The sequence below is a fragment of the Oryzias latipes genome, chromosome 19, assembly GCF_053564925.1.
Source record: "Oryzias latipes strain Hd-rR chromosome 19, Olatipes_Hd-rR_3.1".
NCBI lineage: Eukaryota > Metazoa > Chordata > Actinopteri > Beloniformes > Adrianichthyidae > Oryzias > Oryzias latipes.
Window position 1 is genome coordinate 2,055,957 of NC_136255.1, and position 261,460 is coordinate 2,317,416.

General features: G+C 42.9%; 8 protein-coding genes across 12 annotated transcripts; 3 read left to right on the plus strand and 5 right to left on the minus strand.

Moving 5' to 3' along the window:
- The first annotated feature begins 7,140 nt into the window (after positions 1-7,140).
- On the plus strand, positions 7,141-237,494 carry LOC144987874 (uncharacterized). 2 transcript variants are annotated; one of them, XM_078937572.1, is made up of 15 exons: positions 7,142-7,519; positions 8,368-8,540; positions 8,935-9,157; positions 9,242-9,317; positions 9,681-9,928; positions 10,034-10,165; positions 10,384-10,454; positions 11,263-11,366; positions 12,430-12,627; positions 12,743-12,829; positions 13,093-13,352; positions 13,558-13,683; positions 13,883-14,023; positions 15,274-15,397; positions 15,565-15,961. In XM_078937572.1, exons 1-15 carry the CDS (start codon positions 7,481-7,483, stop codon positions 15,780-15,782), a joined length of 2,220 nt encoding a protein of 739 aa, XP_078793698.1. In that variant the 5' UTR covers positions 7,142-7,480; the 3' UTR covers positions 15,783-15,961. The 2 variants fall into 2 exon arrangements, with proteins under 2 accessions (XP_078793699.1, XP_078793698.1); XM_078937573.1 differs by lacking the exons at positions 15,274-15,397; positions 15,565-15,961 and adding an exon at positions 235,665-237,494 and having other exon boundaries at positions 7,141-7,519.
- LOC144987876 (uncharacterized) lies at positions 16,285-23,333 on the minus strand. Its single transcript, XM_078937574.1, has 7 exons — positions 22,708-23,333; positions 21,005-21,675; positions 20,768-20,813; positions 19,602-19,693; positions 19,128-19,238; positions 18,751-19,018; positions 16,285-18,450 (listed from the first exon to the last, which is right to left on the minus strand). Exons 1-7 carry the CDS (start codon positions 22,744-22,746, stop codon positions 18,244-18,246), a joined length of 1,434 nt encoding a protein of 477 aa, XP_078793700.1. The 5' UTR covers positions 22,747-23,333; the 3' UTR covers positions 16,285-18,243.
- LOC101158485 (nucleoside diphosphate kinase A) lies at positions 145,207-151,185 on the plus strand. Of its 2 annotated transcripts, none has more exons than XM_011488552.3 (5): positions 145,207-145,328; positions 148,963-149,095; positions 150,445-150,546; positions 150,618-150,730; positions 150,818-151,185. In XM_011488552.3, exons 2-5 carry the CDS (start codon positions 148,967-148,969, stop codon positions 150,930-150,932), a joined length of 459 nt encoding a protein of 152 aa, XP_011486854.1. In that variant the 5' UTR covers positions 145,207-145,328; positions 148,963-148,966; the 3' UTR covers positions 150,933-151,185. The 2 variants fall into 2 exon arrangements, with proteins under 2 accessions (XP_011486854.1, XP_078793845.1); XM_078937719.1 differs by lacking the exon at positions 145,207-145,328 and adding an exon at positions 148,703-148,882.
- On the minus strand, positions 153,888-169,221 carry mbtd1 (mbt domain containing 1). Of its 2 annotated transcripts, XM_023949504.2 has the most exons (17): positions 169,030-169,221; positions 167,342-167,546; positions 167,102-167,235; positions 166,911-167,025; positions 166,743-166,825; positions 166,553-166,670; positions 165,430-165,564; positions 165,265-165,353; positions 164,322-164,556; positions 162,871-162,926; positions 162,343-162,447; positions 162,104-162,251; positions 161,939-162,021; positions 161,411-161,645; positions 160,666-160,737; positions 158,575-158,721; positions 153,888-158,199 (listed from the first exon to the last, which is right to left on the minus strand). In XM_023949504.2, the coding sequence occupies exons 1-17, from the start codon at positions 169,048-169,050 to the stop codon at positions 158,081-158,083; spliced, it is 2,100 nt and encodes a 699-aa protein (XP_023805272.1). In that variant the 5' UTR covers positions 169,051-169,221; the 3' UTR covers positions 153,888-158,080. The 2 variants fall into 2 exon arrangements, with proteins under 2 accessions (XP_023805272.1, XP_023805273.1); XM_023949505.2 differs by lacking the exon at positions 158,575-158,721 and having other exon boundaries at positions 155,553-158,199.
- On the minus strand, positions 169,375-181,400 carry tdrkh (tudor and KH domain containing). Of its 2 annotated transcripts, none has more exons than XM_011488548.4 (14): positions 181,307-181,400; positions 180,502-180,655; positions 180,313-180,407; positions 179,248-179,449; positions 174,696-174,835; positions 174,340-174,619; positions 174,089-174,255; positions 173,004-173,179; positions 172,557-172,621; positions 172,232-172,383; positions 172,052-172,162; positions 170,509-170,563; positions 169,898-169,994; positions 169,375-169,829 (listed from the first exon to the last, which is right to left on the minus strand). In XM_011488548.4, the coding sequence occupies exons 2-13, from the start codon at positions 180,623-180,625 to the stop codon at positions 169,924-169,926; spliced, it is 1,638 nt and encodes a 545-aa protein (XP_011486850.1). In that variant the 5' UTR covers positions 180,626-180,655; positions 181,307-181,400; the 3' UTR covers positions 169,375-169,829; positions 169,898-169,923. The 2 variants fall into 2 exon arrangements, with proteins under 2 accessions (XP_011486850.1, XP_011486849.1); XM_011488547.4 differs by having other exon boundaries at positions 169,375-169,809; positions 181,307-181,374.
- Positions 182,114-194,290, minus strand: bms1 (BMS1 ribosome biogenesis factor). Its single transcript, XM_023949500.2, has 23 exons — positions 194,152-194,290; positions 193,237-193,410; positions 192,963-193,153; positions 192,142-192,221; positions 191,877-192,065; positions 191,655-191,797; positions 190,481-190,602; positions 190,213-190,406; positions 189,996-190,138; positions 188,609-189,084; positions 187,455-187,556; positions 187,217-187,368; positions 187,058-187,139; positions 186,887-186,966; positions 185,595-185,771; positions 185,327-185,515; positions 185,013-185,193; positions 183,917-183,975; positions 183,704-183,826; positions 183,340-183,487; positions 182,877-183,052; positions 182,593-182,754; positions 182,114-182,441 (listed from the first exon to the last, which is right to left on the minus strand). The coding sequence occupies exons 2-23, from the start codon at positions 193,407-193,409 to the stop codon at positions 182,214-182,216; spliced, it is 3,570 nt and encodes a 1,189-aa protein (XP_023805268.1). The 5' UTR covers position 193,410; positions 194,152-194,290; the 3' UTR covers positions 182,114-182,213.
- On the plus strand, positions 211,775-217,311 carry adoa (2-aminoethanethiol (cysteamine) dioxygenase a). Its single transcript, XM_004080733.5, has 2 exons — positions 211,775-212,348; positions 215,933-217,311. Exons 1-2 carry the CDS (start codon positions 212,022-212,024, stop codon positions 216,371-216,373), a joined length of 768 nt encoding a protein of 255 aa, XP_004080781.1. The 5' UTR covers positions 211,775-212,021; the 3' UTR covers positions 216,374-217,311.
- Positions 223,223-225,524, minus strand: egr2b (early growth response 2b). The gene is made up of 2 exons (XM_004080784.5): positions 225,135-225,524; positions 223,223-225,036 (listed from the first exon to the last, which is right to left on the minus strand). Exons 1-2 carry the CDS (start codon positions 225,307-225,309, stop codon positions 223,862-223,864), a joined length of 1,350 nt encoding a protein of 449 aa, XP_004080832.1. The 5' UTR covers positions 225,310-225,524; the 3' UTR covers positions 223,223-223,861.
- Positions 237,495-261,460: the final 23,966 nt, after the last annotated feature.

Below are 261,460 nucleotides of genomic sequence, written 5' to 3' on the forward strand. Positions count from 1 at the left end.
TAACAGGACTAGGAACCAACATGATACAGACCAAACAAGAAAGACAGACTTAAATAGTGTACAAACAAATTAGCCTAACTGCAGACAGCTGAGTGCCACACATGGAAAGCACCAGGAGAAGGGGCGGGGCCTGAAGACTGTGACAGTTAAGTTGTAAGAACATAACAAAATCTGGAAAAATCTATTCCAAACAATTGCGGGTCTTTCTTACTCTGCAGAAGAAGTAATAGCTCAAATTCCAACTTTCTTAACCTTCAAAATACGTCAATTTCCCAAATAAAAAATGAAATAAATCAGTGCAGGCTTGCCATACCTGCTGTAAAGCATGGTGGTGGAAAGATGATAATATGGGCCTCTCTTCAAGTCATAGGACAAGTTCTTTCAATGAGCATGAACTCCACTGGATCAGTGGTGACAGCTGTCAGTCAAAGTGTGTTTTGTTTCCCTGATTTGAAGCTTTTTTATTCAATAAAACATCCTGCTTTGTCACAAGTTTAGTTTTTCTTTTTAGACAGTTTAGTCATGTTTTAGTTTTTATGTTTTGAAGCAATCTTTGATTTAACGTCAAATATTCTAAGTTTGTATAAATGCTGATAGTATGGTTTTGTGCATTATTTATGCATTATTTCAAATCAAACATTGAGTTAAAATAAAAAATCAAGTAGCAAAAAGTCATGTCTGACTTTTTAGTGTCCGTCTGTTTGGGGGGCTCTCATCAAAAGTAGAAGCTGTTCTGTCACGGAAAAAAAAATTCTTTTGTAGAAATGTTCCAGCAGAAAAACACTCAAAGAAAATCTTCTGCCAAAATACAAAAAAAGTGCAAATGGTGCTTTGAAAATTCTCATAATAATATATAATAATATATACCACGACCATAGAATATAATAATATAAAATAAGGTTTTGATTATTTGTTTATTCCTTCTGAACATGTTTGATCCATCAACATTTTATTAGCACTTACATCACAAATCCCTTTGCAAATAGAGTATTCTTTTAGTCTGAAATGGAAAATCGTATCTGTCCAGCGAAAATCTCAGCTGTGAGCTGAATGTCTGCAGGAAAATTTTATTATTCATGTGGTACAGAACACAATGTCCTCCCGGAGAGAGCAGATCAGGGAGAGTTCAGTTCAGTCAGGGGAGAGGATCCCTCCTCTGCACCACGGCTGTTTCTCAACTGCATGAATAAAACGCATGGCACGTAAAAAGCTCTGTTCTTTCCATTAGTAAACTAAGACAAATCTGTCAAGTGGAGTAAAAACAAGATGGAAAGATGAAAGAAAACGTTCTCAAACGGGAAGGAAAACGTGAGCCTTACAATGTTATTTATACAGTATATACTCATATAAATCATTGCTTTTAAGAAAAACTATTTCACAGTAAATTAAAATTAAAGGTAGGAAAGAAATGAAAGCTTTTACGGAGGGTGTTTACATTTAGATAAGTCAAGTAGATTTTATTCTGGTTTATGTTCACAAACATGACTAACAAAATAATGAAATATTTTTAACGTTTTCATGAAGATTTTATACTTTTTATTGGTGGGAATAGCATGGCTATAGCATGGCTATGGCATGCAGAAAACCTTTGGGACAGTAAAAAGAAGAAGTTTGACCAACGTGAAAGATTTATGAATCCAAATATATTTTTCTCTACTCTGCATTTTTTTCAAGGAGGCATGGAGAAACTGTGGGCAGATTGTTCTTCCCGTATTATTTATCCTTCAGGGTTTCTACTGATCTTCAGGCCTAAAAAATCCAGTGTTTTTCTTCTTCAATAAAACATAATCACAGAAATCGTGTGTCTCTTCTTATTGATTCTTCTGCTTTTGCTTCACTAATAGAGATTGAAAGCATGCTAAAACTTTACACTCTTCTAAAAGTAGGGCTACTCTGATTACATACCATCTCATTTCAGTCCCGGCTGTCCTGCTGCACGTCTAAACCAGGGACGGGACCTTTGGAGGTCTCTTGCCTTGCTCTGTTCCTGTTCAGAGTTCACTGATCTGCAGCAAAATCAGGGTGATTTATTTTTTCTTAAATTAAACAAAACCAGTCTATGCAAATGTTGGAAAAATGTGTTGTTTTAACCCAACAGCAAGTAACCTATTTCAGCGTCCATATGCATGCAAACATACATTTAAAATGTGCCTCAGATCTACATATTCTTCCACATAAACTTCATGCATGCAGGAGACTCTATTGGTGAGACCCTCACAGCTTGCATCAAAGCTTTAGCCCAAAGCCCCCTGAAAGCATGCCGTGGGCAAAACTGGCTGCAGAAATTCCTGCTCTGCTTCTGCAGAAAGAAGAGAAACACTGGATCCCTGAAGACCATAAAAGAGAGTTGATGTGGAGCGAGTTTTTTTTTTGGTGGGAGGGTGAATCAATGAACACTGAGTCTGTTTTGTGCCCCATACTTTGAAAAAAAAATCATGTTTTGGAAAAAAGGAAAAATTCAGTTAAAAAACGTTGCAGCAGAAAAATGATCTGTTCAAGATTCAAGATCATATTCAGAATAATGCATCAACAGCAGACAACGCATTCTTTGTTCAAAAACAAAAACACCAAAGTCTACGTTGCATTCTGTTTCTTGGGTAGTCTTTCGTACCATTCAAACACAACCCAAATCTGACACTTGTCAAAGGGCCATTTATTTCAAGATCCTGCAGGACATTTTGGATCTGCGTTCAGATTTTCACATGAAGATCAAAGGAAAAAAATCTGTTAATGAAGGCGCCAGTAAAGGCCCGTACACACCGGGACGAATATTCGCCAGGCGTTATTCGCCAGCGTTTTTCGCCACGTTTTTTGTGTTCACACCCAGGCGATTTTCGCTGACGATGAGTGGAGTGAACATGCAATTTCATTCCCTGACATTAGATGGCGCTTAATGTAAAACAGAAATACTCCTGTACACAAGGTGGCGCTGCGCAACTTTACGCTTCTTAAAGTCGCTTTTCACTCAGAAGAAGAGAGCAAGTATTTACACGCTTGTCAGAATCAAACAAAGAAAACATGAATATTTCAAGCACCAGTAGCTGCAACTGGTGCTTGGTTCGGGGATATTTTAGAATGTCCGTCATTATTGCTTCGCGGCTGTGTAGACGCTACTTGGCGTCTATCTTCTTCGCTGGTATGTGTGCTCAGCAAGGCAGTTTTGTGTTTGAGCGCCCCCAAGTTGTGTTTTACTGTAACTTCAGAAGCTCCAGACACGTGAGCAAAAGCGCCATTCTCATTGGTCGAGTAGATTTCGACGCGACGCGTCGAAAAAAAAAAACAAACCCGAGGCGTTTTTTTTTTTTGACGCTTTAACGCCTGCCGTTTTTTCGCGTCGGTGTGCACACTCTCGTTGGTGCCCTTTGTTTAGTCACGAGGCGTTAAACGTCGGCGAAAATCGCCAGCGAAATTCGTCCCGGTGTGAACAGGCCTTAAGGAGGAAAAAAAAATACTGAATGTGAATGCAGAGGATGGAACATGCAGAAGCAGAGCTCTCTGTTGTTGCTAAATTCATCTGGAGGAACCCGTTTCTTCCCAGACCACCAAAGATAAAGGGGATCCAACTTTAGAATAAAGACACTACTGTGGCTCAGGCTCGTCTCATACAAATGTTCTCCAGCGGTCACAAAGAAACATCGATGGTTTAGAAGTTCTAGAAACTCTTCACACCCATGAAAGTCACTGTTTATCTGGAACAAAACTTAAGGATTAATGGATTCTCTAGTGGAAATTCATGAAAAATCTCTTAAAAGAAGTTGGTGAATCCCTGAGGTTGCTGCTCTGAAAAGCCTTATCGTGTCATTAAACTGCTTCAAGATCTGCTTGTAGTCCTCACGTCTCTCTCTCTGCTGTTCTTGAATGCATCAACTATTTATGCAAAAAAAAAAAAAAGAATTGTCTGTGCTGAGTAATTTCAGGGTTTTTCACATCCAGCCAGCTGGCCTAGGATTATCGTTGTTGTACATATAGACAGTTACTTTTTGATCATTTGCAGATGAGCAGGATGAAGTCCAAAAATTCCTATAACCCAGGAGCTTTAGCTCCAGTGTTTACTTTCTAACGGCGCATAGCCAATCAGAATCAGTGGATTCCCATGGATCACAAAACCGATTTATAGTATGTCAAAAAGTAGTGCTGGTGACATCTCCAGTCTGCCAGTCCTGCATCAACCGAGCGATTCAGCCGCTGACAGAAACCAGTCCTTTTTTAAAAATGTTTGCAAACAGTTACAATGGTTGCTAGTGTTGTCTCAGACTCATCCCACAATCTACACACACGTGAACAAAATTGTTTGTACCCTTCGATAAATGAAAGAAAAGCTCACAATGGTCATATAAATAACCTCAAATCTGACAAAAGTAAAAATAAATAAAAATGAAAACCAGTTTAAAAGTTTTAATCATGGCACCTGGAATTAAATTCTTTTTTCTTGAAAAGTCATGTCGTTTTTTAGTTTATACCGTATTTTCCAGACTACAAACCGCTACTGTTTTCAAACGCTTACAGCCCTGCAGCTTAGTTAGAGTTGCGGCTTATTTATGGATTTATTTAGCGGCCGCCTTGTGCGCTCCGTCAATATCGGAGCAGAGGCTGAATGCATGATCCAACTTCGAGCAGCATGCCAATATGTCTTCGACACACCTGTTAGTAGCCAAACAGCATGGACCTCACTTCATGTCTTAGACACTTCAGTCATGGTTCAACATTATGAAACACGCATGCCCAGCCACATCCCACAATCCTTTGGTGCCATTAGACCCAACGTGCACGTGACCGCCACAAAGCCGCTGTGTGAGCTGGAGACATGTTCTCCTGCTGCTCGTTCACATAGAGCTGCGGGACACCTAACACGCATCCTCCCCTCAAACACAAAACGTATTAAGTCTGATTGCTCTACACAGACATGGTTCGCTCCGTCCCCCGGCAGCTGCGCCCCGCGTGCAGGGAACGGACGTCAGGGGCAACAAGCGCTCCTCCCTGGAGCCCCCCTCGCGAGGGGTGTCAGAGAAGAAAGGAAGGGAGAGACAAGGACCCCGCGGGGAAAGGGCGGAGTGCAGAGGAGTCCACGGAGCAACAGTGTGTCACTGTTGTGGAAGGAAACTTCTGGCGCACGCGCTGCGCAGAGGCGCGCGTATGGCGCTGAGGTGTGCGCTTTTAAGTCGCCGCTGCTCTCTTTTAATGGTGTGTTTTTTTAACCAGCCCTGTTACTAACATATTGCTGCCGCGACACAAGCGGAAGGAGAGGAGAGCTGCTCTCCCGTTCTCCACTCCTTCCACTGCTGCTCCTTCTTAAACACGCACAACAGTGTGGCGACCCGGGGGTTAGCCCCGCATTAAGCCCCTAAGAGTCATGGGAAGTGGGGAATCACGGGTGTAAATTTCCTCATCATAATTGAGGGATGTAATGTTGATTATATGGTTACTGTTATTTACTACTGTTATTTTATGTATGATACCTCAATTGTCAATAAGTAAAAAAACACAACTGAGGAATCTGTGAACAGAAGTGACCTGCATGCTGTTTGGCAGATGTGGGTATGTTCAATACATGAGTCAACGCAATGCTGACTCCCCCCACAGTGAGACTGTCAGTGTCAAGCTGATCGAGTTGGTATCAACATGCGGCTTGTACACTGATGTGGCTTATGTATGCTAGCAACTAGAAATAAGGTGGTTGGGGCTTGGACACAGGTGCGCTTATAGCCCGGAAAATACGGTACTATGCTTTTGTTCTGATATGTTTTCATTTATATAACATACCTATTTACAGTAAGTGTGAAGGTATGGTCATTTAGATTAATAGAGCAAAGATTGGATAGATAATCAATAAGGATGGGAATAGAAGCCCCACGAAGCCTCATTGGGGTTCATGTAATTGTGCCAGAAAAATGAACACCCATTAAGGGCTTTGAAACCACACAGAACAGCGGCATCTGGTGGCGGACTGGATGTATATCGACACATGTTTCAACTAAGCTCCATGTAAAACTTCAATGTGGAACTAATGATAAAAAAAATGTAAAACAACACATGTGACGCTTTCTGTGAGAAGTGCTTGACAAAGCAAAATAGATATCACATGAAGAAAAAAATACATGCAAAAAGAATAAGTATAGTGCCAGACTGGAACCTAGAACCTCTGGATATATATGTCTTTGACTATTCCAGTGAGCTATCTCTAATCACAAGAAAATGGCATGCCATCATAGATTCATTGCAGTTTGTTGTTTTTTTTTGATACACAACGTTCATGATGTAGTGTTTTATTAGGAAAAACCGAGTTGAAATGATCCCGAGCCACAGAACGTTTTTAATAGGAGCCATGGTAAAGTGCAATGAACTGACGCTGATTCCAATACAGGGGAAACAATGGAACTGGTCGGAAAACGTTCAGGTTTCATTTCGCATTTCCAGAGAATAGCGCCCAACTGTTCAAAACACAAGTGACATCTGAAGCGTGGTTCGACCAAACGAAGCATTTGGCGCGTCATACGTCATCAACCACGTGATCTGCGCTAGTTGACACACGCCCCGAAACATTGTGCCGAAACACTCTATTCCGAAGCGCCGTGTGAAACGGGCCATCCCTAATAATCAATAAACACATGAAGAAAAAAGGCACTCCTTCTTTTTTGCATCCAAACTGACTTTTCAGTCTGTTTGCTGGGCTTTCATCGAATAAAAATCCTTTTGTAATAATGTTCAAGCAGAAAAACACTCAAAGTGTCAGGGTTTCAGTTTCTTTGCCTTTGTGTTTCTATCATGTTTTGAGTTCAGTTCCTGTTTTATTTTGAAAGGCTTCCTGTTCCGTTGTTGTTTCGAGTTTTACTTTTGGTCCCTCATTTTTTCCGCCTGTGTCTCCTCTGTTCTGAATGTATTTAAGTTCTATGGAGTCAATTCAGTCTCAATAATCAGAAATGCACACAACCTATTTCACAAATACACACGCTCTGATTCACAAATGTCATTTTATACAAACGTGAAAAATAAATTCGGAAATGCACACCCTGTGTTTCACACACACACACATTGTGTTTCACACATGCACACTAAATGTTTTACAAATGCACAATAACTGTTTCTCACAAATGTGCACAGTGTTTTTCTCAAAAACCTTTCAGAAATTCACAATAAATGTATCAGAAATGCACAGTAGGTGCTTCACAAACATGATTTTTAGGGACACATGTGATGTGAACTCACAGATCATTCGAATTGCAGACTGTGCATTCAAAATCCCGTTCTCGTTTGTGAATCTCCCCGTGTGTGTGAGAGATTTTTCTACGGTGAATATTGAGACTCATCTGACGGAGCAGGTCGACTAATCACACCATTGGCTAGTGAATCTGTCAATCAAACTCGTCGGCAAAGCAGGTGGGTTCGCTTTTAGCCAATCAAATGGCCCCTTACACTCCTCACTTCAAACTGACGAGGGAGGGAGCTGTTCGGCACAGCAGTTGAGAGGACGCGGGCGGCAAACATGGCGGAGAGGTCTTCCGAACGGGATCAGTCTCAGCCCGTAAGTAATGCATTTATTTGATCATTCCCTCGTTGTACGTCCTGTAATGTTATTGAATAATACGTCGAAGCGTTCTCCTTAGCCAAGTGGCATGTGTGTAAATGCTTTATGAACACTTCAGCCGAGCCAGTCGTCAGAGTACACCCACCGCAAATTAGCTTAGCTTTAGCTTAGCCTGTGCGGTCATATTTGTAAAATGGTTGAAAGCGGGGGGACATATGATGGTGTTGTCAAGTTTTATACTTGGCATACCACCAGCTCTTCACACAAAACGAGTAACTACAGCGTGGAGGCCTCGAAACAAACGTGCCGGCTTCCGACGCAAGTCGTCTGCCTCTCTGTGCGTGTGAGTGAAGCTGGTGGGACCAGCTAGCGGCTACTCTAGGTTCTTAACAGGAATCAGAAGAAACTAAGGGGAAAAACACGATTTACAGCAGCAAAAAGAAAGTTTAATAAAATTTATTGTCTGGATACGGCTGTGTTGTTGCACACCGATGCTATGCTAACTAGCTAGTTAGCTGTTCCATGCACGTGTTTCCTTGACGGTCCGGGTTAAAGTTACAGTTAAAGCACGGCATTGTGCTGAAAAGCCATCGAGATTTTTGTCAGCCACTATCTCTTTACTTCCAATGACGTAAAGACTAGAATCCTTAATATTATATTGTTTTTAGGCCGTTTTGTTAAGTAGTCACAGGAAAACAGGATGGGAGAAATCAGCTGTCAGCAGTGATAAGTGTAGAAACTAAGTACTAAATCCCCCTTCTCTACTACTTTCAAATCAGCTCAATTGTCCCGGATGTCAGACAAACGCATGTAAAGCCTTTCTTTAATGTTTATTTATTTTACAGGAACTATCGGCTCTGGCCGTTCGCACAGCTCAAGCTTTGTGTGATTTATTGGGCAAAAGGTTAGAAGCTCCAACTACATCTCAAGCGACTGGTCAGAGCATGCCAGGCTTGGCAGTAGGCAGCAGTCAGAGCACTGTATGCAGTTCTCCAACCGTGAGGCAGAGCATGAAAAGGTGATGCACTTTTAATTGAATACATTTTATACCACAGGGTAAAAAACTTTGAAAAATCTAATAACAATGTTAGAGTTTACTAAATATTTGGTGATTATGTGGCTAAATGTTTAGAAAAAAAGGTACACATAGTTCCAAATATTAATTTTAAAAGATAATGTAAACAAACAATTTTATTTACACAACACTGATTATTGTGCTGTCAATTACATCTAACAAGCGATTAATTCATATTAGTCTGTAACATGTTTTTTTACTAGATGTAATGGGGAGTCTGTTTTTTTTCCCATTAGCAAGGGGCTCTTGACCAGAAAAGCATTGAAGACCCCTGTATCTCCAATATGAACAATAAAGAAAGTGCACTTGCTAACATAGACAACCTATTCCCTTATAGGACATTCCCACACATCTTCAGCAAGGCTGCTGATGGTCCAAAGGGGAAAAGGCGATTCTCTGCTCCTGCCACATCTCTTGTCAAAACATGTGTCTTCAATGTCTATGTTCTTCCAAGACCCACTGACTTCACACCAAAGAGCTCAGCAGAAGAATTACAGCTTGCCACTGCTGGCCTTGGAAGACGCAGAGAACTTCTAGCAGAGAACTGGGGACACAGTCAGGTAATTGGTTTATGCCTAATAATGAATACATAGAGATAATTTGCTGTGTTACGTTATTATTCTAATTTTTTTTTTCTTTTTAAGATTGAAGCTCAGCTTTGTGAGGTATTTCCCAAGTTAAACACATTGAAAGGAGGCTGGATGTTTTATAAATCCACAGGTAGGATTTTAAATATCCAGGGATTATTTTATTAAACGCTCCAAATGGAGCATCCTTGATTTAGTGGTAGAGCAGATGCCCCATCTACAAGGCTGGTGTCAGTTTCAACTTTAGTCTTTGGCCCTTGTTGATGCATATCACTCCCTGTTTCACCAGTTCGGTCTCCTATCAATTAAAGGCTTCAAAATGTATTCATTTTTTTCATGTATTTATTTTTGAAATAAAAGCTCTAGATAATGTCCTCCTTTTTATATTAACCATTCACACTAGTCGTGAATATTGAAAAGAAAATCCTGACAAAGACCTGCTTACCTGATAATTACTGCATGATTTATTTTATATTGGAAACTTTTTTTTTAATAGGTGGCAGTGGACGTCGTAAGCTGACATCAGTGTTACAAGGCCCTGAGGGGTACACCTTTGACACACTAAAAGGGGCATCTTGCAGCGGCAAGAACACTTTATTTTTAGTTCCGCTACAGGAGCAGCTATCTGTTCAACCACTTCCCTATGACTCTCCTGAATTTGCCAAGATGCCAAAGGCAAACTGCATGAAATGTGGAATACTAATGCCTTTTCAGCTGTTATCGTTACATGTCGAGGAATGCAATGTAAGCTATGTAGCTTTCCTCCAATTTCTGTTAATTTTTTTTTTTGTTTTTTGAGTAAATGAATGAATGTATGTCAATAGGTCTAGCTCTTGTTTATTTTTTAAGGTGGATGATTTTGAGGCATCTCCTGATGAAGACAGCATAGTTAATGAAGATCCAGTTCTCTGTACTACAGCTGTCCAAGACATTCATACCACTGAGAAAGGACAATCTACTGCCATGGAAAAAACCTGTGAGGTAATGGAGGCAAAAATTGCATTTTTTTTCCCCACTTTAGACACCAGTGTAGCATAAACATCACTTCATAATAATGTGAGGTGAAAGAAGTGATATTACCAAATATTTTCAAGGGACACGCACAATAAAACCAATTAAGATCAAAAACGACTTATAATTGCGTTTTTTAATTCTTAATTCTTAGGTTCATAAACTGAATTTTCTTTTTTTTTTGGCAGGTTTGCCCGATCTGTCAGGCATCTTACCCTCATGATGACCTTCCGTTTCATGCCAGCACGTGTGGTGAAGGGTAAAAAGTTTTAATTGTCCATATCAGTGGTCCCAAGCCACAGACCAGTACTGATCAGTTGGCAATGGGCCGTGGAAGAAAACATTTATTATACCCATATTTTTTATTTTGTGCTAGACAAAATATATTTGAAAAATCTTTTATTTTGAAAATAATCAGATTCTCTTAGCTACACCTTCGATCACTTTAGCTGTAAAGTTTGGTCAGGGTATAAAAATGTCTAATTGAACGATAATTTATTCTGATAAATCTTGGTTATGAAAGTCAACAGGATTCTGTTACTTTTCAGTCCAAAAAAATACTGGAAACGACCTTTGAAAAAGAAACATTCTATTGTGAACAAAGCTGCAGCATAGAGCAAGATGATCCTTTAAACATTGTTTTTATTATGATTATTATAAAGTACTTGTTCGCTTATATATATTTTTTCAATCCGTGCTTTTTTTTTTTTTTCAATGGCACCTGTAAGAAGGGTTAGGATTAGGCTAACACATGCCATCAACAACATTTAGCCGTGGATGCAGTTACAATGCATGTGGTCATTAGCCGCAGTTACATGGTCAAAATATCTTGATCAGATCAACGGTCGGGTTAAAATCCAACCGTGTACATGGGCACAGAAAACCTTTTTCCGATTAGATCATTCCAATTAATTTTGTCCATGGAAACTAAATTAAAGTTGTCCATGTAATGATCCAGATAAAACAGCAAAGAAGTGTGGTTCAGGTTTTCATTGTCTTTTTAAAAAAATAACATGTCTTTTCTGTGTTTCCCTTTTCTGTATGTTATTTTATATTTTTTTCTTAAGACAAGACATTGCAAATACTATGAGCAGGGAAGCAGCCAGTATGACAAGTGTTGAGGAATTGCCAGGACCCTCATTTCAGGGATTGTCAACCCCACCATCAGCTGGTAATTTATGCAGAACAAGTACAGTTAATGTGTTGTTTGAAACTGGATCATTTTCTTGTTTTAAATGTTTTATTTTTAAATAGAGATGGATATTTTTATATATATTTTTAATTATTTATTTATCCCCCTTATTCGTACACTTACGGTACCAATACTTAAGAGAAAAAAACAGCTGATTTGTATCACAAATATTGAACTGTAGCATACACTGGCTTAAATTAAGACTAACACCATTATTACCCCTTTAAAACACAACCCAGGAAAATATAAGGGGACTATTTTTACATATTTACTTTTTATATTTAAGGGAGAGGGCAAAGAGACAACTTCTGGCCTTGAGGGCCGCAATGTGTGCATGATTCCACACAGCCGTTCTACAACAAGAGTTCAACTTCGAGATTGTTCATAAAAATAATAAAACAAAAAACTAGTTGAAATGTATACATTTTCTAAGTAAAGTTCGATGTGACTATTGACCTACGTCCCGCCACGACTCCTGTCGGTGTAAAATATGAACAATATGTAATGAAGAATTGGCAAACAACAAAGTCTCAAATGTGGTGTGACTTTCAGAATAAACCCATATCGTTTGCCCAAAAGCATCCTGATCGAGATCAGGGTAAAAAGTTGTTCGTTGTTCAAAAGTTTTTCAAAACTATTGGAGAAGCGGATTAATTGCAGGTTAATTACAACATATTTGCTAGCTTTGTGGACTCTTGGAAAATAGTTCTCATCGGAACCCATTGAAATGATGGATATAAAAAAATTAATGTCTCTTCCACTTTAACAACAAGTGAAATGATGCCATTCACTGGAAACACCAGGTTTTCCAAAGGGTGTTGCAGCTCCCTGTGTTTTCATTTCTGTGGGAACTGATCCCACTGGCTTTTTGAGTGGGAAAGGTGGCTGACCCCTGGGCTATAATAACATTTACCAATTGTATGTTTAACTGAATAACAAATAAACACTAATTAAAAATTTGTATTTGCTTAAAATGTAGGGGTTGCAAAACTTCGCTGATAGAAATTATCCTAACTAATTATATGATTTACTACATTTTCAGCATGGGAGAAGGAAGAAGACCCCAAGGAAGCATGTCAATTGTTCAGACAACAACTACTGCTGCGTTACTCAAAATGCCCACACCTCTTGCTGTCAATCAACATGTTTGATTCAGAAGAAGACAAGGACCGTTCATTTATAGAATTCTACAAAAGGAATAATGTCGAATGGGCAGCTCCTTTCAAGTGCATGCTGACAGGTATTTCATACCCCAAATTGTGAAATTGCTGAAATGAATTTTGAGTGTTTTCCTTGCTTTTGCGATGGAAGTCCAATGCATGCACCTTAATTCCCAGACCTATATTTCTGTCTAGGAGATGCAGCAATTGGTGAAGGGGTCACACGACATGTCTTGTCAATGGCCATGCAGAAATTGACGACTGGTTTCAGTATTAATTTAGGTTTGTATATGTTGGTGAACTAACAGAAGGTTTGAAATATTTGGAATATCTTATGTTAAAATCCATTAAATTAAAATAAACTGTAGAAGTTCTGACTTGTCTACAAGTCTCCTGCTGTCACAACAGCACTGACCTGCCCATTTTACACCTCTGTCTGAATTCTTCACCTCACTTTCTCAATAGATGGCTTGTTTAGACAGATTGCTATGTTTAAAAGGTGTGTAGTATTTTTTTTTAATTAACCAAAATTCTTGTATTTTAAGGATCCGCCAGTCTTACACCCCTTTTTGAAGGGGAAAGAGACCATCTAGTTCCCTCAGCTGCTGGGGTGCTACGGGAATGCAAGCTGTTTGAGATGGCAGGTCGGATTATTGGACATAACTTCTTTCATGGTGGGTCCGGTTTACCAGGACTTAGTATGGCTGTCGTGACTCTACTGACTGGGGGTGACATTGACACGGCAGTAGCAGCTCTGACCATAGAGGATGTTGCCGATATTGAGCATCGTGAAACTATTGCTTTGGTAAGTTAAGCAGTTTAAGGTTTGCAACAATGTACCACAGGGCAGCAGCACATTTGTGGTGTACATAACAAATTGATGAAAAATCATTCTTCATTGTTGAAGTATGCTTTTTGTGTCCCTATGTTGGCTATAAATTTATTTTTTCTGGACTGTATGAAGGGAACTGTAATACTTAATTCCTATACCATTTTTGTGATGTCTGTAGCTCAAGAAACCGGAACTTACAGTGGAAGAAATCACCCGTGTGAGTGATCTTTGCCTGTCCTGGTATCAGCCTACTCCGAATTCCACCAATCACGACTTGCTGTTTCAGCTGCTGCTTTCAAAGGCTGTAAGCATTTTACATTGAGACGAGATACTGCTGACGTGACGCTGATCATTATATAAATCAAACTTGTTAACATGACCCTCTAACAGTTTTGGTGTCAGACCAGGCCATCGTCTCTATGGAGTTAAAACGGCCGGCCTTGTGGAGGATGCTAAGCCTCTTACTGTTAAAAACCACCTTCTGTTATGTCACTATTTTCCAGGTACTTCACAATGGAATGCAGCCAATTAAGCAGATCCGGAAAGGTCTTAAAGATACTGGAATCTGGCCACTTATTTTAGCCAGACCAGATGTCCACTGTATACTGTTCCCCAGGGAGGCAAGTGTGGAACTTAGCTCACAGGTAACTTTGCTTGTGTTTTTAGTGGAATGATTTCTGGCTTTTGATTTTAAAGACTCAAGTAATTTTTTTGTTTTCAATGCTGCATGGTGAAAGATGCGTCAGAATGATCGAACAATACCCTGTTCCTTAAAATCTGCAGAGACTAACTACTGTTACAGGACTTAAATCCTGTGGTCAAGATGACTACTAGAAAATAAAAAATCAACATCAGTCCCATTACGATTATCTTTCACGCTATCCAAAAAAATATTTACAATGGTCTTTTAGTTGAGTTTTTTAGTATTTGCGATATCTGCTCTCCGCATTTGACCAATCCCCTGGGGGAGCGGTGAGCTGCAGACACAGCTGCGCTCTGGAACCATTTAGTGGATTAAAACCCGCAATCCAACCCCTTAATACTGAGTGTCAAGTAGGGAGGCATTGGGTTCCATTTTTAGTCTTTGGTATGACTCGGCCTAGATTTGAACTGTTTACCTTACAGTCCCAGGGCGGACAGTCTGCGACAAGGCCACTAAGCTGGTTTAAATGCTGGTTTATTATTTAAATTGCAAGGACAGTTTCTGCAGGGCAGCAGCAATTCATTAGAAATTCGCCTCTGAGTTGTGGGCATGACTGTTGGCACGGAGTAAGCGAGCCTTCGTTACCCTAAATCCTTTTGTTCAAACATTCTCCCGCTAGCTTACAACCAAACATCTTAAACCTAACGTTACTGGTGGAACAAAAGTGGTGAGCAATATTAGAGCTATGCAAATGGTTTTTAAACAGATAGCTGGTCGGATGAGGAAAATTAAGATGTTTGTCTACAGGTGGATGAATCATTATGGTGCAGAGCAGGGAGTTTTTGGTCTGCTGACAATGCCAGCCGTTACAGCTTGAAGCCTTTTCCAAATACATTTTTTGTGCTCCTGATTCACAATTTGAATAAAGAAATAATCAGATGTCTTTGTCAAAAAAAAATCCAGAAAATCACATTGTTAAAATTTGTGTAAAATATGGTGAAATTATTTGCTCACCTAAACCAAGCAGTATTTCTGGCTTTCACAGACTTGCAACTTATGTAAGAAGCCCTTTCATTTTTAAATGGGAGCACTTGTACATTTTGTAGCTGGCTAAATACTTTTTTGCCCCAATGTATTTCCCCAGCAGTTAATTCTGCTTTACTGATGCCCTGTGACTGTAGAATGTTATCTTAAATATGTTGTACACAGTAACACTAAGAACCTTTAAATTTTTTTTCTGATAACCTGTAGACCATGATAGAGAGCATTTGCTGGCCACAATCTATTTGTGACAGTGATGAAGATGACGAGGAGCCTGTTCCATTGAAGGACATCAGTACAGTGACTGGGTTCCTAAGGAAATTCATTGAGGAAAGTAATGGTCTCATACTCATTGCATCTCGATTAGCTTCTTGATGTTTTTGTCCTAGGAGGGATAGTGATGATGGTAATGTCAATGCAAATTTGATGAAACTTACACGTTTTTGGTGCAAGTGTAATACATGCAGAAGTGTCACATAGTTCGATTGTTCTCTTCCACAGCATCACCGAAGGTTCTGTGCGACCTTATGAAGTTCTGGGTGGGATGGGAGCACCAAACGAGGAGCCTATATGTAAAGGTAGTGCGCTCAACCTACCCAGTTGCTCACACCTGCCTATACACGTTGGAGCTTCCGAGTCACTACAGCACCTACAAAATGTTTAAAGAGGATATGATCATGGCTCTAAGTTCAATCAGCTCAGGATTTGGGAAAGTGTAATAAAAGTTTACTGTTATTGCTTGAAGTTCTTTGTCTAGCACTTTAAAATGTTAACTGCCCTTGTTAAGGCAATTTTAAATTGTGCCACCTCAGTGTTTTAAAACGAGCTGTTATTATACTGCAATTGTTGTGAAGACTGTACAACGAATAGTTAATTGTAATAAAGTTTTGTCAAGACTTTCCTGTGTATTACTTTCACAGACAACTGTAAATCAACTACCACAAAGTTCAGTGGAGAAATTTGCATCACTTTGCTCTGTACCCCTTTCCATATTAGATTAATTCAGTGGTTCCCAAACTGGGGGGCGCGCGGAGGTATTGCAGGGGGGGCGCGGTGGTTTTTTTTTCATACTTTATTGACAAACAACATAATACAATAACAATGTGAATGTCTCAGGGGGAATTGAAATGTATACATATTGCAGAAAAATATAAGAAATAAAACAAAGTATATAAATATGTTCACATACATATACAACATAAGACAAAAATAATTATTACTTCAAAAATCTTTGGGGTTTCATAAATTTTAAATCTTTCAAAAATTAAATTAGTTCGAATTGCTTTTTGTTTTTGCAGATGTTTGATAATGGTACATTACTGATTGATTTCACTCAAAAACTGCTGGAATTTAGGTTTGGAGTTTGACCATTTGGCTTTATGGATATGGAATTTTGCCAATAATAAAAACAATTGTATAATGAAGATACAATCTTTGTCTACTTTGACATTAAGGTAACCCAGAATAATGTCTTTATCTAAAAATGTAACAGTTTGTTTAGTTATATTTCCAATATAGTTTCCCACTTCAATCCAAACCTTATTTGTATGTCTGCAGTCCACAAACAGATGATAAATAGTTTCCTCCTCAGTTCCACAGAATGAACAAAACAGGTCCATGTCCACAGTATAACTACTCAAAGTTTTTTTGGTAGGATATATACAATGCAGTATTTTGAAGGACACCTTTTTTATTTTGTTATTTAGACAGTATTTACTAATAGTCCAAACATAAGTCCATTTTATGTCCACACATTTGGATTCCCAATAAAACCTCCCAGCAGGTAAGGTTGTGGTATAAAAGATTTCTTATTTGTTTATTGGAAACTGAATTAACACAAATATCCACATTGTCCCAAAAAATTGTCTGGGTTCTTAATTGACTTGTGTTCTAAATCCCTTTAAACAGTTGAAGTAGACTGGTTGGAATGGCATTTAACACTATTGCATATTCTCTGGGTGGAACAGGAATACCGAATTTTAAAAGAAATTCTTCATATGTCAGAAGATGTCCATGAGAATTAAAAAGTTGTCTGATTAAAACAATATCATTATCATACCATCTAGGAAAAATGATTTCTTGTATTGTACATTACTGTTATTCCAAATAAAACAAGTTGTTGAAGAATTACGTTTATAAAGAGTTTCCAGGCCAGCAGGGCTTCTTTGTAAAAGTTTTGTGGGTAATTTTTCAATTTTACAATTACATTTTAGCAAGAATTTAATGCCTCCCATTGTGTCAAATATATATTTGGGAAATGCATTCCAGATATTGTCTTCCCCTTTCAATAAATTACTTAACCACTTTATTTTAAAGAGTTGTTTTAAGTTTCAAAGGTTAATACATCCATGCCCCCATGTTTTCTGGTGTTACACAAAACATTTTTCCTTAATGACATTTTTTCCTCCAAATAAAATCAAATGTTTTGTTAGGTTACAGATGTGTTTCTAAAGACAGAGACACAGACAGATCTAGAGATTCCTTCAGCTTTAGATAACAGAATTCTACCGTTCAGAGAAAGATTTCTCATTAATCACATGTTATAAGGAGCGGTGGAGTTTAGAAACAAAAGATTTGTATGTTTGTGTCAGTGTGGGGGGGCTCGAAAATATTCTAATCTTCAGAAAGGGGGGCCCTGCAGAAAAAGTTTGGGAACCACTGGATTAATTGAAAATTACTAATTTGCGGTTGCATTCAAATTAAATACAAAAGCAAGTGACGTTCACCTACAAATAAAATCTGATGAAGGCGACTGGCCCTTCCTGGACAGACCATCCGTGTTGTTGGACCAGTCCAGTTTATAGATGCAGTGGTACGTTACCTCAAGATAACCTCACCGTCAAATTCATACAACTCCCTGCTCAGCCCACAAATCATTTTGCAGACATGTGCTGCTAAACTATTGTCCAGGTCACCCTTGCAAAGAAGACTCTTATCTCTGGGTTTGGTTAAAAACAAGATGTTCATACAAACAAAGTGCACACACTCAATCCCCCTTTATTGCAGAGTAAAATTCAGTGAAAACATGAACAAAACAAATGTGAGATCTGATTTGAATTATATTTCAACGGAAAATGTATTTTATACCACCCTGACATAATGAAGTCCCTTGAACAATACAGTATTATTTGAACTTTGTCGTCTTCTCCTCAGTCTCTCTCCTTCTGTTAAATATGTAGCCTACATTAAGTTCTCTACATACTGGACAGTGTGAAGATAAAGGTCCACTCCAAAACAGTCTGAATGTTGCAATGGGTTGATGTTGTCCTGCAGTTCCAACATTTGTGGACCCGAAAGAGGACTGTCAAACACCGGGACATTGATCCCAGGATGAGGTTCAGCCATGTATCCACTCTCCTCCCATTCAATCTCTGGAACCTGTGTACCCTGACCAAAAAAAAAAGTTTTTACATACAGTTTTTATGTTTAAGATTATGTAGACACAGTGTCCTAATGATTACATTGTTGCTGGCAGGCAAAACATCAGATCTCCATTACTGAATTTATTTTTTTAATTAGTCATCCCTAACAAAGTAGTGAGATTAGTACATCTGATAGCTCATAATTTTGCGGTTCATTTTTGAAAATTCATTGTAATTTCATGACACAGTTCTTGATACAATTCACTTTAGTCAAAGTGCACACAAATCAGTAGTACAGTATAGTGACATTAAATGAAGCATTTACCTGGGGATCAGAAACAGGGTTCTGGGCCAAGCCCAACTGCCACAGCTGATTTGGGGTCATGTTGTGCTCTGTCCTGATTGGATGGCTGTCCCACGCGTCACTAAAGACATCCAAACTGGCCTGAATGCGTGGTAAGAAAATATAGTGGCAGCAGAATAAGTGAAGGATGTTGCTGATGTTGAGCAAGTCTTGGTCCTCAAGGGAGTGCAGGATATTGTAATATAAGCCAGTGACACTCATGAAGACATCACGCCAGAGACGCTCAATCCTGTATTTGGAAGGAAACAAAAAGAAATGCTATTATATTGTCATTTCTTTTTAATACATCATTTAATTCTATGTATATATAAATACTTCCAAAACTTGGTTTAACTCACCGTTGATTGTGTACACTTTTTCCTGCAATGAAGCTGTTTGTGTCGGTTCCACGTACTGTGAACATTAACTCTGCTATGCCCACATTTTCTCCTCCATGATCTCCTCTCACCCTGGCAATAACATGAAAATCATGTCTCAAACGCATAACTACAAAAGCATTGCCAATACGGTACACATCAATTTGACTGTTTTATGTAATTTTTCTTGTTTATGTTGACAATAAGTTGAATTTCTAAGTTAAGAAATTACAGGAAAGGGGTTACATGTATCATTGGGTGAAAAAATTGAGAAGAGAGAGAGAGAGACTGTTAAGGGGGGTCTAAAATGTTATTAATGGGCGAAAAGTGAGTCTTAGAGTAGCCTTTGTTTTTGGAGAAGATTCTAAAAAAGTTGTTATATTTTTTTACAAATAACCATGAACTTATACTGCCTGATTTGTAAATAAAATATTTCTTTATGAATAAAAAGAATACCTCAGAGGAAAGCCATGCTCATTCACAGCTTCATTGAAGAAGGCCAAGTGGGTGTCTGCCCGGTTGTTGTCTGCTACCTTCAGGTACATGATCTATGGATGACAAGTACAAATACAATTGACAAATATTTATGGGTGCAAAAATGCTTAATGTCCACGTGACAGGTACAACAGTAATACAATAGCATGATGAATAAAGAAATTCAGTCATATTTGGTAAACTGTATTGTCAGTGTGGAATTTAGTTCCAAGTTAAATCTTGCAGAATGAACAAATGCATTCTTCATTTTTTGCACTACAGTTTTTAATCCTGCTACTGATGGCATGCTGTGAATTTCTGCAGTATCATGTTAATCTCGAAATAACTCTGAATTTATGACCCCACTTTGGTAGAAATGCATCTTTATATTTTTTACTTTTCCCGCCCATAAGCTAAAATGTATAATTTTTTGTGGAACATTAACAACAGTTGTTTCTTTTCCGTGGTATGTCTTTTGACACTTCGCCCCTGCACCTATGTTGTTTTCATGTATTTTTTTTCTATATTAAAATGAGGTTTCATATTCTATCATATTCATTTTTCTAAAATTTTTACAATTATAGTTAGGACAGGTCTTAAGCTAGCAAAGTCACTGAAGGAGCAGTTAAAATGAGGAGCTAAATCTTCATCACGCGACAGACTCACAGTGGGATAAAAAGAGCGTGTAATAGTATGTATGATAGTTGCTCATAATGGTCGCTCATGCCCGGTCAAACACAACAAACTGCATGTCTTCTTTCATGTTTATCTCATGACAGGTGGCGCAAGCAACATTAATTTACAAGCTGATTCAGGGCAAATTTGACCATTTCTGAATAAATAGACAAGAAAAGGGTCACCCATGTTCAAGTCCAACTTCCTACATTTATTGAGAAACAGCATAAGAAATATGCTGAAAATAACGTGCATTTCTGGCTTTTTTAATCACAATCCCACTGTTCATTTGAGCCACCATTTATTGCTCAGAGCAAAGTTTAAACTTCTTGCTCCTGATGGGATAAAAAAAAAAAAGATCACTGCTATACTTCAAAAGATAAGTTGATAAACAATTAAACCATGTTCCTAAAATAGAAGAGACAAAGCTTAAGATTTGCAACTTTTTGGTCCATGACAATGAAAAGTCCTACCTTTCTTGAAAAGCCATCTATTCCACCAAAGATGACAAAATTGTACCTGTTAAAAACAAACAATGTAACTGTATGCAACACAACTCAAAATAGTACACAAAATCTACCTAAGTCTCACTATACAATCAGTTGCTAAGTAAGCAGAACAAACTCAGTGTATTTTACTCCAATTCAATGCGATCTACTACTGTGGTTGTCTTGTTCACTTCTTGTTCTGTCAGTTACACTCAGACGTACCTGATGAGCTTATGATTGGTGTCGATGTGCACCATATACTTTGGAAAAGGAACGGTGTACGTCCTCCTAACCACACATCCCAGACGCGTCATCCTGGCAAGTACACCACCACTGTCCACACGATGCATAGATCCATACAGTCGATCCCACTGCACTCTGTGTCCCTGTGCAAGTAGAGCCCCTCGGATTACCCTGTACCCAGCGTCTGGCATGGTGCTCTTAATTGCCGTGACCAAGGCGTCTAGCTCATCATCACTGCATTTACTGTATGTGGCAGACACAGATATATTATTTTCGGACATCCGTCTAAATAGGGTTGCTCTGGACACACCAAGGAGTTTGGCAATAAAACTTGTTGGCAGACCCAATTCCACAAGATGTTCAAGAGTCTCTGGTGACACTACCAATCGTGGACGTCCACGAGACCCACTTTCAAAGTGTACTGTTATAATTGTCCTCTGATTGTCTCTTTCCTGCTGGATAATAGTATTCAGATCTGAAAGAGTAGAAAATATATCCTCGTCTACATCAACAATGTCCCCTAGAGCACTTAATAAAACTAAATAATGGTGACAGGCAAACTGCAGGCCTTCCATATCAACAGGTTGCCTCTCCAAGATGCATGACAGTCGATGATGCAGCCTTTGAAAGATGTCACGCTTCAGTAATTCCTAGAGAATAAATAAAAACATGACAAACATGGATTAAATAATTTAGCTGGCTGAGATAAAATTACATAACTTTCAAATATTTGAAAGGGGACTTTTTTTTTAAACACTCTTGTTATGATAATTTGAGTTTGTAGTGAAGAACAGCTTGAAAAAAAGCAGAGACAAGACACTGATCACAGGAAGCCTGTGTGTAATACAGTAACTTCACTGCTGACAGCTGATTTCTCCCATCCTGTTTTCCTGTGACTACTTAACAAAACGGCCTAAAAACAATATAATATTAAGGATTCTAGTCTTTACGTCATTGGAAGTAAAGACATTTAGTGGTTGACAAAATCTCTCGAGGGCTTTTCAGCACAATGCCGTGCTCTAAAAAAATTCGAAGCTTCATTCAGTGGATTCACGTCTGTAATCATATCTCGAAAATGCTGTTTGTTTTAGGAATGGCATATCCGGGAAATGAAAATAGTCTAACTTTAACCCGGACCGTCAAGGAAACACGTGCATGGAACAGCTAACTAGCTAGTTAGCATAGCATCGGTGTGCAACAACACAGCCGTATCCAGACAATAAATTTTATTAAACTTTCTTTTTGCTGCTGTAAATCGTGTTTTTCCCCTTAGTTTCTTCTGATTCCTGTTAAGAACCTAGAGTAGCCGCTAGCTGGTCCCACCAGCTTCACTCACACGCACAGAGAGGCAGACGACTTGCGTCGGAAGCCGGCACGTTTGTTTCGAGGCCTCCACGCTGTAGTTACTCGTTTTGTGTGAAGAGCTGGTGGTATGCCAAGTATAAAACTTGACAACACCATCATATGTCCCCCCGCTTTCAACCATTTTACAAATATGACCGCACAGGCTAAGCTAAAGCTAAGCTAATTTGCGGTGGGTGTACTCTGACGACTGGCTCGGCTGAAGTGTTCATAAAGCATTTACACACATGCCACTTGGCTAAGGAGAACGCTTCGACGTATTATTCAATAACATTACAGGACGTAGAACGAGGGAATGATCAAATAAATGCATTACTTACGGGCTGAGACTGATCCCGTTCGGAAGACCTCTCCGCCATGTTTGCCGCCCGCGTCCTCTCAACTGCTGTGCTGAACAGCTCCCTCCCTCGTCAGTTTGAAGTGAGGAGTGTAAGGGGCCATTTGATTGGCTAAAAGCGAACCCACCTGCTTTGCCGACGAGTTTGATTGACAGATTCACTAGCCAATGGTGTGATTAGTCGACCTGCTCCGTCAGATGAGTCTCAATATTCACCGTAGAAAAATCTCTCACACACACGGGGAGATTCACAAACGAGAACGGGATTTTGAATGCACAGTCTGCAATTCGAATGATCTGTGAGTTCACATCACATGTGTCCCTAAAAATCATGTTTGTGAAGCACCTACTGTGCATTTCTGATACATTTATTGTGAATTTCTAAAAGGTTTTTGAGAAAAACACTGTGCACATTTGTGAGAAACAGTTATTGTGCATTTGTAAAACATTTAGTGTGCATGTGTGAAACACAATGTGTGTGTGTGTGAAACACAGGGTGTGCATTTCCGAATTTATTTTTCACGTTTGTATAAAATGACATTTGTGAATCAGAGCGTGTGTATTTGTGAAATAGGTTGTGTGCATTTCTGATTATTGAGACTGAATTGACTCCATAAAGTCCTGTCCTTCCCTTCCTCCTGTGCCGCTCCATAGTTTGAGTCCCCCCCCCCCCCCCCCCCTTTTGAGTGTCTCAAGTTTGGAGTTTTCTAACCTGCTCAGCAGTGGTTTTGGTTTGTAGTTTTTGTTCAAGTTATTAAAGCTCCTGTTTTCTGGAACCTCCTGCTCCTCTTCCTCTCTGTCCCTGGGTACTTCCTCAACCTCTCTTGTAACACAAAGAAACTCCCAAAACTCCTGCCAAAGTACTGAAAAGCACAAATGCTGATGAAGAGGAAATCTTTAAAACGGAGCATAACTGAAGTCCAAACGTCTAAATTCTAATTAAAAATTAAATATTAAATATAAACACATCAAATCTAAAATAAATGGCAAAGAATAGCCAAAAAATGAACGAAAAACATTATTGAAATAAAATGAAGTACTGTAATATTTTTTATTGTTTGCCGCTGCTGTAATAATAGTACCATGTGTGTAGAAAAAAATCTATTTTTGAAACATTGGTTGTGCAATAATAAAATTAACACAAAAATATAAATATATGTATATATATATATATATATATAATATACTCCAAATAAAAAGATGAGGTGAAATAAAATTGTCAGAAGTCAGAGCTCCGTCTCCCCCTCTGGTCATCGGCGGGAACCATCTCCAGAGTTCTGAACACACTACATCTCCCAGCAACCCCACACCTGCCGCGAACCTGACTCTCATTTCCAATCATTCACAGCATACTTAAACTGAGCCTCACTGAAGTTTTGTTTGTGCCACTCTGCCTTCCTTCCACTCTGGCTCCAGACCCTGTTTTGTCTCTGACGCTGTTGGCCTGCCCCGAATCTCACCTGGATCCTAATTGCTCTAGTTGTCTCTCTGATGCTCTCATGCCTGTTATTGACCCCAGCCTGTCTGACCCTGGTTTAGCTTTGTGGACTTTTAGCTGTGCTAATATAACCTGCTGCATTTGGAAGGAGCCACCTGCTCGTTTCTTTTTTTCAATTTGCCAAATTTTCCACTCTATAGGGAACACAGGGTTATAAGGCAGTGGTCCCCACCCTTTTTAACGCCGCTGACCGGTATGACGTCACACAGAGTGCTTAAGATGTGGCGGACGACTATTTTAGCAAAGCTACGATGAAGGAGGAACAGAGACATAACAATACCAACTCTAAGCTTTTACTTTGACAGAGATGTCATTGCTCAGCACACAGGTGTCATCATCCTCTCCTTCCCACATCCATGGTGCAAAAAAGCTCCTGGGTTTTATTTTAGCGGTAACCTATCACGTGACCGAGAAGAGCGCCTCGGCCTTCGTCAAGAGTGACATAGACGGATGGAACAGAGAATCTGGCAAGTTTTCAAAATAAAACATCTTTCAGATTCCTAAATAAATAAAAGGAAGTCACTTAAGTTATTTATTCTTTCTGTGCGGCCCAGTACCAGTCTGGGTTAATGATATATTTTTCAGTTCTAGTCACATATAAGGCCCATTAACCGTTGTGCTATCCTATGACCCCCCCCCCCCCCCCTTCCATTGAGGTGTTCTCCCTACCATGACAAAGGTGGATAAAGGTGGAAAGATTTCATGTAATCCATGGACACCAGTGAAGATCACAAATCATTGAAGAAAAAAGGTTCAGAGCACTGTCTAGTGGGTCTAGATCAGGGGTGTCAAACTCATTTTGGTTTTTTTGGTTCGGGGGCCACATTCAACCCGTCTGATCTCAAGTGGGCCGGACCAGCAACGTAAAGGCAAAATAACAGCTTTGTTTTTGTTTTTTGTTTTTCAATTGGAAAACATGCCTCAACCAACATGGTAGTAGCCTAATCATTTCTTATTGCACATTCATTCACAGAGGCCAATGGATCTTAAATGAAATTAATTTCACTTTAAAAAATATTGGTTTATTCAATTTTATAAAGACTGAATATTTTAAATCTGACACTGAAGCAATCCTGATAATAAATTCAAGAGGGGCTACAGAAAGAAATGAAACATCTTCCTAAAATGTAAACGTCCAAACGATGACGATATTACACTAAATTAAACTTGCAAACATTTGTGAACATAAGAGTTTGGAGTTAACCTCCTTTCTCTCCTGAAACTTCACAAGACCGTCAATATCAGGATTCAAATCCTGTGCAGAAACACATTTACTGTCATTCAAGTGTGCAAAACACAATGAAATGTCCATTATTATCATTCATTATTATAAGAAACCTTTCCTGGTTGCTGCCTGAATTTTGTGGCAACACCTGCCTTCTTCCTGACCTTTGATGGAGCGCCATCAGTGACCAAAATTACTTCATGTGACCAGTTCACTCCAACATCGTCCAGCACAGTAACGAGAGAGCTGACCATGTCATCAGTTGTTGTTGTGTCCATCCACTCCAGAAACTTCACTGTGACGTCTCTTCATCACCTCTAATAAATATGCACAGCTGTACATATCGTGGATGTTGGTGCTTTCATCATTAGTGACTGAAAATACAATAAATGACTGGATTCCTTCACATGGCTGCCCATGTTTCCTCAGAGATGTTGGATCTGATCGTAATTCTTGACAGACTCATGTTTAAGGTCGACTGCTTTTTGGGAACGAGACTTCTGCAGCCATCAGCATTTTTCAATAAGTTCACCATCAGAAAATGGTTTGGATGTTTGCTCTTACTTGTTTGCAATAAGGTAGCTAGGTGTCACTGCTCCATCACTGACGTCACGGCTGCAGTAAATCCAGATGTTATTTATCGGTCCAGCTAATAGTTACTAAATCTTTTTTTTTTCTTAACTGCAAATGGTGAAACTTTTCTTAGTGGAGAGTCTCATAGTGGTGCTAAATGTTATATTCTTGGAGAACCTGTTAAAGACATACCCAGCATGCAGGTTTGCATTCACCTCAGGACTTCACTTCAACCTTTATTTTTTTGGACAACGTTTTGTTTTCGTTTTTGGCACATGCAGAGTTATGTTGTTTCACCTGTTAAGCTTTTCCTTTGCTTCCGCTAGTAGCAGAATTGCGCATTTCAGTTATTTCTTTAAAAAATTATAACTCGCCACAGGAATGGACTAGAAACTGATTTTTACTCTTCATGTGTGGGCTGGACTAAACCACCTGGCGGGCCGTATGTTTGACACCCCTGGTCTAGATGACCCAACTCCCAACGTTAAAGTGCCTAGGATAGTACAAGGGTTGCGCGAGACAAAAGAATCAGAGATAGGTCCATCAGTCAGAATTGATAACTGTTCACAGTAATTTAGGAACTTGTTTGTAACACACTACACGTTAGCATATTCACAGGACTGCCAACTGTCACGCTTTAGCCGTGAGACTCACGCATTTGATTGATGTCACACTCCACACCTCTATTTCTCACGTCGAAATACAATTAAAGTTCCTTTTTACAAACTGAATTTTTTTTTTTAAAGAAACTGTTGAAGCTGAAGAAACACTCTTGGGGCCTAAACAAAACCAAGACCAGGAAGAGTTTGGCACTGGATGGAACTTTATCATCAATAATGACAGTTACAACAGCATCTTTTAACTGTCATGTTTCAAGTGGGAGTCATCCACTACTATTCTCAAAGTATGTAGTTTGTTTGTTTCTCGTGTTATTAAGGTGAATAATTCATTTGTGTTGCTCTTTAAAAATTCTTTTTTTTTTACCTCATGGTGCTTTATGTGACAATTAAACTTTCACAAGTCTACACTTGACTCGTCTTACGACTTGCCGATGTAAAGAGTGACTTGTTTTTTTTGAGTCTCACTCCAAGCTTTCATGACAGGTTGGCAGCTCTGATATTCATACCTGTTACTCCCAACCTTGTTTTTAGCAGGTAAAAAAACAAACCTCTAAAACAAATGTTACTGGGACTAACTCCCAACCTTGTTAGTGACATAAATAAAACAGTCCTAAAATGCTGTACGTTAGCCACGTTTACATAAAGATAACACCCATTCTTATTTGCAACACATACAAAAAACAGACTGACATTTTGGCCGATCGCCGTACGTCTCAAAACTGCATCAATATCAGTAAACACAACCAGAATAATCCATATTTAAGGTGTTCTGGATTATGAGGCGAACTGTCGGAGGAGCCGGTTAGGTTGATGTTTCAGACAAAATGTGCATTCTGTGGTACAAACACTAAATTTGGCATGGATAGAACTTAGGATCCCTTCTTTCAGAAAGGCACTTCAGACATGAGAAAAACCCTAAATGGCGACCGTTTGTAAAGATGGCGGCAACAGACTCCATTGTTGCAAAAATATTCAATATCTGTTCGTGCAGTCTCAACAATATGGGCTGTTTATGAGCAAAACTGAGTCTTTAAGGTTTAGGGGTACCTACAGAATATTATTATATGTCTCTTATGTAAATTGCATATATTTTGAAATCTTAAATTTTTGGGGGTTTTCTGAAAGAGTTGATCCTAAAGTACATCCACGGCAAATGTGTTGCTTGTACCACAAAAAACACATAATTGCTGTAGTAACTGGCTTTACTGCGTCGTTTTTTTTTCCCAAAAAAATACATTGTGCTTTAAAGGGCCCCTTATAGAGCGAAAAATATTTGTCACTATAAAGCTCACAATAGGCTGTTCTTTAGAAAGTGTTTTTTACATGCTAATGAGGGACCAATGACCTTGTGCACATGTTTTTTGGGTGTGTCTGTAGCAGCTTTGGCAGAACACTGCTGCCACTAAGCAGACAGCACATTAAAACACAAAACCTTCCCTGAGTGCTGCTTCAAGGCAGATGACATCCTCTTTACTGGTTAAAGATTTATCTAATTGGAAGCCCATTAGCCGAGCATGTAAGATAAATCGGTCAACATTAGCATGAATCTGAGCTGTTGACAGATCCTTATTAAGCATGTCAGAGTATTTATTTTGCTGACATTACCAGTAATGACTTGACTTAGAGTTTATCCCCAAAACGAAAATCTCTCACATTTCAGGCTGCAACAGCCGTGTGCCTGAGTCCCAAATTATTACAATTTAATCTGTCCGTGCAAAGCAATCATGGATAAGCTGCCGGCAGCAGTTTGTGTGTTTGTCCAGTTTAATTCACTCTGATATCCGATATCTTTAGTCAATAAAAATGTTCTCTCCCTTTGCCGGATCTTTGGGGCTGCTGTTTTATGACAGGATTAAATTGTCCAAGCCACAATTAGGAGAAAGTAATTTCCCCCGTGTGCATCTCTCTTAGACTCCCGTGCCTATTCCTCAACTTCACAGAAGCCAATTCAGCCGCTTCAAGCCTGCTTTCCAGACTGAACGCAGCAAAGCAAGCAAAACGGGGACAGTTGGTTTCAACAAGATTAATTTCATTTTGGGCTTCCAGCAGCACAATCTCACATTCTTCAACCTGAGAACAAAATACATTTTTAGCTTTATGTACAATTATACACCATGCTGTATAAAAAAAACAGTCTTTTATACCAAAAGCTTAACAAAAGGTTTCAGACATGGTTTCATTTTAGATTAGGGGTCTGGGTTCTCATTGCACACCTGTCAACTTTCATCTTTTAAAGACCAGAAAGGCTTGGAGTGATTCAGCTTCCTGCCTAATGCCATAATATGTTCATTAATTCTTTTGTGTGTTGTCTGACATGACATTTATCCAGTCAGTTTCTAGCAATTTGCTTGCATTTTTGCTGGCAAACATTCTAATTGATTTATCAATTAACTTCTATCAATCTATCAAACTGTCCATCCATCCATCCTGAATGAATGACTTGTTTTTGGGTTATTTGTTGAATGTTGAATGGGATGTTGCAGTCGCACAAGTTCCGTCATCCTAAACATAAAACACTCAACTTGACTTTATCTTTAATGGACTGCTGTTGAAAAAAAACCTTTTAGCCTTAAAGAAAGCTAGAAATGTGTTATATTAGCATATGCCAGCTGTTAATTAGTTAATTGTTTTAAACATGAACAAACTGTGAAACATGGAAGAAACAGGAAACGCTGACAAAAGCAGTAGATGACCTGATAAACCTGAAGTGAAAACCAAACACTTACCGCGGCTCCAGTGCCACTATTTTGGTCGCACCAGTGAGGAAATGGAAAGCTTTACAAAAGACAGTTAATCATTTAATTATCAGGTTTCCTTTGAATTTAGGCTCCGGTTATCAAAAGGAAATGAGCAAGACGTGCTTGTTAAGGGAGTGATGACATCATCTGCTGCTTCACGGTAGACTACCACCATTCTGCCCTGAGTCGTGCACTTGAGTGTGCTGCGGCACCAGCTGAGAGAGGGAGAAAGTTTTTCTTTGATATTGTGGGTCTTTGAAGCGTGTGCTTGATGATTTAAGTGAGTTTAATTCAAAGGATGTTTTTCTTTGGACTGTTGGTTTGGTTATTTACTTCCTGTTAAGTTATTAACTGATTAACCCATAAGCAGCGTAGAGTGCACGCGTGTGCGTGTTGAGTCCAGTCTGTTTAAAGATTGTTGCATAAATGTTCTGTACAGTGATCCCTCGCTATAACACGGTTTACTTTTCACGGTTTCGTTACTTCACGGATTTGCATTGTGCATTGTGTTCTGCATTCTGATTGGCTAAAGAGTCACTCCGCTTCTTCTCTACCTGTGCGTCAATAACGTTGCAGTTTTATATGTACACGTACGTAAATCAGCGTGCCAAATTTACAACACGAACCTGCAAATCATCTTGCAAAAAAGATCGACAATCGACTATCACTATGTTCCTCTCCCGAACAAACACAGCTGCACCGCGGGGTTCAAAAGGAGAAAACACTGCAGAGCGGAGTCAGGATGCAGCGGCTCAGGAGCTGTGAAATACGCCTGAGTCACTATTATCATCAATGTGAACAGAAGGCTTCAAATAGTATTTGTCCCACTGTACTTTGTATTTTTTTATTATTATTTTAAATTTTCTCCCGTTTAATTCAATTACTCTCGGGTCGCGGTGGGCGGGGCTTATCTCTGCGATTTGAAGCATTATGTTCACATTGATGATTAAAATTATTATTTGACAGTACAGTACAGAAGTTATTTGTTGAAAAGAAAACGTTTTTAAAGTACTTTTATTTGTGAAACAAATGCTTGAGCCTGTAAAATGGTTTGTTCTTTCTTTTCAATGTATTATAGAGTATTTAATTGTATAATACTTGTTAAAAAAAATAGAGGTTTCTACTTCACGGATTTTGCCTATTACGGGGTCTTTTTGGAACGGAACCCCCGCGAAAAACAAGGGTTTACTGTATTTATGTTTCCATGTGATCTGCATTATACATTGAGTTCGTGTTAATGTTTATATTTTGGCAGAAACCACACATCCATGTACCCCAAAAAAACAGATGTATTCCATATTAACTGTGAGTTTGCTGAAAGCCTGAGGTTTGGATTACAGTTGGTTTCAAACCATCCTCCTGCCTCTGGCCTTCATCCCCTGCGGGTCACACATCTATTGACTGACAGCTACAGAAGCCTCATCCAGGCCTGAAGTGATGCTCTGCCTGGGTTGAGAGTAGTAACCACCATAATCTGGATATCACCTGAAATCTCACTTAGAAAAATATCTCTACAACTCTGAATGCCTCCCTGTGGTTCAACGGAAATCTATCATTGGGGTTTAAGCCAATCAGAGGTGGTGATGGCCATGACTCCCTGCTCTGACTGGCCCTGGTTCAGACATTCCTGTTTGTGTGTGTGCAGGTGTAACACTCACTCAAGTAAGAACGATTGCTTTGGTTCATTGAAAATGGACACTCAAAACTGGTCAGCGAAATATAGAGTCTGAATAAGTGGACTATCAGGACAGGGATTACAAAGTGTAGGACTTCTATTGTTCTCCCAATGCTACGCCCCACCCTGGCCAATAACTAAAGAGATCTTTATTCATGTGCTTTATTTTACAAGCTTTGGTTCAGAACAGAAAATTCTGGTTGAAAGGCAGTCTGAATAGGTTCAGGACTGTTTCTGGACCAATTTAAGTGGCCTCGGTCCAGATCAACAGACTTTTCCAGTTTGAATACATCCTAGGAGACTGCAAGATAATTCTAATGCCAGCTGCTGATCACCTACTGCAAGATGCCTACACTTTTTCCGTTTCGGTCCGGCAGTTTCAGTCCGGTTCACTGCTGTGCCGTTTCGGTACCTTTTTCTTTTTTTCCCCGCATATGCATTGTAACGACCCAGCTGCTTTGTCACTCATAGCGGGGAAACGAGAGCCAAGCTGCTACTTAACTAGCTGCGTTAGCTGTTCTTGCCCCATACTCCACACGCCCTCCAACAGTCTCAGAGAGAGAGTAGGCAGAGAAATACGTCGAAGCTCCATCTCCTTTCCAGCATTTAAACCCATTCAATATGAACACACAAGAACAGCGTAACAACATGAACGTCACTTCTCTTCATGGCTCTCTCAGTGACGGTGAAGGATTCAAGATTTCACACTTCCCATGAGTCTTAGTGGCTATAAGGGGGGCTAACCCCCAGGTCGCCACTGTATTAACTTTGCGCCAAGGCGGAAGTAATGTTAGCCGGGAGTTTCCTTCAAGATGCTATTAGGTGACGGACTGTAAGCGTGTCAACATATGGCTAATGCAGACGCGAGGCCAGAGATGAGGAGATGCGATCATTCACCTGCTGCCATGTCAGACTGCAATGAACTAGGACGATCCCTCAGACGAGACCTGCTACAGAACCTTGATCAAGTTTACTGTCAGCCGAGGGAGCAGAAAGCAGCAGTAACACTCGGATCCAGGTCGTTCCCCTCAGAGGGCTGAGGCGAGCGGTTCTCATAAACACTTTAATGTACCACAAGGCTTGTTGATATTGTCACATGTCAGAGATAGCTTGGACCAATCTCCTCAGTGGGAAAATGGGTTTTGCTTGTTGAAATGCACAACGTCTCTCTAGGGATACAATACAGAAAAAGTGATTCTCACTGAAATACAATTTTTGCTCCTTGAAAAGTCTGGATCAACAAACTCAATTGTTCTGTTTGTGAAAATGAAATTTGGGAGTCAAACTATATCAGACACGCTGCTGAGGGCGGCTCTCGGTTGATGTCATGAAATGGGCGGTACCCACAAGGAGTGAAAGGCGGAGCCTCTGATATCGAAGCGTCTTATTTCGGGTTGGAAAAGAACTCAAGAAAATAACAAATATTTGATTAAAAAAAAGTGTTATTTTGTGTGCCAAAGGTAATATATTATCATATACATGAATATTGTTGATTAGAAAGGCTTAAGAATAGCATGGTATAGGCACTTTAGCATTAAACTGAGTTTAAATCCAACCAAATCTAACAACTAAGGCATCTATCTGTCTTTATAATCTGATTTATCCCTTTTGGGGTCATGGGGTTGCTAGACTTAACCTAGCTGCTTTGGAGTGAAGGTGGGTTACAACCTGAACAGGTCCGTGGCAAGGCCACACACTCACACACACTCACATCTAGGGGCAATTTAGAGATACCAATTACCTATGAAGCATATTTTTGGACAGCAGGAAGAAGCCAGGCTGCCTGGAAAAAACCCACACTTGCATGAGAACATGCTAATTCCACAAGAAGGGTCCCAGTCGGGATTCGAACTACGGCTCAGCCGCCAACTTAGACATGGCAGCAAATGTACACACCGTGAGGCAAATAAGTATTTGAACATGTAGCCAGATCGCTACAAGGAGCAGTGTCTGTGTTTATGCCATTTACAATGCATGGAAGACACAGATGACGTTGAGAGCCCAGGTTTATTTTTTTTGAAGAGCTCTACAAAAACACTCGTAATTATGTTTCCATGTTTGACTTCATGACTTCATCAGAGATTCTCAGCTTCATTCCTCGATGAGAGCTGCTTCCGTTGTCCAAGTTTGAAGGCTTGCTGTACCGCATTAAAGGATGGAGTGGTTCTGGACCTCCGTTATCAGCGTCTCGTCATCCATGGTGTTAAATGACATGAACCAACAAGGGGTTTCAGATTTTAATTGGAGGAAAACCTCCATCTCAAGCTGCTTCTCCAAACTTTGAACTTTTACTGTGAGGCCAAAGTGGAGGATTTGTTTTTTTTCCCACCTTTGCACAATTACTGTCTGACCTCTAAATCGAGACACTACGTCAGTTGAAAGTTTCTGACAAAGAGGCATTTAAAAAGCCCCAAAGCAAAAGGTCTTGCTGCCATCTGATGGAATTCTGGAGCAAATAAAACACGCATGAGTCTGACAGCAGTTTTTGGACCCCAGAGCAGGTTTCGCACGTTCATGGAAAAACCTGGACAAATTTTGGAGATGCAAACGCAATTTCTGGGTCCTTGAAAAGTTTGTGAATAATGAAATAATCTGTAAAGGTTTGGAAACTCATGAAATGCAAATATCTTTAATGCAAAAAAAACAAAAAAAGTTCAACATGAGATTTAAATTTAAATGGTGGCAAAAGTTCAACCTGATGGGAGTTTACGTTGCCGTAAAGCAGTTTTGGTTGTCATCAGCTCAGCGTGTGGCGCTTTCAGCTTGCTATCGTGAAATGCTACGAAAATGCTTTTCAAGAAAAGCAGTTGTTTAGCCCTTTTATTCTGGATCAATTTAACAATTGAATGTTTCAAATCTCCTTAAGGACCCTCATCAGTGGTCAGTGTTCACAAAGGCATAAATCTTAATGCCTCTCCCCAAACAGCACCAGAGCCAGTGGCCCCAGAAGAGTTTGGGGCTGAAGATAAAAGAAAATGAATCAATACTGCTTTACATCCTAGGGCACGGTGTGCCGTGACCGGAGCAGGATAATGTACCCTGCTCACTTATACTAAATGCTCCTTTTGGCCCAGATCACAGGGATAGATTTAAGACAGTAAAACAGAAATGTATTGTTTTCTAAATCCCAGTTGTTCTGGCTTGGCATCTCCATTTGCAGACAGAAAGCAAATGCTTCCAGTTTGATTGCTGCTTCCCCAGAGCACAGCCTGAAAGATTTGTTGCTGTTCAGTCGTTGCTGACCCCCCACTTGGCTGAATCTTAGGCTCTGCTTCAACAGTTATTACTGTTTCCACAGCAACGCCATGTTTTCCAATCTCTTACCCTCCCTTTATGATCAGATTCCATCCTCCAATTTGGGTTCCTCCACTCTTTGTTTTGGAACGCCACAAAACTCTCGTTAGCAGTGGCTGCATGCTGGTCACAAATATCAGCATCGTCCATTATTGTCTTATGTCAGGCAGCACAAGATAAGGATATGTGAGTGAGGCTTTCAATGAATGTCCTTAGATGAAGGGATTTTATTTATACACCCTTTCAGCTTTGTGCTTAAACACTGCATGCCAGAGTCATACTTGAATCTTTTTCCCTAAACACTTTATTAGACCTTTCTGGATCCTAAACCCACACTCAGTTGTGAGCTTTAGTGCCTCCTTTCCTGTAAACATCTCAGCAGTCGACGAATCAAACTCCTTTTAAACATGAGCTGATGGCCCTGCTTCTGACCAATTTTCTCCTGATATTGTTCTTTTTAGATGTTTTTAAAGATAAAATGTAAGAAGCCAGATCTATGGTCATAGATTTTATTTTTTTGCCTTGATTAGATCAATCACTACACACCCAAAGTCTAAAGCTAGACAAGATTTTTTGCATGAACTTGTGTAAGCCATTCACATTAATGGAATGGCTTACACATTTCCTGTTTAAGCTTTAAAAAGTGAGCGACCTTGGGAGCATTTCAGGCAGACTACTCAGTCTACGCGGTGCGTTTACTTCGGTTACTCCTCCCTAGGCCGGTTCAGTTTCATCAACTCACCTGTTCAGCGTCCTATAGTCCACGTGTGCAAGTTGTTCATTCTCTTCCTTTACCGCAAGCACTGCGTTCGTCGCCCCACCCTCCACCCCGGCTTCCACCTGTGAGCTTCATTAAGGGTAGTTATTACCCAAAAGTTTTATGGAAATCTTTTCTTGTGTAATTGAAACTAAAAGAATGTGAAAATAAATTCTTTACTGCATAAGTTGTCTGACTGAAATTCTTTTTTCTACAATTCTGGTTGGGTTCAGTATTAGTGTTAGGTTTAGGGTTGCGATTAGGGTAATTTTTATAATTTCTTTTTCTGGCCAATGATGTCAGGCGCCATCTTGTCACCAGCCAGATCCCACTTACTTAAGGTGAATAGACAACAGCAAATAGGCAAAGCCTGGATCAACAACCAAGTCCACTGCAGCACTTTCCATAACCTGCATCCTCCAACTCATCGTAACGCAAATCTAGAAATCGTCAACAATTTAAACCAAGTACTTTAGGCAACACAAATATCTAATCAGCCAATCACATGGCAGCAGCTTGATGGATATAGACATGGTCCAGACGATCCGGTGCAGTTCAAGCTGGGCATCAGAAGAGGGAAGAAAGGTGATTGAAGTGACTTTGAACGTAGCATGGTTGTTGGTGCCAGACGGGCTGGTCTGAGGATTTTTTAGAATCTGCTGATCTACTGATTTTCACCCACAACCATCTCCAGGGTTTACCCAAAATGGTCCGTAAAAGAGAAAATATCCAGAGAGCAGCAGTTCTGTGGGCGGAAATGTCTCGTTGATGCCAGAGGTCAGCTGACCATGTCCATCCCTTTCTGAACACAGTGGACCATCTTCTGATGCTACTTCCAGCAGGATAAGGCTCCATGTCATATTCAATTCAATTCAATTTTATTTGTATAGCCCAAATTCACAACAACAGTCGTCTCGATGGGCTTCATATCGGTAATTGTAAAGTTAAACATAAAATCAAAATGATCATAAATACATAGAATTCAATAGGAAAAAACTTAATTGAACTAAGAAACTGACTAAACCAAACTGGACATCCCTGCCCTTAGACCCCCCTTCGCGGTAAGGAAAAGGAATCATCTCTGACTGGTTTCTAGAACATGACAATGAGTTCTCTGGACTCAAACGGCCTCCACAGTCACCAGAACCCAATAGAGAACCTTTGGGATGTGGTGGAACGGGAGATCGGCATCATGGATGGTCAGCCGACAGATGCTGTCATGTCAACATGGACCAAAGTCTCTGAGGAATGTTTTCAGAACCTTGTTGAATCGATGCCACCAAGGATTAAGGTGGTTCTAAAGACTAAAGGGGGTCCAACCCGGTACCAGCAAGGTGGACCTAATAAAGTGTTCGGTGAGTGAATATTTTAAGTATATTGCAGCTTCCTAGAAGATAACATTGTATGAGGTGCGAGTTCATAACACAATAATCTACACCATTTGCAGACAGAGGCCACTTTGACACTTAAGAACACCACATACAACAAGGACAATATCATTTTCTCACATTTTCATAATAGATGATAGGTAGCCTGTATAAATAGTGTAAGGTATCAAGAGCGAGTGTGGCCTCTGTGACAAATCCAGAAGTCACATGGTCATGGAATTCCCTGAAGAGGCTTATTTCTCCATTTAATGGACCTTACTGGAAACAGGTTCTGCACACATGGAGAAAGTGTTTCTGATGATAGTTTCCGTCTGAAACCTGACCTGAAAACAGGCAGAATCAATGCCATACCACCATTAGGAAATATAGTGGAGAGAGGGGGGGGGGGGGTGCAGTGTGCCTCAGTGCATCTTTACAGGATCTTTTTTTTCTTCAAAACTCAGCCTTTTCTATGCAAGCTTTTTTAGATGCTCTTTGATTCTCTATTAATACTTTTCCAGACAAACAGCAGAAATATTTATTTATGTTTTTATTTTGTTATTTTTGCACTGACATGGTGATGCTTTAATTTCATTGTACAATGGACAATGACAATAAAAGGAAATCTAATTTAAAAAATGTTTAAGAAGGATGCCTGTTTTCATGACTATGAGGATTATATTTTTATCTTGTGTAAATAAATTATCTATATACCTATTTTTCATTGTCCTTCCTCATCAGTTAGGGGGTGGGAGGTGTGAAAGGAGGGGCCCTATTTTTTTATTTTTGTGCTTGTTTATTTTAATTTTGTGCTTGTTTTTATATTATTTATTTTGTTTTGTTTTAATGTAAAGCACTTTGTGTAATGCTTTTATATGAAAAGGGCTTTATAAATAAAGTTTGATTTGATCTTGTATTTATCTGATTAAAAAGAAATCTAATACAGCATGATCATGTTAGTATAGGTTTCATGCTTTTATTATTATTTGTAACTATTGTGAAAAATTGGGGTGTTCTGTTGTTGCTGCTCCTTACGCTCCGACTGCTGATCTTTTGGTAGTTTTTTTTCACGTAACCAAACGAATCCCCGTGAAAAACTGAAGAAAAACAAATTACACTTTTCAAAAACACATTTACATAAAGATTTACAAAATTACAATATAATGAAACAATATTACCGTGTGCCCTCTGATCACATTTTAAGGAGTTGCTGTTCCATTTCAAAGTCTTTGCTCCGTGCTCTGTTCCATCTTCTTCCAGCTTGTTTTCTGCTTTCTTTCTCATAACGCTGATGCTGCCCCATCAGACTCTATATCAGGGGTCGGGAACCTATGGCTCGCGAGCCATATATGGCTCTTTTGATGGTCACATGTGGCTCGCAGACAAATCTTTAATTATACTTTTTTTTTCATTAGACCAGTCCTTCTCGGGCGCGATGCGATGCCAGAGGCGCGCAGTAGTAGCGGTGCTTGGAGAGAAAATCTGCGCCAGCATTGTCACTTTACTATTATCTATTATTTCAGAGAGTTTGTACCAGCCGGAAACCTGTGAATTGCCGTGCCCAAAACTGCGCGCTCCCGTCTCTGAGAAAGAGCGCACAGTTGCGGGGACGGGATGTGAGAGGAAGAAACCAGAGGGTGGGGGTGAGGGGTCCAGCAGCAGGTGAAACGCGAAGGGATTGTAATAACATAAAACCCGCTGCCCGTCACTCACTGCAGCGTGTGAGTGTGTGTTTGGCTCCACGTCTGCATGTGATCAGTCTTTGTCATATCTACAGAACATTCAGACTATGATCACGTTTAAAGTCTCAACGCCTGCATGAAGCAGAATCTCACCACGTATCAGCCAGACTAGACCATCAGCAAAACTACCACGAGAAATACTCATCATTTATTAGCAACAGCATAACAATGTTATTAAAAAGAATCTACAGACTTATTGTACTTTAAAAGTGTTGAATTTACATCAAATGCACACATTCATTTGTATATTTAGTTTTAAACATATTGTCGCGGACTGAGTTGGATGGCTGTTGGGTCGCGTTAAAAGTTCTGGAGTTCATGAACGCATCAAGCAGAGATCTGATTGGCTCTCAGTTCTGTCGCTCAGCCTGTTCTTAGGTAGTTTGGACCAATGGGGTTCAGCTATGGGCCGAATAAGGGAAATGGGAGGGCTGACGCGGCACGAGCGAATATAAAGTTGGGAGAAGTGCTCTTGTCTCTGCGGGAGAGATTGAGGAGTTGCTGAATTAATTGTACGGCGTTTGTTGCGGTCTGCAGTAACCAGAATAAAGAACCTTAAATGAGGTTAAGTCTCAGTGCCTCAGTGTGGGAAAGGGACACTACATTATTGTATGGCTCTTTCGAAATTACATTTAAAAATATGTGGCGTTTATGGCTCTCTTGGCCAAAAAGGTTCCCGACCCCTGCTCTATATGATCAAACGCATGGACAGCGAATGCACAGTCAGCACAAAAATTAAACATGCAGAACATTTACAAAATGAAAACATTTTTTGTGATGTTATAATCCCACTCCAATCATCTTGATCTAATGTAAAAAAGTTCCCAGTGGTTTCTATTTATGATGATGTCGATTTTAGCCAAAATCAAAAAATCTCTGTGATTTTCTTGGACATAGTTTTTGCGGAGCGGCCGTAGTTCATTAAAAAATTCACCTCTGAGTTGTGGGCCGGACAGTTATTGAGGCGTAAGCCCGCCCCCTTCCCGTTTTCCATCTGTTTCCACTCTCTCCCGCTAGCTTACACCCATCACAACATCAACCTAACATTAGCAGTACAACAAAAATGGTGATGAATATCGTAGCCATCCATCCGTCCAGTTCTGATCCAGATTCCAGCTCAGACCAGGAAAACAAAGACGTTCATGGATCTATTGGTCTGCCGGTGGATGATCAGAATGGAGCAGAGCATGGAGCCACTGGCTTAAGTAGATTCTGCGTCACACTTTTTAAAACAGCATTTTTTCATCTGCTCCTTATTCACAAAGATTTAAATCAAGAAATACTCAGAAATGCTATTTGAAGCCTAATTTTCTGTGAGAAAATGCTACAAGAACACCTTAATAACACCATTTTCATCAGACTGGGTGTTTAATGACTTTAAGTCTTGGCTGTGTATGTCCTTGGACGTTTGTTTTGTTTCAGTTCAAGGACTTTTTCCAGGCCGGAGAGCCACAATCATGGAGCAGGAAGGAGCAAGGATAATAGAACAGCAAGGGTCGCTGTTCTGTTATCCATCATATGTGGATGCATTTCAGTGCTCATTGCTCTCAAGCTAAACTTTAAAATCCTCTCCAGCACAAGTCTGTCTTTTCTCTAGGCAGAAAAGTTTTGGTTTTTTTTGTAAATATTTCTTCCAACTGTAACTCATGCTGTGACTGAGCTCTGCCTTGAGCTCAAATTCAGATCCCTCCAGCAATGATCAGAAGTGTTTCTGATCATTTTTAGGTGGCTCATGGGAGAAAGATGGCGTCAACCCCAATTTATGACATCAAAGGTTACAGAAATTCAAGTCTGCGGAAAAGAAACCAAAAATCTTAAAGTCCCTACTTGCTTAATCCTGAACTATCATGTATGTAAACGTCGGTGCTGCTGAATTGAAAAATTGTAAAAACTCTCTTGAATCAACCCCAGTTCAGGGTTTGTGAGTCAGATATTTTTTACCTGATTATCGAATAATAATAATAAAATTCCCACACCAGACAACTCCTCATTCATCTGCCACAAAGACATGATGCTGGCCAGAACAAGCATTTGCATTAGTTCTGGATTTTCAGGGGTAGTCTGTATTTTGACAGCTTAAAGTCTGTACATGACTGCTGGACAGACAGTTTTTAATTGTTAACTTTGATGGTCTGCTTCTGCTTTCTGCTCTTTTCTCATTTTCTTTTAAATATTTGCTTTTTGCTCTCTTTTGCAACTTTGCCGTGCTGTTAAGTTCTCACAAGAGAAGACAGAGCCTAAAGTGACATATACAGGTGCTGCAGGTTTTTGGGTTGCCCGGACTGTTGGAAATGAGGAAATTAAACAATATTCCACCTGGTGTTCAAACCTTTTGTCAACCCATTACAAAAAAAAATAGAAGGGCAGGAAGAAGGGCGGAGGATCCGTACTTGCAAACCTTCCTGCACCTATTATTCTATCGGTTCACGCTCTGAAGGGGAACAGAGTGAAAATGAACCTTGGATGATTGGGTGCCTATGGGAGGATCAATGTACACGGTGAGGAGGAAGTGCCTTAGACTTGCTATGGAGGGATATCTTTCATCTGACTTTTGAAACCTTCTATGGAGCAAGGTCTGATGTTTTTCTCCCTCCCAGTGCTTTAGTCTGCAGCTCTTCATTAAAACAATATTTCTGCATTCACACTGCTGCAGTTTATACTACACATCTGCTTAACCAGTTTAAACCAGAACACACAGTTATGCTTAGGCACAACTGCCATTACGAGAGGATACAAGCTGTCAGTGGGTGAAAAATGGGCAAACCTGTACGGGGCACACTAGTGGCTCGCCGGAGTTATTAAAGTCGTAGACCACTCAGTGATCCCAAAGAGTAAAACTGTTCATGTACGTTATTTTTCAATGGGCTGCTGTGGGCCAAAGGTCATAGCTAACAGCTATAGTCCCCTTGCAGGGATATTACGTGCTCCCCATTGTCTTCCACTTTGGGAGTCAAGCACACATTGTTTCGATACTTGCAATGGGTGAGATTGGCACCTTTGGTCTAGAGAAACAGCCACTGAACCTCATCGTGGTTCACGTGCATCGCTGTTGGGTTTCACAACAGAAAAACTCCAAAGTCAAGTGTCTCTTTTTACCGATTCCTGCGGGATGAAGACAGAAAATGATGGATCACTGTCAGGTAGGGAGGGGCTGGTGAGCATGAAGGACCCGAAATGCAGAGACTGAGGAACACGATTCCAGGGCAAGGGGTTTACTGACTCAACAAAAAGCGCTGCAGGGCAGGGAAACAAAACTAAAACTCACTGTGGGAATAGCATGAAGTCATGGACATGACAGTCAGGGAAGAGACGTTAATGGACCAGCACAAGAAGAAGGCAGAGACGAGACTTAAATACAGACAGGACAGACAAGACACAGGTGAACATGATCAGGACAATTTGGACCAAGGAAGTAAAACTCAAAAACTTGACAAACAGGAAAAGGAACTCAAACATGACAGAAACCAAAACGGAAAGGAAAAACCAATACAAAGCAACCCAAACCATGACAGTAGCCCCCCCCCCTCACGGAACCGCACCGAGGTCTGGAAGACGATGAGTCTGGAGGACGGCCAGGAGGCCGCGTAGTCAGGCGAGGCAGACGAAGTAGATCCGGAGGACGGCCAGGAAGCCTAGCTGTCCGGCGTGGCGGGTCCGGAGGACGGTTGGGAGGCCGCGCTGTCCGGCGTGGCAGACGAGGCGGGTCAGGCATAAAGTCTGGGGCGAGCTTGGCTAAGTAAGGGTTCTGCCAGCAGTCGACTGAGGGGTCAGGCATGGAGTCATGGTCAGGCATTGCAAAGTCAGGGTTCTGCCAGCAGTCGGCTGCCGGGTCAGGCCAGTCGTCGAGCTCAGGCGGCTCAGGCCAGTCGTCGAGCTCCAAGGGGTCAGGCATGGAGTCGACCGAGGGGTCGGGCCAGAGTACGTCCGGCACCCCCCAGGAAGCAGGGACGGGTCTGGATGCATCCTGCACCCTCCTGGGAGCAGGGGCAGGTCGGGGTGCATCAGGCACCCTCCTGGGAGCAGGGACGGGTCGGGGTGCAGCCGGCACCCTCCTGGGAGCAGGGATGGGTTGGGGTGCATCCAGGACCACCACTGGATCAGACTGTGGTGTGTCCCGGACCACCTCCAGAACAGGAACGGGACTATGAAAGGGGCGGTGACGACGACGACCTCCCCTCATGGGAAGATGGCTCCCCTTCATGGCAAAAGCGGAGAACTGGGCCTGGTCAAAATCCCAGTATGCCCTGGTCCGCTCTGCTTCTAAGTAGTAGGCCTCCAGAAGCTGCATGTCCCGCTCTGCTGGGTCCAGGAAAAAATATGGCTGGTCCATTCTGTCAGGTGGGGGGGGGCTGGGGAGCATGAAGGACCTCTTCCTTTACGGCTACTCTGCGTTGTGTGTGTTGGTGCGGAGGGTAGAGTTTGGCTCTCATCTGTGACATACGGTGGCCGAGAGGTGCAAGACACGCTTACCTTTAAGATACAGCAACAGCAAATCCCAGTACAAATGAACAAATCACGAAACACAACAGCAAATACTGAAACACAACAGCAAATACTGAAACACAACAGCAAATCACGAAACACAACAGCAAATACTGAAACACAACAGCAAATACTGAGACACAACAGCAAATACTGAAACACAACAGCAAATCACGAAACACAACAGCAAATCACGAAACACAACAGCAAATACTGAAACACAACAGCAAAACACAACAGCAAATCACGAAACACAACAGCAAATCACGAAACACAACAGCAAATCACGAAACACAACAGCAAATCACGAAACACAACAGCAAATCACGAAACACAACAGCAAATGCTGAAACACAACAGCAAATACTGAGACACAACAGCAAATACTGAAGCACAACAGCAAATACTAAAAACACAACAGCAAATACTGAGACACAACAGCAAATCACGAAACACAACAGCAAATCACGAAACACAACAGCAAATACTGAAACACAACAGCAAATCACAAAACACAACAGCAAATCACGAAACACAACAGCAAATACTGAAACGCAACAGCAAATCACGAAACACAACAGCAAATCACGAAACACAACAGCAAATCACGAAACACAACAGCAAATCACGAAACACAACAGCAAATGCTGAAACACAACAGCAAATACTGAGACACAACAGCAAATACTGAAGCACAACAGCAAATACTAAAAACACAACAGCAAATCATGAAAATTACAGAGTCCTGAAACAAATATCGAGTTACAAAAAAATAACCCCGTTACAAATGACCAAAAGCAGAAACACAACAATGAATGCGGAGACACGGCTTCTAACAGAAATGGACGTAATATAAAACTAATTGTGTATTTTTTTTTAATGTTATTAATTACTGTTTTCTTTATGTGGACATTTTAAATACATGAAACAGTCCTGAAGCATTCTTGCTAGAGTGGTCTTAACGGAGAGGGAATACCCTTAATACCTTAAGTGAAGCAAAAACTTTACCTTGTTAAACATTGCTGTAATTTTTATTGTAGAAATACAATTGAAGAAATGCTTTTGGACTGTTTCATGCATTGAAAATGTCCACATAAAGAAAACAGTAATAAGGAAATGTAAAAAATAATACACAAAGTTTTATATTACGTCATTTCCGGGATTCAGGACGCTCCCTTTCTGTTAGACGCCGTTTCCCCGCTTTCCTTGTTGTTTTTCAGAATTTGTTCATTTGTTCCGAGATTGTTATTAGAGCTTCGTGATTTATTAGTTTGGGATTTATTGTTGGTTGTATCCTAAATATAAATGTGTCTTGCACCTCCCGGCCACTGTAGTTTCATGATTTGCTGTTGTGTTTCAGTATTTGCTGTTGTGTTTCAGTATTTGATGTTGTGTTTCATGATTTGCTGTTGTGTTTCATGATTTGCTGTTGTGTTTCATGATTTGCTGTTGTGTTTCATGATTTGCTGTTGTGTTTCGTGATTTGCTGTTGTGTTTCATGATTTGCTGTTGTGTGTTCAGTATTTGTTCATTTGTACTGCGATTTGCTGTCGCTGTATCTTAAATGTAAGCGTGTCTTGCACCTCTCGGCCACCGTAGTGACACACCCACAGTCCTTTTCTCTTACCAACAACATGGACGGAGACATTTGAATGGACATGACAAACATCTGCAGCTATGACGCTCTCTGTTTGACTCCCACAATCTCTTCAGGTTCAGTCGCTGTGACGTCAAGTTCAAGGGGTCTATGCAACACCCATGGGTAAAGTAAGTGTGAAGTAGGTGAGATGCAGGCATTGCATTTTACCACAAGCACGATAATGGTACGTTCCATTTTCATGATATCACTTGAGTTGGCCGTGCAAATCTCAAGGAAACTGCAAGACGCACCTGTGTTCCCTTTAATATGTAGCTCCTCCTCCATATGTCTGGACAAACCACCCTTACGGGACAAACGCACTCTGTATGGGTGCATGTGACTGAAGACTAAACCAACTGATTCCGCACAAGGGAACGCCCTAAGATGAGGGGTAGTAATCTGCCTGAGAGAGCAGAAATGTGGATCCTTCAATGCCTTAAATCTAATGCCTTAGTCACAAACAAGTCGTGGTATTAAGATCTGGAGGGACTTACCTCGGTAGAATTTGAGCAGGAGGATGTACAAAGACAATAATCTTAAAGTTGTGGAAGGTACCACAAAAATAATTAGACAGGTCAGACTTTATGTTTAAAATAACATAAAAAACAAAAGTTTTCACTTTAAAAAAACAAAAAAGAAAATAATAGCACAAATGAGAGCAGCTGTGTGCTTCTCCAGTTGGAATTGGCAGAACCAAAAAAGGGAGGAGCCACAGCAGTCTGCAAAAAAAAACAAAAAAAAAGAAAGCAATTCAGATACAGCTGCATTTCAGATAATCTGAATACAAGTTTCAATGCCAGATTGTAAAACAAACACAAATTGCACGCATTATATCATTTCTGCTTGTGGATTTTTAATTCAATGGTTTTAATATGACAAACGATTAGCGCAGTTTCATGCCCTATGGAGAGAAATTAGACTCAGTCGGATTTGTGCGTGCATAATTCTTGATTTATGCGTAAATTAGGATTTGTGCATAAATTTGGATTTGTGCGTGATTTGTTACTCACATAATACGTTTTGTGTAGAAGTTACAAAAATATAAAATGAAAAAAATACAAAATGCAATTTACGTATGGGCAAATTAAGATTACAACAGCTTGAAACTACTTACACGCACACATCTTTAAAAAACTAGCACGAATTCCTTGTTACGCACACACGAAGCCAAAATTACGCACGGATCTACCGTGAGACTGTTTTCACGTCTCACAAACGTATCCGTAAGTGCTGCGTTTAAATACCAGTGGAATGCTCGGTCATTAGAATTTTCCTATCAGCCTTCCCTTCTAAACGTATTTCCTTCAGTGGGTGTAGCAGGGCTTAAAAAACTTTAAAGGATAATAAAAATTATTATCTGAGAATATGACGTTCACTTTTAAACGCTAATAAATATATTAAAAGTATACTATTCTCCGAGACACCGAATTGATACAAAATGCGTAATAGGAACGACCAGTAGGGGGCACTGTTTTTTTTCTTCCGGAAAAATCAAAGGCAGTCACACTGAGAGAGTCACGGGAAGAATGGCGGCCCATCTCAGTGGTCAGCGCCCCGAAGTAAAAAGCCTCTATGTTCAACCCTAACATCTACTGTCTTCATGTATTGATTGAGTCATTGTCTGGATACGTTTAGAAGGGAAGGCTGATAGGAAAATTCTAATGACCGAGCATTCCACTGGTATTTAAACGCAGCACTTACGGACAAATTTGTGAGACGTGAAAACAGTCTCAGGGTAGAGCCGTGCGTAACTTTGGCTTCGTGTGTGCGTAACAAGGGATTCGTGTGTGTTTTTTAAAGATGTGTGTGTGTAAGTAGTTTCAAGATGTTGTAATCTTTATTTGTGCATACGTAAATTGCATTTTGTATTTTTTTCATTTTATATTTTTGTAACTTCTACACAAAACGTATTATGTGAGTAACAAATCACGCACAAATCCAAATTTATGCACAAATCCTAATTTACGCACGCACAAAGCAAGAATATGCATACACAAATCCTAATTTACGCACAAATCAAGAATTACGCACGCACAAATCCGACTGAGTCTAATTTCTTTCCATAATGCCCTAGTCCTAAGAGAACACTGACCTGCATTTTTTTCAATCCTACCTTTCTCAAACAGACCTGTTTCTGATGACGACCATTATCAGGCTGCTGCAGACCCTGCAATGATCTGAACCAGGGGGGTCTTCCAGAAATCAGGTTATGCTAGCTCCCACGGTAAATTTGAGGCTAAGGAAGTGGATAACCTCAGCTTTCGGTTCCAAAAACAGAGGTATGTTTCAGGGTATGTCAAGTTGCCATAGCAACTCATGCTCTGAACATAACCTGATCTGGAGCAGGTTTAGTTGAAGGTTAGTTTGTTTTCAGAGATGTGAAGCAGCATGGCGTGTCCATTTGAAGATGATTTAGTGGATGAACAAGCTCAGATAATAATTTTTCCACCATGAGAGGGCGATAAGACCACATATGGATGTTGGAAAAATAAACTTTTTAAATTAATCTAACTTAATTATTTGATTTAGTTTCAGTCAGACAACTCTTGCAGAAGAATATTTATTTCACAACATCTTTAGATTTTCACATCTTTTGGTTGGCATTCACAATTAGATTCACAACTTCGGTTTGGCATAAGGCTCCGTTCAATTCCTTGAGATAATTCTTTTTCCTTACACTTTCGGGTAACAAAAACCCCGGTAACGGAGCCCACAGGTGGAAGCCGGGGAGGAGGGAGGGGCAAATAATGAGCGCTGAAGGTAAGAGAGAATGAACAATTGTACACCTGACTTAAATAGGACGCTAAGCAGGTGAGTTAATTGACTGACCCGCCCTAGGGGAGTAACCTGTAATTCTGCAGAGTGTCTGCCCGAAATGCAACGAGTCGCTATTAAGATAAATCTTTTTTTTTTTAGTTAGGTCAGCTTAAAAAAACACAAATTTATCAGACATTTATTTTACTTTAATTCAAATTAATTCAATTAAGTAGGTGTAACTTTGGTGCTGCTGTAAGATCGGCACCGCAAGGGATTGTGGGATACCATTACCTTTGCCTGTCTGGACGGATTTGGGTTTAAGTGTGGGGTTTTGACCAAATGTGTTTAGTTTTATAGCTGTTTTACTGTGTTTAGCCGAGTTATTTTGTCCAGTTATGTTTAATTCTTTCTGGACCATGGGAGGGAGGAAGAGGATGAGATTATTTAGCACCCATAGTGCGAAATGGTGTAATGTCAAAGTTGGAGAAATAATAAATGTCATAACGTTTCATAATGTGAATCCATTTTGTTTCATTCATTTTATTGTTATAAAAATGAGAATATCTGCAGGCTCAAACTTAGACATATGAGAGTTCAAGAAGTACAATAAATTAAGATGGAAAAACATTTAATTGAATTGGAGTAAAATGACATTTAGTTAGATAAATATGTAAATTTGAGTTGTGAAAAAATATTGAGTTGTTACCAATTGAATTAATTTATTTGAGTTGGATAATTCATATATATACATGCGTCACAATGAAAATAGAAATGAGATAGAAACTCTTGCATTTACTTTGTCCGTTCTTTTTCTCCAAGCAGAAACTCTTTCTTTTGCTGATAATGCAGCCGTGTTACTTTTTTGATGGACGTATAATCTTCATAATCTTCACTTCCCTGGTGTGCTCAATAAGGACAACATTGAAAGCGTTGCAGAACTGAACCTCACTAATTTACCAAGTCTGTAGCATGAATTCCTCTTTAGAGACACAAACAATAATCCAACTTTCTTCCACCCCTCAGAACCAGGCAGAGGAACTGACAGCACTCAGCAGCTGATCCTGGCAGACCTGCAGATGGGTCCACTCAGCCATCAAACCATCTGAAAAGGGAAAAGTAAAAACACAACTGGGTCACAGATGACTCTCCGTAAAGCTGAACCCAAATCAGCTGCAGCATTTTACAGTTTGACCGTCAGAGATGTGCCGGCACAAAACACGCCCACGACCCTCACCTCACATGTCCCCAAAATGTCCTTCTGAGACAAAAGGCATAAAAACAAAATCTAAAATAAAATGTATGTAAAAAATGATTGCCGTAAAATGCTGTACATTTTGGATGTTGGTTGCATTGTAACCAAATTTATATACAGTACATTAACTTCTTGGAAAAACATGAAAAACTAATCAAGACACGGATGACCATCTCTGTTTAACTTGATTCTACATTTGAAATTACACAAATGTTTTCGGCTTTGTAACTTCTCCAATTACTTTTTTTTTTTTAATCAATGTCATGACAAGACGCATGTTTCTTTCTTATCTATATTTACTTTTCAAAACAATTCTCTTTAAAACAAACTAAAAAACGTAGTATTTTCCTTTATAATCTGTCATAACTAACTTTGCTAAGTGTGTCAAACATTTCAGAAAATAAAAGTAAAAAAATAAAAGTGAAATCATTAATGGTTAGGCAAAAACTAAATGTTGCATCAGATCAGTAAAACACAGGAAAATTACCCTTTTCTGGACCAAATGACTTGGTTCCTGTCTTGATGTTGATTTCCGTATAATTCAGTCATGATTGTTCTCTAGTTTCTTTCGTCATACGTTTGCTTTGGCATCTCTTGGATGGATTTCCACTGAGCTGTAACAGTCACCTGCATTTAACCCATTTAGTATTTCAGTAGCTTCTGGACCCTTGGTGTCTGCAGTTTTTTTTTAATATTCTTCTCCACCTTTTTTGGCTTTTTACTTCAGATCATCTGGTCTTGCTAGTTAATTGGTTTTCCGACACCTACAGTGATTATTGTTGTAGTAAAACATCTGTATCTGCTTGCATCTGGGTTTCCTCCAGCTACCAGCCATAACACCAAAGATGTGTGCGGGAAATGACTATGGCCTTGTAACAAATAGCTTATGGTTTGGAAGTAATCTCTTTTTTTTTTTTTAATTAAAACTGTACATCTGTGAACAAGTTTGTTACTTCAGAAGATCATCAACAGTTGTGGGATTGCAGCATGAGACACAGACATACAACATATTGTACCTACAGAAAGCATGTAAACTACTTTTATCCTACATACTTCCAGTCCTCTATTGGAGCCTTCATGTTCCTCCACTTCATAGACCTTACTTTACCTTTTTATTCTCCTCTCTTTTTGTCTCTTCCTCTGCAATCAAGCTCAAGTGTTTCGCCAGCATTCATTTATTTATTAGCTCTTTCTGTTCAAGCTGCCAAATTTGTACCAGTTTCCTGCTTTTTCCAGCCTTTTCTCCTCCTAAACCGAGTTTACATTATTGATCTTTTTCTGCCCCTGACCTTGACCGAGGCTTTGCCCTCGTGGATTAGGTTATTGAATTCCCCCTCCACCGGGATTGCCGCCCACCATTTCCAGATTACATTCTCTGCTTTTGCTGCAGCTCCTTCGGTTCGTCCAAGCAACCTTCCGGAGAAAAGGCAGTAAGAGATTATTATCATTACAGCTGCACTTTCTAACATTAACAGTTATTCTCTCAACTACAGATACCTTCACCATCTCTCCCATCTTACAAGGTGTGAGTCCCAGCACCCTTTTACCTCTCCATTTCCAGTTAAGCTACTAAAACCATCATGGTTTTCTATTTTAGAAAACTCCAGGCCTACAGGGTTTGCATCCTCTGCTCTGCTTGCTACCATTTACCTAGATCAGGTGTGTTCTACCAAAAAGAAGCTACAATGGCGGGTTTGTTGGAAGTCATGTTGGAAACGAGCCTTCGAGGTCGGGAGTTTGATACCGGTGGGTTAGAGAAAGTTTGTTTGTTTTACAGAATAATGTAAAAATAAAAAAAGCAAAACGTTTTGTTGCTGCTACAACATAGAAGAAATACTGATAAGTCATCTCTATCAAAGAAGATATCTGATGGAGAGGTTGGGACAGAGAAGTTTTAGCTAGTAGTTGATCGCTCACTAGGGCTGTAATGAGTATCCGAGTACACAGCCTAAGTAACGATCCACAGCCCTATCCATCACTGCATTGTTGGATGAGCATACAGAATGACACGACTTCATTTCTGTTGCTCCTGCTCCGCTGTTGCTTAATGATGCTGTAGCTTCACTTTCACCACGAAACTCTCCACACCAGACTCTCCTCACTGCCAGTTTGTGCTGCTGAGTGTAATGTTTGGCGTCAAAAGCATTTCCAGCAGCAGTGTGTGTTTTATTCTCACTTTCTTACCTGTTTGGAAGGGAAACTATTATTTTAACACATGATTTCCCCCAAACTGTTTTTCTGTCAATAACTGTACAATCTTCAAGGCCTGTGTTGTTGTGCCACAGCTGGGTGAACCGGAGGAGGTGGCTGGGAGAGGGAAGTCTGTGCACCATGGATGCATGGATGCATGGATGGATGGATGTTTTGTTCTTTACTCCCATGAACATGCACTTATTGGTTAAGAGAAAAGGATTTGTTCTCCTTTTATTGTTTAGTTACAAAAGTCGCTCAAAAAACTCAAATGCTTGAAAATTCATTGCTTTAATTGAACTTTAAAAATAAAAATAGATTTCTGTGACTTATCATTATTGGCTAAATGCCTCCACATTAAAATAGTGCACACAAAACAAATGTTCCTGTTAAATACAATTCAAAGGTTTTATTCATTTCATGGCACAATGTCAGGATTTAGTATTCATCTGTAAGAGGAATTGAACTAAACACTATTGTTTCTACAGGGAGTAAAAATTCCAAGGCGAGCACAGAAACCTGTCTGTTCTACTATTTACTGTTTGTTTTAATGGGTTTGTAAAAGACTGAAAAGTGTCAATTAACAAAATATATTTACATATGTGAGTTGAACTAGGCATTGGAAAGTGAAGCTGCCAGTAACAGCGGTGACTTTTCGCTAAAGACGAGCTTTAGCTGCTATTTTTGTTGGAACTGAGAGACTTTATGAGCAGAATCAGAACAAGTGAAGACTTTAACCACTTCTGATTGGTCAGACTGATGACACGTGATTAGGCCTCCAAGAATGATTGGTGGAGACAGTTAAAGGGGCGGGACTTTTCCGAAAACAGCTGAAGCTGCGGCTAAATCGCGGTACCGTCATTCTTATTAAAATGCCTTTAATAGAATCAAATAAACACAAAGAAGAAAGTATTTTATGATCTTTCATATTCCTAACTACTCAGTGTTTTATCAGGGTCTGTTTGGATGAACACAGAGCTGAAATCCTTGGGATGGAAAATGTTTTTAGATCAGTTTATGAGGGTGATTTCCCACGGCGCACTAGTTGAAAAACATTGCTATAGTCATTTTAAAGCTATAAAAATTAGCTTTGCGGTCAAGCTCATTTGCTGCTTGATATTGTCGTCAGGATTGACTCATAAAGACAATTAATTAACAGTTCATACAGGTCAATATTTCATACTTTCCCATTGTTTTTCTCTGTAACGTTTGTGGATAAAGTCAGTTGGAAGAACAAACCGGACTGGTGATGTGGTGACGAGAACATCGACCAAATGGATCATGTCCGTCACCTCAAAGGCCATTATGGCTTACTCAGCCAGAATCTAAAAATTGTTGTCGTTTCCAATTACCGTAAATTCCGGACTACAAAGCGCACCCGATTACAAGCCGCACTCACCCATATTCACGTGTTTGTCTGCTTTTATACATACACATGCCGCGTCAGAGTACAAGCCGCGCATGTGTTAGCCGATATTGTCATCCTGACAGATCACGCCCAGCATCCCAGAGTGAGTGCAATTTATTAGCACATTGTGGGTGGTGCCAGTTTTGCCTCTGGGTCATGAATTTGAGTGTATCGACATCTGTCAAACAGCATGGACCTCTATTCTGTTCACTAGTTCCTCAGTTATGGTGTTTTTATTTCATTTTTTTTTTACTTATTGACAATCTAGGTATCTAACATAAAATTACAAACAGTAACCATATAATCAACATTACATCCCTCAGTTATAATGAGGAAATTTACATCCGCGATTCCCCATTTCCCATGAGTCTTAGGGGCTAAAGGCGGGGCCAACGCCCGGCTCGCCATTCTGTTGTACGTGTTTAAGAATTAGCAAGTAGCAGCAGTGCAAGGAGGGGTGAACGGGTAAAGCTCTCCTTCCGCTTGTGTCGCAGCAGCGTTATGGGAGTAACAGGACTGGTTAGAAAACACACTTGTAAAATACAGCAGCGGCGACTGAAAAGCGCGCGCCTCAGCGCGATACGCGCGCCTCAGTGCGGCGCGTGCGTCAGAATTCAGAAGCCTCTGCGCTCCGCTCCCGCCCCGCGCGCTCCTTGTCTCCCCTTCCTATCTACTCCGACACCTCTGGCCAGGGCGGCTTCAAGGAGGAGCGCTTCGTCCCCTTTGCGCCGGTGGACCGAGCAAATCGTTTCTGTGCAAAGCAATCGGACTTTATACTGTACGTTTTGTGTATGAGGGGCGGGTGCGTTGTTACGTGTGGGAGCCTTCAGACCGCCATCGGCCCCGCAGCTCACACGACACACAGTCTCCAGCTCACACGGAGGCTGTGAGTTTTTCAAAGCAAAATTCCGCTTTTACTGTTTCCTTAGAAACCGTAAATGGAGTGTAAATTCACTCCATGCGCTGTTCTCTCCGTCACGCAGCAAACCGGCTTTTCCAAACCCGATGGTGATGGTGGATTTTTTCACGCTGTTTTTAACGATTGCTTTTAACTTGAAAGCTTCATCATATTGTAGCGGCGATCACGTGCACGTTGGGTCTAATGGCCCCAAAGGATTCTGGGATGCGGCCGGGCATGCGTGTTTCGTTTTGTTGAACCATGACTGAAGTGTCTAAGACCTGAAGTCAAGTCCATGCTGTTTGGCTGCTTAGAGGTGTGTTGAATATAAATGCCTTGTGCTTGGTGTTAGATAGAGAATACGAACCATTCACTGAATTCGAAAGTGCGTACATGGCGGCCGCCAATTAAATCCATAAATTAGCCGCGTCACTGAATAAGCCGCAAGGCTGTAAGCGCAGGAAAAAAGTAGCGGCTTGTAGTCCGGAAATTACGGTACATAGTTGCTGCAAAGCAGCAGGAGTTCATTAGAAATCAACTCTGAGTTGTGACCGTTGGCATGGAATAAGCCTGCCCCTGTTTCCAACCTAACAACCACTTGTGCAACAAAAACTGTGAGCAATATCAGATCTATCCATCCGTGTAGTTTAGATCCAGATTCCAGCTCAGACGAGAAAAACACAGACGTTCATGGATGTGTTTGTCTGCAGGTGGATGATCAGAATGGAGCAGAACAGGAAGCTCATGGAACACCCAGCGAATTTCCACGTCTCTACTACAGGCTTTTTGTAGCAATATTTTTTGTCTGCTTCTGATTCACAGCTTTTTGAATAATAAAATTACTTACAAAACACAATCTTAATCCTTAAGTTCTTTACATATATCACATATTTTTCCGATCAGCATCAGAAAAATGCCACAAGAACTTGTTAAAAACACCAAAGCACAATTTTCATTGGAGTGGGACTTGAATGTTGTCTGAGATTCCTAACATGATTCAGTGAAGTGAGTCTCCAAAAAGGCCTCCTTTGAATCCTACCTCAACACTTTAATCAGGAAATCTCTGTCCATCCTGTGGAGGTTTATGCTGCTCTTGCTCAGCAGTGCAGAGTGGCTAATTAATGTGAAAGCCAAGGCGGTTTGACACCACCATGTGTCGCCTGTCTTGTGGGCGAACAGGCTTGAGAAGTGACCCTATCTGTTCCCTCTGTCTAATCAGTGTAGCTGTCCCACTGCCATGTGACACAGCAGATTTTCTCATTCAGCTCAGTGTCATTCTTTTGGAGCTTAAACCTGAAATGTTTCTCATTCAAAAGGTCAGGAAAAAAAATCACTTCTTTAAGTGTTTTTCTAACCTTTAACACATAACAATAGTCAAAAACCACGAGACTTTTTTTCTTTCTTTTAATAGATCTATTTGTCTCACTTTTGCTCACATTTTTGTGCAGCATCTACTAAGATCACCAAAAATGTGAAAAATTCAAAAAGATTGAGTTTGTTTTGCTCCATTTTTTTTTTTTTTTGGCTCCCTTCAGTCGGGATACTGACTGACGCAGGTGTATAAAGAGCTCCAAAGGCTGCATGTAATCTACATTCTGTTTCACTGAATTCAGTGTCAGAAAACAGCTTCTTCCATAAACAATACTATTGTGTCCCAAACTGAACGGCAGACACGACTCTGATCACCACACTTCTGTTATCTGCCCCTGATAGTAAAGACCAACATTTTGCCCCTTCTGGTAACAACATTTTCAATGTTTAGTGATAATTTTACAGGAGAGTGTAAATGAAATGAAAAGTATTTTTACATAAAGAACAACAAACTTCACTGTTTGAGTCCATTTTGACCCAAATCCAAAATCCTTTAAGACATTTTAGAGACTAAAGTTTTATTTTTAAATATTTTTACTAAGTCTAGGAAATCTCTCTCTATTTTTTCAAATTAAAGTTAAAAAACATTCACTAGCATAAAGTATTGTTGTCACAAAAAATATGAATGAAAAACAGATTTTTAAAAAATTGTGACATCCATCCATCTATCCCCTTCCATTCTTTCTGGCAGCAGTCTAAGCAAAGATGCCCAGACTTCCCTCTCCCTGGCCACTTCCTCCTTTGGGGGGACCCCGAGGCTTTCCCAGACCAGCTGAGAGACGTAGTCTCTCTAGCGTGTTCTTGGTCTTCCCCTGGGCCTTCGCCCAGAGGGACATGCCCGGAACGCCTCGCCAGAAAGCGTCCAGGAGGTATCCGGACTAGATACCCGAGCCAGCTACACTGGCCCTTCTGGATGTGGAGGAGCAGCGGTTCTGCTCCGAGCTCTCTGTGACCAGGCCCCTATCTCTAAGAGAGCGCCCCCTCCTACGGAGGAAGCTCAATTCCACCCACCTAGAGAGTGCACACTACCTTTCTCTGGTCAAGAACCATGGCTTACAACGTAGCGGTGCTGACCCAGATCCCAGCTGCTTCACACTTAGCTCGCCCCAAAGCATGCTGAAGGAACAACGCTATCTGCAAGGAGCAGACAGGAAATATACGGTACTAGCAAAAGCAAAAGTAACAATAAAAAATCAAAGATCAGTCTGTGCAGAAAACACAAATAGGAAAATGACACCAAGAAATAATAAAGTTTGGTAAATCCCAAGTTTCTGTAATCAACATAAATCGTCTGTCGCAGAGAAAACCGGCTTTTGCAAAACTTAACACAACACTTTACAAATTATTTCGAAGAGACTATTTGTAGTTAATACAGTATCACAAACTAAGTTTTAAAGTTATTGCTGGCTATTTGACCGAACATTTCATTTTCTTCATCTTTTGAAGTAAATCCGCAGTTTTATTTTCAGTTTTAGAAAAGGCTTTCCAAATAAATGAGGATACTGTAAAAACAGCTTTGGCTGCCGAACAGCCAGGTAGCTTCAAAAGACCTGTCAGTGCTCCTCTGTGGGTTTTCAGATTGTGACTCATTTCTTCTGGTGCAAAGCCAGGCCCATTCCAGGATGCCCTGATTAGGAATCCATGAGGGCGAAGCCATCTGCTACGAGGCTCCTCAGCCCACTTTTATGCTGCATTTCTTCTGGCAGAAAGTTTTGGCTGATTGTTCTACAGAAAAATGAATTCAGGACAATATTGCATCTCATGGATGCAATGCTTGTTAGATGGGACCCCAGTTCTACAAGACTTATGGACAACTTATTTTGCGTCTTAAAGTGAAATCAGTTTATCTTAGTTATAGGCTGGTGATACAAACTGCTTCAACTTTGCATTAAACTGCATTTAAAACAAAAAGAAACCAAAAGAAAAAAACACTTTTTTATTAGATATTTGAAAAAAGGATATATATCCCCACCCTAACTACTAAAAAACCATATAGTGCGGGACTATACATTGGCCTTTATTATGAAAGCAATTCAGACACCATGGTCACTACAGTTATTTTTAAGCGGCAGTAATGACATCATCGATTTCACAAAGTTAAAATCTAATGAACATGAGCGTTTGGCGATAATTATTTATGAGTCCACTGTCTTCTGAAGATAAAAACGTTGATGGTTAAATAAAAAAATACATTTAGATATATATTATTGGCAAAAATTGTTTCGATGCAATTGCATTGTGGTCTATATTCACCAATCTAGTGAGCATCAATGCACACTGGTTATTAGCAGAGACTTGTGGGAAATTTCTAGGGCACTGGATTTTGGAATTTTAGATTCCGACAGCGCAACTAAATAGCGAACGCTCTATATAGTGGACTATGTAGGGGTTAGGATGGGAATTTGGACACAACCATAGTCACATGCAACCGTAAGGGTTGACCTCTACTGGTGTTGTGGGTTTTTGGGTTGTCTGGGCCCGTGGAGTTTGGAACAGAAGAATGGCCACATCTTAAGAGCAAGTTTTCTTGAGACTTGTCTGGCCACCTCAATCTACGGCCGCCTCATTAAAAATGGAATGTACCATTGTTGAGGATGTGGTAGGGGTACTGTGACGAAATCATAAGGTTAACGGACGTATGAGTACTTGTGACTGGCCGCATGCACGGGGTGTGCATGTGATGTGTAAGTGCATGTAGGACATGATGATATGATGCTTTGTGTTTTTAACTGAAATGAAAGGCGCTATATAAATAAATAAAGTTTGAGTTTGAACATGATAACAACTGGATATGGTCCACGTATCAAAGGCCAATTTACAGTGCCTTGATCAGGTAACAATTTAGACCTTTTTCTTACATAATAATTTGTTAAATACAACAGTTTAATTTAAAATCTTGATCAGCACAGCCTTTATTTCTCTGAAGCGTTGGAAGTTACATTTCTAATCTAAATGATCCCAATACTTTAAAGGAGCACAGACAGGTGTGTCTGCAGCAATGGTTTTCTATATTAAAAATTCTTCTTCAGGCTGTGCAGTACAAAAATAAATTAATAAACAGAAAGCTGGTCTCTCTTGTGATTGGGAGAAAAGATAAGTAAGATGATGTTTTTTTTAATTATTATTGAGGAAGGTGTCTGTTATCAGTTCAGTGACGTACCAGTTTTCACATTCACAGAAGGAGTCTCCCCGGATTGGGATTTTTATTTATTTGGGACACCAAGTCACTTTGGTCTATCAATTTCTGAAAACCTTGTCACAAACTGACAATAGATAGATACTACAGTTGAAGGAGAGTCTGCAATCAATGACTACCTTAACTGGTTTCAATGACTACCTTAACTTGTTGCTTTCATCATCCGGCTCTCTGACAGAGTTTAGTGTCTCACTGACACAAAGTTTTTTGTGTTTCTTTTTAGAGCACCTGTACTTTCGGGCATTGGACTTCCACTCACCTTCCACATGCTAACCCGAGCCCCTCTCATAGAGTTGTTCCTCACCTCTCCGGGGCATCTTTTTTATCCGTCACCGTGCTCCATACAGCTCCCATCCTGCACTTGATACGATTACAGAAAGATTACAACTACTCTGGTTAATTCTTAAAGCGTGTTTTTAATCTTTTCAAGTGTACTACAAAAAGGAAACTGCTTGTTAATCCCCTCCTGATAAACCACACTATAAATGGGAGACTAATCAACACAAGACTGGACTTTCGAAGCGGCCCCCACAGGGGGCAAATGAATAGAAGTCAGTAATGAAGTCACTCAAAGGGAGGAGTGAGGGCGGATCAGCATCTGCCTTTTTAGATTCGGTTTAACGGACCAGACTTGGTTTTAGTCGTTAGTCTGTACAAAGTGAACAGTTGTAAATATGCAAACTCTGATTTGGACCAAAGAAATACACTGAAGCCCGTCTGAAGAAGTGATCTCTTTGAATTTCATATCATTATCAACACTTGCAAAATGTGCCATGAAAATACTCTGAAAAAGTACCAAGTATGCTTCCTTTTCTCCCTATTTTAAAAATGCAGAAACGGCATATATCCTCTGTATGAACTGTTGGCATCTGACTTACCTCCTGCTTTGATTAAAGGGCCTATATCCTTTTTTTCTTAAGCCCTTCAGAGTAAACTATATCCATACATATGATAATATCCTTTGGCACAATAAAAAGCACAGTTATTATTAAATATGAGTTGTTTTCAAAACTCATTTTCCTACCGACCAGTAAGACGACTCGATCTCTGAGGCTCCGCCTTTCGCTCTGTTTGGATGTCGCCCATTTCATGACCTCATCCTAGAGCAGGCAGCGTGTCTGCATTTCGCCCATGAAAACAAATAAGATCTGAACTTGTGCAAAGAGGGATGTGGAAATTGTGCATATAAAAGGGAAGCATTTAGGTGATTCACAGAGAAAGTGGGCGTGTCTTATATCCTAGGGGCAGAGCTGGCTGCTCAGACTCTTCCTGGAAGGGGCGGTTCTCACTTTGTGATGTCACAATGTGAAGACCCGTTTTTGTGGATTGGGAGGGGCTGGTGCTTTGGAGCTGTTCCTCGTGAAGAATTAACATTATAACACACTTAAAAGCTCAAAAAGTTGATTTTGCAGGATGTAGACCCAATAAGATAAATACTAACTGAGTTGGACATTGTTTTCTGTGATGACTGGTATTCTACAGCTCTTAGAGGAATAAAGACAAACAGAAGAGTTCTTTCTGGAAGTAATGTTTTAGTCATGTTTTGGGGCAATTTCCAACATTCTTGGATTCTAACTTGAGTGCTCTGCCCACGTAGGAATATTAGGGTCTCCCGACCCCTAAGTAAAGACGTCAGTGAAGCAAAATTTCACTCACCGCAGTCATCGCACAACGACGGATTTAACTACTCTGGAAGAGACCAACTCTATGATCCTCAATTTCTTTTTTAAAAATGGAAAGAATTAAGTTCTCATTAAAAAGATCAAAAGGACTATTTCATAATGATGGAGCCCCTTACTTAAATACTTCAAAATGCTACCAGCAGATACTTCAATCATCACATGAATGGAGGGACAAACATCTCCGTTTTTTCCTTTTTCTTTTCTCTTTTTTGGCTGTATTTATGATTTATTCTTACATATTTCTGCTAACAGCATAAGCATGACCTTAGCTTGAGGAGGCTGAGAAGAGTGTAAACATATGGATGTTGTATGAAAGAAACAAAATGCTCAATAAAGTGTTTACAAAAATAGTTTATTTTGAAACAAACATTTACTTTGTCAAGACTGGCCAAAAATGAAACGCACCAAAAAAAGCTTTTTATAGTAAAATACTTTTTTTTTTTTTGTAATCACGGTGCAGTGTGTGAACATTTGACAACAAACCTTCTTTTCTAAATCTAAATGCGAAACCGTGTCAGGAGCAGCCAGAAAGCGCCATCTGTGGTAAGACCTGGACTAAAATCTGCTCATCACTGGCGGGTAAGAAACAACAGAAGGATTACATGACATGGCTTGTAATGCAATATGCAACCCTGAGATCAGAGCGAGTAACAGCATAAGGCTTTTAAGTGGTTGCAGTGGGGAGTGAGTAACATGCTATCCCTTCATAAAAGGGGTTGAGAACAGAGATAATAGAAGTATTACTTCACAGTGAAAGCAAGTCCTTGTGGTAGCAGAGATGACACTGTTAGTGATGATGAATGTGCGTATGATTTTTCACAGCTGTTTAAAAGGGAATATGGATTTTTCTTGCTAGAATTGAATGTTTTCGCCCTCCAGTCAAGGGCCACAAGGTCAAAAGAAGTGAAACAGCTGGAAATCGGTTGCATGTGCATTTAATCCTGCCACTCCTTTTAGAAATGCACCGCTCATCACACAGTAAAAAAATTGGAGATTATTTCTGTAAACAAAATTTTTTTTAAAAATCACTTTCATAACATTGCAACAACAATCAATGTTGCTACAACCTTCTGCCTCACACATGACCATGGATATTCTTTTCCCCTAATTTGGACTTGAGCCTCTAACAATTGTTTTTTTTTTTTTATTGAAAATCTCTGATGCTTTACTTTGTATTAAAATAATATAAGACCTCTACAGAACTTTACCTTTAACTTCACATAAGTGGTGAATTTAATGCTTAAGAGCTTGTTGTATGATGTCATCAACATTCCCTAAAGCGGTCAACCTCTGATCAGAAGATTGCAGGTTCGATTCCCGCCTTGCCCGCCCATGTGTCGAAGTGTTTATGGGCAAGACACTGAACCCCACCTTGCCTCTGGTGGAAGGTTGGCGCCAGTTTTCGGCAGCGGAGCCGCCATCAGTGGGTGAATGTGTGAATGGGACTGTGACTGTAAAGTGCTTTGGGCCTTCAAGGAAGATCGTAAAGCGCTATACAAGTACACGCCATTTCCCCTCAGAAGTCTCTGCAGGAGTAGGTGAGATTGCCAGCATCATTGTTTTATTCTTTGATTTGTCAGCTCTCCTCTCTTGTGGCTATTAGCCTAAAAAGATCTTGGAATCAGAACCTCTTGACGATTATTCAGTCAGTTGACTCTTGGTGTTCAGATGGGAAGCAGTGTCGCAACACAGTTCAAATGAGAAACGTCTTTCTCCTAGAGCTGCCAGCTGCTGAGTTCAGCTTTCCAGATGAGGATGCCTGTCATACCACATCAGTTACTGGATCTTTAGGGCTCCTCAAAAGGCAGCGGCTGTGAATTTGCCGTAAACTTCAGCCATCAACGTTGAGTTTAAACAGTATATATTCCTTTTCCAAGTGTTCAGATCTGACTGCTTCTTTACTTTTTACATCAGGGGAAAACCATCAAATGGAGGACATTGTTCTGCCTCCATCTCAGACAAAAGTAAAATAAATCATTCTGTGATGTTTTTGTTCATTTTGTGAAATGTATTATTGGCCCATTTTTTCTTCGAATGCATCGTAATTAATTGGGAAGGAAATGAAGCAGCATCCAATTGGCACATATAACAGTAACATGGTTGGTTCTCACAAAGCGCACATCTAAAATTACTCAGCAAAGAAGTGGAGGCGGTGGATAAATTCAGTTCCTGGGAGCGATGCTGAAAACCTGCTGACAAGGACAGAAAACCCCCCATAGTTTCTCAGAACAGCCTAAATGTTCTTTGTTTCTGGGCAGTTTTAGGCGAACCAAGCTGCCTCTCCAACTGCTTTTCCAGAGGCATCATACAACGGGCTGGATGTGACTGCTGTGTGCCATCTGTGAAAACACAGTCCGGCTGGACATAAGGCTTTTTGGCTTACCTTTTTTTTTCTCATTGTGCAAACATTAGGAGAAATTGAACTCATGCGTTAAAGAATGCGTTGATTTTTAAGTGTGAATTTGCCGGTTTCCAACTCAGGTTAGAGGGTATTCATATGTCTGAATACTTATAAACAGAATAAACCAAAATGTCTTCACATGAAGTACTAAATCAAAATATTTGACAGAGTTTTACCAAACCTGTTTTTTTTTGCTATAATGTTGTAAAAGGCATGAAACCATTTCTGTTTGGCTTTTTTGTCATTGGAAGTTTCATAACCAACAACTACAGTGTTGTCAGGGACAGCACCAACCCAGGCCAGTCCTGGTTCCATCTCCTGAGATCAGCTCCAAGGTTCAGAGTAGTTAACCCTTGTGCTATCTTAGATGACCCCCCCCCCCTTCCATTGAGGTGTTCCCCCTTCCGTGGATAAAGGTGGAAAGATTTCATGTAATCCATGGACACCAGTGAAGATCACAAATCATTGAAGAAAAAAGGTTCAGAGCACTGTCTAGTGGGTCTAGATGACCCAACTCCCAATGTTAAAGTGCCTAGGATAGCACAAGGGTTACATCAGAACAGTTTCCCCCAAATACTCAACTTCCACCACATGTAAGCTAAACTGTAGTCCTCTCTTTTCTTTGGGTTAAATCTCTGGCATTTGTGCAGTTTTTAACGATGCACTAATCCTTCAACACTGTCAAAGTTGCTGCTTTTCATGGGGTGGGTAGGGCTAGAAAGTGGAGACAAAATTGGGGTTAGAGGCTGGAAAACATTGGGCCAATCAGCTGTTGGACCAAGGCTGTGGGATACATAAGGGAACGGACATTAAAGGAATGAATGGAAGTATGAGATTAAAGGCGGCAGCAGCTGGAGGTGTCATGAAGACGGAACCAATAATTGAAATTATGCCAAAGATTGACTAGTTAAATAAACTGGAGGCTGCACAGTGTTGGTCAGCGGTCAGTGAATAAGTTAGGAGGTCGGCCTGAAGTTGCCATGGTGACATGCACAGAGCAGAATTATGGATTTCAAAAAGACATTCTTCATTAATCTAGAGAGTTTCTGTGCATGCTTGTGAGAAGGAAGGGTCATTCAAATGATTAAAATAAAGCTTCTCAACTGTCTGAGGAATTGGGCCTTAATTACAGGATTTAATCCCTGAATTATTCCAAATATATACGATCCTGATTTAGGTATAGGTGAGAGAAAGACCACTCTGGAGACATTAACCTGTACTTTGTAGAGCCCCAGAGTAAAGCACATTTATTGCAATTATGTTTCAGACAGGTTGAAATAAACTGAGGTATTATGGTTGTTTTCTGGCTAGAGTCTCCCATGATACATATTTTAATTACACAAGTCCCTGTTCAGATCCCGGCTCTCTCTTTATTTGTTTACTTTGACTATTGGTCCTAATTTTTAAAGTTATGACTGAAAACTCTTGCTAAAATTATGTTAGAACTATAATTAGAAGAGCCCGACAAAGCAGATTATCATTTGTGACACTGCAGAGTGTAGAAATTCATTTGAAGATGTGGATGTAACGTTTAAAGGAGAAATCTTCTGGGGATCAGGCAAGGTTCATGCAGATGTTCTGATCGAAGTGGGACTTATTAAGCATCATGAAAAAAATACATAAATAAGAATCGTGAAAAATAATTGCTGCAAGAATACAACTTGGGAATAAAAAAAACAACATATTTATTTTTAACCTTCAGAGTTGCACCTGCTTTTAAAAGGAATATTTTAAAGATGGGATTTTTTTTTTTCATTCTGTCGAGTCTTTTTATGCCCTGTGTCATTATATACACCCGCTTATGTTTGCTTCTTCTTACAGTTTACGGTGGGAGGCCTCCTGGTTAACTGGGGGGTGATGGGAAAACACCATCTCCTGATGTAATATTTAGCTGTACAAATTGTACATGTTATAATCCAATAATTTGAAATGTAATATGAAATGCTAGGCTAACAGGAGTGTGTAGCTTGGCATACATGGTAAATGGCATTGCAGCATGCAGGCCTCTTGGTACTCTTTGGTGACTTAAGATGACTTTCTGGGTTTATTCAGCTCTTCGTGGAATACCCATTTCAGGGATTACAGAGTTCCTCCACCGACATTTAGGCATCCCAAGACATATAACTGCTGAAACCATTACATCCCAACTGGAATTTAAAAGGTGAAACCTTTGGTAATCCTGATAGGAACTTTTGCTAATACGCATTTGAAACTCTGGTTCATCTCTGCATGACACCGTCAAAGAAACCCTCCGTTTCTTAGCCAAGTGGATCTGCATCCTCCAAGTGCCTGCAGGATTTGACAGCAGAAATCTGCATGACCGGCGACTGGGATTCGAAGGGAACTCTGTGTCAAACTCTCTGCTCACTCTCTGTTTTTGATGTTATGATTACTAATTTATTCTTTGTTTGTTAATGAAAGGATATCAATCAATCAATCAAGTTACCTTCCAACTCTCAATGCTCAGGCTGCTCATTACAGCTGCACCATTTCTATGAAGATGGCCTCTTTTAACCATTGATCAAATCATTTTATGACTTTATTTGTGATTTTTTTTCTAAGTTGTATATTTGACGGCTTATTACATTACTTTTTATATTTTAAGACATTCATCAAGGAACCTGTCAGGCTTTTTGTTGTTGTTGTTCTTGCTGTTGTTCATCAATAGGTTTATCTAGTTATGGTGGTAACGCTTTCTTTTACAGTACAGTACTTACAGCGTAGTTCAGTGGTTGCGGTTTGGTTATCCAGTTCAGTTGTGGATACCGAAGGAGACTAGACCACACTCTAAAAAGAAAAAGGTTAATCCAACTTAATTGAATCACTTCAATTGGTAACACGTAACTGAATTAAGTTTATTCAACTTAATTTTTTCATGTCTATCCATCTCAATTGAATATCTAACTTAATTTTTTTGTTCCTTTTTTTATATTGTTTATACAACTTAATTTGACACAATATCTAAAGTTTCAACCAACAGGCCTTGTAATTTCCATATCAAAGACATGAATGACCCAGCAACGTCTCGTTCTACAAGGCAGGAACTCACGTGTCCTGAAGTCAGACTTTAAAATTGGAACATCTGATGTTTTTCTGCACAAGGGGGTTGGTCATCATCCTCTTTCTAACTCATGGTGCAGAAAGAAATGAACATAAAATTATAAATTACTAGTTAAAACAGAGTTAAACAGCTAGACAACAAAACACACAGACAATAACTCACACTTAAACCCCAATCTGCCCAGACAGGCAAAGAAAATGGTATCCCACAATTCCTTACTCTGCCTTACGTTATGACGTCATGACGCATTGAAAGCTTCTCACCAAAGTTACACCAACTTAATTGAATGAATTTGATTAAAGGTAAAATAACTATGTCAGAGAACTACATGTTATTTTTAAGTTGAATGAACTCAAAAAATTGATTTATTTTCACCAAACTAAATAATTAAGTTAGAACGATGTAAAATAAAAGTTCATCTTTCCAACTACAGCCCAAATACTCTTTTTAGAGTGCAGGGTTCGGCAACCTGAACCTCTCAAAGAGCCATTTGGATCAGTTTCCCACAGAAATGAAAGCACAGGAAGCTGCAACACTAGGGGTGTTAGAAAAAATGTTTGCAGATATATCGCGATAGTTCATCTGGTGATAGTTGTATTGATTAAAATGCTGCCAGGATATTTTAATCATTTATTTTAATTAATGACCATGATGTTTCCTTTGATCTTTTGTCCATTTTCCTCAACCTTGAATAGACTTTTCCGTCTTTGTTGTGGGGTCTAAGCCCCTCCCCCGCCTCTCTACCTGTTCACACCTCTGAAGCTCCAAGTTGTTATCCCCCGCGTGCAACCCCCCCCTCCAGCGTGTTCTACACAGGCAGCATACGGTCATCATATAGCAGCAAGTTGGACAGGATAGTAGGGGCGCCCTAACGAAAATGTAATTATTTTTACGCTGAAATGGGTGGTTTTAGTCTTGGAAAAAAAGACCTTTTTTGGGCATTCATGTGTCCCCTACCAGATTACCACTGACTGTCTTCTTAGAAGAACTTTCCATCCCATAATAGACTCTGTTCACAGCCGCCGACACGCCCCCTCCGCATATTAACGCTGTGCTCTCTTCCTTCTGCCTGCTTGCTCTACCCGACGGTGTTAAAGGCACCACGACAATCTTAAAACATGATAATTATTTTACAAAAACAAAGAGCCGCAGCACAGAGGAAAGAACCACAGATTGCTGATCCCTGAACTAGACAAACCATATCTATAACAGGCAGCAGTGGATGCAGTTTGTTAGCAAAAACATTTGACCTGCTTCACAGAAGCTGATTTAATGAAGAATATTCTGAGTTTGTAACAAAGCTGCTACTTTAATGAATGAATGTTTTGACTAGTCAGGTTGGTTATGCTTCATATCACGGACTTTTACCAAGTGGACTACCTGGAAAAGCTCTCAGTGGGTTCAAATCCTAGATTTAGTTAGATTTGCTCTAAACAGTGATAGGACGGACAGTTTGGGGTTTGAAAAAAAGGCAAAAAATATATAGCTTGCCTCTACAATAAAGGCAAAACATATGTTCTATATAGGTTTGTAAGCTAAATTCTGACGAAACATTCTGTAAGCATATTTTGATCAGTGCGAGATAGCAGCATTGCCCCCTCCCCTCCTCTCCCCTGGTCCCACGGCGGCTTACATTTACAGCGTTCAGGTATTTAAGGAATGGTCTACAAGCCGTAACAGAGCATCTCATTCCGGTTCCATTAAAACATCACGTTGCACAAATTTCATTGCTGTCCATATTTGCATTAATGCTGCTTTTGCAGATAACCTCACAGACATACATTATTGTATAGAAATCTAGTTTAAGTGGAAAAAACTGGGCTTTCTGTTGAAGCTTCCTCTTTAAATTTAGAGCCACTTGTTCTTTTATTTATTTGAGAGTTGCATCATGACATATTTTCAATGCGCAGCAATTTTTAGCTCACCGCCCACTGGTGCTCATCCAGACATGAAACAAATGCAGCTTCAATGCTAAAGCAGGCGTGCCGAATGTAAATGTGGCTGAGGTGTTTGCGTAGGGCAGGAAATGCATCAGGCAAAGGTTAGTCACATTTCATAGTAAAGCAGGTTAAGCATTTAGTATAAATATAAAAAAAACTGAATTCTTCTCATAAATTAGAGCATACTTCCCTCCTTAACATCGACCTATCACAGCTGTTGTGTGTGAGAATGTAACATTAAAAGTATGAGTAAACAAAACACAACCTAATGTGTGAGACGTGGCAACCTGCAGTGTTTTGTGTTGTTTTGAGGCCCCCGTTGTGTTTGTGTAGAGTGAGTTGAACAGCTCCCGGCTGAATGAGGACCCCTGCTGGCCCTCTGTGCACCTTCTCTCTCTCTCATTCGTTCCAACATGCTCCAACGTGTCCTTTAATAGCTTTCTGTCACGTCAGAGTAAGTGACGGTGGCTCTGGACAGATTTTATTCTCCATGTGAGGAAATGTGTTCCACTCACGTAATGACATCCTCTTTGTAGTGGCTTTACGCTAAATGATGCGTCGGAGGTGGATTTTTCTTTGAAGTTTACGTTTCTTCGTCATTTTGGGTCTCTTTGAAGAAGGTTTGCATTCCTTTGAAGTAAGACAACATCATTGAAGTTTTATCTCAATCTCTTTGAATTTATATATTCAAAGATAATTGAACTATTTTTCCTCTATTGTAAATGTATTCTTCTTCTTTTACCAACAGCTTTGAGTTTTGTTTTCCTCCTGTTTGCAGAAGTTGTGCATTTCCTGAGGCGAGGCACAGCTGTGGTTACAAAGCGGTGATGAATTTCATCAAATCAAATTTCTATTTATGCTGCTTTTAAACCCAACATGGAACAAACCACAAGTGATGCTTAAACCACAGACACTAAACAGTATTAACATACAAAGTTAAGACATAAATCAAAAACAAACATAGTGGAGCTTCTAAAATTTAAATCACCTAAAGAAAAAGGTTGGAAAACAAATTTTAACCCAATGAAGTGGGAAACTCGAACACTGAGGCATCAGCCTTCTTTGTTAAGCTGAAAAAAAAGCTAAATTAAATCTGAATATTTATTCCAATGTGACAACATGGAGATGAGTAATTCTGACTTTAGGTATCACACAAAAACAGGCATAAATAACAAAAGTGTAAACCAATTATGTAAAAACAAAAATGAATCAAAAAACTTTTTAAAAAACAGTGGCTTTGTGTGCATTTCATTAATGAGTTAAGTGAGAGATGATGCCTCACAGCAAAGAGTGACTGAAACACTGTCCCAAGCTCGACAGTGGATTCATACCACCCTGGAACTGTTTGGGGTTCACTCAAAGTGAAGAGACGATCCTTTGCTGACTTCCATCAGAATATTGAAGTTGTTGAGTGTGCATTTGTGCACATTTGTCTCTTTTTCTTTGACATTCACACCTGGCCTGCTGGGACACAAACTGTGTGAATGACACGCTCCTTTTCTGCTCGCCGCCCCTCTGGGTTAATTCGGCCCTGATCCCATAACCAGCACTGCTCTGATAAATTTAACGGCTCACCAGTGAGCTGAGACTGTAATCTTTGTCTTCACTCTCTGTAGGCGAGTCTGGCCTCAATAATCTAACAGGACAGCATTTTCTGCTAAAGATGGTGAACTCAAGCATGCTATATGTGATGCAAGGATTTGTTTGGGGTCCTTGAGTTTTCCAAAGAGGATCTTCCTGGGTTACTTGAACTGTGTCACAGATGATGTTTTGCAGCAAGAAGGTGAAAGACAAAAGTCTTCTTGTGATGGACACACAAATCCTCTGCCCATCATCTCCCGCATGAAGTGGGTGGAGTCAGGCTGCAACCTGAGGCACCGCAGGCCGGGGAGCATTAGCGCCCGCAGAACCCGACTCTACAATACCCCCACCACTGTCAGAACAGTGGCACAGGACATTAAGGAGGGATGAGAGTGTTTAAAACCCTCTCAATTACTCCGGGGGGGGGCACAAGAATTGCAATGTACATGTGCCGCGATGGATCTGTGCAAATGGCAGATAAAACTCTACTCAACCACCATTCTGTGTGGCTCGCTCTGCCTCTCAGGTAAACGCAGGGAGGACATTTACCTGACAAGAGCAAAGCAGTGCAGTTTTCTGCAATGTTTATCTCGTAAGTACTATTGCATTTTGTAGTTAATTAAACAGTTTGGAAACAATTTTGATGAGTTTTGCTTCAAGCAAAGCTTTCTGGAAACAAATGCCTCTTTCATTATGTTCCATCATTAAGTAAAAAGAAAATAAAATGATGCAGATTTTTACTCTCTAAAGGCACTTTAACAATTAAAAGTCACCGGAGAAAAGCTGACTTTTTATTAAAGCCAATGCTTTTAACAAGACAGCATTTTTTAAATTTGCAATGTAAAACTATTATTATCATTATTGCTTTTAAAATTTGTTTTTGTTGGAAAAAGTTGTATCCATGAATCTGTCATTTTCCATTGGCTAAAACCTTAGTAAACTAGTTAAGGCGTGCTGGAAACAATGTGTAAACCTTCCTGCACGTCAGGCGGGAAAAGTAGTTTACTGGTGTGGGCGGGAAGCTGTTGACCTCGACTTGAAATATTGTCTGGTGGTGGAAGGAAATCTTCAGAGGTCTCCTCAACCTTGGTGACTCATGTTCTGTTGAGAAGGATGTAGAAATATAATGCTTTTCTACCTTCCTGTAACCCTTGTGTTATCCTAGGTACTTTAACATTGGGAGTGGGGTCATCTAGACCCACTAGACAGTGCTCTGAACCTTTTTTCTTCAATGATTTGTGATCTTCACTGGTGTCCATGGATTACATGAAATCTTTCCAGCTTTATCCACCTTTGTCATGGTAGGGGGAACACGTCAATGGAAGGGGGGGGGTCATCTAAGATAGCACAAGGGTTAAGGTCTAGAGTGCTTTACAGTCACAGTCCCACTCATCCACGTACACACATTCACACACTGATGTGTGCCAACCCATGACCACCAGTAACAATGTGGGGTTCAGTGTCTTCCCCAAGGACACTTTGGCATATAGGCGGGCAAAGCAGTAACTGAACTTGCAATCCTCCGATCAGCGGTTGACCGCTCCACGCTTGCACCTTGTGGACTCTGGGGTCGGGCTGTCCATCACCATATAGAGTTTGTGGGAGATCTCTCATTTAGTTAATGTGTTTTTACGAATTTGGAGAAGGCGTTAAACTGCATCCCCTATGGTGTCCAGTAAAGGGGAGTATTTGCTTTGTGAGTATGAGGTCCAGGGAGCCTCACCAGAGGCCGTTGGGTTCCAGAAGTGCTGGAGCAGAAGCTTGGCTCACATAACAAACGGGTGCATGTTGGACACCAGCAGACCTATTCTCTATCAGGGGTTCTGTTCATTATCTTCATAATCAGAATTTCTAGGTGTAGCCAGTGTTCTGTAAGCGGAATCCTAGTTGGCGCTTTAAGGGTTCTGGGGGAACTAGGCAAACTGCATCCTTTGCTGCCTGGTATAAATAAAGTTTGTTTAGTCTCTCCTTCAGTGTGCATAACTGAAGCAAACGGAGAATGAAAGGTGGAGCTGAAGTGACCTGTGCCTTAATTGTCTTGTTCCCACCTGAGGCATTTCCATAACAGCCAGGGGCCAGAGAGGACCTGGGAACCACAGGATTTCATATCTACTTTCTGCAGAGGATGTTGTCTTGTTGGATTCATTGAGGCAGGACTTCCAGTATGCTCTGTGTGTTGGCAACAGAGGACGAAAAAGCTGGCAAAGGTAGTTTGTCCCTTCTATAAGGGTGGACAGTTCCTGCCTCAGGTGGAGGAGTTCAAGTAACTTGAGGTCTTGTTGATGATTTAGGAAAGATCAGAGTGTGAATTATAAAAGGAATTAAGCCAGAAAGCATGGCTCTCAATTTACAAGTTGATCTTTGTTCTAATATTCCCCTCAGATGAGGTCTCAGATAGAAAATTTGTTTTCTCCGTAGGGTGGCTGGGTGCTCCTTTAGAGATAGGGTGGGGAGCTCGGTCACCCAAAGGATGCTCCCCGCATTCTTTCTGGGGAAGTGTTTTAGGCATGTCCCACTAGGCTGGGACCCCATGGAAGACCCAGGACACACTGGAAAGACTGTGTTTCTTGGCTGGCCTTGAAATAACTTGGGATACCCCCAGAGAAGCTGGCAAAAGAAGGAGTCTGTGCTTCTTACTCAACCCTGGTTCAGGGAGCACCTTCCTGCATTTTTTTAAATCCTTCTCTGCTAAAACACACACCTGTCTTTGCTGTATGCTATTACCTGACTTCTGCTGAAAGATGAGCTAAATCAGGTGTGGTCAAAGCAGAGCAATATGAAAAACATGCCATATAGTGTTCCCCGAGGATCATCCTTAAAAACTAATTAATATGATTTGACAAAATCAAGTTATTTTGGGCAACCGGGGTGCAGAGGTAGAGCGGTCAACTTCTGAACAGAAGATCACAAGTTTGGTCACTGCCCAAGGTCTATTACTTGAGGTTTTGATCCTGTCTTGCCTGTCCATGTGTGAATGTGTCCTTGTGCAAAACATTCAACCCTGCATTAGTGGTTATAGGTTGACACCAGTGAGTCGCCATTAGTGTGTGAATGGGAATGTTAAGTGCTATGGGAAAGGACAGTAAAAAAGCGTTATTTAAGTATACACTATTTACCATTTTCCAAAAGAAATTGACACGTCAATTTTCATTGGCAGAGGATTAAGTGGTGTGTGCGTCTCATCATTGAGGTTTATCCCTCAAATTATGGTTCTTTTTTTGTGGACAACCAAAGCAAAACAAAATCTTTGCAGTGAGTCCACTGACAAGAGGAGTCTTGAGCCTTACATTACAGCAGAAAAGAGTAAACATGGTTCTGACAACATGTTAAATATCTTACTGGAGAATCTCTTAAAATCTGTAGTTGTGTTTTTTTTCTCCCATGGTCCCCAGACTGGCAACCTGTCCAGGATGTCCCCTGCCTTCGCCCAGGCTCCAGCAGCCCCGTGATCCCAAACCCGAAAAGCCCTGTGATCCTGTGACAACATAGGTTTAGAAGATGAACGAAGTAAAACATTTGATTTGATTAACTTCAAGCATTGTAGTCAAAGCAATAAATAAATTACACATATTTATCAAACTCATTACAGAAATGATGAAATGCATAGTTTAAAAAGACGAAAAACAAAACAAAAAAGTCACTTAAATCAAATTTGCTTAATTAAATATAGAGATAATTAACTAAAGTTATACAATCCCACCCCTACTGAGTAAATTCAATTGATAGTTTTACAGTTTTTGAAATCCGGTTCTGATCAAATAAGATTCTCTTCAAGTAACAAAATCCAGTGCTTATTGATTATTGATGATCTTCAGAAAACATTCATTCACAATTTCAGTATACAGTAACGGTACCACCTGCGGAAAATTGCTAAGATCAGAAATGTACTTTCTAAAAGTGATGCTGAAAAACTCATCCATGCATTTGTTACGTCGAGGCTGGATTACTGTAACTCCTTGTTAGCAGCGTGTCCTAAGAGTTCCTTAAGAAGTCTCCAGCTTGTTCAGAACGCAGCTGCTAGATTGTTAGCTGGAACTAGCAGAAGAGATCACATCACTCCTGTGTTAGTTTCACTTCACTGGATCCCAGTTGATTCCAGAATCAAGTTCAAGATCCTCCTGTTAACCTATAAGGCCTTACATGGACTGGCCCCGTCCTATATTAAGGACCTCATAGTCCCTTACCATCCAATCAGAACACTTCACTCACTAAATGCAGGACTGCTTGTGGTTCCTAGAATTAGTAAAAGTACGGTTGGAGGTAGAGCGTTTAGCCACCAAGCCCCTGTCTTATGGAATAAACTCCCAGCTCATGGAAGACTGAAAACATTCCTCTTTGGACAGGCTTATTGTCAGACTAGTTAGTATTCAGAGATTATTTAACTTAATGTTAATTTGTTTGTTTAAATTAAACTTAATAACTATTTATTTTAAAAGGCTGCTAGAAGTTGAAGCTGGGGTAACTATGGTGCACTGGGGTTCTGTCCTCTTTCCTTTTTTTTTTTTTTTTTTTTTTTTTTTTTTTTTTTTTTTTTTAAACTTGTCCTGTCCAACAGCTGGGCAGACAGATGAGAGCTGAGGGCCTCTTGTGTTGGACAGATTTTACTTTAACAAGAGGGGTTATTAATCTTCAGACAAACCAAAGGTATGTCTGGATAAACCCCTTTTGTAATTGAGGCCAAACTTTATTAATTTCAATCATGTCTGAAAATCTTTGGTGTTGGACCGGACGGAAAAGGAAAGAGGGGAAGAAGAGAGAGGGACGATAGAGAGAGGGGGGGTAGGGGGTGATAATAGGAGGGGAAGGGGGATAAGACCATGAAGCAGCATAAAGCAACAATTTTACTGGTTGTTAATCATTATGGTAACGTTCAAATGTAGTACAATAAGGGCGGAGCCTGTCCACACACACACTCAAATGTTATAAACACACCTGCTAGCTGCAAGAAATGTCCACCTGTCGACATATATACAAAACAGATAGTGTTCACACGCATACTTATGCCTTAAAACCAACTAGTGTGAAATATTTCAGTCATTCAGTCATGCAAACTGTAAGTGCAAAGGTGAGCTAACACCTGTGCTCAGGTGAGTGTTTATGTTCTTCTAAAATGGATGGTGGAACGTGGAAAGAAGGAGGGAGAGTGCCCAGCCACCCCCACCCCAAGACCCCCACCGCAGCAGCAGCGGCAGCCGGAATCCCCCCAACGCCACACGGGAACCGGCAGGGAACAACCGCCGCCCGGGCGACCAAGCCCGCCACCCAGGCCAGGGCCAGCAGGACCGCCGCAAGGCCCCCAGAGCCAGAGAGCAGGGAAGCACGGAGGGAGAGAGAGCGCCGCCCCAGCCCAACCAGGAGAGCAGCCCCCCCGCCGCGCCGGGAGAACCCAACGCAGGGCCCCACCGGAGACGGACGCCCACAGCCCCAGACGAGCACCCCACCACCACCCAGGAGTTCCGGGCATCCCCCCGCCCCAACCCCAGGTACGAGCCAGGACCCCCCAAGGGAGACCCGCTCCGCGCTCCAGGCAGCCATCCGCCCGGCCCGCGGCTGGTCCAGGGAGGAGCGGGGCAGGGGCCCGCCGCCCCCGCCCAAGAGGGGGGGAACCCCGGGGAAAAAAAGAGGGCCCACAAGGGGTGTTGTAAATATGGCCCGACCAGGCTCGGCCACAGTTGGAAATATGGCGGGGCCCAGCGCCCAGGAGCAAGGACCAGAACCCACCCCCCAGGGACACGAACACTCCCGGCTCAGATGTAATGTGAACCCCCCCGCCGCGCGGAGAGAGCACCGCCGGGCCCAGGAAGCCGGCACCCCGGGGACACGGCCGCCGTTGCAAAGGGGCCCGTACCCCCCACCAGGGAAGAGGCAGGGGACAGATGGTCCTAGGTCCCACCTTCCTTGCAAAATGTGTGTGCGTGTATGTGTGTTTGAGAGGGTGTGTGTGTGCATGTGTGTGTGTTTATGTTGGAATGTATATATTGAGGGGGGAGGGGTGTGTGTGCTAAGGGGGGTGCAGTTAAAATTGGCGGGTAGGGCACTGAGGGGACATCTCCTGATTACTCACAGTGACGTCCCCTCACCCTCCCCACCAAGGGACCCTAAATGTCTAAGGTGTGGTTAAAATTGGCGGGTAGGGTGCCAGGAGGACGTCCGCTGCTTGCTGGCAGTGATGTCCAAGCACCCCCCCTACCAAGGGCCCTACATGTCTAAGGTGCAAATAAAACCGAAAGAGGGGGGGCCCACTCCATACGGCAACCATGGGAGGGGGGCCACTGCCTAGTAAACCCCCCCCCCCAAGGCTCATCGCAGGCTAAGCCCCCCACCCCCTCACCCTATTATGAGGTTATATGAGGAAGGGGGTAAGTTGGGGACAGCTGGTAGACTGTCCCCCGGTGGTCAGACAGCTGCCCCCCCCCCCCCCCCCCCCCCCCCCAGCAAGGGGGCCAGGCCCACCCAGCCCAGGGGCCCCACCCCCGGAGGCGCCGACACCCCAGGCCCAGCACCACCCCCCCCCACACAGAGAGAGAGGAGCCAGAAAGCGTCGGCCCCCCCCAGGAGCAAGCCCAGGCCCCCACCCCCAAACGCCGGCCCTGGAAGAGCTCTGGTCAGGCCTCGACGGGACCGAGGCAGCCGACCGGCCGGGGAAACCGCCGATGGCCTCAGCGGAGACCCCGACCCGTCAACCCCCCCTGCCCCGTACCAATAGTGCCCCCCCCCTCCCCCAGAATGCCCCCCCACAAGGCAGGGCCGACAAGACCCCCCACCCCACCACCCCCCAGACCCCGCAGCCAAAGCGGATGACACCCAGAGCGACCGGGGGCCCCAAGAGGGCTGTCCCGTCCCGCCCCAGAGCCAGGGAAGGGCCGATCCCAGCCCCAGGTGTAGGTGGGAAGCCCATCCAGCGCCGCTGGGCCCCCCCCCGAGCAGCGCCCCCCGCCAACCCCCCCCAGCACAGGCAAAGGGACCACCCCCCCAAGCCAAGCCAGACCACCACCCCACCCCCCCACCACGCACCCCCACACCCAAGCCCAGAGGACCACGCAGCGCCCCAGCCCGCCCAACCCAGGCGCCGGACCCGACCCCCCGACCAACGGAGCCCCCACCACCCCCCGCCAGGCACCGGAGGCCCCGACCCCCACCCCAGCCCACGGCAGAAGGGCAAGGAGCGGCGACGACCAGGCCCCCCCCCACCCCCTAAGTCACGGAGTTAGCCATGGGAGACCAGAGAGACTGAGTTCTTTCAAAGTTACTTGAACCTTGGGCTGACATTTTTTCCAAGCTGATATGATCAAGCAGCAGATTTCTGTGTTGACTTATATTTATATTTTTCTTGCTTTTCCAATTTATTAAAATAGTTTTTTTAGCAATGCAAAGAGTTATGAAAATGATAGAGCCTAATCCTCCTTCTACATCGATGGCACTCATGTCACCAAGCACACAAAGTGACGGTGAAGCTGTGATTGAAACCTTAAGCCAGACTGATAGATCGGCACATACCTGCTGCCAGAGAGCCTGGACAGGCGTGCAGAACCACAGTGCATGCATGTAATTGTCGGGTAGATTACTGTCACAGTGCTGACAAATGTCTGAGTTACTGAGACCCATCTTGAACATCCTCTGTCCAGTGTAGTAAATTCTGTGAAGAGTTTTGAAATGGATTAGCTGCAGATTTGGACTTTTTGTCAGTTTAAAGGTGTTTAGACAACGTTCTGACCAAAAGCTTTCATCTGTGCTGATGCTCAAATCCGCATCCCATTTTGTTGTCGGAAGTGAAATATTATTATCTAAATTACATAAAAGTTTGTATATTTTGGAGAGAGTTTTATTCATTGTGAAATTAATCAGAGTGGTAACTACATCTGGTAGCTTTAAATCGTTGTCTCTGTATTTAAACTTTTTAGTAATAATTGATTTAAGTTGCTGATATTCCAAGAAGTTATATATTCCATGTTTGTCTTGAAGTTCCTGGGGAGTTATGAATCTTCTATCAATAATTATGTGCTCTAGTTGTTTTATGCCCCCAGCTTGCCAAGCTGGGAAGTGGATAATCTTTTTGTTTATGAGGATGTCTGGGTTGTTCCATATGGGTGTCATTTTGCACGGTTGAATTGATGATTTTGATATTTTGAGAAATTCCCACCAGGCTGTTAAGGTGGCATTTATATTGGTACTTTTGAAACAATCCTGTCTTTTAACTATTTGGCTGATAAATGGAAGATCTGACAGGTTGATCTTTCCACATAACGCCTGTTCCAAGTCTAACCATGAGTTGGTTTCTGGATTATTTTTTAACCTCCTCTTTCCTTTTTTACTTCTACCCTTCCTCTCCTCTATTCTTGATCATAATTTATCATTTAGTTCTCCATGCCTCTGTTTGGTGCAGTGCGATTCATGTATTGTCCCTCTTTTCCTCTCCCCTCCTGGGGAGTGGGAGTGCTTCCAGATTCCAGTTGGCTCATCCGTGCTCCAGTTCCTGACCGTTTACCTCGCCTTTGCTCCCGCTCCTACACCTGGCTGTGGATCCTGCCTCTGGCTCATCTCTGGCTCGTCTCTGCTCTGTACCTGACCGAGTACCTCGTCTCTGCTCCTGCTCCTACACCTGGCTGTGGTTCCTGTCTCCTGATCGACTCGCGCCTTTGACTGTCCCCCCAACCACGGCTGGATGAAGCTCGTCTGCTGGACTTTATATATGTAATTGTAGATTTAGATAAGTTAATTCTTCTTTAAGATTTCTGGTAAATCGCCTGTCCGTCCTGGGGGAGGATCCCTCCTTCATGTGGACACCCCTGAGGTTTCTTCGTTTTTTCCGGAATCCGGTTTTTTTGGGAGTTTTTCCTTACCGCGAAGGGGGGTCTAAGGGCAGGGATGCCAGTATAGCTTAGTCAGTTTGTTAGTTCATTTTAGTATTTTTCTATTGAACTCTTTGTATTCATGATCCTTTTAAGTTCATGTTTTACTTCGAAGCCCATCGAGACGACTGTTGTTGTGATTTTGGGCTATACAAATAAAATTGAATTGAAATTGAATGTAATAATCATTGATAATCGTTAGAACAGATGATCACATTAAACCATTAATTATTGCTACACATTCCAGATCAAGTAAACAAAATTTATAGCTTATTGATTGTAATTAAAACCTTTCAGTAATAATTATTACACACTACAATGGAATACTCATTGGTTGTAATTAAAAGAGCTTTGATTATTTCACCACAATCAAGTTCACACATGGATTTGGAATTCTTCAAACACCTGTTGATCCTTGAATCCTCTTATCTTCATATCCTGAAATCAGAGTTTCTTTCTACATTTTCTTGAATATTTGGATATTTGAACATTGTTTGAGCTCATTTCTTAAACTGTTCCAAAGTTTAGTGCCACACACCGACACACAGAAACTTTTCTTTGTGGTTCTTATCAGTTTGATCTTGAAGTTCCTACATCCCCTCAGTCTGTAGCCTCCTTCATTTTCTAAGGACTGTTTTTGGATATTGAATGGTAACGATTTCCCACTGGCTCTGTATAAAAGTTGCACAGTGCAAAAATCCACAAGGTCATGCAGTTTTAAAAGTCTAGATTGATAAAATAAATTGTTTGTATGATCGAGAATGAGGGGTTAATGGTGAACACTTGTTGAACACAGTAATACGTGCAGATGGTATCGTGGACCATCTGCATGCTGGACAAAGTTGCGCTGGGCTCAGGCGTCACAGCTGCATGACCTCAGTCAACTTCTCGAGATGTGTGTGTATTTTTGTTGTATGTCTGATCTTGTTCGAGATGTACTGGAACTAAATTTCCCCTTGTGGGATTAATAAAGCATAATTGAATTGGAGGACACTTTGACACTTTGACTGCCAAGGCAGGAACCAAACCAGCAATTCTAAAATCAGAAATCAACTGCTATCCCTCTCCAATAGGGCTGTGTCTTTTATCACAAAGACTTCTTCACTAAATGTTGTCAGATTTTCAACAACTAAGCTTGCTGAGGTCAAACAATTCCGAAGTTTCAAGTCTTTGTCTTTGCCTTTCAGCATGTCGCTTTGGAGGTCGCCACAGCAAATCAGCTGATTCGCACAGGTGGTTTTGGCAAAGATTTATACGCTGGATGATTCAAATGCAGTGTTAAAATAACTAAGAGTCACTGCTGTTCCTCTACTGTCATGCTACATTCACACAAGACACGTGATGCATGTGCTTTTAGCCCACGGTGTTCAGACTGGACAGTTGCTACCCTACCAGCGCTAATCTGCCACCTACTGTTGGAAGAGGCTTGGTGCAAAAGGTCGAAGCAGTACAGACCTCGTGAATCTTGCTCCAGGCTTTTTCTTTCACAGCTCCATCCAGTTCTGTACGTTGAGCCCAAACACAGTTTTAGAAACAGACGTAGTAACGCGTGAACGTGGTGTGAACATAGCTTCAGAGATTCAGATGTGAGATGAACCAATCTGTGCTGTGATAAATAAGAATGCTTTGGACTGTTTGATGCTATTACATCACAAGGGACAAACTGTTATCATTGCATTTAATGTGGTGGTACATCTATGGAGACACACATACATACAGACACACATAATAGAATTAAATTAGCATTCTTGTAGGTTGTACAAGGATTCCTTCTTTCAATCTGTGGTTTATTGTGTTATGTTTTTCCTTTAGCCTTCCATATGTGTATGGTTTCACCTTCATGCAGTGTGCACACATCTTCATAGTATGAGTCAAGCCTGAGTATACATGTACACACAGAGAGACACACAGAGAGACACACAGAGAGACACACAGAGAGACACACAGAGAGACACACAGAGAGACACTGGCCCTGCCTCAGTACCAGTCTCTTTGATTGCCCTCCAGTTCTCTAATGAATAATTTAGCTCCAAATATTTTTTGACACAGCAACACCCAGATAAAGTAAGCTAAGGATGTGAAGAAGGAAAAAAGAAAATAAGAAATGAGGGCGCAACCTCTTGTGAGAGATATATGGGTATTCACAAGGTGGTGTGGGGATGCATAGAAATGCCGAAAGAAGGAAAGCTGGGGTTTTGCTGAAAAGACAAGAAATGGAACGAGAAAACAGTCATTGCTTACAGAATTAAAATAAAACAAGAATTAGATAAGCATGAATAAATATTTGACAATTATGAATGAAACCCCTGACTGTATAATTAGAAATGTTGTTGTTTTTTAATACATTATTTAACAGAAAATGAGTAGCTACCAACAGAAATGCAAGTGTACATTTGGATTAGTTTCTCCCTAAAAATACTTTTCTTGTTTATTGAATGACAAATGTCCCTTTTTCAGACATGCAAACAAAGAAAATTAGACAGTTGAGCAGTGGGGATGGTTCAGATACATTTTATTATTTAAAAAACTAGAACATGTTGGAGTTTCAGGTTCTTTGGAAAGCAACAGCTAGTAAAAAAAAAAAAAAACAACTAAAAACTAAAACATTTATACTTTTACAACAGTTTTTGGGAAAGGTTCTAGAAAAATTCAGTATTTATTATACCAAAACATCACCAAAAAGTATCATTTCTTTGGAGAAAAGACAGAGCCATAAAAATGCACGTTCTGTTTGCCACTACCATGATTGTATTGTTTAACTGGTTAATTCTCTCATTTCTGTTTTTTGCAGACAAGCTACTACTTTGCAAAGCTTGCATCTAACTTCATGTCAGCTTGTTCTCACCCCACTGTCTCCACTCTGAAAACAAATTGCATTTTAAAAGCGTTAATTAGCATGCCACGCTCTAGGAGATAAGAGGAATGATGTACATGAACTGCTGCTGGAGAGGAATTTATTACTGCCAGGCACACCTGCCACATTATAAACTACTTAAATCACTAATAAATGCTGTTAGTTTTGCAGTTTCCCAAATGGAGAACTTTACAAATGGACTTTTCGGATTGCAGCAACACAAAAAATAGGAAATTCCCACTTTAATTATGATTGGAGAGGGTTTTTTTCAATTATTAAGGAGAGTTTATGGCTCCATTTTTTTATGGCGTTGGATTGCATCGGTAAAATTTGAAGAGATTTGCAACTTGCTGCTTTATGATGCTTCATGATTTTACCCCCTCCCCCCTATAATCACCCTCCTAACCCCCCCCCCTTTTTTTCCCATGCCGTCCCAAAAAAAATGGTTGCAAATATAATTAATATAAATAAAGTTGAGTCTAAATTACAAAAGGGGTTTATTCAAATTTACACCTTTTGTGTCCGAAGATTCATAACCCCATGTTGCAAAATTAAAATATGTCCAACACAAGAGGCCTTCAGCTCTCATCTGTTTGCTCAGCTGTTGGACAGGACAAGTTAAAAAAAAATGTTGAAGAGATTGAATCATGTAAACTTCTCATTGTTTCACCAAAACATGTCAAAACCTGAACCATCTGATCCAGAGATTTGGCTACAGTAAGAACAAGAATGGGTGACAAAGTGGGGGCTGGAGAAGGGGGACCATGTCTCATCTGCCCCAATCTAATGTAAGCTGAAGCTAGACGTAGCCATAAAATAATTCATCCTTCTTTGTCATTTCATCTGTGTTCAGATTGTTTCTTGTTCTCTGAATCTGTCTATTCAGCTGTGAAAGCATTTCTACCTTTTCTAGAATTTACATTTACAGTTAAACCTAACTTAACTTTTCTGAATCAGCCGTGAAGCAAAGCTGTTATAACTGAACAGTAAAATAACAGAATAGAAATCTTATCAAACACTCAAGACTAAACACTAAAATTGGAAATTCACCTTAAAGGTACCAATCTTATATATTTGTATTTGTAAATGTTATATTAATATATGCTGTCCCTATCTTATTTAAATAAATAAACGAACAACCCCAAACGGAAACTGCTAAATGTCAATGTTTGTAACGGAAATCAAGCCTCCTGGGGCCTCATTTATAAAACTTTGCGTAGGATTTACGTCAGAAGTGGCTTACGGATGAAACATAGGACGTGCGTACGCACAGAAATATTCGGAGTTATAAAACCGTGCGCACGCACATCCTACGCATCTTTCCCTTAATAAATCACAACCAATTCTAAATGCAGCGCAACTTTTGCGGCCTCATGACACGCCTATAGTTGCCCATAAATAGTCCGTGAAACGCCCACAAATGAATATTCATTGATTGGGAAACCACGGCACACACAGAGAGGAAATCAAAAAAAACGTCAATTCACTCAATGTGAAGTAGAAGTTATCGTTGGCGAGGTGGAAAAGAGGAAAAAATGTTGTTTGGAGGGCACAGTGTGGGCATTACTAATGCCAAAAAGGCACGTGAGTGGCAGACGGTGGCAGACGCCGAAAATGCTGTAGCCTCACAACCTCGGACCGTGGCCGAAATAAAAAAGAAATGCTCGGACATCAAAGTCGAGGCGAAAAAACTTCTAGCGCTCCATCAGGAGGGGGGGGGGGGGGGGCACCGGAGCGCCAGATGCACCGGGTGACACGCGTAGTTCCTCCGAGTGCTCCTCTGCCCAAAAGCCCGCAGAGGTCCAACAGGACGGCTCGAGGAAGTCTGAACCGGCTCATAAACCACTCGTCCTCGTTTTCCAGCAAGTCTTCTTGCTGTCTAAAGATGCGTTCACTCCGAATTCTTCCATTTGCCACATCTTCTAAGGGCACAAGATCAGCCATTGTGCGTCATTACGCATTGTGATGGGGCATTTTATTTCCCTCCATTTAATTACATCTGACAAGCTACAGATGTCGGTAATAATCCACGTGGAAATGGGAAATTGATCAGCAAATGTAATTTCTTGTTGCTTTCTGAATGGTTGAGACATACGCCATACATTGTTTTATCAAAAAAAAAAAAAACTAAAGGCATATGCATGAATACCATAATTCTGTAGCTTATGAAGAAATGTTTTACTATGAAAACAACTTTCCCCAGTGGACAATTAGTGCGTCTGTCCGTCCGTCCGCACCTATATCTGCTTCACCAGACGGACACATTAACGAGAATATCAGTTTTTTACATTATTTCGTTCTGTTAACTATATTATTTATGAGGATGAATTGCACAACATGCCAATATTGCAGAACATATTTCACTTTTCTTTCTGCAAATAAGTGTTCATTTGAATTTCTGTTGTAATTTTCGTTTGATTTTTTTTTGTTTGTTTCACTGCTGATCGATCAAACGGGTGTTTGTGTAGCTGTTAATTGTCAGACTTGCTTTGTGAAGTCTTCATGTCATTTCTGAGAGGCAGTATTGTCATTTTCACTTTCACGTGTTTCTTCCATCTGCCGACGGTGTCGCCGTTTCTCATTTCACCCGTTTTTGTGCGTACGCCTGGGTCAGAGCTTGCGTGAAGGACCGCACATTTTCCCGTCAAGTTTGCTTTTTATAAATCTCAACTATTGCGTAGAGAGTGGCGTACGCCTTCTTTTGTGCGTACGCAACCTTTATAAATGAGGCCCCTGGTGTCTATGCTTTTACATAAATCTCCATTTTTAAATCCTCTCCATAAGAACAGGATTTATCCAGATCCAGTCTCACACTGTGGAAGGAACCCGGTGGTCTGGATGAGCAGCTCACCCACATATTGAATTTAAATTCCACTTTGTGTTGGCAATTTGCCTTTATCCAGCTCCAGTTGATAATGCCGGACCAATTAAAGGGCAGCAAATTGCTGCTTTGGGGAAGTCACAGAGAATGATATAAGACAGGCACAAACAGATGGTTGGGGCCGTGTCGTTCATTTAAAATCTCTCGTCTTTTTGTCGACTTGTGCTTTCCCAATCTCTTCTGAAGTCAAAAGGACTGCATGGATGGCTTCTTCAAAACAATGAAGCTCAGTATCAACAAGCGTTGGGCTTAAAGCAATCAAAGCTTGTCAAGCTCACAATGTCTGACAATAAAATGCAAGAACTAGAAAAGCAATGCCAAAAAAGTAAAAACTGGAAAGCACACAAATCCTGGGGGATCCTGGGGGGATGCTTCTTCTCTTCACCAGAAGCCAGATCATTTGGGTAAAATTATAAACCATTATTTATTTAAATTTGGAAATTGTAAGTCAGTAAAGTCTTTACCTTTTGTAGCTCATCTAAGAACCAACAATGATTATTAAACCAATAATTTTCAAATGTAGCTTCTCCTACATGTCTTTGCACTACTTTTTTACTTGTGTTACTTGATTTTTTTTATTTAAGTCCTGTGTTGCTTTCTGCCGCTTGACTGGTTTTCTTTTATTATTATTCTACTTCTGCCTCAAAAGGAACATCTCAGAGCAGCTGTGAGAGTAAAACACAAACTATTTTCTTCAATTGACCGTGTTGCTAAAAGTCATGCATCCTTTCAAAAAAACATAATTGGCTGAAAATAGTAAGAGGATGATAGAAAATGTTCCCATAGTTATAATAGAAAGTGCAATTTTAAACAGTGTTGTTACATGACTAAAGCCTAGCGTTTTGCAAAATGTCTGTTTAAAGTGGAACATTTCTACTCTGCCTTTTCCAATAAATACCTTTTACATGAACTTTGGTATCTATCTATCTATCTATCTATCTATCTATCTATCTATCTATCTATCTATCTATCTATCTATCTATCTATCTATCTATCTATCTATCTATCTAACCAACTGTCTGTCTGTCTGTCTATCTATCTACTTGCTGTAGTGTATAGTAAAGTTTAGTTTTAGTTCAGAGGAACAATAATCTATTTAAAAAAAGAATTAAATTAGTTTTAGCATCTCAAGTGGGACCTAAACACACATAACCTCTTGGTTTTGTCTGTTTTATAATTAAAATAAAGTTTTTGTGTCCTGATCATCTGAGATCTTTTTTAAGCAGGTGTTTAAAAAAACACCAGCAAATACAGGCCGTCCAAGAAATAAATAATCTGGAATATTTTCTAAAATAAGTGCAAACAAAAAGGGCCAATGGGATCAAAACATTTTTTCTTTAGAACTAAATTACAGACTGGACACATTTGGTTCGCTTAAAGTGAACCAAAATTCGTTTTCCCCGATAATCCAGAACAAATGTTCAGTCTGAATCCACCCAAGCGGGCCCTGACCTGGGACCAGGAACCGCTCTCTGACCCATATTTGGAGGTGGTCTCGGTTTGAGTTCTGTTTCTCTCTGAGATTCCTCAGTCTAAATACGATCCATCCTCGGAGCAAACCAACTGGAACAAAACGTCCACCATGGTTGATGTAAACAGAGCAGGAATGAAGCAACAGATGCCTGCAGACAAATGTAAAGTAAAATCCTCACTTGTTAGATTGTCTATTTTGAAAACATAAAAAATATAAAAACTGTTGTTTTCTTGAAACAAGAATCTTTTTTCCCTAAGATTCCGTTTTAGCAGTGTTCCTGTCCTTTACCGCGCTTTTTACTGCAGATGGTTACTCAGTCAAAGGGGGTCGTACCACACTTTAACTGGATTGTGTCACAATTTTGCATTTATAAATGTATAAGAATGTGTCTGCTAAAAGCCACTGAAAACCTTTCACTTTTAAGCAAAAGATAGAAAGTAGAAAATGTCTTTTTTCATTGCAAATTCAGTCAACTCTTGCAAGCGCATTGTAATGGATTATTACCTCAGTCACACACTCCTTCCTTTACCTGTATAATGAATAAATAGCCTTGGATTATCAGCTCACTTGTAGTCTGTCCACATGTTGTATTTGAAATGAGTCACTCTTTGTGTTGACAATTTGCCTTTATCTGGCTCCAGTTGCCGTACCAATTAAGTGGCTGCAAACAGTTGCTTTTGGGGAAGTGGCAGGAAATCAGAGCAATAAAAGACATGCATTTTAATTAACCTGCAAACACAGATTGGGAAGGCTTCATCATTCATTTCAAGCATGAACTCTTTTTGCCTTGCCTTTGTACGTGTGGCATAATATTAGCAAAGAACATTTTTATTACTCACATACCCCTGCATCATAGGAAATCTGAAGGCCTCTGTTACACCCTATCAGTGCTGAAGTGAAAGCATCCCTTCCTTTCCTTTTCTCAGCCTCTATGCTTCCATCTGCTCATCTGGTTCTTTAACAATAACACTTTGTAGATATTTCCAAGATAATAAATGACTTTTGAAACATGATACTGTATTAGATATTTTCCCTGCTGATATGTGTTGTTCATGTTACGCAAACAGACTCTATTCATTTGCTGTGGTTTGCGTGTTTCACTTTCTCATTTATTTAGTAGCTCAGACCACAGAGGCTCTGTGTTGTTTCATTTTCTCCATGACAAAAACACAACAGACTTCAATGGAGTAGAGTAAAGCAGAGTAGAACCAAAAGACGCTCTTTGATTTGATGTTATGTGGATATAAATAAAAATCCTCTTGTCTGTACAAGGTCTTATGATACAACCTGGGACAAACAACAACACATGAGCCGAATGCACATGCATAATTTTCATTGGAATTCCCAATTGATCTGAACCTGCAATAAAGAAATCCTGTGGGAACCAGGGGCATATGGCCTGAGGCAGGATTCCACAGCATGCCCGTCTAAACTAATTTTCATCCCTTACTTTACGAGTTACCTAACATTTACAAATTCGATCAATCAAAAAGAAACATTTTATTCTCCAAGAGGAAATTATAAGCGTTTTTATAGCATTCTTTGGAGAAATAATGACACATTCAAGGGTGTCCAAATCCAGGTCTCGTGGGCTTGTGTCCTACATGTTTTCCAACCAACCTGCCATTGAAGCTCCTTATTGGCTGAACATACCTGATCCAGGTAATCGAGGCCTGGATTTGGGCACCCCTGCTGTAGATGGTTACAGTTGTGGGCAGGAAGAACCGCCTTGTTGCACCCTGTGTTATAACAGATTTAAAGAAGCCTCAGACTAAAGACGATCTGTTGTTGAAAAACTCCTGTAGAAAGGATGCTCTTGCAGAGGTTTACCACAACATTGCCCCTTGGAGTGGAGAATGGGTTGGTGGTGCTGGGAACTTCAACTGTGACGGATCTGGCGGCCAAGAACGAGTAAACCCTGTCTGTGAGGAATTATATCAGCATAAGTGATGACAACGAGTTCATGAGTGGAGCCAGGGACCCCTGGAGAGCTTATGACCATGCTGTGCCGACAGCACTGCCGAGTTTAAAGAGTCCCTAAGTCACTTTCTCTAAAAACATCTTGTTAAAGCTGGACCATAAGGATTCTCTCCAAGACTTTTATGATGTGTGCAGGTATAGTCCTTAAGGCCAAGTGACAGGATGTATTTTGTACTGGAACAAGACAAGATGTCTGTCATACCACTGGAACCTTCTTCTTGGGGCTTTGGTTAAAAAGGTGCTGCAAAAACTGCACATACAGTAGATGATCTGAACTTGGTTTCAGGACTCATCCGGACCTCCAGCCTCAATCCTGTTTAGTCCCTCCCACTGCCTCCTCAATGGACTGTTAGTGACAGGCTGGGGAATGGAGACACCTGCTAATATTGGAGATGATGGACCAAGATCAAGAACAGTGACTAGCGAAGAGACCTGGACTAAGTGAGTGCGACAACACTCATAAAAAATTACTGACTTTCAGCTCCGCTAAAATGAAGTCAATTCAGTCACAATTTTTTCCCAATACCAGACAACATCAGAGAGTAGTGATTGGTCTGAGTTGGTCTTCGTCAACATTTCAATGGCACCACTCTGACCCATCAGGATGAGCTTGTTGAAAGTTAAACACTTTGGAACGCTCAACGCAAAACCACATAGTTTATTAGGACATCTGATTTGTCCGTTTATAACTTGAATAACTTGAACTACCGAAAAAAACATAGTGAATACATAAGGATTAGAACATGTTAAAATAAGGTGTCAGAGCAAGAATGGTTTAAAATTCCCAACACTGGTAAGGAATGACAAGGTTTTCCAAACCGCATTTTGATTATATGCTCCTGATGATATGAATAAAGAAATACTCAGAAATGCAATTTTCTTTATATATGTCCTCCATCATGAGAAAAATGACACAAGCACATGTTAAAACATGTCTTTAAAGAAGCTTATTTTGATACTGTCCCTCTGACGTCGCACCAGTGTAAAGTCTCAGACGTACCACTCTTAGCATTTTGGTTCCATAGAACAGGTTTGCTTTTTTCTCTTTATTATGTAAAAGTGTTTTTTTCATGTCACATTTCCTTAAATGTCAGATGAATGATGGATTTTTGCTTTTCTCTGTGAGCTGCTGTTACTTGCTGTAACAGCAGCTCAGCTGTAAACTTATTAGTTCTTGTTCATTAGACATGTAGATATGTCCCTTTGCTATGAGCTCTGCAGATTATGAATTAAATATGTACAGAACATAATGCATCATTTTTTACATCACATTCAAATTAGAACACGTCTGTTCATAATGTTTGCGAAAAGAATCCCTATTTGGTAGACTTTCCTGTAAAAGGGCACAAAGAGAGAAAATAAACTGTCTAAAACAAGTTACGGCACATTATGAAAAGTACTATTCCTATATAGGAGCTATCTGGAGACTAGAATATACACCTGTTTCATAGTATTAGCTGTTTGATCGATGAGGTCACTACTGCCTGGACAGGTACTTTTTAACAAGGTTGCAGAGGAGAGGAGGAGTAGATGTCAGTTTTGCATGGCTGCGTTTTGTGGCAGCTACTTCTCCTTCTGATAGCCGGCACCCCCACAACTCCCCCTGTTTGCCACAGATATGTCGCGGTTCATCTGTCTCGGCTCCGCAGAGCACCAGCAGACATCACCTCAGTCACATTTCTGACCCTGCCAGACTGAAGCTGCTGTTTCTATTCGGCAAATGAAGACTTTTACCTCGTCCTCAATAGGAAGGAGTCACCAAAACCCTGGGACTCTAAACACATCTTTTCTGGTGTCACTCCCATTAAAAAAAGGGGTAAAAAGTAAGATCGGTGTTAAGCCTTGGTTACAACTGTCCTTACAGCTCGACCCGTACATCTGTACAGGACACGCAGGTGACCCGAACAAAACAAAGATGAGCCCTTCGAAGCAAAATATTCATGCAGATTTTCTGCGGGCATGCTGCAGGCGACGGGTCAGAGTGACACCAAACATCAAGTCAAACTTTATTTATCGTAAAGCGCTTTTCATACTTGCACAGCTCAAAGCACTTTACAGTTAAAAACCAAAACAGACAAAAATAAATAAACCTAACAGAAAACCTAGTCTGTCAAGTCATGACTACAACTGACTGCGGGGGTCATTTAATCACTATTGGCCTTCTTCATTTGTGTTTTTTTTCCTGGTTTCTGTTCAGTTCAGTTTATAAATAAAGAGCCAGTTTAAAACTGAGGTTGCCTTAAGACAGGGGTGCTCATGACGTTGATCACGATCGACCGGTCGATCTTCAAGGACATGGGTAGTTCGCGGGGCGGGCCAGCAAAAAGAAACCGCCCAGTCACGGTTTAGCCAGCCGCCCTTTAGAAATTTTATGCCCCCCCCCCCCCCCCCCCATCACACAACTTACAGCAGAGCATGAAATGTGATCGTTGCTGCTTTCTCTTTTCATAATAAAATGCCTCATCTATTCTAGTTATATATTACAACAATTATAATATTAATTCACATGACAAAACTATCTCCTCACAAAAATGTTTGCTCTCTTACTGAGTAGTTTTTGAGACATTAGCACATAAACATAGTATTTTTGACTGAAGATATATAAGAAGTAGTCAACCTTGAAGTTGAATAAAGTGATTTCCAGGCCATGACTAGTATCTATTGTTCTACACGTCCTGCACTGTCATTTCACAAACATTTGTGTACTTTCACTGTGTAGTTTTTGTAATTAAAAATACTGTATAAGTTGTCAACTTTGAAGTTGAATTTTAAGTGAGCTTGATGCATATATACGCACATATATGCATACATATAAAAGTAGATCTTTTGGAGCTTGTCGTCTCAAAAGTAGCTTAAATGCCAGAAAAGTGTGAGCACCACTTATATGTATTTCTAATTAGTTGTGGGCAATTTGATCGTTAATCGTTGTGGGCAGTACTGTTGGGGCGTGGTAAGCCTGCCTCCATTTTCCATCATCCCTTTGTTTACATTCTCTCCCACTAGCTTTCAGCCCCTCATAACCTTTCGCTAACATACGTAACTGCTTCAACAAATATGGTGAGCAACATCAGAGCTATCCAGCCGTCCAGTTCTGATCCAGATTCCAGCTCAGACAAGGAAAACAAAGACGTTCATGGATCTATTTGTCTTCAAGTGGATGCATCAGAATGGGGCGGGCCAACCCATTTCACTTGCTGTGTCACACATGAGAGCTTTTTCAAACGGCATTAATTGCTAGTGATTCACAATTTGAATGAAAAAATAGTCAGAAATACAATTAAATCCTAAATTCTTGTATAAATAAATACAGTAAGGTCAATAAGTATTTGATCACCCTGTGATTTAGCAAGTTCTCCCACTCAGAAGACATGGAGGGGTCTAAAATTTTCATCATAGGTGCATTTCCACAGTGAGAGACAGAATCTGAAGAAACATTCAGAAATCACGTTGTACGATTTTTTTAAACAATTTATTTGTATTTTACTGCAAAAGTACATGAACTGGAAAACTAGCGACCAAACTAAGCTCCATCAGGGACAACGAACTTGAGATGAATACTGGAACTGGATCTCTTTTTGAAGGCTGGCAGGTGATGAGATGAGTGGTCACAGATGTGTCAGTTTAGGAACCAAGCAGAGAGGGAAGGGGGAGGAGAACTGACAGAGGCACCATTACAATGTAGTTGCATAGTTAGATAAGCTAATTCTTCTCTAAAAGTTCTGATACATCACCTCTCTGTCCTGGGACAGGATCCCTCCTTCATGTGGACACCCCTGAAGAGTCTTCCTTTTTTCCTGGAATCCGTTTTTGTTTTTTGAGTTTTTCCTTAACTAGAAGGAGGGTCTAAGAAGGGCAGGGATACCAAGTTTAGTTTGGTCTGTTTAGTTATTCCAGTTTAGAATTTTCCTATTGAATTCTATGATTCATGATTAGGATTTTATGTTTACCTTAAAATTACCGGTACGAAGCCCTTTGAGACGACGGCTGTTGTGATTTTGGGCTATATACAGTACAGACCAAATGTTTGGACACACCTTCTCATTCAAAGAGTTTTCTTTATTTTCATGACTGAAAATTGTAGATTCACACTGAAGGCATTAAAACTATGAATTAACACATGTGGAATTATACACAAACAACTGAAAATATTTCATATTGTAGGTTCTTCATAGTAGCCACCTTTTGATTTGATTACTGCTTTGCACACTCTTGGCATTCTCTTGATGAGCTTCAAGAGGTAGTCACCTGAAATGTTTTCACTTCACAGGTGTGCCCTGTCAGGTTTATTAAGTGCGAGTTAAGTGAGTTATTCTTGCCTTATAAATGGCGTTGGGACCATCAGTTTTGTTGTGTAGAAGTCAGGTGGATACACAGCTGATAGTCCTACTGAATAGACTGTTAGAATTTGGATTATGGCAAGAAAAAAGCAGCTAAGTACAGAAAAACGAGTGGCCACCATTACTTTATGTAATGAAGGTCAGTCAGTCCCAAAAATTGGGAAAACTTTGAAAGTGTCCCCAACTGTAGTCACAAAAACCATCAAGCGCTACAAAGAAACTGGCTCACATGCGGACCGCCCCAGGAAAGGAAGACCAAGAGTCACCTCTGCTGTGGAGGATAAGTTCATCTGAGTCAGCAGCCTCAGAAATGGCAGCTTAACAGCAGCTCAGATTAGAGAGCAGGTCAATGGCACACAGAGTTCTAGCAGCAGACTCATCTCTACAACAACTGTTCAAAGGAGACTGTGTGAATCAGGCCTTCATGCTAGAATATCTGCTAGTAAACCACTGCTAAAGAAAGGCAACAAGCAGAAGAGACTTGTTTGGACTATGAACACAAGGAATGGACATCAGACCAGAGGAAATCTGGGCTTTGGTCTGATGAGTCCAGATTGGAGATTTATGGTTCCAACCACCGTGTCTTTGTGCGACGCAGAAAAGGTGAACGGATGGACTCTACATGCCTGGTTCCCACTATGAAGCATGGAGGAGGAAGTGTGATGGTGTGGGGGTACTTTGCTGGTGACACTGTTGGGAATTTATTCCAAATTGAAGGCAGACTGAACCAGCATGGCTACCACAGCATCTTGCAGCAGCATGCTATTCCATCCGGTTTACGTTTAGTTGGACCATCATTTATTTTTCAACAGGACAATGACCTCAAACACACCTCCAGGCTGTGTAAGGGCTATATGACCAATAAAGAGAGAGATGGGGGGCTGCGCCAGATGACCTGGCCTCCACAGTCACTGGACCTGAACCCAATGGAGATGGTTTGGGGTGAGCTGGACCGCAGAGTGAAGGCAAAAGGACCAACAAGTGCTAAGCATTCTGGGAACTCCTTCAAGGCTGTTGGAAGACCATTTCAGGTGACTACCTCTAGAAGCTCATCAAGAGAATGCCAAGAGTGTGCAAAGCAGTAATCAAAGCAAAAGGTGGCTACTATGAAGAACTTACAATATGAAATATTTTCAGTTGTTTCACGTTTTTTTGTTATGTATATAATTCCACATGTGTTAAGTCATAGTTTTAATGCCTTCAGTGTGAATCTACAATTTTCAGTCATGAAAATAAAGAAAACTCTTTGAATGAGAAGGTGTGTCCAAACATTTGGTCTGTACCGTAGATAAAACTAAATTGAATTGATAACATGCTTCTAGACCAGGGGTGGCGAACAAGTTTGACACCAAGAGCCAGATTTTCTAACTGTGAGAGTCAAAGAGCCACACCACACACTGACCTGCCAAGACGTACACACACACACACGCAATTAAAGCCGTATTATTTTCCATAACACACTCCTCTCCCTACAACACAACAGCAAGGATTGTGTTTATTTCAAGGAAAGTGTCCACCCCTAATACAAACCTCAAATGCAGCTTAGCCAGAGTTAACACAGTGACTACCCTGGAGGTCAGATACCCCCTCCACACACACAGGCACCACTCTCTCATCTCACACACACACCTAGACACACTATCTCACTCTTTTCTCTGTTTCTCTCTGACACACACAACTACTCAGTGACGTGCAGTGAGGTTGATGCTGGTGAGGCACCGACTCCTCTGATGTCAGATTTATGATGATAAAAACTGAATATTTCAACATCCATCAGCATTTAACTGGTAATTCTTTGTATCTCAACATTCCTCTTTCAATGACCCTTACACCAACAAATACACAAATATCTGGACAGAGCATCCTTCTGGTGTCTGAGTCATTCAGATTCAAAGAGATTTCAGCTCAATAATCTCTGGTTTGCTCGCTGCCTCATCAGTGACAAGCGGGAATCTCAGGCATTCAGTCTCTGCATTAAAGGATCCATGAGAAAAGTGATCTGTGGTCGTTTCCGTCCAGTTGCGCAAGCAGCGTCACGTTCTGCGCTTCATTCATTTGGATTGCAGCTTTCTGCTGTGAGCTCCACAAAAACGGAAAGTTGGACAGATTGCCGTTTTGAATGTGCACTTTGAAAAGCTTCAACTTGTTAATAAAGGAGACAATTTTTGTCAGATCACGACGTCTTTTTCATTTGTTTTTTTCTGCCATGAACAATTTTACTGCTTCCAAAAGCTCATAATAATGAACTCAGTGATGTCATGATCGGACTACTAGGGAGACCCAGATGCTGGAACCCGGAAGAAACTCAGGAAGGCGTTGTATTTAACAGGATGTTTTAATTATAGAAGTCAGGGGACGTCGTGGATGCAGGAAACTGCTGTGGCGAGGTGGAGCGCCGAGGACGGCGTTCACAGTCCGTGACGTGGTGGAGCGCCGAGGGCGGCGTGACCGGCTTGAGGCAAGGCGAGGACGTCGAGGATGATGTAATCAGCGTGGAGCGAGGAACCAGCGTGACCAATGGAGTGAAGACCTGAAGACGTGAGACAGACGGTAAGTACAAGCTGGGATTACTAAAGCGAGAGTAACTTAACTTGAGGCCAGGCGTGATCACCGGAGTGAGTATAACGGACTGGCGTAGTATGCTGGGATGGATCTCCTTAAGAAGGTCTGCCAGGTGATGAGATGATGCAGGTCAGCTGGTTCCAATGAAGGAGCAGGGAGGGGAGGAGTAGCAGCCGGAGGAACCGTGACAGTACCCCCCCCTCAACGACCGCCCCCAGGCGGTCCCGGACGACGATCAGGGTGGTCCCGAAAGAAATCGTCAATGAGGGTACGGTCCAGAATGAGGGAGCGGGAGATCCATGAGCGCTCCTCCGGACCGTAACCCTCCCAGTCCACCAGAAACTGGAAACCGCGCCCCCGGCGGCGGACGTCCAACACCTTGCTGGCGGTGTAGGCAGGAGCGCCGTCGATGACCCGGGCGGGCGGTGGGGAAGCGGACGGCGGGCACAAAGGACTCTCCTGGACAGGCTTAAGCTGCGAGACATGAAACGTGGGGTGCACCTTAAGCGCCGCCGGGAGCCGCAGCCGCACACAGGAGGGGTTTATGACCCTCTCGACGGGGTAAGGTCCAATGTAGCGTGGAGCCAGTTTACGGGAGGTGGCCTGGAGCGGTATGTCCCGTGAAGACAGCCAAACCCTCTGTCCCGGTTGGTAGGCGGGGCTCTCCACCCTGTGGCGATTAGCGATCCTGCAGTTCCTCTCTCTAGTGCGCAGGAGAGCGGCCCTGGCCTGAGTCCATATACGCTGGGCGCGTCGCAGGTGATGCTGAACCGACGGGACCGCCAAGTCCAGCTCCTGGGAGGGGAACAAGGGTGGAGAGTATCCGAGGGACGCTTCAAACGGGGACATACCGGTAGCAGCAGACGGATGGCTGTTGTGGGCGTACTCGATCCATGCCAGGAATGAAGACCAGTTGGAGGGGTTTCGGGCGGCCACACAACGGAGGGCGGCCTCGAGCTCCTGGTTTGCACGCTCCGCTTGCCCATTTGACTGGGGATGATGACCGGATGTGAGGCTAACCGTGGCACCCAGAGCAGAACAGAAAGCCCGCCAGACCTGGGATACGAACTGGGGCCCGCGGTCGGAGACAATATCACTGGGGATGCCGTGATGCCTGAATACCTCTCGAACCAAGACGTCAGCCATCTCGGTGGCCGTGGGCAGCTTGGGAAGGGGAATGAAATGGGCAGCCTTGGAAAAACGGTCGACCACTGTAAGAATGACGGTGTTATCCTGAGAGGCCGGCAACCCAGTGATGAAGTCCATGGCGAGATGGGACCAGGGCCGCTGCGGAACAGGTAAAGGATGGAGGAGACCAGCAGGCGGCGAGTTGGAAGACTTAGAGCGGGCGCAGACGTCGCAAGCCGCAACGAATTCCCTCACGTCCCGAGCCATGGAAGGCCAGAAAAATCTACGTTGCACGAGCCTCAGGGTTCTATGAATGCCGCCATGGCAAGCAATACGCGACGTGTGCCCCCAAACCAGGACATCCGAGCGGAGGGAGGAGGGGACGTAAAGAGTTCCAGGGGGGGCCGGAGGATGGTCAGGTTCCTCTCCCTGAGCTTGGATGACCCTGCTCTCAATGTCCCATGTCAAATTACCCACAATACATGTGGGGGGAATAATGGGAGAGCTGTCCTGGTCATCCCCTGAACAATATAAACGTGAGAGGGCGTCTGGTTTAATGTTCCTGCTACCCGGCCGGTAGGTGATAGTGAAATCAAACCTGTCAAAAAAAAGGCACCAACGGGCCTGACGTGAATTAAGGCGTTTAGCTGTACGTAGGTAGGCGAGATTTTTATGATCCGTCCAAACGATGAACGGATGTTCAGCCCCCTCGAGCCAGTGACGCCATTCCTCCAGAGCGAGTTTAATGGCGAGGAGTTCGCGGTTACCGACGTCATAATTTCTCTCCGCCGTAGAAAGCTTCCTAGAGAAGAACGCACATGGTTTCAGTTTCCCCGAGCCAACCTCCCGTTGGGAAAGAATCGCTCCCACACCAGAATCGGAAGCGTCGACCTCGACAACGAACTGTCGGAGAGGATCAGGCTGTGATAGAATGGGAGCGGAAGTAAAGAGGTGCTTAAGTCTAGTGAATGCGGATTGAGCTTCGGGGGTCCAGAGAAACGGTTTAGTGACGGAGGTGAGTTGAGTCAACGGAGCGGCAATGCTGCTATAGTTCCTTATGAAGCGACGGTAGAAATTTGCGAAGCCGAGGAACCTCTGAAGTTGTTTACGGGAAGTGGGAGGTTCCCAGCTGGTGACGGCCGCGATCTTGGCCGGATCGGGGCGAATGTTACCAGAGTCAATGATGAAACCCAGAAATGAAATGGTGGGTACATGAAACTCGCACTTTTCGGCTTTAACATATAGTCGGTTCTCTAAAAGCCGTGAGAGAACCTGGCGGACATGGTGGGTGTGTTCATCCAGATCGCGTGAATAAATAAGGATGTCGTCAAGGTAAACAAAGACGAAGCGGTTCAAAAAATCACGAAGAACATCGTTAACGAGATTCTGGAAGGTAGCAGGAGCGTTGGTGAGCCCAAAAGGCATCACCAAATACTCGAAATGACCGAGTGGGGTGTTAAAGGCGGTCTTCCACTCGTCCCCCTCCCTCATGCGAACCAAATAATAAGCGTTACGGAGGTCCAACTTGGAAAAGACTCGAGCGTCCTGAACAGAATGTAGAGCAGAGTCAATAAGCGGAAGGGAATATTTATTTTTAACAGTAATTTGATTGAGGTCGCGGTAATCAATGCATGGGCGCAAAGTTCTGTCCTTCTTCTGGACGAAGAAGAACCCCGCACCGACCGGAGAAGATGAGGGGCGAATATGACCAGCCGAGAGGGCTTCCTGGATGTATTTTTCCATTGACAGTTTCTCAGGGCCTGATAAATTAAATAGCCTCCTCTTAGGCAGCGTAGCGCCTTTAACTAGTTCGATGGAACAGTCGTACGGCCTGTGGGGAGGAAGGGAACCAGCCCTGGTCTTACTGAAAACAGCCCCAAGATCGTGGTAGCACGGAGGAACCCTAGAAAGATCGATCTCCTCAGGATCTGGATCACAACGAGGAGAAACCGAGGGTATGGCGGAACGAAGACAATTAGCCATGCAGGTAGTGCTCCAGTTGGTAACGTGGAGATTAACCCAATCGAACTGGGGGTTGTGAGCTCGAAGCCAGGGGAACCCTAGAATGATGGGAGACTGGGGGGTCTTGGTAATGTAAAACTGAATGAGTTCGTGATGATTACCAGACGTGATGAGACGAACGGCCTTAGTACGGTGGGTTATGTGAGTGAGGACCTGACCACCCAATCCGGCCGCCCTGACAGGGATATCCAAAGGTTCTGTGGGAATGTTAAGCTCAGAAACAAGACAGTCATCAATAAAACTCTGCTCAGCTCCAGAGTCGATAAGGGCTCTACCTTCAAAAACACTAGAAGAAAAACTTAACTTGACAGGTAAATAAAGAAAAGGTCTCTCGGTAGAGAGAGAAGATTGACCCGCCCGTGGCCTGCCTTCTAACGGGGGGTTCGGGAGTTTAAACGAAGCTTACATTGATGAACGAGGTGACCGGTCTGGCCGCAATAGAAACACGCCCCCTCATCCCTTCGTCTCTGCCGCTCCTCAGGGGTGAGCTTAGAATGTCCAATCTGCATCGGTTCCTCTGTGGAGAGTCCGACAGAATCGTGAGACATAACATGAACATAGTTAGCAGCAGGGAATGGAGGAGAAGCACTGGTAAGGAGTCTCTTGTCTTGACGGGGGCGCTCAGCATGACGTTCACGGAGACGCACGTCGGACCGCAAGGCCGCGGTGACGAGCTCTTCAAAAGAGCTAGCCTCGGGTTGCGAACATAAATGGTCTTTAATCGAGTCATTAAGGGATTGGTAGAACACCCCTTTAAGGGCTATATCCGGCCAACCCGCCTCCACAGCTAGAATCCGAAAGTCTATTAGATGGTCACTCACGGATCTGTGGCGTTGTTTGAGGGCTAGCAGTCGGCGGGTGGCCTCCTCCTCCTTGCGGGGTTGGTCGAAAACCAGCCGGAACTCGCCTAAAAAGCGTTCGAAAGGAACTTGAGAGATGGGATTAGCGGTCAGGTAAGCCTGAGCCCATTGAAGCGCTTTACCCCGGAGAGAGTTCACTATAAGGGTGATTTTGCTGTGGTCTGCATGATAGTGCCGAGGTGCCTGCTGGAAGATCAAACGACATTGCAGGAGGAATCCCCCGCAGGCTCCTACGTCACCCAGGAAAGGCTCAGGAAGGAGCCGGATGTTTTCGTGAGCTGCTTTGTCTGTAGCGGGGCCCGGGCTTCCGGTGGCGGAACCCGTGTTGCTGGCTGAGGCGTTAGTAGGTCCTCGGGAGGTTAAATCCGTCAGAGCCAGAGAAATACCGTCCAAGCGACGGAAAAGATCCTGCTGGGCGGCGGCCATCTGGTTGAGGGATTCAGCTTGCCGTCCCAGAGCGATGCCTTGGTGAGTGACGGCCAAGCGGAGTCCCTCCGGGTCAGCTGGGTCTGGGTAATGGCCAGTCCGTTCTGTCATGATCGGACTACTAGGGAGACCCAGATGCTGGAACCCGGAAGAAACTCAGGAAGGCGTTGTATTTAACAGGATGTTTTAATTATAGAAGTCAGGGGACGTCGTGGATGCAGGAAACTGCTGTGGCGAGGTGGAGCGCCGAGGACGGCGTTCACAGTCCGTGACGTGGTGGAGCGCCGAGGGCGGCGTGACCGGCTTGAGGCAAGGCGAGGACGTCGAGGATGATGTAATCAGCGTGGAGCGAGGAACCAGCGTGACCAATGGAGTGAAGACCTGAAGACGTGAGACAGACGGTAAGTACAAGCTGGGATTACTAAAGCGAGAGTAACTTAACTTGAGGCCAGGCGTGATCACCGGAGTGAGTATAACGGACTGGCGTAGTATGCTGGGATGGATCTCCTTAAGAAGGTCTGCCAGGTGATGAGATGATGCAGGTCAGCTGGTTCCAATGAAGGAGCAGGGAGGGGAGGAGTAGCAGCCGGAGGAACCGTGACAAGTGACTTGCTATTCTGTTCAGTGAAAAGTAAGAATCTTCCCGTTCTTCCAGAAAAATCCCGTGTTTATCTTTATACTCTGAATTTCCCCATTTTGACCATGAAGGTAACGATCTGCACGCACATCAAATGTTCAGTTATTTATTCCGGCATTGGGCGTAACCCGTGCAAATGATTGGCGGTCACTTATGTGTCGGGAGCAGTATCAAACACACACTGCCAAATTACTTTTATTATTATTTATTTTTAATGCCCTCTGATGGATTCGACAAAATGAGGCACAGTATATAGAATATATGATGAGACGCAAAGAGCCGCGTGCTTATTGGCCGAGAGCCATGTGTTCGCCACCCCTGTTCTAGTCGATAAACGGTTATTCGGTAAACTGACCACCAGTTAAAACACTGCCATTTTTTAAAACCAGCTTGCAGCTTGAAGGCAACGATTCCCTCATGGTTGCATATTAGTGAGACTGACAGAAAACATGAGTCAATTGTTTGTTTTTTGGCCAAAGTGATGTGAAAATTGGTTTTTCTGTTTGTAAAAACTACAGTTTTTTAATGTGTCACATCAGCTTTTTGCAGACAGTTTGTGCTCATTTGTCTTCTCTTTGTACTAAACATAAGATGCTGGCTATTATTGCTATACCTCTCTCTAACTGGATGATTAAAATTCCATTACTGAATGTTTCACAGCAGATATTCACAACTGCCATCGTAATGCAGTAACAGACTCATTCAACTTTTAAGCAAACAAAAGTAAATAAAAAATATGTCTTGAATTTAGCATAACTTCTAAGGAGTCAATAAGAAAATAGTGGTAGGTTATTTTGATGATACCCCACGAAGAGAAACTTAATTCTACATTTTTAGGTCCACAAGTGAAAAGACAATGTCCTTTCTCCACAGCTTCTCCAATCAACCCTGTGAAGCTGGTTCTTGCTGATTGCTGCTCCTACTAAATTTGAGATTGAATGCAGTTTGCTGATACCATGATCATGCTTTATTGCCTTGAGGGGTCTGCGCTTCGAAGCAGACTAAGTGCACAAACAAGCAATTATTTCTAAATGAATAACCTCTACAGATGGAATATAAATGAAAGGCCATATTTTCCAATTTGCTTGCAGCAATTATTTGTGTGGACATTGGAAACTTTGCTTTCTTTGAAAAAAATAATAAATTGCTTGTCCTTCTATGTACTTTTACCTTGAGCCAGAATGCTGCCACATTTAGCTGACTGTGTTTCTGTGTTTTAAGCCGTAGCATCTCCTTTAATTTAAAAACATTTCACTTCTGCAATCTGAGTTCTCAGTTTTGTAACTCATTACAAAAGTAATCCATTAAATTAAGGTTGTGCGGTGGTGTAGTGGTTAGCACTGTCATCACACAGTGAGAGTGCCCAGGTTGGAATCCCAGTTGGCACCTTTCTGCGTGGAGTTTGCATGTTCTCATCGGGTATGCCAGGGGTCGGCAACCCAAAATGTTGAAAGAGCCAAATTGGACGAAAAAAACAAAAAACAAATATGTCTGGCGCCGCAAAATATTAAAAGTCCTATTTAAGCCTTATAATGAAGGCAACACATGCAATGTGTATCTATATTAGCTATATTAGCCTACTATTAAAATGACTAAGTTGTTACAAATACAAAATGAGCATTATTAACGATTAAATATTTATTTGCCCTGCAGTGCATTCTGGGAGAACGACGCGTCACGTGACTGCTCTGTTGTGGAAGTTTAACTTCATTACAATATCAGTGAATTATGTTTCATTGCTTTCATAAAATTAAAGAAATGCAATAAAAAAATCTGATTTTTGATGTCATTTTTATTTTGAGGATTCGAACACAAAACAATAAAATGGAACGTGCGTGCCCCATGACAGTCAGCTTGCACTCAAATGACAGAACAGCTTCAAGCATTTGCGGCGCCTGCAGACTTTCATTCAGCTCGTTTAGGTGTTTGTCACAGTCATCTCCACCAAAACGTGCAGCTTTTCGAGACACAGTATCTTCCAGTTGCGGGTAGTTCAGGTCTTTGCTTTTCAGGAATGTTTTCACGTGTTTTAAACAGACGACAAAGTGACGCAAAACGTCCCCCCTGGACAGCCATCGGACTGAGTTGTGTAGCAGGAGATCAGAAAATTCATTTTCAACTTCATCAAACAATGCACGGAACTGACAGTGGTTCCATTTACATCAGCCACCTGCCTAGCGGTCTGCTAAAAACTAAAAAAAAAAAGGCCTGCTGGTAGAAACTTGTGTCACAGGCTATGACGCAAATCTTCGTTGACTGAAATGTTGAAATTTAATATTGTAGTGGCGGTCATGTGCATTTTATGTCTGTTACTAGCAGGGGATTGTGGGATAGGTCTCCTGATCTAATTAGGGCTCAGCATGAGCGTTTCTGTTTGCCCACGTTTCTTTTCATATGGGAGTTTTGTTGTTCCACCTTAGTTTTTTCTTCCTGTTATGTTGTTTCTTTATGTTGCACCATGAGTGTGGAAGGGGGAGAGGTTGATGACGCCTGTGCAATGTTCAATGTGGTGTATGTGCAAAATAAATGGGCTTTAAATGCCAGAAAGGAGACTGCACTCTCAGCTTCTCTTTCTGCCTCCTCCTCTCTGAGACTGTCCGTAGTTGTGCGTTGTTAGGTACACGGACAGTTCTCCAGAGCAGCCAGTTGATTGACAGCTCAACTATTTTGACAGCTTGGCTCCCGTTTTGCCTGCTGGAAGTGACAGACCTGCTGGGCGTCACAATATTTATTCTGCACATTCTTACAGCATTGGAAAACGTTAAGAATGTTTGTGTCTTGTTTTTCCTTCTACTGAAACATGTTAAAACAAAAAATATATTTCTCTCCCCCATCTTTCTACATTTTTAAACATTTTTTAAAATGCTCCAGGGAGCCACTAGGGCAGCGCTAAAGAGCCGCATGTGGCTCCTGCGCCGCGGGTTGCCGACCCCCGGGGTATGCACTCCGGCTTCCCCCCACAGTACAAAAAACATGCTTCAGAGGTTAATCTGTGACTAAATTGTATCTTGGTGTGATTGTGTGGCCCTGTGATGGACAGGCCAACTGTCCAAGCTCAACTCTGCGCCTACTTGATAGAAGCTGGTTGGACTCCTGCATCCCTATTACCCTGACCAGGAACAAATAGGTTTAGAAAATAGATGGAGGGATGCACTACTAGAACATATTGTGCTGAAATTAGATGATGCAGGGCATACAAAACAAAGTTTATCTTGTATTTTAAGCAGTTTTAAAACACACTTTTAGCCACGTGGTTCATTGACTGCTCCTCTTGGTCCGCTGGTTCTGGTTGGGGTATTTGTCTTCAGACACCTGGAAGAGGCCTTTTACATTAGGACTGCATTCCTTTAGTCTTTGTCAGATCATTTTACGAGTTTATAAGTCAAGCCTGTTTATTACACTCTAATCCTAGTTACTGTCTATTCTCAAGTCCAGGGGTCGGCAACCCAGGCTCCGGAGCCACATGTGGCTCTTTCATCCATCTGTTGTGGCTCCCTGTGACTTTGGAAAATAATGAGTATTTCATAATAATTAAATTTTATTTTAGTTTGTTCATTTTTCATGCCATTTCAAAGGCGCTGATGGCTCCGTACGAAGCGCGAGCCACGTAAAAAAACAGCTTCGTAATGAGCTCGTATTTATCGGGCGAGACCTGCAGAGCTGATAGCAGGAGGAGACACGCGGGGGGGGCTTCAATAAACACTCCGATCTTCTGCCGGGAACTTGACGTGCCGCGGGGCAGAGAGCAACTCGCTGATGACAAAGAGTTCGCGCCAGTGTTGCCAGATAGAGTCACAGTTTTCCAGCCCAAAAGTCATCTGAAAACCGCCAGACCCAGCCAAAAACTGCCCAACACAGCTTTTGTTGATGTTTTTTTTTTCGTGCTGGACTGATTTAGCAAAATAAAAGATTTTTCTAAATAAAAGAAAGTTCAGACTAATAATAAAATGTGTACGATATTGAATATTTCTTCAGCGGGCCGCCTTCTTCCATTCATTTGCTTAACCCACTCTATCCCCGCTATAACCTGCATCCGGCTCTTTCATCGTTGTGCTGCGCTGGAGCGCCCCGACTATCGTGTCATCCTGACCGTATTTTGCGCTCTCTGTGTATAATACAATGAGGAGCGCAGGGGAAACAAATCTCAACTGCAGAGGATGTGAACAGGTAGAGAGGAAAAGCAGGTAAAGAGGCGGAGGAGGGGCTTTGGCTTCAAACTCTGTCAGAGAGATGGAAACATGTGCGGGAGTTGAAGCAGAGACTTTCTCTGGGATGATTTTATGAACTCAAACATGGAAACATGATTACCAAGTAGAACTCTTCAAAATAATAAACCTGATCTCTCCACATTCTCAGTGTCTACCATGCATTGACAAACACATCGCTCCATGCAGCGATCAGACCAGAACTATTAGCTCCTCCCACACGGGCCGCGGTATCATCCTTTAAAGAACATAATGTGCATTTGCAGCGACGTATGTTTCAGAGGATGTCCGATTGCCCAATCTACATGTCAATCAAGTCCCTCACTTCTCAGTGAGGATTTTGATTGGCTGGTGGATTTTAAAGAAGTACTTTTTTTATCATTTCTGGCCCGCGATCTACACACGTCATTGAAGATCGACCGGTCATCGCGATCGACGTAATGAGCACCTTTGAATAATATATACATGCATAATATATATAATGATGTCAAAACGGGTTGTGGCTCCGGGTGCTTTCTTTTTTATTAGGGGCGGTCCCAAATGGCTCTTTGAGTAAAAAAGGTTGCCGAACCCTGCTTAAGTCTATCTATCTATCTAGCTCTGTGGCACATAAGTCACTTTATATTTTTTACTTTTGCTAGAAAGTATTATAATTTAATACTGGAGTCATGAATTTCGACTAAGGGTAAAAAATCTGAAACACCAGCTGACTTTTTAAGTGTCAAGAACAATCTATGTAATTATAGATTGGAAGCCTTTATGTTCCTGCGAAAGTACTGTGTGTAACTAACGCAGTGACTATGGCTTTGACTGTATGTGTTCCTGGTTCTGCAGCCGCACAGCTGGAAACAGAGGAGCGCTGCATGACCACCTTCTAACATCCTTGGAGAATTCGAAACCCATTGCCTCAGAAAACCAACAAACATTTTACAGGTTTGATCCCCCAAACTCGTAAAGCCTCAGCTTCCCTCTGATGATCAGGATCGCCAGCATGTCATGTTTGGGTTTTAATGATTTTAGAGATTTGAAGACTGAGAGCGTTTTATACAGGCACCGTGACTTGATGTGGATAAGAGCACATCATGAAATGAACACTTTAATTGCAATTCTAACACCCATCACACATGAAAGCAGAATAGTCAAGGACAGGCCCAACGGGAACTCTTAAAGTGACGAGCACTTACAGGATGCATACATCTTTTTATGAATTATTCTGGAACTTAAAATTAAAAGTGACATCTGGCCGCTTTGTGGTGTAATAACTGTCTCTTTTTAACTTTCCACTGCGATTTTTTTAAATCTAACTTTTCACTTTCTGTTTATTGCCTTTAGTGGGGAAGTATTAAATAAGTAAAGGGAGTTAGGAGACGACTTAACTTCTTCAACAACACAAGGAAGTTTCACACAGCAAATGTTGTTTTGCTGCGTTGATGCTCTCCTGTGCTCCTGACATGTGAAAACTGTGTTGCTCCCCTCGACTATATTCCAACAGTAGACATGACCCTATATGCCTGTGAAGCATGGCTCCAGGGCATGTTGTCAAACTTCTCCCACTTCAAAGTCTCCCTGCGTTTGCCGGAGAGACCACTGGAGCTTTGGCATCAATTTTAGATCACACAGTTGAAATCAGAGAAAGAAGGCAGAGATGAAACCCTAAAGATCTGCCACGTGTTGCCAATAACGAACATTCAATGTAGAGTGTCTGATTGGGATGACACCATCAAGGTCATCCATCCACAGACTTGAAATGTGCTTTGTCTGTGAAGTCAAAAGCAGAACATTCAGGAGGGGTCCCACATATAAGGACACTGCAGAGGTAAGATTCATGACAGCAACAATAATGGGCACAATGGTGTGAAGGCTATAAACCTGATCTATCTTTGCAATCACAGGTTCTTGTTTGGGTGAGTTTGGCAACAAAAATGGGGGGAAAAACTGCAGAGTGTGAGAAAGAGGTGGAGGGATGTATAATAGCAGGTTGGAATGAGTGGACGAAGGTTTGAGGAGTGATGTGTGACTACAGAGTCATGGAGAATGAAAGGAAAGGTGAAGAAGACTGTGGTGAGAGCAGTCATGCTGTTGGTTCAGAGACACTGATGCAGAGACAAGAGGAAGAGCTGGAGGCAGCAGAGATGAAGATGCTGAGGTTCTGTGTGGGACCAGGATGGATCAGGAACGAATCCATCAGAGGATCAGATCATGGTGGATGTTCATGATGGAGACGGTTGTTTTATCAACATCATCACTGTTCCTGAGTTGGAGCTACCAGGAAAAATGTTTAGAGGACGACTAAAGACCAGGATGTGGTTGGAGTGAGCGAGGAGAATGTAAAGAATAGGAAGCAGATGATTCGCTTTGCCGCCCTCTAAAGGGAACAGGCGAATAACAATAAAGACGACTCAATTGAAGTACTCGGTTGAATTGTGAGCTAATCGAATTTTGCCCTAACACTTACAATTTGATTGAGTTTTGTTAAAGGCAAACCTGGGTTTGACTGGCAGACCAAATGAAAAACAAAGACCAGAATGAAAACAAAAACTTGCCGTTTTTCCTGAATACAAACACGTGTTTTTCATGATGAAACAAACTGCTGCAAGCATGTGCTCAACGTGCCGTCTCTGTGCACATGCTGATAAACGTGATCAGAGAATTGAAAAGCACAACAGCTACAATTCAACAGCCCCTCTCGGACAGTTTGCTCTTGGTTCATGACTTGGTTTCAGACCAACGTATGACCAGATATGTTGGGCAGGCATTCTGAATTGACCACAAAGCTCCAAATTCCATCCATACTGCGTAATCAGAAAGCACTTGTTTGAGAAACTGTGGATTTTTTTCCACATACAACAGGTGACGAGGACTGTTAATTTCATTAGAGCTAAGGGACCATTTGGGAACACCAGACAGTTTATTTAAACCATTGCTGGAGCGGGGTGACGCTGACTGCAGTGATAGGTTCTGAATGCTGATTTGCATGCTGCAGCGGAGCTGGGGGGGGGGCTCTCACTCACATCAGTCTTTTTGGCAGAGTAGAAACGATGAGGGGCTCAGGCAGGTTTTTATGCAAACAGGCAAAATAATTCCTCCTTGTTGAATCGTTGCCACCAGGGACTGAAGCAGTTCTGAAGGCAGAAGGGGGTCCAACACAGAACTAGCAGACCTTTATAAGGTCCCCCTAATAAAGTGGCTGTTGAGTTAACATTTGCCAAATTCTTGGGCGCTGGATTTTAGGTTTGCAGATACAGACAGCAAGGCACGTTAATGTTGGGAGTGGGGTCATCTGGACCCCACAAGATAGCACAAGGGATATGATGTTCTAGAGTAGTGAAGGACTTCTGACACAACCTATGAGGAAAAAGTAGATATAGCTCAGTTTACACAGTGGTCCAGGTGAATACTTGATTTTATACCATGGTCCGGTTGAATACTCGATTCTGATTGGCTGCTGGGTATGCGTTAAAACCTGATAACCGCACGGTGAAAAAAGAAGTTCCGGTCGGCTAGCTTAAATGATTTGTATCACTGCGCCGGCTTCTGTAAAACAACCTTTTGCTTCATCATCTGGGCAAAAACAAGCGGTAAGCGATTAACTTTCCCTCTGAATTGATGCTTTATTCAACCCATTGGGACGATCAGCATATATATATCGCCGAATCTTGACTGCAGCGGTGGTGCGGCGCGACGCGGACTGCGCCGCATCACGCCGCATCACTTTATGGATCACTTGGATCACTTTATTGGATCACTTTATGAGAAAAGTGATCCAAATCGAAAAAAAAAACAAGACTTAAGGACTAAAACCTGGTTAATATGTATTGCTTTTGTAAGTGACCATGGTATAAGCGGGTTAATGGCCTTCGAAGTGTGCGGTTACTACTTTTTAACGCACTTCGTGGAAGCAACCGTCCGACGCGAAGCGGAGGACGGTTCAGGCTTCCACGGCGTGCGTTAAAAAGTAGTAACCGCACACTTCGTCGGCCATTAACCCTTACCTGATTGGCTGCTGGGTGCACGTTAAAAAGTGATATACCACAGTGATAATGCACGCCTAGAAAAGTAGTACCGGTCACATGTCTTAAAGGTTTTATATTACTGCGCTGGCTTCTTTAAACAAACTTTATCTTCATCATCTGGACAAAAACAAGCGGTAAGAGGAGAACTTTCTGTCTGAACTGATGCTTTATTCAACCCATCGTGACAACCATCACATATATCACTTTCCTTTGCCGCTGCAGTCGAGGTCAGAGCGACGCTCCACGTACCAAATAGTCTGCTTTTTGACAAAAAAGCGATCCAAACCGAAAAAAATAACAAGACTAAAGCACTAAAAACTGATTAATTACTTAATTCTTTTGTAAGTGACCATGCTATAAGCCAGTTAATGGCCTTCCACGAAGTGCATTAATTTCTGATGATGCACACTTTGTCGGCCATTAACTCTTACTTAACTCAGGCAAGATCATACATGAATGAAATCTAATCCAACTTCAAGATGGTGTGAATTTTTTTTTCAAGTAGGGAAGAGGAAAAAAAATCTATGAAATGAGTTAAATTACACAAGCAGAGAAGCAGCTTAGAGAGAGCAGAAACAGAATTGCTGGGCTGCAAGTTTAGTCAGCTGCTACATGTCAGTAAATTCTGGTGAGGTGACCCCTTTGAAGAAGTGGGCAAGAAGAACAAAACTGCAACAGGCAAGAAGAGGAGCGTACCAAAAAGCCCTGACAAATGACAGGAAGGAAGATCAGCTATTCAGCAACCTTGTCAAAAAACTGACAGGTAGGAAAAAGACCCCTTCAGAAACCCCCTTAAAACAGGCAGAGGGAGAAAAAAGACATTTTGGTGACTTTGTACTCTCCTTGCACAAAGACGAGCCTTGCAGGAAACCACATTCATCAGAGAGAAGGAACGTCCCAGTGACCTTTTCAAAAACAGGAAGGACGAGGGGCGTACCGGTGACCCTGGCAGCAGAAGTAGGCAAAAAAACGCCTTCCAGCAACTGCACAGGCGAATGATCATTCTGGAAACCCCTGAGCAGAGGCTGTGTAGGAATGCAGGGAGGAAAAAACAGGACATTAGTGAACCAGATGGCAACACAACTGCAGGAACCTTCACTGCTGAGTCCACTGTCATAATGACTGGTTAAGAGGACCTACATACAAAAGAACCTAAAACATAATTCCATTCACTTCTAAAATGGCTTAATTACATTTAAATATGATTGGAAAATTGAGGAAATCTACTAAAACATGGAAAAACTCTTTTTTTTTTAAACAGAAGACTTGTGTAAAGTTAAGGCTCATATAACCTGAAGAATTGTAGATGAATGGTGACAAACCCAGGAGTCATGAAAGAAAGATGGGCAGCAGACAAAGACAAACATATATAACAAATATGCTCATTTACAATAAAAATGTAATCAAAATTCAGAGCTTTTTTAAATATTTGTGGTTCCAAATAAAAGTTTCTGTTTTTCATGAAAATAATAAAAGAAAAATAGAAGTTACATGCAGTGTTGATGGACGAAACATCACTTATAATTAAATGAACTTAAGAGTCAGTGACCAGTGTGATGTAGCTGAAACATCGAGCTGAAAATGTCCATATAGTTCTCCTTCTGTGGCTGATCACACATGCAGATCAGTAACTTGCCGGTGCTTCACCTCACTTGTGCGTGAACATCACACCACACAGTGGATTGTATGTCCTGCAATCCTTATTCCAATATTAAACGGATTCAGGAAATCTGTGGAGTTGCTGAGAGGAAATAAAATAAAAACAAGATCCAGGACAAACGGGAATTTGTTCTTTTCTCTTCCTTTTGTCTTCCCAAAAAGACAAAAGGAGACATTAACAATAAATAACTTCAAAGTTAAAGTGGCAAAAACAGCTTAAAATAAAAGTAATGACAATTCAGCATGAGGGTAATTTTTGTTACTCTTTTAAAAACATTTGGGGGGGGGGTTTGAAAAGTACATCACCAACCTAGAGTTTTTTTTGTTTTTGTTTTTTTATATTTTACAAATTAAATCCAAACCCAAAGTTTGACTACAGGATTTTGACTGATATCAACTGAAAAACATAAAGGTAGGAGAAAAGTGTACGCAATAAACACAGAAATCATTTTTTATTATTTCCTATTGTACATAGAATTAGTTCCGTCTAGCAAACCCGTCCATTTAAACATGCAAACATGTCAAATTGCCAAAACTATAATCGTTTAGTATGTTCAGAAATGACTAAGTTAGATTAAAAATCCACTCTGGTAAAATTTGTGTTTTTTATATGATCTTTTGTCATTTTTCTGATGATGGAGGAAAATATAAAGAAAATTAAGCTTTATACTGCATTTCAGAGTATTTCTTTATTCAAATCGTTGTGAATCAGGAGCAGACGCTAAACATGTCGTTGGAAAAGCCTTAAAGTGTAATAAAGGACTTGCAATAGCCAGCCACAAACTTCCTGTTCTTGTCCATTCTGATGCATCCCCCTGCAGACAAATTAGGGGTGTAACGATTCGTTTTAACAAGGATTTGATGCGATTCGATGTTTGTAGTTGCCGACTCAATTCCCTTTTGATTTTGGATCATTTTAAACGATCCGATTCTCTGACCTAAAATGGATCCAGAACATCTTTTTCCAAACTTCCACCAGTGTGAGTCAGAGAGAAATTCCTGCTACTGAACAGTTTAGGTGAAGTTTTCCAGATTCTGGGATTTCTTCCAGATCACCAAGTGGAAATGAAATCTGTGTCCAAATAAACAAGTCAACTAGAATGAATGTCAAATCCATTCACATGTTAGTCTCCTAAAGTTCAGCCCGCTGTTGTTTTTCCACATGATAAAATAAACCGCAATCCAAATGGTATTTTTTCCAATTTCGATTCAATGATCTATTTTTCCACTTTGGAAATGATTGTTCTAATGATATAGATCGATTTGATTGGATTCTGTCTCAGACAGATCAGTCTGGTGGGACCTCAGGAAAAGAAATTGATTATTTAATTAATTGATTAATGAATAAATCGTTACACCCTCTACTAAAAACAGCATAATCATAATTAGAAGACCACTGGGAACATAGATAATAGATCAGATTGATAATAGATCAGATTGATAATAGATCAAAGTGTCAAAGTGGGACTTTGAAAAAAGCATTTTCCTTTGTTTTACATAAATGTTTACTGTAGCAAAGCTAAATGTGACAATATTAATTTTTTTCTGTCTAAATTATCATCAAAAAGAACAGATAGATGTAAGGGTTAAGGGATAAAATTGGGATTCACTTGTTGTAGTCAGTAAGGGAGGACCCAATAAAAGCAGTAGGATTATAAGAGCAGAAAAAAAACATAGAAGATTCATTATTCTTCATGGTTGACTTTGGTAACACAAAGAAACACAACAAAGTTCAAGTTTGTACTTTAATCTGCAGAAAAGTTCCTCTTCATCAAAGAGCACGGTTCTGATGTTGAAGTTCTTACTCAAAGACTTCCAAAACTCATACTTGTGGATTTTCAGTTTTTTTTTGTTTTTTTTCAGTCGGATGTTCAAAGCATTGATGGTATTAAGCAAAAAAAGGCCTCAAATACATTAAATGAACCTTAGGCAAGGTTTTCCATAGCAAATTTGAAGACAGTTATTGGCAAAAACAAAGAAAATACTCAACACAGGACCAGATTCATGAAGACAGATATGACAACACATTTATCCTCAGATAAGTCGTCATCACTGAGCAAGTTACTAATCCCCATGTTGGAGCAGGAATGACTGCAGACACATTCTATCAGTAAATGGCATTCTTGCTGCTGTTTATGTGCGTGCTTGACTCCTTGCAGCTTCTCAGCTGGATGCTGTTAGTTAATCCATTTATAAGCAGCACTGTTCCCCTCCCTTTATAAGCAGCATGTAGACCAACAGTCTGTCTGGTCGTTTCAGTTCAGTATTCCCACGTCTACGTCATGTTCGATTGCTTTAATCTGAGTCTGACCTACCTCTCTGTCTCTGATTAAGCTCTCAGTATTCGCTGCATTGAGGATGACTGCGTACAAGTGAATTCTCCAGAGCAGAACGCCATCTCTCCGCCAGTCTTCATGCTTACGATTGTGAGTTCCTGCTGCACCGCAGTGCGATCCGTGCCTCCGCTGACTCTGGCGCCCTGATGATCAGGGACTCTCTGCCTGATGCTCCAGATATCTGGTCCTGCCTGAGCCTTATAAATCAGTTTAATCATCTGTCAGAGCCTGTTTTCTTTTTGTGTTCAGATACTCTTCAGTGAAGAACAATCTGATCACGGACCCCATATAGATTATGATTGGAGGGCTCAGGTTTAAGGAAAAATAGCTGTTTATGAATTTTGTTTTGACAAAAGAAAGACATCACAACAGCCAAAGGAGGTGGGAGTATCTGCCACTCCCAACTGTTTAAATCTCTTACAACCTGCATAATTGGAACCCTCAGACTCCTCCACCTGAGAGAGGTTTCATGGAGAGTCACAGTGCTGCCACGCTTTCTTAAAGCAATGTTCAATTCATTTTTCATTCCATTTCCCCTTTCCTGACTGAAAGAGCTAAGGTGGCATATGTGATTTCACTCCTGACAGGCCACGGTGCTCAATGACAAACAGCAGAAAGGGAGAGGGACTTGCCATCATGTTCTTCTTTTGAACAGTTTTCTGAAGAATCACTGAGCGTTTTCGATCCAGTTAAACCTGAGATAGAAGCTTCTGACTCGCCTCACTCAAGGTAATCGTTTAGCATGCCATAGAGCAGGGGTGGCTAACCCTGGTCCTCAAGAGCCTTAACCCTGCCTGTTTTCCAGCTCTCCCTAACCAGCTTGCTGTTGTTTAGCTGACTCAAGTGAGTTCACATCCTGATTGACTGAACACACCTGATTTAGGTTGTCAGAATCAAGCAGTCCAGGGAGAGCTGGAAAACAGACAGTTTTATAGCGTAGCAGTTCATATAATGACTGCACCCTATATTGTCTTTTACCAAAGACATTATAGTGACAGAATAAAAGATGCATTGGGTGCTTGCTACATTGCCCGTGCCTAAAACCGCTACTGGTCATGCTGCTCACCTTTCTGTCTTCCTGGGGTAAAACCCTGGGTCACATGCACCCACCCGTCCAGGTCAGGGTTTTTTGGGTTGTCTGGGCCTGTAGAGGGTTGTACAGAGGAGGGGCTACATCTTGAAAGGAGTGCAGGTGTGTCTTGCAGCTCCCATGAGGCTTAAATGGCCATGCAAGGAACATGAAACGAGCATGCGCTCATCATGTGAGCAGCGCTAATAGCCTTCCTGTGCACAGGATTCAGTGGGTCAACAAAAAGGAAAAATCTCTACGCCACGCCTGCATTTTACCAACTTTCCCCTTACGTACCCCTTCCTGTTCACTAATCCAATCCAATCCACTTTATTTATAGAGCACATTTTCCAAACAAACAGTTTCCGTAGTGTTGTACAGAGACTAAAATGCTGGTATCTGGCATAAACTGTCCAACGGCTGCTTGAGCCACGTTGCTGTTTGTGTGGATTGGCGTATCTGGTTGATTAAGAGGGTTAGCCAATCCAAATTCTTCCCCTACCCCTGCGGCTTCTCACCATTCCTCCCATTTTTGGGGCATTTAGAGGGATGGGGTTTCCGAAATAGTTTTTTGAATGGGAAATCTGTGTTGCACTGTGCAGCACAGGAGAAACGCATTTCTTTATGTGGGTGTGATCTGAAGCACAGACATTTACAGGTAGATGTAAGTAATGACTTTTTGTTTTAGCATGACCTTTTAAAGTTAGTAAACCGATGTTGTTATGTATTTTCTGGGTGCTGGCAGCTAAGCACTTACGTAGATGACCGGCAACTATTGATGATGTCATAGAGTCGGAGTGACATCCCAATTAGAGGGCACTATTTTTCCATAACTGTCAGTTTGGAGGGCTAAATGTATAGGGTTGGGGAGAAGCCAGTGGGGTAGGGGAAGAATTTGGTATCGGTCTTACAGTCCAGAAGAGCAGTCTTGGGAGCCCACCGTTTCATTCTGGCCCCCAGTTTCACTGTGAAAACTCCAAAAAGTCTTCTCTTTCATCTTGGAGACACCCATAGGTGGGGGGGGTTCTGTCATGTGTATGCTTGGCTCCTTGCAACTCCTCAGATTGATCTTGCTATTTAATCCAGTGGGACCGGTTCCCCTACCTTCATGTAGAGCCGTAGTCTTTGTCTGACCGTTTGACCTCTGATTTCCAAGTCTAGTTCATTTCCAGTTGCCTTGTCTGTTTCTGACCTATCTCTCTATGTGACGATATGGGATGTGAAGTAAAGGCAGCTGTGAGTAAATGAAAACATGCTGTAACAATTTTTTAATGTTGTTTCTTTCATGTTGTACTCATGTTCAGCAAAAATAAACAGCAATACTTTTTAATGATCATTTTTCCGATGTTAAATGTTAATAGCATCTGGGTCTGAAACTGCACCAACGTTCTCTTAGCACACAGATCGCTACGCTACCCGAGGTGTAAAATGGTTTCGCCCTCCCTGCCCTTCCTCATTGTCAGCAGCCTTCACCACAGTATTAAAGGAGGCTAAAAAAGCATACATCTATTTGTTCATGAACTGGACGACAATAAGGTAGAGAATATTTTCAAAAATGTAGAAAATCTTCCAGAGCCCAGACATGTTCGGGCTTCGGTGTACAGTTTTATAAATGAGAGTCTGATGTGTTTGTAGTAATCAGTGCATGAAAGCCTTTAAAGCATTTACCCCAAAAAGATGATCATTACCTACTTATAAATAGGATTGGGTTGAAGCTTCACCAGCAGAGAAGAATCACTGCTCCAATGTAATAAGAGGTGTCAAGAATGTCCCACAGCGCTTGAGTGAAATATTAAAATAGTTATGAGGGCATATTTTCAACCCCTTGCTTATTCAAAAGCAAGACATCAGCTACATAATCCAAAAAAAATTAATATAACTGGGGGTCATTTTAATCAAGCTCTTTAAAATAGTGAGTGTAATTTTTCAGCTTGACTTTGGAGCAATAAACTGAAAGGAAAAGAAGGTGACGGAGGAAAGAATCTCCTTTACTGTCTTTGCATATTTATTAGTTATTTATTAGCTTTCTTCAGTAAACAGCCAACAACCTCTCCAAACAATTAGACCTCAATGTTTATCCGATGACACAACTCACGTCCCTGACCTCCAAGACCTGCACCTCATAGACGACAAACATTACATCGCATCGTCAACAAAGAAACGGATTACAATTTGAACTTAAATGCATGAAATATAATTTCTCAACATTAAGACGTTTAAGGATTAACATTTCAGGCCGACCTGCCAATTCACACTGGAGATCCTCAGAGTTCATGGAACCTGTTGTTGGACAGGTATGGACCGGTCTGGTAATGTTGACCGCATCCTTTTAATGTTGGTGATAGTTCAGCACATAATTTCAGAAAAGCTTCCCCGGTGGTTTCAAAGGATTTAAAATATTCATCTTCATGACTATGTCACCAAGCCACCGTGCGACAGCACCACCATGTGTTATAGGTGAGTGTAACATTATCCTGACAAATACTTCACCATACACCACACACACAAATATGGTACGTTCCAGTTTATAGCAATGGCCGTGCGAGCCTCAAGGGAATTGCAAGACACACCTGCACTTCTCTTAAGATGCAGCCACTCCTCTCTATGACCACTTAACGGGCCTGGACAACCCAAAAGCCTGCAGCATCCATACAGACAGGGCCGGCCAGTAGCAAAGGTGGTATAGATAAATGCTGAGGGTGCCCTACATCCAAGGGGCACCAAATAAAAAGACAAAAATACTACTTCCACTATTCTTAAGAACTAGTTGTTCATTATTATCTCATCATAAGACAAAAATAACCCCTCATTAATTTATCAGCATAACACAGACTACTAAATTGTAGTTCCTTCCTGTTAACATTGACTCACTCAAAATATCAAAACATTCAGAACTTCCTGGTGCCGGGAGGGGGAGGAAAAAGGAAAAGAAGAGGAAAGACGCGACAAAGACAGAGGTACTTGACGGGAAAATTATATCAATATGTCAATGACATTATTTTGCTGTTGCAGAATGATTGATAACTGTTAGCATAACATTAATAAATAGCCGGTGTGCTATTAGTAAGCTATTGCTATTACCTTTAACATCAGTTCATGTTACAGAAGGATCTTTTGTTCTGGAAATTTGGGTAACGCTTTCTTTTACAGTACAGTTCTTACAGTGTACTTAAGTGGTACTTACATGGTACTTATTGTGTAACTACTGGGTACTTTCAGGGTACTTACATGGTACTTTTTTGTGTCTACTCTGTACTTACATGGTACTTACTGTGTATTTATGTAGTACTATTTGGTTCATACCTATGTGGTACATACTGGGTATTTATAATATTCTTACTTGGTATTTACATGTTGTGCAAAGGTGTCTTTTGTGGTACCCCTTAAGTACACTGAAACTGGACTGTAAAAGAAAGTCAGCCCTATTTCCACTCAACTACATGGTACTTTCAGTACTAAGTGTAAACATACTGTAAGTACCCAGTAAATTCCATAAAAAGTACCATGTAAGTACCACTTAAGTACACTGTAAGTACTGTACTGTAAAAGAGAGCGTTACCAAAGTTTGTTATGTGACAACTCTTTTCTTACCTTCAATGTGGTTTTCTCCCATTTTCATTCAACAATCATTCAACATTGTTCTCATTTTTCCACAGTCATAAGCCCAGCTGTTTGTTGTGTTACAGTTGATATTGTCTTCAGGGCATTTATCGTGTATCTTTTCATCAGTTTTAAAGTACACATCAATATGCATAACATTATACATAACATTCCCACATGCTATATTTTCCCCCTGACACTCAAACTTGTACAAACACACACTCAAGAACAGTTTTTACTTTGACAAAGAATTCCGGATTCCAACCCACCAACCTTTTCTGGGAGACAAATGTGAATCCTATTAAAAAACTTATTTAGTGATGGTTGTGGTGAATGTTCTCATCTCTGACAAAATTGTAAAGAATCTTTCTTTTCTTGTTTTGGAATTCCATTTTAGTTTTGAGAATAATCAGGACAATAAATTTATCTACTATTATTTGGATCTCTTATAAATATTCTGTTGATGGTACAGATCTATAGTTGGTTATTATGCCCTTCTATATTGAAAGACAGAAGAAACGCACAAACTAATTAAGAAAACGTCATTACAAAGTCTGGTAAAAATGTACCTTATTCTTTAACAAAAATAACTAAACTCTTCCTGATTATCAGAACCAACGTTTTAGAAAGGTAATTGTTGATTTGTTGCGTGTTGCGTGTTCAGAGATGATGCTCACACAACCCTGCAGTCAAACGACGAGATCATCAGTGGAGAGACAGGGTGGTCCACATCCAGGCGAGAGTCGGGGCAGGCGGCAGAAGACAGAAGATCAGGTCCAGATATAACATTTGGTAACGAAGGCAGAGTGGCACGAACAAAACTTCGCACTGAGCTTCACTTAGTGCAGAGCTAAAGTATGCTGTGGTTGATGAATGAATGAGAGTCAGTGTGCAGCATCCAGGAAGGGTTCCTGGATGCTGGGGTTCGTGGGAGATGAAGTACACTTAGAACTCTGGAGACGTTTCCCAGCGGGAAAAGCTGAGCAGACTTTAATCTTTTGTGCAACATTTTACAGTAGTGATGTGCTTACGCCATCAATGTAAAAGCTGATTCTGTAGCAGAGAAAAGCAACAGACTGGCGACCTGTCCAGGATGTCCCCTGCCTTCGCCCACAAGTGGCTGGGATAGGCTCCAGCAGCCCCGTGACCCTGAAAGGGACAAAACGGTAGAAAACGAATGAATGAAAGAAAAGCGGCTTTGTGCAGTTATGCAGTACATTAGTAATGTGTTGTACATCGGTTAAGTGTTGCGTAACGGTGCAACGCTAACATGAAAAGCCACTTTCCTCCACGTCAGAATCGGCGGTTTCACACTGATCGCGTTAACGTTTGAAGAATTACGGTATGTGAAAGATATAGGTGTCCCAGGATCAGCTCCACTGTTAAAGTGTTAAAGGATTTGAATTCAAATCAATGTTTGCTTAAAATCTGTCAAACCCTGGTGAAATTGGGTCTTAAGTAAAACATGACTTCAAAGTCCATAAAAGACAAAAAAGCAAAGATTAAAATGTTTGTTTTAGTTTCAGAGTATTGTTCATGATATTTTCTGTCTTCTGACTTTATTGATCTGTGTTCTTTTTCTTAGCAATCTGGGCAGTTTATGTACAAAGACACTCCCTCAAATCCATATTATTGGGTTATTCATTCATTCATGAATTACAGAGTCTATGGGCTCTTGGGGCTCCATGGTTGTGCTGGAAAAACATCCTGTGGATGAACATTAAGGGATTGTGAAGTCTCAGTGTCTGTTGCGTTTCCCAAACTCTCACTTGATTGTTTTTCTCCGTTTATTACTCTGCATCGATAATGAATCTGCCTCTCTTCACTCAAGTGACAGGCAGCGTGCACAGAAACACCATAGCAGCACATCAGACAGCAGCTGTGAGTGACAGACAAGGTGAGGCGCTGCATACCAGCTCTTCTCCTCTCTGCCTGGTCCCTTGATAATAAGCTTTAAAGGCATCACCTCACAGGGTGTGCAGTTAGCTGCACAGAGTAAGAGGAGAATAGTCGCAGCCTCCTATCTAATTGGCTCAACGTAATTCATTAGATTAATTCATCCCAGGAAACAAATTGCTTGGAGATTTGGGTAAACCCCTCACCAATCAATCCTGTTGACTGAGAAGGGTTGGGAAGTCATGAAGCACATCCTGGTTAAACTAAAACTAATAAACACAGAGAAGCACACATTTAAAAAACATGTGTCCATAATATGCAGGCTTGCAAGTATCTTCCTGACATCCTGTCTTGGTAAATAAGAAATGGTTCTAAGTCATGGATGACAAATGAGGCTGAGTGTCAGAATGAGCTTTTGTTGGTGTTTACAAATGACTCAGATATTTTTGCAAACTGAACTGCTGTGTCTTTAGAAGAAGAAGTCCCATCAACATGATCACTGTCTCCGTCTGCTGGTGTTACACAGAAAAAACAGAGGTGCAGGAATGTGCATGAAGGGCAAAAGGGTGGCTTCAGTTCACCCCAACAGGCTCCAGAGGATCATTTCAGGGAAAAGGTCGCCCTCTACTGGCTTGTAGAAGAACAGCAGAAACATTCACTTCAAACAAGACATTGTTTTTCTCCTACATCAGTGAACAATTTAAGGCCCGAAGGAAACTGACTCATACTGGTTAAATAAGAAACCTTCAGCAAAAAGCAAATAAAGTCGTTTTATATCTGGAATCAACATGGACAGAATCTCCAAAAGGCGGAACACTTGGACTGAGATCTCCACAGAGAGACTGCAGGAAAATACAAGGAAACAATCTAGAAAATTCCAAACACATAAGACTGAAAACATAAAAATGTAACCAAATACTAGGCAGAAAAATCCTCCTTTATTTGAAATGTCCATGAGTATTTTTTCTGGCTTTTTTCAGTCTTCGTTTCCAAACCATCAAAGCAGTTTCTGGATAAAACATTGTTCTGGGAGTTTGATGATGAGGCTAAAGAAAACCAAAGACGCAAAAAAAACAAAAAAGTGCAGCATGACAAAGTGGATGTGACTTTTACTGTAGCAGTTCTTGAATAAACCTTGCACAAACTCAATTTACCATTTTAGAAGGTCTTAAAACACTGGGAACATTGAGGTCCTGAGCTCTTAGCAGTTCTCGCCTCTGGCTACAATCCCAGAAGGGCCTGCTGCTGCATCCAAGGCAACACAAGAGCAGATGAGTTTGGGAACAAGCACAGTTGCTGCATTTTTGTCTACAATAGAAAGGAAAATTCTTTAGAAAGTCTTGTAGAAGTCTGCTGCAGAAGTTTCCACACAAGTTTGCCATCTTATATCCAGTTCCTCTCAAACAGCTCACAAAGGGTCTCACAGCCACTTCGTACATTTTGAGCATTTCCCACATATGAAGTTTCCTTCTTTCGGGATACATGCGTGATCTACGCAATTCTGTCATTCGTCGATGTGCACAGATGTCCGTCGAGGATTTGGGCCGATAAGTCTGTCATGAATTCGGGTTTGATCTGTTGAAATTACAAATTACATAAACAGTGCAATATTCACACACTGTCCATGTTCTACATTGATTTACGTGTTCTTTGTCTGGTTTATTCATACTTCTTCTGTGGTTTTCAATGTGTCAAAACTTAATTTCTTTCTTATTTAAACAGTCAGTGCCTCCAAAATACTTTGTCCCTTTGGCATTGTGTAATCACTGCAAGTCAGAATGATTAGATGTTTTGTCACTGTAGCAGAGGACCATTGAAACATCCCTCATGTCCACCTCTCAGTCTTAGCTCAGTCCGTCATTTACAATGGTAACTGTACTGTTTTTGTATAGCTAACAGAATACAATTTTGAATAAAACTGAAAAAAAGAAAAAGGATTTTAGGGTGAGAGTAGCCTCTTAGGTTTAACAGCACACATTGCACTCATACTGCCAAGGAAATTCTAACCATTATCATTCACACACATAAAGTAACTTTAATACATCAGAGTAAAAAGAAAATGTATACACCATAATATACTTTATAATATAAACACAACCAAAAACAATGAAAAAGAATATGCAGCCTACAGTGCTGTAAATAATGCTTGAGTTTCACAACTATCAGTTCTTCACTGGTCGCTGTCCTCACCCTCCCTCTCCTGGCCATCGTCCTAACAGACTATTGTGCATGTGATGACTTACACAATGAAATGATGCTGACTCATTTTGGAGCACACAACCATTAGACTAAGAATCAACAATCAGTTTAGATCAACAAGATCTATTCACTTGGAAATTTTGCTAAATATAGGCTCTTCTTTCTCTTTCGGCTTTTCCCATCAGGGGTCGCTACAGTGAAACAACATCTCTTTCGAGGATGAGTTGCATGGTTAACTTGGCAATGTTTACGCCAAATGCCCTTCCTGACGCAACCCTCTCAATTTAGCTGGGCTTGTGACTGGCACAGAAGCAGAGAATGGAATAGGGAGCAGACTGGATTTGAACCCTGGTTTCATGGACGGAAGGCGCAGCAAACCAGCACAGGCAAAACTGGCTCCCCCTGCTAAATATATGCTACTTGTACTCAATCATTTGCAGAGATGTACTGAGACATTGAGACATGTACTATGACATTTGCAATTCGATTACATCAATGAGAAATTCCATTCTGTTGTGAACAATTGCCGAGTGGTTTGGAGGTCTGTCCATGTTTTTGAGAATGTAATTTCTGTTTCAAGAAATGAGCCAAACCAAACCAAACTTGCCGTCTGATTCAATTGTGACTTTGGGTCTATCAGAACTCTTCCGTTCTGTTTCCTCTAGTCTTAACTACTTTGCCATTTTATCTGAGAAGCACCCATCATAGTAGTAGGTTTAGGGGCTGTCATCTGGACTTAGTTTTTAAAGTTAGAAGACGTTTCACCTCTTATCCAAGAGGCTTTGTCAATTCTGAATTGACACAGCGTAAACCTTCTACCTTGATGGAATCAACCTGGATTAATGAGAGTCTCCATAGACAAGAACCACCAATGTTTTTGTTTTGTTTTTTTAGTTTTGATGGTCTGTCTCTCTTTTATCACTTTTAAAAGAACATTTTTCTTTCAGCTGTTCAACACTGTTCAACTGAGGTTTAGTATCACAATTAGGGATGGGTACTGAGCCCCGATATTGAACGAGCCCCGGGGCAACAATCTTCAAGACCGCAGTATCGGTAAGACCTGACCTCAACAGTTCTGCTATCGGTACTGGAGAAGTCGCATTTTCTTGCTTCCCACAAGATATAAACGTTATCTGCCATGTTTAAGTTACCAAGTCCATCAATTTTCCGTTAATTAATGATGATATTAATTTCACTATTCTCGCTGAAAAGAAAAGGTTTGTCTGGCTATTTGTGTGCACGGGGGGCGGGGCTGTTGTTCAGACAGAACGCGGTGCGCGTAAAATTCACTAAATCGCCCCGACTATCGTGCCAACCTGCTGCTATGATGACCGTATTTTGCGCTCTCTGTGTAGAACACACTGGAGGGGCATGGGAAAAAACGACTCGCTGCTCCGGAGGATGTGAACAGGTGGACAGGTAGGGAGGCGGGGGAGGGGCTTTGGCTTCAAACTGTCAGAGATGGAAACACGGGCGTCAGATTTAACTTTCTCTAGGATGATTTTATGAACTCAGACATTTATTTAATTTGTTTTATATTTACATCATGACATCAATATGTCAAAACATTGCTGTTTATTTTTCTATAAATAACTTATTTTTTCATGTTGGAGAAATGTATAAAGTAAAATGTTTTGTTAAATAAAACATTGTTGCATAATGAGGAAATAAAACACTTTATGTCCTTAATTTGTTATTTATTTATTTATTTTTTGTCCTTAAAAAGTATAGATAAGAGTAACGTTAAAATACTGGATCAGTATCAATGAGAGTAGTAGTACCGTTAAAACCTTAACGATACCCATCCCTAGTCACAATGTGTTGCTATAACGGAAACACAAAAGTTAAAAGTTTCTCAAAAAACACCTGTTGGAATGCCTTTTAATCTATCTCTATTATTTATGAACAATTTTAAATTGGAATGGAATGGAACTGAAACAAGTTTATTTCGAATATATGTTAAAAAAAAAAAAAAAAAGAAAGAAAGAACAGACATAAATAAAAAATAAAAAAATTAAATCTATACAATGTCAAGTTAGTCATTGATTTTTACCACCTTAGAAAGGAAAACATACCTTGGACAATCAAAGCTTTCGAATACTTTTGACTAGCAGTGTACATACTCTTCATGTGCCATTCTTATTGTTTGTGCTGCAGCATTAATGAAAAACTGGATTTTTAAAGATCCCGGACAAGACCCCAGTTTTTCACAAAGTTGTAAAATGACTTCAGGGACAATCTTTACAAGAAATTAGTGAAAAAATATTACATACTTAAATATTAGCCCCAGAAAGCTACAACATAAAACTCAAAATGACACAATGACACCATTTCTTTATTTGTAAGAAGAGCAAACATCTGGGTATTCACTGCTGATTTAAGGGCAAGGGAATCCGTTTGAAAGCCAACGTTTTGACAACACTGCAAATCTTTATTTGCAAGCTCTGGATGAGAGAAACACTGACATCTGTATCTTTGCAGAAGACAAACGAATGCATAAATCAGATGGAGGCATTTAGGTTTGTAATCATCCATGAAAGAAGCTACTCCCTGAAAATTCGTAAGGCTATAATTATAAAAACGCAACATATGAGCCTGTCTGTGCCTCTTTCATTTCTTCTTCCTCACACAGACACACAAATTAAATCTATTTCATTAGAGACAACGAGGCAGAGCTTTGTTTTAATTAATGGGAAGCATTGCTAATTTCCAAGCGTATTACCATGTTTTATTCATTAGAGTGGTGACTCTGCAGCCCTCACAGCAGTGATCTTTGTGTTGATGTTTGCACCTATTCCATGCAACCCTTTTCATCCACTAACTGCTGACGTCTGAGGAAGGTTAGAGTCTTCAAAGCGGGACTTTAAAGGCAACCCCAGCTGACGTTTTACTGAAAATTAAAGCAAGTTTACCCCCGATTCAGGTTCAGTCTCAGAGTGGGGCTGATGGTGCTTCTGCGTCCCTGCTGGTTATAGTGACAGGACGGGTCAACAAAAAGGTGCTTCTTACCCGATTTCCATTCACGCAGGGACGATCTGCAATGTAGTGCAGTCACACCACATCAAGCCCACGAAAACTTGAAAGGAAGGTCTTTGAAAATAAATATATAACATTTTAAAGAGAGTTCAATATTTATAACATGCAAAGAATAATCAGCATTCAGTCCATGACAATCTATATTCTTGAAACTAAAATAGAGATCTCTCGGGTTTTATGAGTTAAAAGCTTCACCTCTTCTTGTAAATGTAATCGTTCAGCAGATTATTCAGAGTGAGCCTTTAAACCATCACCATTGTTAGTCCAGATAATCTGGAATGTTCTGCTAAAAGCATAGATGGGAGGGTCTGTCTCTTCCTTAAAGAACCTCACACATCATTCAACAACACTTTAGACAATGCAACCAACTCACACACTTGTTGCCGCCCATTTCATGACGTCAACCTAGAGACGGCCTCGGCAGCATGTCTGCGTCTCGCCCACAAAAGCTTTTCAAGATGGATGTGCTTATAAAAGGAAAGCTTTCAGCCGATCACCGCTAGCTCCACTGAGTGCGTGTTAGCCTGGGGGCGGAGCTGACAGCACAGACTCTTCCTGGGGGGTGGTTCCTCACTTTGTGATGTCACAATGTGAGGAACCACCCCTTTTCTTGGCTTGGGAGGGGCTGGTGCTCACAGAGCAGGTTTTCAGAGGAATAGATTTTTCATGATATAGACCCGGTCTATAGCAAATCTGATATAGACCGGCTTGAAGCCAATTCACACAAAGCCGATTTTAAAGAAGACCCAATGTGCGCTGTAATCTGGATTAAGTCCATCTTTCAAACACTTGTGACTCACATGCCATAGTCAGAACTTTGCAAGCGGTGCTGAAAGAAGCTCAGATTAAGACCAAGACTGTGTCTGCCTGGGGAAATAGAGGAACAGATTTATCTCCCAGCATGCACACGCACCTTTTCAAACGCAGGTAACAATACTTTCATTTGTTATCAAACCAAAAACATGCAGTCAGCTTTGAAATTAAAAGATATCTGTGAGTAATTCTTCTTCAGAAGAAAAAGAACATGGTATTAAAACTATGTTTGGGGGCTGATTCAAACAATCTACTGCTTCAATGAGTTTTGTTCTCCTTTTTTAAACATCATTTCTGTAATCAGTCTAATGAGAAAATACTCTGCATGCTGAGGTTAATGTATTCTAAATACCTGCACCTCATTAAGGTTCCCCATTAGAAAGTGTAATGTGTGAAAGCTGGGGCTCCAAATGCAAGACTCATCCAAGAGAAAAGTACCCACCAGGAGCCCCCATCTTTTTAATAATGCATTAAGAAAGGCCCTGCTGCTCTGATTCCCCCTGGCTCCTCTTGATTTTCTGCCTTTTTCAGTTCTCATTCATTTGTGTGAATGTTTGCCCACTTCAGACCATCTCACTTCGGAATATTCAGGCATTTTCACATAATGCATACAGTCATAGGGGAAAAAAAGAAACTCTAGCTTCTGTGTGAAGACCAGGAAGGACATCAACAGCAATGACGCAGGGAGGGACATGTTGCTGCCTGCCACTGCAGCCGTTTTAGGTTATGAATTAATTTCCAAACGACATGGAGTCCATTTTCCTCCAGAGGGACGGTTCACAGATTTCAGATGAAATCTTTTTACTATTTTACAAATAAAGCAGCAACAGCCAATGCTTTTAGCCTGACCCCGTCTTTTTAAACAAATCTTTGTTTCAAATTTCTCTTGAATTTTTTCTGTCTGATTAGACCTTATAGGTTACAGTATAAGACTTCTCAAACTATTTGCTCTATAGGAGAACTGGACTGGGTGGCCCCTCCCCCCCTGGCGTTCCAAACAGGAAGTACCTGCTGGCTCCAAGAAGCCACAATCCCATAGACTTCTGTAGAGAAATAAACTGTCATTCACTCATTCAGGAGAAGCATTCTGGCTCTAATACATTTTTTAAACATGTTCTTGATTATCATTATTTTATTCTGATTTTTTTTATGAAATGCAAGTTATTCAAGTTACAAACTGGCCAAACAGATGCCTCAATAAAAAATATGGTGGTCTGACGTCCAACACGTTTGATTGACTGACTTTATGTAGCCAGCTGTTCCGTAATAGGGGTGTGGATTTCCAACAAGCTCAGTCCTGATTGGTGAGAGTGGTGCCAAAAAAATGACTCAGACCAATCACTGCTTACTGACGTCATCTGGCTCCAGCATGGTGGTGTGTTGCAAAACAAATGGCGACTAAATTAACTTCATTTGACAGATGCATCTACTGTCCTCACAGAGGCCTCCCTTCCACTGTTTAGTTGTTTTTTTTCTACCAGAGAGGGCAAAACGGGTGGTGTTACTGCATCTATAATGTCCTACTCCTTTGCAGTAAAGCAAATTTCATTAGATCAGTACCCCAGCTTTGAACACCACGACTTAGTTTTTAACAGCCCTCCAGTTTTATGCATCACAGTATACAGACCACCGCAACCAAGCTCTGTTTTTATTTAGATTTCTGAGTACCTTGCATCTGTCCACGTTTCCTTTAACATGATTTTAATAACACGTGATTTTAACTTGCATATAGACAGGAAGTCGGACTATTGCACCACTCAGTCCTTGGACTTGCTCGCTTCTCTGGATTTTAAACATGTCATGCAGCCGACTCACCACAGGGGGGCACACTCTTGACCTTGTCATCAGTCATGGTTTACCTACCAGTGTGTCCACTGCTGTGGACCTGGCTGTTTCGGACCATTACTGTGTGCTTTTTGACATCGCTGGTTTTATAAAACAAGAGACCTCTGTGAGAACGGTAAGGAAACGCTACTGCTTTTATCCTGCTTTTTAGATGCCATCCCATCATTACTTTAAATCATTTGATGGATCTTTTGAGAAAGGGAATGTAAATACAATAAACTGCTATCTTCAGACGGGTATTTTTCCTGTTGCCTTTCAAACTGTAGTGGTGAAAACCCTTACTGAAAAAAACTATTTAAATCCCAAGTTTTTAAATCACTACACACCTGTGTCCAATTTGCGATTTCTAAGCAAGATTTTAGAAAAACTTGTTTATATTCAGCTTAATGAGTTTTTCTTAAAAACAGCATTTTTGACATAGACCAATCTGGTTTTAAAACAAACCACAGTACCAAGACAGTATTTTTGAAAATAGTTAATGATGTCAGGTGTGGATTCAGGTCAGATCTCAGTACTAGTTATACTAGATCTACGTGCAGCTTTGGATGTTGTTGATCACCTGATCCTTGTAAACACAAGCGGTTCAAATCTTATCTTATGGAGATAAGTTTTATGGTAAGCATGGACACACACTTTCCTGGGTCCACGAAATTAAATGTGGTGTACCTCAAGGTTCCATCCTGGGGCCCTTGCTTTTTAACATTTACATGCTTCCTCTGGGGAATGTCATCAGAAGCCACAACATCAGCTTTCACAGCTATGCTGATACCCAGCTGTGCATAGCTATGTCTCCTGATGACACAAGACCAATAGAAGTGATTAACAGTATTTTAGATGTGAAATAATGGATGTCATATAATTTTTTGCAGCTCAACCAGGAGAAATTTTAGTTATCGGTCCTGAAGCTAAGACAGAGAATCGGTTTCTGAAGCTACAGGAACTTTCATGAAGCCATTCTGAAACAGTCAGAAACCTGGGTGTTATTTTCAACTCTAAGCTAACTTTTATCCCACATATAAAACGGGTGGTTAAAACTGGTTTATCATCTTGGAAATCTGGCTAGGGACCACCCACTACTCTCTCTTGCTAATATGGAGACATTGAATTCAATTCAATTCAATTCAATTTTATTTGTATAGCCCAAAATCACAACAACAGTCGTCTCGATGGGCTTCGAAGTAAAACATGAAATCAAAAGGATCACGAATACAAAGAGTTCAATAGAAAAATACTAAAATGAACTAACAAACTGACTAAGCTATACTGGCATCCCTGCCCTTAGACCCCCCTTCTCTGTAAGGAAAAACTCCTAAAAAAATGGATTCCGTAAAAAACGAAGAAACCTCAGGGGTGCCCACATGAAGGAGGGATCCTCCCCCAGGACGGACAGGCGATTTACCAGAACTCTTAGAGAAGAATTAACTTATCTAAATCTACAACTACATATATAAAAGTCCAGCAGACGAGCTTCATCCAGCCGTGGTTGTGGGGACAGTCAAAGGCACGAGTCGAGCCGGAGACAGGAACCACAGCCAGGTGTAGGAGCAGGAGCAGAGGCGAGGTACTCGGTCAGGTACAGAGCAGAGACGAGCCAGAGATGAGCCAGAGGCAGGATCCACAGCCAGGTGTAGGAGCACGAGCAAAGGCGAGGTAAACGGTCAGGAACTGGAGCACGGATGAACCAACTGGAATCTGGAAGCACTCCCACTCCCCAGGAGGGGAGAGGAAAAGAGGGACAATACATGAATCGCACTGTACCAGACAGAGGCATGGAGAACTAAATGATGAATTATGATCAAGAATAGAGGAGAGGAAGGGTAGAAGTAGAAGAGAAAAGAGGACAGAACCCCAGTGCACCATAGTTACCCCAGCTTCAACTTCTAGCAGCCTTTTAAAAGAAATAGTTATTATTAAGTTTAATTTAAACAAATTAACATTAAGTTAAATAATCTCTGAATACTAACTAGTCTGTCAATAATCCTGTCCAAATAGGAATGTTTTCAGTCTAACTTTGAATGTAGAAACTGAATCGGCCTCTCTTACATGAGCTGGGAGTTTATTCCATAAGACAGGGGCTTGGTGGCTAAACGCTCTACCTCCAACCGTACTTTGACTAATTCTAGGAACCACAAGCAGTCCTGCATTTTGCAAGCGAAGTGTTCTGATTGGTTGGTAAGGGACTATGAGGTCCTTAATATAGGACGGGGCCATTCCATGTAAGGCCTTATAGGTTAACAGGAGGATCTTGAACTTGATTCTAGAATCAACTGGGATCCAGTGAAGTGAAACTAACACAGGAGTGATGTGATCTCTTCTGCTAGTTCCAGCTAACAATCTAGCTGCTGCGTTCTGAACAAGCTGGAAAGCTGGACATTGATGCATGCGTTAATCATGAGTAAAATTGATTTTTGTAACACTTGCTGGTCTTCCAAAAACCAACATTAAGAACCTTCAGCTTCTCCAGAACTCTGCTGCACGAGTTCTCACCAAGACCAGGAGGCGGGCTCACATCACACCAACTTTAAAATCTCTGCATCGGCTCCCCATATGCTTCAGGATGGATTTTAAGATCCTTTTAACAGTTTTTAAATGTCTCAACGGTCTTGCGCCTTCTTATTTATCAGATCTTTTAGTCAAATATGAACCCTATCGAACCCTGAGATCCTCTGGCTCTGGTCTTTTAACCATTCCAGCGGTAAAAACCAAAACTCACGGCGGGGCATCTTTTCAGCACCATGGCCCTTGTTTATGGAACAGTCTGCCTGATGAACATTCTAATAATTTGTATTTCAAGTGTTTCCTCAGCTGGGTCCTCCTCCTCTGGGTCGGTTGCTGTTTAGCTGCTGCAGCTCTGGGAGGGAACCTGCATCCATGCTTTGCTGTGGTGTGTGATGGTGCACTCGGCTGACTACGCGGCTGTCCACTGGGGAGGAGACCCCAATATCTATCTACATCGGTTCAGGGGGTTGGAGGTTTCTTGTGGGAGTATGTGTATCCGTGTGTGTGCGTATGGTTTGGGGGTGGGGTTAATGTTTTTTTTATTGTGCTTTCTTTCATATATATACTATTTATTTTGGTGAACAGCACTTTGTGCTACCTTTTGTATGAAGTGCTACATAAAACAAGATTTGATTTGGTTGGAGCTGGAAGTGAACCATTTTGGGTGACGTCACACTCACTCCAGTTATACAGTCAATGCCTCAAACTTGAACAAATACTAAATGTACATTTCGATGAGAAACTTGTTTTGTTTACATTCTAAAGTATTTTGTCGGTCACTCTCCACAACTGTTCCTTTTATGCATTTTTAGAAATTTTCCATCCATTTATGTAACTCTCATGTAATTCTATGCACATTTAATGTTTATGGCTTTAAAAATGATATTTTGGAAAATCAGATTTGATTGAAATTGACAGGATGGATGCTGTCACCTCTCGCCATGGTAGTATCAAGAGTTCAAACTCTTCCCTCCAAGGGAAGAGTGATCAAAGCTCCTAATGTGGTCATTTTTGCTTTTTTTTATGTCACAAATAAACTCTATTGATTGCTAATACACTCATAGCATCCACTATATAACACAGGACATATTTTCTTCCCAATTATAGCTTCATTTCATGATGTTTATCAGAGGTTTATTATTTCATCTCAAGGTATCTGCCAAAAGCCAATTAGAGGAACTGCTGCCTAATCCCTATTAATCCTATTAATTCAAAAACAATTTACATTAAAAAAAAATTAAAAAAAACTGGCATAGCCGGCAGTGAGTCAGACCTGTTCCCGGTCCACGTTGGACTCCGGCAGGGCTGCCCTTTATCACCGGTTCTGTTCATAGTTTTTATGGACAGAATTTTCTAGGCGCAGCCAGGGGCCAGAAGGGATCTGGTTTGGGGACCACAGGATTTCCTCTCTGCCTTTTGCAGATGATGTTGTCCTGTTGGCTTCATCGAGCCTGGACCTCCAGCGTGCATTGGGGCTGTTTGCGTCCGAATGTGAAGCGGCTGGGATGAGGGTGAGCACCGCTAAATCTGAGGCCATGGTTCTCGACCGGAGAAGGTAGTTTACCATCTCTCGGTGGGTGGAGTGTCCCTGCCCCAGGTGGAGGAGTTTAAATATCTGGGAGTCTTGTTCATGAGTGAGGGAAGACCGGAGCGTGAGATTGACAGGCGGATCGGAGCGGCGTCCGTAGTTATGCGGACGCTGTACCGGCCGTCGTGGTGAAGAGAGAGCTTAGCCCAAAAGCAAAGCTCTCAATTTACCGGTGGATCTTTGTTCCAATACTCACCTTTGGTCATGAGCTCTGGGTCATGACCGAAAGAACGAGGTCCCGAATACAAGCGGCTGAAATGAGCTTCCTCTGCAGGGGGGCTTGGCGCTCCCTTAGAGATAGGGGGAGAAGCTCGGGGTAGAACCGCTTCTCCTCCACATAGTAAGGAGCATGTAGAGGTGGGTTGGGCATCTAGTCCGGATGCCTCCTGGACGCCTCCCTGGAGAGGTAATCCGGGCATGTCCCACTGGGCGAAAGCCCTGGGGAAGACCCAGGACACGCTGGAGAGATTACTCGGGGTCCCCCTAGAGCAGGGGTCACCAACCCTGTGCCCGCGGGCGCCAGTGCGCCCGCAAGCACCCCTTGTGGCGCCCGCAGGGAATGCACCCAATTTTTTTTTTTTTTTTTTTTTATTGAAGCAAATATTCAACAAACAACCACGGCATGTCTGTCAATGACAACAATATCAATTCTGAGATAAAGGTAGACAAAGAAAACCCAAATATGTTAACAAATATAACTTAAAAAATAATCAATAAAAGTAAGGGTCTATTACAAAAGTTTAAATAGATCAAATAAATTACACAATTTCTGGACATTCTTATGATTCATGTAATGTAAAGATTTTGAGAATAGGTTGAGGTGGTTGAGTAATCCATTAATGTGAGGATTAATATTCCTGTCTGTTTTTATTTACATTTATGTTTAAAAAGTTAAAATTAAGTTAAAGTTTTAAAGGTTTAAAAGTTTAGCTTTAGTGTGTTCAATAAATATTTATCTTGTTCGGCTGCAACCTAAAATCTGTTTGGAATTCAGGCTCCCTCTGCAACTGAGTTTGACCCCCCCCCCTGTAATACAAGTCTAGAAAATTCATGCATGTTTTTGTGTGTAAAATGAGCAAATAAAAATAGGGCACACAAAAGGAAGTCCTCAAATTGTGTTGCGTTTTTGTTTTTTTGTTTTTTGGGGGGGGGGCTAGGAGGTTTTTAGTGGCGCCCTTCATACCACTTGGTGCCCATGAAATAGCCCTCGGTCTCAAAAAGGTTGGTGAACCCTGCCCTAGAGGACCTGGAGGAAGTGGCTGGGGCGAGGGAAGTCTGGGCATCTCTGCTTAGATTGCTGCCCCTGCAACCCGGTTCTGGATAAGTGGAGGAAGATGGATGAATGGGTTTTTACATTTTTTATTCATATATATATATATATATATATATATATATATATATATATGCAGAATGTTCATATTTTAATATCTCTGTATTCACTTCTGTTTCATTATTCAAAAGAGTGGAGACGGTTGTTGTGAGACTTATTGTGACTTCCTGTTTACTAAAATCAAGGATAAATAGGTCAGACTTTGTCACACTGTTATTTGGCTTGTATGGGAGGTATAGGAGGAACCCCACCCCCCACCCCCCACCCCCTATCCAATGCAAGGCACACCAGCCCCCTGCAGCAGCATTATATCATATATCTTATCTGACACACCATCCAGCACGTTGACTGTTGGATTATTTATGAGCTGTAGCGCTGTCTTGTAGTGTCGGCTGAACTAATTTAAATACCCTTTGAGTTACTAATAAAACATGCATGTCCATGCCTCGTGAACAGAAACGGCTTTAATGTGTCATCAGTGGTTCTCCGTGCTCTCTTTTCTCGTGGCATCTTTAAGCTTTGTCTCCTGAGATGATCTGCACCGAAGCCCTGGCCCAGTTTGTGAATGGAAGCATGTCAGGCTCGGTTTAAAGCACTCAGGCTAACAGAGATCCCTGTGTGCTCCCCCGTCCTCCTCTGGAGACAGGGGGAGCAACTATGGGATGTAGTTGATGAAGTGATATGAGGAATTCTTCAAAACCCCAGGTTCATCTTAATGAAACTGAATATTGGCTGAAAATGTGTTTTAATAACAGTTAAATAAAGTGTGTACAGATATACGTGTTTTGAGTTTTGTTCCTTTTCATTTTGATAGACAAAGCCAACACATGGTGAAATTCAAATCCTGTACCTCAGTATATTAGAATGTTACGATAGAGCCGGCATGTCCAAAGTCTGGCCCATGGGCCAAATGTGGCCCACATTCAGATTTCAACCGGCCCACATGCTCCTTTGATAAAGACCAATGTTATTTAGCCCCCAGCACTGTACAATTTCTAGATTGTTGTTGGCTAAATTACGCTTTTGTTAGAAACTGGTGGTGTAGGACCTAAAAGACCAGGCTTGATGACAGCAACGTAAACATTAAATAAATTCTGATTGTCAGACTGTCAGACAAGATGGCGCCGGGGTGGCTGGTTTGTCGTTTGGCTCTGCTCAGTTTATTGTATAATATTCTGTTTTTTACTATTTTCACGAGGACCATCGACTCTCTTCTGGTGTATAATCGCGAGGAGTTGTTAAACATTAGAAGAAACTTTGACTCATGCATACTTTTTTTTTTTTTTTTTTTTTTTTTTTTTTTTCGTGTTCTCTTGTCGCTACCGGACGGAAAAGGAAAGAGGGGAAGAAGAGAGAGGGACGTTAGAGAGAGGGGGGGGTAGGAGGGTGATAATCGGAGGGGTAAGGGGTCAAGACCATGAAGCAGCATAGAGCAGACAGGCTTACTGGTTGTTTATCGTTACGGTACGGTTCAAATGTAGTACAAAAAGGGCGGGGCCTGTTCACACACACTCAAATATTATCAACACACCTGCTAGCCGCAAAAATGTCCACATGTCAACATGCACACAAAACAGATAGTGTTCACGAACGCATACCTATGCCTTTAAACCAACTAGTGTGAAATCTTTCATTCATTCAATCATGCAAACTATTAGTGCAAAGGTGAGCTAACACCTGTGTTCAGGTGAGTGTTTATGTTCTTCTAAAATGGATGGTGGAATGTGAAAAGAAGGAGGAGGAGCGCCCAGCCACCCCCACATCCATACTCCCGCCGCAGCAGCAGCGGCAGCCGGAATTCCCCCAACGCCACACGGGAACAGGCAGGGAACAACCGCCCCCCGGGCGACCAAGACCGCCACCCAGGCCAGGGCCAGCAGGACCGCCGCGAGGCCCCCAGAGCCAGAGAGCAGGGAGGCGCAGAGGGAAAGAGAGCGCCGCCCCAGCCCAGCCAGGAAAGCAGCCCCCCGCCGCGCCGGAAGAGCCCAACGCAGGGCCCCACCGGAGAGGGACGCCCACAGCCCCAGACGAGCACCCCACCACCACCCAGGAGTTCCGGGCATCCCCCCGCCCCGACCCCAGGTACGAGCCAGGACCCCCCAAGGGAGACCCGCTCCGCACTCCAGGCAGCCACCCACCCGGCCCACGGTTGGTCCAGGTAGGAGCAAGGCAGGGGCCCGCCGCCCCCGCCCAGGAGGGGGGAACCCCGGGAAAAAAGGGCGGCCCACAAGGGGTGTTATAAATATGGCCCGACCAGGCTCGGCCATGTTGGAAGTTTGGCGGGGCCCAGCGCCCAGGGGCAAGGACCAGGACCCACCCCCCAGGGACACGAACACCCCCGGCTCAGGTGTAATATGAACCCCCCCACCGCGCGGAGAGAGCACTGCCGGGCCCAGGGAGCCGGCACCCAAGGGACACGGCCGCCATCGCCAAGGGGCCCACACCCCCCACCAGGGAAGGGGTAGGGGACAGATGGACCCAAGTCCCACCTTCCTTGTAAAATGTGTGTGTGCGTGTATGTGTGTTTGAGAGGGTGTGTGTGTGCATGTGTGTGTGTTTATGTTGGAATGTATATATTGAAGGGGGAGGGGTGTGTGTACTAAGGGGGGTGCAGTTAAAATTGGCGAGTAGGGCACTAAGGGGACATCTCCTGATTACTCACAGTGATGTCCCCTCACCCTCCACACCAAGGGGCCCTAAATGTCTAAGGTGCGGTTAAAATTGGCGGGTAGGGTGCCAGGAGGACATCTGCTGCTTGCTTGCAGTGATGTCCAAGCACCCCCCCTACCAAGGACCCTACATGTCTAAGGTGCAAATAAAACCGAAAGAGGGGGGGCCCACTCCATACGGCAACCATAGGAGGGTGGCCACTCCCAAGTAGCCCCCCCCCAAGGCGCATCGCAGGCTAGACCCCCCACCCCCTCACCCTAATATGAGGTTATATAAGGAAGGGGGTAAGTTGGGGACAGCTGGTAGACTGTCCCCCGGTGGTCAAACAGCCGTCCCCCAGCCCACCCCCAGCAAAGGGGCCAGGGCCACCCAGCCCAGGGGCCCACCCCCGGAGGCGCCGACACCCTAGGCCCGGCACCACCCACCCCACACAGAGAGAGAGGAGCCAGAAAGCGTCGCCCCCCCCCGGAGCAAGCCCAGGCCCCCACCCCCAGACGCCGGCCCTAGAAGAGCTCTGGTCAGGCCTCGACGGGACCGAGGAGGCCAACCGGCCGAGGCAACCACTGATTGCCTCAGCGGAGACCCCGACCCGTTAGCCCCCCCGACCCGTACTAATAATGGGCCCCCCCTCCCCCCCAGAACGCCCCCCCACAGGACAGGGCCGACAAGCCCCCCACCCCACCCCAGACCCCGCAGCCGAAGCGGGTGACGACTCATGCATACTTTACAACACCAAGCCCACGTCAGACTCATTCTACCTGTCGGCAGATGTGCCAGACTGTTTCCTCCGCGTCAAGGCGCTGATCCCCAAAAAGCGCAAACGCCGTGGAGTACGATCTGGTCGACCTGTGAAACTGAAAGCCTGGCTGTCACGTTCAGTGGGCATGTTGTGTCCCTCCTCAATTCCCTTGGATTATCTGAACTGCTACAAGCGGTGTCTCTCTCGGCGCACGTCTTTTCCTGTCTGTGTTTGGCTGCAACCCGTAGTTGGACAGCTGGAGGCGGTCTGTGGTTGCGCCCGAGCCGCTCCTTCCGGGCTTCAGGTCGAGTCATCCCGGGTAACCTCCGTTTGCTCAGCCGGGCAGCCTCAGCGACGGGGGTGATTTCAATTAACTGTGATCTTCAGAATGCAAGGTCTATTGGAAATAAGACTTTTGCTTTGCAAGATTTTTTCAAGTCCGAGGGACTTGATTTGTTGTTTTTGAAGGAAACGTGGATCAACACCGGTGAGTCAGCCGCCTTTTCGGAGCTTTTATCCCCTGACTGTACATTTATCAATGCTCCACGGACCACAGGTCGTGGCGGAGGCCTAGCCACGGTCCTGAAGAACGGTTTTGATCTCAAGATTTTATTCCCTGCATCTTTCTCCTCATTTGAACTGAGCTGCTTTGAGCTACGGCAGGCAGACCCAATATTATGGGCTGTCGTGTACAGACCACCTAAGCCCAACATGAACTTTAGTGAGGAATTTTCAAACGTCTTGGCCCATATGCTGACTCAATATGACAAATTGTTGGTTGTCGGGGACCTGAATGTACATTTTTGTTGCCCTTTGAAGCCAATGGTGAAATACTTTCAAAACTTAGTCGAGGCTTTTAATTTAACACAGCATGTCACTGCTCCCACTCATATACGTGGACATACTTTGGACCTTGTGCTATCATATGGTTTTCCGGTGGACAATGTCTCGGTGGGGGCCAATGTATTATCGGACCATAGTCCTGTTGTACCGGGAGCCAGTTTAGCTCGTGCTGGTTTGCGGCGCCTTCCGTCCGTGAAACCAGGGTTCGACTCCGGGCTGCTCCCTGTTCCCTTCTCTACCTCTGCCGGTTCCAAGCCCGGTTTGAGAAGGTTGCGTCAGGAAGGGCATCCGGCGTAAAACATTGCCAAATTTACCATGCGACTCGTTCGCTGTGGCGACCCCTGATGGGAGAAGCCGAAAGTGGAAGAAGTCCTGTTGTGTTTACTTTTAATATGCATCATAATGTGAAAGTCTCTGGTCGCGTTCGTCTGAGTCGCTCCATTAGGACTGAGACCGCTTCTACTTTCCCTCCTCTCTTCAATGCATCAATGCTGTCTCACGATTGTCCTCATGCAGTCAGAGGCACAGAAGAGTTGATGAATTCTTTTATTTCAACCTGCAGCAAAGTCTTAGACTCCGTTGCTCCATTAAAAGCCACTTGCCAGAAACTGAAGCAGGAGCCATGGCTCAATGAAATCACGCGGGACGCTCGGCGTCTGTGCCGTAGAGCAGAGCGCAAATGGAAACAGGATCACCTGCAGGTCTTGCATGCTATTCTTAAAGACAGTTGGAGGAAATACCAAGATACCTCTGGTTTGTCTGAAGATTTATAACCCCTGTTTTTAACCCTTGTGCTATCTTAGATGACCCCACCCTTCCAATGACGTGTTCTCCCTACCATGACAAAGGTGGATAAAGGTGGAAAGATTTCATGTAATCCATGGACACCAGTGAAGATAACAAATCATTGAAGAAAAAAGGTCCAGAGCACTGTCTAGTGGGTCTAGATGACCCAACTCACAATGGTAAAGTGCCTAGGATAGAACAAGGGTTAAAGTAAAATATGTCCAACACAAGAGGCCCTCAGCTCTCATCTGTTTGCCCAGCTGATGGACAGGACAAGTTAAAAAAAAAAACAGTTTTACAACGTTTGTCATTTTATTTTTGCTCTATTTATCCATCACACCTTAAAAGTCGGGTGCGGCTGAAGAGACCATCCATTTGTCACCATGTACTTTGACAGCTTCATCTTCATCACCAAGTCATGGAAGACAGGAAGTGTGGTTTACCATTAATTGTTTGTACTAACAGTATTAACATTATTTTTAGAGACTATTGATTTTGTCCTGAAATCTTTTTTTTTTTCATCTAAACCCATGAAGGAAACTAAGACTAGTTATATTCGTGTTTAAATTTGATGCATCAGTATTTTCAGTTGATTTCATGCGGTCCACACTTCGGTTCCACACTCGATGGACTGTCCAACCCAAAGCGAATCTAAATGTCAACCACCAGTGAGACTTTCCATCACTTTCTCAGGCGTGTCTGAATGAAGAATGAGGTGCATTTACAGAGGAGCCTGCAGTTCATCAATAACTGAAAACCTCAGTATGCTAAACACTGATGTTATCTTCAATTTTAAATGAAGTGTAAGATTTGTACGAAGTCTGTTTCAATATTAATCTCAGTTTAATATGGTACCAAACTTTTCTCAGACCTTAGCAACTAGAATGAATTTAGAACAAAAACCAATAACTTTTTAGAACCATTTTATGACATTTTTTCCTAATCTTTTCATGGATGACCTGAGAGACCTGAGAGACCTGCTCTTCAAAGGAAATTATCAGCCTGTGCTCCAATCTGACCAGTGGGGCTTTTTTAAAAGAAAAAAAAGATCTTCATTTCAAAAAGCTCAGCGGAAAATAAGATGAACTTACCTGCAGTAATTCTAACCCAAAGTACTAAAGTATGTGAACAGAAATGAACCACTGGTAGCTGTTTCAGGACACAAGTGTTGTCAAAAGAGGTGCAAACGTCTGCAGAACGCAGCACACTTTGTCTGCCACCTGAAGGGGCAATTATAGCGGGGAAGATACACAGATTCTGTTGTTCCACTGGAGGAGGTCTGTAATGTTCATCATAAAAACACTTCAACGGTGAGAGGTAGAAAGTAAATAAAGACTCCAGGAAATCCCGTCGTTTGATTAAAACCAAAAAAACAGTTGAAAGATGATGAAGAAAATGCCCATAAACCCACGTTTTCCCTTACAGACCTGTTACTACTTCTTCAGCAGCTCTTGTATCCTTCTCTGGTTACCTGCATTCCTGTCACCTGTATAGAAAACATCTGTCCACACCATTAAACAGTTAAAACAAACTTCTATCAATTAAACAAACACACCTCTCCACCAAAGAGTGGGAATAAACCACACAAAGAACGCGTGAACCCTCACTTCATTGAATTTCTTCACTTTGACATTCAGAGCTCTGGACAGACATCACATCACGTCAGCACCATGGTCAGCGCCCGCCGCGGGCCCTTTTAATTTTAATTAAACAGTCAGATTCCCCTGGTCTGCACCATTTCTAAATCGGCTGCCATGCACCAGCCGTGCCGGCCCGCCGGAGGGGATCCTCACCGAGACGGGGGACCCCCCCGGCAGAGGCTGCATCTGGGGAGATGCACAAGAAGGGCCCCCCGCGCCTCCAGGGTTGCTTCCACGGCCCGCCTTCTGCGCGGTGCCGAACACCCCCCCGCCCAGACGGGGTAGCGGAGACCCCTACTTGGTATTGACTGTTGGAGGGGGGAAAGATCGGACAGTTTTTATTCCCATGGCACAAGACGAGAGTCGTGCATGAACCGTGCATGATCATAGCTCTGTTTATATGCAAAAAAAGGCAGTAAGACGAAAAAGCAGTAAGAAAGTACGCTGAGAAACCGTGACGTTTTCTGACATCAGTTAAATCTCATAAACACAACAAGCTTCAGAGATTCTGGGCCAGTTTGTTTTGTCCTCCATTTTGCTGACTATTAATGCTGGAACCAGATCAACTTTTTACTCCCTTACTGGAAAGGAAAACATGCAGAAAGAAGAGATTTTAAAATGTCACAGTTGGATTTTTTTTCAAAAGTAAAGCTATGAACAGCAGAGATGCTGGAGTGTCCATTATTTAGGCTGTGCGGCCTTTTAAGTGCAGCAGAGGCGTTGGGCTGCATTTAAGCTCTTCGGCCCTCTGAAGTGTCATTTCTGATAAGCCTGGGGGTTTTCACAGGCATTCCAGGCGCGCCATGTGTTGCTTCAAACACAGCCTAACTCACATCCATTTCACCAAGTTACTTTCAGAGGAGTTATCAAAGATCTTTGCTTTACTTTGGGTTATTGTGCCCTTGCTGACTCTGGCCCCGCTACATTGAAAGTCGATGTCGATTCCATTTTTCATTGCTTCCCCCCCTTTTCCCTCTGCCCCCACTCCCTCCCCTCTGTGTTCCTTCTATATATTGTTTTTATCACCAGCAGTAATTGACCTCTTTATCTTTGTCTCTTGTCCTTTTGTAGTTTCCCAGAAACTTCCAGTTCACTGTAAGAACAAGTTCTGCTGCAGTTCCTCTACTGTAACCTCATTCCAGCAACAGTCACTTCCTTCTCACAGTGGCTGCTTGCTTGTGGGAATATTTATGTATAACAGAAGATGAAGGAAACATATTTTACTTTTTTTAAAGCACGTCAACTTTGTTTCCATTAAGTCCCAGGATGTGGGGTGTAGTCCTGTCCTCCATACTCACTAATTCATGCAATGGTCACAAATACAACTGCCACAGCGTGATGGGGAGCCATCGGCAGAATCTGCAGGAAAAATGTTGCCGTGGTCATGAATGCGGATGGCGTCAGTCAGATATCAGTCAGTCAGGCGGGGATGACTGACGGGGCGGCCACAGGGTAGTGGCAGCCAGATCACCGGGTGGCAGCAGCTCTGATTGGACAACGTATAAATGTCTCAAGGTGGCGGGCTCCGTGTCACTGGCTAGCAGCCGCCTGGTATAATGGGGGTATATAAAAAGAGGCACACGTTATAAATTTTTAGAAAACATGCCTCCCAAGAAACCCAGCCAGGGCAAAGCCCCAGCGCCCAGAACGAAGGTCCAAGGGGTCCAACCACAGCAGGATTCCCAAGCAGGACCCACGATGGCAGGGATCGCCAAGCTCACACTCCCAGACCCCTGGCCCATGTCAGCAGCCGTTGTGGAGTGCCGGCCTGCTACCGCATGATTTCTAACAATGGGATGGTGGAAGAGGGACGGCAGCGCAGGGGCAAGGGGGTGGGAATCATCAGACCATTTTAGGGACCTTAGAGACCCTCCTATCAGTCAATGTCAATGATCTTTGCTGGGCGTCCATGATTGATGTCAAAAAAATCGTCCGGTAAAATTTTCTACTTTATGTTAAAACCTCTGCAGCCACCACGCAGCGTGTAAAGATGTGACTGCCGCCTCCTTATTTCAAATGCCGCTGCACGGCCACCTGCTAATTTTGCTGAATAAATTACTTTAGGTCGCAGCGCGGTAAAGGAGCGAAGCACATGAATTGAGGGGCTTCTCTTTGTTTTTTGTGAACCTTTGCGAGACGACCTCAGGTGTGAGTTGGTACTTTCTAAAATGACCTTTATTCACGTGAAGCGGCTTACAGCCATGTTGTGTCAGACCACTGTAATCAGTCAGAGTGGCGTCATGGAGCTTCCCAGACATCACAAATGCTGCACGTCTGCTGTTAATGAAGCTGATTCCCTTTACATTAAGCTAAATACAAATAGTATTTTATGTTATCTCTAAACTCCTGTAAATGTTCAGTTGTTGTAATTCGTTTCATACATCAGCCATCCACTGAGGCCGCTGGATCCCATTTGGGGTCACGGGGTCACCACAGCCTGACTGTTGGGCAAAGGCGGCCCTGGACAGGTCACCAGCCTGTCGCAGAAGTCGACACACACTCACCTAGGGACACATTAGAGACACCCATTCACCTATGCAGCATGTTTGAACTGTGGGAGAAAACAGAGAAAACCCACACAAACGCGTGAGGAGAACATGCAAACTCCACGCGGCGAGGTGAGAGCGCCAACCACTGTGCAGCATTATGCACTAAAGTACACTTTTCATTCTTTATAACAACTGTTTTTTGATTTTGGTGAAAAGCATTTAGAAAGAGTTTTTACGGTTCAGGAGAACAAACTTTATGAAACAGGAGATAACAGAAGACGGTTGCTCTTCTTACATGACCGTGATTTACTGTGATGAAGATCCTTTGTGTTTTTAGACCCGCTGTGGTGCCGCTCTCATCTTCATCCTCCCTGTTCTGACCACCAGTTTCAACAAATCGACCTGCTTCTGTCTCACTGCAGAGGAAGTCCCAGAAAGGCTCTGAATCATCACTTATTCATGGGTCTTCAAACAGCCATGCTCGCTCACCTCCCACTTCCAACCTTCACACAAGAGAACATGCAGCACACACAGACACAGGCCACATTGTTGGGGGGGTGGGATGGCACTGGCGTTGACGAAAGGTAGCACATTTCAGTCAAAGTACAAAGAAGAAGCAGGGAATAACCTTCTTTACCAGAGCCATCAATGAACGACGCAAACTACCAACCTGTGTCTTCTTGTGACTGCGTTAAAAAGATCCATTTTTAGTTTTCAAGCATGATTCCAGCTGTGGCGGTGAAGACGAAGGTCATTCACCACGGTCTGTCTGAAGGTTGTCTGTGGTGAATGGAAGACACAGCAGCAAAGAGAAATCTGCAAATGAATGAAGGTCACACTAATTTAAAAAAAAATAGGTAATTTCTGACAAGAACAGGGATTTTGAACCATAAATACATCCAAGGAAAAAAGATCAATTGTCTTCTGGCACAAGAGGTGTATATGTGTATAAACCCCCCTTTGTATTTGAAGCTAAATTTACTTATAAGAATTATTTTTGAAAACATTCTTGCTGGACAAAAAGGAAGAGAGAACGAGAGTGGGATGTGGGGATGAGGGTACAAACAAAAAGCGAGACCTGCACTTGTAATCTTGCATCATAATCAATAACTGGAATCTTCTGGTTGTTTGTCATGGTTGTGCTGGGCTAAAAAAAACATCAATCAACTGTCGCACTGCATCAATTTTCTTAAGTGTCGTTAAAAACAAACACATTTTTAAATTGTTATCTGTTCTACGAGTTGTTTCATTTGTAAAGGGTGGAACCACAAAAGACTGTTTTCAGTGTGACTGGCCAGGATCAAAGGACAACAGCGCCCTCTGCTGTCAGCATCACCAAACACCACCTAAAAAAACTGTCATGAGCTTATCGTCAAAAAAGATTTAATAAATCAGTATAGTGTGAGTTAAAATGTATAAAAATATAAAGACATCTTGACGTTTAAAAAGCTAAAATTCATGATTTATTTAAAAAAAATCTCTTTGTTGTTTTTATTGAATCACAGGATTACAGATGAACAGAAAACTGTTTTTTCAAACCTTATCACTGCTCTTTACTTGGATGATCACAGCTCAGAGTTTAATATTTAGGATAGATGAAATGTTTAATATCCACATTCAGAGAACCGCATCCCACTGTTATTTTTAAAGGTTTTTGATTTTCCAGTGTAAGACTTCAGCCTTTCAGTGTGAGAGAAGCATCTTCAGCCTCATGATGTTCTGTGGTTTCTGATGAAGTCAAAGATCCTCTTCTTATGTTTAATCTTAAAAAACTGTGTTTGGCTTCAAAGTCAACATGAGAAAAGGCATCATCATCATCATCATCATCATCACCTGTCTTTCATCATCTCCTTGAATCAAAATAGCTAAATGAATTCTTGAAGCTAAGAGTGAATGGTTTCTTTGATTGAAACAATGACGACACATATTCTACCTACACTCCAAAACTTCAGACTACACAAAAGAAAGCCATGAGACCCGGTCCATGCCAACAGATCCTCTCTTCCACAGACACAGCCTCCTTCAGACACGGAAACTCAGTGCATGTCATAAAGCATGCACAACGTACAGTGTTGTTAGTAAATTAAAGAATCGTTTGTGTGACCTCATCCCTCTCATCACCATGACACCAGAGGAAAGCAGATGCTAAAAGGGCAAAATAAGGAAGCTACAATGTACCAGCTTTTCTGTCTACACTAGAGGTCCACAAATTTGAAACAATTTAGACAAAAATACCAAACAGTCTGCTGCAGTATAAAAGAAACTGAAATGGCAATTAATGTCAACATATTGTATATAATGTTGCTGCGGCCAAAACCACTAATTCATGTGTCTGTTGTGTTGTTCAAGATTCTTGACTTCTATACCAACACTTTCTACTAATATTACCATAAAATTCTTATATTATCATTTTATTTATTATTATATTTTTCTTTTCTGCCTCTCATTTTCATTCTTTAATGCTTGGCTAAAATGTCGGACCACTCATAATAAGCATCTGCTTCGGGGGGGTCCATTTTTTCCATGTTCGTATTGTAAGGTGATTTGTTGTTTGTGACACATTGTGGAAAAATAAACTGTCTAACTAACTAACTAGTCTACCTTGTGGTGTTAAAAAAATAACTTCTTTTTTTCACATTTCATTTTTGGAGTCACTAGAAACAGTCGGATGTGTTTGAGAGGGAGCACAGGAACATGGAGTGTGAGCTCACGTTGGTTTATAAAAACCGCGGGTTGCTTCCGACGCGAAGGAAAACAGACGATCTGGATGTGTGCAGGAGGGGAGGGGATCACTGTGCTCCAGCGGGCCGCCTTTGGCCGTATGAAGCTTTAAAGGCCGCATGCATGCAGGGGCATGTGGGGGTCAGACACAGTGTGTCTGCGCTCTCTGTGTGGGAACTGACACGTGTTACAAAGCAGCAGAAATCAACTGGCTTCCAACACAAGACAACAGGCGCTTCATCGTTGTGCAAACACCTCGTTTTGTCTGCGGGGTGCCTGGTTGGGTCAGGTAAACAAGAGCGTGTTTGAGGAGCATTAGAGAGCTGTAGAAGTGCAAGGCGGAGAGCTTGGAAGAGAACCGCAGAAGAAACACCAAGTCTCACCAGCAGTCTCTGTCAATCTGCCGCTGCTTCCTGAACAATAGATGAGATCCTCCAGTGATCTCCAAGCCGCCGTGGACGCCATCTTACACGGACGTGCACCGTCATGAATACCAACAACTCAATTGTGATTCTGTTTACAGTGGACTCATGCTAACACTGCTTGCAAAAAAAAAAAAAAAAGATGGGTTTTCATAGTATTATGAAAGCTAGAGGCTGCCCCTTTACCTAAAGTCTGTTCCTCTCACACTTTTTCTGAAAGCTGTTGGCATTTAACTAATACCTGAACATGTTTATTCAAATCATTTAATGCTAAAATCTCTCGTAATAGAAGTTCCAGTGATTTTGCCGTCCCTTCTTGTTGCTGGAGAGTTCTTCATTCTTTTCACGTAAGCTGGTGCTCACTGACATAGCCTATTGTTAGACTCAGTGTTACTATGTTTTATATATATTTTAATTTTATTCCTTTTACATTTTATTACACTCCAGTGTTTTCCTCTGAGGGATCCTCCACATCAGTGACTGACCCTCCTCAGTGAGCGGTGAAACTGCAGTGGGATCTCCTGGGTCTGACTCTTTTGATCAGATCTGGGGGGTTCTGTGGTAGTGTTCTCCGTGAACTTGGGTTGGGGGGTCGCTGATGTGGACATGTCCCCAAAATATCGTTTCCCCACTTCAGGACAAAGCCTGGTCTCTACATTCTATCATTTTATCACTATCTATTTGTGTGTGTGTGTGTGTGTGTGTGTGTGTGTGTGTGTGTGTGTGTGTGTGTGTGTGTGTGTGTGTGTGTGTGTGTGTGTGTGTGTGTGTGTGTGTGTGTTTTTTGGGGGGGGGGTTGTCGCACGGTTTGTCTTGTCATCTTGTTTTTAAATTTTTTATAGATTTGTATTACATCTGCACCTAAACGTAATGATTAAAATCATCCAGCAACTTGTTGCTTTATGCTGCTTCATGGTTTTAATCCCCCCCCAACATCCCTCTCTCTTCTTCCCTCCTTTTCTTTTCCGTTCGGTCTAACAAAAACTGTGACAAATATAATTAAGATGAATAAAGTTTGGCCTCAATTCCAAAAGGGGTTTATTTAAAAAATACTCCTAACGTGTCTGAAGATTCATAACCCCTGTTGTTAAGGTAAAATATGTTCAACACAAGAGGCCTTCAGCTCTCATCTGTTTGCCCAGCTGTTGGACAGGACAAGTTTTAAAAAAATAAGAAAAATTAAGCTTTTTCAAGGAGATAGTTGATAAAACTCAGTGACAGCACGTGACAGGAATGCCAAACCTCAACTTTAAGTTCTGTTCTAAGATCAATCCAGAGGAACAAGGCATGTGAAAATAGGCTAGAGGTGCGGATGTAGAAGTCTTCATCAGATCGACAGCTCATGTTAGATGTTTTAGATTGTTTCGTGTGTTTAAAGGGGGATAATGAACAAGGCATCAAGAAAGACCAAGAATTAGATAACTGACTAAAGCAAAAATGTTATGAAAATGTGAAAAGAGGCAGATAGATGGAGGCAGATGATTCAGAATCAGAAATACTTTATTGATCCCACACGTAGGAAATTTGTTTGTCACCATAGCAACTGACAGCGGAGGGGGAAATAAAAAGACTAAGAATAATATTAAAAAAATAAGAACAAAGAAAATGTTGCATAAATGCAAACGACAAGGTAGTATAATAACCCTAACCCTAACCCAGGACAAACCCCCAGCGCTGAATTCAAAGCCATGATGTATTAGGCAGAAAAACGTGCATCATAAAAACTAAGAATGTGTCAAAAACACAGCTTGTTTGCTCAGAGGGTCCAGTGTGATGCGAGCAGCACTTAGCCATTAATAGTTTCATCCTCCTGAATGACTCGGTTGAGAGGGTAAAACGATGGTTTTAATCCTGGCTTTAAAGGCCGGTAAAAAAAGAACCATCAGTGGAACACAGCAGATTAGGCCAAAGGATTAACTCTCAGATTGTTCTGCAAAGTGCTAAACGAAAGTGCAAGAGAGGACATGAGACCTTTGACCTTTTATGATGGCATTTCTACACACAGTGTGAAAATGATCGAGCATTTGTGGATAAACTGCATGTTAGCGAGTCATGAAGCAAAAACATGTTCACCTCTCTGAGAAACATCTGAGCCGGTCTCTACGAAAAAAAAAAAACCTCACACTCTTCATGGCTCTGATCGTCTTCTGTCTGTTTTCAGTGGTCTTTCAATTTTGGGATTGCAGTTTGGTTAAAATGTTCTGGATCTATTTAGGTGGCTTTCAACAAAAACTCAATCACTGCATTTTCATATAACATTCGATTTGGGCCTGTCAGAAAATATTCAGTTTATTTTTAATAACTGTGTTATTTTAGGTACATTGTTTATTCATAAATGTCATTTTATGAAAGACAAGCCCAATTTTTTCTATTTCAAAGCGATCTCCTGCTTTAAAAAGCTATAAAACTCTCAAACTGTTTATCGGTTTATCTGGATTAATGCCTTTGTTTTGGTTTGTTTTGTTTTTTAAATACATTTTGTTTAGTGTTTCTTTTAGTCTGGTTTTACATTTCTATGTTTTATTTATTTTTATTAATTATTTCTCTGGTTTTTTTTTTACATTGTCTTCATCTGCTACTTAGACTTTGTTGTAGTTTTCTATTTGTAAAGTCCTATAGTTCCTCATATTTTTGGATTTGAATCTACCAAGTGGAAAAATGCTTTGTAATTTTGAATTTTGTCCATAAAAAAAGATAGGAGTGTCATGATGGCTATTTTGACTCTAACGGCTTTCCGTCGTTGTGGTCCACGCCCATTTGCTATAAAGATGGTGGGCATGCGCTGTCCGGTCTTCTCTTTCAACTGGCAAGAGCTGTCGTGTGCCGTCGAGTCTCGTTTTCAGTCTAATGTAAGCATAGTTTTCCACTTTCCTCGGTATCTACTGTCGTATATTTGTCCTTGTTTGCTCTTATCGACGTTTATTGATTGGCTGTGATTTAGGTAAACTGTAATCCTTTTTTTGTCAGTGGCTGTGGCATGTGTAGGAACTCAGAGAAACTTCCGGATTTGTCTAATTCCTGGAACGTTTCGTTTTTCTGCATTCGCGTGTTGTGGACCTGGTGCGGTCTATTTCCTGCGGCGCTCTCTCGAAGTGAGCCGCCGGTCGGGGTGACTGTCTGTCACGCAGTCTGCTGGAATGCAGCAGCGCGAACAAAAGACCATGTGGCGGTCCGTGTAGGCCCCGGCCTGCCCGGTAACTTCTACCGGAACTCGTCTGGATGAAGGGCTCCTCGAGGAGGCCTTCATCCAGACGGGTAGAGCGGGTTTTAGCAAAGACTGTTCATCTCTGTGATGAGGCTGAAGAGGATTAGTGATAATGCAGCCGGCTGATCAAATGTCAGCTGTAATGTGAGCAGATGGCGGGACCGGAGCCAATGCAGTCAAGACACCAATCCGCTAATGCCACGTCACTGTCAGGCACGTCTGACGTAAAGCGCCGTAAAGAATTTAAACACATTTATTCACTTCAGTCTCACTGCAGAGTTAACTGTTATTTAAACCTACAGCTATTGAACTTAATGTTTGGATGAAAATGGACCAATGTGGTTCTACGGATGACATTTAAAACAATACACACTAAAAATGTTTATCTTTTCTGTGTGTAGCTAAAAGAAGAGTATTTAAAGCTAAGGCTTCCATTGATTTATGTCTGATTTTCTGCAGTCGCTGCTCCTCTCCTTTCCTTTCTAAAGGGGCTTTTTTTTGGATCTCCAGCACTTTTTTTCTTTTTTCTGCTGATGCAGCAGGATTTCTGTCAAAATGGTGACCGTTCCACAGCAGAACTTTGGCAGGTAGTTAAAATGAAGCTGTGGCCTGCGATGCTCAAACTATTCTAATTCATCTTCTAAATCTAACAGTATACCACGGTCCGGGTGAATTCTCCATTCTGATTGGCTGCTGGGTGTGCGTTAAGTGATATGCCACCCACAGGCCTAAAAAAGAAGTTACATAGCATAAATGTTCTGTATCCCTGCCCTGGCTTCTGTAAAACAGACATCATCTGGACAAAAACAAGCGGGAAGAGGTGAACTTTCTCTCTGAACCGATGCTTTAACACATCCTGATCATCAGCATAGATGTCGCTTTCCTTTGCTGCTGCAGTCGAGGTCGGTGCCGGCTGATAAAACGGTCTGCTTTCTGAAAAAAGTGATCCAAACAAAATCAGAATAAAGAATTAAACTCTGGTTGAATATTCCTTTGTAAGTGTCCATGTTTAAGCGGCTTAATGGCGTCCCAATAGTGCATTATCAGAATTAACGGACTTCGTTAAAGCAACCGTCCGACGTGAAGCGAACCAAGCAGGGAGTCAACGTGAAGGTTGATTTTACACAAACTGGCTTAAAGAAACACTGCAGCAGCCTGTGATTTTAGGAGTCCTTGACTTTAGTTATTGAAAAAATCCTTTTTGATAAGTTTAAAAGTCAGTTTTCCTTTATCAACAAAGAAGCCAAAGGAAACACTGGTCTATATTATCTGTGAGCAAACGCATCTGAAGATCATACTTGAAAAAATAAATAATTGGGGCTTTTTTATATGAAATGAATTTATCTTGTATGTTTTGAATGAGTAAAGTGAAGTAATGTTTGTGCGTTAAGCATTATGTTAGCTAGCAGCAGAGATCTTGTTTCTCTTTGCATATTCAAACTGCTGTGCAAATGATGCTATGCTGAATAATCAAGAACTTGTTTTTTTAAATGCTGATAAATGCTTCCTTGAAATGTCTGCAGTCACCGATGACAAACATCCACTTTGTTCTATTTTGATTTACTATTTAAAAAAATTGTTTTCCAATGGAATGCATTGGGTGTCAACAGGATGAGATGTTTGTTGCCCATTTGCCCCGCAGTTTCCAGGCTGCATTATTGCATGCATTATACTTTCACCTTTGTAAGCATACAGGCCTGTCTGTGGAGCTACCAAGGAGGTGGTGGCAGCTGCTGCTGCTGGAAAATCATCTGGTTTCTTCTAATGTCAGAGAACTCATGAGAAGCCGGATGTGTTTAGAGTTCTGGATGTTGAACTCTGTTCTGGATGAAGGCTTTCAGTGGCTGCGTTTCCATTGACTATGAAATGACGCAAATCGGATTTGCAATAATTAGGGCTGCGGGATATGAGGAAAACTCACGATTTATATTAGTGATCAATATTGCAATGACGATATAACTTGCAATACATAAACGAATGGCAAAACAACCGAACCGCAACAGTTTCATTTCAAAACTTAAATTATGCTCCAAATGACCCTCGTCTGATTGGTGAATTGCATAAAGGGATCTATTTGATTGGTTAAATACTCCAAGCTGCCATAAGATTGTTTAATCACATTTAAGGTTACCATTTGTCGCAATTTTTGTCGCCTTTTGCGATACGCACAGCTTGCTTTGACGATACTGGTAAATTTGCGATTTCTTGTGCAGACCTAGCGGTAATAAATTCGTCAGAGCGAGAGAGAGAAAACAATTTTGAAACTGCGCATTTTTTTTGAAGAGAAACTTTTCCTGCTTGGAGGATGTTGGTTTTTGAGGCGTATTAAGTCGCATGTTTCCCAAAAATTGCAATGAAAACACTGTTTTTATATTAAGTCACGTGACCAACAACCGGATGGCGATGCGCTTCTTGGTAGGAACTGGTGGCCTTGGGTGTTGCACAGCGGCGCCACCAGAAGCCCCACAGCGTCACACCGATCATCCAAAGCTGGGTGTGTCATGTGGAATCGTTGGATCCACAGCTCCTCTGGGAAATTTCCCAAAATGGCTTCATCTGTAGCCCCTCCCACATGTAAGGAGCTCGCCCCTCCATGGCCTGAAGAAGACGCCGACATCTCCTTTAACCGATGATGATGAGCGTTAGCGCCGTGGCAGAAATGTGAACGAATCTGCTGTCAGAGTAATGTTCACATCCATGTTTTTGAATGATTTACCGCGTTAGGTTTGTTTATTCGCTTAATAACGATTTAATGGGAACTCATTGCAAAATCGTGTTTTTCAACTTTTCTAGAATTTTGATAGTTTTGTGTGCATGTGTGTGCGTGTGTGTGTGTGATGGAAACACAGCTATTGGAAACCTGATTGGGTTCAGTTTGCAGCAAAGCAGGAGGTTTTCATATCTAATCATGTGACCAAAAGAACACGGACCTGGTGTCCTTTGTGCTGGTCGTTCTCCCGAGTCTCTAAATGAGTTTGTATTTATAGTGCGGGGGGGGGGGGTTGGCTAACGGTCAGGTGTGCAGCAGTGTGAGGATGAGGTGGCTGCCGAGAGGGGCGGGGCTCTTCAGCGCTGCAGTCCTGTCCTGCCGGTTGGTGCACACGGACCTGGACCACAGGCTGCCGGCTGCTTTGTGATGGGGTCGGCTCCCTCGGCGGCCGGCCCCGCCGCTCCCCCTCCCAAAAGCAGCAAAGTGGTGTGAGTGAGTGTTGGCTCTGAGAGCGCCCCGGGACTCAAACGCATCTAAGTCACCGTGTGGGCGTCTGCTTCTGTTTCAGAACCATGAGTGAGCTGCAGGAACGCACCTTCATCGCCATCAAGCCCGATGGCGTCCAGAGGGGGATCATCGGGGAGATCATCAAGCGCTTTGAGATGAAGGGCTTCAAGCTAGTGGGGATGAAGATGGTCCAGGTAAGGAGGCTATTCTTTTCTATCAAACCCTTCTAAAGAGTTCATTCTGTACTTTTAAGCCACACGTGGTCTTGAATGAGCGGCGGGTGAAAGAGAGCTGATTGGCTTTCTGACCTATTCTTGGCTTAAGCTTCCCTGATCAGCTGGAAGGTGGACGGTTTGTGCTCTTTGATGGTCACACTGAAACGTGGTAACCAGTTTAGATAAAATGCTAAAGAGCCGTGGCCGGTCAACATGCTGGCTGACATTGATCCGCTGTATTCTGGGACTTCAGCGTAACCGGTGGGCTGGGATCCGTTATTTACGGCCTTGTTCTCGTGTAAGCACGGTTACTTGAAAGTTTGAGTTTGTTGCTCTCTGCATTATTTTCAATCAAACTGAATTCAGTAAAACTGGATTTGTTTTCATTCAAGGGGTAAATAAATGTTTCAGGTTTTGTGTTAAAATCCAACGCCGGTCTTCTTCTGATCCATTTCCAGCAGTTTCCCAGTCGTCTTTTTTTAATTATGATGATGCAGTTTTTGTTTAAGCAAAAAGTCGCTTCTGCAGAGCGGCAGGACTTGGTAAATGGTAAATGGCGTATACTTGTATAGCGCCTTTCTTCCTACAAGGACAAAGCGCTTTACAGTCACACACACACACACACATTCACACACTGGTGGCGGCTCCGCTGCCAAACACAGGCGCCCGCCTACCACCAGAGGCAAGGTGGGGTTCAGTGTCTTGCCCAAGGACACTTCGACTCATGGGCGTGCAAGGCGGGAATCGAACCTGCAATCTTATGATCATGGGTCGATCGCCCTACCGCTGCACCACGGCCGCACCACGGCCTTCATCAGAAGGATAAAACGAGAAAGTAATGAATCGCAATATAACCGTTTCTCGACAGGAGTATCGCTATAGACTTTTATTTGGAGGGGTCTGAAATGAGGACTCGCCGGTTTGAGGAGTAAACGTTGGAGGGTTGGCCGCCAAGTGTTGAGTGTTCATTTTTCGTAAACGTAGTCATGCTTATTAGCTTATTCCATCGTATTCCTTCAGTGTATCTGTTATGTGAAGAGTATGATGGGAAGTAAATGAGCTCACGATGATTCCACATTTCTCTGAGCAGCGTCCTACTCCTTACCCAATAGTAGTAATGCAACAATTGATGGGGTATCGGCGCTGTAGAGTTTTCATCTAGATTGTAGCTCAGACGATGATTTGGGACGTTTCTGAACCTACATCACAACTTTAAATGAATGAGCCTTCCCTGAATCGTCGTGTCAGCTGTTGTGATGGTTGTGAGTCCCTTGGTTGTGTTAAACTGACCTGTTGTGGCGTTCATGGCGCTCTGGTTTGCTCCGCAGGCGTCCGAGGACCTCCTCATGAAGCATTACATTGACCTGAAGGACAGGCCCTTCTTTCCCACCCTCGTCAACTACATGAGCTCCGGTCCAGTGGTCGCCATGGTAAGAACTGGTCAGAGGTGGGTGGTTCTGTGGAACCACAGAGCGCCGCCTCACCTCTGTCCTTGTTCCAGGTGTGGGAGGGTAAAGGTGTTGTGAAGACGGGCAGGGTGATGCTGGGGGAGACCAACCCCGCCGATTCCAAACCCGGGACCATCAGAGGGGACTTCTGCATCGACGTCAGCAAGTAAGCGTCTCTCTCCACGTTCCTAGAGCGTGAGCGTCTCTAGTCCTCGTCTGTCCCTGTGGTGGACTGACCGTCTTCCTCCCCCAGGAACATCATCCACGGCAGCGACTCTGTGGAGAGTGCCAACACGGAGATCTCCCTGTGGTTCCAGCCGGAGGAGCTGGTCAGCTACACCAGCTGTGCCTTCAGCTGGCTCTACTGAGCCGCTCGGTCCTGCAGCACTTCCTCCTGTTGGTCTCAGGCGACCAAACTCTTGCCTCAAGACAAGCTGGAGAACAGCTGTTCATGGCCCACAATCCTCCTGGCATGTTTGCATCGTCATACTGTGGGCCGCTGTCATTCCCCATCTCATTCCTGTAGAAACATTCCATCCAGTGCTTGACTGTGTGATCGATGAGGTGAGGTTTCCCGTTTTTGTTAAGGGAGCTGCTTTCCAATAAATGCACACAAATCCAGTGGTGTCCCGCCTCGTGAACGCTCCAACGCTTCTCCATCCATCCCGCCGGTCGACGCCAAGGTGAAGAGGGATTTCCCGGTTAACTTTAGTGATGTCATCGGCGTTCACGGCCAAAGCTGCTTATGCTCTGCAGCGTCATTCCACGCCGGATCGGCGCGTCGCTGTCAGCCCAGAGGTTCTGCTGTCATTTTTGATCATTATAGTATTCTGCTTTTAGAATGCACCGTTTAAGAACAGCTCAACCTGCTGTTCAATCCATGAAGTACACCCAGGTGAAGGAGGAAGAAACGGTGTCGTTTCTTACAAATAAAGACCTGGAACAAAGTCTAAGCAGCCAATAATAAAGATGGATATAAACTGATAAACGATTCAAGAGTTTTATAGCTTATTTTTAGAGGGATTTTAAAAAAAAGCATGAGGTTGCTTTGAAATACAAAAATGTAGCTTCTTGCAAAGAACATAATTTAAAAATTTCTCTAAAATGAAATTGTTAAAAATAAAATGAATTATTTTTGAGTCACACCTAAAAACTTCAGATTGGTTGCAAGTGTTGCAATTGAGTTTGGTTTTTTGAAAGTCACCTTTATAAATCATCCCAAACATTTTAACCAAATTGCTGCTTCTTACTTTACTTAATATCTTTTGTACATTTTTGGGCATAAATTATCTTGCCAATATTATACGTAAAAATCCCTTTCATGGATAGACCAGTTGAGGGAAAAAAATGAAAACACGATCTAAGGTTGGTTAAGTTTGGGACAGAGTTTTCCTTCCCGACAGGAAGAAGAAACAAAATTGTCCAAAACTGATAAGTCTGTCGCTCTGAGACGAGATGTTTATGGTGGAAATAATGCAGAGGAAAGACTTGATTTATGTGAGCTATAAGTCAAATCTTCGTAAAATACTTCCTAGGTTTCTCACTGTGGAACTGAAGACCAATGAATGTCATCCAGTGTGATTTTACAGAAAATGCAGAGTAAACCCTTGAAGTGTTCAGGTCTGTTAAAAAAAATAAAAAAAACTGCTGTTTTATTGGAGTTCAGTTTAAAAAGCCTGAAGTCATCCAAGTCTTCAGTCGGTAAGCTTTTTCTTGGAAACCAATTTAAATGTGAAGTTCAGGATCATCAGCAAAACAATGAACATGAACCGTGTTCTGGTGACTAATGCCAAGACTAAATGAAAGTGGACCGAGCACAGCGCCCTGTGGGACCCTTTCATGATGAAAGCCAAGCTAAAAAGGTGAGTTTACCCGGTTTTACAGGGTGGAGTTCAAACGGCAGAGATCTGATGATGATGGAGCAGATGGCAGCCGGTGCAGCTGCTTCAGAACAGAAGTGATGATTGGTGAAGAGGGTTCAGGAAATGATGTGGACGGGAGAGTAATGGATGGACTGAGGTAGGTTCCACTGGTAAGAGGTGACCTAAAAACAGGAAAACAACACTAATCCCATGGAGAAAATTACTAGAAAGTAGGAAAGGGATCTGTCCAAGCGTCAAGTCATTTAACAGGAAGTTCCACACAAGAATTCAAAATAAGCTAAAAAAGCTGTTAGAATTACTTCAAGTTAATGTTATAGAGCCAAACCTTCGTTGTTTTTTTTACTAGTTAAAAGCAAAGATATTTTTTGTTTTTATAGACGTCATTGTAGTTCGTTTTGATTAAACGACCAAGTGTCGTTACTGGAAATGACTCATTTTAGAACAAAATGGGATCTTAGTACGAGTTGGTCCATCTTAATGAATCCCCGTATCGTCTAAACGTAGCACTCATTCCTGGAACATGAATCTAGTTTTTTTCCATCAGTCTAATTTCTCAACATTTAGTCAATTAAAAAAAAAAACATCCATAAAATTGAACCAAAATGGCGGTGCTTCTTATTCAGAAAATAATTAACAGTTCAGCACTTGAAAATGTCAATGAAATGGCATAAACGTTAATGTGTCTGTCAACTAAAAATAACTATTGTCATGGCGTGTTGAAACCTTCCAGCAGAGGACGAACCAAAATGAGCAAACTCCACTAAAGTCACTGTTTAGTAAGATGATTGACGAAGCCACATAAGGCAGAGACCAACTTAACCCGTGAGGACAGTGGAGTATTCCATTGTTTATAAAATCTTGTCAGTTTTGGAAAAAAGGAATTTAGAGCCAACAGGCAAACAGGAAGTTTTGGTCCCATCACACTAAAGGAAGACTGGAAAAGGGTGTGGGGAATGCAGAAATGGTAATGGTGGTCAGGTAGAGCCGAGTGTCATCAGCATAGAAGTGGAACAAAATTACATTTTCTGTAAAAAATATTAGCAGTTCAAAGATATTTGGTTGAGTGTGGCTCCTGGCTGCCACACCTGCCCATGTGTCAAAGTGTCCTTGTGTTTATGGGTAAAACACTTGGGGTCGTAGTAAAGCACTATATACGTATCCAGCATGTTTACTGTTTTAATTCCTGTGTGAACCGTGAGCGTGGGTGAAATGCAGTCTGGTAAACGGACCGGCCTGACCCTGGTTGGGCCTCTTCCTGGTTTCATTCTTGGCTCAGAACAAACAAAGATTGTCAAAGTATTTTGTAGTCATAGGCTTTTTATTCAGTGTAAAATTTAGTTTTTACAAAAAAAAAGAAAAAGAAAATCACTGGATAAACTTTCACAGCCATGCGATAAACTGCAACAATTGTAAACAATGAAGATACCCATTTACAACCAGTATGATCCAAATATTTGCCTTTATTTACAAAGTCTATCAAAGCTTGATCACAGCACAAATTGACCATATCAAAGGAATTTTTATACACTATCAAAAAGAGTTACAAACTTTGAACTGCTGTCTATTGAACCTCATGGGTTAGTCCATAGAATCATGATAGATTTCTTTTTTTTTTTATCTGTAACCAAAATATATTTTCGAATTTTTCTTTTGTCACACTTATGTTCAGACAATAGTAATCCCACTACATTAAGTTATTTATATCAAATATATATTTATATTTATATATATATATATATATATATAGCACCACTATGAAATAGTTCATTATAAGTGAGGGCTATCACGTACAGAAAAACATGAGTAAAAGGGCAGAATTTTCAAATCTAGCACATTATGTGTGCAAGGATATGGAAACCCATCAGTGCTTCAAAACCAAAAAAAGGTCAAATTCTTCTTACAAATCAGAGAAAAGGTTCAGTTCCTAACCTCAGGATTCGACGGTAATGTTTTAGGGGGACGCTGGGGGGCCCTCTGCTTTCATCACAGTCTGTGCTGCTTGCACACTCGTTTCCTGACGTCATCTGAAGTCCTTTTTAAATTCTTTTGGGGCAGAAATGGATTTCCATACACTCCTGACCACAGCTGACAGGAAACGGGGACAGACTGAACGATCAAAAACCACTACGACAGCGCCAGCTTGGGGGTGGGGGTGAGCACAGCACAACGACCTCAGGTACATGCACCCAACTGATCCGGTCACGGCCCCACCCTCTTAGGGAGGGGGAACATCTACAACCACTTGGGACTTTCTCTGCATAACAGTCACTTCTAGCTCTGCTCTGTACAAAGGTGTGGATGCGGTGAAGTCCGCTTCTGAAAGAGCCGCCACATCAACCTCCAGTGAGGATTCGGAGACGCAGCCTATTATTGCTCGCTTTCTGTGGCCAATCGGGAGGAACCTGTACCCCCCCCCACCCTAGTATTTAGTCCAGGGGGGCCCAAATCCGGGCCTGCCTTTGAAGCTCCTTACTGCGTAACCCTTGTGCTATCCTAGGCACTTTAACATTGGGAGTGGGGTCATCTAGACCCACTAGACAGTGCTCTGAACCTTTTTTCTTCAATTATTTGTGATCTTCACTGGTGTCCATGGATTACATGAAATCTTTCCACCTTTATCCACCTTTGTCATGGTAGGGAGAACATGTCAATGGAAGGGTGGGGGGTCATCTGGACCCCATAGGATAGCACAAGGGCTAAACACACCTGATCCAGGTAACCAGCAGCAGGTAAAGCAGGGATTCTGGAAAACCAGCAGGAGGGCGTCCCTCCAGGCCTGGATTTGGGCCCCCCTGGTTTAGTGAGACCTTCCCAACACGAGAATTCTGCACCACCACAGACGGTGATGGTTGTGCTTGTTGACATTTCTTATCAAGAAAAACTCCCAGATCTCTGAATAGAACTGAATTGAAGCAAAAAATAATAATTCTATGGATTTTCTTTAATCAGTAAAATCTTTTTTAATCAAACTGAACACAGGATGTGATCTAAAATCGTAAAAAAGGCTAAATATATATGTTCAATTAAAATGTAATTTTAGTAGGTTTAGAAAAAAAAACACCCCCCCCCCTTTTGTGAGATTTCACTATAATTATGTGATTGACAGACATTTTAATATTCTCTTTTATTGTTCATCTTGATTCTATCTCCAGGTAAGTTGATTTCTTTAAACATACACAAGAACAAAGCCAACAGCATACTTTTCCACAATAGAGGTTAAAAATGGTAATTTATTCTGAATATATGACTTTAAAAAGTTAAAATGTTGGAAAACCCTTAGTTTAAGTTGACTTTAAAATCATTCCTTTCATTAAAAAACATTTTTGTGTGTTATTTCCCCATAAATTCATACAGTAAATATTTAGAAATAATTCATGTAACTGAACAGCATTTTCTTCTCTTTCATTGAAAAAGGTCAAAGGTGAAACCGCAGACAAAAAGAGTTTTTGCCCTTTGCTTGTTCAGTGGTTTTAGCTGCTTAAAAGCCGTTTTTCTTTCTCTTATTTACAGGTGAGAAGCTCACCTTTGCTTAACAGAAAACAATCATTTCACCAGGTTATATTTTAAATTATTTAAAAAGAATTCCTGAGCCCTAAAAGTAGAAAGAAAAGTCTTTAGATGTTGCTGAGAAGTTTAGTCTGCTCTGAATTTTAACTCACTGAACCAAAAAAAAAGGACAAATATATTTATTTTCATATATAGATTTCTGTTAAATGATCTTTTTAGAGTATTCATGTAGTGATCAGAACATCTGCAGGTGTATGGTAAAATACGGGATCTTTTATTGCATAATATTTAGCTGTACTGTCATATTATTTCTCCATGTTTGCTGTCTAATGTTTGTTTGTTTGTTTGCATATTCCGACCCCCCCCCCCCCCTCTGTTTCACACCAAATGCCACAAGCTTCAGGAGGTAGTAAAAGGCTGCAAAAAAAAGAAAAGAAAATCGAGCTTGAAGAATTATTTTCATTTTTTTTAAGTGGTGAGGCTTCGACAGCACACACCGATTTATGGATGTGGACAAACGCTGCCCCCCAGAGGAAAAGCAGTGCATTGCTTGGCGGACGGGGCGGCCCTGCAGCTCAGCTGAGTCTTTGCATCCATGTGGCTCCCACACGAGAGCCGCGTAAGCACACGCACACACATTTGCATAAAGCCCAAATAAGACGTCATAGCTTGGATACGAGACCTCGCAGTTCTGACAGAACCTCCGAACACGACAGCAGTCCAGTTTCAACCCCCCCCCCCCCCAAAAAGAACACGTCTAATGCTACAAAAGCCGACTGCAGGCCACATGTACAGTGTTTCATTCTATTCCACAACCAGATCTCTCTCAATTGAATTCTGATTTTTTATGACTGAGATCTTAATGCACTTCAGAAAATGACAATAGCTTTATTGTTTTAAAAATCTGAATTTTAAAAAGCTCAGAGAGAAGAGCCTTCGTCCTTATATGCATATAAATATAGAGGACACAGACTCAGACAGAACTGCAGATCCTCGTTCGCCTGCTGCTCTCCAAACCAGATGCTTCTCATTTCCACAGCCGGAACGTCGGGAAAAGCTGAACGCTGGAGTGTTTTAGCTGATGGTTCAACCACGCAGCAGGAAATGCAGCACGCGGGGAGGGAGGGATGCTGGGTAATCTTCAGTTTGTCGGTCGTATCTGAGCTTTTTCAGCCCAGACCTTCTTCCAATTCTCGGTCCAAACACCGAGGCAGAGGGGAAAGGGTGACGGTCAAAACCCAAAGGCAGCGGGCTTTTCTGGGAAAATTCAAACCTGACAATAGATGCCCCACTCTGGACCAATCAGAGTAGACTGCTGTGGGAGGGAAAAAGGAAGAAACTCGTCCGAATGAAAACCTCGCTGCTACGCATATTTAGGAGTCCAACTCAAAGATTTCTGTTAGGCCAGCATGATGCAGCTGTGGAAATGAGAGCAAGGCAGCACCGCACCGACTCCTGCCTCCGTCTGGGACGTTTTCTGCCTGTCAGGATCACCACGCTACCGGACAAATGCACATGACGTTTCCCACACAGCCACCGAAAAAAGCTTTAAGACAGGACAAAAGAAGAAGTCGGACAAAATAAAATAGAAGCTTCAAGTACTATAAACAAAGTCCACCTGGCATTTCTGTTCTAAAGGAAAGAATCAAATGTACACCGTCTGGCTCCTCTCTGCCAGCAGCTGTTCCCTCGTCAGCCCGTTTAGAGGCCGACTGTTCTCAACAAAACCTGAAACCAACGAAAGGAGAAGAAAGAAAAAAAAACGAGAACTGGCTCAAAAAATGCTTCTCACAGTTTGTAGGGGTCTCTGTGTGTGGACCACACCAGGACAGAGGGAGGATGGGCTGAAGTCTCTTCCCACCTTTATTCGTCTCATGTGGAACCGAGAATGAAGCTCAGGAAGGCTTGGAGAGAAAAGGCCTGACAGGAGCATCTCCATCGACACGGCGAGGAGACTGTGGAAAGGGAGCTCCTCCCGGTGAGTTTCACACACACCAGGCTCCTCTCTCTCTCTCCGCGGGACGGTCCGGGCTGATGTGGCCCGTCCGTGGTCCTGATCCTTGATTGGGTTTTCCCGTGAGCTTCTTGTGGACCGGCTCCTCCTCATCCTCCGTGTCCGTTGGACCTCAGGGCTCCTGTTTGATGCAGTAGCTGCCCGAGCCGTTGCTCTCTTGGTCTGAGGTGCCCTGTGAGAAGGTGAACTCGTCCGCCTCCGCCGTCTCCTCCTTCATCCGCAGGAGCGACTCTGCAGGGAGACAACAGCAGCACGCGTGAGCCTTTCGCCACTCAGGCACATTCAAAAAAACGGGCTGCTGGCCTGGCTGGTCCCTCGTCAGCCCGTTGCCGTGGCAACAAGTGGATGCGGGCCGGTTGAGAACGGCACACCTGAAAGAATGGGAACACTTTTTTTGTCACTGCCACAGATTTTCCTGTCCCGATATAACAAATATGGCTGACAGGAGCCACGGGTGGTTGCCATGGCGAGTGGACAACTTCAGAATGCAGAAGAAGAAACAGTCAATCCACTCCTTCCACCAGCGCCTGAGTGCTGGAACGGACTGCCTGTGTCAATGCCGCAGAGCCTCCGTGGCCGTGACTTTGGTCTACAGTGTGGTGTTACCTGAGTTGTAGTTTTGGCGACGGAAGGTTCTGGGCCGACTGGGCCCCTGGGCACGGTAAAGGGGTGGACTGTGCTCTTCATCCCCCGAGAAGCTGCTCCTCCTCCCTGCCTGACTGAAGGGCCGCCGACCAACTGGAATCCTCCTCTCTAAACACCAAGCCAGACTCAGGTGAGCTACCAGGGGCTCATTTCTCACAGGCTTTCAGTTCAACTGGAGAGGGTCCATTTCACACCCAGAAGAGTTAGAAGTTAGAAGGTTGGAGCTTCAGGTGAAACCTCACGTTCAGCCTCAGCTGCACTAAAACGCGCGTTTGAATAAGCCCCCGGTACGGTACGCTGATGGCGACTTAAGGTCACCCAAAGAGCTTCATCTAGAAGGTTTATGCTTTTCCTAGCAGAGACTCCCCACCAGCCTGCTAGAACGGATGAAGCCTTCAGATGAGAAGGGAACGTTCTTCAAAAACCACGAGCAGCTCCGGCTGCTCTGGGTTTGAGCTGGAGTCAGACCCCCCAACCCAAGATGGGACAAAAGCAGCCACGCCCCAACCTGCAGGAGTCTGGTGGCACGTTTCCCTTCTGATGCAGGGTTAAAGAAATCCTAACCTTCATTGTTGGAACAACCCTTTTTTTTATAATAATGGAGATATCAGATCCCAGAGGTTAGTGTGAGACACACGTATGGAAATGTCTGCGTATTAAAGGTAGGGACTTGTTCAATTGTTTGACAGACAAATTAGTGTATTTTTTATTGCCTAAATCTTGTTTTTTCTCTACAACTATTGTTTTTTTTAATGTGAGGGACAAAGCCTGACGATGCGTCCGTTATAAATTAAATCCACATGGCTGTTACGTCTGTTCATTTCTGATACAGGACACGTCGAAGGGGAACCACCCCGCTTTTTCCACGGTCACTCACCAAAAAGCAAACAAAGAAAATCCCTAATTTGTACTTTGACATGTTTTCCACAAAAGGCTGGCTATTACAACGAGGTTGTCATGGTAACGGCTATAAAGGCGAGTTAAAACTTCACCTCTTCGTTCTTCGTTTTTGACCCAAATGGAGATAGTTCAACGCCTCAGATTCTGTTCTGCTGCCGCCTGTCCAGCCTTCAAAATGATCCAAATTCCTCAAAAGTGAGCTTTTCAAAGCAATTATTGGGTTTAAAAATAGATGAATCAACTCCAGGTCATTAATCTGGTTTTTAATCTATGATGTAAGGGGCAAAGCCCGGCGAGGAGTCCGTCAATCACCCAAACAAGTGATCACATGACAACACCGACGGGATTTATGGAAAACATCACGACTCAGAAGAATGTGGTGTGAAAATTCTTCTAAATGGACTAAATGGTTGCGTGGACGCGTCGTATCCTCAGACTAATGATACAATTTTAAGGCTTTTTTTTTTTAATTCTCCTGAGCTTTAGAATCACACGTGTTTAAAGGCCCACGTTGGGTTTTTCCAGGCATTAAGCAGAAATGAAAACGACACGCAGCCATCAGCCAGTATTTTGATGTGGTTTCTGTAGCTGCTGCAGCCTAACAGCGGTCAACGACGTCAAAATGATGGTCTGCGTCGGTCAGCGTGAGGTGAGGGACGGTGCACCTCAGCAGACTCCCAGAAAAAATATTCCACCAAAGACATAATCATCAAGACGGAGATCTTTTAAAGGGTGATCTGGCTCAGAGGTCAGGATGAGAACAAAAATAAGAAATAAAATAGAATTTTTTTGAAAGTGAACCGCCATATTTACGGTGAGGACATAGATGAAGCAACACTAGATCTGCTCTGACAAAAAAGAACAAAAAACAAAGTCCAGCCAGCCTAAACTACAAGAACTTATAAAGACGAGACTTTCATTTGACTATTCTTTATGAGGCTGCAAGGATTAAGAGAATGATGTTTGCTCAAACTCCTGCATATATGTTGTAGTCAACGTTGTGTGTTTGCAATCTCCAGTCAAGAACTGACAACATGCCTCCTCCACCACTGACCAAACCCCAACATGATCCCGCTTTTCAACGCCACCAGAAGAGGAAACGCGTCCGGAGAAGACAGAGGAGAGAAAACGTGCAGCAGAGCCGCCACTCACTTTTCTTTTGGCCTTTGTACTGCTGGGCCTTCTTCTTCTGCTTGGGCAGAGAGTGGGACATCTCTCTGCTGTCTGAAACACAAAGACAGGACGAGCTCAGGACGGACGCCCGATCCTTTCACCAGAACCGCCCAACGTCTTCCCCCTGCACCGGTCTCTGGCCTTGCAGCGCCGTCGTTTCGTGACGGCGCCCATGTATGAACGCGTGGACCCAACGGCAGCGGCTCCTGTAGCGTGGATGTTGAAACCAACGCGTGCTGACCCGGGCGCCTACATGTGTGAGAACACCTTTGGCGTGGCGTTCGAATCCTTCCCAGCTTAAGGAAATGAATGAAAACGAGGAAGAGGAACAGTTCTGCTGAGAAGAGCGTCCGCTTTGAAGCTCAACAACAACAAAAAAGGCAGACGTATCCGTTCAACGTTCCCTACGAAGATGTTCTGCAACACTTAGTTGTTATTAACTGACTTTGTAGGTTCTTCTGTCATCAGACACGGTTGTGTTTTTGCCACATACCTGACATGTTTCGAAACATGTCAGGTATGTGGCAGAAATGTGTCCGATAACAGAAGAACCTACAAAGTCACGACAACACTTGGTTTTACGACAGGAACAAAGCCTGGCGTGAAAAACACACATCACCAGACTGTGAGGCCGCCGTCGTGTGAGACCAGGGCGTATAAAAAAACAGAACCCGTTGGTCCCGCTCGAGTCCACGGGACCGTCCCGTCGTGAAAGCAGGCTTACTCTGCGAGGCGGGGGGTTGGAGCTGGTAGCCCGTCAGCTGACACCAGCCCACCGGGTACAGGTCAGGGGATTCACAATCCACCCACTGATCGTACTCGTCTTCCCAGCCGTCAAAGTGGATCCGCAGTAGCCGGTGCACAATCCTCGTCACCGTGGCAACACACACCAGCCGTGGCTCCATTAAATCCACGGCTTCCAGCTTCATGCCTTGCCGGAAGCCGTGATTAGGAACTTCCTGGAAGAAAACACGGACAGAAAGAGAGAGAGAGAAAAAAGACGACACACGTAAGTAAATCAGAGGGAATTAATATGGAAACTTTCATCCCAGCAAAAAGGAAACGACGGCACACTCAGATTCAAAGTCCCCTAACAGCTCACCTGTGATCACTAAGCTAAAACCAGTCCAAAAATCTAAACATTTTAAGCCCCGCCCCCTTTTCCTCCACTCTGTTGATGGCGTACTTAACCAGAAAGGTGGAAAGCTCTTAAAAAGCAGGACTTTCTTTGGAGGGGGACTTTAAAGCCTACCTTGTTAAAGAGCCTGACGGGAGCAGCCACTGAGCTTGTTTCTCTGAGGTAGTCAAACCATTTAAATGGCAGTTTAGTGTACCCTGTGGAGCAAATTCAATCATCAGAACCAACCCAAGCGTCAGGAGTCCAATGAGGTTCGGACACAGGCGGGGACTCTGCTACCTCTGGGGGGAGTGAGTTCAATGCTGTTGATTTCACAGAAGCCAACAGGGAAGATGGAGGGGGAGGTGGCATGGTAACAAAACCAGTCCGATCCGTCCACGGCCTCCGAGCCGTCAATCCCGATCATGAGGTACCCGTCTGCTAGAACCTATATGGGGGAAAAACAAGGTCTCTGGTAAGCCTGCAGTCCTCTGGAACGGGGAAGACATCAACCAAGAGGGAAGATCGTCGTCTCAGACCTTTTTTACAGTAGCTACACATATTGCTGAGAGGTTTAGGGGATCGATGGCTTCCAACTTCATCCCGTCTTTGAACCAGTCCCCAGTCTGGTCCACATCTTTAACCTGAAATGTGAAAAGGATCACAGACAGATGTTTGAGGGGAAACTTCCTGTGGTGACTCATTCAGAGGAGAAGGGGCTGCGTCCTCAGGGTCTGGGGTCAGGGGGGGGATCGTGTTGGAAAGCCTGCAGCCAGGAGCTTTTCCATGGGGATGAACCTGTTCATTACTAGTCATGGCCACAGGTGAGCAAAAGATGCTGTGATGGGCTCCTTTGCTCTCTTTGACTGTAGGTGTGAACTTTTGACGTCACTTAGTGGTTATAAACATGACAGAGGAAACATTTATATCCCTGTATGTCTGCAGGGAGAACATAGGAGCGTAGCTGCTGTTTTTTTTTTTTTATTGTAGCTCCTGGCGAGAACCAGAACAGTTTCCCCTTTGATTGCCCCATCTGCTAAGGTAAAATAACCATCATCTTGCATTACCTTCTGGAAGAGCTGTTCAGGAGCATCCACCTGACCCTCCGTCCTCTTGGTAAAGTCTGAAAACAAAAGGATAAACTGAAGCTGTGGAGCATGACACGAGCTGGGGCCGGGGGGCCGCAACCTTCCACACTCCAAGAGCCGTTTGGGTTGGTTTCTCACCGAACACGAGGCAAAAAGTCTCCCTTTAGAAAATTCAGACACTGATTTGTATTTCTGTTATTAAAGCAGATTAACCACAGTTTAAATTAGGGACCCCTTATCATATTTTTTTGAACCACATTTGGTTTAAAAATCCTTCAATTTGTTCAAAAGAGTGCTTTGAGTATAAAATCTGGGTGAGCTAACTGACCTTTTCTGCGGTAAACGGGGCACAAAAATCTTTAAATATGCTTTAGTTCAACTTTAGTAAATATCAAGCTGAGCTGCTTGATGGATTGTTGAAGCATTGTGGGTAGTGTAGTCAGGAGCCTCGTGGAGTGCCACGAACTGTTCTAACTCTTTGTGAATGAGTGGAAGGAAGTTTGGGTTACTTTACTTGTTATGTACTTTACTACTAACTCAATTTTTACTTACATTTAAGTCTTTATTTTATTTTAATCAGAGAGCCACAATGGAGGGGTAAAAAGAGCCAAGTGTGGCCCTGGAGGCTCAGGTTGCAGACCCCCCCTCAGCTAGAGGGTATTTAAGAATACCTGTGGAAATGTAACCAACACAGGTGGAATCAGAGTGACATTAATCCATCCAAAAAAAGATGGATTAGCTTTGATCTCATCAAATATCCCTTTCTCCTGTTCAATAAAACACTGATCTAGAGAAAACACTTTGGAGCCACAATTTAGAGGAAAAGCGTCTGGCTGCGTTCACACCGGCCTTTGACAAGCGTTCAAGAACTGGACAAGCAGGGAGGGGCTGCTTCTTTTTACACAGTTTGTCCGTCACCTGCAGTTGGAAGAGTCTCGCAAGATGTCAAAGCGATGAAAACCTGGAGGATTTTTCTATTTTAATACATGAAGGCCTTTGTATCGTAAAAATTCTAGCCGGACACAAAACAATCATTAATTTCTCCTCCATGATCAATTTTTTTTTTTTTTTAAAGGCTGGTACTTCCGTGAATTAAAGGGGACGCCATCCATGCGTCACTACCAGATCCAAGTCCCCGACTGGTCAAAGTCCAGCCCGGTTTAGCTGGCAAAGCGCGTTCATTGGTCGTGCGTTTTGCATGTAACATTTGTAGAAACTGCCGTAGCTGCACATGAACATGAGAGTTTGAGTGCCGCAGCCCGAAAAGCGCGTTTACATAGATTTGTCATTGGAAGTGGCTGCTTCAGAGCTTCAGAGCTCTTGCAGTGCCTGAAGTTTCACAGGGTGCAGCCCGTTTACCAAAGGCTTAAGGTCATTGCAGATACATGCTGCTGCTTGCAGAGCATCATGGGAAGCGTTTCTCAACCAACCTGAGCGTTTGAAGCGGTGACCGATGCTTCTGGACCAGCCGATATTATGAATGAGGGGGCTGTACATGTGGCACCAGAAGTCATCAGAGCTGTCCTGGCTCTCCTCATAGACCAGCCTGAGGCGACCCCCGATCACCTGCTCCACCAGCGCCACCCGCGTCCGGCACAAGTAGTTCTTATCCACCACCTCCACTCGCATCAGCTTCTTAAAGGGAAACTGCATGTTCTCGTGTACCTGCAGGCAGGACAGTGATGCGTGAGAGGTGGCAGATGATAATGATAATTATAAATGTCAAACTCCAAATGCCTCCATTGGCATCATTACCACTGCAGAAATAAAACACTTTTCCTGATGCGATTCCTGTTCTGTGTGAAAAGGTGACGGCAGGTACCTCTGCAGCTGCTTTCACATCCATTATTAAAGGGAATGATGCATCCTCGGTCGTAAAATGTTCTTTCAATAAATATTTACAACAGTTTTCGACCTGATTTTGTGTTGGGTTTTGTTTGATACTGACTGTGTAGCAGTGCAGGAGAGCTTCAACAAAAGTTACAGGGTTTGGACAGCAAATATCCATGATTAGTTAACACAGCGTTAACAAATAAATGACTAAAAAACGATATTTAGGAGGATAAAACAGGGAATTATAAGTAATGGACACAAAAACACTCTATTTAATCGTTTTTTTCCACAATAAACTGACTTTCATATCTCCTGCAGCCTCATTACCTTTGCTTGCTCCATAATGATAGACAATGCCTCCTTTTAAAAGTGCAGAGGCAGAGCAGACGGCACACCAATATGTCGAGATATAAACCTTAAATATATGGAGCATTTCTTCCACAACCGAACTATCCAAGAGGCTGGTGTTTCCTTTGGGTTAGGCCCACGGCACATGTGGTCTAAAAGCCGGCTCTCTACGAACCTCTCCACACCACTTACCTTGGTATTGAAATCAGTGGGCAGGGTTTTTGCTCCGGTCAGGCGCTTCACAAGAAAGACGATCCAGTTTGAATACTTGTGTTGGATGCCTGAAAAGCACACAACAGCAACAATGACCCTCAACGTCCGGGACAGCGCAGAAGCACCGTCGGCACCAAGACTCACTTTTTGGAGGTACGAGGGGTTTTCCGTTGGAAGCACACCAACCCACCGGGTGAACCTCTGGGATGCAGAGGTTACACCAGAAGTCTTTACTCGTGTCGTTGTCGAAGCCCTCATAACGCAGGAGGGCCTTGAACCCTGTAGACAGAACCAACTGGTTTAGTGGCTACAAACTTCTGTCTTACGCTAAACCCTTTAGCCACGATAAAAGGTGATGCGTTTTTGTGAAGCTCAGTGGGTGGAGTGGACAGCTCCAAAGTCAGGAGTTTAAATTCAAGACTTGACTGTCAGCCGGCAAAAACACCCTTTGTTAATGCTGCACTTATAGGTTTATGGCGACTTTCTGTATGTATTGATTTATATTGTTTACATTTTTACTACCAGTCAAAAAAACGGAAGGATTCACGCTGTGCTCACTAAAATGTATGATTAGGATCTGGCTTTTTTTCCTCAATAAGACTCAAAAATAAGTAGAAAGATTGGTGTTTAAAAGAATCACATTAAATTACAGAGCAATGTTTCCAAGAACAGCAGTTTAAACACAGATAACCCAGAGAGAATAGCAGAGCTTCCTTAACAGATAACAGATCTGTGAAGGACAGAATTTATCTTTATACAAATAAACTCCTTTTCATGTTACACTCTGGCTCCATCTATGCTAAGTACAGACCAAACTCAGCGTTTAAAGTGAAACAAATTGCAGACAATGTGACTGACTAATATGTCTGAAGTGTTTATTATATTTTAATAAAGGATTTGGCCATAAAACAAACTAAACAGTTATGAAAGATGGAAATCCTCCAGACCTGGGGAGAGTGGATCCATCAAAGACAAAAGTAGATACCAAAAGCAACAACTAGATGAGACTTTTAACTTGTTCTGCTCACAAAGACTCTCAGGTCTGCAGATGTGCTGATTGATGTCAATTTATAGATGTAATGTTTGTTAAAAAAGAAAAAGTCAGAGAATTACAGACCATGTTTGCTTTGGTCACTTGACAGCAAACAAATGGTCACTAATGGATAAATGTCCACCATCAGGACAACTAGTTTCATCATTTATCCTCAGAAAACATGGACTTTTCTGGCCTCAAGCAGTTGAACGTTCAAGCATTGACATGTCCTACCCGCGAGCTTCACGATCTCTGCTATCCAGTACACTTTGGTCGGAAGGCTGATGTCAGAGTTGGGGACTTCGATCCTCACCCCCTCTTCTATGTCTCCCCAGGATGTTCCCATAGGAGCCTGAGGCAGGGAAAAAGTTTCAGCATCCACAACATCCGGATCCCCCCCTCATGTCCTCTAACCTCTACTTACATGCTTGAAACAGCTGACAGGAGCTCCCACTACATTGTTGCTGCAGATGTACTTCCCCCAGTCAAAACTCTCTGCAGTGACAACTGACCAGAACAGGAATCAAAAAACAAAACGGCATCATTACTGACTGTTTGCATTCCCTCCAAGCACTGATTTTTGACCACCTACCGGCTTTCGACTTGGCTTGGTTCTGTTGACTTGCTTGGTACTGAGCATAAGCTGCCAGCTTGGCCATTAAAGGCTGTTTCTGCAAGACTTTAGCCTTTTTTGTTGGAGGCTTACCCTTGTGAAAGATAAAGATTGATGTAACCACACATGAGCCTTCTCTCCATTACTGCAACAGTGTTCAGTATATTCACCTGGAGTCTTGCCAGAATGCTAGCTTTTTTAGAATTTGAGGAGTAACTCCTGGAACACGACACGCTGCAGAAGCGCTTGGTTTTGGAATAAAAAGCATCTCGCACCCCGATCATTCCACACATTTCACATGTTGCTGTGAAGGGCAGAGATCAGCATCAGAGGAGTAGAAAAACTTTCCACCGTTTGGTCAAAAAGTTACATTTGTGACAAATCCAACAATACATGGTTCTTGTACTGACCCATTCCAGCTTTGCCATCGGGGTAAGTATAAACCTGCCCATTGTTCTTGATGATGGGCAGGCTTGCAGGCATGGAGGGCACCACCTCATCCTCACTGTCCTCTGAGCTGGAGCTGCTGGTGGAGTCCTCGCTGCAACTGTCGTAGCCATCAAACATCCCGAACGAGTCTCTCCTCTTCCTCTCTGAACGTGGGGTGCGTTCAGCCTTCACAAAAGAAAAACGTGTCTCTTCACTTAAGCCTCAGTCATAACCGGGACAGACAGACATGTAGGTGTGCATATATAATATATAAGATGCTTTGCCATCTTTATTTTTAATAATCTGTCCAGACTTCCAAATTTCGCTTCAATAAATATTGATTAACACAAACCCCATGGAAGCTTTCAGCTCAGGGTTCAGTGAAAGAATATTCTAGCAGGAAAATGAGAAAGGATTTAAACTGCTGTGATTACAATAATATTCTGTCAAAACTGGATTAACATTGATCATATACTCTTGGAAAGGAACACAACTGGGGTAGCAAACCTATTCAAACACATTTAATTTCTAAAACTCACATTATTTTGTTATTCTGATACAAATATAATACATTTCATTTTGTACATACATAAATAGTGATAAAACTATAAACAAAAGCAGTAAATACTGTTTGGCTTTCAACTTTTTCAATGGACTTCTGTTGTTAACGGCTTTACTGTGGGCCTCACAAACAGGTCAACACCAAGAACTGAGAAAAAAAACATGTACAGAATCATGTAGTTTGTATCAAAGTAGTCCTGGTCTCTGCATAGTTGTACTTTTTAAGCTTCAAGTAGCAAAAGAAAAAAACTCATGTAAGGTGGATTTTATTCAAATAAATAAATAAATAAAAGAAAGCAAAATTATCTTATTTTGATTTCTCAAGTAAAAGTTCTGAATAGGGAATTTGTATTTTTTTTTTTAATTGTAAACAGGTTTGTGCAGAGATACCTCGATGGATGCATTCAAATGCATTTTAAATCAAATTAAAGCGCTACAGGTAGCCGACAGACTTTTTCCCATCAGCCACTCTGTTTACGGATTTCTGGAAGTGAGATCTGTGAATAGTGACCGTAAACATGCATTAAAAATATTTCTAGCGTGGGGGGGGGGGGTATATGCACCAGACCAAGAAGATTCAGAATATGGAGCAGTGTTTGGTGCTGTCAAAATCTGTTTACCTCCACGATCAGCTCACAGCTCCAATTTAAAAAGAGCTACACACACCTGTGCTAGCGTTTATTTTTTAATTGGAAAAACAGACATCTTAAAAAAAATTCAGAAAAATAATGCGCCTACACGTGGATATTCCAAACTAATTTGAACAAAAAGAAGAAATAAAAAAACCTGGCGAAAATGAGGGGCGGCCGTGGGAGAAATAGCTCGGATGCTAGTTAAGCTAGCTAGCATTAGCAGGCTAGCGGAACCAGTTTATCCAGATATCTACAAAAGACATTTTTCACATCACATGCGCAACACACATGCGTACTCTGATCGAAAATAAATTAAACGCGCGGTATTTACGTTCCTAGCACTTTGTTCTTCTATTTCCTTTATCTAGTTCTCTTAATATTTAAGCTGAATGAACACTAGCTAGCTACCATAAATAGATAACAACAAAAGGAGGAACAGCAGTCGGAACATCGCGACACAAACGTATTTTACTCACCAAATCCCGTGTGTCTTCCATCAGCCCGTCATAAACCTGACGTTTTTAGCTCTCTCTGTTACCCGATGCAAATAAAAGCCCCTGGCTGGGGGGGTTGATTCTGGCTGCAAACACTAAAGTACAATTGAATACTACCAAGCAGGATATCAACAAATTTACTAACCCGCTTCTGCGCATGTGCGAGCGTAACCTACTTTCACGTGATTGGCCAGTCCTAAATGGAGGTCATCGATTGACAGAGAAACAATAACAGTGGGTTCTGCAGAGGAGAAACGCTGCAACAAGAAGCGGAGCAGCACTCTGACGCCCACGTCTGCACATACACGACACGGATACCAACAGCACTGGAAATAAATAAACTATTTATTTTCATGTACACGTTTCTTCTTACACTTTATGGAAAGATTTGTCTTCTCTTCGAGCGGTTCAGTAAACGCTGCTTTTTTCATATTGATGACAATCTGTCGACCACATTCATAAATATTATATTCTTTATAATATATTATCACAAAAATAACAGCTCAGAACATTGTCTATTCAGCAGGAAAAAAAACCAAAACATTTGCATTCTTGCCGCTATGACTTCCGAAAATCCGAGCCTTTAGTCTTCCCTCAAAACTTAACGCAACAAAAAACGTATGCTTTTGCATTTTCAACAGGGAGAAAGGCATAACTCAAAAAGGAAGGCGGCTGGAAGAACGGTGGGGCATTCATCAGGTAGGTGCGGTTGGTTCCATGTGAGGGTTCAGGCGTAGAGACAGGGAAACGCCTTCATCCAGTCTGGAATGACAGCACAGTTGCTGTTTGGATGGGAGGAAAGGTGGGGTCAATATGTTGGAAGATGCTAATCAAAATGCATTCAACTTACATTGATGTATTTTTCCCCTCTCCCCATTATTTGTCGGTTTGGTCGTAAAGCAGCTCATCGTCTAGAACATCAACACTTCCTGAGTTTGAGGCAGCTTCTGAGGGCAGACGAGACCAGGTTTAGAACTGCAGCGTCTTAAATACGTATACTCTCCGTTTGTCCATTTCAGTGCAAATAGTTAAAAGATTAGCATGAGCTCTGAACAATCGGAACACGAGGGAACAGCACAAAAAAACTACAATTACTGGGAAAAGACGTTTATTTCGGTTCTAGAACGGGGATACATTTTAGCTGGCAAACACCATTCCTAATCATAAACCAAGGTAAAACACAGAAACATGCAAATATTGTTCCTAAAACCCCTGAACACTTTTTAAAACCACTAACAATCTAACTTATTGCTTGTCTGTGCCATTTGAGGCCACAGTCATGCAGAAACGTCTTTGCTGACTTGATGTCCTACTTTACTATCAAGCATGGATGCACACAGAACAGAGAAGGATTTGCATGCAGCAGTTCCTGTTAAGTGAATGAGTTAGCCTCCTCCGATTACTCAGTGGTTTCCATGGTAACACGTTCCTTCAGAAGCTTAGCAACGCACTCGCTCTCACCTGATAAACTAATGCAAGACATGCTGAGCTCCGACGAGGCTCCGATGACGTCATCCTGCAAGAAGCAGAACCAGAGCTTTTGATCAGTCGATGATGCAACAGACGGGGGGTGGGGGGGCATCTGAGATCAAAGTAGCATTTCTCCCAGGTAAACCGACGAGCGACATCCTACAGCTTTGATTCAGGCCGCCTAAAATGTTTTAATGTGTCCATCGGTTCCATGGCTTCGAGTCATTGGAGTCGGGTGTTGCAGTCACAGAAGGTCTGCTGTCCATCACTAGTTCTTAACCTGCTCTGTGTTGATTCACTTTTAAAACAGCTGAGAAAATGAATAGTTTGGTATTCCAGCGTATTTGTAACAAAGCCCATCAAATGTGTGGCTGCTGAGTTAGCAGTTTCTCCTTAATGCATGGAAACGTCTGACGTCTGTGCTGGTTGTAGCAAGCTAAATCTAAAACTCGATTTTTCACCACTATTCTCTACATCAGGGGTGGGCAAACCTTTGGGCCACAGAGGGGTCTAAAGTTCAATAAAAATAAGGCCAGACCAGATGTGTGGAGGGTTTCCCGATCAAATCCAGATAAAACTTGCTTTAATTTTGCTTTAAAATGAATTTATGTATTTTAAAATGGAACATTTTTAAGTTTTAACTTCAGCTTTTGTTCTAATTTTAAAGCCATTTCCACTATTTGCAAAGCACAATCCTAGAAAAATTCCAGTTTGGCGAGCCATATTAAGTAGTTAAGCATATAAGCTATTTAACATATCAGTAGTTTAGCATGTGGCCCGTTTTCTTGTGAGGGCCACAATTTTAAACTTTAGGCGTCTGTCTTTCATTGTGAAGCCCTCTGGTACCCTGAAGGAGTTGTAAAGGGTTCCATGAATAAAGTTTCATTCGTTCATAATCCTTCTAATCAAATAACACTATTTATGGAATAAAAAATAACTCTCAGAAAAAAAGTCAGGAAAAATAATACTAATTCTATCAATTCTATCAGATCCAAGTGTCAGGGAGTCAAAGTCTGAATCGTATTTCAGGTCTTTTTTGGTGAATTTTACACGGATGCTTTCTCATTTGTTGCCTTTTTAAAATCACGGAGCATTTTTCTAAATTTCTTGAAGAGTCACATTCATGGAAATTCTTCTGAGGTTCTGTAACCCCGTTGCAAACGAAGATTTCTCCATTTCATTTAGACTTTTAAACGTGCGTATGTCACCACTTGTGGCTCTTTAAACTCAACAAGCCTTGATTGTAACAGCTTTTTTCCAAACACTGCTTGCACATTTTGTAATTTAGTTTTGGACAGAGTCCCTTTTGCCGCAGCCTGCAGATGCGTCCCCTTATAATGATGCACACCCCTCTCCAACCATGCAATGTAGCCCTGTGACGGCCGCCACGGGTTGGCTACATGTGTCAATCCTGTCCACAACAGTAACCATGGCAGCCGGCACTTCTTTGTGCACAAAGGCAGTGCAGGCCTGCCGTCCTCCAACCCTCACCTCAGACGCCTCCAGTTAAACTCAGGAAGTTGAAGGGACCCACCAACATCTGCTGCAAAGAGCCACGGTTGCCCCCTTCAGCACTGGTGTTCAGCACCTCCTGGTGGCCGACTGCATGACCCAGACGTATCAGCTCCTCACCGACGTCCAAAGCCTGCGGAGCACACGTTTGGGAGTGTTTCTGAAAGCACGCGCTCGCTGTAAAAAGAAGAAAAAGTCTCACTTGTCCATCCCTGCTGTCGTAGAGCTTAACACTGGGCCAGGAGGAGATCTCAGAGTGGGAATAACTGCAGAGTTTGGCCTGCAGGGGCCTCCAGGAGGCACAGTGTGTCAGCTGTTCAAAGACGTCCAGAGCCTCCTCAGTCCACACCTCCCCTGAAAAAGCAGCAGATGAGCTTCGATCACGCAGACAGAATGGGAAAGAGGCTGGGACCACAATCAAATCACGTTAGACCGAAGCTTCAGGCAAAAACAGAATCTGGACATCTGTGCTTCGCTCCCAGACAAACATGTTTGCCATCAAATGGATATTTAGCCAAAGCCTTTACCTTTTGGCTTCACTCCTGCTAAGGTACACTCAATAGCTTGGAACGGTAAGCTGAGGAAGTCGCTCCTGAAATTTTAATGCAGAAAATGCAGAAGCTGTTAGTAAATGAGCTGCATCCTTTTCAGAGGCATGCCAGTGTGTGGAGGCCGTGCTGCATGAGGACGGGGAGAACTTCGCCCCCGGAGGAGCAGCAGGAGCAGAGGAGGAGACGCGGTCTGTTCCATGAGCAGAGGAGAACACCGCCTCCTTCAAAACCAAACAAATGCCCCAAAGATCTTCAATGCTCCTCCTGGCCACGCCCCTAAGCCCGGATGCAGAAAGTTGGCTGATGAAAACCGAACATGAGAACATGCTGCTGTTTCCACACACAAACGGCATCTCATTCTGCTGATCGCTCAAAACTCTGCCGCCGTTTGTTGTTGCTGTTCCTGCGCAGACAGCCGCTTACCTCATGCGGCGCAGCCGGTCTCTGGGCAGCTCTGCGTTGTCCCCGAAGTCTACATAGTAGAGGTCCACCAGTCCAGAACCCAGGACTCCCAGCACTCTGGCTCTGTTCCACGTTGAGTGGTCTCGGTACGGCGCCGCCACAATGTCGCCCACCAGAACAGTCTCCACCTTCTGCTCCTGTGCACGCACACGCACACACGCACACGTACACACGCACACACAGTGTTTGGTTCAAACCAGTACTGAAATCAGTACCGACTGCAAAGTACTGCTTTCCTCCAGGTTTCTATCAATTATACGTAGAACTTTTGAAAACCTTATAGAACGGATTTTCATTTCACCAGAGGTGGAGCCAGTACTGAGAATGTGTACTGGATAAAAGTACTTTTGAAAACTACTCAAGACACTAATGAACATTTTTTTTTACTTCTGATGAGGTTTTTACTTTATATAATTCCTCAATCTTTTCTATATTTAGTCTGTAAACCTGTATGGAACAAATGTGTACATTTACACGCGTAGCCCCCATGCGGTCCTCAAAACTGCTTCCCACACATACAAAAACTTTAGTTACATAAAAAAAAAACTCAATATTTACTTCTTCATGTCTTCATAAATGTAACTCCTCAAATAGTTAACTTTCAGAACAAATAGTTTATATGTAATAAACAGGAGGAACAGGCTGATGTTTAGTGGAAAAGTCGTAGCCGTGAATGTAAAAGAACGCCATTAGAGCCCCCCCCCCGCGTGTGTTGCACGCTCAAGAACATGCAAAACTCATGAATCCAGGTTTTTTCTGTCACAGCTCTCTTGGAGTCGTAGAACACAAACTGCAATCATTCATTTCTCCTCCATGATCAATATTCAGACGGTCGGTCCTTCCGTGAACTAAAAAGGACCCCCCCCCCCCCCATGTGACTACCAAATCAGAGTCCCTGATTAGTCAAAGCTGAACTTTGAACGCGGGTTTGATGGCTGCACAGAGCCCAGAATGCACACATGGGCGACCTTTCATTGTAGATGGCGGCTTGAACGCGTGCTTCATCATCATCATCATCACGCTCGGGTAGCTGGACACATCCGTACCGTGGGGTTAGCACTGCTGTAGAAGCGGCTCATCTCCTCGGTCAGCTTGTCCAGCTGGAAGGAGCGAACCCCCAGGATCTGGATCCAGAAGTGGTTTGGGTTCTCCGATGCAGAAACAAAAACCTCCAGGTGTTCATCCGGCTGGAAGCTAAGGTCTGGGCTGGGAACTAGAAAACAACCAAGAGAAAGTCCCGTCAATCCCCAGAGGGAAGCCCGTGTGGATCCAACAGGGTTTTAGGGAGGGAACTGACTTTCAAAGGTGGATATTTCATTAAGAGACTCGGTGGAGAGACTCTCCACCTCACCGTCTGTGACTTTCTGCTCCTCTGGTTCTTGCGTGTCCCTACAATCATGAAGAGGTAAGGTCTTCTCCGGCTGGAAAACAGGGCCGTTGTTGTTCAAACCCAGGGGGGCCTCCGGCGCTGCAGGGTCCGGCTTTTGACTTCCATGACGTTTCTGGCGCAGAGCGGATGACTGTGAGATCTTAGACCTCACCAAAGTGTCTTGTCTGACTTTATCCAGAATCAAGTCCTGGAAACAAATCAAGGTGGCTGCAGTTAAGCTGACTAAAAGCTTTTGTTAAGGCACAGAGCTCTGCAAACGTTACCTTGGCGTGCTTCACCTCCTGCCTGGTGCCTGTGATGGTCACACAGCCTTTTGCCCCTGGGGTGGGCGTTTTCTCTTTGGAACAGGTCACTTTGGCTCCTGTGGTCCTGGTGATCAGCTTCAGGCTTTCACCACCACGCCCTTACGCACACAGACACATGGATGGCGGCGTGTCCTTTGGTTACACCCGTTCAAACCCCCGCATCATCGCTGGGGGTGTCTGTCAGCACCACTCAGGTAAAAGTTAACCGGAATTTCTTTACAGCTATGACAAAAAAGTATATTTTTGCTTTCATGTAGATGCTAAACTAGGGTAGTTTTGGAACCAAAGTGGTTTGATGCATATCAAAGGGTTAACATCAGGCTGCAATGAATTCTCAGATATTTCTGTTCCTGTTCCACAAAGTAGGAATATTTATGACGTTCAAGATGGCTGATTTGTACTCTATAGTACAGTAAAAATACACTTCAGGCAAAGTAGTTATTGCTCTAAAATTGCTAAATATTTTTTTATTTTGAGTACATAAACTAAACAAACCGCATGAGCTCCTGTCACAGGAAGTAAATACATTTTCAAAATAAAACCGTCGAGTGTTCGTAGATGTAAAAAAAAAAAAAAAAGAGACTGAAGTTCAGTTTTTGGGAAATAAGTTCTGAAAAACAATTTTTCAATTGTGTCGACAATTTGAATGACAACTAATAGTGAAAAAGAAATGCAGGATGTGCGACGCCACGTGACTGCTAGCATAGCGGAGAAGCCGCCGTCAAAATGTTCTTCTAGACTTGTCAGTCAAGATGAAAAGTTTCTAGTTGTTCTATTTCTATCGTCTTGGTTTACGATCTTCTACTAGAACTGCAGTCAGCGAAACTTTGTGGATAAAAAACTGTGGAGAACATTTTTAGATCTTCTTGTTAAAAGATCCAAAGCAGTGATGTTTCTGTTTGGTTTCCTGGTGGAGTTAACCAGGAAGTTGACAGAAAACCTTTGAGTGTGACGTTGTTTAGAGTCATAAATATCATTTCTTTCTAAGTCTTTGTGTTTTAATGGTTATATTTTGTCAATTCTGATCTCTTGATCCAAAAAAAAACAAAAAAAAAAAGAATAAATAATAGTTTTTGAATAAATATTATTTCCATTTCTATAAATCCAGCAAAAAGACATACAAAGTAGGAAATAGGCTGGGCGGGGCCACAAGTCCTCTGCCCCATTCTGATCATCCACCTGCAGACAAACAGATCCATGCACGTCTTTGTTTTCCTTGTCTGAGCTAGAATCTAGATCTAAACTGGACGGCTGGATGGATCTGATGTTGCTGCCATTTTTGTTGCACCGCTAGTGTTGGCTGTAAGCTAGTGGGGAGAGAACGTAAACAGGAAACCTTTAGCAACGGGGACGGTGGGCAGGCCTGAAACTTCCTTTTCGCTAAGCCTGACGCAGAAAGTCATGTTGTGTGAAACTATAAAGGTTTATTGAAAACAAGCGGCTGTATTGATAGAAGTGGGCGGGGTCACAGTAACAGCGCTGCGTGAATGGACCCTATTCTTTTGTCACTCAAACACGATTATTTTCCCTTCCAAATCCGTGAAATAAAAACAGACGACAGATCAAATGCTTTTCCAATGTCTTTCCCTCCCAGGGTGCCGACCCCTGATGTAGATCATCGGTTAGCCTTGTTTTGCACCAGTCTCTGCTTCTCCGTTTCCTCTTTTTTAACTACTGTTTTATCCAAATGGACTAAACTAAAGCGACTATGACTGAGGGCTGCTTCTCTAATTTGTCTGCCACTTCCACATTACATGGTGATATTTTTTAATATCACCAGTTTTACTCGACAGGAAGCTCCAGCGAGAACTGTGAGGAAACTATACATAACTCCTGCTGTGGCTGCAAATGTTATCAATATTTTACATCAAACTCCCACTCATATTTTACCTGCATCATGTGATTTTATAGTTGAACATTTTAACAACAAACTACAGTCAGCCATTGATGCTGTAGCTCCACTTAAAACTAAAACGTTGAAAACTAAAGCTACAGCACCGTGGAGGAACGAACCAATCAGAGCCATGAAACGTGAATGCAGGAGAGCGGAGAGGAAGTGGAGAAAAACGAAGTTAACTGTATATTGAAAAATTTTTAAAGAACAGCTAACGAGGTACAGTCATGCAATAAAAAAAGCCAGAACCCTCCACTTCTCCAACGTAATTTTACAAAACAAAAACGATCCTAGAGTTCTCTTTAAAACAATAGACAGTTTAACTAAAAGAGACTCTCAAAGGTCCTCCATAGCAGCCTCAGATGCTGTATGTGAGAGTTTTGCAGACCACTTCTGGAGTAAAATCAATGCTATTAGATCTACTCTTAACTCAAAAAGGTGTTGCTTTTAATGAATCTATAGCATTGTATTTATCAGAGGAAACACTGGAAAGTTTTGTCCTGGTTGATGCTGTGGGACTTGGTCAGGTTTTCTCCCAGTTAAAGCCAACCACCTGCCTTTTAGACCCAATCCCCACATCGTTGTTGAAAACATTTTACGACTTCTTTGAGTCTGAGCTTTTAAATATAGTAAATTACTCTCTTCAGACAGGTGTCTTCCCTGCTGCCTTTAAAACGGCAGTGGTGAGGCCTCTTCTGAAGAAGAGTCATTTAGATCCAAACAATTATAACAATTATGGTCCAGTATCCAACTTGCCATTTTTAAGTAAAATGATTGAAAAAACTGTTTTAATCCAATTTAATGAGTTTTTAATTAGAAATAACATCTTTGAAAAATATCAATCTGGTTTTAGGACAAACCACAGCACAGAGACGGCCCTTTTTAAAATAGTAAATGATATTAGATGTAACCTAGATTGCCAGAAACTCTCAGTTCTGGTACTACTGGATCTCAGTGCTGCTTTCGACACTGTAGATCACAGTATTTTACTCAACAGACTGAGAGGTTTGGGCATCTCTGGTACTGTACTAAAGTGGTTTTATTCCTATCTCACAGATCGAAGTTTTTACGTAAGTATGGATACTTGCTCCTCAAGGGTCTTCGACATCAACTGTGGGGTCCCCCAAGGTTCAATTTTAGGCCCACTACTTTTTAATCTATATATGTTGCCACTGGGGGACGTCATCAGGAGGCATGGCGTTTGTTTCCACAGCTATGCTGATGACACTCAACTCTACATCGCTGTGTCTCCTGATGATGAAGAGTCGGTCAACACACTCTTAAAATGCATTTTAGACATTGAGTCATGGATGGCGGAGAACTTCCTACAGCTAAACCAGGACAAAACAGGTTTTAGTGATCGGTTCTGAAGACAAGAGAGAGATAGTTTTATCTAAACTAAAGAATTACAAAACTTCTCAGTGTGTGAGAAACCTGGGTGTCATTTTTGACTCTGAGATGAATTTTATCCCAAAAATTAAAAATATCACAAAAACAGGATTTTATCATCTAAAAAATATAGCCAGAGTCCGCCTGTTTCTCTCTCTTGCCAGTACAGAGGTGCTAATGCATGCTTTTATTACCAGCAGATTAGATTATTGTATTTTTGATTTTTTTCAAATAAAAAAAAAAAAGCCCTGCTTTCTGGTCTTCCAGAATTTTTAAGTCGCTCTTACTATTTCATATGCCTATTAAGGTTTATGTAATTATTTGTTTTTTGTCCATGTTTTATATATATTTTAATTTTATTCCTTTTACATTTAATTACACTCCAGTGACTGACCCTTCTCAGTCAACGGGGTCGCTGCAGTGGGATCTCCTGGGTCTGACTCTTTTGATCGGATCTGGGGGGTCCTGTGGTAGTGTACTCAGTGAACTTGGGTTGGGGGGGGGTCGCTGATGTGGACATGTCCCCAAAATATCGTTTCCCCACTTCAGGACAAAGCCTGGTCTCTACATTCTATCATTTTATCACTTATTTATTTATTTATTAATTTATTTTTTGATGTGTGTGTGTGTGTTTTTGCGGGGGGGTGGGGGTGGGGGGGTTGCACCACGGTTTGTCTTGTCATCTTGTTTTTAAATTTTATTGTATTTTATGCACAGCACTTTGAGTGACATATGTTGTTGAAAAGTGCTATATAAATAAAGGTTGATTCGATTTGATTTGATCATCATACAGTGTCATTTCCCAGCATACTGCCACTTCTGCATCCTATATGTTTACAGGGAAAAGATAGGGATCCCTTGAAAACAATAAGAAGCGTGTTCTGTACTGCAGTTTGGAAGTAGCTTCCATCCCACTCGTCCTCACACCTGTAGGACGGTTATTTGCTATTTTATCATCTAAATCTAAATGCAGCCGTCCGGCATACACCAAAACATTTTGTTTTGACTCCACATAACAACATATATTACCAATCTTCTTCCTCTTTCGGCTTTTCCCATCAGGGGTCGCCACAGCGAATCATCCTTTTCCACCTCACTCTATCATGGACATCTTCTACCCTAACATTAGCCAACTTCATGTCCTCTGTTAAGACATCCATGTATCTCCTCTTTGGCCGTCCTCTTGCCCTCCTGCCAGGCAGCTCCATCTCCAACAACATATATTACCTATGATGCGGCCAAAAGAGACCTGAGGAACCTCCAGAACCTCTGAGGCGGGTTCATAGTCGCTGATTAAATTCTTCAGGACACAGTGGGCCAGCAGGACCTGCTCCTTCGAGCCTTGGAGCAGGAAACACACTCCCGCCTCGCTTCCAGGCTCTCCGGATTCGGACAGGACGCTCACGCGGGCTCCGCTCTTGTGGTTCACCTAAGAGCCAAACAGAGACCATCAGAAGAACTCTGCTGAAATAAGAGCATAAAACGATTGTCAGGACCGGACCAAGAGGCTGTGTTAATGCCACAGTGCTGCAATGAGGCGCGGGTTCAAATCCCACGTCTGACATTCCACCTGCAAGCAGAAAGGTATTGCACCCACCCTGTGACTGGGAGGTCATGGGTTCCAATCCAGAGTCAGGTCATAGCAAAGACTCTAAACAGGAACCATTGCCTCCCTGCCCGACAGTCAGCATAAAGGGGTTGGATTGGGGGGGGGGGGGGGGGGGGGGAGTCACAGAACAAGGGCCACACACCCAGGAGCCATACATCTGGTGGGACTTTAACCACACTTAGAAAATAGCAGAGCACAAAGGACTACTACTTGGAGAACCTGTGAGCAAGGCAGCGTCTTTGTCATTGATCTAACCGCACACCACTGGTGGACCTGGGCGAACCCAAGAACCATTTAGCTGGAATGAAATGTGGAAACACGAATCGAGACAAGAAGGTTCCTAGAAAGACACGGAGGTTTGCAGCTAACGTCTGCCATCCTGAATCTTATTCTGATATCATCAGGAGCTGCTTTTTCACGCTTAAAGGCCCAATCACATGCAAAAAGCTGTTTTTAACATGTTCTTGAGGCCTTTTTCTGGTGGTGGAGGACATATAAAGAAAATTAGGCTCCAAATTGCATTTCTGAATTTTTTTTTTTTTCAAATCGTTGTGACAAAAATATGCAGTATGAAACAGATTGTATCTGGGATGTAAAAACCACCTGGAATGCCACCAGCTTCCTGCTCTGCTCCATTCTGATGCATCCACTGTCAGACACACAGATCCATGAGCGTCACTCACCATTTCTAGAAATGCAGTCTGAGACCTGGAGATGTTTCTGTAGATTTCTCCAGGCAGGGTCATTTTATGTTCTTCCGTGTCCGTTTCTTCACCCGCTGGTCGTAAACATAAAAAAAAACGAAGACACTCAACAAAGTAGCAACAGCAAAAAAGAAAAAGGCACAGATTCAGCGTTTGGCAGAAACGTACGGTTGCTGCTGATGCGGCGGTACAAGATGTAACCCACGGTGAGTCCAACAGAGAACCCGGCTGCCAGAGCCACCACTTTTCCTGAGCTCAGGCTCATCTTATGACCCTTCTTTAGGGCATCCATGCCGTTTCTGCCCCCAGGAGGAGGATCCGCCTAAAACCATCAAATAAGAGCGTCAAGTCAGACACACAACTGCACACAACTGATTCTGACTGCAGACATGTCGTTTCTGATCCGACTCTGCTATGGAACTGGATTGAAAACAAATAAACATGAAATCATCGGTTTGGTAACTTTAGAGCCATTTTATAGAACAGAAAGATCAAACAATAAGGTTTTAACAGCAGACTTGTTTCTTTATATGATGCCTGGCAGCTGCTGTTATGCAGTTTTTTTTTACCACATTATTTGCCCTTGTTGTGGTTTTGTGAAACAGAGGAAATAAATCTGTCAGAACTTGCAGATTTAATTTAACAAATGATGATTTATCTGCAAACACAAGTCACGATTTTATTTAAACAAACTACAGAACCAGTCCACGTTTTTAAGGATGTTTTTTTTGCCTCAAACTTTAGGAACTTTTCCCTGACATTTGACAGATATTCTGCTGTGCGCCAAGCTAATCCATCAAGCTAGCAGCATTAGCATTAGCTAAGCTATTTGTTCCGATTCGACGCGCAGGTGACAGGTCCGTTAGCCGGAAATGAAAACAGACCGCTGTGATGCTGAGACGACATTATTCTACGGGGGGCGACGCGAATGAGCCGACACTACACAGCAGATAAATGAATGACACAGACGAACCCCTCTGGACTCCTCTGATCGACCCCCGAGATGATGGGACTCTGTGAAGCTAGCTGAGCCCCAGACCGGAAACAGAAAAAACAAGAGCCTCCGTTGTATTTAAAAAAAAAAAAAAAGTTTCCCTTTTACATTCATTGAGCTATGCCCGAAATATCTACACATTTTTGTAATTTCAATGATAATATTAGTCAAACATATGTATTTTAAGATTTCCTTAAGCTGGAATCCGACCTGAATTCGCTTTTATTTGTAAGTTTATTCCATAGACGGCTTCAGCCTTCAAAATAAAAGTCGCTCTTCATGCAGGTGGATCAAACAGAAAATCTTTAAGAAGTTCAAAGTTTATAGTCAGTAAATTCAAATAGTGAAGCCTGTATTTATTTTATTTTGAAATCATTACACAAACTGAAATATTCCAAGCCTCTATATATTATTTTAATAACTTTGTCTCATGAACTCCAAAAAAATGCAGCACTATTGGTTCACATGACAAGTTTTACTCTTTGAATTAACAGACCAAAAAAGCTCTTCAAACGTAATTCAGATATTTTTCCAAATGTATCCATAGAGCCCTGCGACAGACATGTGTCAGAGGTGTGAGGGACGGAAAGCTAGTAGGAGAGTGAGCGTGCAAATAAAGAGCTCTCGGTTATGGGTGACGGGAAGGGGAGGGTCACTCTGCACCAATAGCTCCGCCTACAACTCAGAGGTGAAATTGTAATGAACTGCAGGTGTGGGACTTTAAGGAAAAAAGGTTTTCCAGAACCGGTAACCCTTTAAACTCCATGTTTCAAAAGTCAGACCAGCTTTATTACCTAGAGTTTTATTAAAAGAGGGAGCAACCATCACAAACATTTGCCATGAAAGCATTTACAGAAAGGCCGTCAGGCTCGGGTCAACTCTGGGGTCACGAGTCCTTCTGCTCTCCTTTCAGACTGGACCTCTGCTTCTTCTGCTCCGTCTGTCCCATGACTCTGTAAAGTCTCTTGCGGGCCTCCTTCTGTCTCTTCATCTTCGCCTCCTCGTCCTTCTCCTTCTGCTGGAGGAACTCTTTGTGCCGGGCGTGCTGCACTGAGTGGGCTTTCTTCCTCTTGTGGTTGTGGACGGTGCGCAGAGCGTGAAGCAGAGCCGCCACCTGTTGGGCCGCCAGAGGACACCGTCACATTTACAGGACAACATTGTCTTTTTCTCGAAAAGCGTTGTGGGGAGGGCGTCCTCCCTTCATGGGACTGACGGTGAACCTTCATTCCTGCTGCTGATGCAGTCATGAGCTCGAGCTTTCTCACCTTCCTCTCGTGGGGTTCTCGTATCACTTTGGGCCTCTGCAGGTCTCTGGGCGTCTTTCCCTTCGCCTGCTGCTGTTTGGGTTTGCTCTTGAAGGGCAGGGCTTTCTGCAGCTCCTTGGGGATGTGCAGGGGGTTGAAATGCCTCGGGGCTCGTACCACGGGCTAGAAAGGGAGGCAAAAGTGATTGTAGAGGTTACAAACGCCGTGGATGACCTGAAAAGAAAATCACTTTCAAGCCTCTGAGGTTTATACAAAGAAGTGCATCCCACTTCAGTTTGCTGTACCTTGTAGAGAGAGTCTTGGTTGGGCTTGTTGTGGATGCCCAGGTCAAGCTTCAGCTGCCCCAGCGTCCTCATCCCCGACCAGCCGTCCTTCTGGCCGACCGGCAGCAGCAGGGAGGTGATGGGGTTGTAGAGCTGAGGAACCGACACCGGATACCAGGAACGCAGGAACACAATGTCTGCACCACAAATGCACAAAGACGGACTTCGTTCGAATGCTTTCTGGGGAAAACATGGCGACCGTAGGGGTGCAGCGGTTTCTCACACCCCGAGAGAGAAACCTCCCTGATCAACCAGGTTACCCCAATCCTCCATCCTGATTGGGAGAAACCGTCTCCTCAAGGAAGCCGGTAACCTGATAACTTACTGATGGCGCACGCCACACAAAAGGCCTCAAACACTAAAAAGAATCCCTCCTTTGAGCCCACCTGCTGCAGTCAACATCCTCAGCTTTCAGGAAACTCACCACTCATGAGCAGGCGGTCCTCAAACGTAGCTCTGAAAGCCCCCGGAGGTGTGGACAGGGCCTTCTTTATCTGACCTCTGACCCCCGAAACCGTCCGCACCGAAGCTCCTTCAAATTTCGCCACCTCCAGCACCGTGTTGAACATCCCCTGAAGACCAGAGGAGACGAGGAGCATCAGCGTCTTCTGCCGCTGCTGCACATCAAGTCGGGTCCAATCTGACCCGTTTATTTAGACTCAATGAAGCAAAAAGCCTCAGTTTTCATCTTTCAGAGCTGGTTTCTCCTTTGAGTTCGAGGAAAGATCCACAGGTCGGACACAGAACTGCTCCTCCATCAGAGGATGGACAAACATCTGCTTTCTCACCTTAACAAAGGAAGTGTTCTTGAAGATCTTGTAGGGATAACCAATCAGTTTGAGCTTCTTCACTATGGTCACAGATTTATCAAGATCCAGGACCACTCCTGTGGCCGCGATGCGAAAGTTGGCCTGCAGACAAACAAAGAAAGGAGACGAAGACCCCGTCAGAGAGTTTAGCTTTCACCTGCGGAGCGGGAAACACTTTTTAGCTCGACTTACTTTGACTCCTGCCACGGACTGCAGAGCCAGGAAGCCGGTCCCCTGTGGGGTGATGGGCCCTTTGGGACGATAAGGTTAAACGGTGACCACGCGTAAATATGACAGCAAAACATCTTTTCAACACGTCCTGACTTCAAAATACAGAATTTAAACTGTGTTTGTGTCGTTTTGACACAGTTTTCAGATTAAAAACAACCAGCCGAGCCAAACGAAGCTTCCTGTCTTTATGGAGGTCAGTCGCTTCACTTCCCCTTAAAGAGCCGGCTGGAGGTCGGGATGCTTTCCACACCCAGCAGAAATGTTTACGTCCACACATAGAAGACCTCCGGGCAGAGCCAGGACGATCAATTCATCAACACTTGTAATAGATTCATCTATTTGAACAAACCTGGCGATTGCTGTGAAAAGCCTCATTTCCATTTCAATGTACGACATTGTGGTGCATTAAAAGATCAAAATACAACCAAAAAGGCGTTTTTTTTAAATCACAACAGACTTCTAATCTGATTTAAAAAAAATTATCAGGTCCAGAGTAACATCAAAAAACTGTAGGAACATTCTTCTTACTCTCGTTACTACGGCAACGCGTCGCACTGGGTATCAAGCAGTCCGTCTTTTTGTCAAAAACTAGCCTAATACAACAAGAAGCAGTCCTAATTATTGATTTATTTAGTAAGAAAGTGACCACGGTATAAGCGGGCCCACGGACTTTGGGGGCGGTCCATTACCAGAAACGCCATCAGGCCTCCGCTTCGTCCTTTTATTTATGATAACGGACGCCTCACCAGGAACGATCCCTTATATAATAGTTTTAAACCAAAAATGATCATTGACGCCATTAAAATTAAAAAACGGGATGATTTGACACCCTAGTTAAGGGACGGCGCCGGTTCCTGCTGAGCTGCGGCTCAATCTGGTCAGAATACGAATCTTCAGGAGGGGAATCTCGTCTTTGATAACAGCAACACTAGATTCCATCAAGTCCAGGATAAACCTTTGGATCTAAAATACACGCTTTTTATTTTTGAATAAGCAGAAACACTCAGACATGAGCGTTTCAGTTTGTGTCCCCCGAGCGAGCGAGCAGGAGACTCACCCCAGATGGAGGCTCCACAGTGCATGTGCAGTGGCGTGTACTTGAGGAGGCGGTGGCGTCCGTTGTGGTCTTCGATGTGGTAGAGGGGGATGGTCTGGAAGCGCCGCCAGCCTAAGGAAAGGATCAGAGGGTCCCTCGTCTTCAGGATTCGGTCGTACCATCGGTGTTTCTTCAGTCTCATCTGATCCAAACACAACATTCAGATCAGTCGTCATCAAGAGATCCCAAAAGGTTTAAAGAGAGACAGAAATTCTGGTTTACACACTGAATGACCAAAGGGAAACTGGATGAATCCAGAACGGAGCTTCACACACCTGCAGGTACCCTATGTTTCCTTCGCTGGACACCAGGCCTCCGAGGATGATGGGATAGTGGGGGTCAAAGTTGGTGACGAACTCACAGGGCACGGAGCTGATCTCCACCCTCACGTACATCCCTGGCCGGAAACCTTCGTACTGGACTCTGGTCTCATCGTCCACGTCCTCGAACTCCGCTCTGTTCAGCTGAGGGTCAGACAGGAAGGAGGGCGTGAGGGGGAGGTCAGGGCGGCGCAGCGGGGCGCGTCCCACCCCACGGCCTCACCTCCGCCTGCTTCTGCATCTCCTCCTTCAGGTCGTCGAAGTAGGTGGCGTCTCCGTCATCGTACTCCGCGTCAAACCTCTCCTTCAGCCTCCGCTTCTTCTCCAAACGCTTGTTCCTCTGAACCACCTCTTCCTCCACCTTCACCTCCTCCTCCCCATCTTCATCACTGTCGGTATTCTGTCCGTTACACGGTAAACGAGAACGTCAGGATTCAGCGTGGGCATTGCACCGACAACCCCTCCATATAATCTGTTGGTGGATGTTTTCTGTCTTCAAACAATCTGTGAACTTCTGACACGAACCAAACCGAAGACCAAACCGAAGAGTGTCAGGATGAAGGCTAATGAGGGAATTAAAAGGCCACATCATAAATCCAAGCTTTCTCCTCCAACAGGAAACACACAAAAGTACAGAAAAAAAGTCATCCAGAAAAAAAAATCCTTTTGATCCATCAGAAAGATAGAAATGTCTTTTGTTTTTATAAAATGTTTCTTTTTTGATTCCAGAGAAAAGACTTTCACTGCTTTTTTTAAATGCAGCCTCAAAAAACAAACAAACACTTCCTGCTTCATTTTTTGTTTGAAATGTTTGCATTTTTTTATTGCAGCTTTTGTGTACCATGATCAATGATTTGAGGAAAACTGTGAATATTAGGAGTCGGGGGGGTGGGGGTGGGGGGTTTGTTTGATGAGTGATTCTGTCAATCAAATAGTATTTCTAGTTCTTTTATTTTTTTTTAGCTTTGCGTTTGTCTGCATCTGGAGGTCGTTCACTTTTCATCCCATCAGGGGTCATCACAGAGAGATTTTTGACGCCGGATTATCCTTCCTGACATAAGCCGGCAGTTCATCCGGGCTGGGGACCGGCACAGGGAGACCCCGACTTGGGCTGCAGAAGTGTCCTAACTAAAGGACCCAGACTGGATGAAACATCTGGAAAGGAGGACCTGTCATCTGAGGAGCGTCAATCCTCCTTTAAATCTAACTGTTTGAATATAAATAAACCATAAATAAAAGCAGGAAATAGAAAAAAAAGTCTTCCTGCTGTGGAACAATCCTGAATGAAGGACATTCTTCACAGGTGTGTCAGAAATGAGATGGAAATGCAAACAAAATCAAACTTGTGGATAAATAAAACCACATATAGAAAGAGAAACTGTGAATGTTTATACATCTGTAATATTTTTGCTGCATTAATTATGTGACTCGACATTTGAGCCATTCGTTAGGCACGTTTAAATTTAAGATCAGAGACGTTTCTGTGACGAAGCAGCACTTCATCACACACGGTACCTCGGCCACATCCTCTTGTCCTGATTGGCTCTTGTGGACTTCTCCTGTTTCCAGGTCTTCAAAGTCTCCGTACAGCTCCTCTACACAACGCAGAAGAGCACAGAACCCGGATGTGAGACGGATGTTCAGGCAGGAGGTCCCGTGAGCCGCAGCAGCTTCAGCTCTCCTCACCGTCCTGCTTCAGAAGGGTGGCAGCGTCCTGCCCGTCGTCCCACTTCCCCGTAACAAAACAGTCTCTGATGGTGTCCAACATCTGAAAGACGCAGAGAATGGGTTCATCCCTCCCCAGCAGAGCTCCATCAGAGCAGGGCGGAGTTCCAGCAGCCTCACCTCCTCCAGATCCCAGTCGTGGGTGGTGTCCGGGTGGAAACGGGAGCAGTCCACGGCGTTCGCCTGAACCCTCCTGCTTTTCTGTGGCCGGCTGACGCGGAACAGCCCCCCCAGTTCCTCCTCGTCCTCCTCAGAGTTATCCGCCTCGAGGACTGCAAAAGAAAACGATGCCTCCTTTCAGACGGACTGACCGAGAAAAAAAAAGAAAAAGAAAAGCTCTGACTGCTTCCTGCCGTACCGGCGCCGTAAACCAGCTTTCGGAGATTGGGAGCAGCTTCCTGATGTCGGAGAAACGCCTCCGCCGCCTTCTGCTGCAAACCGTCCTTCCATCGCAAAACCCCTACCGAGGAGAGGATGCTGTGAAAAAGCCAGTAGAGTAATAATCCCCCGTCTACATCTGTGATTTGTGAATGTCTACTTCTTTTGTCTTGATCAGAATTGTGTTATTTAAGTGAAACTGCTTTTCTTAGTGTTTGATTTTTCCTGGGGAATCTGAATAACATTCCCCGATCCTCGTCTTCTCCTACAGCAGCATCAGCTTCAGAAACCTGGTTCTCCTGTCAAATCCACGCTGAACGCAGAGAAATGTGGGCGTTTCGGGGAAATTCATATAGAATATAGAAAATGTCTCAGATGGAGAAAAGCTGCTTCTTTTGGTGCAATCCCATCATGCAGCACCACAAGTCCATCTGGTGTCAAAGTGTTCCCAGTCACCCCCCTTCTCTAATCACCCTCCTACCCCCCCCCCCCCCCCTCTCTTCTTCCCCCTTTTCTTTTCCGTCCGATCCAACAAAAAAACGGTTACAAATATAATTAATATGAATAAAGTTGAGCCTAAATTCCAAAAGGGGTTTATTCAAATATACATCTGGTGTGTCAGAAGATTCATAACCCCTGTTGGAGCTTTCAGCTCCCATCTGTCTGCTCAGCTGTTGGACAAGACAAGTAAAAAACAAAAAAAACTTAAAATGACCTCTGAGTTGTGGGACTGTTAGAGTAGAGTAAGCCTTGCCGACTTCCCATGATTCCCATCATTTACTCCCTCTAGCTAACAGCCCCTCACAACCTAACATTAGTGGTGCAACAAAAATGGCAATAATATCAGATCTATCCATCCGTCCGGTTCTGATCCAGATTGTAGCTCAGACCAGGAGAACAGAGACGTTCATGGATCTCTGTGTCTGACAGATGATCAGAATGGAGCAGAGCAGGAAGCTGGAGGCCCACTGATGGCAGCAGCTACGTCACAGTTCGGAGTTTTTTCAAACCACATTTTTTTCATCTGCTCCTGATTCGCAATTTGAATTTAGGAATGCAATGTCCTCCGAAATCAGGAAAAAGGTGTTAAAACACTAAAAACAGTGAGCCTTTAAGGAATAACTGGACACTCACCCTCCTCCTCTTCCTCATTCATCTCTTTTTCTTTTGCTCTTTTTCCCTCATCTTCAGCTGCATCTTCCTCTTCTGAATCGTCATCCTCCGTTTCTTCATCCTCCTCAGAACAGTTTCCAGAGTCTCCTGCCCCCTGACCCTCATCCTCCTCTTCCTCGCTCACCTCCAGCTCGTCCTCGCTGTCGGCAAATGCCGGCACCTCGGCCGTCGCTGCCGTCTCCTCCAGCCTCTGCCTCTTCCTCAGAGGAGCGCCGCCCGCAGTCGTCTTCTCAGACTGTCCTCGAGCCTCTTTGAGGAAGGCAGACAGATCTTTGCCACTCTCTTCATCGTGGTCGCTCTCCTCCTCCTCTTCCTCCTCCTCGTCCTCGCTGCTTGACGCGCTGCCGTCATCTTCATCTCCAGGGAAGAGCACCCTCCTCCTCTGTCGGTTGGTGTTGGAATCCCAGACGCTCTCCTCCTGCAGTCCATCCTGACCCCTGAAGACACAAAGAGGAGGAGGAGAAGGTCTGCCTGTGTGGTCGTTGCCCTTTCTGTGGTCGGCTTCGTCCACATTTGATGAATCCCAGGAGAATTTGATCCGAATGAATAGAGAACCAGCCAGAGCCCAGACAGAAGAAGACGGCGTCATCTGCTTCAACAGACTTAAAGAAGTAACATTTAAGGACGTTTCAAACGTTTTTTTAAAGCTCCTTAAATCTGAGTTCTGTGCAAAGAAAATAAAACAAACAGTCAGAGTCGGCCATGTCTTCCTCCATCACCACGATCTCCATCATGACTGCTTCACCCTGCAGTATTTTGCCTGATGGACTTGAGTTTGACACAAAGAGAAGAAAAGAAGATGTTCACTTATGAGCTTTATATGCTAGGTTTTCTTAATGATTCATGTCCCCTATTTATATAAATGTATGGAATTATTATGTATATTAACTTCATAATTATGCGCCATGAATTCACTGTGGTTTTCATTAGTTTGCGTTTTGATGATAGTACTATTGGCGGTCATTGAGTCAGTAATCAGCTGGTGGGTCACATGTTTAGAAATTCAAAATACGAACTTCGTTAAGGTTCCTGGTTTTGAGCGGGTCACTTGGACCCAGCATCCGCCTCTCAGCGACTCTTTGTTTTTTACAAACCATGCAGTTTTAACACGTTTTAACCACGACTAATCCATTTCTCCCATTTTCCCACATTGACTGAATGAGCTACTTCACTAGCTGAGGTTCAACGACTCACGGCCGTACGACGCATCCTGGAAATGTTTTTTTAGTGGCGGGAAGTCACATCACGCTGATGAGAACAAATGAAGTCCACTGACCGGCTGCTGCATGAGGCCAAATTAAATGAAAGTGGTTTAAACCCTGTTCATGAATCCTTTGCCGCCGCTCACCCGCTCTGCTCTCCGGCGCCTTCGGGGCCCATGGTCCCGGAGCCGCTGAAGAGCGACACCTTGCTGGCAGCCATCTTGGCGTCCAGAGTGGCGTGCGTGTCGATGAGGGACTGGACCAGCTCCGTGGTGGGTCTCATCTCCTCCTGCAGAGGAGCACGTCTGGATTTCAAAGCTGGTAAAAGGGAGGGAGCAGAAGGAGCTGGGGGGGGCACAATACCTGCTGCTGGTGGACGTGGCTGGCAGGGAGGTCAATGTACACGGCGTCTTTGTCATACACCACCCCCCCAACGCCAGCCATGGGGGCGTAGAGCAGGCGCTCCTTCTCGTTCAGCGCTCGCTTCTTCTGAGCGTCCGGCAGGGGGCACGGGTCCGGCAGGAAGTCCACGTCACTCACCTCAAAGTCTCCCACCCCTGTGGGCAAAAACAGCCAATCACAGCCCAGCGCTCAGGGTCCCAGCTGCAGCTCCTCCGTACTGCCCCCTCACCTGGAACGTGGACCTGGCCCTTGTTTTTCAAGTGTGTCCCTCGCAGGTATCCGTAGAGCGACACGGTGCGATCGCACTTTGGCTCTGTGCGGATCTTCTCGGGGTCGGTCAGGTCCTCCATGCTGCAGAGGGAGTTGGAGAAGAAACGCAGACTTACTGCACTCCAGCCGAAACTCGAGTTGAAGAAGTTAAAAACCGTCCGTTCATCCTCACAGAATTCCAGATTAAGGTCAGATGCTGAATTCAGCAGATGCTTGCCAGGCTTTTATTTTGAAATGAGCTGATTTTAGCCACTTCATGGAGCTACGGCCTCCAGATCATCAAAACCAAACTAGACTGCTGCCGTTTCAGGTGAAAGTCACAAAAATCGGGTGGAAAAATGACATAAGCTACAGTAGAAGAGGGTTAAAAAAAGGACATTGTTTGCAGAAAACTGAAAATATAGGAGTGGTTTGATAAAATAGACACGATAATTCATAATACTTGACTCAAAAATCGGTGGCTCTTTTATGGACCGTAAGTTATTTACATAATAAACAGAGCGCACAAATAAATGATATTAAGTAGCCATTATAATGGTAATATAATATGTGGGGTACCCCAGGGCTCAGTCCTCGGCCCAAAACCTTTCTGTCTTTACATAAATTATATGGTCAGCGAATCTAATCTTATTTTCAGACGACACTACTTTTTTTCTGTTCAGGTGATAATTTAAAACACATGAAAGAAATACTTCCAAGAAGTTTGATGTAAACAAATATTCATTGAACTGTGAAAAATCACATTTCATGATATTTAGCAGTAGAGACACAAATGTGAATATTTAATTTGAAGTTGATGCTGTCAATTGTAAATAAATGTAGCTTTTTAGGTTTTATTAATGTTTCCTGGAAATCCCACACTGACGGCAGTAAAACAAAACATTAACATTATAAGACTCCATACAGTTCAGGCGGCAAATGATGAGTCGTCTTTTCTCCTTTATCAATTTCTCAGCAGTGTCATCCTTTTCAGTTCAAACTGGTTCTTCGAACATTGAATGCAGAAACACTTTCATCAAACCAAATCTAAATCTATCACATCATTAGAACAGTTATGGCTCTCATCTTTGCACAAACGTCCATGCTCTGATGTCTCTGGAAGGCGGCGTGGAAACGCGCTCGCTGCGACTCACCGGTCAACCAGGACGTAGGGGTGGGAGGTCTGCCACACCAAGGGGCGGAACTTCATGACCGAGATGAAACGGCCCAGATTCTTCACCTCCTGAGTCTGGTACTCCCCGTACACCATCCCCGACAGGTAGAAGAGTTTGGCTCCCTGAAAACCCAAACCCACAGGTGAGACACGGAGGAGCCGGCGTGGCGGAGCGCGGCGGCGGAACAGACGCCGCAGTCACCTGGTACACCTCCGTCCAGAAGCGATGCTTCAGGTTCTTCTTGGTCTTTCTCAGAGTCTTGTTGTTCTTGAAGGAGTCCAGGTGAGTGAGAACGCCCATGATCCGAGGGAAGCCGTGTACCTGACAAATGTTGAGGAACTCGAACGTCTCCATTTCGAAGCCAAAGCTGGCGTCGATCAGCATCAGGACCTGCACACAGCCATCCACAGGCGTCTGAGCGGAGAAGCTCGGCGGGAATGTCTGCATCATCCCGAGTCAAACTTACGAGGTCGGCGACCTTTGCCAGATCGATCATGGTGTTGATGTCGTTGTTGCACTCCATGAAGGTCAGACGGCGTTTCTTTCCTGAAGCACAACATCGTTTTCAAACAAAGAGAAAACACTTCCTGAGCACCAAGAGGAAGCTCTCAGTCAGTGATGTCTCCAGGTCTTCTGGGTATTTACCGTCTTGTGATGCAAATGTACTGAAAATGTAACATAAGACCGACCCGTCACTGTAATGCCAGAACCAAGGAGCTTCAGCAGCTTAGAGGAGCCAGCCTGACAATCACAGGCAGAACAAGGACATCCGATTCTGCTTTGGCTTTGTGCCTCTCAGTCTGTTGTGTCCAGACTGACGGACTTGAAGCCAAAACCTTCTCAGTGGCAGAACAACAGGATGTTTGGTTCTGACTCCATCACCAGAATGAAGCGGAGGCCAACTGACCCCGACTCCACCTCTGACTCCACTAAGAACATCGGCAGGAGGGCTCAGGCATGCGGCTGATCCTCCCAAAACAGTGCTTTTGGTGTCCTTGCAGCATTTTTCTCATGGTGGAGGCCAGGTATGAAATAATTTCAAGAAGAAAAACTCCAAAAATCTCTGAGGATTTCTGTATTCTAATCCTGATGGACCAGGAGCAGATAGAAACGTCTGGTTTGAACGAGCTCGCAGTTGTGAGTTGTGTCAAAGTCTCCCTGTCATGTTAGGTTGGGGGTGTGAGGGGCCGTATGCTAGCTGGAGAGCGTTAGACTGAAAGCAGAGCTCAGTGTGGGACAGCGGAGTGTGTTTTATCGGTGGATCTTCATTTCTGCAGCTGCACTCACCAGAGACGATCGTCACAGGACCACAAATATCCCCGAGCTTCTGCCGAGTGAAGTTCTTGATTAGGCAGCGGATTAGGGTACTTTTCCCCACCTTGGGGGGCCCCATGACCACAATCACAACAGGTGGGGGTTCCAGCGGAGTGCGGTCCACGACAGGGATGTGATGTTTTTTCGCTTTTATGTCCTGGGCCCTGCAAAAACAAAATCCCACCAACGGTAAAGCTGTGGTCGGAGAACGGCGAACCCGTCAGATGTGAGCGGCGTCCGTGAGAACCTGTGGAAGGTCTTGGCCATGCGGACGGCCGACTGCACGGCGAAGGCTTTGGGGTTGCGTTTCCGCTCATCTCCGTCTGCCGCCCCGGCCTGCTTCCTCAGCTTCTTCTTCTGTGCCTTCGGTCCGCTGTGCTTCTGCTGGTGCTTCCTCTGTTTCTGAACTTTCTCCTCCATCCTGGTGGGAGGAGCAAACCAGAACCAGCTCATTTCAAATGTACAAGCCCACAACTCCTTCCAGAAAACCAGACTCAACCATTCTAAATGTCTATTTTTTAGGATTCCACAGGAAATCTGAAATTTCCATCTGGAATGTAAAACAACAATGGGGCAGGTTGTAATGACCCCATCTGCCATGACCCCAACCTCCAGGGGCCCCACATTGGGCACCAGGGCCCAACCACACACTCACACACACAGCTAAATGCCTGAAGCAACCGGAAGTACGTGCTTTTATTTTCTAACAGAGGAAGACGTGAAATCAGCTGATCATCAAAAAGAATCCACTCCATGTCTGGTGTTTGTTTTTAATCCAAAAGTCTTCAGAAACTCCACAAGTTTATCAAGCCACATGAAGGAAATCTTTATAATTGAACTCCTAAATCGCTGCTTCAGTCTTTTGTTTCCACATGAGGCGGTTCTTCTGCGGTTCTAGCGCGGATTCTGACTCTGATCTGGATCAGTTTTCGGAACCATCTGCTGGTTTTAACTCCAGCCTCCCGGTGACTCTGAACGCGTCTTTGCCTCTAGATAATCTAATACGTCCTGGTCTTGTGCCGGTTGTCTTCAAGCTACCGATCTGAGTTTGTTCGGATGCTAACACAGTGAGAGGAGTGATGAATGCAGCTGCGCCTGCGCAGACCTCCGTGGAGAAAGGCAGCAGAAACACGCAGACTTGAGAGAAAATATGGGTTCATACCTGGCGGAAAGGTCCAGCCGGTCTTCCACCTGTAAAATTCTAGTTTGTTCACAGCTCACGTGTGCATGAAAGGCTCACCCGGAAGTTCTTCTTTATTCTTTCAAAATACCCAAAGTATTTTTTCCTCTCCTGGCGCCCTACCGCCCCCTACCGGAGGGGAGTGTAATTACCTTCGAATTACTGAAGGGGAAGAAAAGCATTTGAGCTGTGGAGGGTTTGGGTTTGAATACTTGGCTGGAGGACAGCTCATTTGGTAAAGCACCAAACTAGACCGAAAAGACCAGAGTGAAATAGAACACAAGCAATTACCAGCATCTAGTGTGGGTTCTTGGCCAACACTTGCATGCTACTGTTCCTCATTTGCCAGTCACTTTGGAGAGGACTGCTCTCCAAAGAACCGTCAAGTTAGTGGTTTGAATCCTCCTTAAAAAAAGTTTAAAAAAGAGAGGTCCTAGAGAAAAAAATAAGAGGAGAAACTACATAAATATTTGTGCAGCTAATATGAGGCCCAGGCGTATAAAATCAGATAATGTTGATGTAACCAAAGTGCCATTGGTTCTGCATATGCACAATATAGACAATCTATAAAAGGTGTCAATAATTTCCTAGCATTAGGCTGTCTGTTAGGGCATCTCAGCAACTCAAGATATATATACACACATGTGATGTTATGCTTCAATGACAGATGCAAACATTAATAACATTTTATGTTGGATATTAGATATTGGTTGTTGGTTTCGATAAACTAATTTAAAATCCCACTCCCACCATATTTTTATCTGTTTTCAACCCTTCGCTGATATCCCATCATCCCTTTGTTTACACTCTCCTGCTGGTTTGCAGCCCCTCACACCCCCAATCCAACATTACAGGTGGAACAAAAATGGTGAAGAATATCGTGGCTATCCATCCGTTCAGTTCTGATCCAGATTCCAGCTCAGACCAGGAAAAAGACGTTCATGGATCTGTTGGTCTGCCGGTGGATGATCAGAATGGAGCAGAGCAGGAACACTGTGGCCCACTGATGGCAGTTTATACGTAACAACTTCAGGCTTTTTCAAAATGCATTGAGTTGAGAAAAGGAACATTCAGAAACACAATTTTAATCTTAAATTCTTTTGTATGTGTCCTCCATCGTGAGGAAAAGGCTACATGCTAAAAAAAAACAACATTAATATTAGAGTGAGTCTTTCAGAACATTGTGTCAACATTTTTCACATTTTGTCCCTATTTTATCCAACAAACCAGTGTAGAACTTGTCAGCAGAAAATATCAACAAGAAAACGTTTTTGGCTGACAAGATCTATAACTATTTTTCTCTCATATAACGTCTTTGAAGCTGAGCTGCTCGGTGTGCAGCGGTCAGCACTCTCACCTCACACGAGTTCTAAGCTCCTCGTACAAGTTTCATTGGCTAACGGGTGTCTCTAAACTGCCCCTAGGTCCACACGTGTGGGTGAGTGTGTGACCCTGCAACAGACTGGCGACCTGTTCAGGGAGAACCCCGCCTTCGCCCAACAGCAGCTAGGATAGGCTCCGGCAACACCACGACCCTGGAAGGGGTTCAGCAAGTTCTGAAGATCTCTGAAAACATGTTCATTTGACCTAATTCCATGAGTTTTGGGAAGACAGCTTCTTGTTTGAATCAGCAAAAGCGGAGCCCAACTGCTGTAATGTTCCGCACACGTAAACTTTTAAAGGATAACAAAGTCAGCAGCGGTACTTTAAAGAGAAACTGCTTTTGTGTTCATTCTGTGACTGTGAAGCTCTTTTAAAGATGGACATCGGCTCAGAGATGTAATGTGGAGTGAAGCCGGTCTTTATTTGCTGCTGTGGCTCCTCAGCTGCATCAGACCGAACATCTCATGCTCTAAGAAAAAGCTCATCCTTGACATGAGCCCATCATCCTCAGGAGAAGGAAAGTACTCAACTTTCTGTCTGATTTTAGCAGATTTTTAGCATGCAAGTGTGCTTGGAGAACACAATTCATGCAGTGAAGGATTTAAACTGCTTTACAGAAGACAAAAAATACTTACAGAAAAATCATAGAGATGGAAAAAAGAGACAAAAAGACAAATAAAACCCTATGATTAACAATTTAAACAGCATTTTAAAAAAAATCTTTCACAAAAATATTTAAAAGGGGGAAAGTTGCACATATCTTTTTTAAAAAGAAAAAAAGATAAATACAAAGAAAAATCAAAGAATAGTTTCTAAAAGTGTTTCTGAAACTGATATAGCCCAAAAGGATTCTGTCGTCACATCAGCAGAATTCACGTTTGAACACTTGATGGCAGCAAACTCTGCACAGAGCTGTTCCTGCTGCTGTGCAGAGACGGAGGAGCGAAAAGCCAACAAGAGGCCGAGGACCATCATCCTTCCTGCCCTCTGTGGGATGAGCCCCACCCCAATCCAAACTCCCACGTCATCCTCTCCTCCACCGTCGCATCATTTGCAGAGCGCTCTGAAAAAAATCCCAGCTCCCTTTGAACGTGCACACTTACATCTGAAGAGCTTCTTGTCCTTTCAATGATCCATTTTCACCTCCGTCTTAACATGTGATCCGCTCTGGAGCAGCTGATCCACTCAGGAAAGTAGTTTCAGGTGGACGACTGCTCAGGATAATTAAACGCCACCGCCGTTCAGTTCTTTGTTCAATAAATGACAACATTCTGAGATGATCTGAGCCCAAATCCTCAATAATCAACCTGGAAGAAGAGATTTATTTGGGTTGAATGTTTATTTCACAATAAGCAGCTGGAATGATAAAATAATTCTTTTAATAATGAGCTTTTCTTAACCTGCTTTATCCCTTTTGGGCTGCCAAGGCCTAACCTGGTTACCGGTTACCAGTCTGTCACACAGTCCGACCTCAGTACAACGTAAAGTAATCAATCAACCTATGAAGCATGTTTTTGGACTGTGGGAGGAAGCCGGACCTGGAGAAAACCCGCCCCTGCACGGGGAGAACATGCAAACTCCACTCAGACAAGACCCAGCTGGGATTCGAACCGTCGCCTTCTCACTGTGAGGCAAAACCAGCGTGTGGCCCTCGCTCTCAATAATGTCCTCTAAAAATGAAAGCGTGACAGTCCAGAGCAGAGGTGAGGTGGAAATGTGTGAGGGCCAACCAATTACAGCAAAGACATCTAAACGTTTGAACCAAAATCCCTTCAATTCGTCAGGTTTTACACCGTTTATCCACAGTTAGCATGTCGTAGATAGCACGTCTCCTCTGGTAGTGCCATGATGAATGGGAAAATGTAATTTGGCTAACCACAATGAAGTAACAGTTTTTATAAAGTGCTGGGGGGGTGGGGAGGGGCATATAGTTCACTCAAAGCTGTTTGTTTCCTTTTCTGCACTGCAAGGATTTGGGTAACAAAAGCGTCCGGCTGCAGATGCTGCACATGCGTCGGGGACTCAGTCCTGCGATCGCACACGGACGTGTTTACACAGCCATCAATCCAACCCAAACCTGGGAAGTCGTCTGGAGCAGAACCGGGCCTTGGTTCCTGCTAGGACCTTAACACGGGCTGCGGTGCCAACACGATGACAGAGGAATGTCACACAACAAACCGGAAACACGCAGGAGCGTTGACATTTATTTTTAGTCTACAAAGGAAACTGTAAAGCCTTTTAGTGGAACGACAACACAACATGCTTAGGTCAGAGAAGTGTACACAAACGTCCTGACCTTTTCTAGCAGCATCATAAACTTTGAAGCAGATCCATAAAACTTGATGACTGCGTCTTAGCACGGAGTCTCAGAGGAGCGCTAAACTCTGAGATGTTCTCACAATGGAAACCTGAAAACAGAAACAACTCAAACGCTGCCTTTGCCCCATCATTTCTGAGTTTTTCTTTATTCAAAGTCTTCCTGCTCTGCTCCATTCTGATCATCCACTGTCAGACCAACAGATCCATGAACGTCTTTGTTTTCCCGGTCTGAGCTGGAATCTGGATCAGAACTGGACGGATGGATGGCTACGATATTGCTGCCATTTGTGTTGCATCAGTGACGTCAGGTTGAGGTTGTGAGGGGCTGTACGCTAGTGGGAGAGCATGTGAACAGAAAGCTTTCAGTTGTGGGTGATGGGAAGGGGGGTGGGAGTGCGCCGCACGAACGGTCTGGGACATCCTATGACTTCCTTCTTTCTTTGCCAAAAAAAGCAAAAAGAAAACCAGCAGAAAACACAAAACCGACGCAGAACTGACACATGAATGAAGTGAGTCTGTGAGAATCTCACATTACTGTTAAAAACTCAGAAGGATTTTGAGGTTCATGTCTGGATTTGTTTTATTGGTATGTTTTCGGTTTGCTGCACGACTTTTTATACCGCTGCAAAAGTCCAAACTCCCACTCAATCATCTTTTGATCTATTTTCAAAGCCTTCCCAATGGTCTTTTAGTTATGGTGATGCCGTTTTTAGCTCAAATTTAAATACCCGTGTCGTTTTCTAGGACATAGTTTCTGCAGAGCGGCAGGAGAAATCCATCAGCCCACAACTGAACATTTTTACAGGGCCCCTAGTTTTTATGATGCTGTTTTACATACAATTCTGCATAATGATGGTATTATTCACTATAATTATGCTAAATAACATGGCATGTACAGTATGGGAAGAACTGAGCTCCCTGAATGCAATAGACTTTATTTTGTTTCATATATTCTCAGCAAAACTCATTCTTAAATAAGAAATAAACTTTTTCATGTAAGATTTTTTTAAAAACCTCAGCTAAAACGGCATATATGGTTTATCATCATTTGTTTATGGTCATTCTGTTCAGATTTTTTTATAAAAATAATTTTGACGGAGGGGATGTGAATTATTATTGAATAAGAACAGCGTGATAAATGTTGGAATGGATTGATCATTTGATCATTGAACTAATGTAATAGTGAAATGTAAAAATCCATTTTTCTTGGGCTAACGTGGTGAGAAAAGTGACCAGTGTCACAAACCACCTGTCTGCTTCCAGCGGAAGTTCAATCCAATTGGACTGAACCATTTTTAAATAAAAATGGGGTGTGAAAGGGGGCGTTGATGTTCCCAAAACAAACTAAAATACTTACCATGACAATCACAACTATTTGTAATGATGTATTGGTTATTGACTCACTGAAATGATTTTTTTCTGTCATTTCATCACCTCTGTGGACCCCCTCTCAGTCCGGGTCGTTAGAATCACCTTTACCGCACCCTTTTAGGCTGGGTTGTGGGCGGGACTAACTCCGCCTCTTCCTGTCCCCAAATCTGAGAGTTGTCTGTTTACACGCTCTCCTGCTGGCTTACAGCCCCTGGCAGGGAGCTAAGGACCCGCCCAGCGTGTTTTCTAAGTCACAAAGACAGTTTTTTAAAACAGCAATTTTTGCATCTGCCCCTAAGTCACAACAATTTGAATAAAAACACTCACAAAGGTAATTTCCAGCTGAATTTTCCTCATAAATGTCCTCCATCCTCAGAGTGGATCTTTTGATTGTGTTTGGGTGTGGAAGGAATCCAAATGTGAATGTCATTTCCATCTGAACCCAAAATACTCGCTTCAGTCTTTTAAAGGTTTTAATGTCACTTGAATCTGTCTGTCTGTCTCATGAACTTTCATTAGGTGCTTTTTTGCATAAAAAGCCTCCAGAAAAATGACAAATCTGGAAGGCTGATTGTTCCAACATGTCATGGAAAAATTGAATCAGCAGATACGTCTAGTGGTAGAAATTTCAACACCTAAAGTGAGCTTGTCAACAGCCTGTGACCTGTGGATCATCTGCTTTCACATCCTTCTTTTTGTTGTGTGGATTCCCCTCGTGTGAAGCGCAGTGACTTTTTGTCTCAGAACTTTGGCATTGGAGCTGCAGCTTTTCCTCCCTCCGCCGAGGTCATTTCTCAAGCGACTGTGGTTTAGCAGAACCAGAAAGGAGGAAAGCGGAAGCTCTGTCTGAGGAATCCCTCTTTTCAGGGAGCCCAGCAGTCTTCATCCAGAAACGACCTGGAACTTGGCTGACACACGGACTGACTGGGTCAAACTCACCTTTGAACCTGTCCACATTCACATCACTGCTGAACAGAGCTCACATCTGCCCCAGCAGGTTAGCACACTGCAGTGATCTACCAGAAACCCACAACTCCCGGAACGTTTTGGCCTCAAAGGCATCTTGAGGGGTTTGCTTGATGCACTGGTGAACCGTCCAGACGGGGTCTAAACCTTTGATGCTAAACAAACTGTTTGGGTCCGTCTCCCACTGAACCCGGCGAGACCCACAAAGTTCCACTTTATTGTTTGGAAAAACCATCTTTCTTTTTGTTTTGTGACCATTAAAGCATCCATTTAAACATTGTCAACATGACAAATTATATTAAAGCAAAAACAGCAATAAACTTTAAACAAATAGACAAATTCATCGTTTCTTTAAATTGTTTGCATTTTTCTTTAAAGCCTAAGGGCCACAAGGACGCAGAACCCTGGTCCAAAAAGTACCCGCCTTAGCCCGGCCCTGAACGGAACCAAACAGTTCTGGTAAATGGACAGATGGAGGTTCAGATACTGGTTGGCGTCCAAAAAGGACGATGGTCAAACTAAAACCCAAAGCGTTTAATTCTTCTCAAAATGTGAGATCTCTGCAGTTCTCTGTTACTTTGAATATTGATAACAGGTTTCAGTGTTGGGAGCAGTTCCAGAGTAACCTGTCTTCCTGTGATGCAGCAGTCTGATAGTAGTCACTAACACAACACAAAATGCCTTCTTCCTTTAGCCCCTCCCACGTGTAAGGAACTCGCCGCTCCACAGTCAGAATCAGACGCCAACGTCTCCATGGATAGATGATGATGAGCGCCAGTGTCGTGGCAGAATTTTAAATGTCTCTGCTGTCAATCAAAGTCTTGTTCACATCCGTCGCCGTGTTTTTGAACGACTTATCGCGTGAGGTCGGTTTGTGTTTATTCGCATTATTAGGATTGAATAGAAAATGTCAAATAGCAAAATTGTGTTTTGTCAACATTTCTAGAATTTGGATAAAGTTTGGCGGACATGTATGATTGAAAGTGTCATCTTGGCCTTTGTCTGTTGAAGGCTGAACTGCCAAAGTCATCATTGAACCAAACCGCCTCCTCCTAAATCTGAGCTGTTCTGCGGTACGCGTCATTTCAGAATGGAGGAACTCAAAAGTAATCCAGACGTCTTGGAACTCATTGCAGTTCTGTGGCAGGAACACTGCAAGGCAAAGAACTGCTTTATCTTAACAGTAATAGAGGTATCTATGATGTATTACAGTCTGGAAGTAAGAGTTGTGTGGAACACGTCTCAATCTCAAAGTTAAGGAGGGTCAAAGTCTTTGGTAAATGCTTTGGCGTTCTCCTTCAGCGACCTCTGCTCAGTTTGAGCTGCAGGACTTGATGATGGTCCATTACTCTTCTTTAACCTGCGTCTTGGTGCTGGATGCTCCTTGGGTTTGTTTGACCAGAAATCCAGGGAGGAAAACTGAAAGCTGATGATAAAAGTGCATCTCTATCCATCACGGTTCAGATGAGCCGCGGCGAAGAGGAAAACAATGGAGCAGAACCGGGTCGTTCTTCATTCCTCAGCCACGTTGATGGAAACTATTAGCTGTGTGTAAGCGGAGGGAGAATCAACGTTCTGTGTCCCAGCTGTCTGTGCAATACGTTTATGTTGTGAACAAGAGTTTACACAGTGCAATGGTTTAAGATTTAAACTAGAATGATAAAAAAAAAGAAGAAAAATCAATTTTCAATGAAAAAGGTAAATGTTGCCGCATTTAGAGACCCACACACGATGAAAAACGGTGTTTTAAACATGTTGTTGTAGCATTTTTCTGATGATGGGGGACAGATAAAAAAATTTAATCTTAAAAATCCATTTCTGATCATTTCTTCATTTAAATCGTGAATCTGTAGCAAACAAAAACAGGTTGCTCAACACTTCCAGTATTCCTAGGATCTGCTGAAGCCAGTCTCCTGTCACCTTTAGGAGTCACAAAACTGGGAGCCCCCCCTCGGGAGCCCCCCCTCCCAGATGGGATCTCTGAATCTTTATGAGGATTCGCAGATTTCGGTGCAAAAAGATGTTGCCGACTGAAAGCGGTGCTGAGGCTGCATCCGTTTCTGCAGCAGAAGCTTCTCTACAGCGGGTCAAAGCTGATGCCCGGTCCGCTCTGCCACGAGTCCTCAGCACTTTATTGGTTTCATTGCTTTAGTTCAAGCCAAAATTCTAAAGAAGACAAACACAATTCGGAACAATTAACCCTTGTGCTATAATGTGGGGTCCAGATGACCCCACACACAACGTTAACGTGCCTCTAAAGGCTGGAATTCAACTTTTGAGAAGTTTCAGAAACCGTATCAGCCTGCAGCGCTCGTTTAGTTTAAACCCAAAGCAGCAGCTTGTATTTGCATATATAGTCCTAACTTTTCTAAGAGGGACCCTGTAGTTGGTTGATTAACTAAAAGTTAGCATGAAAACAAACGTCGTAGTTGAGAGTCATTCCTTCCATTTCCCTTGGATGTGATTGTAGTGACACTATTTTTGTGTTTTTGTGTGTGTTTGTCTTCCTCTTTTGTCACTCTGAATCTGTTTGAGTCTTGGAATGATTCAGCAGGATTGGAATGGATTTGATTGAGTCTTTGCCTTAAAACATCTAGTTTTTTTTTGTTCTTTCTGTGCTTCTTTCTGAGAGGACTTTGATCATAAACTGGTTAATCCATGATGAAGCTTTTTTAATCGTACAATCTCATTATCATCAGTCATTGTTTGTTCTTCAGCTGCTGGTTTTGTTTGACTGTTGTCAGAAAAACCCCTCCCAATGGATCTAGACTTTCCTCAACTTTTTTCTTAAAAAACCCGGAACGTCTTTTACTCTCTCGTCTTATACTTGTTACTCTCATGTTGGCCACCAGCTTGCCAGTTTTTGTTTTTTTTTGTGTGTGGCTAATGTACTTTTACCCAAAGAGTAAAGACTAATTGGTCATGAAATCAGGTTTGTCACTTTCAGACATAGAAAAAAACACACCTTTTCGAATCAAGAGATCCCATTGAACATCCAATAAAAACACACAGTATTTAAATTCCCACTCCGATCATCTTTACATCTATTTTCAAAGTGCTGTCACCTCTGAGTTGAGGGTGGGACTTGCAGAGCAACCCCGTCCCTCTTCCCCTCCCTGTTGCTGAGAGCTCGCTGTTTATGCTGTCTTCCTCTAGCTTACAGCCCTTCACCCCCCCAACCTTAACATTAGCAAAGCAGCAGAAAAGGCGATCAATATCAGATTAATCCAGCCGTCCAGTTCTGATCCAGACTCCAGCTCAGACCAGGAAAACAAAGACGTTCACGGATCTATTTGTCTGACAGTGGATGATCAGAATGGAGCAGGGAGGTTGTGGCCCCGCCCAATGTGTTTTCTACGTCACAAATATGATGTTTTTCCAACTGCATTTTTTTATCCGCTCATAATCCACAATAATTTGATCAAAGAAACACACAGAAATGCAGTTTTAGTCTTAATCTTTCTTTACATATCTCCTCCATCATTGGAATAATGACACAAAAACATGTTAAAAACACCAAAAACACAATTTAAGTTGGAGAGGGTCTTTACATTTCTGTTGGCCTAATGGGGTCAAAAAAGAAAAAAATAGAGACCCAGAAGCACACGAACATCTGCTAAAAGACAAAAGAAATTCAACTTAGCGACTAAAATACTGACTTGTGCTTGTAGACAAGAGAGAGGAGACAGAAAGGGCGTTTACAGAGAGGAACGTCCGTGAACGAGCCGAGCGGTCCGCCTGAAGACACGGCTCAGCACGGCCTGGTTTGGCGCTCCTTCTTAATGTACAAAAACAAACCTTTTCTTGATGTTTCTGACAAGCAGCTACTGAATTCCACTGTTACTGAAGGAGGAGTGAGTTCAAATCTATCAGGGGATTGGCGACTAGTTCAGTCAAATGTTTTGTCTCACAACACAAATGTAAAGTGAATGTGATTGAAATAATGACATCAGCAGATGTGCTGTCATGGGTCTCATCAGAAAGAACGCGTCTTTTTTAATTCATGAAATGTTTTCATCTGGTTTTAGAATAGTTTCTGAAATAAAAGACACTGATTTTTATTTGTTTGCATCAGTACAGGATGAGTGATAAGCCCAATGGCAGAAGTGGTTTGAAGACTGCATCTGCCCACAGCTGGGAGTTATTGTGGAGTTAAAGTCCAGCCTGACATCAATAAAATAAAAACGATGTGACTTCCCCCATGAAACGGGTCTGAGGGCTCTAACTGAGAATCAGTTCAGTGAAAAGGTGGAGCCTCTGTGACCGTTAAACAAAGAAAAAAAACACCTTTGCATATTAATGAGTGCAGTGCAGATTCTTGTAAGTTTCCCCCGAGGTTTGAGGGGGCTAAGGAGCAGGGGGTGGACGGGGGCAGGAAGGATGCCCGCCCTCTTTTCACCACCTTGACCAGCCCCTTTGTTCCCTGATGATGTATGAGACAGCGTCTCCCTTGGAGTACGACAGAGAAGCAGCAACACTTTCCTGTAATGGAGACTGATGGGACAGCTCCCACTCTCTCCACTTTGTGGGCTACTAAGATTGACTTAACGCGGCACTGCAGGCTCCGACGGGGCCCTTGGCCGCTTTGGCGGGGCCCCTCGTACGGGACACTTAATGTGACAGCGCCTCATGTCTGTCGACGGTGCTGGGTTCGGCCACAGATGACACATGGGAGGATGGGAGGGGGGACAGATGGACGGGCACCTGCACAGGTCTTTGGCTGGCTGATCCCGGAGCAAAGGCAGACCATTGGCCCTCTGGTTCCTGCTGGACATTCCTGGGATTACTGAGCAAAGCATTCAATGTGACTGGAAGCCCTCAGATGGGTTGAGTGGATTCATCTGTCACATCAGGACAGCACGGCTCTGTATGAGAGCAGGAAAAGTGGTTGAGATCTGCCACAGTAATTAATGAGATAGAAGGTCAACAAAGGCTGTGAGCTTCAGGAAACATACCCATGCAAATGTTCCACATCAGCTGCAGTCAGGAGCTGCTCCCAGCAGACAGCAGCGGCGTCCACAACAAGCTCAGCAACTATCAATATGTATTTCACTGTTTATGTCACAATTCAGCTTATTCAGAACTGCTGCTGTGCAAAATTGATGAATACCAGGTTTGGACTCTCTGTTCTCTTTTTTTACACCTGAAAGCAAATTCACCTTTTTCTTGTTATCACTTTATTAGAGTTCAGATCAAGAAAAGGTGAAGGGAGAATCTCTATTTAATCTGCAGAATAAGATGTTATCTCAGTCTATTGTCTTCAAGTGTGGACAGGGCTGATGGATCACTTTGATACTTTTTTACAATTTTCTTTTTTAGTTTTTTATTTTAGTAATGTATATTGACACTAAACCTGATCCCTCTATTAAAAATAGCAACATGCAGACAGACTGTACAGTCAGTAGCATTAATAGCTAACCAAATAAATTAATACTTGAGCTTAACGTCAAACAAGGGCGGAGGCAAAAACATTGAAGCGCTGTTCAAAAAAACTGCAAACTGTTGACATGAGTGCTGCACAGTAAATCTGCAAAGGAAGATGGGCGGAGCCTCAAACTGACGATTGGTTGAACAGAAGATGTGCGACATAATTATCAAAGACTTAACAAACGAATGAAAAACCACAACAACACAACATGAGGGTGCAGATCTTTTCACCACGCGTTTCCAGTGTTCTCTCAAAGGAGCTGCACTTTTCTGACTTTGATTTATTTCAGAAACACTTTTTTTTAAAGATTATGTCCCCTAGCAGCATCATTTCTGCAATATTTCCCTTACCTGTATGTGAGAACTGCAACAAGTGACCCCTCCACCCCTGGCGTTCCAAACAGGAAGTAACCGCTGGCTCCAAAAACCCCAAATCCCACAGACTTCCAGCTGTTAGTCATTCTATTGACCAAAAGACCATTCTGGCCTCATTTTTCACAAAAGTCCAGAGAAATCTTGACTCAGACCGACTCGGACCAATCACTGCTTGATGACGTCGTCTGACTCCAACATGGCGGCTTCCATTTCGCATCTAAAAAGCGACTGAATTGACTTCATTTCCCTAAAGCCAGAAGTGAATCATTTTCTAAAGGTTGTGTTGCGCAGCCACTCCATATGAAATGTTTTGTCTTTCGGGATCCATGCATGATCGACGTCATTCACATGCGTTTCTTGCGTTGGTCGATGTGCGCAGATGTCCGTCAAGGGTTGTGCCTGACTGCTCTTTACATGAATTGGATCTTAAGCTGTTCAAAACTTCTGCTCGGTTGAGAATTACGCAGTTTACAGGTATTTTATGTAGTTTATACACAATTATTACACAAATCTCACGCAATTGTGTGTGATTTCTGTGAGATGCTTTCCACGACCGTTTGGCGTTTGACTGTTCACACATGAACCGGCGATGTTTAACTTTTACATCACGTACATGGCGCACATAACATGTTAAAACTATGAAATTCATGAACAAATCACTGATGAATTGCATATAAACAACACCACAATTATAGTAACAATATCAATAATAATAATTTACCAGTTCTTTGCGTGGTTTATTCATACTTCTGTAGTTTTAACGTGGTTCATTACCGATACATCTGTGGAAATTCCGTGTAAAGAACCACAACTTTTCTTTCTTTTATGTTCAAGTATGATCAGTGTTCATCCATGCAATATTTGCTGATTGACACGGCTTTATTTTTGATGTCATTCTCACTCACTCCAGTTCTTCTATACAGTCACTGAATGCCTCTCATCAGCATTGCCTGGATGCACATTTGAACCAAAACACAGTTGTACTAACTAAACTTTTTAAGAATCGCTGTCTGAACTGCATCCATGAGGCATGAAAACGTGAAATGCAAAGCACTGCCTGACCCGATCTGCTCTCTCACTGTTTTACTGAATAAAACAAACAAAAACGTTTGGACCTCGTGGTCTCAGCATCTTTGCAGGCAGACTGCTTCTAGAAACAGAACTGAAATGGACTAAAGTTCTCCAGCAACTCCACCGAGCTGCTGCTGAACAAGCTGCTTAGATTGTGGATTTTTACGGGATTCGTGTTTGTTTGTGCATTTTTTAATGATATTTTAATGAAAGTAATGTCAAACACCTCTTGAGATTTTTTTTTAAAGTTGTTTCAGTCGCTGCAGCAGAACATGAATACTTCCTGAAGTCGTCACGGTTCTGATTCCTTTAGGTCTGCCTGCAGCATTCAGGTCTGAGAGAAGAGGGCTGAGGTGGAGCTGCATGAGTTAGAGAGCTCTGCCAAGCATAACGAGTGAAAGAAATCAATTCAAAAGTCAACTCAGACCTACTGCAATTTAGCAGAAGCAATCACATGATAGAGATGTACGTACGAGCTCAAAAAACATCCAAACCATTGTGTTCATGGAGGTTGAGAGGGCTGCTCAGGAGGAGACGAGTGCAGCAGACAAAAGCAGAAAAGAGGGACAGACCACCGCAAGAACAAAACAGGGAAGTGACGGAGAGATTTTAACGAGTCATGGAGGCTCAGTGTCTTATCTCAAGAGGCTGTTCAAGTGATTTTGTGTACCTCTGTGAGTGTGTGAGTGTTTGTGTGTGCATGGGGGGTGTACCTTTTACCACAGAAATTATGACTCAGACAGGAAACAGATACTATGATCTTTCAGAGACAGAAGTTCAATTATTGAATTACAGAAAAACACGATGTTCCCAGAGAATACAAATCTAAAGGCCTATAATTGATCATTGTATTTGATCACTGAAATTGCAAAGGAACCAGGGGAGCCTTAAAATACATACATCATGAAAAATCATCTTTTTGAGATTTTAAGGGTATTATAATGTTCATTTCTTATGAAAAACAACCCCAAAGTGGTATTTTGATCCATTCACACATTTCTGAGTATTCCTCTACAAACCTGCTCTCTGGGCACCAGCCCCTCCCAATCCACGAATACGAGTGGGTTCTCACATTGTGACATCATAAAGTGAGGGACTGCTCCTACCAGGAAGAGTCTGCGCTGCAAGCTCCGCCCCCAGGTTAATACACACGCCCACTTTCTTAAACGGCTAAACGGTTTCTATTAATATCCACAATATGAATGTCCATCTTTGAAAAAGTTTGGATATTGTTTGTTTGTTTGTTTTTCATGGGTGAAAAACAGACACACGTTCCTGAGGCCGGCTCTAGGATGACATCATGGAATGGGCGGCACCCACAAGGAGTGAAAGGCGGAGCCTCAGAGATCAAGTTGTCTTAACTTTGGGTAGGAAAATGAGCTGCGAAAATGACTCGTAGTTCACGATAAATGGTTCTTTAGTGTCGCAAATGTCATACATATTATCATATGGATATAGTTTACTCTGAAAGGCTGAAGAAAAGCAGGAAGGCTCTTTAAAAGGCCTAGAAAAACATCAGTATGTTCATGGTAAAAAGAACAGATGTCTCTGCCCAGAGATGCTCTGAGGGGTTCAGGTCAGAGGTCATTGCTGGCTGAACCAAATGAGCCACTCCCACTTCCTGAAGTCCAGCGGGACAATTCTGGTACCATGTGGTACAGCATTATCACCCACGAACAGAAAGTTGGGGGTGGATGACGGCTCTATTATGTCTCCGAGGTAGGAACCTGGACCTTCTACAATAATCTAATTGCCTTCTCCGACCATCGCCTCTTTGCAACCCAACGCTCATCAGTGAACAGGGAGGTAGACCGTTGCTGCATCGTCCAGGTGACGTGGTCTTCAACTGCAAACGTTCACGGCAGTGTCGTGGTGTCAGTGGAGTCACGTGTATTCCAGTCAAAGCGGTGGAGTTGGTTCTGAACGGTTTGTCTGGAAACCGTAGTACGGCTCACATCTGGTAAACGGACCTGCAACTGTACAGAAGGTACCTTAGGTACTGGTCATGGTTGCGGTCTGGTGCTCCACTCCTGGGTCTGTCACAAACTCTGTCAGTAGTTCAGAGTCTTGATGCAGGTCTGCTGATGACACTCTGAGACGAGTTCACCTGCAACACCTGACCGTCCAACCTAAAGGCGCCTTGGCCGTGTGGTGCTGCTCATCCGTTAAGACGCGTCGTGTGTTCATGGCTGTTTGAATGATGACCTTGGAAGGACTTTCTGACTAAATCAGCTTTTCAGACCCACAGAACGTTGGCATTGATGCCACATTTTCTCTTGACCCCAACAAATAAGACAAACTGAACGCATTGAGGAATAAAATATGCGGATTGTTTTTGCTGAACGCATCATGAAATCTAACAGGATAAAAACAGAGGTCTGAGGCCGTGAGGAGGTCACTGGTCTTCAGAGGGGCAAAAGAAATGTGATGCGTGAAGTTATGCATCACTGTTTGTGTTCATGGAAAAAACGTTTTGAATGAATGTCATACGATCAACTGTTCCTCCTGATGAACCGACTTCTGTCCACTTTCTTCTTCTGAGACAAGCTGCTTGATGTTGTCCGTCTGCCACGGCTGCAACATTCCTGTGAACACAGGAGTCGGCTTCTGTCTCGGTGGTAATGAGGCCACCGAGGATAAGAGCTCAAAGACTCATTATATGAAAAAAGAAAAAGTTATAACACATCGGATGGAAAAGAACAATCTGTATATTGACTCACACACAAAGGCGGCTCGGCCATACATGAGGAGCTGTTACCATTGTCTCATTGTCCCGTTATGCTAATTCCAGAGGCCAGGAATGTGTGCATGAATACAGCTGTGTGTGTGCTCATGAATATGGCTGCATGAGGTCAAACCCTCATCCCTCATTCACAGAGTGATGTCCACCTGTCCCTCCATCAACTTTATGAACGCACGCTTATTTAAACATGAACATGTGTGTGTCCTCCAGCTGTGCATGCATCTCTGCGAGTGTGCACGCCGTCAGCGGGCCGTCTGTCCTTTCCGGGTCCGTTGGCCGTCTCTGAACGCTGCATGATGAAGCTGGCTTGACTTCTCTGCAATGCCAATCATGCACATTTTAAACAGAGGAGAATAATGTCGGCTTTATGTCTGAGGGCCAGCTTCAGATGCAAATAGGATCTCAGACAAATAGAGGTCTGAGACAACTTTGTCCTCTCTGAACACACAACTCAACAATGTTGTTTCATGCACACAAACTCGCAGTGGTGAGACGGACATCGCAGACCAAAACTGACTGTTTCTCAAATGAGATAAGCTCCTTATTAGTGTTCGTTTGTTTGCCTTTGGAGACCCAAAACTCCAAGATACACGTGGATACATTCGTTTGAGGTCTGCAGCGTACAGCTGTGAATTCCATGCAGCTGTGTCAGGGTCTGAAAATATGATGAACGCCCTCTTCTTCTTAACTGCATCCATCCCAGCCTCTCCTTTATCCAGCTACATCTTCATGTTCTCCTTGATCTTCCTCTTCTAGACCTTTTTCCTGGCATCTCCACCCTCAGCCTCCTTTAACCAACCGATGTGTTTTTTATTCTCCTATTTACTGTTATAATGTTAACACGGGGATATATGGTAGTAACGCACCGTTTTGGTGTCCTCCTCACACCGAATACAGCGCCCTGATTATTTCTCAAGAGGATTCTGTTTGCTTTGTGTCCCCCGTTACCATCACACAGGTAACACAATGCAACGAGCAGCCCATCAACACAAATACGCTGAATGACATGTGCGAAAAATGAAAGAAAAGGCACTCATGGGGGAGGGGGGGGGGTACTCGTCATAAACGGAGTTTGGTGACTCAGCTTTTTTCTTTCAGAGGGTTGGGGGTGTGAGTCAGCATTGGGGTTCATCATGTTCACTTCCTTCTGCTGTCAGTCACCACAGACATCTAATTTTACAATATCTTAAAATTCATTTATGCAATTTGAAATAAAAAAATCTATAACAGCTAAACAGTGCATTAAACAATGTAGTTACTCTTTATTTAAACTAGTATTGCAAAAAAAAAAAAAGTACTGCAGTTGTGACAAAAAAAAGAACGTGGACTCCATTATAAAAGATGGAGTCAATCCTTCTTTTAATGGCTGCAGGTTCCTGATCTTTAATGGCATTTAAGCTGCATTTTTATTGACCTTTTTTTATAACATTCATGGGAAGTCCAAGACAAATATTGCTGTAAGTTTCTGTATAAAATTTGTATATTTCAAACTTTGATATTAACATTTGAAGTTGATTACATTCAAAGAAAGCATTTCTGGTTTCCTCTACAGAAACATTTGAACAAACATTCATGTCTGCCTTTCAGCTTAAAAAAAACGTTGTAATGTGTCCCATGGTGAATAAAATGAAGTTTGCGTGGAAAGTGATCGTAAACATGCTGTAAATGTCACCTGAAAAGAGCACCAGACAGGGCTGGGCTGCGGAGAGTTCAATGGCCCGTGTGGCCTTCCCCCCTCAACACAATCGGCTCCCGGTGGCTTCTGGGAATTGTAGTTAACGAAAGGTTTGAAGAAATGTACATTCTATTTTAGCTAGTAAGCTGACATCTAAACCACCAAAATTTACCCTATTTTTGATTAAAAACCACTGAATGAAACAATTATACATGTTTTTTTACAGGAAGCTAAAAGTAAAGCTCGACGATGCTCCTGATCATACTACGTCTCCCAGAAAGCCTTTCGTTCCGCGCGCAGGTTCTCAGAGGGTGGACGAAGGGGAGAGGAGACGGTGGAATGAGTTGTAGCGGAGAAATATGACCTTTTCAAGTATAATTTTATTCCTGTTTCTTCCGGTATCCAGTGTAGCTTTTTTCTGACCTCGGACCGACCTCCTCCGCGGGACATTCGGGGAGAAAAAAGCCTCTGAAAAGGCGCTTCCTTCGGACCGGAGCCGTCGACACTTTGATACCCGTTAGAATGCCGCGGGACAACAAACCCCCCCTCATCCAGAGAATAGCCAAGCAGGCAAACGTGGCCTTCAGGGGCATGAAGACGTCGCCCAACGGGGACAACCGAGCGGCGGCGGACAAGCTGCTCTCCCTGGTGACCTCCGTCAGGGCCGCGGACCTGAAGCTCGATCCCCGCAGGAGCAAGGGCGGCTCCGGGGCGGCGGGGCTCCAGAGCCCCCCGGTCACGTACATGCACATCTGCGAGACGGAGGCGTTCAGCATGGGGGTGTTCCTGCTGCGGCCCGGCGCCTCCATCCCGCTGCACGACCACCCGGGCATGAACGGGATGCTGAAGGTCTGGACTCCCTCACCTCCGTTGTTCTCCTCCAGGTTACCTGTTCTCACCTGTGCGACTCACCTGAGCCTCTCTGACCACACAGGCCTCGGCTCAGCAGCAGCTTCCACCAAAATGGTTAAAAAAGTACAGCGAGCACAGAAATGATTTATGATGAATTATCGTGTAAAAGGAAGGAAAAAACGTTGGCTCCTCCCATTTCTTCTGTTTGGATTCCAGTAGGTCAAACTATCATGAGGCCCTCCTGACCTTCTGAGCCTCCCTTTCTTCCACACACTCCTTCAGTCTTTTTTTCTCCTGTTTGTTTGTTCAGTCACCTAAAATGACCCTGGTTTGATTAAGTCACAGAGAACCCCCCCCCCTAAGATGCTCTGAACCTTAAACTCCGTAAGAAAACACTAAAAAGAATGTCGGTGAAAACTCAATTACTGTAGTAGTTTTGACCAAAACACAGAAACCGAGTCGCAATAGTCTGTCAGCCGTGTCGTTTTTCCTGTGGATTTAACCCGTTACCGTTTTCTCTGAGAAAGTATAACCGATCAAGCTCAAATTGAAGTTAACCGACAAAGAAATGAACATGCATTCACTCACCGGTTGATGTTTTTCCAGCATGAGGCCTAAATAAAAGGTCAAGGCAGATCCTGACAGTCAGAGCGGCAGTTGGAGGAGACGTTCAGAGAAAACTCTGTGATCCCCAAGAATTGACAGAAAAGTTCATTTCTTTTTATTCTGACCTTTAACCACGTCCACCGTAACCCTTGTGCTGTCTTGTGGGGTCCAGAGGCACGTTAACGTTGGGAGTTGGGTCATCTAGACCCACTAGACAGTGCTCTGAACCTTTTTTCTTCAATGATCTTCACTGGTGTCCATGGATTACATGAAATCTTTCCACCTTTATCCACCTTTGTCATGGTAGGGAGAACATGTCAATGTAAGGGTGGGGTCATCTGGACCCCACAAGGTAGCACGAGGGTTCAGCGTGGTAGTGGGGCCGTAACCCCGCCCAAACCTGCACACACTTCAAATGACGTCCTGTAAGAATAACAGAAGGAAGCCGTCGAGAAACTGTTGACTGAGTTCAGCAGCTTTGCCCGTGTCCACTGATGAGTCCAGAAGTGGGAGGAGCCTATTTGGGTTTTGTTGTGGGGTGGAGTCTGCGGTATTTTGATATCTGAGCGAGAATGTGGTCTCTGAAAAACCACTTTTTGGCAGTAGTTGGTGACTTTGGCAAACGTTTGAAGTCGTCCTGATCCAAGCTCGGAATCCAGCCTGAATGCAAACAGGAATTCATTCCCACTGTTAGTGGCGTGGGGGTTGGATTAAATTGAAATGACCAAAAATGGCGTCAAAAGCTGGACATCAGATGCCTGTTCCCACAGCGAGGCGTGATGTCTTCAGGCAATGTAGGACAGGTCCGATTTTTTGGATTGTGGGAAGTGTTGTATAAACGAAACAAACTTGACGAATCATCCCAAAAAACCCGGACAGTGACTTTGGAACAACGGCGAAGGGAAAGGAGAGGAAGGATCACTCTCATTGGTTTAGGCTCTTTGCATTTACAAGTGGACTAATACAACTTTACTGTACACTTTCAAAACATGTGCAAACATCTAAATAGACGTCAGCTGCATCCGCCAGAATTAAGAGTGACTATTCTAGTTACTCCAGTTTAAGGACAGCTTCCTTTTTCTGTCTTTATTGCATTTTTGTTTCACATTATAACTGAATTAAGTCGAGGTTTAGCAAATGGGAGCATTTCTTTTTTTTTTTTTACTTCTCCTGTCCAGCAGCTGAGCAAACAGATGAGAGCTGAAGGCCTCTTGTGTTGGACATATTTTAGGGGTTATGAATCTTCTGACACACGAGGAGTATATTTGAATAAACCCCATTTGTAATTTAGGCTAAACTTTATTCATATTAATTATACTTGTAACTGTTTTTTGTTGGACCGGGCGGAAAAGGAAAGGAAGGAAGAAGAGAGAGAGGGGGTTAGGAGGGTGATTATGGGGGGGGGGTAAAACCATAAAGCAACAAGTTGCTGGAAGTTTATAATCATTACTGTCAGGTTTAGATGTATAATAAATCTAAAAGGGGCGGGGCCTGTCCACACACTCAAATGTTACAAACATACCTGTTGTTTCCAATAATGTCCACATGTCAACATGTACACAATACAAACAATGTTCACACACGCATACTTGTGCATTCAGACTAAATAGTATAAAATATTTCATTCAGTCACTCGAACTATTAGTGCAAAGGTGAGCTGACACCTGTGCTCAGGTGAGTGTTCCTCTAAAATGGATGATGGAATGTAAAAAGAGGAGGGAGAGTGTCCAGCCATCCTCACACCAAGACCCCCCAACGCCCGCTTGGTATAGCAGATAAGAGAACAACCATCACATCTGCCACCAGGACCAGGGAGCATTTCTGTTTCCTTTGAGGTCCGTAAATCTACTCTGTCCTTCCAGGATCTTCACTCCTGTAGGGACAGTGTCTTCATTAAAGGTTCGGTCTGTTAGCTGAAGGCCCGTCTGGTTGAACTCGTCTGCTTTTTTCTTCAATGAGACAGCTGGCTGGGTTCCTCTGGATTCCTTCTTCCTGTTGGAATGCTGTCTAAGATAAGAGGAGATCAGGAGTACGATTGGTCTGGAGAATTGATCCGGAATCGGCTCGTCCACCTTAAGCAAAAAAGTCTCAGAATAAGTCTATTTATCCAAAGTTCCTTCTTCTCCTCACGTGTCTGTGTACTATTCATGAACGCGCCTGAGGGCCTCAGCTGGTTTTGGTGAATGTGGTGCCGTCCTGTGATGGGTCAGTTTTGCTAAAGCAGAGGACAGCTCCCTAAAAAGCTTAAGCTAAGGCCGTGCACTCCTTTTTTCCACAGTGTGTGGAGTTATTCCCCTGCTGAATGAAGTGTATGCGTGGGTCTCAGACCTCCTTCCAGTGGTCAAGTGACCATGCCCCCTCCCCAACATGTAACTTCTCTGGTAGGGCTAAGATGTGTGCAGAACAACGTGGGAAAGGAGCCGACATGTAATGAGATCAAAATAACACTAGTAAATAAAAGAAGGTAGTAAAAATGTCAAAGCAAAGATGAACATAACTCCATGTGGGCTGGTCATGTGACCGTGGCCTGTGTTTGTCTGGTGAGGCGGAGTCAGCAGGGAGGTGGAGAGGATGCCGCTGATGTTCGGCGGGTTTTCTTTCACTGAATCCACGCCACACAGAGCCTCCTCCATGCAGCACTGACGGCCCTGATGCATCGGACGCCACAACCAGGACTTACGACACACAATGAACGCAAGCTAGGTGGTCAAAATGCTAGATATGGTCGATTCATCGGACCCCTCCAGCTCCTCGATTCCCCAATCAACACTTAAGCTCACTCACTCCTTCCTCCCCGTCTGAGGAGGCTGTTTGATGAAACCGATCTCATGGAAGTGTTCATGACAACATCCGTGTGTGTAGAGAACACAGATGCAGTCGGACGTTCTCCTCGTCCTCCAGCGGTTTACTGCTCTCGTTCTAACGCCCAGCGTGTTTTTGACTTTCCATGTTTTTCTCTTTCCGTTGTTCCTCAGGTCCTCTACGGGAAGTTGAACGTCCGATGTTTCGACAAGCTTGAGGGCGGCTCCACCAAGAGCGGCGCGTCTCCTCCCTTCGACCCTCCCCTGGAGCCGCGGCAGAGGGCCTCCGTGTGGCGCTCGGCGCTCCGCTCAGTCGCCCAGTACTCCGAGGAGAGCGGGCCATGTCTCCTCACGCCGCTTCGGGACAACCTCCACCAGATCGACGCCGTCGACGGGCCCGTGGCTTTTCTGGATATCCTGGCCCCTCCCTACAATCCAGACGATGGGAGGGACTGTCACTATTACAAACTGCTGCAGACGGCGGCGGAAGACGGGACTGTGGCGAAGGGAGGCCAGAAGGAGAAGGACGAGGAGGTGTGGCTGCTAGAAATCCCTCAGCCAGAGGACTTCTGGTGTGGCGGGGAGCCGTACCCTGGCCCTGCCGTCGTGATCTGAGGCACAGCTCGCCTTCCCTGTGGGGCGAGGTCCTCCGATATCTGTCCATTCACGTGGGGAGATGCAGCTTTGCACCCCCCCCCACAGGGAAGCAGAGATCACCTGGAAGCCAAACGGACGGAAAGCCTCGTCTGAAGGCTCTACTTCAGGGTTGCGCCCCCCTCCCAGACTGCATCAGACACATGTTGCTGCCTTCTACACAATGAATGTTATCAGCCTGATGGTGAGGGACCTTCAGCTTCTCTGCTGTGCTTCGTCGTGGCTGCAGAGGCCCTCCTCATCGTCACGTGTCTTAATGCCGAAGCCTGGAGCTGAACTCCAGCTGCCTTAATGTTTGAAAGAGATTTTTTTAGCATTATTGGTGTTCACACTACGTAATACTTATATATGCACACATACTTTATCCCTTTGTCTTAACCTGCACCACAGTATTATCTAACCGTGATCATATCTCTGATTCAGACGGGCCGTTTGACACATTCCCATCCGGATAAAGCCGGGTCGCTGTCTTCTAGCAGAGTTTGGCCACGATGGCAGCTTCACAACAGGAAGTACTGGCGGGTTTTTCTGTCCAGTCGATCCCTTCCGAGCCTCGTTTCTGTAACTTCCTGAACGGACGGCGGCCTCCAGTAACTGGAACTCATGGAACTGACTCTAGACGTGATTTTCAGAGAAAACTCTGCTCCTGTTGAAGCCTCGTCCCAAACCCAAATGTGCTTCAGACGTCGACAAAGCCCTGCTTCATCACTGTACGGCCCCGGTCATGTCACTGTACGTCAGCTGAGATTCTTCACATGTTACACTGCACAAGCTTCTGTGTCAGAAGGATATGTTTATTCATCTTTTGTCTCTCACATTCAGATTGTCAGCTCTGATAACGTCTCGGTTTCCCGTCTAAAGCCTCCTGTGGTGAAAGAAATAAAAGAATCTGACAGAAATGTTTCTTAGAAGGAAGTTTCCTGGAAATCTCTATCTCTGAGCATCAGCATCATGCTTGATAAAGCTGGTTTCTCTACCAAATTCACAAGGTCGACGTTCACTTCAACAGGATTTCATTCATTTGTCAGATTTACTCTTCAAAATCACTTTGTAAGAAAGATTTTCCAATAACTGATCTAAACTGAACAAAAATCTAAATTTCAACAAGAAAATTATGTTTTTACAATAAAAACAACCAAACTAAATTATGAATAAAAGCTTCTATATTTAGCATTTTTTAGACTTACGATAGATTCAACACAATGAATTGATTTTATCCCTATTTTGTTATTGCAGAGACGTTTCCACATCAATCGGGTCTTTTAGATTTACTGTAATGCAAAGCTCCAAATCTCTGTGAGACCGTTGGGATTAAACCAGATTAAACTGCTAGTTTGTGGTATCGATGTTCTAAAGCAGAGCGGCCCGCTCCCGGTCCTGAAGATCCTCCACCCTGCCTGCACTTTCTGCCCCTGATCACCTGGATCAGGTGTGTTCAGTCAATCAGACTGAGGAGACACCTGAGTCAGCCAATCAGCAGACAGGACTGTAAGACGGACAGGTGGTAGATCTACCGGGATGGACTGTCCAACATTGACAGTGGCTATGATAGGCTCCAGCAACTGAATTCTGTTGGTTTAGAACCAGGCTTTAGAACTGTTCTGAAGACTCGACAGAAAACTGAAGACCTGAAACGTGAACAGGAGAAACCAGAGGAAGGACCGCCGTGGATCCAGCAGGAGAAACTGCTGCTGCACCTCCTCAATCGGTGGTAAACGGCCTCCCCGTGAGGACCTCCAGCTCCGTCCCTGCTGCTCACATCTCGCCAGGTCACCAAGTCATACCCGCAGCTCCAACACCTTTGTTGTGAGGGCTGTTCCTCTTCCTGCTGCTTTCTAAGTGGATGGTGTGGACGTCCCTCGTCCTGCCTGCGTTGGAGGGGATTCTGCCGTCCGGCCTCCCACATGCCCGTGGTTCTCAGGCCCTCGTACGACACCTCCTCACTCACAGGCATGGCTGTGTGATACAGAAGCTCAGGCTGCAGCTTCAGCACGCCGTGGCTTTATTCTAGAAGACTCCAGCTACTCCCTCCAGGCCAGATCTTTCACCTAAAGAGGACATTTGTTAAAAAAAAAAAAAAAAACAGAAACACGTCAAAAGAAAACTCTCTCCTAAAATGGATCAGAATCCTCACTAACACTCACAAACTGTAAACTGTTTAGAAAAGCTGAGCAGGAGCTGCATCACGGTAACCACGGTAACCAGACAAATTATAAATGAAATAAAATTACAGCAGTGTAAAAAAATGTTGAAAAACGGGGTCATGTGATCGGAAAGTCTTTTAGCTTTGATCCATTCCTTTTCTTTGTTCCTCTGCAGGTGGGTGCCTGGGCCCCTCCCAGCTGCTTTGGGGCTGGGGGGGGGGGGCAGGACACTTGTGCATGGGGAAAGTGTGGGGGGCCCACTCAAGGGGGGGACCCAGCTAGGGCTCAAGCTAGAGCCTGCTTGAGGTGATAGTGCTGACCACTACACCACTGCTGAAGCTTGTGATGGAGTCCTGGAGGGGGTTAACACCCCCCCACCCCACCCCATCCACAGAGTCCAGCTGAGTCACCTGCAACACATTTTATGAGAAAAATTCATTTATTTTTTTGTAAGAATTAAAACGAGTCTCGAAAATGTGCTTTCAGGTTCAGCAGGTCGGTAACTTCAGAAGATCCAAACTCCCACCGATGTTCTGGCTCTGGGAGAGGAAGGGATCTAAAGGACAGAAGAGCGAATGAAGAGGGATGAGTGCAAGCTGAGACGAGGTAAGGGATAAAAAATGAGGCTTATGAAGGAAAAGAAATGAATGGGGATGGGGGGGCGTGTTGAGAGAAGATGAATGGCTCTGGAAAACGACGGCGAAGTCCAGAGGAGAAGACAAACAGCGCTGAATGAGGGAAGGGGATGCCAGGAGGCTTGCTGGGTGATTAGAAAGAGACATGGCTGCTCCTGAAGCCCACATCCATCATCTCTCTGCTCAGCTAATTAGAAATGTTGATGTTTGAGAAGATCGGACAGACTGAAGCAAACGCCGGATCGCATGAGACCAAAAGAGCAGCAAACAACGGCGAGAAGACTGGAAAAGAGCCAGGAAACAGAATCCAGCACATTAAAAACATGCTCCCATCTTTCATTTCTGTTCTAGTTCATAGTTTTTAACAAATGTATAAAGAACTTTTATGTAATGAACAAAAATGCATTTGGCAAAACTTGTAAAATGAAAATAATATCCAAGCTACAGTCATAGTATATGTTTTAAGAGTCCAGATCATTTCAGTCAAGGAAAGATGGACAGCTTTGGGGTTTCAAAAAAACTAAGGAAGAAATGTGACCGGATGTGACCTCATCAGGTGATTAGGTGGTGCAGTGGTTAGCGCCCTCGCATCCTGGTTCCAATCCCATTTCTGTTTGAGTTTGCACGTTCTCCTCGTGCCTCCAGCTTCCTCCCACACGCCAAAAACCTGCTTCATGGGGCAGTGTGTGTCTCTGAAGTGCTCCTATAGGTGTGCGTGTGAGTGTGAGTCTGTGTGTGGTCCTGCAACAGACTCACAATCCTGAAGATTCTGGCGTTCATGGCAAGAAATCAGGTGATTGATCTCTGATGATGTCACTTCACTTGCCCCAAAAAGTCAGGATTTTTCTAATGAATAATAATCTGCACATATTTTAGATAACTGATCTGCATGTACTATGTTGATATCCAAAATATTAAGTACTTCATGTTCGTCATGTGATTTATTGATACTTAAATATTCTTAATGACCTGAAACTGTGTTGGTAAGGCATAGATATCTGATAACGGTTAGGAACTGGATGATGATAAATCATGTAATGAAATAGAACAGAGGTAGGATTATAAAAGTTTGCTTTTTTCTACTCCCTTTCAAGCAATTTTTAATTTAATGTCTGTCATCATAAGTTGATACGTCTCTGTATGAATGTGTAACTGCTGATTGTGTTTTTTTGTGCATTATTCTTGCTTGGATTGCTTGAAATAAACTATTTCAAAATGAAAAAAGAAACAGGCAGTTTGGTTGGCAGAGCAGAGGGGGGGTGAAGGTGTGTGGCTGCACTGAGAAAGCTGCATGCATTGGTGAATCTGCGGGATCATGGCAACCTTGCTCCATCAGGAGTCCAAAGTCCTCTGCTGAGCACCGAGAGGCGGCTGCTCCTCCACGGTCCATGAACCAACTGCTCGTTTGGTGGGATTCTTCTGGTTTCATCCGTCCGTCCATCAGAACAGCTGAGGTGTTGGTCAGCAGCAGGGACGATCAGCCTTCTTTTTTCTTGGCACAGTTCACACATTCTACAAGCTTACACTGAAATGTTCAATTTCTCACATAGGTGACACCATTTAAATGGATGAAATCAGGTTGGAGGAAGAAAAAATTAAGCTTTTCTGGTTTTTATGGTTGTGTACATGAAAATAGCATCAATTAATAAATGTGACTGATCAAAATTAGTTTTTTTTTTCAGCCCCTCAGTGCTCAGTGGCTGATGGGAGATCAGGAACCTTCAGAGCAATTCCACTGTTTTAAATTCCACCAAAGATCAGGTCTCTTTGTTTTCCTTCAGATGTCTAAAAATAAAACACATGGAAATCATGAAGAATTTGCTTTCATAAAGTTGGCCTCTTTTTCTGGATGCTTCTTCCCCCCTTTTCCTTGCATCAAATTCTGTGATGACATTCCAGTTCTGAAGTCTATCTTTTGTATTTAAACTGTGGTGGACAGAAATATCAGCAGGAATATCCTCCTGAACGTCCGCTGAGGTGGAACGGGTCAGAACGTCTCAAACTAGCCTTGAAATCTCCACGAAGCACAGCGAGGAGGGACAACGTGGGAGATGAGGACACAGATGCTCTTTGTGAAGTTCAGTCCCAGCAGCTCGCCTCTTCCTCTGCCCCCCAATGAAGAATCCAGAAAGGAGAGGCAGGACAACAGCAGAGCACAGAAAACCATGTTAGCATCAGGGCCAAACTCAAACATTGGGATCACTCTGGACTGTTTCATTTGTCTTTCAGTAACTTCAGAAATTCTTTTGGCGACACTTCCTGCATTAAAAACAGTTTAAATTGGGGTTATATGGGATTATTTACTCTTTTTTTGCCTTTGGTTTACATTTTTTTACATGGTTTTAGGTGGTTTAACATGAGTTAAACATGCGACTACAGAGCTGCGGCGCTTCTCTCAACTCATTGAAAATAAAAAAGGCAGCAGGAGGTTTGCTGAATCCTCCCCAAAAATTTAAAACTTGAAACACAGAAATGTAAACATTTTTGAAATAGTAGAGATTAATAAAGTCTATTCTTTTTTTTTATAACCACTAGCATAAAAATGTTCTCCAGAGGAATTTAGTTCTGTTTCCTTTAAAAGAATAAATCAGAAGGTTGGTTGATCTGGAGTTTACAGCATCAGTTCTGTTACATTTATGTCTGTCAGCATTTAAACGCCTGTGATGAAGAAAAATGCCACTTTAAGGCGTCAGAGTCACTCTATGAGGTGTAATTCTGCCTGTGATCAGCCGCAGCAGGCCTGACCGCCGCGTGGATGTAAAACCCAGGGTTGGATCCCACCTTTACCTGTAAAAAGAAAATGCTGGAAATCTTTCTGGTTGAAATGTGAATGTATTTATATTTAAAATGAAACGTTCTGAGAACTTTTCAAAGAAACTGATCTTGACTGCATCCTGTGGTTGTTGTTGATCAAACCCATTACATGGTTATCAGAACTCTTTTGGAGCAACCAGAACTTCCAGATTATTCATTTTTAGAGAAATCTCCCACCCTGTGCAAAATTTGAATGAGATACCGACATTTTTTCTTCAGCTTTTTATTCTTGATCACTTTTTGGGGGGTAAATTTTCACTCATTTCCTGTCTTATTATTATTATCATTGTTTTATTTATTTATTTTTGTAATTGTCAAGACATTAAAATAAGCACGCAATCCCCTCCTGCTTCATCCTTCAGGTGAGTTGCTGTTTGCGCCGCAAAAGGAAACAAAAACTAGCGGGAAAAGAATAAAGCGCTGCATATATAACAAAACTATTACATATAAAAAGATTAATTAAAATAAAAACTTTCGTTGATAAAAAAAAATTAAGTGAAATCTCTAAAAGAAAAACACGTCTTCATTCCACATCTGGACTGTGGCGGTGCGCAGCAAATTGGGCAAAACTGTTTTTAGACTCGAGGACATTATGTCAAAAAAATCTCAAGTTTATTTAAGGATAAAAGTTTATTGAAGCGAAACAGAGTTGTGACTTTCGTTGGAAAAGAAAGGCCGCGCGTCGCGTGATGTCTGCTTGAAGGCGCATCAAGAACAGCTGGTTTACGGCGGAGGAAGAGCAGCAACTGAGTTTGTTTCTTCACATGAACGCCTTACATACATGGAGGGGGAAAAGTGGCGAAAACATTCCTCTGCAAAATGACGTATGTGCCGAAAAATACGTGAACATAATTATGAAGCGCAAAACAATAAATGATGACTGTTCAGAAGAGCTTTTATTGAAAAATGCGTGTAATCTGTGTCACGTATCTGTCAAAAAGAGAGGAAATAAAGGAGATGTTCGGGCCTAACGCTGACATATGGAACCCTCCCTGAGCGCGTTCAGCGCTGCGCGCAAACGCAGATTTGCATGCGCTTCTGGATCACCCATACAAATAGTGAGTGGGCAAACGGTGTGAGTCACAGGTGCCACGGGTGACGCAATAAGGGATTTTACCCACCAGTGTTTCCAAACCTAAATAAGTGCAGTGAGGTCACTGATTTTGTTCCTGTTCGAGGCTCCAACTGGCTTCACAAATCAAGAGACGAGGCCGCGAGGGTTGTCACCATGTTTAATAAATCTTAAAGGACACATCACAGCACGCATGTCAAGTCGGTAAAAGTTCCACATCTGTACACCCTTGTTCAGTAAAATCACAGTCAATTAAAGGACGAACCGAGGCTGTAGAAAAATAGAAAGCTCTCCAACTGTTGGGTATTTACATTGCATTAGGAGCGTCAGAGTGAACAAACACAAACATACAGCAAGGCACTGGAGCGCGCACGCAGCCGAGCACAAACACGTTCAAATAAACCCACCGTCAGTCTAATAACTTAAACATGTTTCCTCAAAAGTTATTGCAGTATTTTATATGTACAGGCGCATGATAGCATTCAGTGTGACTGTTGGAGACTTTTTTTAAATCCCCTTTTATAACGCAAAAGTCCATTTAGGTTTTCATGAATAAATGGCTATGTGTATAAATGACTCTGATGTTCAGTAGACTGTGCAGGCAAAGTGCATTCTTCTTCAGTCTTTGTGGGAGTTTTGCGGCATCTCCATGCGTAAAAGCGCAAAACGCACCAAGGTTGTTCATTTCCATCCAGTCTGTAAACCAGCACTGAACAGTCTGGGCGATTATCTCACTGGTCCCGTCCCTTTCAGGGTTAGTGTGCTGCCAGGTTTCTGTGGAAACCTAGGAACAGAGCCCGTTGGTGGCGCTGATGACGCCCGAAGAACGCTCCAGCGCGGAGCTGCTGCTGGAGGAGGATGAGGAGGAGGACACGGCGGAGGACTTCCTCTCCTTCTGCCTCAGGTGGATTTTAGTGTGTCTCTTTCTCTCGTCGCTCCGAGCGAACTTGCGGCCGCAGAAGTCGCAGGCGAACGGCTTCTCCCCCGTGTGCGTGCGGATGTGCGTGGTGAGGTGGTCGCTCCGGCTGAAGTTGCGCATGCAGATCCGGCACTGGAAGGGCTTGTGCCCCGTGTGGATGCGGATGTGTCTAGTCAGTTCGTCGGAGCGGGAGAAGCGCCGGTCGCAGCCTTCCGCCGGACAGGGGTACGGACGCTCGTGGATGGGGGTCTTGCTGGGTCGGTTCGGATATTTCCTGGGTCGCAGAATGGGCCTTAAGGGCAGGTTCTGTGGACTGTAGGCAGAAGGAAGCCTCTGCTGCCCTGCGTCTGAGCCGCCCGCTCCCGGACCTCCAAGCGTAAAGTTCCTAATAGTGTTGAGCGGAGTCAGAGGAGGGGGGACTCGAAAAGTATCGAGAGGACACGGGACGAAAGGTTTCCGGTCCTGGATGCCCGCTGTGTGCATGTCCCGCTGACACGTCGGCTGGAAGAAGCCCGTGTAATCGGGGATGATGGGGAACAGCCCCTGGGCGTCTAAGCTGCTGGGCTGCTTGGGTGACGGGTAGGGGGTCGATGGGTAGGAGCTGATGGGGCAGGTGGAGGTGGACAAAAACGCCGAGGGGTCCTGGTGGTACACCTCCGGGCAGCTGGAGGAAGGGTAAGGAGGCGGAGGGGAGTACGGATGGTGGGGGTGATCTATTTCTGCCTGACTCTGAGCCGCCATGGTGCAACTCAAATTTCCGCTGGAGAAGTGATGCGGAGATCCTGATGAAGCCGGAGAGGAGGATGTGGAAGATGAGGGGGGAGGAGGGGGGGGAGGTGGCGGCTGGGTCATGTTGAAGATGCCCGAAACGATGTTTATCACCCCGTCGGGACTCCAGTTAGCTGGATAAGGGGAGTCGATGGAGAACTTTCCCATGTAGGTGAAGGTCTGGTTCCGGTGGGAGGGGGGCTGCGAGAAGCCGGTGGAGTATGAGGAGAGGTCCATGGAGCGTTTCTCCGTGCACATGTCCATCAGGCTGTCTGCGGACAAAAACAACACGAACCATGAAGAACCTGCTCGCGCCAGGCGGGAAGAAGCGCATCTGTCTGTCTACAGGAGTCTGCTGGGGGCTTCTTACCTGCTGCAACATTGAGTTGGTCGTAGTGGCCCCCCAGGTCTGCGTTGGGGAAGATGGCCACAGAGGTCGGCAGGCCGGTGGCGATGTCATCCACCGAGTACACGCTTTCTCCTGTCGGATGCACGAACCCCCCGAGATTCACCGGATTCACTTTCTCCAGAGTTTTTGCTGTCATCGTGCACGGAGCCAAACGCGTGCGCGCGCTCCACTCTGTCTTGGATCTTTGGCGTCTGTTCTTGAAAGCGCGCGGACACTGAGGATGTGCGTCCAGGTCAGGTTAGAGCTGCATGTCCCTGCGGCTCACTGCGGCTCTGAAAGGATGCGCGCCGTGCGTCTGCGGCACTTCATGCGCTCTGCGCGTAAAGTTTACTCACTTAAAGTAACGGGAGCGGGGGCCCTGACTCTGGTATGTATATATGGGAAACCTTTTGAACGCTGCCGTGACGTCACTATCCAAATATGGAGTGGGTGGGCCTATGAGAACAAAGAAAGACAGGAGGCGCTGCTGACGCTGATTGGCCAGGAGGCTCCGTGACAAGGGAATCTCTTGTCCGCGGTAAACCCGCTGCTGCGCCGCTGTTACGGCCGACCTGTTCCGCTCACACCAGCTCTGCAGCAGTTTACCACAAAACGTCCCAAATACGCGCGAAAAGACACTCCGGTCACTTCAAAAGATGCTTTCCTTCCTTTTTCTTCTCGGTTTTTGTCGCTCATCGCGTCTCAGCTGCGCTGAAACATCAGAAGAGGAATTCCGGTCGAGCGTCTTAACCCATAAAAGGCTGAATCCGGCACAAGTGAAAGTCCTCCGATGCTCCATATTTGGTTTGAGTTCCGGAATTTGATCATCGGAAAGTGACGAGTTTTGCCGAGAGCTCAGAGAGAAAAAAGCCTAACCACAGTCAAATGATCCGGACAGGGGAGTGGAACCTGCTCCTCTGCGCGCCGCACGCAGCCGCGCGGCCGTGGAAACTTCTGACGCGCGGATTTGACTACGCTCTTGGAAAGACTGCTTTTAGTTCAGCGAGCGCTCAACTGTAGTCATTTAGAGCTTAGGAAAAGGAAACCAGCATTTTCAGAGCCTAGGTGTTAAAACAACGAGCTTTAAAATAAAGCTGGCCCACACAAACATGGCGCATTGTCTGTCTGGGTTGAAGAACAATCACCCGATTGTCACATCTAACGTTTGTTTTTTGCTCTTCCACCACAGCAAGCATCGCCATTATTTAATGTGACTGTCGGGCGGCACCCACAGACGGACCTCCGTCAAACACAGGTACCGGTTCTGGAGATGACGTCACACTTGTTTAGAATGCTAAGGCTACTCATCCTGTGTGATCCTTCTCCTGTGTGGCCATCACAGTTTCAGAAAACAATATCTAGTTTCAAAATGACTAAAATATTTCAACGTTGATCTGACATTTTGTAAAAAATCCAATTAAAAAAAGATGTAAAGGCTGTGAAGTTCTGGCGTTTTTCTGCTGCTTGTCACATCAGCTGCTGCTACAACAAAATAACTCGGTGCAATGCAAACAATTCACAAGCATAAACTGGAGGGCAGGGGTCAGCGTCTGACATCCAAAAGTCAAGATTAGAACAGTTTCTGCCATTTTCCTTTTTACCCACAGAAATGTTTAGAAAGTTCACAGAAATTGACAAAGCAGGGTCTGTTAGAAATGTTCCTGTTTGTTCACATTAAGACTTTTTGGATCTCCGTCGGTCAGAGATGCGTTTATAGAGTCCATTCTCTTGTCTTTAACTGGGAGGAACCGGTGTGAAGGAATTCTGAAGCAACGTTTGGGATTGAAACCCGCAACACATGAATTTCAGGAAGTCAATGTTAGGAAGGATGGTAATGACATCAGTGATGCGGCAGGAGCTTCTGATGGTTTTTTTCCAAACGGAATCAAATAAAAGAAGTCGGGATTGGAGGATAACTATCAAAAATGTCAGCAATAGCTTCTAATTTTGTTTGAGATTTACTTTTTTGATTGATTCCCTCATTTAGCAGCTGATGCTGCTGATTTGCAACAGTAAGTTCTGAATTAGGCTGATAAAGATCAGCTGGATTTGATATTTAAAATGAAATGATCTTTTTGTTCTGCAGTTTTATTTCCTTCCAGCCTGTTGATGACGGCTGTCTGCACCTTACTGATGTCAAAAGCCTCAAGAAGTCTGCAGATCCTCTGGGAGTTTCTAGTGCACAGTGAGATGTTCGGCCCCCTTGAAGTGTAAAGTCCCTCTGTGGGTGGAGAAAGCTGATAGACAGACAGCAGAAAATATTGGGCACCTTGGGTGGAATCAACTTTCCGTTTTGTCTTCTTGTGTGTTTGTGTGTTTTGTTCAGCAAACCACAGCATCCCCACATCTTCCTGTGAGCTAAATATAAGCTTCTTGGTGACCCGAAGTAACCAAACTTCTGAAAAGTCAAATGGTCATGTCACTAACAAAAACAAGTGGATTCAGCGTCTTCTTTCACAGCTGCTGAATTTAGGCCATCTTCTTTTCGGGCACGGCCTCTCCTGATAAACAGGTTTGAGTGTGTTAGATGCCAGATCGATCTATCAGTGAGAAATGATCGGGCTCTTCCTACTCATGCCCGAGTCTTTGTTTTATGGACAAACAGCTGTTGTTGTTTGGTTTCACTAAATCCCTCTGAGTGACACTCTGCACAGAGTCCTCACTTTTATTTTAGACAGTGTGTGATGGGGCTTCGTGCACTGATGTCTTTGTCCTGACATCAAAGCAGCTGGAAGGTTAATAAATGATCTGTTTTACTGTACCAATGACGGTTTAATCACTCATATGCGCAAAACTTAATCAAAATTCTATAATTCAATTTTATTTTTCAATTCAATTATATGTCTATAGCCCAATATCCCAACAACAGTCGTCTCAACAGGCTGTACAGTAAACATGAAATCATGAAGAACATGAAGACATAGAGTTGAATAGGTAAATTCTAAACTAAACACACTAAACTAAACTGGGCATTCCTGCCCTAAGACCCTCCTTCTCAGTAAGGAAACACTCCTAAAAAAAACAATTCCGGGAAAAAAAGCAGAAACCTCAGGGGTGTCCACATGAAGGAGGGATCCTCCCCCAGGACGGACAGGCCATAAACCAGAACTCTTATCTAACTCTACAACTACATGCTTAAATAGTCCAGGGATGAGCTTCATCCAGATAAGTGGGGGACGGCTGGGGGTGCGAGACGAGCCGGAGGTAGTGTCCACAGCCCAGGACAGGAGCAGGGAATCTGGAATCACGGAGGAACAGTACATGAATCGGTCTGCACCAAACACACGCATGGAGAACTAAATGGTAGATAAATGATCAAGAATCGCGGAAAGAAGGAGAGTGAAATTAGACTTTATTCTTACATGTGGGAGGGGCTACGGATGAAGCCATTTTGGAGCTCCAGAGGTGCAGTGGATCCAACAATTCCACACGACACGCTCAGCTTTTGATGAGCTGTGTGACGCTGTGGGACCTCTGGTGGCGCCGGCTGTGCAGCGCCCAAAACCGCCAGTTCCTACCAAGAAGCACATCGCCATCCGGTTGTTGGTCACGTGATTCATTTAATTTGAAAAAAGTGTTTCCATTGCAGTTTCAGTAAATATGTCAATTTTGATAGGCTTCAAAAAAAACCCTCCTCCAAGCGAAAACAGTTTTTTTCCATAAATGCAAGTTTTTTCTAAAGTTGTGTGTTTCTGTTACGCAAATTCAGTATCGCAAATCCAATTCGCTCAATTTCAGAGTCAATTTCAGAAACGCAGCTAAAAACAAGTGTATTTGCTTTCAGGGATAACTTTTGTCTGTCACTTCCATCAATGAGAGCGATTCAGACGTAGACAGTAATGAACGTCAGACTTCCTGGAAGATGAATTGTTCTGGACTCTGACCTGCTCCCATGTGCAGTCATTACGCTCACATTTGTTTGGGTAAATTTTTTACGCCTTTGAAATTACAACCAAATGCCAGCGCAACTAATGAAGATTTATGAAGCTTTTCTGGCAGCAGATACACACTTGGCTTACACGATGATGGAATGGCTCTTTGATCGGAATAAGATACATGTTCCTGTGGTAACACGGCTCTCCCATGCTGGGGAACCAGGACTTTGTTTAAGGTGGTCTTCTGGAAAGATGCACGGCAAAGGCAGGTTGGCTGCTCAGGAAAGTGTCTTGTTGGTTTCTTCTATGGGCCTGCAGAAGAAAAAGCACCCTCCCTTTGTGGCTGTAGGGGTTTCTGATCAAGAGGTGTTTACGAGAGTCCGCCCCGTTTTAGTCCTCAGCAACCACTGTTCATGACAATTTCATGAATCTGACTAAATGATTGAGGCTTACAGAACTTGACATGATGGGGCTGAACGTTCCTCATAACAAATCACACAGACAGAAAAAGGTTTTGGCTGCAAGACTGATTCTGAACTCCAAAAGCCGAACGACACAAGACAGTCTCGCTTCATTTCCACCTTAAAACGTCCTGAGTGACATAGACTGAACTCAGGTTTTAGTGCATCAGCTGGTTCGCGGAGGATATTTCCAACCTTCTTATCGTCTTCACAACAAAGCGGGGAATTTCCCTGTACTGTCCCTGAAGTGGCTGCGGTGACATGAAGAGGAGAATGCCCTGTTGCTCTTCTGACTACAATAACACAACATGTTTTAAGCACAGGCTGAAATGCACAAATCTGTGAAGCAGCAGAAAGACAAAACCTGATTTCTATTTTAAAAACTTTCAGTGTGTTTAAGTGAGTATGTGGTCGCTTTCATTGATCTCTGAAATGAAGTATTTCTGTCCGGATGCCAGACTTCCAGTGGCCAGATGAAGTTGACTTATCAGCTCAGGTAAAAGACAGGTTATGTTGATGATGCCATCATGGATACCTGTCTAGGAACACAAGCTAACTACCATTTATGCCACTTCTATTGTAGCCAATAAACGGTTGGTTTGATCCTCACCGTCATCGAGGCAGAGCCCACACTGGATACAGTTTGCTTTTGTTGGCCCACATACTTGTGTTCATGTGGGAGTCCAACAACTGTGTGTGCGTAAGCACTGTACTTGTGTGTGTGTGTGTGTGTGTGCGTGCGTGAAGTATGTGCAAAGAGAAACAATGAGCCTGTGGCTGTCAAAATGAGAATGCTAATATGATTTGGATTTTCGTCTAACACGTCTTCAAATGACAGATTAACAAGCAGCAGCTCCTGCCCACACATGCACGCTGTCAGCAGCTCTCAGAGGCTCCAGGACTTTCAGTGAAGTCATGAAATGCCAAACAGCATTGTGTAGAGAGGGTTCCTTCACACTGGAGTTTCAGAAAAGCTTGGTTCCTTGGTTCTCCTATTGAGATGGGGGGGTGGGGGTAAGGTTGATGCCAGGAGGCAGGACGTCTCTACAAACACAGGGGTGACAGAAATTTCCCCTTTTCCTTTGAAATGATCTGAAAAGCACAGCAGACAGTCTTTATTTACATTACCAGTTAAGGACATTTTTTTCCTAGAAGATCCTTTTCAAAGTTCAATAACTTATCTTGCATCATTATTACAGCTATTCTTAAATTAGAGCTTCCGTCTGCTGAATATTATTTGAATATTGTTTCCTTCTGCTGACATAACGATAGCGGTTCCTCACACAGTGGAGGAAAGGAGCATTTGATCCTCTCATTTGAACAGTGAGAGATAGACAGATAGATTGTCTTTAATGAATTTACATACATTTATTTGCATTTCATTGAGGGGAAATAAGTATTTGAACCCTCTTGCTGGAAAACCCTTATAATCAGCAGCACAGAGGTCAGAGGTTTCTTGTAGTTGATGATCTGGTGTTCTGCGGGAATTTTGGTCCACTCTTCTTTACCAATGACTCTAAATTGTTCAGATTTGGTGTCTGTTGCTTAGCAACTCTGAGCGTCAGCTCTCTGCAGAGGTTTTCTATAGGACTGAGATCCAGAGACTGGACTAGACCTAAGCTTCTTCTTCATCCGTTCCTCGGTTGTTTGCTTTGGGTCATTATCCTGTTGAAAGACCCATCCATCACCCATCGAAGCCTCCTGGTGGAGGGAAGAAGGTTCTCACTCAGGATTTAGCGGTCTATGGCTCCGCCCATCCTGCCATCCACATGGTGAATTATCCCTGTGCAGAAAAACACTCCCAAACCATAATGTTTCCACCTCCGTGCTTGGGCAGCCTTTCTCTTCCTCCAAACACAGCAGGTTGAGTTGATGGCAAAGAGCTCCATGCTGTTCTGATCTGACCACAGCACCTTCTACCAATCTCTCTCTAAATCATGAATGTGTTCAAACTTCTGGACACGTGTCTTAAGCAGAAGAACTTTGCGAGCTCTGCAAGATGTTGATCCGTTGTGGCGTAAAGTCTTCTTGGTGACTGTTTGAGAGCATCAACTAACTCCTGGCTTCCTGTTTTAGGCTCTCACTGTTCTCATGATCATGGAAACCCCAGTAGGTCAGATCTGATTTGGAGCCCCAGACCTTAAGGTGGGTTGATGGTCATGTTCTTGGATTTTGGCACCATCAGTTGTCACGTTAACCCTCAGCTTCATGCTGATGGTTTTGTAGTCCAACCCGGTCTTGTGCAGGTCTACAATCCTCCCCCCTTGAATCCCCTGAAAGCTCTTTGGTCTCTCCGTGTTGGACAGTTTAGAGTCTGGCTGATGGACTGATTCTGTGGGCAGATTTCAATTCAATTTTAATTTCAATTTTATTTGTATAGCCCAAAATCACAACAACAGTCGTCTCGATGGGCTTCGAAGTAAAACATGAAATCAAAAGGATCACGAATACAAAGAGTTCAATAGAAAAATACTAAAATGAACTAACAAACTGACTAAGCTATACTGGCATCCCTGCCCTTAGACCCCCCTTCGCGGTAAGGAAAAACTCCCAAAAAAACCGGATTCCGGAAAAAACGAAGAAACCTCAGGGGTGCCCACATGAAGGAGGGATCCTCCCCCAGGACGGACAGGCGATTTACCAGAAATCTTAGAGAAGAATTAACTTATCTAAATCTACAACTACATATATAAAAGTCCAGCAGACGAGCTTCATCCAGCCGTGGTTATCGGGACAGTCAAAGGCGCGAGTCGAGCCGGAGACAGGAATCACAGCCAGGTGTAGGAGCAGGAGCAGAGACGAGGTACTCGGTCAGGTACAGAGCAGAGACGAGCCAGAGATGAGCCAGAGGCAGGATCCACAGCCAGGTGTAGGAGCGGGAGCAAAGGCGAGGTAAACGGTCAGGAACTGGAGCACGGATGAGCCAACTGGAGTCTGGAAGCACTCCCACTCCCCAGGAGGGGAGAGGAAAAGAGGGACAATACATGAATCGCACTGCACCAAACAGAGGCATGGAGAACTAAATGATAAATGATGATCAAGAATAGAGGAGAGGAAGGGTAGAAGTAGAAAAGAAAAGAGGACAGAACCCCAGTGCACCATAGTTACCCCAGCTTCAACTTCTAGCAGCCTTTTAAAAGAAATAGTTATTATTAAGTTTAATTTAAACAAACTAACATTAAGTTAAATAATCTCTGAATACTAACTAGTCTGACAATAAGCCTGTCCAAAGAGGAATGTTTTCAGTCTAGCTTTGAATGTAGAAACTGAGTCGGCCTCTCTTATATGAGCTGGGAGTTTATTCCATAAGACAGGGGCTTGGTGGCTAAACGCTCTACCTCCAACCGTACTTTTACCAATTCTAGGAACCACAAGCAGTCCTGCATTTTGCGAGCGAAGTGTTCTGATTGGTTGGTAAGGGACTATGAGGTCCTTAATATAGGACGGGGCCATTCCATGTAAGGCCTTATAGGTTAACAGGAGGATCTTGAACTTAATTCTAGAATCAACTGGGAGCCAATGGAGCGAAACTAACACAGGAGTGATGTGATCTCTTCTGCTAGTTCCTGCTAACAATCTAGCAGCTGCGTTCTGAACAAGCTGGAGACTTCTTAAGGAACTCTTAGGACACGCTGCTAACAAGGAGTTACAGTAATCCAGCCTCGACGTAACAAATGCATGGATGAGTTTTTCAGCATCACTCTTAGAAAGTATATTTCTGATCTTAGCAATATTCCGCAGGTGAAAAAAGGCAGTTCTACACGCCTGAGATATATGAGCCTTAAATGATAAATCCTGGTCAAGTAAAACCCCAAGGTTTCTAACTGTGGAATTGGGGGCTATACTTATACCATCCAGGGAGACTATCTGAGCAGACAGAGCATCTCTGAGGTTTTTAGGACCAAGTATAATGACCTCAGTTTTTTCTGGGTTCAAGAGGAGGTAATTAATTGTCATCCAGGTCTTGATGTCACTGATGCAGGCGTTCAGTTTCTCTATCTGGTCATTCTGGTCAGGCTTCATGGATAAATACAACTGCGTATCGTCGGCATAACAATGAAAATTAATGCTGTGTTTCCTGATTATGTTTCCTAGGGGTAACATATAAAGCGTAAACAGGATCGGTCCCAAGACTGAGCCCTGTGGGACTCCATAGTTGACTCGAGTGCACTGAGAGGAATGGCCATTTACATTAACGAACTGATACCTATCAGACAGATAGGATTTAAACCACTGGAGAGCAGATCCTCTGATCCCCATGTCCTGCTCTAATCTATGGAGTAAAATACTGTGGTCGATAGTGTCAAAGGCAGCACTGAGGTCCAACAGGACCAGAATAGAAAGTAGTCCCTTTTCTGAGGCCAATAACAAGTCATTAGAGACTCTAACTAGTGCAGTTTCCGTACTGTGGTGAGGTCTAAACCCCGACTGAAAGTCTTCAAAGTGGCTGTTGTCCTGTAGGTGGCAGTAAAGCTGCTTAACTACAACTCTTTCTAGGATTTTAGAAATAAAGGGCAGGTTTGATATCGGTCTATAGTTGGCCAAGATGCTAGGATCCAAACTGGGCTTTTTCAGAAGAGGTTTAACAACTGCATATTTAAAAGACTGTGGCACGTAACCCGTTTCCAGAGAGGCATTTATCATTGTTAATATGGGATCATTAATTAGGGGAAAAGTTTCTTTAAAAAGTCTAGTGGGAATTGGGTCTAACAGACACGTTGAGGATTTGGAGGACGTAATAATTGATGTTATTTCCGCTTGATCCACAGCAGTGAAGCAGTCTAATGTTACAGAGGTTTCTATGGATGCCTCCATTTCTACCGCTTCAGCCTGTTCTGGGCTGATAGTAGGAATAACTTGATTTAACTTATGTCTAATATTTGAGATTTTACTATCGAAAAATGTAAGAAAATCATCAGAGCTGAGAGAAACAGGAACATGTGGTTCTACTGAGCTCTGACTGCGAGTTAATTTAGCTATAGTGCTAAAAAGAAATCTTGGATTGTTTCCATTCTCTGATATTAAGGTTGAATAGTACTGGCTTCTAGCTCTACGCAGAGCTTTTTTATAATTTAATAGGCTATGTTTCCAGATATCCAGAGACTGCTCTGAACCGGAGCGGCGCCATTCCCTTTCCAACTTACGGGTTTCTCGTTTAAGAGAACGAGTTTCAGCGTTAAACCACGGTGCTACTCGGTTTTGTCTGACGAACTTAGGTTTCAAGGGGGCAACAACATCGAGTGTACTCCTGAGGGCTTGTAAGGCATCATTAACAAAGTGGTCATTTATACTAGGACTGATACTATGGGAGCTGGTCTCAGAGTATTTTCTCAGAATATCACTAAGTACTGGCTGAACTGTGTGTTTAAACTCAGACACAGAACGGTCAGTTAAGATTCTTCTAAGCTGTTTCTTATTCACTGGGGCAGAAGGATGTTCCAGTGTAAGCTGGAAGGTAATCAGAAAGTGATCAGAAATGATGGGGTTAAGAGGAAGGACACTCAGCTGGCTGATCTCTATCCCATGGGTTAGAACAAGGTCCAGGGTGTGCTTATGACAGTGAGTGGGTTCATTCACACTTTGGGTGAAACCAACATCATCTAATAAAGCTGCAAAAGCCTTTCCTAGGCAGTCACTGGGGTCATCAACATGAATATTAAAATCCCCTAATATTATAATTTGATCAGAATCTAAGACAATAGTCGATAGGAAGTCGGAAAACTCAGTTAAAAATTCTGAATATGGGCCGGGGGGGCGATAAATAATTATGAGTAAAACAGGTTTTCGAGTTTTCCTGTTTGGGTGACTTAAAGACAATATGATGCTTTCAAATGAATTATAAGCATTTGTAACTTTAGGGCTGAGAAGTAAGCTAGACTGTGATATTACTGCCAAACCACCTCCTTTCCCTGAAATCCTGGATTTCTGATAGTTAGCATAAGTGGGGGGGGTTGCTTCATTCAATCTAACATAGTCATCCTGATGGAGCCAAGTTTCTGTTAAGGCTAAAAGACTAAGATTGTTATCAGTAATTAACTCATTGACTAAGAGGGACTTGGAGGAAATGGATCGAATGTTTAATAAACCGCATTTAATGACATCATAATTCTGCTTGTGAGAACTGCTGTCTGTCACTTTAAGGTTTCTATGACGCGCTCCTTTCATTTGTCTTTCAGCACATAAGCTAACGCTTGGACCTGCTTGACTTTCCCTGCATGGGTTTTGCACCGGCACTAACCCTAAGGGAGGCTCAGAGGAGCGTTTTACACTGCTGCTCTGCGCCCGGGTCTCGTCTCTGGATTGTCAGGTTAACAGAGTAAGGCTAGCAGAAATGTTTCTAGAAAGAAGAGCGGCACCGTCCCGAGTGGGATGGACGCCGTCTCTCCGCATGAGACCGGGCTTCCCCCAAAACGCGCTCCAGTTATCCACAAAACCAACGCCGTTTTCTGGGCACCATCTAGAAAGCCAGCGGTTAAATGATGAAAAGCGGCTGTACATTTCATCACTGACTAAGTTCGGCAGGGGACCAGAGAAAATTACAGTGTCGGACATCGTCTTAGCCAGTTTACACACCGAAGCTACGTTTAACTTAACCACCTCTGACTGTCTCCGTCGGGCATCATTACCGCCTGCGTGAATCACGACTCGACGGAACCTGGACTTACTCTGAGCTAACATCCTAAGGTTCCCCTCGATGTCACCAACTCTGGCCCCCGGATAACACCTGACAGTAGCCGCTGGGAGCTCCACGTTTCTAACTTCAGAAGAGCCTATAACCAGAGTTGAGTGTTCAGCGGGTGTGTCGCTGAGGGGGGAGAACCTATTACTAACGTGGAGTCTCGGGTGCTCTAAGTTTTTGCGTTTAGCACTATGTTTCCTCCCAACCGGTACAAACCCCTGACTGTCTCCCGGCTGTTGGGAGGGCGCTGGGGTACTAGCTAAGTTAGCCCTGGTAGCGCGGCCCGCGCTACGAGTAACAACCTGGCTAGCCGGCTTAGCTTCCACTGTGCGGAGCCGCGCTTCTAACTGCTCCAGCCTGGCCTCCAAGTCTAACACAAGACTACACTTAACACACCTACCCCTATCTTCACTAAAGGAGGCAGGATCATCACTAAACATATGGCACATGGGACAGGAGAGAGGAGGAGAGGCGGAAGGAGTGGTGGTGGCCATACTAGGTTCTAAGCTAAGGCTAGCGGTGTTTAAGTAAAGAGAAGTGGTTTATTTAGCAAAATGAGAAAAGTGAACAGCAAGCGGTTTAACAGTGGTGAATTCGCTAATAAAAGGTACTAGATGTGAATATTAACCCAGATAACCCTTAAAGTAAGCAATAGTAGTAAGGCTAATGCCAAACAAGAGGACAGCAGTCACACAGCTAGCACTGGGAATAGCTCACCCGGAAATGACGTCACAGGAAGTTGTTCTTTCAACAGGTGATCAGTTCACAGAGGTGTCTTCAAGTCAGGTGACAGGTTGATGAGGAGAGTCTAACTGGTCTGAGTGAACCAGAACTCTTAATGGTTATAGGGGATCAAATACTTATTTCCCTCCACTGTGCCAGAGCTCTTTCCCGGTGGAAGGCGTAAAGCAGACAGGTGAGGAAGTCTTCAAACATCCTCTTAAAGGCCGCATCACACAGCCACTACGAATATTTAGTGCATAATGCACTGATGAAAATTGGTCATAAATGAGCGACCTTGGGAGTTTTTCAGGCAGATTACTCTAGCAGTGTTTTACTTCGGTTACTAGGGCGGTTCAGTTTAATCAACTAACCTGTTCAGCGTTCTATTTAAGTCCAGGTGTGCAAGTTGTTCATTCTCTTCCTTTACCGCCGCTCTGCGTTCATCACCCCACCCTCCTTCCACCTGTGAGCTCCGTTAGGGGTAGTTATTGCCCAAAGGTTTTATGGGAATTTTGTGTCATGGAATTGTACGGAGCCTAATGCCAAACTAAAAGATGTAAGTGCTAAACTAAAAGAATGTGAAAATAAATATATTTTTACTGCATGAGTTGTCTGACTGAAATGTGGAAAAAGTGAAAAAAGTTTTGTTCTTTACGTGGAATTTTCACAGACGTATCAGGAACGAACCACGTTAAATCCGCGGAAGTACAAATAAACCACGCAAATAACGTAAACTAACATAGAACATGAACCGTGTGATTATTGTGCTGTTTATGTAAAATTCATCAGGGATTCGCGCATCAATTACGTCATTTGAATGTGATATGTGCTCCGTATACGTGATATAAAAGTTATACACCGATGATTCATGTGTGAAAAGTCTGTTAGACATAAGTGGAACGGTTGTGGAAATTTGAGCAGGCATCTCACAAAGTCACACACAACTCCATAAGATTTACGTTATAATTGCATTTAAACTACTGTGTAATTCTCAACCAACCAAAACCTTTAAACAGTTTTAAACCGAATGCAAGAAACACTAATGAATGACGTATATCACTCATGGATCCTGAAAAAAAACCAAAATTTCATGGATGGAAAATGCGCAAAACGTCCGTAGTGGCTGTGTGACACCGACTTCACCAAACAAGAACAATGAGCTCATTTCATCACATCTGAGTAGTGTCGGTGATCGTTCCAAAGCACAGATAACTCAGGAAGGGGGGAACACTGCAGTCTGGATGTGTGGCAGAGTGAACGAGGGTCTGTCCCACAAATTCTGTCCCAGAAAAAAAATAATTCTGTCCCATAAAGCTAAAGGCAAAGTTCTTAGACAGTTTCAGTCATTTTTACTGGAAAAGTGAATCCTCCAAATGCAGATCAGGATTCTTTCAGTGAAGGTTTTCTCTCTTCAGAGGGTTTGTTCCCCTCACATTCTGCTCTTTTAAGCTGCAGCTCACATGGAGCTGATTCTACAACGAACAGCAGCTTCTTCCATGTTCTGCCCAAACAACTCACAGCCTTTTTACAGCCTTTTTACCAGATCAAAACCCCTTTTCCAGAGGTGGAAGATCGCTACCCCGAATTGTGAAAGTCAAGGCTCTTAATTCCGTGACTTCTCTTTTTGAAGGCGCTGGTCGCCTCCATGACTGCAGGCTTTGTTGCTTCTGAGACGGACATCTTTCATCTGAGGGAAACATGAAAGTGAGCGGAGAGCCTCTGATTCTGGTCCAGAGAGGAAGAAAAGAGAGTAACAGATAAAAGACCAAACTTGTGCAGATATCATACAGACATGCCTTGTACTGTACCAGCCACCTGACCAGGAACTCCATGGGAGGCAAAACAGATTTAAATGTACAACTCTGACCTGAAAGGTCACTGAATGGAGTTTTTTTTTCTGTGAAACGTCACGGGGACATTCATTGTCAACCAGCGACCATGTTTATGTGAAGAAAGACCACATGAAACAAAAGTTTAATTAAAAAAAGCAATTTTTTGTCAATTCAGACACATTCTTCATTAACATAAGCAATAATAAAAAAATGTTTTTTTGTTGGATGAAAACATCAAGACTCGGTTTAGCCTCTTTCATGGCAGCTGCAGGACTTTTAGAGAAATGCTGATGGAGATGAAAAAAAAGGATGACAGCGTTTTATCGTTTTGCCTTTTCCATCTACACAACGCACAAAAATGTGTTTTCTTCCTCTTCTGGTTGTTCAGCACACGAGTGACACCATGAGAGACACGAAAAGTTAGAAATCCTTTCACCTCTCAGCATCCTCATAATGTTTTATACTTTTAAAGTTTGACTCAAACTTAGTTTTAAAGGGTTTGAATAAAGACAGGGATCTTTTCAGCTGAACATTTGGTCTTTTTTAAATCCTTTTTTGTAAAGATATTTAAGGGATTTTTCTAAATTAAAGAAAATTCACAATGAATAACCAACTTTAGGACTTAGAAAGTACAAGGACCTCCTTATTTTGGAGGGAAAAGATGAGTGAATTAGGTTTTTAGATTTATAAACTACCTATTTTATGGTCTTGCCTGCACACAGGATTTCCTTTCTTCCCATCTTCAGGCAACTTGCAGGAAATTACACAACACAACAACGAAAACTATAAGGTCCGTGGTGCTTTTTCATTTTTCCAATAGGTGTCACTGTTATTTGATACGTTTATTTCACACAGCAGCAGATGAATATGGGAACCATAAACTGTTGTGACTTTGAAGCAAATAAAGGATGTAAAACCAGCTTTTATTGTGAAAGACCCATCTGACATGTGATGAAGGTAAAGGCTGCTCTGACTGAGATCTGTTTTGGGCTGCAGGCAGCAGAGCCTCCCACCTTCCTGAACCTCAAAGTTCCTGAGCCAAGTGTGATGTCTGAAAGTGTACAGTCATTGTCCCCGTCACCATCCACCTCTGCTCCCTGCCGCACAGCAGAGCCACTGTGGTCTGACATCTCCACTGCTCTGTTCCACTGTGGAAATTCAGCAATTTCTGAACTTCAAGATTCCCCTTCAGACCCTGCACAGGCCTGCACTTTCCTGTTCTGGTGCAGCTCTGCTCAAATCTGTGGGTCTAAGCTGCACCAGTGATCCCAGCCTCTGTGCAGTGTTCTGGAGTCCTTCTGGAGTCAGCCTCACTGAGTCTGGAAGTCCCTTCCTGTTATCCGTTCCAAGAGGATCCACCATTCTCCTTTGCCTCCCAGGAGCATGCTAAATACGCCAGATTACACCCCATGCAATCTCACACTAGAGTGAACTACGCTAATCTTAAAGCGATTGTGGTTTTTTTTCCAAGCTTCTTTTCATTTATTGAGTATTTAGCAACATAGACAGTGTAAAAGACATTCCAACTCTTTTTGTTTATTTTTTATTTTTAGAAACCCAAAACAAACCCACCCTGTTGCACCACAAAAAATAATAATTCAGTAAAATAAACAAAAATTGTAATAACCGGAGGAACAATGTTACCCTGCAGAAAGACTCAGAAACATCTTTGATTTTCCTCAGAACTGCCTGCCAGACATTGAAAAACCCTTTGGCACAACTGTTCATGGAAAATCTGATCTTTTGTAACCCTTGTGCTATCCTAGGGACTTTAACAATGGGAGTTGGGTCATCTAGACCCACTAGACATGACCCCACCCTTCCATTGACGTGTTCTCCCTACCATGACAAAGGTGGATAAAGGTGGAAAGATTTCATGTAATCCATGGACACCAGTGAAGATCACAAATCATTGAAGAAAAAAGGTTCAGAGCACTGTCTAGTGGGTCTAGATGACCCAACTCCCAACGTTAAAGTGCCTGGGATGGCACAAGGGTTAGAATGGAGAGCATGGCGTCTTCCCTCCAGAGGAGTTTGGGTGTGACACATGACAGTGTGCCTCCTCTCTGCCATGAGCCTCAACATCCTTTACTGAATGAGGATGTTACACCGTTTTCTAATGTTCTCATTACAGGAGATGCTGCTATATCATTTCCTCTTTTATCTCTCTTCATCATTTATCTCTTTCATCTTTTGTCAGATTGTGGTAAATCTGGAGGGATGTGCACTCTCCAGATCAAACAAAAGCGGTTAACAGTTTCCCGCATTACATGTTTGTGAAAAAACATCTCTTTGGTTTCCCTGGAGAACCAACAGGTTTTCATTGTATTTATTTATTTTATCTAATTATTTCCCTTTTTTATAATGGGTTGAATGCTACAAAGCCTTCAAACCATTGTTTTCCTGTTTCTCTTTCTTTAGTTTAGTTTTTTTCCACCATTTCTTATGCCACATAACTCCTTCTCCAATTGTTCAGCTTTTCAACCATTCAACTATTCAAATGTTCAGCTCTTTCAGCTTTTTCCAGCTGTGACTTTTGGTCCTTCAAATCCTTGAACTTTTCCAGATGTTCCAGGATTTCCAGGATTTCTGCCTCCTTTGAAACACATGGGGAATCCTTGGAGCAGAAGTTCGCTGGTTCGACACCCGGCTCTGGCATTTTTCTCAAAAATACCTTTTTTTGTCATTGTGCTGTTTTCATTTTATTTATGGTCAACTTTGATCACTTCTTATTCATTTAGCCAATTCTTACCCTTCAAGTTAAATTTTTATTCAGCAATATAGCATTTAACCCCACATTTTCTTCTGGAAATGCAGCTCCTTCTAATTAATTTTTTAGTTTGCATTTTTTTGCAGCTGTTAATTGCTGCAATCCAAAATGAACAAACAAAAAGAAAAAGTCAAATGCAGGTTAAAGGTGCAGAAGTGAATTGCGTTTTGGTTCTTCAGGGTTACGTTTGTGTGTCACAGGAGTCAAACATCACATGACATCAGCTACAAGGCCTTTTTTCCCAGAAAAAACATCTGGATGGAAAACAAGCAGCTGACAGGACTTTGTGTCTGTGAAGATGCTGCTGGTTCCCTCTGTCTGAACTGCATGGATTTCATCAACTGTTACTCATTACTGACCACATCAAACAAAAAAATCAGACGGGGATTCAGAGCAGCAGCCGGAAGACATTACCTTCCAAGAAACAACCCAACAAGTATAGAGAGAAATTTAAATAATAGTTTAAATTTCAGTAGCTGGGATAGGCTCCAGCAGCACCCAATGGATTCCACAGGTTCTGAAGGTGGATGCAGGAAACCTGTAAATATGCCAGATTAAAGCCTCAGGCTACTTTCCATCTGCAGCCCTCTGGCAGGTTGATGTTAAAAGAAAGAGAGAAAACTGTCAACGAAAACACACATGACATACAAACTACACTTCCAGGATAATATATATATTCCAGGACCATATATAGAAATATGGCTCAAAGATAGTCCACATGGAACATGACAGAAAAAAAATGGAGAACTGGTCATTAGGATCAGAAGGAGCAGAGAACCTGCACTCACAGACATTTGGAGGATTGATCATAGCTCACACAAAAGCCCTCAAAGGCATTTTAGGAAATCTCTTTTATTGAGTTTCCTCTGTTCTTCAGGGACTTACATGAAAATGTAGAATAAAAAAATCCAACACGTATCCTGCGTGTTACGCACACACACTGGAGACGTGATGTTTTTGGTAAAGGAGACCTTTAAAAGTGTCCCTGGTTTCATTTCAGCCTGCACCTCTGCACCCCCATCTTTGAGCTTGGTTGGTTTGAATTGGTTTTCCTGTCAACATGAAGCTGATAATGATGATGATGATGATGAAGCTGCCCAGTTTGAAAAAGCAGCTGCAGTCCAACTGAAACTTAAAGAAAGTCAAGGGCAAGCTGTGACTAGGAACCATAATTATTTACTTTTGGGGTCCTGCGGGGGTCACAGTTGCCCCCCAGGCTTCAGAGCGGACTCCCCTGGAACCTTTAAAAAAAGGATATTTTATCGCTCATTATCAATTTACTCTGGTCATCGTAGGTTTATTATCTGCTGATTTTCAGGTAAAAGAACTAAACTGAGAAGCTGAGAGGAATCCTGTTCAACTGTGAGCGTCTTAAATGAACAATGGAATCCTCTCTTTGAGAGCACTGAGGATGATTGCAAGGTATTCTGGGTTCTAAGGATCAAATCGGAAAATTATCTTTTATATTTAGTGAGCAAACTTGAACAAACGTTTCCCTCAGATTGAAACAAACTGCCGTTCCTCTTCATGTCAATTCTGGTCCTGATTGGTGATTTCCTCACAGCGGCGTGTCATCCTGTCGATAAGCTCCTGTGCGACTTTGAGTTGATTCAAAGGCTCAAATGGTTCAAGAATAAAAGCACATGTGTGAGTCCTGGACAATGAGCATCATATGATGAACCCTGTATGAAGCAGGTCATTGACAGCACTGCTCAGCACAGTGAGGCCGCTCAGTGAGACACGAGGCCGCGATTGTTTGACAATAGCCCGGCTGCCACAAAAGCTCCTAAGTTTCAGCAGAACACTGAAAGCATTTGAAAAGCCCCGGCATTAAAAAGCCTCATCTGAATGTTTCACATTTTCAGGAATGTTTCTTGTCCGCCTCCACAAACTCAGACGAGGAAATGGTTCAGCTGTGGGGACGTCCTCAGATAATGCAGCCTGTTTTTCTTTTGTCTCGCCCACAGACTGAAAAATGTTTGCACACTGTGGCAAAAGAGGCAACAGAGCAGTGAAAGGAGACGAGGAAGAAGATGGGATGCTCAGGACAAACCAGTACAGCAAGAGGACTGAGAGTGTGTGGAAGAGATTCAGAGAGAAATGTGTCAATAAAGATGATGGAAGCATGAGGAGCATGAGGAAGACTGGGAGAAATGAGTGGAGACATCAGGGAAAAAAAGGGGGAAAAAGGGGAGTTTGGACCAAATTAGAGAGGGTATAAAGTCGGCAGTGGGTTGAAGATCTGGAGCAGAAGGAGGTAGAGAAACCCAAGAGGTCCCTGATGGGACCTTTGGGGTTTGCACGCCCACATCTCTCTGTCCGCTCCATCACCCCTCTTTTATTCCAACATCAGCTCCAGAGTCAGGCGGAAAAACAAGTGCAGGGACCTGCTCCCCCAGCCCCACCATATATATATATACATATGATAAATCCGCCTTTCTCTGCTGCAGCGGAGCCTTACATAATCCCCACTCGCAGATCAACTCAGGTTTATTTCTGTTTCCTCTGTGGATGCTACATTTGGACAGGAGTGAGGAGAACAAACGCAGCGTCTGTGACAACTTCAGGACTCCAACACACCAGACTTTTGCTCTCTTTTTGTAGGTTTAAAATCACACAGTTTCTTTACTCTCTCCTGCTGTTTAACCCTTGTGCTATCTTAGATGACCCCCCCCCCCCCCCCCTTCCATTGACGTGTTCTCCCTACCATGACAAAGGTGGATAAAGGTGGAAAGATTTCATGTAATCCATGGACACCAGTGAAGATCACAAATCATTGAAGAAAAAAGGTTCAGAGCACTGTCTAGTGGGTCTAGATGACCCAACTCCCAATGGTAAAGTGCCTTAGATAACACAAGGGTTAATGAAGATGTCGGCAGCTTTTAGGGGGAAATCGTAGGTGAGGCTTGTTTCTGTGGTGAAAGATCACAAGAACCATCAGAAGGATTTGCTTTTTTTTTGCTCCTTTTTTAGTGCCTTAAATCCACCTTAACTGGGACTTGGCTAATGCTGGGCTCCAGTTTAGCTTAAAAAAAGTTCAGTTATATTCAAGTGTGATGGTTAGTTCTAATGTTGGTTCAGAGGTCACCATATCAGGAAGTGTTTACCTCAAGCGGTTTCTGGTTGTTTGTTTGCTGCTGCAGATGAAAGTGCTGACAGTAAGGGGACCCACTCCACCTTCTTTGTCCTCCATGTGCTCTCAGAGCACGTCACTGTCCACCCACATCCTCAGTTTCTGCCCGACACTGCTGAGACCCCCCCGACCTTCTTTCACACACACCCATGTGTGCAGAGTCCGGTGAAAGTGGCTGTGTGGGAGTGGGCTGCCTGTTTGGTGGCTGATTCTCTTTCTTCTCGGTGGGCCGTGGGAGGCCTCTGTTTGTCTTTGTGTTCCAACGTTGGTGGCTTTTTCCTCCTCGAGACCATCAAAGCCATTGAAGGAGGAGGAGTCAGAGAGGAACCAGCGCTTACTATTTTTAGAGGGGAGTTTACTACATTTTTATATTTTTAGCTCTGAGTGAAATAAATCCGACCTTTTTTCAAATTCAAATTCAAATTAATTTTATTTATAAAACACCTTTCATGTCAAACAGACAGCTCAAAGTGCTTTCCATAAAAAACAAACAAGAATACAATAAAACCAATCCCCACACACTTAATAAAATAATTAAAGAAGCCCTTCATAATAAAATACACAAAAACAAGCACAAGTAAAAGAGAAATGACAGAGCTTATCAAAAGAGAACCCAGAAGGCGCCGTCCACCCTGTCCTCCTGCTGGCCGGGGTGTCAGCATCTGCTGCACAAGCACAACTCATTTTCAGTCAATTGATTGATAGGTCGACATGGTAAATAGCAAATGGCGTTTTCTTATAGAGCGCTTTTCTGTCTTCCTTGAAGACCTAAACCGCTTTACAGTCACAGTCCCAATCACCCACTAATGGTGGCTCTGCTGCCAAACAATGGCGCCAACCTGTAAGCACCAGGAGCAACGTGGGGTTCGGGGTCTTGTCCAAGGACACTTCAACACATGGGCAGGCAGGGCGGGGGACCAAGCCTGGGATCTTCCAATCAGAGGCCGGCCTCTGCACCACGGCCACCCCACACAGACAGACAGACAGACAGACAGACAGACAGACAGACAGACAGACAGACAGACAGACAGACAGACAGACAGACAGACAGACAGACAGACAGATCTGGACACATCTCAGAGCATCCTGCATGTATTTTGTGGAATGTCATCTTTGTTTCTTTCCGCCACAGATGTGTCAGACGGTATTGCACTCTGTTGGACCGGGAATCGAACATGCGATCAGGCGTCCATGCAGCAACAGCTGCAGAATCTCAGAGTAAATCCTGTGGCTCTCATCCATCATCCCCTTCATGTCTGGAGGATCACCTGGGAGCAGCAAATATCAGCAGGTCATAGATAATTGGTTTCCCCTCATTAAAGCGATCCCCTGTCTGAGTCATTAGACTGAGCCGGGCTCCACCATTGACATTTGACTTCTGTACCATTATCAGAAAACATTAAGGCTAATGTCTTGTAACAACAATAAAGCCTTGTGAAAGTTTCCTTTACCAGCATGAATAACGAGTCAGAGTATTATTTCTGTGTACATGTAGGAGATGGAATCAGATTCATCATGGAGATAGACATGAGCCATGTCATGGGATGCTGTTTCCTTTTTACAGAATAAAGTGAAAATCTAGAAAAAGAACAGAAATCATTGAATAAATTGTGTGTCTGTTTGTGTGTTTTGTGTCCATTGTAAAATTGTTTCAGGTTTCATGTTTTGAACAAGTGACTCTTACTGTGGTTTTGTCTGGGCACTAAGTCTTCCTCCCACATTGCAAAAACACATTTTATAGGTTAATTGGTCGTTCTAAAACTGTTCCTAGGAGTGTGTGTGTGTGTGATTCTGTGGCCCTGTGACAGACCAGTGACCTGTCCAGGGTGGCCCCCGCCTTCACCCAACAGTAGCCAGGTTAGGCTCTGGCGACCCCGTGACCCTAAAAGAGATATGGCAGGTCAGGAAAATGAATGGATGGACTAAATGTGATTTTTGACACAATAATCTGGAAAAGTAAAATGACTTCAATTCCATTCAATTTTTACAGCCCAATAGTACAACAACAGTTGTCTCAATGGGCTCCATACCAGTAATTGTAAAGTAGACATGAAATCAGTCATAAAATACAATAGGTAATGGCCAAACTAAACTAAACAGACTGAACTAAACCGGGCGTCCCTGTCCTTAGACCCTCCTTCTCGGTAAATGAAAAACTCCTAAACAAACAGATTCTGGAAATAAAAAGAAGAAACCTGAGGGATGCCAGAGGCTGTTTAAGAACAGCCATGTTTTCTTGGAGAGGTTTTGCTCTGGTTTAGTTGTCTGTGTTAGCTGCATCTCTTTCGCTGTTTAGGTTTAGTCTTGCTGATCCTCCATGTTGAGTAATGCCTGCTGAACTCCTCTTTCTCTGCCAGCTGGCCCTCATTGCACAGGGGAAACATCACAAAACCACGGAAGAAGTACGAATAAAGCACACAAAGAACACGTAAACCAACGTAGGTTGGCATTGTGATGTTTATCTGCAACTCGTCATATTTGCGCCGTTTACGTGATGTAAAAGTTACACATCGGTGGTTCATGAGTGAAAAGTCTGTTAGACAAATGTGAAACGGTTGTAGAGACACAAATTTGTGTATGCATCTCACATAAATCACACACAATTGCATAAGATTTACCTAATATTTGTGTATAAACTATAAACTGAATAATTCTAAACCAACCAAAAGTTCTGAACAGCTCAAAACTGAATTCACGCAAAGACCAGTCGGCCAAAACCCTCCACAGACATCTGCGCACTTCAACGAACCCAAGAACCGTGTGAATGTCGTGGATCACGCACGGGTCAAGAAAGACGTGGAAAACGCACTTAGTGCCTGTGTAACATGGACTGTAGGTTTCATGGAAAGTATTTTATGATTATGCATCTTACCCCTTGTGCTATCCTAGGCACTTTAACGTTGGGAGTTGGGTCATCTAGACCCACTAGACAGTGCTCTGAACCTTTTTTCTTCAATGATTTGTGATCTTCACTGGTGTCCATGGATTACATGAAATCTTTCCACCTTTATCCACCTTTGTCATGGTAGGGAGAACACGTCCATGGAAGGGTGGGGTCATCTAAGATAGCATTTATTCTAGTCTTCATTCCATCCACAGACATGGAAGCAGACAGATCCACTCAAAGGTCCATCACTGAATTCTGGGTGGCGTAACTTAAGCCTGAAGTGGGATGGAAACTGGAGTTTGCTCCACCCACTTCAGTGACATTCTGATGACCGGCAGGACAACGTAAAGTTCTGGCAGCTCCACCCACCTGCCAATCATAAAATATGATCCAAAAAGGGTTGTGTTTTTATTTTTACACAAACGGTTTAACATGTGAGTCTCTAATCTGAAATCTGCCTCCGTAGGAACTTTTGAGGAACTGAATAATCAAAACCATCCAACTTGGTAAAAAAACAAAGTTGGAAGGGGGGGGGGGGGGGGGGTGAGGCTTGATTTTGACTCATCAGAACTACTAAACTCCTGAAGCACAGCTTACCTGTGTGCAAAGGCGTCCCACGCACAGAGACTGAGAGTTCTCCTCACACCTGGTCTGACTCACTTACTGAATATCAGCCCTCTCTGTTTCATCTTCGCATTTTCAGGGGGAGGAGGAAATGCCATAGTTTCCTCCTCCCCCTGAAAAAGTTAACTGTGCTAAACTGGTAACTGCAGGGTTTTGTGACCTCGTCAGAAAAGCTCTGGTTTTTCGTTTTTTCTGTGTCAAATCATTTGAAAGGAAATGAACGACCAACATTGATTTTGCATCACAGGACCTTCATACTGATGAACTTAACTGATGAACTTAACATACTTACCCTGCCTGGCAACAAAGGACAGCTGAAAGGCGATTGGTTAAATGCTTCGATAGAAAAGACGTCTGTCTGGAAGCAGCATAACCTTCATAAACACAATAAAAGGAAATGGACAGACCATGCATACTCATTAAATCATTCCAAAAAAACGTGATTCAGATGTTTTTTTAGGCCTTCAGAAAAGGCCGTGACACCCAACACTCTTCAAATCAATTATTTGTTTCAGAACATTTTCTTAGGGGTCCAAATACTGAGCGGCTAAAGGATTTTCTATTTACCTTCAACCAGCTTTCTAAGTCCACATCAGGAGAAATCCTGCAGACAGTCTCCACCCTCCACCTGTTTGGTGACCTGTGTTACCTGTTGATGTTCCTGACTTCAGTGGTTAAAGTTAAAGCCCCATCAGCTATCACACACTTGTTCTCTGCATTTGACAGCCGCCGCGCTCGGGAACCATTTGGTGGTTTCACCCCCCAATCCAACCACTTAACCCTTGTGCTATCTTAGATGACCCCCCCCCCCCCCCCCCTTACATTGACGTGTTCTCCCTACCATGACAAAGGTGGAAGGATTTCATGTAATCCATGGACACCAGTGAAGATCACAAATCATTGAAGAAAAAAGGTTCAGAGCTCTGTCTAGTGGGTCTAGATGACCCAACTCCCAATGTTAAAGTGCCAAGATTTACTACTGAGTGCCAATCAGGGAGGCACTGGGTCACATTTTCTAGAGTCTTTGGTGTGACTCGCCCTGGATTTGGACTCACAACCTTCCAGTCACAGGGCGGCCACTCTTCCACAGGGCCACTGTGCTGGTTCTAAGCTCTGACAGAAAATGTAACCTCATTTACTTGTTTGGAAACTTTTATTCTCTGACCATTTGTTGACATATTCTTACAGACAAACACATTTGTAAAGTATTTGTCCAGTTTCCCTGCAGAATGTGGCAGAACTTTCTTTAAAAAATGATTAGCTTTCATTTAATTGCTTTTTTTTCCTCCCTTTAAATACCGGCTGAATGTTAGAAATCGAATCAAATGAACAACATTCTCTCAGCTTCTGATGAATGTCTGAGAGAGTGATGTGAGCTTCACACCATTTAGTTGAACTTGTGAGATTATCCACAGTGTAGCTTGTTTTCTGAGAGGGAAAGAAAACAGCAAAGACATTAAGCAAATAGCATCATTAAAGTCCGTTTATCTTCACCTGTTGACTTGTTTCTCGTGGTGCGCTCCATTCGTCTTCCAGCACCTCCCTGGAGCTGGTCAGATGTCAGACTGGCTAACAAATGGTCTCAACTAATCGTTATTTAATTTACTACCAGCAGTCACAAAATGACACGACGGTCAAATAGAGTCCAGGAAACTATCCTCGGTCAGTCTGTTGCCTGTGTACATTCTAGACATGGGAAGTTAATCTATTTGTCAATATGTGCTTTAATCGTATTAATGATAATCTCTGGGTTCCTGTGGGGTCAGACCATTAACATCCACGGAAGGTGTAACTGGTGTGTGTGAGGTAGAGCAAATGGCAGCTGTATGTCTAAACTTGTCCTCTTTTGTGATTTGTTTTTTAAATGCCCTTTGCCAACATCACACATGTTAGATCACAGACCCACAGCATCATGGGAGTCGGCGAGTGCCCCACTCACAGCGTGCAGGTGATTTCACCTTAAAATGTGACTGGTTTTAGAAAGAAATCAACACCTTAAGAATTCAAAGTGAATGTCCTCCTTTTCCTTAAACTCGAACAGTTTTAATAGAACTCAGCTGAACTGATACCCATTCCTTCAGTTTAAGGTCTGGGAAAATTCTGAGCTGTTATGAGTGTTTGCATATTCATTTCTCATGGACCTGCTTCTGATAAATGAGAGTGCCATGTGGGAGGAGAAACAGCTGGTTGGTATTTAAAAACAGTGTAATACAGCCACAACGGTCATTTTGTGCATTTTTCCATATATGACAATTTGGTCTTGCGTGATTCATGCATGATAGTCGCACTTCATAGGTGTTTCTTGCGTTGGTCTAACCCAGTGTTTCCCGCGGCACACCAGCATCCAAAAATGTCAAAAAAAGGAGAATCTCATAGTCTGTATTGATCTACAGTCCTTCCACAATCTCACATGCATTTTTGTGATAATTGTGGCAGAAAAACCTGGAAGCTGCAGCTGTTTTTTTCTAAGATGTAATAAAAGTTAAGTTAGAAGATTCAAAAACTGTTTGATGTGTGTTCGTTGTGGTTTCAAGACGTTTAACAGGGAAGACTCATAGTGCTCTGAGACGCTGTCACTTTAACCCAATGCATCATGGGAGATGTAGTGCAAACAGCCGCCGAACGCAGACAAACTGGCGTCTCTGAGCTTCATTGTTTTGTTCACTTGTTCCACGGTCTGACACCGCATTCTGTGGAAAGCTACACCACTAAGACACTAAGAGACTGAGAGACTTATGAGCAGAATCTGAACAAGGAAGTGAAGACTTTAACCACTTCTGATTGGTCAGAATGATGACGTGTGATTAAGCCTCCAAGAATGATTTGTGATCTTCCCTGGTGTCCATGGATTACATGAAATCTTTCCACCTTTATCCACCTTTGTCATGGTAGGGAGAACACGTCAATGGAAGGGGGGGGGTCATCTAAGATAGCACACGGGTTAATGAGGGCAATTTCCCACGGCACACCTGACCATCTCCCTCGGCACATTACTGCACACTGGTTGAAAAACACTGGACTAACCCTAGGTTTTAGGCCGACGGGTCTTTAAGTAATTTTGGTTTTGAGTTGTTCAAAATATTTGGTGGGTTCAGAATTAGGCAGAATTTTATGTACTTTATATGCAATTAATCACATAAATCTCGTGAGTTTTGTGAGATGCATACACAAATTTGTGTCTTTCTACGACCATTTCATGTATGTCTAACAGACTTTCCAGGAATGAACCACCGATGTATAACTTTAATGCTCAAATGCACACTCAAAGATTTACAGTATATGTCAGAGCGTGTTATTTAGGTGTGTAGGTGTCGCTGGCGTTAAAAGGTTAAACTCCTCCTCAAAATCATCTGGCACGGAGTAAGGCTGCGCTAATATCACGTCATCCCTTTGTCTACACGCTCTCCCGCTAGCTTACGGCCCCTCACAACCCCAACCTAACATTACCTGTGGAACAAAAATGGTGAAGAATATCGTAGCTATCCATTCGTCCAGTTTAGATCCAGATTCCAGCTCAGACCAGGAAAACAAAGACGTTCATGGATCTATTGGTCTGCCGGTGGATGATCAGAATGGAGCAGAGCAGGAAGCTTGTGGTCCACTGACTGTAGCATAAACGTAACAACTACAGGCTTTTTCAAAATGCATTTTTCTGTCTGCTCCTTAGTCACGATGATTTGAGAAAAGGAACATTCAGACACACAATTTTAATCTCAAATTTCTTTATAAATGTCCTCAATTGTGGACAAGAACATGTAAAAAACACCAAAAACACAATTTTTTATTGGAGTAGGTCTTTGTTGCAAGTTAGAAAAGTATAAACCATTTACACACATAAACACACACGCACACACACACCTGCATACACACACACACATGCATATACACACACACATGCATATAAACACATGCATATACACACCTGCATATACGCACACACACATACACGCACACACATGCATGCATATACCCACACACACACCCACATATGCATGCTTATACACACACACGCATATACACACACATGCATGTACACACACACATACACACACACAAATGCATGCATATACACATACACACACACATACACAAACGCATGCATATACATACACACATACACATACACGCACACACATGCATGCATATACCCACAGACACACACCCACATATGCATACACACACACACACACACACACATGCATATATACGTACACCCACATGCATACACACAAACACGCATAGACACACACATGCATATACGCAAACACACATGCATACACACAGACATACACACTGACAAACGCACACATATACACACACGCATGCATATACACACACATGCATATACACACACACAAATCCATATACACACACAGGAAGCTATTGTACTGTACATACTATGGTCATGAAATTTACAAGCCGGTTAATAGGAGGAAAAAATCCAAGCATTGTTAAACATGTGGGACTTTATTGATACAAGAATCAAATCTGATCATCTTCATTAACTTTAAATTTCACGCTAGACTGAGATTTGACATCAGCTGTGGGCTGTAGTTTAGAAGACAGGCTGTTCTTCTGTGTTTGTGTGTCTGTGTGTGGGTGTGTGTGTGTGTGCGGGTGTGTGTGTGTGTGTGTGTGTGTGTGTGCGTGTGTGTGTGTGTGTGTGTATGTGTCTGTGTTTTGTGCAGAGAGAGAGCCGTCAGTTTCTGATCAAAAGGTCACAGGTTTGGTTTCCGCCCTGCCTGCCCATCTGTTGAAGTGTCCTTGGGCAAGACACTGAACCCCACATTGCTCCTAGTGGTTATAGGGTGGCACCTCACCCATCAGTGTGTCAATGTGTGAGTTTAGGACTGAACGGCGCAGACTAAACGTTTTTCATCTGCAACCCGTGTGCATCCCTGCATGCGGGCGTCACCTGCGCTTTCCATTGCAAATTCTCCTTTTTGCAGTTTTTAATTGGACTAATTTCTCGCTGGTGGGAGGGGTTTCTGGAGCTTTTGTGATCATTAGCTATAAGGGTTTGAGTGGCAGGTTTGTGACAGACATACTCTGGCGAGACTCATGCAAAAAGACTTTTTGTTTGCCCTGAAAGTCATTTTTGTTGCTTATTTTTATTTTCAACTGCTTATTTGTATTTTCAACTTTATTTATAAAGAGACAATCATCGTAACTTAAGACCCACTTCAGATAAGTTAAAGGTTTTAATCACTTTTAGATTTTTGTTCTTATTTTATTTCACAAATAAATACAAGGAGAAAGGATTTAGGACCTCTAGAGTAGCATTTATGTTCATAACTTTTGTCTAAAATAACATAAATTCAAAATACAGAGGTTTTTCTCATTGTTATGTTCATGATGCCCCAAAACAATATGCTTAAAAGAAAACACAAAGCCTGGTAGAGGAATATTTTTAGGGATAAGGGTTATTTTTGTGGGGGGTAGCAGTCTGAGCAGAGTTTTGATTGGGTAGGTTCTGTGGTTCTGGGTTTTTAGTGTTTCGTCTTTTGTTGAGTAATCATGTCCAAAGCATGACTCTGATCTTGGTGGATCAGTGCTTTGGAAGACTAACAGCCTCACAGTGACTATGACTGATATATTTGTAGATATTTAGATATGTCTACATTTTTAGTTTTTTTTAGATTTAAATTTTACATCCAACTGAAAACAAACATATTGTTATTATCTAACATTTAGGTTTTATAGAAATCCAGGCTTCCAGAAATGTATACAAAGACTCTTTTGTTGGAAAGAAACCCGAACCACAAAACGTTATGCAGTGATGCATAATTCAAGTTTGTAAATTGAAAAGTTTCATTTAGTTTTTGCACCAAAAGAGATTTTTTTTTGCGGCTTCCTACTTTTAATTGATTTATCAAAGTATTGCTTAAAAGATTTGGCACAACTATACTCCATTTGTGGTGATTGATTGAAAACAGGATCAGAAGTAAATTTAAAGTTAAAAAAAATAGCTAATTACAAATAATCAAGCTAAATTTAAGATTCAACCACAAAAGGAGTTTATACAAATATACCCAAGGTTTTCCAGAAAAGTCTACAAGAAAACCCCAGTTGTAAAACTTAATCTGTCCAACACCATTTCCTCTGCCATCTGTCTCACTCTTTAAATACCTCTCCGCTTAGCAGCAGATCATTGGACTTTACCATTAAAGGAGTGAAGCATCCTGCAATAAATAAAAATCATACTTTTCTTCTCAAAAAACAAATGTAAATCTCTTATTACAGCCAAATGTTGCGTATTAGTCAAACAGAAATGTCCCAGGCAACAAAAGCTAATAAACCAACTCCCTATAGCCCCATCCTGGTGACATCATCAATTACGTCATCCTGTCAATTAGAACAGAGATTGGATTTCACTTCCTCATTTACCTCACAGGAACTAGGTAAGTGGGAAAACAGGTAAACCGTACAATGTAAGGAGAAGTCATGCTTATTTGTTTGAGTGTGCGTGTGTGTGTGGGTGGGTGCGTCCATGCATGCATGTGTGTGTGCGTGTGGGAGGGTGTCGGGAAGATGAATGACCCCGGTGTCAAGGAGGCAGCGGTCCGATCAAAGAGGGGAAAAAATGTGTGTTTCTGTTCCAGCATTTTATTTTCATCAAAACGTAAAGAGAAAGAAGGTCGGTTAACTAAAATAAACACTTCACAAATCTAGTTTTGATGCAGCTGAATTGAAAATAAATGTTTAATTTATTTTGGAAATCTTTGTGACGCAACAAACAATCAATTCATCTAAAGAAACATAAAATGTTTTCTCTGAACTTTTTTTGTCAGTGCATCAGAATTATATATAATTTCATTTTCTTTTCTTTTTTTTTTTTCTTCATTTGCTTTTCTGAATGGAGTCAAAACTGCAATCTGTTGAGGTAGTTTAAAAAAGTTTCCAGATTTTCTCAGTGACTTTCCACCTTTTTTAGTATCTGACCACTTTTCCCTGCAGCTTCTGTATTTTAGAGTGGATTTCCTATGATGGAAAAAGTCCCAGATCTGAAAATAAACATTGTTCAATGGCAGATATTCATCCACTTTAAAGAACTAATGTTCTCCAGCACGGTAACATGAACAATAGGAAGAAACTGCAACAAATTAGGAGCAAATCAGCCTGGAACCCAGTAAGTAGAGCGGTTTGCTGTTGGTTGGTGGTAGTTTGTCAGTCTACATCACACAAGATGTTCAAATGTTCTGAAAATGTCCTTCTAATCCTCCATTCTTTATTTCATGAATTGCAAACTAAAATACATAGATTTTCAAAATAAAGGGCACAAAATAAAAAGGAAAGAAGCTCTGTCATTCATGCTGGCCTTTTCCACTGAAAGAAGACTGTAGTAGACTGTAGACTGTAGTAACCCTTGTACTATCCTAGGCAGTTTAACATTGGGAGTGGGGTCATCTAGACCCACTAAACAGTACGCTGAACCTTTTTTCTTCAATGATTTGTGATCTTCACTGGTGTCCATGGATTACATGAAAATCTTTCCACCTTTATCCACCTTTGTCATGGTAGGGAGAACACGTCAATGGAAGGGGGGGTCATCTGGACCCCATAGGATAGCACAAGGGCTAAGAAAACATTTGACAATTAGACGAGGAGCATGTATGAAGAGCTTTCAAGCACACATTTGCACATATTTTTACACACACAAACCTGCCCACAGTCCAGAAACAGCAGGTTGGGGTCTCAAATGACCCCATTTACCTGTATTCTTAAACTGGCTGCCCACCTCTCGACAACACCCCCTACAGGAGCGAAATTATAACCCCTGAGTGACAACGATGTTACATTTCTGGTGGTATATTTGATTTGATTTGGTTAATTTCAAGCATTGTAGTCAAAGCAATAAAGAATGAACACATATTTATCAAACGCATTACAGAAATGATGAAATGCATAGATTAAAAAGACAAAAAGTAAAACAAAGAAATCACTTAAATCACATTAGCTTAACTAAATACAGTGATCACTAACTAAAGTCAAGTAGAGCTTTATTTATTGCTTGAAAAGGTAACAGGAGGTTGTTTGTGTTTAGTAAAGTCTTAAAATCATGTGTGTGTGGATGATGAATCTCCAATGGTATTTATATGACATTACGGGTAACTGGTGCAGCTGGGTCTCTTTAATGATTTGCAGGGGCAGGATTGGGGTGGGTATATTTGGTGAATGTTACAAGTCGCAGAAAAGTGTTTGAAGGCGTCACCAGACGCACACTCATAGCTGAAGCTAGCAGATAGCTTCAGCAGAAAAGCTGCTGAAGCTTTTCTGCTGAAGCTATCTGCTAGCTTCAGAAAAGCACCTTTCAGTGCACATGGCACACAAACCTGAAACATCCAGCCTTTAAAATGTCCAGCCTGCTTTCTATGTATTTTGCATAATGGTTCCAGTGTAAACGTCTTGATTTCCGTCATTCCACAGATCGTACTTTTGCCGTATTAATTTTGGAGCAGCTGTGAGTCCATAAATCTGTTTCTTCATCTCAGCTTCAGGCAAAGGCCTTTCTTTTTCATTTCACACAAATGTTAAGCAGGTCATTGACAGGATATATTGGTCCCTGCTGTGTGTTGGGTCAGATCCAACCCCTCCCCTCTCTTCCTGAATTAGCATATAATTTCATCAGCATGTTATTGCAGTGACTCCTTAAGAAGTCCATTAACAGAGCAAAGAGAGCTAATGAGAGGACTTAATTGTTTGATTGGCCCTGCTGGTTTGGAGCCTGAAGGATCAGGTTTGATCTCAGGTCTCGGTAATTCATTCAAGCTGAACAATCTTTAACAAACAGCTACTGGGAACCATTTAAACATGGGATGGTTGTGACTCCAGGCGCTCAGTAAAGATCTAATTCACAGACGCCACAGTTCCATAGAAATGAACTACTATACACTTCAGTTTGTTTGTGGAAACACAACAATGCTGATACACATAACTAACGTTGCTATTTGTACTCCATTCAGTATTTAGCTCCGTTTCATCTCCTTTTCTGTTTTTTTTTAATTGTTCTGTCCAACAACTGAGCAAACAGATGAGAGCTGAAGGCCTTTGGTGTTGGACAGGTTTTACTGTTACAATAAGAGGTTATGAGTCTTCGGATAGCCAGGGTGTAAACTGATATGAACCCTTTTTTGTTTTTCATTTTTTACATTTTATATTTTATATATGTAGTTTCTTTTTTGTAGAGGAAAGAGAGAGGGAAAAAGTGTGAAATAAGAGGAAAAAAGAGGTGGGGGGGGTTTAGAAGGAAAAAAAGAGGGAGGGTGAGGGGGTCCTAGTGCCTAATTTGAGTAGGTTATGATTTTAAGCTTCACAACGTTTATGCTAGAACTGCTGGAGAGACAAATGCTACAACCCGCAGGACCAGGAGAGAGGGGGAGACCCCGACCAGGAGCACCCCCAGCGACGGGACCCACGCAGCCCGTGCAAGGGCACCTGGTCAGGTGCAGAGGAGGCCCCCCTACCGGGCCCATCCAGCACCATGGAGCACAGAAGCTTCTGAACCCTAGCGTCGGGGCCTGAAGGCCACGCTCCGCCATACCGGGCAGGAGCCATTGGGGCCACCGGACGCGGGCCAAGGATGGAGCCAAGGACGGAGCCAGGAGTCAGAATACCCAGAAGCCCCCCAACTCGGCCCAGCCCCGGGCCCGACCCAAGCAGCCCAAGGATTATGACACAACCACAGCTCCACCGCTACCTCCCCCCACACTACCCTCTACAGCCCCCTCATCCAACACGTTCCTCAACCCCTCCTCCCGTATCCGCCCCCCGGCGCTCTCCCCACCCTGCAGAGTGAGCCCCAGCGGGTCCTGGCGAGGTGGCCCCCCAGGCCTGTCCCCACCCATGCACTCTCACACACACACATATTCTTCTGGTTGCCCCCTGCCCCCATTATCACATAGAACCCCTGCCGGCCAACCGACTCCCCAAAACCCCTGCCCCAGCCAACAGGATCCCCACCCCGAGAGGACCGGCCACCCCTCCCCGATTCCCCCTATGCATTGTGGTTTGGGTGCTGAAGGTAAAATGGGAGGTCTCCAGTGGGGTGGGGTCCCCACTAAAGCCAAACAGCAAATCCCCCACCCCGGGCCCCTTTGTGTGTAGTGTGTATTTGCTGTGTGTGTGGTGTCTAAGGTGAAAGTTAAAATTGGGGGGCGGACCGGTGAGAGATGAGCCCGGGTGTTTCACTGTGCCCCCCTCCACCAGACCATACCCACAAAGTGAATCAAGGTGTCTATGTGTGAGTAAAAGTGGAATGGAGGGCGGGTGCCGACAAGGCCCCAAAGCGGGTCAACCCCGCCAGCACATCCCACCCATCCAGTTCTTGGAGCCCTATGTGCCCGTGTGCAAAATGTGTTTGGGTGGGAGCGGGGAGGAGCAGGCTTCATTTTCTGTTTCATCCTCTGCTTCATCTTATGCTTCATTTGTCTGTTTCATCCTCTGCTTCATCCTCTGTTTCATCCTCTGTTTCATTTTCAGCTTCATCCTCTGTTTCATCCTCTGCTTCATCCTCTGTTTCATCTTATGCTTCATTTGTCTGTTTCATCCTCTGCTTCATCCTCTGTTTCATCCTCTGTTTCATTTTCAGCTTCATCCTCTGTTTCATCCTCTGCTTCATCTTATGCTTCATTTGTCTGTTTCATCCTCTGCTTCATCCTCTGTTTCATCCTCTGTTTCATTTTCAGCTTCATCCTCTGTTTCATCCTCTGCTTCATCTTATGCTTCATTTGTCTGCTTCATCCTCTGCTTCATCCTCTGCTTCATCTTCTGCTTCATCCTCTGCTTCATCCTCTGCTTCACATCTGCTTCATCCTCTGTTTCATCCTCTGTTTCATTTTCTGTTTCATCCTCTGCTTCATCTTATGCTTCATGTCTGCTTCATCCTGTGCTTCATCTTCTGCTTCATCCTCTGCTTCATCTTCTGCTTCATTTTATGCTTCATGTCTGCTTCATCCTCTGCTTCATCTTCTGCTTCATCCTCTGCTTCATCTTCTGCTTCATCCTCTGCTTCATCCTCTGCTTCATCTTATGCTTCATCTTATGCTTCATCCTCTGCTTCATCTTATGCTTCATCCTCTGCTTCATTTTATGCTTCATGTCTGCTTCATCCTCTGCTTCATCTTCTGCTTCATCCTCTGCTTCATCTTCTGCTTCATTTTATGCTTCATGTCTGCTTCATCCTCTGCTTCATCTTCTGCTTCATCCTCTGCTTCATCTTCTGCTTCATCCTCTGCTTCATCCTCTGCTTCATCTTATGCTTCATCTTATGCTTCATCCTCTGCTTCATCTTATGCTTCATCTTGTGCTTCATTTTCTGCTTCATCCTCTGCTTCAAGCTTTACTGGGAATCCTGGTTTACACGTTAGCAGTTTGAACACATCTAGGTGACACTAACTAATGATTGGTTGGTCCTACAGGTCAAAGGTGAACAAACTGAACTCAATTCTGATCTCAGTCGGCCTCCCAGAGCCAAAACCCTTGCAGGTTTGCTGAAATTGGCTTAAACCCACGCAGAATCCTCGGTAAACGCGAGCAGTTATTGACCATCCATCGCATCACAGCGGAGCTGCAGATGGGGGGTGGGGGGCTCAGGCGTTCAGCATAAATCAATAAGTCCCAATTGGTAAAATGACAAATCAAATTTTACTGCAGTGCAGTTAAATAATATGAATGGAAGAAATAAGAATGATGTTATTAGGTCTTATTGTATGCAGATTTCAACAATCAGTCACGTTTGAGATAAAATAAGTGACAAACAGAAGCAGACAAGCTTGTGAAAGAGCTTGACGGAGGACTTTGCTGCGCTGAGGCATTATTGCTGTCATATCTATCAAACAATCATATCAAACTCGATGAAGATAAATGATCAAAGTCAAAAGACATCATTCCACTAAAATACCAATAAGAAAGCGTTTGTCAAAATGTACTTTGTTTTATTCTGGAATCTACATAAAACTATAGGTGCTCAGGAGCCGAATCAGAAGAAAGCTAGCTCACAAAATCCAGATTTCTTTTTTTTAATCTGCCTTTAACACGTGAGTCAAAGCTGCGAAACTTTCTGTCGGTTTTTCCTTTTGATTCTGCAAAGGAGGCCCTTTCTGTTTCCTTCTGAAGCAAACATTCGCAAAGTGGTAAAAATAACTTTGTCTTTTGCAACAAGTGCTAAAGTTCAAAGACAATCAAAAACCCACACTCCAGATCCATGATGTACACTACCTCCGCCCTGTTTGAAGCTGAGGTACTGTAGGTCACATCTGAAACGGGTTTTCAGGTCAAGACGGCGTTACGCTGGCAGAGAGAACGTACAGTGATGACTGCTCTGTTCTTTAAGAGTTTACGTTCAACAATAACCTTATCCTACAGCTAATGTCCGGCACCTTTTGTTTAAGATGTGATCGAAAAATGTAGAAAGACAAAAGTAAACATTTTCTGATATAATGGAGAACAAAAATGTAGAATTGCAGATTCTACAAAAAAACCTCCAAACGTGTGTGGTTTGTTTTGTCTGAACAGTGACAGAACTGATCGTTCTGCATTTCTTCATCCTATCAAAAACAATCAGGCAAGTCCGTTTTCTGAGCCGTCCTCAAATGCAACCTGAAGCTCTCTCGTCCGGCGTGAACGAGAACCACAACCGTTGGAACAAACTTCTTCACAAAAGGATCTGCTCGTTGGACTGATACATTCAAACCAGAGAAGGTTTTAAACAAAGAAGCAGGATCCAGCTTGTTTTTTGACTGCCATTGAGAAATTCCTCAGCTACTTCCGTATCATTTATTTTAGAAACACATAGCTGCCTTCAAATTCCCCCAAGATGTATGACTGAAAAGAGCTTGAAGTCTGTCAGTCAGGTTCATCTTTGCTTTCAGAATTAATGATGAATTAAAGCGGAGTGCGGCGTTGATTGGATGTCCCGGACGCCCTACCCTACCCGCCTCCACTCTGCACTCTCCCCTTCTGCCGCTGCCTGAGCTCTTACTGGACAATTCCTGTACAAAAATAAGACTTTTTTCAAAATGGCGGCTTTTCTGTTGATTTTATCTCCATAGCAACCATTTTACTTTTTGGTCGCCTTGGGATGACAAACAGGTTTATATAATTTTTATTATTATCAGCATAAGTACAATTTTTGATTTCCTTGGCAACGGAAGTTTTTTGTAACCACGCCCACACTCCTAAGATGTTCCTTTCATATGTCATATGGTTTCATTCAGCGTGAGCCAACGATTCATATATTACATTTTCACAATATTCTAATAAAAAATTGTGCGAGCAACAGGGGAACGCCACTGTTGTGAGCTCGTCATGCGAACGCCGTTAAAAA

Coding starts and splice junctions, on each gene's coding strand:
- LOC144987874 (XM_078937572.1), top strand. CDS start 7,481: ATGGCGGAGAGGTCTTCCGAACGGGATCAGTCTCAGCCC. Junction 9,158..9,241: donor AGAACTGGGGACACAGTCAG/GTAATTGGTTTA, acceptor TTTCTTTTTAAG/ATTGAAGCTCAGCTTTGTGA. Junction 10,166..10,383: donor CCATGGAAAAAACCTGTGAG/GTAATGGAGGCA, acceptor TTTTTTTGGCAG/GTTTGCCCGATCTGTCAGGC.
- LOC144987876 (XM_078937574.1), bottom strand. CDS start 22,746: ATGGCGGAGAGGTCTTCCGAACGGGATCAGTCTCAGCCC. Junction 21,676..22,707: donor AACGGGATCAGTCTCAGCCC/GTAAGTAATGCA, acceptor TTTATTCTCTAG/GAATTACTGAAGCGTGACAT. Junction 19,019..19,127: donor AAAAGTGTACACAATCAACG/GTGAGTTAAACC, acceptor TTCCAAATACAG/GATTGAGCGTCTCTGGCGTG.
- LOC101158485 (XM_078937719.1), top strand. CDS start 148,821: ATGGGGTCGGCTCCCTCGGCGGCCGGCCCCGCCGCTCCCCCTCCCAAA. Junction 150,547..150,617: donor CCGGTCCAGTGGTCGCCATG/GTAAGAACTGGT, acceptor TCCTTGTTCCAG/GTGTGGGAGGGTAAAGGTGT. Junction 150,731..150,817: donor TTCTGCATCGACGTCAGCAA/GTAAGCGTCTCT, acceptor TTCCTCCCCCAG/GAACATCATCCACGGCAGCG.
- mbtd1 (XM_023949504.2), bottom strand. CDS start 169,050: ATGGAAGACACACGGGATTTG. Junction 167,026..167,101: donor GCATTCTGGCAAGACTCCAG/GTGAATATACTG, acceptor ATCTTTCACAAG/GGTAAGCCTCCAACAAAAAA. Junction 160,738..161,410: donor CCAACCCCCCGCCTCGCAGA/GTAAGCCTGCTT, acceptor TTTGTGTTTCAG/ACAGCAGAGAGATGTCCCAC.
- tdrkh (XM_011488548.4), bottom strand. CDS start 180,625: ATGGATGCCCTAAAGAAGGGTCATAAGATGAGCCTGAGCTCAGGAAAA. Junction 172,384..172,556: donor AGCAGGAGTGAAGCCAAAAG/GTAAAGGCTTTG, acceptor CTGCTTTTTCAG/GGGAGGTGTGGACTGAGGAG. Junction 172,163..172,231: donor ACGACAGCAGGGATGGACAA/GTGAGACTTTTT, acceptor TGTGCTCCGCAG/GCTTTGGACGTCGGTGAGGA.
- bms1 (XM_023949500.2), bottom strand. CDS start 193,409: ATGGAGGAGAAAGTTCAGAAACAGAGGAAGCACCAGCAGAAGCACAGC. Junction 186,967..187,057: donor CACCCTTCTGAAGCAGGACG/GTGAGGAGAGCT, acceptor TGCGTTGTGTAG/AGGAGCTGTACGGAGACTTT. Junction 185,772..186,886: donor GACAAGAGGATGTGGCCGAG/GTACCGTGTGTG, acceptor TGTAACGGACAG/AATACCGACAGTGATGAAGA.
- adoa (XM_004080733.5), top strand. CDS start 212,022: ATGCCGCGGGACAACAAACCCCCCCTCATCCAGAGAATAGCCAAGCAG. Junction 212,349..215,932: donor GCATGAACGGGATGCTGAAG/GTCTGGACTCCC, acceptor GTTGTTCCTCAG/GTCCTCTACGGGAAGTTGAA.
- egr2b (XM_004080784.5), bottom strand. CDS start 225,309: ATGACAGCAAAAACTCTGGAGAAAGTGAATCCGGTGAATCTCGGGGGG. Junction 225,037..225,134: donor CCAACTCAATGTTGCAGCAG/GTAAGAAGCCCC, acceptor TTTTGTCCGCAG/ACAGCCTGATGGACATGTGC.